This window comes from Corvus cornix, chromosome Z, assembly GCF_000738735.6.
Source record: "Corvus cornix cornix isolate S_Up_H32 chromosome Z, ASM73873v5, whole genome shotgun sequence".
Taxonomy (NCBI): Eukaryota; Metazoa; Chordata; class Aves; order Passeriformes; family Corvidae; genus Corvus; species Corvus cornix.
Window position 1 is genome coordinate 68,522,709 of NC_046357.1, and position 287,753 is coordinate 68,810,461.

General features: G+C 38.3%; 2 protein-coding genes across 13 annotated transcripts; one reads left to right on the plus strand and one right to left on the minus strand.

Moving 5' to 3' along the window:
* The first annotated feature begins 8,023 nt into the window (after positions 1-8,023).
* PJA2 (praja ring finger ubiquitin ligase 2) lies at positions 8,024-57,861 on the plus strand. 7 transcript variants are annotated; one of them, XM_039567035.1, is made up of 13 exons: positions 8,024-8,128; positions 19,978-20,178; positions 24,798-25,839; positions 30,055-30,240; positions 31,715-31,900; positions 34,005-34,113; positions 38,275-38,389; positions 38,679-38,794; positions 40,000-40,165; positions 46,501-46,618; positions 49,070-49,146; positions 50,175-50,228; positions 56,873-57,861. In XM_039567035.1, the coding sequence occupies exons 2-9, from the start codon at positions 19,980-19,982 to the stop codon at positions 40,060-40,062; spliced, it is 2,016 nt and encodes a 671-aa protein (XP_039422969.1). In that variant the 5' UTR covers positions 8,024-8,128; positions 19,978-19,979; the 3' UTR covers positions 40,063-40,165; positions 46,501-46,618; positions 49,070-49,146; positions 50,175-50,228; positions 56,873-57,861. The 7 variants fall into 7 exon arrangements, with proteins under 7 accessions (XP_039422969.1, XP_039422967.1, XP_039422968.1 ...); XM_039567033.1 differs by having other exon boundaries at positions 49,070-50,228; XM_039567034.1 differs by lacking the exons at positions 49,070-49,146; positions 50,175-50,228.
* Positions 57,862-80,851: 22,990 nt separating this feature from the next.
* Positions 80,852-242,888, minus strand: FER (FER tyrosine kinase). Of its 6 annotated transcripts, none has more exons than XM_039567680.1 (20): positions 242,845-242,888; positions 229,521-229,632; positions 223,666-223,924; positions 219,775-219,948; positions 216,258-216,357; positions 199,754-199,937; positions 197,227-197,364; positions 196,265-196,384; positions 190,134-190,256; positions 186,524-186,713; positions 163,353-163,445; positions 156,829-157,032; positions 153,258-153,380; positions 138,242-138,298; positions 135,161-135,276; positions 133,456-133,550; positions 119,448-119,571; positions 96,284-96,438; positions 92,416-92,538; positions 80,852-88,759 (listed from the first exon to the last, which is right to left on the minus strand). In XM_039567680.1, exons 3-20 carry the CDS (start codon positions 223,870-223,872, stop codon positions 88,617-88,619), a joined length of 2,469 nt encoding a protein of 822 aa, XP_039423614.1. In that variant the 5' UTR covers positions 223,873-223,924; positions 229,521-229,632; positions 242,845-242,888; the 3' UTR covers positions 80,852-88,616. The 6 variants fall into 6 exon arrangements, 5 of the variants coding, with proteins under 5 accessions (XP_039423614.1, XP_039423615.1, XP_010404028.1 ...); XM_039567681.1 differs by lacking the exon at positions 242,845-242,888 and adding an exon at positions 242,283-242,420; XM_010405726.4 differs by lacking the exon at positions 242,845-242,888 and adding an exon at positions 238,953-239,685.
* Positions 242,889-287,753: the final 44,865 nt, after the last annotated feature.

The window sequence follows — 287,753 nt, forward strand, 5'->3', positions numbered from 1 at the left end:
CATGCTTGCAGCAGCTATACAACTCATATAGTTATTTTCCATTTTAGGATCAAGTCTTCTTCACCCACAGCACCTAGTAAATGAAAAAGTGCCTTAATGCATTAGTGTCCCTTCTCTCAAGTCAGATATTCCATTATTTAAAGAAGGAGAAGGGAGTGGCTTGAACATTTGTGTATTCAGGTGTGTCAATAAAAAGGCTGAAAGGGAAATCTGGAACTTGGAAAAAAGTACAGTCGTTCAAACTTTACTGCCAATTACACAAATACAACTCCCAGGATCATACTGCCTTTGCCAGAAATGCAGTCAGAAGTAAAAAAGCATCAATGTTGTCTATTATTGAACCTGTATGTCTGCACCTAAAAGCAGAATTTAGTTCAATACTTATAAATACATCTGCCAGATCAATAAGCTAAGACAAACTCCCTTTCCATGATGGTTTTTCCTAAAAGACCAGGCTGAGGACTGGAGATCCCAAGATGCAGAAATGTTTTTCATTATGACTGCTTGAGAAAGGTAATCTTTATCTTCACTGAGCTTGGAATAGCAATCTTTATCTTCTCCGAGCAGCAGAAATCCTTATGCAAGCAAATTCAGAAGGCACTTTTGTTGAGATTTTGAGGAGCTTTCCAAAATTTTGTCTCTTTGTCCTTGACTAGGCCAGGATTTATTTTTAAATTTAATCATTACCATGATACCAATAATGACATCACAGCAGACCTCTTAACTGTGTCCTAATGGATTAAACTTGTAGCATGTCTCTCAGGCTTTGAGATCCCTCTCTCAAGAAACAATTTCTAGCCTTAAACCCCAAAATTGTTTCTTCTTGACGAAACAGTTTATCAGAATTCCATCGGGCACAGCGAGGCTTGACTGCTCTGGGAAGGAAGGCAAGCCAGGAGCCAAGTGTGACAGCAAGTCAGCTGGGAGCAGTGGCCTCGCTGACAAAACCACACGGTTCAGAACTAAGGCCAAGAGCTGATGATCCCAGTCAGACACAGCCCTGGCAAGGCCCACGGTGCTAAAGAAGGGTGAGGCTGGGCTGGGAAGTTCATCCCAAGGATCCAGCTCTGGGTGAGACAGGGGAAGGTCTGGGATTGTGCCCAGACCAGCTGTTGCACAGCTGTGGCACCAGCAGTAAAGCTACAGCTGGAAACCGCCCCTGGGGGAACTACGGAGGCAAGTCCTTCCCTCCAGCTTTCCTCACTGCACTGGTGGGAGAGCCCACCTTGGACTTCTAATAGCTCTTCACCCTTCAGTTCAACTTCTTCACCCTATCAACTAAATATCAGAAGATGTTCACACACACAGACTGGACAAATTTGACTTTGTTCTAAAATTTGGAGACATAACACACATACATGGACACACATGCTGTACTTCAGTCAGCCCCAGAGAATAATGACAGAATTACTCCAGCTACCCTGGGCTTTGGTATTGAAAAAAATTTATAATTATATTCTGGAAAGCAAAAGTTAACCACTTTGGAACAGTTGTTAGGGCTTCCAATTAAGCTGGCTCACTTACTGTAAATGGCCAAGATACAGACTTTTGAAACTAGTGGCTGAAACATTTTGCTATATATTTATAAACTAATCCTAGAATCTTCTTTTTTTTTTTTTTTTTGGCTGGCAAACCAAATCACTCACTGTTTTCATTTCTCTCAGCGTGACTACAGGGTGCAGTATCAATTTTACTCTGTTACAGTATCACACTGACACACTCGAGACATTTGGAAAAGGGGAGCAGTCTTGCCCAGCTACAGGCTCTTATTTCACCCATTTTTGTTGGATCTTTCATGACTAGTTTTAAAGGGTGTTACATGCCTAGGATGTAGCAAGTTCGAAGCAACAGCTGTAACTGCTACAGTAGATGAAGAAGGGGCCTAAAATCAATTAGGTTTTTTTTAACTCTCTTTTCAGGACAGAAAAAGTTGGCTGCTTCTGTTTAAAAATACTGTAATTTAGGAAGGAGGTATAGGGAGAGATTTCCACAACCATAAGGGAGATTTCCACAACCTTTGACTTGTCTGTGCATAGGCCTTCCGCATCTCATTGAGTGCTTTCCTGACAAAGACGTTTTCCTGACTAAAGCCCTTTGAACTGTAATCCTAGTATGTGCTGTCTTGATGGATAAACAGAAGATATATTTGTATATCGATTAAGAGAGCCTCATATCTATAACTAGTAGAGTACCTGTTTGTGTATCAGCTTTTTGTGGAATTTCAGGGGGTTTTGTGGGGGATGTTTTGTTGGGTTTTTAATACAGACCTGTTTGCTAGGGTCCATTATTTGATTCAACATATCACTGCCAAATGAATTGAATTAATCAGACACCTTGGTAGGATTTCAAATTATAAAGAGCTTTTATTTAGAAAGTACTTTCAGAGGTAGAGAGATTGCATGCAGTAATTTTTTCATACTTAATAGCCTGTGTGTATCCTGATATATTATTATGAGATACAAATATATGTAGACTATTCTGTCTCTTTAATGAAACTTTACTTTGTTATGTTACCTTGGGAATTTTTTGTTAGTTAGTATTCAATTTACTAGTCTGAGTTATCCTTCAGGGCTCAGGTTTCGCTAAACTGTATCAACAGGTATTTTAGAAGGTCTGGATTATAGGAACATGGCTGTGTCTAATCCATAGTATAGAGGTGATGTAAATTCCCATCTAGCGTAACAGAGGAACAGGCTTCCTGGAGAGGTGGTCGATGCCCCAAGCCTGTCAGTGTTTAACAGGCATTTGTGTAATGCCCTTCATAATACACTTAACCTGTTGGTCACATCGGAAGTGGTCAGGCAATTGGACTGGATGATCATTTTATGTCCCTTACAACTGAAAATTCTACTCCTATTCAATTCTGTTCTATTCTATTCTATTCTACTTTATTCTATTCTATGTAAATGCAATATAAAAAATACATTTATTAACCCATTAGTAATTGCTATGAATAACGACGACATCTTACCCACAAAACAATCATTTAAATATTGTTATTCTTTCATACTTGGTTTAAATATCCAGCAAAAATGAGGACTGTCAGAGCAACATTTTATATCTTACAGCTGTGTTTTAGCATCCAAGTGGATTATTTAGATAATGTGACCTAGAATAAAATCGTATTTCATTTGTTACGTTTTTGTTTTGCTTTGTTTTTGGAGGTGTTAAAGGGTCTGAAACAGTAGATAGATTGTTTAGCAGCTCAGTAGGCTGAGTCCTAGTGCCATGCAAAGGAAGTGATTTTAGCTGTAAGAAAGAGAAATCATTTTAATTAAGCTAGTTTAGAATCTATTTTTATTTGAAGGACTATTTAATTGATTTTAATACAGAAAGTAATGTTTTGTTACATAGAAATTACCACACTGAATGAAGAAAAAACTTAAATCTTGTTAAGTCTTTGCTAGAGCAGTAGGAATAAAAGGACTTTGGGGAAGTACTCTGAACTACAAGGGTAGGAAATAATCCAGCCATGGAGAAAATGTCTTCTTAATAAATTAAAAATACTTTGAAGTCCAAAATTCTGGGCATATATTTATAATAATTTTTTCCATAATTGCTGGTATGCCTTTGTTATTTATACTGTTGTAAACCTAGATGTTGATATTATCTATATAATTTGTAAAGTATATGTTATATTCTGCTAGACGCTTGTTCTTAATGATAGTTTTAAATAACACCATTTTTCAGTAATGCTCCCTTGCAGAAATACCGCTTGGCTAATTTTACAATGTTTCAGAAAAAATTATTTTAACCAGTTTAAAATTTTCTACCTTCATTTTATTAAACGGAATGTTTCCTTGTTCTTGAGTCACATGGGATTATATTAACATTTTCTATGTTTTAAAGTGGAACACAACCTGCTTGTCTAAACTTACAACAATCTGAATTTTCTGGAGACTAGATTTCATTTGCAGTTCTATGTTTGTTACTGGTGTTTTTACAGCTTCTTGTGCTGCAATTTCAGAGTTTGGGGGGATGCCTCTGAGTAACTGTACTTGAATAAATCACTTGTAGTGTGTACATACAATAATTCTCATGCTTCTAAGAAATATTTGCTCTGCTATGAAGTACACATAATATTTTGTTTGCTCAGAAGTATCGTGAAATAACCAATTGTACAACATTCCTAACATGCAACAGTAACTCCAATTGAAGCTGCTATTCATGCACATTGTAGGAATACCAAGAACCTGAAAAAAAAAAAAAAATTCTTGAAAACTCCTGGACAAAATTTCTGCAAAGAAAATAGGACACATCAAGAAAGCACATAGGCATGACAGTTTATGGTTGATAATAGAATTTTTTAAAGGAATCATCATATTTTCATGTCTGCCTTTCAGTACTCTCTCATAGTTTCCTTTGAAATCCTCTGTGAGGGAGGATGAACTTGATCATCAAAGACTTTTTCTCTCATTGTAAAGCATAATAATCTAGGGTTGGAAAAAGAGATGGCACTTCTTGATACAGTGATCTCGATATAGTATTCCATACGCTCTTTCTGGGTGCAGCATTGGTATGAGAAGCTACAGTTTGGCTTCCTGAGGAAAAAACCGCATGGTCTGAATATTGGAAGATTTTAAAAGTTATGAAATACTAAATGCTTACATGCACAGATCTTTCTATGTATGTGTTTATTTAGTCCTTTGAATACAACATGAATGATAGCATGGATGCATCAGTTGCATCGGAGGGTTCTTACGCAATCATTAAAAATTCTTTAAGAAAAAACTTCATGGACTATTGTATTTTGGTTTTACTGGAGTATAACCATCCATCAGCAAAGCAAGTCTTCAGGAAGAATTTCCACCTGCTCTTCAGCTAAAGATACAAAAGCAAGATGTTTGCACAGTAGCGGTATTCCTCTATTTAGACTGACATTTTCAGCCAAAACTTCTTGTATTGCCATGGACTCATGAGCTGATGCAGCATGAAGAGTATTCACAGAGGGTAATTTTAACCTTTAGTGCCTAATTTCTCCTGTTTCTTTTTATTCCAGTCTGTGGGTGTGGGGGGTAGATTCCTTAAGAGGATGATTTTCAATATAAGCCTAAATTGAAAATCTGTATCCTCTGCTGCTGAGGGATTTAGACTCTAGTAATAGTAGAGGTAGTCTACCAACGCTAGCCTATCTTGATCTTTATGAATAACTCACATCATTGCCTCAAAGTATCTGAGTTTGTCTTGTCTTTCCACGAGTCTATCTGCATACATGCCCGTAAGTGCCCCTCCCTAATGGTTTTGAACCACCAGCTGTTTCTAGCAAAAGTAATTTTAGAAAAAAGGAACTCTGGAATAGAATAGAATAGAATAGAATAGAATAGAATAGAATAGAATAGACCTCACCAACAGTGAGTACAGCAGGACAATCCCCTCTGTTGGCTGTCTGTGCTGTGTCTGATGCACCCCAGGATGGGGTTTCCCCTCCTGCTGACTGAGGGGGAGCCTGCTGTCCACCAGCACCCCCAGATCCCTTTCTGCAGAGCTGCTCTCCAGCCAATCCTCTCCCAGTTCAGGTTTGTGCCTGGTGTTGCTCAGCCCCATGGTCTTAGTTTAGTATCATCACCAAATCTGTCAATTCCTGCATCCAGATAATTGAGAAATATATGGAACAGAACTGGTTCTAGAACTGAGCCCTGAGGAACAGCATCAGCAGCCAGCCAGCCATATTCAGAACAACCCTTTCATCCCTGTCCTTCATCCAGTACAGCTTGTACCTGCTCATTGCACAGTGGGACAACTTTTCCAGAAGGATGTTGTGAGGGACAGTGTAAAAAGCCTTATTAAAATCCCCAAAAACTAACATGCACTTTGGATTAAGCCTTCTCTTCATCCTCTGGGCAGATGATCTTATCATAGAAGGATAAAAATTGGTTAAACAAGACTTTCCCTTTTTGAATCCATGTTGACTGTGCCTGAAGATTGCATTTTTCTTTGAATGTCTTGCAGTGGTACCCAGCATGATCTTCTCCATAATTTTCCCAGGTAGTGAGGTTAGACTCAAAGGTCTGTCATTCCCTGGGTCCTTCCTCACACCCTTTTGGGTAAATTGGGAAAACACAGCCAACTTCCAGTCAGTGGGGATCTCCCTGGTCTCCCGAGACCTTTTAGATGGTCAAGAGGAGTCATGCCACAACACCCACCAGCAGTTCCATCAGTACTCTGTGATGAATCCCATGGAAACTCCATGGACTTGTGACTATTCACCTGATACAGATGGTCCCTTACACTTTTAGTGTCCAGGACTGAAATTTGACTGTTCCCACACTGGGGGTACTGACTCAGGGAACCAGGCCACACAAGGCCTGTCAGTTTACTAAAGACAGAAGTGCACCCAAAAAAAAAAAAAAAAAAAAAAAAAAAAAAAAAAAAAAAAAAAAAAAAAAAAAAATCATTGAATGCTTCTGCTTCTTCTTCATCCCTATTAGTCAGGCGACCATCTTCAACGCACTTAGATTTTTGTAAGTTCTGCAAAAAATTAGCAGCTATGTGCAGGAGAAAGAAAGCCAAGTCAGGATTTCTGTGGAGCATGAACTCCACAGTTAGTCATTTATGAGGCTTCCTGGCTGGCAGCTGGCAGGGCACATACTGGCCAAGGTACTAGAACACTAGAAATTAGCTGCATCTGGTCACTTCTCTTGCTTAAATTGGAGGGACATGAAAAATAATGACAGAAAACACAGAACATGAAAATGACTAAAAATGAGAACTGAACTGATAATGTAAGTGAGGAAGAGAGGAGTCTGATTCTTGGGCTCTTTTTGCTGAATGGCAGCACAAATATGGGCTACATTAACAGAAGTCACATTTCATTAGGCCCAGTGTTCACCCGTTTTCTTCTTTGAGAATGAAGTCTGTTGTCTTTCATGGTTGTCATGTTTCAATAGGTAGATATAAGTGTTCATAAATTATTCCTTCCTAGGCATTTAGAGTGTACCCAACATGGTAATACTGAACAGCCAAAAAAACTTTTGCTGTAGATGGAAGCAGGTTAGGGTGCCATGATCTAATACTTTTTTTTATTTTTCTATTTTCCAAGAACTGACTCTGTTTATTATTGGAACAGAGTGTAGGAATACTTGCGCTGATAAGAGTGCCAAACAATGTAAGCTTATCCTAGTTGGAATATTCCACACAAAGTTGACATTGAGAGATTTCCCTGAAGAACAAAAAATATTAATAAAAATCAGTAGTCAAGTCTGTGCTGGTTTTGACTGGGGTTGAGGTAGTTTTCTTCACAGTGTCTAGGTTGTCTAATATGGCTGTGTTTTGGTTTTGTGCTGAACACAGTGTTGATAATGCAGACATGTTTTTGTTATTGCTGAGCAGGGATTGCACTGAGCCAAGGCCTTTCCTGCTTTTCACATGGCCATGCTGGTGAGGAGGCTGAGGGGTGCGTGGGAGGCTGAGAGGGGACACAGCTGGAACAGGTGACCCCAGGGATATTCCAGACCATATGGCATCACGGTCAGTGTATAGAGTGGGGGGAAGAAGGAGGAAAGAGAGGATGTTTGGACTGATGAGGTTTGACCTCCCAAGTCACCCTTAGTGTAATGGGACCTTGCTTTGCTGGAGATGGCTGAACACCTGCCCAACCATGGAAAGCACTGGATTAATTCCTTGTGTTGCTCTGCTTTCCCTGTTACAAACTGTCTGCATCTCAACCCCTGAGTTCCTTGGTTTTCACCCTTTCCATTCTGTCCCCAATCCTGCTGGTGGGGGAGTGACGGAGCGGCTGCCTGGGACTGGGCTGCTGGCGGGGTTAAATCACCACAAACCCTACAAAGCAGAGGTTAAAAGCGGCTGAAGCGCCGGCCCGCAGCGCTCCCGCTGCAGCAGCTCCCGCACGGCCGCCCCGGCCCGGCGTCCCCGCCGCGCCCCCGGGCCCCGCCCCCCGGCCGCGATTGGCCGCTGCCCTCCTTCCTGGCTCGTGATTGGCCGGCGCGGCGCTGCGGGCGGCGGGATTGGCCGTGGCGGCGGCGGCGGGCGGGAAGCGGCGGCGGGAGCGGGCGGGGTGAGTGTGGCTCTGGCCCCGGCCCGGCTCCGCGGGGCGCCCATAAAGGGGGCGGGCGCCCGGAAAGGGTGCGGGCGCGGTCGGGGCGCCGGACGGAGTTGCCGGTAGTCCTGGGTACGGTCGTTTGTGCTGTGGAGTGTCGGCCTTGTTCCTTCCTCCCGGAACGGGCCTGCGGCCGAGGGCGGGGGCCTCAGCCGTTGGGTCGAGAGGGCACGGCGGGTGGGCCGTGGTGGCCCCGCGAGTGCCCGTCCGTTTGTGCCGTTTGTGGGTGCGGGGGAGCCGGCGGGGTGCACAGCAACAGAGCGGACACGGGCAGGCCTTCGGAGGCAAAGTGCTTGCAGTTAATTTCCTTTTTTGTTGGTTTTTTTTTTGGTTTGGTTTGTTCTTGTTTGGGTTTTTTTGTTGTGTTTTGTAGTTTTTCTCCCACAGCACCAGGGCAGTGACTCAGTATCCCGGGGAAAGGGAGGTCCCTGCGCGGGGTCTGCCTTGTGTCAGCCAAGCCCCCGCGGGTGTGAGCGGGGTCACGGGCGAAGTGACGTCGCTTGACATCGCTTCAGCGAGTTTGTGAAACACTCACACTCCTCTCTTTGCTTGAGGAGGGGAGGTCCGAGCCAGCAGAGCAGCCCCCAAGTACAGGGTCAGAAGCAACGTGCTTTGGGCCCAGAGTCCAGGGGAGATGTGTCAATGATTGTAGCTGATGTGCCTTTTCTTCCACACGAGTTAAATTAATTAACTGTAGTTATACTGCACGGGATGGGTTTTGTACCTGGAAGAGAGTAGCACCTCCTGCTGCACCTTTAGTAGTTCTCTTGAAGTGCTTGTCTGGAGCAGTGTTGGCTGTGGTGGAGCTGAGCGTTCTCAGGATGTCCTGCACACGGGCTTTACTGGGTACTGCTGGTGAATTAACACTGTGAAACATATGAGTTATACACTGTGAATCTCCATGGTGCACGAAAACTTACAAAGTTTATTTTAAGTTTAGAGGCTGTGGACTTTATAGGATGCGTTTGAAAGCTTAGAGACTGTGGTTAGGTCCTTTTTCTATACTGTGATGTACTCAGCACTTCTTTTTTTCTGTGTAGTTCTTGATTTGCATTTGTCTGTGCACACAGTTAAGCAGTTTAGAAGAATGACTTTTGATTGGATTTTTGCCACACTATCTAGAAAAAAAAATGTACTGTAGCAATGAAGAGTGGTGTCAAACTGTTAGTGTTCTCTTTAATGCACAAATGAAGAATACATACTTTATGGGTTGAAGCTGCATTTGGGAGAAGTATGCTTATTTAAAATTGTGTAAGCAAATGTATGTAATAAAATAAGTTTATTTGTAGCTGAGTCAGACTCTCACAGAATTGATTTCCTGCTCTTTCTCATGCACTAAAGAAAGGAAGAAGTCTGGAAAAAGTTGATCATAAAAGTCTTTATTTTGAAGTTGCATTAAAGTGCAGGATCAGGAGATTCCTATGAAATAGGGCCGTTTTTTAAAATTTCCTTTGCTGATAGAGTGAATTGCAGTGCAGTCTAGTAAGGTGCATGAGTTCTTGACAGATCAAAGCCTCATCAAAATAAGAAATACTTACGAATTGTTGCCTTGTTAAGCTAGCTGATGCCATGAAGATGTGTACTCTGCAAAAGCAGTTTAGCATAACAAGTGACAAACACTGATAGGACGTATTGGATGAATTCCACAAACACTGTATGAGTATTTGTTGCAAAAATTGAGCTGGCATTGCTACTATTTTTACACAGTAATCTCCCTGGTGGCCCATAGTACTTGTTGAGCTGTGTTTGTTTTGAGGAAGGCTTGAATGAATCCAAAAGTATTATTGTGCTGTACAGCAGCAGGGGCTGTTTTTGGGGCAGACAGTCCCCAGCTTGTGGTTTCCAGGGTGGGTCGTGTTCATTTAGCATCTGAGGTAATTGGAGGTGTGGATGTCATTTGAGGCTGTGACCATAAAATTTACCATTCTGTCAAGGCTTGTCCTAATACTTCTGAATAGTATTTTGAATGAAGTATGGGGAACACATTTGTTCTAATTAATTTATTCATGATACAGTAATAACCCCCCCTGCATTTTAGTGGATAGGTCTAGAAGTCCGGTAGAGCCCACTGCAGTTACAAGACTGCTTCAGCAGTCTTGTATCTGTATGTTCAGCAGTGTATTTTGGCAGGTTCTAAAGGGCTATTTTGTGTTTATTTCAGTTGGAAAGTGTATTTAAAGACTTAAAACTGTGAAATGACTTCAAACGTGGAATAAGCAGAGATAAACCCAGACTACTGGAGAAGGACAGTGAGCTCACCTTGGCCTTCTGTTCGGAACATCCATGGACAGGGGGTAGTGTGATTGTCCCTAAAGGACACATTGACCTGAACCAGTGTCTGAAACTTCCGCTTCTGTGGTTTTGGTAGCCTGGACTCAAACAAAACACACCATGCAGTTTATCAGGAGAATGTCCTGAAGCACTTATCGTGGTGCTGTGCACATTTAACATGGGGGCAGTTGTTTGAGTTGTGCAAGGGTGCAAAAATGCAGTAGTTCTCACAAGAACCTTTGTTGTCATACAGGCCACACCTGGCAGTCTGTTTATGTGGAGCAGGGCTATGACTTATTTATATGGGAAATTGAGGTAATTATTGATGAGCTTGTAGTAATGAGTGCAATACTCTGCAGGAATGACAGAGTGGATGGTCATGTAAATTGCTAAATGCTCATGTGTTGTGGTGGGAGAAAATATTTATGAATTCTGCTGCCAATGGCATTAATCATTCTGAGTGGTTTTAAAACAGCTTTTCAAATTCGATTAATTCAAGTGTGATGTTTTTGTACTAAATCCTTACGCAGCATTTCAGGTAACTAAATATGTGACTGTGGAAGTAGAGAATTCCAACTGGCACGTGTGTGCGTCCTTAACAGTTGTTAAAACCAGACCTGAAAAGTTTGCGGTTGTTGAGATTCTAAAGTTGCCTGTGGTTTTTCTGTATTGCTGTAACATCGTCAGTATCGCTCTGCTGGAAGCAAAGCAGGGAAAAGAAAATCCAAAGTGATAACAAATTTGAAATTTAAATGATGCCAGTAGTTGATGCTATAGAAAAATATAGTACAGAGAAATGGTTCTGATCCTGAGGGTAGATTGTGGATTACTGCTCAGGAGATTAGTGATAATTGGGTATACCAAAGTGTCCTATCATGTCAGCTTGGTGTCAGAATGTTCCAAAAAATTCAAGAGCCCTAACCCGGATGATTTTAAACAATAGCAAAATCTGCCTTATGTTTTAGTGGTGCTATAGTTGACTTCATATGTTAACTAGGTGTTCATTCATTATGTGTTTGGTGAACCAGGTATTTGTAGTTTGGCAGCTTAAAAAAAATTGTAGTGTAAGGTTCTGAGAGTACTGTCAGGAACCTGCAGCACTATTTCTGAGGCCTGAAAATTAGCTTCTAGGCAATGGATCTGTAGTATGTTTCCATTATCTAATAAGGTGCTTTAAGTGAAAAGTAGTGGTTTTTAAAAGATGACAAAAAAAAAATCAAGTACTTGTACCATACCAAGTAAACCCAGTGCAGTTTTGTACAGCATATTGATTGTGTAACCTTCCAAAAATTTTGAAGAAGAAAAAAATTAATAGTGATTTATCTTCTGTGTGAAAACAAGCAAATAGTGATAGATGGTAGTGTTGTAGCGCCAGCAGTTTGGAGGAAAAAACCCACAGATTTTCTACTCCACCCATAAGTAGATATGTAGGACTGTGATTCTAGCTTGGGAGCAGAATAAGTATCTGAAATTCTGGAGCATTTGTTTAGGGAAGTGACCTCAAACAGTTATCTTGTCAGGCTTACTCTCTATCCCAGCCCTTCCTCCCAGTGATTCTTCACCAGATGTTTGTTTGAATACCTTTCTTTGGGCTGTGTTTCTGATGGGTATTCTTCAGCCTCCCCAGGTGATCTGTTGGAGGGATACCGTGTCCCTACTGGTAGAAACATTTCTCTTATGTCATTTCCATGTGTTTTTTCCATGTCTCAGGGAAAACAGTGATAATTTTTGAAGCAAGGTATTTAAAAACCACATGCAGAGCATAAGAGCTGATTTACATTGTTGGTCAGGATACAAGGGTTACTTTTCCTGTCTTGCAGTCTTCACGCTAATGCAGCTCTGTATGTTGCTATTTGCCAAAACAGAGGAATACATTGACTTGAGTTTTGTGTATTGTGGTCCTCTATAATCCTCCACTGCCCTTCTGCTTAGCTGGACATTTAGTAATTTAGTAATTCCCTCAGTTGTGTATTCCTACCTGACAATAATATCCCATGATTCTCTTTTTGAGAATGATCTTACTTCTTCACTGGCATATTGGAATCGCCTCAGATTCTGTTTCATGACACTTCAGGTAAGCTCTTCTGTCTGCTGATTGGATCAGAGGCTTTTGTTACTCTTGTATCCAAGATACAGAATTAAGTTTATGAAAGAAGAAGAGTTGAAAGTGCTGAGACTTCACTGTTCTTCAGGAAAAAACCAAAACCAACAGCAAAACAAAACAAAAAACCTCCAAACTTGGAAAAAAATTTAAAAATTGCTTTTACTGCTTCTGATAGTGGAGGTTTGATTACATGTTTTGGGTTAAGTTTGCTTTAATAAAGACAGTTATATAAGATGATAGGCAGCAATGCAAAAATACATCTTTGGGTCTTCTAGTTGATGAATTATATCTCTCCGTCATGTAAGAGTTTCCAGGGCCTGCACTTCCACTGTGGGATTCTTTTGTCATTTCTAGTTGCTGTGTTTATCAGGGGGAAAGGAAGTGATTGTTCTGGTTTCTTAAAGTGTTTTGGGGTATCTGCACTGACAAAAGTAGAAGTGTACCTTTTCTGCTTAAAGTGTAGAAAAGTCTTGGCATTTTGTTGATTATTGGCTTCTATTTGAAGTCGTTCAGCTCCAGAGAGGTGCTTTTTCCTCTGGAAAGTTTGTAATCAGAACTCAAACAAAAGTACAAGATGTGAGAGTCATAAGAAGAGAGGACAGATACAGGGGTAGGGGTTGGTGACTGAATTTCTATACATCTCCTGAAAAGCAGTAGGTAAAAATTGTTACTTCTGTGCCCTTAGTTTAATGCACCTATTTAGAATACAAAAACTTGTGATATTGGGGAAGGAGAGAGATAAGAAAGTTTGCCTGATGCTTAGTAGCACGTAATAGTGTTCTGCATTAACAGAACAGATTGCTACAGGGACTACTGGCAAAGTTAGGCTTTTTATTCTTAAGGTTACAATGCTAGCTTTCTAAGGTAGGAGGGGGCTTGCTATTCCTTGATTAGTACATGGCGTACACACTCTCCTCATCTTTAAAAGCTTTTAGTACTGCAGTTGCTTTATCTTCCCTCATGAGATTTAATGTGTAATTTCTGCTGAATGTATTTGTTAGGATAAAAGCTGTAAAACTGATTATTACAGTGGTAAGGCAGAGCTGTCAGTTTATCAGATCAAACAGAGGATTGAGGATTTTCATCAGGGGAGATGAATATGATGCATTCAAACTATTTACAGTTTTGTGTAAGAAAGTAAGGAGAACTGGGCTAAAGTCAGAGCAAGTCAGTGAAAAAACCCCTGGAAATAGTGCAGGAATTGTGTATAGCATTGAAGCAGATAGACTCTAAGAGGACAGTGTAAAATGTGTACTGGAATGGCTCAGTTCTACCACCTCAGCTGTGCTAATTCAAGAGCCTGCTGAGCTTCTTAAATATGAAGACAGACTTAGACCCTTGGAGAAGGAAATCTGGCAGACCTGAGTAAGTTCATGCAGGCTGCTTTCGCTTGAAGCCAACCATTGCAGTCGCATCTGAAGCTGCATCAGAGCAAGCCTAGCTCTGGCTCCTTGGCTGAAGTGACCAGGTGGCAAACATCAGCATAGGGGGATTCTGTGCCCTCGTGTTGGTCAGAAGAGCCTGGATGAGAGAATGGGAGCTGTGCAGGATCTTCGACTCTAGGAGGATGTCTAAGTATAGAAAGGAACTGCATCAAGATGGTCATTTTTTGCAAGTCGCCCATTCAGTCATTTCTGTATGGAAGGTGATGACTGGGCTCCACTTATTAAGGGAGCTCTGAACTTGAAGAAATTTTGTGTCTCTTCCTCATGACTTGTCCTGTGAATATAGCTAATGCATTTCTTTTAGAGCAACCACTGATACTTTTCTGCATATACTTTAATTCACTCTTGTTTGTATAGTGGCAGCACTTGCTCCATTTCAAGTCTGGTGAAACTTTTTTCATAATTTGTCTAGAGTTGTGAATTGTCTATGATGATTATACGGATTGTAACAGGAGGTCATTAATTGAGATTTGGAGTATACGGACAATGTCCAAAATACTAATCAACTTATTTCTTTTAGCCTGCATGTTGATTAATGCTTTGGTAAATGCAGAAATGTAAATATTTGTAAAATTAATTGTTATAGGTGTAATATTAATAGACTGTAATATTTCAGGACTTCAGTTTTGCATTTATGGCACAAATTACATACAAAACAGCAAGCTTTTGGGGAAATGCAAAACAGAAACCATTTAGTATTTAAGTGGAAGGAAGCTGCTATTAGTTTGCTGGTGATCATTTGCCTCTTTTGGGAAGAGTCTCAGATCGGTATCAGAATATTTTGATATGATCATGGTTTTTGGGGGATTTTTGCTTTAAAACATAATCTGAAAGGTAAAAAAAACCCCACAACTAAGCAATATTATTTTAATTTAAAATGAAATCAGTAGTGGGCCAGCCTGTGGGATAAGTGGGACAGCTTATTGAATTTGGACCACAGGCTACTTCCAGCCTCAGGCAAAGAGAAGGAACTATACTGAGTAAAAATATTGACTTAGTGGAATCTGTAGCTCAAAGGAGAGTTCAAAATGACCTGGAAGGTTGATGAAAAGACAATGCCTGGAAAATAAGTCCCTGAAGCATATTCCATTTATCAATGTACTTGTAGCTGAGCTGATACTGCTTATGGAAATAATCACTACTGTGTTCTCAAATATCCTAGTGAGGAGCCTAAAGTCACCTCTAAACCAGAGAGTTTGAGAAGGAACTTTTCGTTGAATGGATTGGATCCATAAGAAAATAGTTTGAATTTTGCTTATCATCTAGTGTACTGTTTTCAGCTGGGATAGAGCTACTTTTCCTCACAGGAGTTTGCATGGGACTGTGTTCTATATTTTTCTCTGGAAACAGCGTTGATAACACAGGGATGCTTTCATTATTGCTGGGTGGGGCTTGCACTGAGCCAAGACTTTTTCTGCTCCTCACCCAACCAGTGAGCAGGCAGGGGTGCACAAGGAGTGGGGAGGGGACACAGCCAGGACAGCTGACCCCAGCTGACAATAGGGGTATTCCAGACTGTGTGGCATCATGCTTAGTTGGTAGGGGGAAGGAGGTTGGCCAGGGTGCTGTGACTTTGGAACTGTCGGAGCATTGTTGGGTTGCTGGTGAGCAATTAGGGTTTTTTTGCATTATTCATTTTCCTTGCTTTTATTTGTCTCCTTTTTTTTTTTCCTTAAAAAAACCCCCAAATTCTGAAACTGTCTTTATCACAGCCCGTGGGTTTTTTTCACTTTTACACTTCTTGTTCTCTCTCCTTTTCAACTGGGTGGGAGAGTGAGCGATCACCTTTGTGGTGCTTAACTGCCTACGAGAGTTAGACCCTGGCATATGGTTTTCTAAGGTTTAGATGAATCCCAGACAGTGAAAGTAAATTTTAACTGAATATTGATTGCTTTGAGTATTAGTTTGCTAGTGTATGTAGTTTGAAGCTTGAAAACATAGTAAAAAAATGAAATAATTTCAGTGTTAACCTGCTCATAGAGGCAAGAGAAGGAAATTGTAACAGTAGGATGTTGTTTCAATTATTCAAATTGAAATATTCCTCTCCTTTTTTGGAATTATTGTGTGCTTTTCTTCTGTTAACTGAATTGAAGTCATCTCTTTGCAGTCCTGAGCAGTGGTGCTTAGCAAACGGAAAATTCTCCATTCTAATTCAATTTTGTTTTTAAAAATTCATCTGCACTTGGAAGCTTTCAATACCTGCAGGAATGAAAGAGATGTAGAGTACTGGTTCCAGGTAAAGAATATTAGATAATACCTTTTAAAAGACAATGTGAATACTTTTACCTGCAACATTTATTTGAGTTGATCAGGGGTGTGATTTCATTATGATTCAGAAATAGTCAGTTAAGGGAGAGGGTGTGAAGAATATGAGTTGGTTTTAAGTTTTGTCCAATTGACAGCCAAATGAATTCATATACTTCTGGGAACAAATGCAGATTTATTTTTTTAAGATGGTAACCCAGAAAACAGTAATTGTGTCAGTATTACATGCATTCCCTTTTCAAACCTTGAGTGCGAGATCTTGTTGCCTTGTAGAAGAAAATGTTTTCTGTAATTGATAGATGTCAGAGAAAAAAGAGCAATTGAGTAGGATAAAGGATTTATTTTTACTTCTGTGTCAAGTGTTGAGATTTCGTCCAGAATATGCATACAAGTTTTTTTTTATGAATGCTAGGAAAACCTGAGGAAGAACATAAAAAGATGCTAGTTATTAAAAGAGTGAAAAAAACTTCTTAGAGAAATACTTGAGGCTAATTTCACATTTCTTAAAAAAAAAAAAAGAGCTAGTTAAATATTTCCTGCAGCAGGAAATGAGGACAACCCTTCCCCTCTTTGGGATGAAAACCACTTGGAACTGTTTCCTCCCCACTCCATGCCCACTCCCCTTCCAGGCACCCCAGCCACATTCTCTTAAGCTTTTTCCTCCTGTGTAATAGGCCTACACAGTCTGTAAAGAGTCCCTCTTCAGCTCCCTTGTGGCCACTTTAGGTACTGGAAGGTTGCTGTAAGGCCTTCCTGAAGCTGCCTCTTTTCCAGACAGAACAGTCCCAGTTCTCTCAGCCTGCCTTCATAGGAGATGTGCTCCAGCCTCGGATCACCTTCATGGCTCTCAGTCATGTACTCCTTGACCCAAGAAAGCTGCTGCTCTTTTCACTAGTGCACAGGGTGTGAGGGAGTTGAGGAGATAGGAGAGAACAAAAGGTAATGGAGAGGAGAGTAAAGGGAGGTGGCTGGGTTTTAGTGGGTGAGGACTGGGTCCTGCCAGCATGTGTCAGAGCAGGAAATTCCAGTTGTCCTACATCTGGCTCTGTAAATTGGTTTGAGATTTTTTTGTTGTATTGTGGTCAAGAGTGTGGATGATTTCTGAACACTAGGTTGCAGTGCTAGGTTGTGAACATGTGTCGGCATGCATCTACTCTTGAACACTGCTGGAAAAACAGGTTTTTTTTTTTTTTTCCTCTTTAAATCCTTGTGGAAGAGGACAACTTGGTTAGGTAAATCAGATGGATTTGGTCTAGATTCTGAGGTTTTCTGTGCTATAGCCTGTAATTTGCTGTCTCTAGGGAGTAGTATCTTTAGTGCCGTATTGGTAGAAGTAAAGAGGAAGCACACCACTATGTGTCAGTGATTAAGGCAGTGCTTGTTAAAGGCTGGACTTACCTGTTTGAGAACTGTGCATTTTAGGAGACAAAAGTCTCTCCCATTTTTTTAATCCAGCTATGGTAATCCAGAATGCTTTCCTTCTCATGATCCTTTTGAGGAATTCAGGTGACTGTAATAATGTTTTGGAAGTATGGAGGTGTGTGTATAACCATCTTCAGCCAGAGAAGTGAATAAGTAACTTGTTTGCCCTGTTATTTATTCGCTGGTGTGTTGCTTCTCTAAGACTGCTCAGTTTTGCAGAAAATCAGTGAATATTGGGTGTGCTTTGAACAGGTCTACTAAACTGAGCTTCTGAAGCAATACTTACTTCTTAGGCTGAGCTGGCCTGGAAGAAATACCTGAGAGAGGATATTGTGTCTCACAGCTTCATTGCCTGAAGGGTTTCTTGTAAATTAGTCTCAGCATTCACGTGCCTAAATGCTGCTGATTCTAGGCATGTAGGTAAATAAATGCATGCCTCCTGCTCTTATTTTTGAGGTATTTTGTATCTAGGTAGAAGTTAGCCTCTCCTAAAAACCAAATATGACATCAATACTTACACAGTAAGTGGTGAAAGCTTTCACTATGTTGATCCAATAAATCTTCCCCAGGACAGATGAATAATAACTAACTGCCTGCTCTATCTTCTACGAACAGTTGAATATGTGATGAGATACTCTGTATGCAAGAGCATTATTTGGAATAAAAAATGTAGTGCATTAAACAAATTTTGCACGTTTTTTAAAAATGAAACATTTGCATTCAGAGAACTTGACTCTGTTGACTGGACATCTGTTTTTGAACAATACTGATGTTTTAGAGAACAAAATGAAATTAAGAGTTAGGCAATTTTGTTGTATTTTTACCTTGTGTCTTTCAACCACTTGTTTGAGGACAGATTTCTGCATTGCTGTTTTGATTTACTAATCTAACTGTTGGATTTTGCTCTGCAGATTTGGATGCTAATTATCAGCTCCCTCTGGCAGTCTGCTGACCAGCCATGTTGTAATCAAGGGAAATTTCAGGATTGTCAGAGCTTGGTTGAATAAAATTAACTTGCTGATTGACTTAATAAGGATATTAACTATTGGCTGACTAGCTGGGAAAATGAATTGTCAGTCGTCTTCTCCTTGCATTAGTTGCCAGGATTTTTGTTTTGCCAAGACACCAGAATTTTTACCTTTCTAAAGATTGCGGGAGTGGTATAGTTAACAACCAAACAAACATTTTAGGTTCTGTTTTTTAATGTAGGATGGCCAGGTCTGGACAAATACCCAAAAATATGCCCAGGGAAAATTATGTGTAATCAAACTCCATAGAGCTTCATAGATAAATGAGGAAAAAAAGCCTCAGATGCCTGCTAATTTTTTTCTGCAAAGGTTCGGTCTCTTTTATATGTCTCTGCTCATAGATACTCTCTTTTTAAGTGTAATGAAGAGATTAGTTGCACAGCCAGGAAATAAAAAAGCTTTCGTATTTTTCTGAAGTTCATAATACTCTATGTTAACGGTTGCAAACTTTATCTTCCTTGTGTTTAAGGTTAACTTTTTAATTTGGTGAGTTTAAAGAACAGAAACTTTGAAATGCCATATCTAGTAAAGATTAAAAGTGACTTAGAGGGACACAAAGAAGTCACTGTATGTCTGAAATAGTGAACTTCTGGTTGCATTTGTACAAGGAACACCCTCTGGGCATGAACCTATGTGTTAGATTAATACCTGATAATAGTGCTGTATTAAAATCTCTCATTATTACAATATCAGGAGCCTTTCTCCACTGTTTCTCAAGTTCCTTTGTACTCCTTATCCCATATTTTCTTGGTGAAAGCTGTAAGTGTCATTAATACGAAAAACTGCTCTCAGAAGAAGCAGTGTGTGGGCAGTGCTTTGTATAGCCATGCCTGAACATTCTACCTTTAGCAGTAAGAATAAAGCCTTCTCCCTGTGACTTTTGCTAGGAGGTGTGATTTGATTAATTATACTTTTCCAGTCACAAAGATAAGCTGGCTAGGGCTGCCTGAATTGTGCTGTATTACCTGAAGGATTTTCCTTTATAGTGCTTGCAAATCTTTTCTGCAAGCTGATACACATGTTGCGTCAGATTTATGAGCAGGGTGAAAAAACCAAAAAAGCTATGACATCTGGGCTTGATTTTTTAATTTTTTTTTTTTTATTAAGTCTGTTATTGACTGAAAACATGTTAAGATGGGGGCGCAATCAGTGTTTGCCAATATTATTTAGTGTAGATGAAAACTCAGTTACATGCTTTCATAACATATGGGCCCAGAGCACTTCATATTGTTAATAATCACATTATTAATGAAGCTTAAGACTTTAGAGAAATAGAAAATTCCTTGCTAAAAAAAGTAAATGAAAGTGGTAGGGAAGAGGGAAACTGCAAAGACATATTGCTGTCTAACAAGTGTCTCTTTTTCTTTCCTCCATAATCTCCTGTAGCAATGGGGCAAGGACTTGGCAAAACTGCCTGGCCCAAACCTGCAGGAGCATATCAGACTGTTACAAGTGGAAGATATGGAAGAAGACATTCCTATGTTGGGTTTAGACCATTTTTGAATAATCATGACAGAGATGGACCTCAACAGAATGAAGACTGCAAACAATTAGAAATGGAAGATGTTCAGAAAGAGAATACTTTATGTACGTATATATCTTTGTGTATTTACCATTTAGGTGCAAACTGGGATGCTTGGGGGTAGAGGAGGAAGGTGCATTGAGAGCCATGTAAGTGGCTCATGTTATTGAGGCACTTAAATAACACGTAAAGTACATTCTGTATGTCTTTAATTTGCCTTTATACTAAATTTCATTTTATAAAGTATAGATAATCTAATCTAATAAATCCATACTAGGCTGTGTAGTTTTGCCTGAAGAACATTCATAATGACTTCATGCATTCTAACAAACTAGATAACAATAACATTGTATAATTCAAATTATTTTGTCTTCAAATTAAAATCCACATTTGGAAGAGAATACCTATTCAAACCTTCTTGTTGGAACTAGGCTGTGAAATATTGGCTGCATCGTGACCCAGGTTGTTCTGTCTTTGTCAGCCATAGTAAAAATTAGTTTAAGCCTATAAAACATCTTTGAAAGTCCTTTTTTTATTTGTCTGTACCGGTTAAACCACTTCCCTTTTTTGTTTAATGAATGTTGGATGTTAGTATTTATCAAAATGCCTTCTGTGACATTGGCATCTGAATAATAATTTAATAGAGGAATATAGAATGGCTTCTTGGATTAGAAATATGGTCCAATTTCTTTGGCTGAGGTTTTCAGCTTGAAAAACCCCATTTGATACAGCCTTAGATCTTCCAAAGTGCCTGGGGGTAAAGGACTTGGGGATACTGCTCAACACTGGCTGAATATGAGCCATCAGTGTGCCCAGGTGGCCAAAGGCACCTGGCCTTTGTCAGCAATAGTGTGGCACCAGGGCAGTGACTGTCCTCCCTGTGCTCGGCACTGGTGAAGCCACACCTTGTCCAGTTCTGGGCCCCTCAATTTAGGAAGGACATTGAGGGGCTGGAGTGTGTCCAGAGGAGGGAGCAGAGCTGGGGAAGGGTCTGGAGCACAAGTCTGGTGAGGAGTAACTGAGGGAGCTGGGGGTGCTCAGCCTGGAGAAAAGGAGGGGGGACCTTCTTGCTCTGTACAATTGCTGAGAAGGAGGCTGGAGTGAGGAGCGTGAGGGTCTTTCTTCCCAGTAACAAGTGATAGAACAAGAGAAAATGTCCTCAGATTGCACCAGGGGAGGTTTAATTGGCTGTTAGGGAAAATACCTTCCCCAGAGGGGTTGTCAATCATTGGAACAGGCTGCCCAGAAAAGTGGTGGAGTCGCCAGTTCTTGGAGGTCCTTAAAATGTGTATCCATGGTCTAATGGTGGACTTGGCAGCGTTAGATTTATGGTTGCTCTTGATATCTTAGAGGTCTTTTTCAACATAAGTGATTCTATGGTTCTACAAGGTAGCTTTTTTTTTCCTCCTTCCCTTATAGACTATTTTGAAACTGCTTTCTTATTCCAATTTTGTTTTTCTTTTTAAATGATAATGGCTTAGCGCTTTGTTCTTGTAATCTGTTGTGATGTAGATAATATTTGGGTGGTTTTTAATTTTTTCTAATTGAAGTGTGTTTACTGTTGTCCATGCTTCATACATTTTCTATGCTTTCATCTAGTTAAAGGTATATTTCCTTTAAGGTAGTGTTGATGTTTGTGGAGATCTTCCTACTTTCTCTCTATAATGCTACCATATTTCTTGTTACAGTTACACAGACAGCAGCATGCAGTTATTTTATGGGTCATTAGATACATGTGGTTTAAGGGTGTATTATCTCCCTGTTTTTAATATAGTTGCTTCGTATGTTAATTAGTCTAATAACAAAATGCCTTTCCGTTGCATTTGTTCATGTGTTTATTACCAAACAAATGAAGTCACCTCAGCCACTCCTTGTGTGGCTTATCCCTGCTGGTTCTTCACCATCTTCATGGCCCTCCTCTAGACACTCTCTATCTTACATGGTGGTACATAAACTGCCCCCAGCACTCGAGGTGATGCCGCCTCAGCCCAGAGCACAGTGGGACAATCCCCTCCCTGGTCTGGCTGGTGATGCTGTGCCTGATGGCCCCCAGGACAGGGTTGGCCCTCCTGGCTGCCAGGGCACTGCTGACTTATGTTCAATTTGCCATTGACCAGGACACCCACATTGCTTTCCATGGTGCTGCTCTCCAGCAGCTCATCAGCATCTTCCAATTTAGTGTCATCAGCAAACTTACTTAGTGTACCTTTGAGTCCTGTGTCTAGGTTGTTTATGAAGATTTGAAGAGCATTGGGCCTGAAGTGGAGCCCAGTAGAACCCCACTAGTGACAGGTCACCAGTGTGATTTCACTCCATTCAGTGTCACCTTTGGTGCCTGACCTGTGAGCCAGTTGCTCACCCATCACATGATGTGTTTATCCAGCTGTGGGCAGTTTTGTCCAGAAGGATCCTATAAGAGGCAGTATCAAAAGCTTTGCTAAAATCCATGAAGATTACATGAACTGGTTCCCTTGATCCGGTAGGTGGGATACCTTGTTGTAAAAGGAAATTAGGTTTGACAAATAGGACTTTCCTCTCATGAAACCCTGCTAGCTGTGACCAATGGCTGCATTGTCCTTCAGGTTTTTCGCTACACCAAAACAGTCATCTCTAATTTTACCACTAACTGAAGTGGACTGAGAGGCCTGCATTTCCAGGGTCATCCTTGCCCTCCTTGAAAACTGGGACAGCATTAGCCAGTGTCCAGTCAGCTGGGACCTCTATGGATTCCCAGAATTGTTCAAAAATCATTGAGAGAGGCATTGCTGTGACATCAGCTGGCTTGTTGACTACTCTCTGATGAATCCCATCAGGCCCTTTAAATTTACACGGATTCAGCAGGAGCAGCAGATCTCATACAAGTTCAGGACTGACTGGGAGTTGACCATTCTCATGGTCATCGTCCTCCAGCTCAGGGTGCTGGGACCGCCTTGGAGATCAACTCTCTCTTCATCAGTCTTGAAGATGGGCAAAGAAATCATGTAATATCTCTGCCTTGTCTCTTTCCCTGTCTGTGAGTTGACCATCCTTTTCCTGTAATGGGCTGATGTTATTTCTGCACTGCCTTTGCACTGACATACTTAAAAAAGCTCTTTTTATTGTCCCCCGCGTTTCTGACCTGCTTCAACCCCAGTTGAGTTTGGGCCACGTGAATTTTCTCCCTACAGTGGCAGCAGCATGTCTGTATTCCTCCCATGTCACCTGACTTTGCTTCCACAGGCCATACACCTTCTTTTCTTGCTTTAGCTCCTAAAGAAGATCCCTAATCATCCAAGCTGGCCTTCTGCCTCACTTGCTTGACTTCCCAACATTTTTGGAATTGCCTATTTCTGTGCCCTTGGGATGTCGTTCTTAAAAAGTGACCAGCACTGACCTCAGCAACCTTCCAAAGCATTTTCCCCAGATCTCACTAATTAGTGCCCTAAGCAGCCTGAGGTCTGTTCTTCTCATGTCCAGAGTTGAAGTTTTTACTTTTCCTTCTATCACCAGAGACTTTAAACTCGATCACTTCATGCTCACTGTGGCCAAGACTGTCACCAGTCTCTTGGCTCTTGAGACCCTCTGTTATCAAGCAATAAATCAAGGGGGGCACCTATCCTAGTTGGCCCATTTAGTACCTCTGCCATGAAGTTATCATCCAGGTGCTTTAGGAATCTAAGAAACTGTGGAAGGTGGGTAGAAGGAAATATTGGAAATATTAAATAATGGAAATATTAAAAATACGACTGGATTTGTTCCTTGGCAACTTACTGTATGGGACTCTGCTTGGGCAAGAGGAGTGGACAGGATGATCTCCAGAGGGCCCTGCCAGCCAGCCTCAGCTCTTAGCAATTTTGTGGAGGGGCTTCAAGATTCTAATCAGTTAGATACAGTATTTTTTCCTGGAAGCTATATTCCTGGTGCTGATGGGCATAGCTCTCATAAGATTCCAGTGCCAGGAATTCGCCAACCTAGTCATGGAGTAACAATTTAGATGAGATTTTGGACAAAATAGTCTGGACTATTTCCTTGGTTAGGAGTTTAAAAATTACTTGAACAAGGGATTGATTTTGTAGTAGCAGCAGTATACGTGTTTTACCTTCTTCAACTCTTTCTGCTAGATTTGATGTTTATTGTCTCTTTATGCAAGAAGTGTTCAAGTGTAATATAACTAAAGTGCATTCGTGATGAAGCAACTATTAACTGTAATACCACATTCAACCCTGCTATTTTCTTCTTATAAAGAGTTGCACTCAAAGGTGCATGTACAAAATACAGTTCTCTTAGTATGTAATTTATAGTAGCAATAAGTGGTTTTATCTGAGTGTGGCAGAAGGCACAATTTAGCCAGTTAATGAATGGGTAGTCCAATATGGAAAGAGATGTTCTTTCAGTTTTCCTGTTGTCTTATAATTCCCCTTTATATAAACAATGTAAAAATTCTGCTTGTGTACGTGTTCCTTTAATCCTTTTTTCCTTATCACATCTGTAGCTGGAATTGTATAATTTAGATCTATTTCTATAAACTTAGTTTGTATAAATGAGAAAGTAAATATATTACTGAAGAATGACTGCATCTCTGATAAATATTTCTATCACTTTCCACTGCAGTCCTAGTAAATTATCCCTTCTTTTTAATGAGCAGTTGTTGCAGATGAGAATATTTCTTTTGGTTTTGATTATTCCAGTGCATTCTTTCTTAAAGCTTTCTCTGAAGGTTCCAGTCCATTGGTTCAAGTTTCTGCTGATTTATTAGATGAGCCTTTGTCAAAAGATGCTGGCACTAGAGAACCTGTTCGCCAAAGTGCATCAAGCCTATCTTCGGAAGTGACTGCGTCACCATGTTCTGTGTTCTGTTACGGTCTAGAAGGCAACCAAATCTCACAGGACTTTATGAATCCGTATGAAAAATCTGAGGACCTTGCAGAATACACATCTGGAGGGTGTAATGATTTGAATGCTAAAAATGGAATTGCTTTTGTAAACATTGACTCCTATGAGCCAGATAGCAGTGATGGAGAGGAAGAGGATGCTCAATACAAATGTTCTTGGATAAGAGAAGCAGCAGGTCTAATTCAGGGAAGACTAGATAACATACTTTGCCAGTGTGAAAAAGAGGTGGAGCCTTTTAGTGACTTACAGTCCCGACTGTCTGCTTTTGACCACAGCATTTATAGAGAAAATTGTGAAGAAGCAGGACCAATGCCTTTGGCATGTCCAAACAATAGGACACTTAAATCTGCTGAAGATGAAGCTATACCAAAAATTAGCCTGAGTGGTGACAGTTATGAAACACAGCAGATAAAACATATAGTGGATGTTGGAATTGGAAGCTCCCTACCAGTTGCTGGTGTATTAAACATCAGTGATGGAGAGACTGAGCAAGAAAATTCACCTGAGCTAGTAGTGAGACCTAAAATTAGAAAACAAAATACTGCAAAACAGCTGGAGAGAGAAAACCATCTCCCTAGTGATGATGAAGAGGAAAGTGATTCCTGGAGGAGAATTGGAATTGCTGATGTCCATCAATGCCATCCTGAGTGTCCCTTGAGAGATGGCAAGGAAGAGATGAATTCTGGTTTGTTCTTTCTCTCAAGAATCCACAGTGATCAAAAGAACAGAGAAATAGACTTAAGAAGAAAGGCAGTAGCTCAAGAACAAAACAGTGTTCTAAGTGACAGTGCTTTTTGGAATGAGTTTGAAGACCGCAACAGACATTACTTAATGTCCCACAAAGATGAAGACAGGTAAAATTTCATTTTTATATCTGTTTTAGTATTGAATCTTCTGTGTAAATATTGTGCAAAACTGAACATTATGTTAGCCAACGAGACATAAAAACTTGAAGCATTTCAGAATATGATCAGATAACAAGGTGGCAACTCTTCCTTTCAGTTCTTCTTCACTCTCTTGGTAATGTAAAAAGCCTTTCCTTATGTCTGCAGTCAGAGCATCTTATCACTGAGGGATATTATTTGTTTATTTTTATTTCATTTTTACTGAGCAGATGGAGGGTAAAGACTGAAAGCCTTGTTCAGCTTTGAAAGTTTCCTTCTAGGCTTATTCTTCAGGATTTGGTTTTTTGCGACCAAATCTCAGTTTTTTGTATGGCAGCCTATTTATGTTCTTGTCTCCAGCCTTTTGAAAGAAATTGTTGTTCCTTGTAATAGCTGAAGAATAACTTGATAGGGTTGCTTGTAATCCCTTTTTTAATGGAAATTCTTCAGACTAATAGGTATTTCCAAAGTAACTATTAATTATTGCAGTTTTAGATTTACAAATTGCTTCAACCTTGACACAAGGAGTAGTATTCAGGTTCCTCCTGTTTTGAGCTCTTCACCTAAAAGACAGGATAATTTGGATAAACCTTACACGTTGATTAACTTCTATTCATAAAACGTCGGTTGAGAACTTTTCGCTATGACTTGGAATTATATAACTGAGTTATTTGAGGGTAAAAACATTGCTAGCTTTCTGATCATTTATGGAACTTGCAGTAGTGTTTGTGATGGCTTTCTTCCTATTTTTCTTCCAGTTTGCTTTCATCTTGTTGATTCTGTTCCCACAGCATTCTTTACAAGACGTGTCTTCTGGATGTTGATGTGGCTCTTTTGTGCATGTGCTTGCCATTCATAAGCTAACCTGCTTAGTAGATTGTGTTTCCTGTGTTTTTGTAGAGAGAAAAACATGAAAATTAATTTGCTTAAAATCTTGTCCTTAAAATATTGCAGAGTTGCAACCATGAAAGAATAAAATGCATTTTAAAATGGGATAGTAGACATAGGGGCTTTTTTTCTTCAAGGTGTAGGTATAGGGTCCTGCACCTGGGTAGGGATAACCCCCAGTACCAGCACAGGCTGGGGGCTGACCCACTGGAGAGCAGCTCTGCTGGTGGGTGACAAGTTGACCATGAGCCAGTTGTGTGTGCCCTGGGGGCCTGGAGAGACAGTGGGGTCCTGGGATGCATTGGGAAGGGTGTGGCCAGCAGGTCAGGGATGTGATCCTGCCGCACTTCTTGGCCCTAGTGAGGCACATCTGGGATATTGTGTTCATTTTTGGTCTCCACAGTTGAAGAAAGATAAGGAGCTCCTGGAGAGGGTCCAGTGGAGGCCACAGAGATGCTGAGGGGTCTGGGGCATCTCTCCTATGAGGAGAGGTGGGAGCTGTTCCTGGTCAGTCTGGAGAAGAGAAGACTGAGAGGGGATCTCATTAATGCAAATAAGTGTCTCCAAGGTGGATGCCAGAAGGATGGTGGCAGACTGTCTCTTCAGTGATGCTCAATGACAGGAACAGGGAGCGATGGCATAAACAGAAACACAAGTTCTACCACAATAAGAACTTCAGATTTGAGGATGGCAGAGCACTGGAACAGGTAGCCCAGGGAGGTCATAGAGTCTCGCTCTCTGAAGACATTCCAAACCCACCTGGGACCGTTCCTGTGTCACCGGCTCCAGGTTGGATTGCAGGATGGCAGGGAGATTGGACTGGATGATCTTCAAAGGTCCCTCCCAACCCTGACAATTCTGTGATTCTTAGTAAAGGTACTTGCAAATGAATCCTTCACTTGTAAAGTTTACTTTTCAAAAATTTTTGTTTGTGCATAATCTTCTCCATTTTTGAAATGCTGCTGCTAGAAGATTAAAGTACCATGAAGGAGGTGGAATGTGTTCTACAATTATAGCATTGGCTTCCATGATGCATAGTGATGGGTTATTGTAGCATGACAAAAAGAAGCATGGATTGATTATTTGAAATGTTCTTGATGATGACAATAACTGAACCAGTAAATGGGAGTCATATGTTTTTAACTTAGAATCCCCATAATTTATGTTCTAGAACCTCAAAAGTCTTATGTTTATGAAGTAAATTGTCGATGATTAGTCTGTACAAAGGAGTAATATGTTCCCTCTTGAATGGTGAAGTTTTGCATAAAAAGTGGATTTGACATATGTGTCAAATGACATCCTTCAGCTCAATTTTAGCTTTTTCCCAACCCAGGGAGAAATCCACCTTTTGGTTGTTGCAGTGTGGGCCTCCAACCTCACATTTTTGCTTCAAGGAGGTGCACAGCTATTGTGGTGTTAGAAGGAGAAAGTCTTGCATATTTGTAAGAAACATGTATGTTCTAAGTTGGAAGGGTGGTGGAATGTCTCAGGGCAGGCATGGAGGGAGGAGGATCATATCTATTATCTCACTCTGTTTAATTTTGGTCTGTATGGCAGGTACAGGTTAGGAGGGGATTCAGCCAGGGGAGACACTATTGTCAGAAAATCAATGTGCAGAGGCTAAGTTTGTGTGCTATGCTTTTGGGAAGTGACAAGTCTGTAGCTCTAACCATTAAGTAATGTTCTGCATCTCAGCTCTGCAGATTGAGCACAGTTCAGTCTTGAGTTCTGAAATATTTAATGTTCTTCAGTTGTTTAGTATTAGTGGCTTTAGGCATATCCTTTTCTGGTTTGAATGAGTGTTTGTGTATAAACCTTAAAGTGAGCAAACTGGACTAAAACCAAAGGAGTATTATTTTAAAGTGTGTTGGAAGTCATTCTCGGATTGTAAAATAGAGACAACTAAAACAAGAAATTTGAGTATTTCAGGTAGTCTTAGAGTATCTAAGATAAAATTGTAAAAAAATACATATTTAAAAACTTGATCAAACAGCATAAAAAACAAACAACATTCCAAAGTGAACAAAACTCCCAACCCAAAACCAAAGAACCAAACAGAACAAAAGGTTCAAAAATGTCAGTATTTAGGTTTAATTGGTGTAATATGAGATGCATTAGACTACCTGTCAGAATTTCTTAATAGATATGATTTCTAAATTAAAGTAATCCATTAAAATAGCCCAAAATTAGTGAATATGCTCATTTCCATGACTTTTTAGTCATCAAAATTGTGATAGAAAAATATATTCCTGCCTCAAAATGCTTATATATAATTTGTGTGTTGAACTTACTTATTCTTGTAAAACTTGCAGTGTATACTGTGCTGTTTTCCAAAAGCACTTAAAATTCATTAAATTGAAAGTTCTATTGACATGTATTCATAATATTCGATAAGGGAGGAAATTAGTGAGCTTGTAGGTGGGGAGGTAAGAATACACCTGAACATACTGGGTTTAGCAGATTTGAAAGTAATACTGTGGGTATTGTGGATTGCTTTATAAAATGAGCTCTCTTAAGCATGCTGGCTGTTTGCATATATGTTTTCCCTAACTTTTTGAAGGGACATAGCTAGTTGACTATATTTTGAATTTCAGTAACTGTCACTGTAGTGAGTGAATCATCTAAGTGCCATTACCAATGGTAGCAGTAGTTCATCCTTCCTTAGACTGTGCTAGCACTACTATTTTGTTTAAGCTGCCCAAAGCTTATTTACTGCCCTTTTCTATGTGGTGGCTGAGCAAATTGTCTTTGAAAAACTCCCTGCCATTCATCTTGTTTGGGCTAGTGAATCAAATAGTTTGCAGTAAGTCATCCATTATATCTTTCTGTGTTAAAGAAGTTATTCTATATGGCTTATATGTCCTGAGAGCTTTTACTTTAGATTTGTTTGGCTGAGAGGTAAGGCTGACATTGATTATTATTTGTTAATCAAGCAGTGCCACTGCTGTTGTTTTTGTGATCTGGGAGAAAGATATGTATAGAGAGTCTGGTTTATGTTCTTGAGTTGTTTCATGTACTCTGGAAGTGAGGCAAGGGAAGAACAGAACACTTTTGCAAAGTAGGATAGGCAGAATTCTTGAATTCTTTCTTGCAGACTTATTTATTTTTTTTAATCAACTCTACACTTGATTTGTAATGCATCTATAGATAGCACAAGATTCATGTCTCTTAGAAAAAAAATTGCCTATATTGAGAGCAGTGTTGATAGAAAAGTAGGAAATGGCGGAGTATTTGTTTGTTTTCTTTCCCCTAAAGCAGTGTTTAAATTCATACTCTGTTGCCTTGTTTAAATTGCAGCTCAGACTGCAGTGATGGAGAATGGTCTGCGTCTGCACCTTCCTATTTTACTGCTATGGAAAAAGAGCAGTCCTCAAGTGATGAAAGCTGGGAGACTGTCCCATGCAGGGAGGAGCATGACCCTGAGGTGCAGAGGAGCAGCAGTGGTGTGAAAGAGGAGAACATAGACTTCTGTTTCCAAGAAGGGTATGCCTTTGTTTTATTGGCTAACTTTCTATAGCTTTTGGCAGCAGTAGTAGGGTACTCACACAGCACTACACAGAATAACATCTATTCTAAAAGCAGTTACCAGCAATCATTTGCCTGCATCACAATAATCTGAGTAGTTGTATGTATTTCAAATCAGGGAAAATACGGCATTTCATGCAAACAGTTCTAGCTAATGAAAAATTCAGAAACAGTGAGAGTGCATTGACAATGTAGTGTCAATATGGTTAATAGACTTAATATATTGACTTCAAAAAGCTAGTTTGGCAAGTTAGTTGTAAATATGTACATGTTACATAAACACCTCTTGATACTGGTTAGGACTCCTTGAAAAGAACTTGTTTATCTCTCTGCTTTATTGCTTCTCTATTCCACTGCTGCTCCTCATTTTCTGCAGCCGTATCAGTAATTAAACTTGAACTACTTGCTTGCCCTAGTAACTTTAAACGTACTTTATTTTTCCAGTCATTCAGTACTTTATAAACTGCAGCTGCCTTTGCTATAAGGCAAAATTTGTAGTTATGTATAGCTAAGAAGAGTGTGCTTGGCTTTTTTTAAGCAGCTAACATTGACTCTAGTTTGAGTCTTTATAAAACAAAAGCCACCTAAGTGTTCTTTCAGCTTCTTCCGCTATTAGGTTCACTTGCCTATTACCAAGCAGTCCAGTTTGTTGTTAATGTTTTTTTAGTATTTTCCACATTCTTGGGTCTTGGAGAACTAGTGTGACTTCATGAAAACTTTATGAAAACTCGTCTGTTTCAGAACAACAATAATGGACCTCTGTGTTTTTTAACTTTCTTTGATATGAACAGCATGAAAATGTATGAATCTTAACATAATTAAGATTATGCTTAATATAATACAATCTTTAACATAATTCCTGCCTATTTTCCCTTTTATAAGGAAAGTGGGACTCACAGCCCTGTGGCTCTCAGTATCCAGGTGACTTGTGCTCCTCTGGAGTATCCAAGAATGAGGGGAGTCTTTCTCTTGCTAGATAGCTTCTCTTGCAAGTAGTAGCTCTTTGCATTACATTCAGGCCAAGTTTTGCTGTGGATGCTGCTTCAGAGTGTCAAGACAATCTTTCTCCTTAATGCATTTAGGAACTTGTAGATAAATAAGAAAATGTTTAGTACCAAATTTATTAACCCTGACAGGGATGCTGGCTGTACTAGGGAAAACGCAAAGCAAGCTGCTTACTGTACTACTGGCCTTGAGCATTAGGCAAATAACTTTGCCACGGAATCATGGATGTCATTAGATGCTGAGTCTGGAGCTGATTCCACTGGGGATTTCTTGAATGTTTGTGCTAAATGCTAAATTCCTAATCTGTGACTCTGGAGTCTAGGAAACATGCCTGTGTAGTCTGTGTTATGCTTAGCTTTTGTTGCTTACATGTGTTTGTAAATTCTCTTAGCTTTTTAGTTTTAGCTTTTCATTTATTTATATTAAGGGAGCAGACATTTTTGGAGGAAGGTGAAATTCCTTGGTTACGATTCCGAGACGACGTAGAAAGTAGCAGTGATGAGGAAAATGATCCAATTAGTGAATTTGTGCATCTTGGATTCTTCTTGTTGGATGGAAATAACAACCTTGAGGATGACTCCAGTGTGAGTGAAGACCTGGATGTGGAGTGGAGGTATGCATTTGATAGTTGTCTGCTTTAATTTTAGAGGTTTTGTAGTTACTATTTTGTTTTTTATGTAAGATGTCAAAAGTACTCATGGCTATCAGTATGCAGTTGCTTCAAGGACTGATAATCTCAGTTTTAAGGTTTAAAGTACTTCAAGTGCTATGTATCTGCTAATGAGAGAAAAAGGAATAGATTTGCTAAATCAGGCTGTGATTTGACAAAATTTTGGTGCCCTAAATATGATAGGGATGGATGTATTCTTTCATTTAATTTTCAAGTGGAAGTATAACAAAAGTAAGGCAATATAAATGTAATCAGCATTCAAGTCACTCCTATTTTATAATTGGTATTTTCCTCCTTTGAAACTGGTGTAAGTTAGCTATTATAAACGTATTTTATTTCTCTGTGAAATGCCATGCACTTACCTAATATTATCATAATTTTGAATGCTTCACTCTATTTTCTGTCGTTAGATTACTGGAGGATATTGCAATAAGTTTATTATAAAAATGCTGCATATACCAGGAATAAAGTGATTGGAGTCACATTCAGAACAGTATAATGTGTAATAGTATAATGTGTTTGTTTTAGAATGAGATAGAAGGCTTTCCAGTGAGAGGCATAACACTTGCTTTCTTCTGCTTATTAAAATATAAACTACTGTGCAGACGTACCAACACTGATATTTTCTCCTTGTGAAGTTATACTGTGGAAAAGCATAAAAGGAGCTAATGCATGAGAGTCCAAACTAGAAGTAAGGCATGTGTTCTTACGCTGTCAGGCAGTAAGCTAGCAATGGAATTGTGTGATAGGGACAGAAGCTGTGTTTTAAGTGTTGGAGGTTAGCCTTGGTAAGCTTCCTAGTTACTAAAAACAGGAACAAAGTTGATGATGGTCTGTTAAGTTTTGTCTGCTGAGCATATGCAGACCTGTTCATGATTTCACTTGTGCCTGTTTTAAGATTTGATTTCTGAATTTCTAAAACAGAGCTCAAAGGAGCTGCCAAGCCATGAATTGTGACACATGATGTAATCAAAATCTGATTGTTAGTTGTAAAACAACCCTAACAGCATACGTATGAAACATATTAGCTGAACTTATGCCCTTGCGCACTAAAAACTCCTATCAGGATGTTCTGAAGTAAATATTGTGGGGAGTGTGGTACCACTGTACTGGGACCAGAGGTAGGGAGCTGCAAAGCTGCCTCTGAGAGGCTGGGACTGCCCCATGTGGGACACAGCTGGTTCCAACTGGCTGCAGTGGACCCACCACAGGGTGGGGCCTCCAGGAACATACTTAAGAAAGGATAAAAAATGCTGGACAGCAAGCAGTGTGTGAGAGAGAAATTAGGATGATGTCAGAGAAGCAGCACTGCAAGATACCAAGGTCAGAAAAGAAAGGGGGAGGAAGTGCTCTAGGTGCTGGAGAAGAGATTTCCCTGCAGCCCCTGGAGAGGACCATGGTGGAACAGGTAGGGATTTGCTAAAGGAACTGTGTCTATGGACAACCCATGCTGGAGCAGTTAGTGAAGGACTTCAGATAGTGGGAAAGACCCATGCAGGAGCAGGGAAACAGTGTGAGGAGAAAGTGATTGCAGAGAGGAACTACCGTGGACTGACCACAACCCCAGTTCCTTTTCCTGTGCCCTGCTTGGGATAGGGGAACTTGGAGGAGTCAAGGATGAAGGAGTGAAATTGAGCCTGGAAATAAAGGGGAGTCCTAAGGGAAAGGTGTTTTAGTTTTTGTCTGTTTCTCACCATTCAAATCCATTTTTATTTGCAATTAATTCATTTAGAATCATAGAGCAGCCTAACTTGAAAGGAACCTCAAAAGATCATCTGGTTCAGCCTTTCAATTAAATTAAGGCTTTTCCTAAATTGAGTCTATTTTGCCTGTGGTGGTGATTGATGACTCATCTCCCTGTTGTTATCTTGACCCATGAGCTTTTGATCTTATTTACATGTCCAGTTGAGGCAGGGGAGGGAGAAATCAGCTGTTTGGGTATCTGGCTGTTATTAGCAGGTGATGTGCAATAATTTGATATACCCAGACTTTCTGTTGCAACTATTTATTTTGAAAATAAGGCCGTTTCCTAACCCATGTTTTTCAGACTACTTGATGAATTTGGTGATGGCCTAGGACTTCCTCAAGCTGTTCCTTACATGGAACCTCAACTTCTCACATTTATGGCACTAGAGGAACATTTAGAAGCTGTGGAGGTATTAAAACATTTTTGATAGTCTTACATCAGTGATGTTGTGACACAAATGTTTATAGTTGAATCCTTCTTCAACTTAATCTGAAAATTGGGAGAATGGGGGGAAAAATACTTCCTGTGTTAGTTTGAACTTTCAGGTCTTCAAACATGAAAATACATCTTGGAAGTTCTTTTAAAGGATGTACTACAAGAAGTCATTGATTGGTACCTATTCCTTTTAGCATATGTATTTTTTTCCTCATAAGGGAAAGAAAGTTACTGATTTCTACCAGTATAAACATATGCCATTTAATTTATTCTAAAGAATTTTGCCAAATTCTCTACATAACAAAGGAAAGCTTATACTTGGATCTGTGCCTGCGAATTATCCCAGCTTTTTTTTTTTTTTTGCAAGAGTACATTTGGATTTCTCAAATTTTTACTTATCAGTAGAAGACTTTTCTGTGTTTGACTGTCTTGACTCTGTGTATTTTAAATTTAAAAAAAAAAAGTTTAAAAAACCCCCACCCAATAACAAGCAAACAAAAAACCCCAATCAGGTAAAGAAACCACCCAGAAGAAAAAACACCTCTTATCTTTACCTTGTTCTAATCCCATTTCACCTGTCTAATTTTGGATAGACCAAAGTATGTATTATCAAGAGCCAGCATGGTTATGATCTTTGTCTTTTGTTTGTTACTATAGGTTGGTCAATGTCAGAGTGAATATAGAGCTAGCAGAAACCCAGTTTGATGCAATGCGACAATTCTTGCATCACCAGAAATCTCCCCTGCAGGGTATTTGTCAAAATAAGAGTTAAATGATATGTAGACATTAATATGGTGTTACAACAGCTGAACTGAATGGTTTTTGGGTGACATAAGTTTAGGGCAGCAAGGGGCAGTTTGACTGCTAGCATTTACTTTAAAGGGGTGAACAGGGCAAGGCTGTATGTCATAGTGTGCTTGCAGACAAAATACCAAGGGCACTTTGAAATGCTTTCTAAAGCTGGCAGGCAGTGGAACAGTCATAGATAATGGGTTGTTTCCCATGGATATGTGCAAAGTCAATGATTTTCTGAATGAGCTTCACAGGTCTTTTCCAAGGCAGTGGAAGGGCTGTTGCCTTAAGCTGCCAGTCCTTGTACATCCCCCAAGGTATATGGGAGGTCATCATTCATGATCAAGTATCAGAGGGTTTTCTCCAGCTGTGTAGGGTCTTGTTAGCATTACTCATTTAGAGACACTTCATTAATGTGGGGAAGGTGTGTTGATATCCTTATTATAAAAGCAGTATTTTGAAGCTGTATATTCTTGTGTCTTTCCTAGATGCTGGTTCTCACTACATCAAAAAAAACAGAACTACAGAAACAGTTGACCTCCTCCTTTGCACCAAAGCAAGAGGATCTGTGTAGCGAGGGGAAACTAATCCCATCTTTTTTTTTTTTAATTTGCACAGTAACACTTGAAGAGGAGATAGAGTTTATTATGACTCAAGTTATTCTTTCTCATTCCTGTGTAACAACATTTGCCTAATTACTCTGCCAGAAGAAATGTGTGCAGTCTTGTCAGAGTGACCTGTAAAAAAATCCTAGGTGATTATGTGCATGGCTGGCTGAGGAGGTGCTGTAATTGCATTTATGTCACCAGGAACAGTGTCACTGAACACCATTAGCAAGCAGGCAGATGACTACAGAGGTACCTGTGGCGCTGTGAATGTGGGAAAACCAATTCTCTTACATAGCAATTGTGCTTGAAAGTAGCACTTAATGGTGTGAAACTTTATGGTGGGCGTAGAAGTCTGGCATATTTAGAATTAGTCAGCAGAAAGTGGTAACTGAGTAATAAAAGGAGGAATTGTACTGATTGTGACCACATGGACGACACAGGTTGTGAGTAAGAATTCCAAATACTCCCTTCAAACCTCAAGCAGAAATAAAGAGCACATATTTTTCTAGTATGAAGTTGGTTGCTAAAATTGTTCAGAAAATATAAGCAAAATGATTTACTCTTGCTTTGAAATACTTGAGAGGGATATGACATAATAAAGCATCCAAAATTCAAGTGTATCTTAATTAATTGGAGGGGAGGGAGTGGGAGAGGGCTATCCCAAGTAATTGTGACATTTGGAGGGGAGAAGTAATGAAAATATTAGATACTTGTTTTGAAAAGCTATGTTCTATAAGGCTTTGGGTTCTTAAAAGTAGTAAAATGCATGTGTGATTTAAAATTTTTTTTTCTTTCATCTGTTATAAAGAAACAACATAGCTGGGAGTGTCTGGTTTACTTCATTAGCAGTACAGAACAGGCTGTCTGTCTGCACTGCATCAGTGACGTTATAAGTATTTCCTGTGCCAATTCACAGAGGTGAAGAGTTCAAACCCCTGTAGGCTGTAGCACTCTTGATTTTAGCAAAACAATGTCCAGCATTTTTTTATGGTACATGGAGAAGTAAGCAGTGACATGAGTAATTAGAGGAGTGAAGTACAGGTATTTTGAAGATACGCCTTAGAAAAGTTATAAAATAGACACTGCTTTGCTTTGAATTTGAAAATGTGGCTTTAAGCATCAGAGTCACTGTAAGGCTTTATGTCTATGATGTTTCTTATGTGTAGGTTTCAAAAGCAAGCAAGCAATACAATGTTTTCTGTTTGAGAATACTCATATGCTGGGTGTAAACAGATGTTTGACACATAGCTACTGTTGCAACCTTCTGTGTGCTTAGGATCTTCTATGTGAACTAGGATCTTGCCTAGTTTTTCCAGGTGTAGTAGTTACTCTGATTAAGCATAATATTTTTACCTACAGTTTATTCTCAGACCATTGCACTTGTAGCAAAATCCAATTACAAGTTCTAAAATCATCTTAATGTTAGTAAGGTAGTATTTTCTGCTGTAGCAGAATTTGATGGGTATTAGCTGTAAAATTGGAGCAGTGTACCTGTTTTGCAGGGGGACTCACACACTGCGCTAGGGATAACCCCAAGTTTTCTCTTAAATTGAGAGATTCCAAGATGAGAATACATGTGGCAGTAGGAGCTGTAAATATTTGTTAGCTCATGCTGAACTTTCTCCCCCACAGAGGTTTGACTGTGAGTATAAACCTGCTAGGTTGGATCTGTGGTACTGTGGTTGCTTGAGCTACCTTGTCACTGTGATCCAAGTGCAGGCATGTTTTCAGATTGCAGCTCTAGTAACTTTAGGGAAAGTTTAAGAGGAAAGACTACTGGAAAGGTTTCTGTATAATCCAATGTTTCCCTAGTATATAGAGCTTTTTGGTTAAGTGTATTCCCAACATTACAGATTACACTGTCTTATACTTCTTACTAAGAGAGTTTTGTGGCCAATAGAGTAAATAATTTTCAAGCTGATTGGAACAGTAAGTTGCTGTACTTAAGGGATGTGACTAACTCATTAAGGGTGTGAACCTGGTGCTTCTGTGTTCTTGGTTCTTCAGTTTCAGTTTGTTTGCTGTTCAAACAGGTATAGCTAGTACATTTCTTAGCAAATATAACCAAATATTCTGAGTTCTGTGATTTTGATTTTTTTTTTTTCTACTAGACATCCTTCTAGTGTCTTACATGGTTGAGTGTATGATGTACACAGCAAATATATGTAGCAAATATGCCATAGCCTTGGAGTCTTAAAGATTTTGTATGGTGAAATTTGAGTTTAAAACAAAGTTGCCTCAGAGCATTATGTCTGTCTTAAGATTAGAAACATTTATGTGTTTTTTATTTCTGGAAGTTTACACCATTAGTGTAGCTTAATATTTTTTGTTTGTGCCCGACTATTTCAATAGTTGAAGCCAGGAAACACATTAATGAGGCATTTATTTTCAGAAGTAAAATGCAAAGACAGTTTTAGATTGGCGAGCCTTATTACATTTTCAACTTGCTACCTTTTCTGTAACTTTATAAAATTAACAGATGTTCATTGTAGATTAAGTTGTGACTCTGTCCTCATACTCTAAGAATGCTTAAAAAACAAGGCATTGTTGTTTTGACCTTCAGTTTCATCTCATTCATTACAAAACTAAAAATGATGTAATGGTTAGTCTGATAGGCGTATCTTCCATTTTAAAAAGTAATACTGCTAGAATTGAATTCTTTTTCCTGCTTGCTTGTTTTGTATGAAATGTTACGTTTGTGAGTAAGAGAACTTGATCTCTCCTTACCCTTTCAGACTGCTCTGGCACAGTTGGAGTCTCTTACATTTGATGTTGAACAGACTCATCCACCAGCTACGAAAGAAACCATAGATTGTTTGCCACAGAGTATCATCACAGGTGACTACAATGGTATGGAAAAATAATGAAAAAGTAATTTCCACAAAGTTTGTAAGATCAAGTTCAACTTTCTGTGATACCATAGATGCAATATTTAAGTATACTTTCTCCATAATGCTGTTTTAAGATCTTTTGAATCTGAGTAGAATTTTGATCCATCTGGAAAACTAATCTTTACTGGAGTTACTGTGACTGTATTTTGCAACCTTTAGTGATACTGTTGATAACATATCTCTTTTGATTTGAGCTCATCTTAGATGTAAAACAAAGTATTAATTATTTTTCTTCATCATGGGTTTAGGTCAAGAGCAGTGTTGTACTATCTGTTGCAGTGAATATATAGAAGGTGAAATCATAACTGAGCTACCCTGTCATCATTTGTTTCACAAACCTTGTGTAACTCTTTGGTTACAGAGAGTAAGTACTACAGGGCTGGTGGAGGATTTGTGGGGGGTGTTGTGTAATTCGTGTATTCTTCGGGGAAGAACGACTTTTAAGTCTTTGAAAATGTGGGATGAAATACCAAGAGATAACTGGCTGTTGAATTTATGCATTATGCAACCAAATTCTAGTGCAAGTGAGGAAAGAAAGCTGTATTTGTACTTGCCTGAAGGGTAATTTCTTTAATTGAGGAAATATTTCTGTAAGGGAAAACACATTTTCCTTTACTGAGAATGAAAGACATGGATGAGTTATAACTTCTTTTGGTACAAGAAAAGCTTTCTTTACTATATTCCTGCCTTGAAGTAAAGTTGATGGATTCATTTTCTCTGAGAATAGCAAAGGGTCTGCTCTGTCTTACCACAATGTCAGGCCCATTTATGGTGACAGCTAAGGCTGGCAGAAGAAATACTGAAATGCTTGTAGATTAATTTTTTTTAAATTACCTTTAGTAATTCTATACGATATTAGATTTCATTTTCATAACCTGTAATCAGTTTCCTTCCAAATGTCTTAAAAAGGCTTGCATCACATTGAAGCTAGACTAAAACAACCATAATTAATGTTTTTTTTTACTTGCACTCCCCTTTATGTGCAGTGCAGGCCTGGGCTTGGTAGTTCTCAGTGAGCCTACAGTGCAACACAATTTCAAGAGTATAAGGGAGATTAATTGATTGTACTATGGGGGTCATAGCAGAGCACCTGTAGCATGGAGGGTTGATGGATTTAGTTGGTGGGTTTATAATTTTTTTACCTTGATAATGTTGATTACCATAGTAATTTTCCTTGTTTTACACATCCTGCCTTTTTTTTTTTCTGTTGTCATAGTAAACTGCTATTGCTGAAAACTAGGGCAAAATACTTCCTCTTATATTTGGGCTGTGCCTAGCTTATTTTTAATCCTTGCCTCAAAAAAAAAAAAGAAATCCCACCTGTAAAATCAATGCTTTGAAGAAGAATTTGGAGGCAACCTGATGCATTTGCTGCATAGCTAGTTTAAAAGCAAAACAAGTCTTCATTCTGAGTTTGTGTTAGCTGTCAGGTCCAGGTTGCTCTGCAGTCAAATTTGAGTTTGAGGTGGTGCTGTTGTGAAGACACTAAACACTTTATAAATAATTATTAGCTTTTTAATAGAATTGCAAACTGTGCAAATGACCTGGGTTTTTTTTCTCTTTTTATAGTCGGGAACATGCCCTGTTTGTCGTCATGTGCTTGCACCTGTACATCCCGAAGCAGCTGATTGACCCTGTTTTCTTTATTTGGTTGATGATTCAGCATCTTCTGTTAATATTGCTACAGGACCCTCAGACTAGGGTCAGAAATAAAATCTGCCACCAAAATAAAAATGTAAATTTTGCCTGTTTTAATTATAATGTGAAAACAATTCAGTATAAAATATTAATATGTAGTCATGGATTGGCTTGGGTTGGAAGGGACTCTAATGATCATCTGACTCCAACCCCCCTTGCTGTGGTCGTGGACACCTTCCTCTAAACCAGGTTGCTCCAAGCCCCATCCAACCTGGCCTTGAACACTTCCAGGGATGGGGCATCCACAGCTTCCCTGGGCAACCTGTGCCTGTGTCTCACCACCCTCACAGCCAAGAACTTCCTCCTAATGTGATCTAAACCTACTTTCTTTTAGTTTGTAACCACTCCCCCTTGTCCTGTCACTCCATGCCATTTTGAATAGACTCTCTCCATCCTTCTTGCGAGCTCCCTTCAGGGGCTGGAAGGCCACAATTAGGTCACCCCAAAGCCTTCTCTTCTCCAGGCTGAACAATCCCAATTCTCTCAGCCTTTCCTCATAGCAGAGCTGCTCCATCCCTCTGATCACCTTGGTGGCCTCCTCTGGACTCTCCAACAGCTCCATGTCCTTCCTGTGCTGGGACCCCAGAGCTGGAGGCAGCTCTGCAGGTGGGGTCTCACCAGAGCAGGGCAGAGGGGCAGAATCCCCTCCCTCCCCTGCTGCCCACGGGCTTTGGATGCAGCCCAGGACACACTTGGCTTTCTGGGCTGGGAGTGCCCATGGCTGGCTCATGTCCAGCTCTCACCCCAGCACCCCCAAGTCCTTGTGGGCAGGGCTGCTCTCGATCTGTTCATGCCCAGCCTGGGTTGGCACCCGGGGTTGCCCCACCCAGGTGCAGGACCAGCACCTGCCTTGTTAAACCTCATGAGATTCCCACAGGCCACTTGTCAAGCTTGTCTAGATCCCTCTGGATGGCATCCCATCCCTCAGGAGTGTCAGCTGCACCGCTCAGCTTGGTGTCATCTGCAGATCTGCTAAGGGGGCACTTTGTCCCTGCATCAGTGTCATTAATGAAGACATTAAGCAGTACTGAAGGTTCCTGAAGGGACAGCACTTCTCACTGTTGTCTGTTAGGACTGTGAGCCATTTACCGCCACCTTCTGGACATGGCCATCCAGCCACTTTTTAGCAGTCTAACAGCCCACCCCTCAAATCCTCCAATTTAGAGAGAAGGATGTTGTGGGGGACGCTGTCAAAGGCTTTGCAGAAATCCAGATAAATGACATCTGTAAGCCTTTCTTTATCCACTGCTGTAGTCGCTCCATCATAGAAGGCCACCAGGTGGGAAAGAATGAGAAAGCAAAGAGGAAAAATTGTCTTGTTTCTGTTCAAGGTTCATGTTATCTATACATGCACTAGTACATTGGCGGCATTCAGATTCTGGCAGGTGTTGATAAGTTAATTTGTTTTGGCAATTAGACAAAGAGGTAACAATTTTTTCTGAACTAGCCATAGCAACAGTAATTAACGTAGTATGAAAACAATTTCCCTCAAGTCAGAGGGAAAGTTCCCAGGGTTTTGGATAAGGTTACATGGTAAACTGCCTCCTAAGTTGAAACACTGTAGAATCCTTCATTGCTTTTCAAGGCAGAAAGCTCCTGTTCCCCCTTCTTTCCTATTCTGTGCTTGATTGAACATCTGAGGAAAACAAACTTTTTTTTAATATATAAAGTAAAGCTGCAAAATGCAGTTTTCCTCTATCTCTGAAAAATAACTCCCTACAAACCACATAAGCTGCTTATATAAGCTGTGAAAAGTGCTTGGATCAGAGTGTTTGAGTCGAAAGGGGCCTTACACATCACCTAGTTCTAACCCCCCCTGCCATGGGAGATAGGTTGTTCCAAGCCCTATCCAGCCTGGCCTTTGAACACTTCTAGGGATGGGGCAGCCACAGCCTATTCCAGTGCCTCACCACCCTCACAGTACACAATTTCTTTCTAATACCTAATCTAAACCTTCTCTCAGTTTAAAACTCTTACTCCTGTTATCAGTGGACTCCCTGGTAAAAAATTGCTCTTCATCTATTCTGTAGACTAGAGAGACCCTAGAAGGCTTCTCTAAGGTCTCCCTGGAGTCTTCTCCAGGCTGAACGACCCTAGCTCTCTCAGCCTGTCCTCATAGGGGAGATGCTCCAGCTCCCTGGATATTTTTTCAGCCCTCCTCAGGGTCTGTTTGAGTACATCCATGTCTTATGCTAGGTCTCCAGAGCTGGACACAGCACTCCAGGTGCAGGGAAAATGCTTCATGGGAGTGTAGCATGGAGGCAGAATTATTTCTCTTGGCCTGCTGCCCACAATCTTTTAATACAGACCAGGACACACTTGGCTTTCAGGGCTGCTAGTGCACATTGCTGGGTCACATCAAGCTTTTATCGTTCAGCATCCCAAGTACTTCTCAGTACCCCTCTCGATCCATTCTCTGCCCAGCCTGGGTTTATGCTGTACTTGGACTTGCTCCAACCCAGGTGCAGGACCTTGCGCTTGGCCCTGTTGAGCTTCGTGGGGTTCACACAGGCCCCTCTCAGGCCTGTCAAGGTCCCTCTGGGTGACATCCCCTCCCTCCAGCGTGTCCACCACCGCACACAGCTTGGTGTTGTCAGCAAATTTGGTGAGGCTGCTCTGTCCCACTGTCCATGTCGCTGACAAAGATGTTTAACAGGGCCAGTTCCAACAATAATGCTGGAGGAATCTTCTTTTCTCTGGTCTCCACGTGGGACCATTGAGCCATTGACCCTTTGAATGGGACTGTCGTGTCTGTCAGATCTGTGTCTCTCCCATTCAGAGAGAAGGATATCATGTGGCACAGAAGTCAAGGACTCTCAGAGCAGTGGGGTCCTGGATCCCAGACTGTGCTTCTGTTCCCGCTGTCAGCACATCTCTGTGTTTGAGTGCACTGTTCAGCTGGGTTGAAATCCTGTGGCCTGTTTGTCTTTCCCTTTAACTGCCTTCTGTCATCTTGTAACTCCTCTGTAATCTTACCTGCAGAGCTGTGCAACCCCTCTCACTCCCTGGACTAGAATAGAAACAGATCACCTTGAAGTAACTCCTCAGGTGAAAAATCCAGTTCAAAACCACCCCTTTCTTTTTGAAAGCTCTACAGGGTTTCTAGAGTTTACCTCTGAGAAAGAGCCCTAAATTGTTTGTGCACCATCACTTCCTATTTTCTTTTTTAACCTCCTTCCTTCCTTTCCTCCTTTGCAGACTGTCCAAGCCATTCACATTTCTTCCTCATGTTTCCTGCCATCTGTATCTTGCTAACTTCCCCTCTTCTTGCAAGCTGCATTGTATGCCGTCTTTGGTTTAGGTGCTCATTCTACTTGTTATCAGACCTCAATATTGGAAATCCTCCAGAGCCTAATTGCTGCAGCCCAGGCTACCTCCAGTCTTGGTCTCTCTCATAAATTCTTCCATATTAGTGAGAAACAAGTCAAGGAATGTTTCTCCTCTGGTCTGTCTTCATCATCTGGGCTAGAAACTTACCCTCAATGCTCTCCTGTATTTACCTGGACTGCTTGCAGTTGGCTGTGCTGTTTTCCCAGCAAACATCCATGTGGTGGAAGTCTTCTGTCATGATCATGGCCTGCAAATGTGATTCTTCCTGCAGCTGAAGAAAGAGCTCTTCACCAGCCTTCTCTCCTTGATCAGGTAACGTGTAATAGACACCAACCACAAGGTTTCTGTTGTTGGCTTAGTCTATAATTTCCATCCATAAGCTCTTGACCTGCATGTTGCTGTTCTTCAAAGACAGCTTTGTGCAATCAATCTCATTTTTGGCATGGAGGAAAATTCCCCCAACTCTTTTTTTGCCTGTCTCTTTTGGATAGTTTGTAGCCATCAGTCACAGCACTCCAGTTCATCCCAGCAAATTTCTGTGGTAGCAATCAGGTCATGGTTATGTCTCATAAAGATACTGGTACCAGCTGGGTTTTTAATCTCTTGCATGAGTTCAATGCGAGGTCACAAATATGTGAGCCTTTGGAGGCTGTTACAACAACATTCAACTAATAGTACCTTTGTGTTTACTTTAAGAAGTTACTCCATTTCTCTGTTGGATCTGTCAAGCCTGTGGGATCTGAAGTAGCTTAATTCCTCATTTTACTTCTTTTATGTCTTTATTTTAATTCCTTGTATTTATTTCCTTGTTACATTTCTTTCTTTTATTTTCTGCTTCATCATTTTCTCTGGTCTTGCTTTGGAGTGGAAGTGTTCAGTTGAAACTCTCACTGTGGGCAGTTTTTCATCTGTCTGAGTTCACCAGTTCTGGCTATTTCAGAACTGTGCACCCTGGTTCCACTTTCAGCTTGGCACTTAGAGCACTGCTTATTTGACAGGCTTGGAGCCCCAGGATGTGGTGCTGCTTTGGCCGTAGGGCTTCCCTTGAATTCTCATACTCCACGTCTAAAATAATCTGCCACTGGCTTTGTATGTGGTGTCATTTCCCCTCAGAATACATTTCTGGTGCATCAGTGTTCTGACTCACCTTTCCAGGCTTGAATTCGCTGATCATCAGATTGACTTTTTATGTTGTGGAAAATTGTGTGCTCTATATCTGATACCGGAGACTCAATCATTATCACACGCTAAAAAAAAACGAAAAAAAGAAAGAAGGAGAAAACAAAACACAAAAAACCTCACACCTCCCAAAAAACCCTTTTTCAATCTAGTAACTAGTGTGCAAAAAGCTGAGAGTCTTCCATTTTGAATAAACAGTCCGGTTCTGCTCCAAGCACATTGAAAGTATTTTATTTCTGCGGCTTTTAACATCTTCGCTTGAATTTAATTGAAAGGTAGATATTCAAACTTGTAGGGACAGCATGTAAGATCAGTTGTTAAATGTTTAACTATTTCCAAGATGCTACCTTCTTTTTGTATTTTTAAAGATATAAAAAGTCCTGTATTCTTCAGTTTGTTTAAAGAATTGCAAGGTTGTATTGCACAAAAACTAAGTGTTGCAACAACATAATTCTTCTGAACACGAAGAAGAATGTTGTAGTTTTTGAGCTTTTTCCTCCAGAGATAGTTTACCCTTTTAAAATAATGAGAATGAAATACTGTCTCACAGGAGAAGGGAACTGGCTATAACTTGTTGACATGATGATACGATTTGTTATTTGTGCCCTATTTTGCAAAGCACTGAATTTTCCTAACTTTGGGGGGTTTGTTTTTTTGGTGGCACTAGCTATGCCTACTAAGTGATCCTTGGAACTCTTCTTTTTTCTGGAGTGTTTTTTTTTCTTTTTTAAAACCTCCCCTGGTTGGGAATTACTGCTTTACAGTTTGAATCCTGAAAACTGTATTAATACTGTAGTGATGCTGCTTGGCTTTCTGCATAAACACTTTGGTGTAGTCTCACAAAATTCCATTTGTTCTTACTTGAACAGAATAGGAATGAAAGTGGGGCTTGCTGGGACTGACAGAATTTGTCCAATACAGGGCTTCCTTAAGTAGATTTTTAGTTGTTAAAGATCAAGAAAATGTATTTATATTGTAACCTTCCAATAAGATACAGCTGTTGCCACTGAAAAAAATACACTGCTATTGTTGGTAGGCTCATTCTTGCTCAGAAAGCCAAGGCAAAGACTACAACAAAATCAAGTTTCCTCTTTGGTTGCCCAGCTGCTCTTCTACCTTGAAAATCTATTATTTTCTTTCCAGTTGCTTTTTGTTGAAACAGATGTAATGAGGTTTTGTGGGACACTGAGAGTATACAAAGAGAACCTTCTTTACTCTGAGGCTTGACTGATTATGGAGTGGGGCTCAATTAATGAAGTGTAGAACAGCTGGCAAGGACTAGTGGATAAGGCTCCTTGTCTTGTGTTACAAGGAGACAAGTGGGCTGACAGTCATCTGTGTGTAACCTTCAGATGTACAGACCTGGTATCAAAGGTTTGAACCAGTGTTCAGGAGCCTTGAAATGCCCCTGACTTTTGCTATTGCGTCATTGAAATCCAGTGCAAACTAACCCAAAGAAAGTCTGGCACTAGTCAGAACCAAGGGAGCACAAGGGTTCCTCATAAGCTTGTGCCACATTCCTCACAATGCAGTGTAAAAAATAATTGAAAATGAAAGTTCTCTTCCTTAGGTTTGAAGTAAACTCTTTCAGATGGCTTTGGGTGGAGAGAGAGGAGCATATTTTGTTGAGAATATGATGTATTTGGCATGGATGTAATTCACTCCTAAAGCATATTTCCAGGTACCTTATCTTTCTCTTTGAACTTGGAATAGCATCATTCCTGAAAAGGCCCATTGTGTTTTAGTAAATATAAGACTATTGCCATAAGAGACACTTTGAAAGCAGCAACATCAGGGTTGTTTATTTCATAAAATGAATATATGCAGCTGTAAGAATCCTTTTCCACATTTTCTTTTTAATAGGACAGTCTCTCCGTGGTGATGCACTAACATGAGCACATCTGAATTGATACTGTGAATGCAGTAGGTATCCTGTTCTGAAAAATGCCAAAGATGGGAAAAGAAAAACAACCCTGGCTGAGTAATTTCAGTTTTATTTTATCTGCATGTTTTTACAATCCATTCTGTTTCCCTTGTTTTTGTTTTTGTTTTTTTGTTTTGTTTTGTTTTGTTTTGTTTTTGTTTTTGTTTTTTTTTGCTTGGTTTTTTTTTTTTTGTGTCACTGAATGCTTCAGGATATTCAAAATGGAAAACAGGAATATATGTTAGTTATGTGCAGTCCTTTGGTCAAGGTGGTACACACAGCTGAGATGCATAATTATTTAGATGAGAGAAGTAATATCACTATGTGGAGAATAAGTCTTCACTCTTTATAGGTTAGTAAGCAGAATATGTATTTACAGATCTTTATTGTCCTAAAATTCCACATAACTGTAATTTTTTCCAGTCTTAAGCCTCTCTGTAGATAGACAATTACCTTGCTCTGAGTCATGTATCATAAATAATTATGGACGAAACAACTAATGATAGTTATTAATGAGTAAGTATGAGGATTTAATGATGTCTTGAGGCCAAAATGTAAAGGGCATGATTTTAATTTATACTGGAGTTGCTTTGCCCTCCTGAGGCAAAAGAAAAGGCTCTCAAGAGGACATAAAGGAGAATTAGGTAAGAAATAGGAAGGTGGATTGTAGTCTAGCTAGTTTCTTCAACTACCTTTAAATCACAGTAAAAACAAGTCCTTTTTTCAGTTGTGAAGCACAATTGTCTTCAGCTTACCAGGCAGCAGCCCTTGAAAATATGTCAAGGAAGTCAATGAAATTTAATGTGATGGTGAGAATTACATTTTCCAAGGCAAGTTAGGCATTTTATGTCATGTTTTCTAATTGACAAGAACCAAGGGCTACAATTTTAGTGTTGTAAGTGGTACTGATTAATGATAGTTAGGACCTGGTCATTCTTTCATAGCTCTGTGTTAGGAAAACCTAAAGAAGAAATAAATTTCCTAATAGGGAATAAAAATCACTGGTCAACGTATTTCTTTATTGTATGTTGATTACTATGACCTGCTAATATGGAAGATCATCTCTGTCAATGGGTAGAAGAGTTTCCCTGTGGATGAGTGGAATTCCCTGCTCTTACTAAAAGCAGAAATACAAAAAAGCTTTTCTAACACTGCTTTAATGCTGCAGTAGGAGGATGTCAGCTGCAGAAACACTGACACATATTTTAAAATGCTATTTGCATATTCCAGACATCCTTTTTTAAGGTGGTAACTTGCTTTGGTAGTCAAGAAAGATGTTCTTGTCAGCAATTCTGTAAATAATTTCCCGTTAAGCTATTTTAGTGAAATGAAATGGAGCCTGCGTAGAACTTGTTCTGTACATACCTTTGTTTTCTTTATTGTTTTAACTCCCTGAATCACAATTCATGTAAGCAAGAAGAAAGTTTTGCTGTAGAGATTAAGAATGGGATATAGTTCTCATTATTTACATTAAAGCTCCATGAGACTGTGAGACTTTTCTTCTGACAGTATGAAAGATGACTTAATGGGCCAACCCAAAGCAACTCAAGAATCACACCCAAAACCAGCAGAGCCTGACTAAAGAGTTTGCTCATGAATTGTGAGCTTTTGGAAAATAAATAAATAGGAGCATTTAAACAGAAGTGAAACAAGAGAACAGGGGATCCTCAGCAGTGTTTGTCACCTGCAGATAGCCACAGTCCTCCTTCAGTTATCTTTCTCCCTGTGAGACAGCAAGTGTCTTTCTTGGAGCTTTTGGAATAAATGTCTAGTTCACCAGGGTTTTTGGTGAAGAAATGCCCTTCAGGTCCTTTCACTTAATGCAGTTTTCTTCTGAAAGTGGCCAGCAAGAAGGGGAGAAATGGGAGCAGAAAAAGTGTGGTCTTTCAAGTGAATCTAAACAACCTACAGTATCAACCAAAACCAAATTCAGTTGTGAGTATAGGGAAGGAAGCAAAAAAAAAAGGAGAGTGTGGCACAAAATTGCTTTTGGCAGCTCTGTCCCAAAGCAGAAATCATGGAAGCTCCTGAGGCACTGCTGTCTGGCCCACTGCACTCCTCTAGCTCTTCAGGAAATGTGGACCCTGATCACTACAACACATTCAGAATCTCTTGGTCTAAATCTTACATGACCTGTGAGACAGTTTCTTTCTGATTGAGAGGAATAGTTTGCATTTATTTGGTGTCAAGGACTCAGAAAGGATGCCTGTGTGCCCTGTGGGTTATTAAGGGCCTGTTCCTGAGACACCTGTGACCTTGCAGAAGGGTCTTTGTCTTAAATTATCACTTCAAACTGTGTCACTGTATACTCTCCTGCTCTGAATCAGTTACCATGTCTAACTGAAGAAAAGAAGCATCAGTTAATTTGTTGGAAAATTAATTTCTGTCCTGTTACTGAAAATGGTTTGATGAATGACAGTAATCAGAGGCATATTATTGCTGGTACAGTCTGTGTGTGTTAGTGGGGAAGTATCTGAAGGTAGCATTTTCTCCTTCCATATATTACAGAGGGAAGGTGTGTCTCTCTGTGTGCATAATTCAAGCACAGAGCACCAAGAGCAACCTCTGGGTGTTTCATTTTCAGAGTAAGTACATATTCAAATTTTAACTTAAATTTGGAACAAGTATAGATGATTTTGACTACTGTTTAGGGTTTGTACTTGGGATGCCAGTACTTCTAGAAAGCGTTCATCTTCTGTCCTTTGTTACGCATAACATCATGCATCTGAGAGAGATGACTAAATTTTTTCCCATCCACCTGCCTGCATTTTGAAGTTATCAACAAGACAGAATAATTAGCTAACTTGCATTAATGTACTGGTTGTGCTGTGAATTAGAGCACAATGGAGAGTGCAAGGTGGCCTCAAGTCCTCTACAGTACCAGAAAAACAGATGCACTCAGGGAATGTACTGCAATGCAGGGCAGCAGCTTGTCAGAAAGACTTTAGACAATATTGCCTTAAAAAAAAAAAGAAAAAAGAAAGAGAAAAGAAAGGGGGGAGCATGTCGGGTCTGATCCAGATTTTCATAGGTTTTTTGCATAGTTTCAACATTTTCTGGATAATCATCTGAATACTAAGAGATGATACCACAGGGCTAGATTGAAGTACAGTATCTGAATAAAGTGTTTCGGGGTTTTTTTACATAATTACCTGCCTTCAAAACTGAGATCACAGCTATGTACAACATACGGTGGAATTTCTAGTTCACTTTAAAGCTCAGGAGATCAGTTAGAAATTCTTTCAGGCTTTTCATTATCCAAGTAGAAAATACATCAAATATTGATGAACTTCTTGAAACATTGTGATCTGTCATTACATCATTTTAATGAAAAAAACCCTACTCTGAAAATAAATGTATATATTTATGTTGGCTACAGTTAAAACTGTTCTCGTGCTGCTTTTTGCTATCATTCTTACTAACAAATACTATTTATGTCTTCCTGTATCACATAAATTAAGCTTTGATGAAGGTCTAATTCTTCAAAATTCTTGCTGCTCTTTCCATGCATAAAATTCAAATATATTTGCAGTTCCCAAATGTAAAACTCCATTGCTGTTATATGACACACAATCCTCATTCAGAGGCAAATTACTTTTTTTCTTTCCTTCAGTGAAAAAGGAGTGAGAGAGCAAAAAAGTAGCTGAGCCTTTGTCTGTTTCCTTAAGTAAGTGAGTCTCTTGTCCTCTCTATGTGTGACAATTTGACATATGAGGTGATGACTAATTTTGCAAAACTTCAAGAGTATGACTTAGAATGGCAGAACTGGCTGAAAGATGTTGTGAAAGTTCAGTTTGAAATTCTAAAATACATATTCATTGCAAAGATGCTTACATGCCTGCAAGCATTTGCATTTCTTTCTCTGCTACTTAAAAAGCTAGTGGAGGATAGATAGTACTAGATGCTCAAGTGTTAATCTTTCAGCCTTTAAATGTCTTCGTCATGAGCTTGTTATGTTTTCTTAATTGTGATCACTATCCTTTTTTTTTTCTGAGCATCTGTCTAATATAACTGGGCAATGATTTCTAGTTCAAAGTAGGGAAGCAGAAGAGGATTGAGGGCTGTCCCTCAGTAACTAAATACAGACTGCAGTGTGCAAGGGAAAATAAAAAACCTGGTTCTTTTCCAGAAATTTTAATAGCAACATCCTTTTCAGGCAATATTCCACTGAAATCAGTGTACTAAATTAATAATAAATAGATATAAATTTTTCTCCACAACTGTATTATGCAATGCAGAAGCACATAAGTTCTTCTAAGAGCTTTTATTTGCTATTACCTCAAGGCGTATGCCATTTGTTTTCTTTAGCTATTTATAAAACTTTAGTTTGTGGCTTTCATAATTTTGACCCAGTATATTCTAGAGCACTTGATAAAGCAATAGGGATCATTGTAAGAAATGAAAAAAAGAGAAAAGAAAGAAAAGAAGAACATTACATTTCCTAAATGCTTGTATAAAATAGTGTGGGATTACACAAAGCAGTACGTAAGAACTGTGCAGCAGGAGTATATGGTCTATGGGAGACAGAAATACCAGCAAAATAAACGTATTTTAGATACAAATGGGCAGTCTTTGCTTGCCATCTGTCTCAGCATGATCAGATTACAGAGTGGTAGAGTGATCACTGTAGAGCTTTCATGAGGGTTGTGAAGGAAGATGAGGCAGAGTCTTTATGGAGTTTGATAGGTAGCATTGCAGTGACACTTTCTGCAAGAAGGCATCTTGGTGCTGGGGACAGGAGGCTCTCTGGCACTTCGCACTGTTGCACTGTACATGTATTTGCTGCACGTTTTCTGGCAAAACATTGGATTTCAGAAGTCATATTGTAGCCATAAATGTGTTGTTAAGTGTGCTAAGTCCTGCAGAGAGCCTTCAACAAATTAGAGAGATGAGCAATCACCAGCCATAGGGAGCTCAACAAAGTAAAGTGACGGGTTCTGCACCTGGGATGGGGCTACCATGGAGGTATGGACAAACTGGGGAATAAAAGGCTGGAGAGCAGCACTGTGGAAAGGGACCTGGGGGTCCTGGCTGATGGCAAATTGGACATCAGTCAACAGTGCCCTGGCAGCCAGGAGGGCCAAGCGTGTTCTGGGGGGCATCAGGCACAGCATCGCCAGCCGGGAAAGGGAGGGGATTGTCCTGCTCTGCTCTGCACTGGGGAGGCCTCACGTCCAGTGCTGGGGGCAGTTTGGGGCACCACAATATAAAAAAAGCATAAAGCTGTCAGAGAGGCCATGAAGATGGTGAAGGGCCTCGAGGGGAAGCCGTATGAGGAGTGGCTGAGGGCACTTGGTCTGCTCAGCCTGGAGAAGAGGAGACTGAGAGGAGACCTCACTGCAGTTACAACTTCCTTGTGAGGGGAAGAGGAGGGGCAGGCAGTGATCTCTGCTCTGTGCTGACCAGTGACAGGGCTTGAGTAAATGGCCTAAAGTTGAGTCAGAGGATGTTAAGGCTAAGTATCAGGAAAACGTTCTTCACCCAGAGTGTGTCTGGGCATTGGAACAGGCTGTCCAAGGCAGTGGTCACAGCACCAGGCTGGCAGAGTGCAAGAAGTGTTTGGACAATGCTCTCATTGTGTGACTCTTGGGGATGGTGTTGTGCAGGGCCGGGAGCTGGATTTGATGATCCTCGTGGGTCTCTTCAGCTCAGGATATTCTGTGATTCTATGATTTAATGAATCAATGATTCTATGTTTCTCCTTTAAGCCTGTTTTAGGGCATACTTTTTTAAGGTGAGCTGCCTGAGTTGTGACTCCTGGTTTAGTGCCCCTTTTAGTGCCTCTTTTCTTTGGTGTCTGGAAGCAGCTGGTTTGTGCCTAGGTGTCCTCAGAGGTGGCCTCTATTGCTGCATGTAGTCAGCAGGAACTTAGTGTGCACCATTGTGGGACAATACACTCATAACAGGTAATCACAATATACCACTTCTATACTGTCCAAAAATCATGCCCCAAATGTGTTTGAGAATCACTGAACTAACACTGATTGGAGGAGACGAGGAAGGATTTACAGAGCACAGTGTGGGAGACCATATGTTCCTGGGTGTAGCCACAGGATCATGATCCATGAGCAGGACATTCACCAGGGCCTTTGCAGCCCTTCTGTCTGTGCTGCTGCTCTGCCAAGTGCTGCCTGTGCTACAGTGCTCTCCAGGTTCATTTGGAGGTGGCTCATGTGGAGCAACAGGCCTTTGCATTATTCCCAAATGGACAGAAGGAAGAAGGAGACGTTGCTTCCTGATGCTCAAGAAGGAATTTGGGCCAAGAGACACTTGTAGAACTTCCTGTCAAGAAAACTTGTGGCCTACCAAGAGTTTCAAAAGTCAAAAAATGTATTTTTTATTTCAGTGCTATGTTGTAATATCTGGAAGGATGCAAAACCCATATTGTTTTAGAAGTCATTAAATAGATGGGTTAGTGTTTATCATGTATTTAAAAATGAGTACAATTCTATAATTTCAGCAATGTGATTTCAGGGTAACTAAATGCGATCTAGTACATTTTTACATCTCTCCATGTGTGTACAGAGGAGAGAGCAGTAAAACATTGACATTAAGATGAGAGGGTGGAAACTGGTGTTTCATTCAATTAAATACATACTTTTTAGGGAGATGGGTAAAGTGGTGTTCTCCAGCTGTGCATCTGTCAGGTCTGCCAGGAATGGGTACAGTTTGGGTGGTCTCTACTTTGTTTTTGTGAAGGGATTTTGTTCTGTGTTACTGCTGCTGCCAGTTAGTATCATATATGGAGATAATGTAACATCAGAACAAAACCTGAAAGATGAAGAAAGTGTTGCTGTCAGTTGTGCACTTAAAATATCTTTGGAACCAAAATATTTTTCTGTTTGGGCCTTCTTTTGCTGTAAGTGTGTTTTCACACATTTCTTTTCAGAAAAGGAAATTTGAGATTAAAAGTTGTGATGCAGTTTTTCCCAGAGCTGAACATAGTTATGGGTTGCTTTAGCCCAGGCTCATGCAGATGTCCTTTTTTATATTTCAGTGCCAAAATTCAACAGTTCATTTAAAAGTTGGTTGTCCTTTCTGCATCCATGGACTTTTAGCTCCACCATTCACCTTCTCCTAACATCCCAGAGAAAAGTAAAAGGCTGTGACAGTGCTTGCTAGGGGGAAATACCAAGAAAGTTAGGGGGAAAAGAAATCTCAAACAGTAGCACAATTTCTCCTTGGCATGAGGTAATTTAGAAATAGTTTGTGGAATTGAAAAGCATGATTGGATACAAGTGTATCACGTGCATTGGTATGTATTATTATTTTTCATGTGACTGTAATGTTCTGTTCATTCCATCTATGCCCATTTTTTCTGCATATTTGGAAGTGTTTTCCCACATAAAATGAAATAGTTGTAAATAGAATGCAGATGAGAATACAAACTTTTCATTGTTTGGTTACTGGAACTTGATTGTTGACATTGGTCTGGTTGGTTTTAAAAGAAGAATTTAGATAGATTGTTCTTATTTTTGTAATGAAATTTTTAAAAATTTGAACCAGATCCATGCATGTTTTAACTGCATTGCTTTCAGTCTGCTTTTCCACAGTTTGCTTTGGCATATTAATTTCAGGCAGTGTACTGGGTTTTCATACACGAGACAAATAGGACTCTGCAGATGTAGGAGAGAAATAATACTGTCCTTACCAGAAACAGTCCTGTGGTAAGCATCATCAAGAAAAGGAGGAAGCCACTCTGCTAAAACCTGGAAAATGTTTTTGCTGCAAGCAATGAAAATGAAAGATAGAGAGCACATACCTATTACATCTCTTGTAAAAGTGGCAGAAAGTTAAATGCTTTCTGATAACCTTTTGGTCATTATCATGTTTCTGAGCACTCAGACGTGTATGAGGTGAAAACCTTTCTTTTTTGAGAGCAGGAAAAATGAAACACACAAGAGAGGAGGAACATGGGTGTATTACTTGTCTTTCACTGTCCTCTAACCTTCCCATATTTCCACTATACTATTCAGTGCATCAATTGTCAATATTGGATTTCCTTAAAAGGTCGCTGAAAATGCATTCTGGATTTGAAAAGTAGGTTGTATTAGCTTTGGATGGCTCTATTATATTTTTTTTTCAGAAATGGTAAGGAGGAGAAAAATATAATCTTCCTGTTAATCATCATGTGAAATATATTATGCTCAGCTGTGGATAAGTGGGCAGTCATCAGCCCAGTGCTGCCAAAAAAGCAGAGAGGAATGCATTGATTTAATCTGTTGGTCTGGAACTATTATTTTGGATTTTTCCATCTCTTTTGCTATTTATTATTTTTGATTTTTCTTGAGTCAAGAACTGATTTCTTCCTCCATTATTCCTGTGTTGTGTCCAGTCATGAGATTTTTAAGAGGCCTCATGTTTTCTCAACTTTTCCTCTATCCCAACTAGCTACCTCCACTCTCATCTCTTACACTCTGTTTTTCTCTCCCAGCAGCTGCTTTCCCACAACAACACATTTCTCTCCGAACAGCTCTCAGAAGAGCTGCCCCTTTAGCCTGTTCCTGGGGGAAGGAGGAGAGGAGGGGTTGGATGCAGCTGCCCAGGGAGTGTTGCAGCACCCTGTGCCCGTCTGTTCCCCTCTATTCTGCTCTGTTCTGCTCCTGTAAAGCAGAAGGGAGAGGCACAGGCAATGCTGCCTGCACCAGCAGCAACTGGTGTTTCTGCCCAAAAAAGAGACACCTGCAGATCTTGTTAAATTTCTGGGAATGGATTGGTTGGACAGGTGACTCTTTAAATTTTTCTTGCTCTGAAAATTATGTTGTAACTGTGGTGTTTCAGTGGAGTGTTAAATCACTTTGCAGTAAGAGATTTCTGAATTTAAATGTCAAATCAAATGGCTCAATCCACTGAGTGGCAGATGTATTTTAGTCAGCAGCGCTTTTATGGAAAAACACTTTTAAGATTGCTCTTCCTGTCAGAGCTCCCAGCCTGGATGTGGGTGAGGGAACCAGATCCCTTTGGCTTAGAAAAGGGTTTTTGTGAGGCTTCAGGAGCAAGGGTGGCCCAGGCCAGGTGTGGGGGTGAGCCCCTCAATGCCTCCCCTAGCCGGAGAGCCAGTGAGTAGTGAACAACAAAAACTCCTCTTCAGGGCTAAAGAAAGGATGACATTCATTGTGCCAGGGGCAGCAGCTTAATCCTTGCCAGGGGACCTTGTGGAAGCATGAGCTGCAGCATGTGGCCCAGCTTCTGCCTGCCATTAATCAGCCTCTTGGTGCTTCCTCGCCTTGTTGGATGCTTTTTGCACTTCTCCTCTGGGATGCTGGGCTGCCCCCGGGGTGGAGAGTGGCAGCTTCCAGAGAGCATCCAGTATCCAGCTGTTGGGAGCCTGGGTGCCTGCCAGTCCGGCAGTTCTTTTGGCTCTGAAGTGGAGGAAATCAAGGAGAGAAGAGAAAAGAAAAAAAAAAAACTAGCAAAACCAAACATAAATATTTCAGGGGAAAAAGTGCAGAGATGTCTAAGATGAAAATCCAGGCAGCTTTAATTATCACTGTGGTTATTTATTTATTTATTTATTTATGGTCTTGCTCATTAGAGCACTGATCCATCACAGCTCCCATCTCAGCACCAGGCACTGACAGGGCTGTTGGTGGGGGGCTGCAGGTTAGGGGGTGAGAGCTCGTCTGCACCAACCCCCCCATGACAAATCAGGGGAAGGGACCTGCTGAGGTGCATCAGCACCTCTGTTTGGTGAAACTCTTCAGGAACGTACTCATGGGGTTTATGTGATAAATGTTTTCAACATTGACAAATGTAGCGCAAGGCATTTTTTTTCCTCTGTGGGAAAAAAAAGGATTTTCTTCCAATTTTCTATGCTTTTGTGCATCTTTCCTATTAGGTGCTCCTAGAAAAATTGACATGAATTAATTAGCTTGCAGTAAAACAATAATTTGTATATTTGTAATATGTACATAAAGTGCTGTTTGGCAATAAGGAACGCCTTTTAAGCAACAGCATTTTGAAAGGGGAGGGACCAGCTGTAACCCATCTTTTCTTCCTCGTGGTGGTGGTCATGACATGCGGGTTTGCCTTTCTGATCTTGGCAACACCTCTGGGGTAGATGGACCATCATCCATATTATCAGCTGTCAGACCTGCCACATCCAAAGCCTCACACCTGTTGAGTAGAGGCACCTGAGCAGGTGAGGCAGATACCTGGAGATGGTTCACTTGCCACCCTGAGCATAGACTTGGCTCCATTGTCTCCTTTACTGTAAGTTACTGCCTTCTCTCTGGTTGGGGGTGGGACTGCAGGGGGTGGGATACAGGATCTTGATTTTTTTTCTCACAGATATTCCTATTTCTGTCTCAGGAAGGAAAGAGCATGGTTCCAGCAGCTCTTTCTCAGACTCCCTGATGTTCCTTAACCTGTCCACTTCCCTGCAAAGCTCTGCCATCGTCTACTTGGTCACACACCTCACAGAGGTGTCCTCACTCTGCCAGGTCCTGTGGACTAGGAGTGCAATACATCAGCAACAACAAAACCCGCCATGCCTGAAAACAGTGACAAAGGACAGCCTCTCACTGCTGAGGTCATCCTGCTCTGAAGTCAACACTCAGTACTGTGTCTCACCAACTTATTAATAGAAAATTATTGACAGAGGAGGTTTCATAAAGCATATTACAGCTCAAACCACCATAATAAAGATTTTGAACAATATCAATGGGCCACAAAATAAAAACCCGGGCGCAGGTTCCTTCCCCAACACATGGACATACATACACACGCTAAACACATCTCAGTGTTAGTGGGCCTTGTATTGAAATGACAAAATGCTGTGTTATTTCTGCTTTAAGATTCAATACAGGTCAAGTGACTTGCTGATTTCAGGCAGTCTCAGGTTTCCACATAACTGTAAACCATCTTGCTTTTAAAAACAAAACTAATCTAGGAACCTTGGAGTGCTTTTTTTTTCCTGGTTTTTTTTTTTCTTCTTTTTTTTCATTACAGTTTCATAACAACTGCTGGAAAATAAACACTTCTCCCCTCTCAAAACTGAAGCTGGTGCTTAATGCTGCTAACAATAATTTAACCTTAAAAAACCATCAACACTTTCTGCTGTAATTTCAGAGACTTTAACATGATCGTCTGATCTCCAAGGACAGAAAGAGTGATTACTATTCAAGGAAAAAAGTCCACTCCTATTTCAATTAAAAAGATGCTGTGTTTGTGCTGGAAGTGACTTCAAAGTTTGAATTAAAGATGGAATTATTTCTCTTAATCAAAACTGTGAAACATTTATGTTATTAGTGTGAATACCTAAAAGGGACAAAAATAAATTTTTCGCTTGTTCCAAAACATTGCTGAGGACTGGAGTGTGTTTTGTTTCCGTTATGACTTTTGGTTATTTACAGTATGTAACTCACAGATGCTGTAACATGAGTTGTGCTTTAACGACACCTCTTAATCTCACCACCAGCTGGGAATTTCTACTTAATTTTCTTTTTTAAACTTAATTTTGCAGAGGACTCTAGCTCTTGTCATTGTTTTTTCCTTTCAAGGAGACACTTTGACACACTATCTGACATAACATTGGGGTTTTGAGCTCCTGAATATTTAGAGATTCTATCTGGGCCGGAGGGTCTAGAGATGGTTTGGTGTCAGGTGCTGCAGGGGCGGCCCCACCAGGCCTCCAAGGAGCGCTCAGGAGTGACAGCTTTTTTGCCTCATCTATCAAGCTCCTTAGCAGCTACCGCAGTTCATTTTTCTCCACATGAGAGTCTTCAGTCAGAAGTTGCTCCGTGCAATGACATGAGCTGTCACACAAACCTGGGCTCTGACTCAGATGGTGTCTGTGTCCCTGCAGTGATGAGTCAGGCACGTGTCACCTCAGCTCTTTCCTTGTTTCCTTGTTCCTCTTTCCTGCCTTCTTCATTGCTCTTGCCAATGACCTACCCCAGCCCTGAGCTTTTGGCAGCTCCCACTATTCCACTGGACACCTGCAAATTCCAGAGAAGCATCCTCTGTGCAGGAGGGAGTGAGGGAAAACTCTGTGCTGCACATACCACCGGTCCAGCACAGCATGGGAAATACTACATTTCTTACCATGATCTTGGAAACTACAGGCACTAACACCCTTACCTAGCAATTGCAAGCCTAGTAGAAGGGTTCAAATCCTTTCCTTTTACCAGTGATTTGCATGCTGTAGGAAGGTCAGGGGAAAAGACTTCGGAGAAACTGTCATTCTGGTTTTAAACAGAGGAGGACTGAGTCATGGGAGAAACCATTCCTCCAAGTCTATACACTGAATTGTGACAGAATCAGAATTAAAATATCCTGCTTTTATTCTTCTCAAGTGTTGCTGCTGCCTTTCATCTGCATCTTTTCTACTTTCTGCACTGTTGCAGATTTTCTTGACTTTGTGTTTCTTGGTGTTCTTCAAACCAAAGATGCAAAACTGCTTCATCCCTTCACTTACTACCTCCACTTCTTTCAGGTTCTTTATCTTCCACCTCATATTAATTGACTCATTCCCTTTCCAGAGTTTAGCACTATCAAAACTAATCGTTATTGTACTGCTCCCTGTACAATAATAATTGTACACCCCAGTGTTTTGGGCTGAAATTGTGACTTATTAATAATTGCATATCTGTACTGATGAGAAAACTAAAATACTTGAAACGCTGAAGTAAGGTCATTAACTTTTAAATAGATCTCCATTTCATCCTAGCCCAGATTTTTGAAGAAACCGTGAAGTCTCGCTAGATCGTATTTTTTTCAGGCTGCTCAGAGAACTTGTGAGTAAGAATGCCTGTGAAAACGCTTTTGAGGGTGCTGGACTCTGATGGTCACTTTGTAAGCACCACCTCCTAAAGGCACAGGAACGAGCAATTCCAGATAGAAGTCAAGCAGGTGAGGCAGAAGGCTGGCTTGGCTGAGCAGGGATCTTCTTCTGGAGCTAATGCAAGAAAAAGGAGATGTGTGGCCAAAGTCAGGTGGCATGGGAGGCAAACAGAGATACTGGTGTAAGGGAGAAAATTCATGCAGCCAAAAAACTGGAGTTGATGCTGGCCAGAACTGTGGGGGACAATGAAAAAAGTTTACTTAGATCATTAGTAGTAAAAGGCAGTGCAGAGATAACATTGGCCCATTGCAGGATTAGAATGGTCACCTCCCAAACAGGGCAGAGACAAGGCAGAGGTGTTTAATGCTTTCCTTGCCTTTGTCTTCAGTGCTGCTGATGGCTAAGGGGGTCCCAGTGCCCTGAGCTGGAGGACCATGACTGTGAGAGTGATAAACTCCCAGCTGACCCTGAGCCTGTGCAGGTTCTGTTGCTCCAGCTGGATCTCTACAAATCTATGGGGCATGATGGGATTCATCTGAGAACACTCGAAGAGCTGCTGATGTCATCATGAGCCTCTCTCAATGATTTTTGAACATTCTTGGGAATCCAGAGAAGTCTCAGTTGAGAGGAAGCTGGTGAACATTATCACAGTTTTCAAGAAGGGCAAGAAGGATGACCTGGGAAATTGCAGGCTTGTCAGTCACACCTTTAGTGGTGTCACTGGTAAAATTATAGAGAAAATTATTTTTGATGGTATTGAAAAACACCTGAAGGACAATGCAGCCATTGGTCGCAGCCAGCACGGCTTCATGAGAGGAAAGTTCTGGTTGTCAAACCTAATTTTGTTTTGTAAAAAGGTATCCCACCTACTGGATCAAGGGAACCAGTCAATGTAGCTTTTGGGATTTCAGCAAAGACTTCAAAACTTACTGGATCCCTCTGGACAACACCCAGCCCACAGCTGGACAAACAGGTCCTGTGATGAGTGAGCAGCTGGCTCACGGTCAGGCACAAAGGGTTATAGTGAATGGGGTGACATCAGACTGGTGACCTGTCACTAGCAGGGTTCCAGAGGGCTCCATCCTCAGCCCTGCGCTCTCAACATCTTCATAGACCACTTGGACACAGGACTCAAACGTACATTAAGTAAATTTGCTGATGACTCTAAATGGGGAGATGCTGAAAAGAGGCTGGAAAACAGCACCAGGGAAGGAGACCTGGGGGTCCTGGCTGATGGCAAGTTGGACATCAGTCAACAGTGCCCTGGCAGCCAGGAGGGCCAAGCGTGTTCTGGGGGGCATCAGGCACAGCATCGCCAGCCGGGAAAGGGAGGGGATTGTCCTGCTCTGCTCTGCACTGGGGAGGCCTCACGTCCAGTGCTGGGGGCAGTTTGGGGCACCACAATATAAAAAAAGCATAAAGCTGTCAGAGAGTGTCCAAAGGAGGCCATGAAGATGGTGAAGGGCCTCGAGGGGAAGCCGTATGAGGAGTGGCTGAGGGCACTTGGTCTGCTCAGCCTGGAGAAGAGGAGACTGAGAGGAGACCTCACTGCAGTTACAACTTCCTTGTGAGGGGAAGAGGAGGGGCAGGCAGTGATCTCTGCTCTGTGCTGACCAGTGACAGGGCTTGAGTAAATGGCCTAAAGTTGAGTCAGAGGATGTTAAGGCTAAGTATCAGGAAAACATTCTTCACCCAGAGTGTGTCTGGGCATTGGAACAGGCTGTCCAAGGCAGTGGTCACAGCACCAGGCTGGCAGAGTGCAAGAAGTGTTTGGACAATGCTCTCATTGTGTGACTCTTGGGGATGGTGTTGTGCAGGGCCAGGAGCTGGATTTGATGATCCTCGTGGGTCTCTTCAGCTCAGGATATTTTATGATTGCATGATTTTTTTTTTCTACATTTTCTTTTCCAAGCTGAAGGTGCTCTTGTTCAAATGCTTTTGGGCTGCTTTGTAGTTTGTTGTTTTTTTTAACATGCTTTTAAATTATTTTAAAGAAACAAAAATGCAGGGATACTGCTTAAAGGGTAGTTTGGATCTCTTGACCAGGTAATGAAATTTTGTAAGGCATAATGCTGGCGTTTACACTGCTAATATAGGACACCACATCCTCTCTAAAGCTTTCTGCTCATGTCAGTCCTAGGTGGCACAGAAGAAAATTGCAGGCCCAGAAACACATTACCCAAGGACTTTTAAATTCAGAGCAGAGCAATTGTTGAAATATTGAGAGGCAATGTAATGTGATTTGTGTTCAAAACTTGTGCCTTATCAGCCTCTGTATGCCTTGTTCCACTAATGTTCATGTCTAAAATCACACAGTGCTCTAAATGACCCTAGTGGGCATGGCAATGAGTCCTAAAGCTGTACCTCATGGTGCTTGCTAGTTTACATTTTAATCAAGTGTGGGGAATATGTGACCTACAACTAACTAAACATATTGTTTCTCACAGGTCCAGCTGACTCAGTGAAATGTATCTGCATATCTCAGGATGCCAGACTTGTGACTTGGGTCTTCGTTTGAAAGACAGGTGTCTGCTAAGGAAGGCACGAGCCTCCCCTGGAATGGAAAATGTAACCCCTTCCCTCTGAATTATTATAATTTTGAAATTAAGGGGCTTTCAGGCAAAGACACGAGAAATAGGAATAATAGTTCTTTACTAGTATATGTAACAAGGCAAAAATACAGAAACACTGGCTTAACCCTGACAGAATCAGGATACAACCTGACACCCTGCTGGGCAGGGTGGTGGTAGCAGTCTGATTAAATGGTGGCTGCAGTCCTCCTGAAGTGATGGATATGGCTCTGTCAAAGCAGTGATCCTGTAGAAGGATCTGGTCCTCCTCTGAAGGTCCAGTGGTGGTTATGTAGCTCTTGTCCTCTGGGAATCCAGTAGGTTAGGGCTGAGTGTGGTGTTCCAAACCTCAGATTATATCCAGGTAGGAATGCTTGGTTCCTCCCCCTGGAGGAACATCTCACAATGGGACAATGTAATTTAATGAGCCATGCACTGAGGCTAGATGGCCCATTAACAGAAGATGTCCCTCCCAAGGGAGTTATCAGGGATGTGTCATGGGAGAGATAAAGAACACTGCCCCACCTGGTTTTAACAGATGGTGATAGAATACATACTTTTGGTCACATGTCACATTGTAACCCAAGACATTTGAAATACAAGTTATTGATTATTGCTTTGGAAAAAATAGCCAGAGTGGATTAATGAGACATCATATAACTTCGAAACTAAATGGTGGGTGTATAAATGACAATTTTCAGCTGAGATGTTGGCAGCTTACTAGAAATAGCTTTGAGATAAGATAAAGTGTGTAGAAGATACATATCTGAATTTATTTCTAATGCTGTCCTTCAGCCTAAGAACAACATACTGGTTCCAGGAAGAAAGGCTTATTTTATCAGAAGTAAAACAGTAAATTCATCTTGCACTTTGTTTTGTAAGGTAGCTTCGGGGTCTTTTTGACATTATGGATCCTCTTGTCCAAGCCCTGTAATTTCCTTGCCTTGAACGATGTATGAGCCATCTGCTGCAGTGACAGCATCCCTTTATCTTTTGGGTAGTCATGATGAGATTGGTGCTGGTACTGAACAAGGAAATCTGTGAGTTTTCTTAATTCTTTGGTTTGATGTAAGGAATAGAAGCAGAAGGTGTAACAAGCGTGATGGAATCCTACAATGGCAGTGAACAATCCTGCTATCTTTGTCTGATTTCCTCTTCTCCACCCCAAACCAAAACCAAAACTGAAACCGAAACTAAACATAGCTTTCACCGAAGTTGACCTAAACTTAGGCCTTGGTGACAAATATTATTGTCCTCTACTTTATACAGCTCACAATGCTATAAGAAGCTTTTCTTTTCATGAACTGACTGGCACACTCACTACATAGTTTTAAGTCCTGGAGTATGTATACAGAGGTTGTTTTCCATGGCAAAGCAGCACTAATCCCTTCATATAGTGGAATTTTGTATTTTCCCCAGCATTCCAGTCAGCATCAAAATTTTATCAAAAAGTTCATTGATTGAAGTTAAACTACACCCAGGCAGCTGTGATGCTGTTAGTCATTGCAGGCTCCCTGGGGGTGATGTTCAGCACAGAAATCCTTCTGTACAGCCTCCCTGTGCAGTGATCTCCAACAGACCCCCTGTTTGCTCTGACAAATGACAGACTAGTCTTCATTTGAGAACAAGTTGATAAAAGCGATTTTTAAGGGGCAAAAAAAATGAGCTTCTGGGTTATTTGATACCATGAATTCCTAAACTGATGTAGCAAACCCTAGACTACAAACAGTGCTTGAAATCCTAGTTCAACATTTCAGACCTGTTGTTGGATGATGCAAATGCAGGAAAGAGTCTGCTTTACTATTCCTTTTCAACCTAGGATCAATGGAAAACAAAAGCAGAGGACATCTATTACAGTCAGAGAAACCAGTACTACTTTTGGAGGAGGAGGAAAAATTGTGCAATAATTTTTCTCTAAACACCCTGTGCAGCACATTTGTTGTATATCTGGATCAAAGAATGGTGCGAAGAGACAGGAGAGCATCTCTATTCATTAACCAGTCTTGCCCTCAGAAAAATGGTTAGTTATTTACTCCTGTCTTAGCCACATCTCCTAAAAATGCAGCTACAACTTTTGAAACAGGATATTGACCTCTAGCATGATTAAAACATGCTGCACTTCCTTAATACTTTTGTCGTGCTGTAACAGTAGTGCTGATATGGCTAGAGCAAGAGACAGCAAAGACACAGGACTGCAAAACCTCATAGAAACAGACAGTGCTGCATGTCCTTGCAAGGTACAGCTCCACTTCAGAGAGGTACTATGGACATTGAAATGGTAGTATCACTGTATTAAACACAGATAATATTTATTATTGGATAAAGTTAAGAGGCTGTGCTTCTGGACCTGCAATTTACCCTTCCAACCCTCTTAACTTCCCCTGTCTCCTCTTGGTTTAGTCCTTTGCCATATCCAAAACAGGAAGTTCTTCCAAGTGATCTAGTGGTATATTATGCTTTCTGATCTTCCTTTTTAATTTGCACTTTAAAATCTTAATGTTCCTTAATCCTCCATAGGATTGCTCATTTTGCTGCAGAGCAAAAATTTAAGCTGGCTGTAAACATAGTTGGAATGCTGCTTCTTACACAGGAAACAACTGGCAGAGAGATTCAGTTTAAGTCAGAACGTGAGCTGCAGTTGGGAGCACATGTGCTCCTTGATTAACTTTGTAAGAAAGGCAGTTGGTTTTTCCAGAGTGCTCCTGTGTATTTCTGAGGAAGAATTGCTACCTCTGTCTGCAGTTTACAGCAGAGTGAGGGATGAATGTTGTTTTTGGAACACTATGTTGGTTACCAAGGACTGCACCTCTGGTTGTTTGGTTTGGCTTTCAAGCAAGCAGATTTTACTTTGGAGATACTTCTGTGTATACTACAGGACAATCTGTTCTGTCCCTGGTGGAAGGTGGAAATGTGGAAAGGGCAGGAAAGAGAACATTGGGGGATAACTGGCAAATACCTTTGTAAACCAGAATGGAAACAGCTTGATGCACAAAGTATTATTGATGATTTTCCAAAATAAGGACACGAGAACGAAATTGTTCTGGGTCGCCAGAATTGCCCTAAGGATGCTGCAGGAGCAGGGATAGGCAAAATATGCTCTGAAAAAATTTGTGGTGGGCTGAGGAAAACAGCTGGGGATGATCCAAAAATAGCAGGGGATGTTTTTTCTTCTTTCAAATATAGAGAGAAAAAAATCAACTGCTCTGTTCCTTCTTCACATAAAACAGACCTTTAGCAGGTCAGTTAGACTGTATTTACTGTAGCACTGATTTCCAGCCTTTGCTTCCAGGAATTACTGTATCATGTTCTTGAAAGGATCATCCCAAAAAACTAACCAAGATGGCATGAAATTTATTTCAGCCGACTTATGCTAGGAATTAGACAACTTTTAATGTATGTAGCTTTCCCTTTTTTTTTTTTTTTTTTAATGTGTGGAATATTGTTTTCTTCCTATTTCAACACCCAGTGCTAATGCTTCACTATTCTGGATATTGTTTGCACATAGCTGGAGCCTTCTCAGTGAGAATATAAGTAGTGCTGGAGCAAACAAGGTGTTGAGGGTCCCAGGCAGAACACTGACGTGGGAGAAATTAATGTAAAAACAGTGTTAAGAGCGCACAATTTCAATGTCTTTTCTATAACCAGGGCAACCCTACTACTCACTTTTAAGTGTATCACTGCTATTTACCAGGGGCACAGAACATCTGACAGCCACCTTATTTCACGTGTAAAAATGAACTTTACAATTCAAGTGTGTTTTGTTTTGGTTTGTTTTTCTCCTTTTGAATTTCATCTACGACTGTGCAGCGTTGTCAGGTCCTTCTCCTTGGTCACTCAAACCTTTCTCAAAGACTTACTGGCTTGAAACGTTCTTTGCTCCCTCACTGCCTAAAAGTGTCTCACAGTCTTTCCTGAAAATCTGTTAGCGATAAAGCTATTTAATTCAACAGTTCCTGGAGGCTTTGGGACCCTGTGTCAGGCACTGGATACATTTAAATTTCAGTGGGGATGTTCAGTTCAGTTCAGTTCAGTTCAATATTAACTAGCTTTGCCCCGTGCTACAGTAGCTGGACTGCAAATTTTGCCTGCAATATACCTGCATAACAGTGACTACAGTGAAGTTTTTCTCCCTCTTTCCCCACCTGAATTTGGCTGGTTGTTTCCTTCTCTTGTTTTTTTCCCTGGCTCTTTGAACTTTCCTTTTTATTTCTGCCCTCCATATTTTACTTGCTCTGCCTTCAGTGTTCCCTTTGCTTTCTCCTTGATTAGACTTAGTCTCTGTTACGAGGCTCACTTCTCTTCTCTGAGAAAGGGGGGAAGAGGATTTGGGACTGTAGAAAGGGCGTTTGGTTTGCCTGGTTCTGCACATGCAGCATTCTCCTTTTCCCAGCAGTGGTGAGCAAATCCAGAGCTGTAGTAGCTCCTCTCCCTGTTGCTCTTCTCCCTGTTGTGTGGCCATAGGGTGGCTGATATGGGGACCTGTTTTTCGCAATTCCCAAATCATACAGAAACCCTTCCTTCAGTGTGCCCAGAAAAGACGTAAGAGCAGGAATGTGGCTTGAATTGGAGAGAGAAGTGACAGATCTCTTAGGGCAGGCTTTTATTTAGTTCCTGCTTTCTTTTCCCTCCCAACAGAAACGCAGAAATTCTAGCCTTTTTAACCCAAAGAGAAAAAAAGCAATTAGAAGGTGTGAATCTAATTATTGCCTTGGTTTAGAGTGAGTTTCTACAGGGAATGGAACTAACCTGGCAGGAATTGGGATTATATGATTTGCACAGGACAAAACCATTGCTGCTTTGATTTTTGGAGGAGCTGACAGCATGCTTTTCTAGAGTACATGTGCTTCTCCAGTTTTGCATATTGACCTTTCAGATTAGTCAACAGTGACTCGTGATACTTTCACCTTGAAGAGGTGGCATTTTATGCAGAACACTTTTTCTTTTTTTTTTTTTTTCTGAATTGCTTGTCAATTATGGCCACAGACTGAGCAGAGTGGGTAAAAACAATAATTTAATACATTCCAGACAATTTGTATTTTACAATGCAAGAAACTAGAATTTCCATGTTCATTCCCCTCTCTTTCTTGCTTGTTTTAGCTCTTAAATTGCCTCTTGCATGCTACAGCAAATGTCCAAGTAAAACCAGAGCTCCACATTTGTTAGCAGACAGGTCTGTAGATGTTGCTTTACAGGCAGTGTTGCAGAAGGACCTTTAGGTGTAGCTGGGAAAGGTGGTTGTGCAGCATCCTGGAGTTTGGAGGAGATTTCCTTTCTCTCAAGGCTTTTGAAGCATGGCATGTAATGATAGCAAACATCGAGGCTTTTGCATGTTTCATCATGTTCTTCTTTCAAAACTTAGATGCTCTTTCAAAAACTGGACAGTAGATGTTACAAAGTATGTGTATTGCAGTCATGCAGTACCCTAAAATACCATTCCATTTTGCTGTAAGCTGTGTGTCGTGAGGAAGAAGATTGGTTGGTAAGAGAGAAACATGGCAGAAACCCCCACTTTTTCTCTCTTTATTGCTACAATCTTTTCACTGGACAATATTTGACCCTGGAAAGTAACAGGGGTCTTGCCCTGAACCTTCGAAAACTCCATTTAAAGTGTCTGAAAAGGCCTTTAGTGTGTAATATCTGTTTTAATCTGCTGTTACATGAGGTGTCTGCAGTAACATAAAGTAATACTTTTTTTCAGAAAAAATACATAATGTAAAAGTAAAAAGGTTAGTTGATGAAACACAAAAGAATTAAGCAGGAGTGCTGACTCACCATCTAGCTTTTCTGTGTCCATTTAACCTGTGGAAGGGAGAGTGGTTGGATGCTCAGCTAGGCTCTCAGGAGGAGGCTCCCTGTGAAACACAGCAGGGAAGGGGCTGCTCTCTATCCTGTCCATCACTGAAGCTCAGCAGACTTGGCACAGCTTTCAGGGAGCAGATGTTCAAGATACCCGGAGCCATTTATTCCCATAGCCTGCACAATGTGTATACTACAGAAATGTATTACCTATGTGGGAGCTTCAACTACTTTTAAAGCACTTTAAACTACTGTTTAACTACTGTCCTCTGCTGTTCTTGATTGGTGGTTTAATGATGCTGCATCAAATCCTGAAGGGAAACTGGCCAGGGTTGGAGGAAAGGGACTTCATGACGTAAAAGACAATACCAGCACAAAAAACGAGAGGATGAATTGGTGAATACGTAGGAAGCACCTTCTAATCTGCACAGAAGATTCAAAAACAAGTTTCCAAGATGAATAGTGGGGTGTTTAAGAGCATTTATTTTTTAAGACAGATCTTGAGCAGTATATGACTCAAAGTGATGTTTCATGTATGTGGGTGCTGAAAGTCAGGATTTTTTTTCTTCTTTTCTCTTCCACTGCAAAGGTTTTAAGACTTACTTGTCCTTTTAAATTTTCCAAACTGTGCACATAATATTTTGTTGAAGGGGATTGTTGCAGTTTATATTCGACTTGATTATAGTGCAGGTGTATGTTTTATGATGTTGTTGATGGATGTGCCCTAATTGTGCAGGATGGGAAACCATGAACATAAGGACATGACAATTTTCATAATGAATGACTAAACACTATAAGAAGTGCTTGAAGAAATACTCAAAAAGAATTTTAATACCTCATTCATGGTAGCAGAAGCATCAGAGGAGGGAGAAAAGAGAGAACACACTTACTGTGGTTTGGGTGCTGTTTTGTATTTTAACACAGTTTTTTCAGTAGACTCTCTTTAGTGTCAGAAGAGTAGGTTTGATTTTTCAGTTTGGTTATGGGGTATCGCAGGCGGTCCGATGCTGGTCAGCACCGGTGTGCCGCAGCCTTCCTAGAGAGAGGGTCCTGCCAAGAACAACTCTTCCAGGGGCAGTGGCCGGCCTCCCTGGGCAGCAGGGGATTCCAGCAAGTGTAGCAATTGATTTCTCAGCTACAGGTGATTCCAGCTCTTGTGATTCAGCTCTTTGTGAAATCACTCAAGGTGAACTCGGGGACAGAGAGACGGGAGCCTCGTATGGCAATTCCACAGAGGCAGCTTTTATTGTCCAGCAGCCCCCGTGAAGGGAAGGCCAGGGACAAGGGCTCCCTGCCTGGGGCAGAAACAGGGGCTTTTATGGGAAAGGCAGGGGGTGGGGTAGAAACCAGTGAGCCAACTGGGCACAGGTTACCATCATCTAGAAACAAGGCATGCTAGGGGTGGTTCACTTTGTCACCGTGACCTGAGGAAGATTGCTTATCTCTGGGGAGAGTCTTTTTGGCCTCAGGCCTCTCTCCTCCAAGGGAGTGCAGAGGGCTCTTGTGCCAAGGGCTCACAGCCCTCCACAATGGGACATCTGAGAACTTTTAAATGGTGCTGAAACAAGGGACAGTTGTGAAAATTGATGCTTGCTGATGGTGTCCGTATCCCTTTAAAAAATACATTTAAAACTTGTGTGTCTTTTGGGTACTTGTCTAAGCACATGGATAAGGGAAAGAAGGGGTTCCCTGTTTGCAAGGAAAATGCTTTCTGGTAACTGGTAGGTGCAAGGGATTCAGATGTGTCCTGTAGGGAGTTACAAGGAGAGTGACAAATCCATGGCCTTGAAAGGTCCTTGACAAATCAGAGCCATGGCTTGACTGGGATCTAAGAGAAACCTGTAATGTTCTTTCCAGTCTTGAAACCTGAGTCTGAAGGCTACAGAAGCCTTGAAATAAGTTTCCATCAACAGCCAGGCCAATTCCAGTTACAGCAAGGGACAGTCAGAAGAACCCAGAGATGGAAGACCACTCAGTTACCAGGTACACTCTGTTTGAATGCTCTGCCTGATACAAAGCATATTTGTGGTGTAAATGAGCCTTCCATGACCCTCTTGACCTCAGCAGCTTCATCATGACCAGCAGCAGTGAAAGATTCTGACTGAGGCAGCCTGGCTGGGATCCCTGCTAATGGCACTGCTTTCCCCTAAGCCAGCTTGGTGACAGCATCACTGGAGGGCCCACTCATAACTTCCTTAATTCCTGGATGCTACCACATTTGAAGGTGATACAAAATTCCCTAAATTCAGAAGCAATTAAACCTTAACACCTTTTGTGGAAGAGTTGTGTCTTTAGCTTGCAGCATCACAGGATGAATGCTGTTTTCAGAAGGGGAACTAGTCCATATTTGAACTACTCCATGTGGATTTAACGGTGCCATAGAAGTGATGGCAGAATCACACCTTCTCTCCCCTCCCCCTGACTCTTTTGTAATGCATCTCTGAAGCAAAGCTTACTAAGAAAAAAAAAAATGAAGTGCTTAACTTTGATCTTCGTGAACAACAAATTAGAAAAAGACAAGACATATAGGACACTTACAGTAAAACTTCTTCCTGGTTTAGTTTGCTTTTCTGCAAGTGTTTTGCTGTTCTTTGAAGCCCCATTTTACTGCAGCTGACGTTGGATTTCTGTAAATCCATACCCACAGTTTTACGCATGAGTGAGGGATGTGTGATGAAGGGTGATGGACGAAGCCACGGGACCATCTGGAGAGCAGCTGCCACCTCACTGCTCTGAGCCAGGGTGGCTCTGATGGCCAGACCTGGCTGCCCACTGCACCCACCTGCCCTGAGGACTGGCCTCTCCTCCACAGGCCCTGGGCAGTCCCCAGACAGGGGGCTAGAAGGCTGAGACCCCTTCCCAGGACAGCTCTTCCTCAATTTGGTGTGTGCTGCTAGCCCAGTGGCATCACCATCTCACTGGAGAGTGACGCTAACAGCTCCTTTCATGCCTGGTTTATTTAAGGCAAAACCTACACATTAACATGGAAACTAACATTTTTTTATTTTTCTCAATCTATATTGTCTGTTTTTCCCATCTGTGCTCAGTATCATTGAAGCATAGTCCTGTCATCTGAACTTGACTTAAAATGTTAGCATTTGGACAGGAGGGTATTAGAGAAGCTCTGCCTCCTTCTGCTCACCTCTGTTAATAATTTGCTCTATGCCTTTTATTTAAACTGGATATGTAGTAAGATGACAGATGTGCTTTGTGTGAATGGATTTCTCTCAAACAGAAATAATCAGCTGTCACATGGCTCAAGCACTGTAGCAGGGACCGAAAGAGGAGTTTCAGGAGGAAAATACATATAAAAAAACAAATGGAGAGATTGAAGCAAAAATTCATTCTGTGAGAAACAGTGTCTATGTTTTGGAAAAGAAAAATAGACAGAAATTGTTGCACCTGGAGGTTTGAGCAATCTTTTCTACTATTTTTTGTGACACTGTGACAAGCAAGGAGTTGGCGGAGATGGGGAGGATTTATGGAAGCAGGTGGGACAATGTTGCATGGTGCTTCCAGACTTGTTCTGTTGCAGGCCTTGAGCAGGGGGGATCTTTAGGGGGCTGTACTCTGGTGTTGGTAACCCCACCCCCATCTACCCTCAGGAAAGTTAATTGCCTTCCTTTTCTGCTGCGGCAGTGACAGGCTCACACCCAGCGATGAAATGCCTTCGGTACGTTGCCTACTGTGTAATCAATAGCAAGGAAATTCAATGTGCTTGCAGTGACAAGGGGCAAAGTAATACTTATGGGAAGGGAAGGAAAGGTAACAGCTGTAACACCCCTGGCCTCCTCTCCCCCTGGCTGTGCTTGCCTACAGGATGCCCACAGAAGAAAAATGCCTGATTGAATAATGTTTGCACAGAAACCAGCTGTAAATCCCTTGGGCAGCACAGTTAGGATGCAGTTTGTCAAGTGTGTCTTTTGTGATTGTGGTTTAACAAGAGCTCTGCTGATGTGTTTTTCATCTAGCAAAAACTACATTGCCTTTTTTTCGCCCTCTGTTAGAAGACTGGCTGTGAGGATTGCACTGAATTGTTGAATAATCTCTGCTAATGCATAAGCAATATGTGCTGACTTACTTCAGGGTTGGTCCTATTTCTTACTGAAAAACATTTCATATTTATTAGGTAAAGTAAAAAAAAAAACTATTAGTAAAGACTACAATTCAATACAGGGCTTCACTTTCATTTTGCTGCTCTATTTCCGCTCATAATAATGTAAATTGGTCACTACCTTCTTAAAAAAAAAAAAACAAAAACCCAACAACAAAGGATGTGCACAATATCCCACCAGAAACCTCTCACAAAAGATTAATTGCTACTTGCAGCACAGAACTCCTGCTGATTTAGGAGGAAAAGATTTGGTGGTGGATTCAGGCAGACCTCTGGGGAAAAGACCTAAATTTTAACACAAGCATCAAGATGCCATCTTGAAGAGGTGGGATGAGGGTCCTTATTGCAATACTCATGTTTTCTCATGTTGCTTTAACATGTTCCTATAGCTTTTACCACAAACATTTCCTACAAAACCATCTAAATCCTCAGACACAGCTGGACCTACCTCCTATCAAATGTAGTAGAATACAGCTGACCGGCAGGCAGGGTAATGAGGAAGTTTGATTGGGTGCTTAATTATGAGCTTCTTAATTTTGCAATTGGTGCAAAATGGGTCTGCTGCCTTGGAAGGCAAGGTGCCACAGGTGGGTTTTCCACCTATCTGCCGTGCTCTCCCTCCAACACAGACCAGCTGTGTGGGTGAAAACCGGGTTGGAGAAGCAGCTCTTATCCCATGGCTCATAGTCCTGTGCTCCTGTGTGGCACTAAGCTTGCCCATGCACTGCAGGTTACTTACCCTATCAGCCCTTTTTCTTTATAGCTGTGTTTGTATCCAAGTTGCCTGGCTATAGCTTGCTTTGTTTACCTATAAAAATAAAATCATATTTTAAAACTATCTGAACCTTAGAAAGTTGGTGGCTCTTTTTGCTCCTCAGAATTTGCATAGATGGGTAAATAAACAGCCATAGGCATGTAAAGAGTTCTTGTTCAAAACAACCAAAAAGCCTTAAGTATCTCAAATATCTGAAAATTTAACATCTTTTCAGCTTTTTTTTTTTTTTTTTTGGTGTGAGTAATAACATTTACATAATCAGAGAAGAATCTGGTGACTACAAAGTCTTTTGTTCATGACATCAACGCTGTCAGAGAGAATGATGAAAGAGCAGCTTTTTAAGATTTTACTGAGAAGGTAAGACTTGTGGTGTTCCTTTTCAGGTCCTGCATAATGCTTCTTACTAGCTTGCACTAGTTTCCCCTTGAATAAGAATTAAGGACCAGTGCCATTAATCCAGAATTCTTGCTAAAGAGAGGAGTAAGAACCATACAGGTTCAGAAGGACTAGCTTGTCCCTATATTGAATATTTCTGTCCTTCCTTCTGAGGACTTGATTTCCTCTCTCCAGCTCGTGAAATCCTAGATTTTCTGGACAGCCATTCCCATTGACAGTCCTGCCACAGCCAAGTCTCTGTGACATGACCTGATCCAAATGGCACACAACATGTCAATCTCCTGTCATTTTTCCACTTGGCATGCTGCAGTGTGCTGTCTATTCTCAAAAACTACAGCAAAAGAAGAAGGCTTTGAAATGTGTTTTCTAACACACAAATTGGTCTCCCTTGGGAAAACAACCTTGCTGTCAAAAGGGAGGTTGCATATAACTTGGCTTGCTGCATGTGGAGTGTCAGTGCCACTTAGGTACCATGCCCTCCTCAGTCCTAGATTATGGAGCATTTCTCCAGAGGCTCAGCAGAAAATACAGAAAGAGATGGCTCACTCCTAATGGGGTTGTGGTAGTATTTTTGAGGCAAAGCAAGCTTCCCATATGAAGAAAAAATTTCAAGGTTTAGCAACAGATTTGTTCTTGTCTACAGCTCCTTTTAAAAATTTATTTTAAGACTAATTACTTAGTAGTCACGTAATGAACTTGTTTAGAAATTTTTAAAAAAAGTGCTTAGTGACATTTTTGTGAATTCTTGATGTTAAAAAATTGGTAGTTGATCTGAGAACAAAAGAAAATCATAACTGAATACTCAAGAAGCAGAATGCAGAAGTGAAGGGGCTACCTGGCTGCTCTCAGTAGAACAAGGCAAACAAGATCCAAGCATTGCCTTGGATGTGCAGAACTGAGCTATGGCCTTCTGAGAAGAGCAGTTGCCAAGCCCATGTTTGGATCCCTGCTCCTTGTCTTCATGCCTAGAACAGCAAGAGGAAGAGGAGGGATGCTCAGAGCTAAAAAAGCAGGCCTTTTTATCCATGCCTGGCCTGGCCACCTGGGATGGCTGCCAGCTGGAGGGCAGCGTTGCAGCAAAAGTCACTGCCAGTTTGGGAACTGCTGCTGGAACAGCTGCTGCGCCTGCTTGGGACTGCAGCTGTTGGTGCGTCAGTAGCACAAAGCTCTGCTTCCCAGCACAGCCTTGCCAGCTTTTGGCAACAGCCAGGAGCCTTAATCACACTCCTGGATGGTTGCTCAAATGTTGGGAGACCACACAGTTGCGTATTATTCTATACAGTGTTTCCATCTATGGCTTTAGTGTTGGAAAGAGAACTTAGGTGCCAAGGTCTCTGCATGGTCTTCTTTGGCTTATACAAAGATATGATGCTTCAGGACTTGACTGAGTTTATTGTATCCCATGTAGTGGAAAGAGGGGAATCACCATATGAACAGTGATACAATAGGACCATTGGATGCTGCAATTAATTTTGCATCTCTCTAGCATCAGAAGCTTGAAGTGTACAAAAAAGTAGTTGTGTGTTAAAACCTGTGCAGAGAGAATTATTGGTGTTTTTCTCAAGTCATTAAAAAGTGCAGGGACAGAGCAGGCCCACAGCGATGTCACGGGGCCTGGTGCTGTGTGCTGAGTTCCTGCAGCACACACGGAGTATGAAGCCTAACACTATTTCTACGTGCTCCCACAGGTGTACTTTTTCTCCTGGCTTCTGCAGTTGCTGAATATAGTCTGCACAGACTCCATCACCCTTGCCACAACTCTCGCTTAAAACACACCAATATGATCAGAAAAAAGCCCAACCCACAGATGTCTTGGAGCCAGCTCTTAGCAGTGACGACAGTCTTGCTGTCTTACAAGAATGTCTGGTAATAAGAAATCAAAATGTAAATGCCAGTGAAATCTCACCAGGCACACCTAGGAATCTTAGGAAAGGCTTGATGTTGAAAGCACAACATTTCCTAGGGGCTGGAGTAGGGCAGGTGAAGTCAGATTTATTCAGAGACTGTCTTTTCAGGAAAAAAATGTACATCTAAGTATGGACGTGCCCCTGTAAACGTGGTGGGTGCTCTGTTTCTTACTTTCCACATTCTGTTGCTTTCCTTCCTGCTTGCTTTCTGTGTTTTGTGAGGAGCAGCAGGTCTGTCATGCCTACCCATTTGAGGCATTACTGTAGCCTATCTGACCTCAAAAGACCTGTCACGGTGCAGCTTTTGCTGGAGGCTATATAATGGATGGGTTATTCTCAATGGGAATATGAGAGTCACAAATCATTTCCACACAGAGACCCAAGAAATCACATTATAGTCTTAAAGGCCAGTGGAAAGTCAACAAAATGCCTTGGGCCTGAGCAAACTTTTGTCCTGGATCACAGAGATCACTAAGTTTGAGGGAAATAGATGTGGAATTGGAAATTGTTTTTCTGCTTCTGCAATGAAATATTTTTGTTCAATATAAAAATAAATACTTGCCATTTAGCTAAGCTTATCAATTTGTAGGGCCAGCCAAAGATAATGTCCAAGGCTGGAGCCTCAGGCTTATTGACGGTTGTCTGCGGTGAACAGTCCACAGGGTCTGGGCAGACTGACATTTACGAGCTGCTGACCTGGGTGCCTGCCCATGGCCCATGTCTGGGAGTCTCCTCCCAGCACATGCTGTCTCTGGTAGTGTTGGCCATGGCTACCACACAAAAAAGTTGGGTACACTAAGCAACAGCCAGGCTTTAGTTTATCTTTCAACAAGTGAAATGAACAAGACTTGGTCATACCAGTTCTAAGAGGAAAGCCAATCTCCTTAATGCAGAGTATATGCAGTTCATTATTCATTTCGGTGAAACGCGGAGTGCACCTTGCTGTGCAGGCCAGCTGCTCATTTATAAAATTGATTATGCATTCTCTAAAGCCATCTCTAGGGAACAGCTAAATTGCATCCATTGCCACCAAAGTCTTTGATATCCCTGTGGCTGAAGAATATTATAATAACAAGGAATAAAGAAAGATAGGCTATGTGCTGATTTTTGATGTTTGTCAGATTTTGCTTGCCTCAAAAAGTTTCAGGAGAATGTATTTCTGGCATATAAGATGCCCTTAACCTCACAGCACCCCAAGATGTCTTGGAAATTGAAGGCTGCTTTTATTGTAAAAGAAGGTAAGAATTCATCTGCTTTAAAATTTTTCCCCCATAATAATCAGGTGCTTGGTTCAAATAATAGCATATTGACTCTTCAATTCTGTTGCTTTAATCTGACTTCACCATCAGTTCTGTGAAGAGTAAAACAGAGAGAGGAAGGAGCATTGGTGATGATAACACAGTATGAAAATATCTAGCAGTCTAGTAGTCACTCTATATATCAAATAGCTGGGTATAAAACTGCCTGAACTTTGACTTTTCTGCAATTTTCTGGCACAATTTTTTTCCTGAAACTTTTCCTTAATGAACTGCTCACCCTTCCTTCAATAAAGACTCCCTTATACCAATTTAGATGAACATCAGAATGTAAAGCAGATACTGCTTACAAGTGGATCATGAAGAAACTGCAAAAAAATTAAAAGGCTGCATGGGTTTTCCCATTTCCTAGTTTTAAATTCACTTAAACCTTGTACTTCACAGTGATTTTGTAATTAGAGGAGTTATAGCTATAAACCTAATAATCCCTGAGTGACAGACTGTGGCATATGTTGTTTATGATTTTCAAAGTCATCTACAGTCTCTAGCTTTCAGAAACTGCTTTAGGTGATATTTTCAGCTCAGAAGAGAGAGGGGCAGGCCTGTGGAAGGATGCAGGATGCTGGAGCTGCCAAGGTCCAAGACAGCTGTTGGCACAGACACTGGTTTTGAAGGGGCAGATTGAGCCCTTTGTGGGGAAAGTTTGCTGCCATCTCCATGCTTAGCCAAGTGTCTCCCACACATTTCTGGATTAAGCATGTCTCTGAGCCCCAAAATGGATCTTTCCCCAATTCAGTAGCCAGAGCTGGAAATGGGTTCCAAGGCCTTCCCCTGCAGCCCTAAAAGCCAAGGTCACAGCTGCTGGGCAAGGGCTTTTCTCCCTACTCCTCCCTGTTGTGAAAATACAGGCTTCATGGGGCTGGAGGAGGTACTCCAGTGACTGATGTTAACGCCTACAGGGTGCTTACACTGCTTATATTTTTTATCCCTCCACGCCTGCCTGAGGAACAGCCGTGACCACCTGCTTCCTTCAACCGGCACATCTGCAGCTCTTTCACAAGGGACCGTTTCAGATTCGTGGGGGCCGAGTGTGGAAGTGTGACTGCTGCTCTGAGCTGCACCCTAAGGAGATGCATGAGCACCCCCTCATACCTAAAATTTCTCTGTGCGCTCTCTTGTGCTGGTTTTGGCTGGGATGGAGATAATTTTCTTCACAGTAGCCGTGTTTTGCATTTGTGGTGAAAACAGTATTGATAACACAAAGATGTTTTTGTTACTGCTGAGCAGGGCTGGCACTGAGCCAAGAGCTTTCCTGCCTCTCACACCACTCCAGCAGAGATCAGACAGGGGGTGCACAAGGACTCGGGAGGGTTTTTTTCATCGTTTTCCTGCTCAAATATTGTTGCTGTATAGAAGAAGAAAAAAAAAAAGCATCCTAAGCTTGACAGAGCTTGACAAACCCCCTGGGCCCAGTCCACCTGAAGTCTGGGGAAAGACAGAATGTCAAGGTATCTCTGTAAATCAGATGCATACCACAAAATTGACTCCTGTTCAGGCCCAGACTTTAGAGACCCAACCCTCTGGGTCCAAGACTGTGAGTGAAATGGAGCTGTCTAGCTCCATCAGATTTGAAGGTTCTCTAATTATATTTCACTAGATCTAGGCCATTGCATTCTTTTCATTTCAGACTCGGGGCAATAGAGTAGTGGATTTTTCAATGCACAGGACTGCAGGGTTAGTTGAGTGAAGGTCTTCAGGACCCTTCAGGGTAAGGGCTTAGTATGTGTTTGTCTGAATTTATAGGGGCTGTGACTTCCATGTCTTAATATTAACAGGATGGGCTTTCATGGGCAGCTACTGGCTGCAGACTAAATTTTAGCAACTGGATTATCCTACTAACCCTTCTCTGTACCTTCTCTTAAGTGAACTGTACTTGGCAAAGTGCAAGCTTTTAAGATAGTAGAAAAATATTTCAATATACTCCAGGTGTTGCTAATGCAATCTCATTTTTCTTTCAGCTGTCAGAGAACTAATCCATCCTGAGTTGGAAATGTCTCTTGAAGATGCATGCTTCTTTCCATTACGGCGTGGTCAAATGCCAGCCTGTTCCTTTGAGGATTATTTTGAAGATTCTAAGCTAGCTAGTAGCTTGATTTTACTCTTCCCTGACTTCTTTTTGCAGCAGATTAGGTCACTGAAAGCTATGGGAACTTAGATATTAGAAAAATAGAGCACAGTGTTTCATTATTCTGTATTCTCAAGACAGAGCTATTTCTTCAGTCCTGATGCATTTCTGCACACTGTTTAGCAGCAGTGCTTTTAGTGTAGCAGACCTGCGAGGAATGGAGGGTGATGGAGGAGGAGATGAATACTGATGAAATTGCATCAAAGAAGAGCTCCGTGCATTGCAGCGTTAGTGGTGTGTGCATGTGTCATTGACTTGTGCATTTTCTGTGGTTATCTGTAACATGTCCTTAGAGGTGTAAAGTGTACAGCTGTAATCCAGACCATATCAGTGATGTTACTGCATTTTTTGCATTTTTTTATGGTCGGAACATGAGTTCAAGGAGGACTGAACAGTAGCTGCAGAGTGTGATGGAGACAGTCCTTCAAACTGTTTTCATATCACAAGCTTATCAGAAAATTCTGGCACTGGTGAAAGTTCATACTCAGTGATGTGTAATGGCCCTTGTGCTCCACACTGAGCAAGTGTGTCTTGCAGATTTCCTCAGACCTACTTGGTTTTAGGTGGTGGACCTACCAAAAATCTTAAATATGGGAATACTTGGCTTTTGATCCCTCTATGGTCCTTGGCCAAGTTAAGCTTCTAGAATGTGGAGCTGTTGGAAACACAGGGACCCAGGACAACATTTATGGAAATCAGCAGACCCAGTGTGCCTCTAAATTGAGTATGTTGAAAAAGAAAAAACTCACTCCCCAAAACAACTCTCCCCCTCCCTGCTTTTCCACAAATTTCCCACATCATCAGGCTGAAGGCAGGCACATACTCCTTGGCTTGGAGTCCTCAGATGTGAGCCTCTTCTGTGTCTCCGAGCAAGATTAGTCTCTCTCTCATTTAACAAAAATATTTCTGCCAAACATCAAGAGAAGATTTGTACCCAGGTATCGAAACATCTTTGCATGCACAGTATTTGGGTCTAAAAGGGCGGGAGGCATGTCTGCCATTTGCAGAGAGAAAGAACAAATCCAGCTTTGACATGCAAATGCTGGCTGTCTAGAAAAAGGCCCCAAACAAGCACTGCTATCCAGATTCAAAACTTCTGTGCCCAAATGTCTTCTGTGTGTAGTTTTGCCAGCTGTACAGTACCTGCAAGGTTAGGGCTCACAAGTCAGCAAGGCATAAAAGTCCCAAGTGACGAACTCAAGCTGAAATATGAAGTGAAGCGTTAGGTCACCTGGGAATTAGGGAATATCTAACTTGGAGCATTTTGTTACTGCAGGCCATGAAGTTTGATAGGGTAAGATGTCCCTGCATGGCTAAACTGGGCATCTCAAGAATATGGAAATGCTGTGATCTGCCATTTAAAGTGGTCCTTGTGCACCAGTGTCCTTTGGGACCTTGTGAGAAGTCTTAATCAACTAAGTCCTTTCAACAGCAAATCTTTTAACTGTACTTCTAAACTGCAGAAAATGTAGGACTGTACAAAGGCCCTGATCTCCTTCAAGGTTCCTTTCAGTAGCCTCATTCCTACTTCACTGCTGTGACACTTCAAAGCAGGAAATCTGATGACCCCATGCTGCTCAGTGTTGGGCAGTCGCAGGTTTTCAAACAACATATCTCTATTATTTGGAGGCCGGGCATCACTGAGCGGAACAGATTTAGCTGCAGTAACCTTTTCTAAAATTATCCTGCTAATAAATCAGCCTCAGCAGAATTGTACCAGACCTGTGTGCAATCCCACACTGTGCTGTCTTCTGTTCCAACACACACTGGGGAAATTCAGGGGACAAGCTTTGGACTTACACCTCATCCATTCATGATTATTGGGAGATGGCGGGGAAAACGCCTCAAAGAGTTTGTAAAAGGGAACAACTGTATTCTGTTAGGAAAAAACCGACACAGGTACCTCAGTCCCACTTAGGAACCTGAGCTGTAAATTGCTTTCTTTGCTATAAACTCCTTCTTCAGTCAGGCACCAAGTCTTGCAAATCACAGTGCTGTACCAGTGTGCAGAGTGCTTAACAACACCATGTAAGGTGCAGGTACCCAAAATCCTGTCTTTCTACCTGGTTTTGGGCCTTCAGAGAAGGTGTATCTGCAGCAGGGAGTGCTAGGTAGTGGAAGAAGTTCTTCAAATAGAGGTATTCATACTTTATGTTACCCACAAGATCTCAAAATGTTAGTTTATATTTTTTAAGGCATAATAATATTCTCATAACAAAGTTCTCAGCCTGTTTCACATTTCCTTTCCCTTCTGTCCAAGGTTACTCCTTGCTTCAATATCTTCTAACATGCAAACAATAAACAAAAGTAATGCAAAACTGGGAGGATCATACAGATATTATCACCAGAAATTTCCAAAAGAATCAAATAAAATTGGGGATCCCCCGCTGTGTGAAATAGAGAATTATGGATTTTGTCTATTCCTATGTTACTAGAGTTGGTCTTCCACTTGATTACAGAAGCAAATGAGAAAAACAACTTGTAAATATCAAATAAAATGAGACAGCTTGATACAAACATTTTACATTTATTGGAAGAGTACAGTAAAAAGGGGACTGCAGACTCATTAGTGGTAACTGGTCCAAAGGAGAAGACACAGGACTGTTTAAAAAAGGTCTGCAGTTTACGAGAAAACTGAAAATCTGTTATATAACAGCCCAGGAAAATAAAAAGTTAGCTTGAGTTCTAAAGTGTAACTTTAAAGTATATAAAAATTGGCAAATAAATAAAGTTAAAATGCAGATCTATTTAAAATTATAAAGGACCAACAACTGGCAACTGTATAACATACTTATCATTTTCAAACTTAATTAAAAGCCAGATAAACTCACAAATGTTGTTTCTTTTCTTTTTTATTTTATTTTACATGTATACTTAGGGAAGAAGCACCCATTTCCAGTGTTATGTATTATCGATCTGTTTCACAAATATATTATTTTTAAACAACAAAGAGCATAAAAGGTGCTTTACCTGATATTAGACTTGCTGGTGCATATTTTGGCACAAAATTGAGACTTGAGTAGATACCTAAAGACATCTGCAAATGGTATCTGTGCCCACTCAAGGCAGCTGGTGTCAAGTCTTGCTTCTGACGGCAGGTCAGTGATGTGAATTTCCCACCTTCCCCAACACCCCTGCTCCGTCTCCAGCTGCCAACAGTTACACATAGGAAAAGCAACACATGCAGTTTTAAAAACAGCAGTCCTACAACCCCAGCCCAAATTTCATCCCCAAAAGTCACTTGAACACGTATGTAACTATTCAGTCCTTTAACAGAAGGTACAAGGCAGGTGTTTTAATGTTGGCTTTCACGCCCCAAAATTTCTCTGTAGGAGTCTGCCTGCCTTTTGTGTCCTGTGTGATGAGCCTATATCATGGGGTTTTCCCTATCACATTTTCAGCGTTTTAGTGAAAATTAGGTGGGAAGCTTGGTGGAAAAACAAGTTAGCTTGTGATTTACGGGTAATGGTACAATTAACCATGGAAACAGACATGTTAAGCCGTATCAATTGAGACCCAGTGCAAGATCAGTTCCCTGTACACAACAATAACGCATACCTTCTGGAATTGGAGGTCTCAGCACTTCATACTGGGGGGGGGGGTGTATAATTACCACTATAAGTAAATGTTGCATGACACAGTGAATTCAAAATTTTGAAAGCAAAATGATGAGAATTAACACTATCTGAAAAGGTCTGTTAAGAAGAAGGAAATTCACAAGGCTTAGGTGGAATTAAGTCACTGCTGTTGATTTTGAAGACACTGTTCTAATTTGGCCTGATAGCAAAATGTCAAGGAGCGTATTTAGCTTTATAATTCGCCCTGTGTGGAGCAGGATGTTCTGCACTGTACACTAGGCAGTCAAGAATGTGGTTTCTCTGATGTATTTTATGATGTGGACAACTCATAATATAGCTAGGATATGCAACTTCATTAAAAATGTGATTTGAACAATGTGCTTCACCTTGATTCGCAGTTACTTCCATTTTCATACAAACACATTGCCCTAGGTGTAACATTACTACAGTATTTCTGAGTTGAACAAAAGCAGGAGTGTATTTGGACTTTTCTGTCACCAGAATAACATTTTTTGGTAAGTGAAAGGGCGCCACCTGTGGTACACGGAGCCTGAATTCAGAATTAGGAAGTATTTGGGAGATGCAACAGTACAGATTATTACAGCAGAGCTCAGCTGGAAGTGTAAGCTTACTGCAGCCCTCTTTAGAGAGCAGAAAGATTCTTTGAGAATTGAGCCAACAGCTCAGAGTTAAGTCATTAACATATCAGTAATCCAAGAATTTTACATTGCTACTTGCATTAACAATTATGGAATTCTTCATATGTTGAGAAAGACTGAGCTGACTGAAAAGAGTACTGTGCATCTTTTTTTTAGTAATGGAAAGTTCTGGCTCATACTTTCAACATCTGTAATGTAGAAGGAATCACTGATCTGATTTTTCTTTTAAAAAGCCTAATTGCCTTATATTGATGAAAAGTTTCAATGGCTGGCTTGCCTACTGTATTAAAACTTAAATTAAGTACTTATCTACAAACACTTTCATTTCTAAAACTAGATGATGGTTCCAAATAGTAGCAATTCAGGATTTTTTCCAAGCATTCTCTGCTCAATGTGAATCCTCGGTTATCATACTGGTTCAGAGGATGTGTTTATCTATAAACACAAAACCAATTAACTCCAGTTGTATTTACAAAGCATTTCATTCTGGGAGATAGAGGAAGAAAGAATCTAGTTCATGGCTCTTCTATGTTTTCAATTTATGACCTCAGTCAACTCTATTTGAGGGTTTTATTTATCCATTTTTTGTAAGTATGCCTAACAGTTTTTCATTTGGAGAAGGCATATGGATCTGAGCTCTCTAAATGAACTACCCTCCCATAACTACAATCTCAAACAGCTGCAAAACAACAATGCTTGTAGCTAGTGACCTGATTAGTCTTTTATCTCACAAACCACCCCCCCAACTAAACCATCTGAAAATTCTAATTTAATTCCTGCCTAGATGATGCCTGAGAAAATGGTGCTCTGAAACCATAATATAGCCAATAATATACAACTGCCTGAAAAAGAAACAACTCTTGAGTTAACATCCAAGTTCTATACCTGGACATATGTTCCAGTTGAAATTTTGTATCAAAGAGAAGGGGACATAATAGTAACTAAGGGTTGTTGGTGGAGGTAGCATTCCTGGGAGAGAACAGTAAACACATCTTTCTGTTTTATAGAGTAGTTGTAAGGCTGAAATACAGAAATTGCTTTTGCTTATTTGACAGAGAAGCAAAATCAAGTTGGATTCGAGGGTTAAAGCTGTGAAAATTTAAAGTCAGAAGCTTCCAGCTCCTATTCTATTTGGTACTTATTATAATGAACACAATGACTCTGCTAAGTGAATGTGAAAATACACAAAAATGTTGGAGCTACCAGGCAGATCTTGCTGGACTTTTCAATGAGAGAATCTTCCCTTCTTTGATCTAAAAGTAAAGTCGGGTATTAATAACATACTAATAGGCAATTCTGCAACGCATGTAGGAGCTGGAAATCGCAATTCAGTACCACTTTGAGTACAGAAATGGTAGCAATACTTGACTGTTCATAATGTGGCAACTGAAAGGATTCTTCCATTTCAACTTGGAGCTTTCCACCTTTAAACTTTATTTATAATGGGAAGCTACCCCAGGGAAGAGCGACTCTTAAAAAATCTTGATAGGCTCCTCAGTTTGATTCACTTTCCTAGTAAGTTGTTACTAATGATTAAGGACTGCTTTTTTGTTTTGTTTTTCAGTAAATCTGCAGAAGGAAACTGGAAGAAAGCATTTTTAATTGAGCTGATATTTCAAATTTACCAGATCTCTTAAAAACTCATGGTTGTTTGGAACTTCAGGAATATTGGACTTGCCCTTTACCTTCTAATTACTAATTGAAGTAATTGCTGGAAGTGAAGGACTGCATGAAAACCATTCTAAGAAGAAAAAATGCATAACTTCGCTGCTAGCAGGGGTATTGTTCCCTGACCTGCCTAGGAAGAATGCTTCCAACAATATCTGAAGTCCTTTTGTGGTTTAGGGGGAAAAAAAATTAATTGGTAAACTCTTCCTTGAACTGCAAACTACTTAATGCTTAGCCATAAAAATGTTACAAATCCAAGTGCACTGGCTAACAAATATTTCTACTGCCTACAAACAGGGCAGCTGTTACAGAAAGTGGACTCTTTCAGCTTCTTCCCCTTTATTTAATGTTTATAATGAGTTATTGTTTGTGACAATCAATTATTTTCAGAACTGTTGCTTTTGAATACCATGTTTGATGACACTATTTACACACTAGGTTAGGTCTTAAAATATTGCACTCTCTCAAGTCTGTGAGTAGCACTGACATTTAGAGGATATGACAGCAAGAATACTGGAAACAGGGCCAGTATTTAATCACTGTTAATATTTGTGCAGCAGCACGTCTGGGAAAATTGGAGGGGAGACATTTTTAAATGCTTCTGAGACTTGGTTACTCCATAACCTTGGAAAAATGTGGGGTTTTCTTCTTTTTTTTATTATCTTTACAATGGCTGCAAAAAGGGTAACAAAATAGTTATAAAGAGGTAAAAAATGGGTAACTTCATAGTCAGTTTTAATGATGTGCTTGTAGGATTAAAGTAAGCCTAACAGGTGGTCAAAGACATGGATGAAAAAGTACTTAAGTATGAATAATCTAATATTTCCTTAACCTGTTTTGTCTTTCCTGTCACTAAGAATGGGCTTTACCAGCTGCAGTTCTTACTGATGGCCTTCTGGTGATGCACTCCTCAATAACAATTTCCAAAAAAGTTTTGGGCAACTCTGCAAAAAGGCATATTGTTGTTAAGAAGAAATGCAATTTAACTGTAGTTGATAAATGAGAAGCTAATTTACTGGTTTTCACAGAAACTAAAGAAAATGCACGTTTCAAAGATAATGCCTTAGTGGGATGCTAACTCTACAACACCACCTTTTGCTGAAGCAAGGTTTGTTTTCAGATAAGGTACTTTTCACTATTTTACATTCCATAAAATAAAGAAGCTTAGGAAACCTTATGATTTCACTGATGACTGGACTTGGAAGCTAGTATGTGATTATTTTCTACTAAAAACAAACTAAGGATGCACTTTTTGCTGTCAAAGCAATTTTCTTAAAATAATGAATGCAATTCCTAGGAAAAACATGAAATTAAGAGATAACTGGTTGAATCCCATCTCATGTTACAAGCTGAGGATAACAGTATTTAGAGTTTCCTATGTTTAACAGTGTAAAATAATTCAGGTTTCCCTCGGGGTGCCAGTGTAACAACCTAACCTGAAATCCATACTTGCAAAAGAGACTTAATTTTAACTTCTTTGTTAAGTTCTCTATGGCAAACATGGTACATCAGCCAAATGACCAGGATCTGGCTAACCTGGTAAGATTAACCTGACAAGATTAAGTCATCAAAAGGCCATGCAGAGAAGATATTGCAGCTTTGCTTCTTGAGTGCCATGTCTTTCTTTCAAATTTCATGGTATGGCAGGCTTGGTTGTGAATGCTCCTGTGAGAAGCCTACAGTATCTATAGGTATGGATTCCACTTCCTAAGTTGAATAGTTTCAGCAATTGCAAGTCAGACACAATGAACAAGTTCTGCCACAAACTGTTAAATTAATGACATGAAAAGTTTAAATAATTTAGAAGACATGTACCTGTGTTGACATTTATTCTATACCTATAAAGCCATTCTGGTATTCTCCCAAAGTATTACTAGTTTTGAACTGAACTGATGCCTACATCAGGAACAGTAACAGATTTTCCGAAAGCTGTAGAAATCCCCTGTTTTAAAAAGACTTTAAATAGAACTGTGGTACATATTTGTGGAGGTTAACTATTTCAGAAAAAAATGTTAGTACTGTTTTTATCCTTCTGCAAGAGTCTGGATGGTGCTTGGTTAATCTATGACAAATAAAACATTATTTTATTTTATCAGAATAAAGCAGTATTTCTTTGCTGTCAAGAGGGCATATGGCAAAGAAATAGTCCACCTCTCTAAAAGAAGAATATTAACTCTCCAAAAAAAGCTATGAATGCTGACACTGTTATCCTTACTTGCAGACTTTAGAGATGCATACATAAGGAAACGCAGTTGGATGAATCTTGGATTTTCCCAAATGACTGTGAAACATTCCTTAAATCTTAGTACACTTGCACTTGCATTAGCATACTAGCAAATTAAGGCACAGACTCTGTGTGCTACTTAGAAGCATACAAACTAACAAGAATGTTTCCTATTGCTCTTGAAAAATATCTCTGGGCTGCTTGAAGTACAGAACTAAGTAAATATATCCAGTACACTTATAATGAAGTTTTCATTTATGCCACCAAGTTTTCCAAGCACTACACTTTCATGGGTATGTGTATATATATGCTTCCTTATCTCCAAGAAAAAAATCACTTAACAAAACGCAAGAAGCACTCACCATTCCTTACACCTGGATATTGACAGTACCTCCCCAAATACAGGTGATGTGCCCCCACACAACCATTCACTGTTGTAGCTGGACACTAATTCCTATGTAACAGACAAATTCTTCTAATCTACACTTATTTTGGTCACACATAGCCCTAAACCACCACTCAGCACTACGGCAAATATACTTTAGAGAGCAAAAGATGTTGTGGACAATAGAAAAGCCACTCTAACAGAAATAAAAATGTAATGTAGCCACTGACTTAACTACATCTCAATCCCACTGTAACTCTAAAATATAAGGCTAATTAACATTCCAGATGCTGTGTTACTTACAATCCCTGTTTCTTACTTGCAGTAGCAGCAACTGGTATCCCTTGATCTGAACATTTTAGTAAATTGCTAGAAATATTTTAAGCACCTTAATGCTGGAACTCAGACAGGGATACTGTAACTTGTTCCTATTTCTATGTAGAGCCCGAGAAAACAATTCCAGCTGCAAAGAGGACCCAGAGTCAAAGTAACAAATGGTGCACTTCCTCCTGCCCCTATCTAGTAAGTTTTTATTCTTTCTGGCTTTTTTTTTTTTTTAATATATATTTATATGTATATATATACAAACACAAGGTTTATATTCTTGGTACATTTAAACCTTGTTTATCCCCAGTCTTTTGATATTTGATTGCAATTATCTAAGAAAAATAGGTTAATATTTCTACTCTGCTGTTCCCTGTCAGAGGCTTTAAACATACTTCTTTCCTTTTGGTTGTTTGAACAACTTCCTCATGCCACACAGAAGTAGCATTTTCCTTTGGACACTATGCATGGAATGTTCTTTTGTTCAGAATAAACTTTTGCATGCTCCAGCTGCATTCTGAGAATTTTTACCAATTCAGGAAAGAAACAGGATCAAAAGCAAATATAGCAATACATCCTTTAGCTCCTCTAAGATCAATGATATTTGTTATCTGCGGCAATCATTAATAAACCTTTTTTTCTTGGCCTACTACTTTTAGGTATTCTTTGGAAGGCAGATAGTTTGCAGTATTTCTCAGCATGTGCAGTCAAGACTTTATATTGGTCTTTTTTTCTAATAAACATAGGTCACTGTAAAAGAAATTATTACTGAATTCTGCAGGCATAAAAAAAGGGCATGATTTAAGTAGATCACATAAAAAATCAGAAGTATTTCAATAAATGCACAAATAATTCAGCTACAAAAAAAAAATCTGGATTTTTCCATTCAGTAAGCATGTTTGCATCCAGAATCTGACTGACTTTCATGTTTAAAACAAAGTATCACCTAAATATATCAGCTGCAGAAAGAATTAAAAAAAACCCCAAACTTCTAGTTGAAATACTTGTTAAAACAGTCTTCAGTTTTAAGGTCAACATGTATGACAATCCCCACATTAAATTAATATGTTGACATACAGGACAGGGATAGCAGAGTGAGAGCACAGCTTAAAGTAGAATACCTCTGAAAAATGTTCACTAGCAGTTATTTGCTGTAAAACAGATAGAAGCCACTGTCCCTTAAATTTATAGTATGTGCTTTCCTATGTACATGTAACCTAAATTACAGTACTACTGTGAATGGATATATAGCATTTCGCAGTATATATCTTTAATGCAGGTGTAGACACCATTCAAGATGGTACACCACTTAATTTCAAAGTAATCCTAGAAGAATATTGCAAATAATGCTGTATAAATGCATAGTGTTTGAGGGAAAAAATTACTTCACTGGAAAATAAAGTCCCAGACATTGAGTTTGGCACTTCTTCATCACTATGTCACTTTCTTTTTGATTGAAGACAGCTCTTTCTGAATCTCACTGAATTTTGGCCGGTTTTCTGGTTTGTAGTCCCAGCATCTCTGCATTATTTTATGTATTTCTTCTGGACATTTTTGTGGTGCAGACATTCGGTAGCCTGGTACACAGAAAAAGTAGGGAAAACTTTTAGTACTGAAAACTTATGCATATTGACAAATCTAAAAAGAGCAAAGTTAAAGACCATTTCATTAAAAAGACCTTCAAGGCAATGTGAGGAACATCTTCAATACATAACCTATAGATGAGAGATAATTATAAACTAATTAAAGCTCTGGTACCAGTGATATTTAAGTTGGGCATGCTAAATGGTCAGTTTGCTCCTCATCCCTAATAGCAGCAACATGCACAGATTTGTTTCCTGCATCTTAGGAAGTTGCTACCCTCTGGTTTTCAGTTGTTTCCTTTCCTCGCTGCAGTAAGAAAATTGGTAACAAAAATTAAGATGGGAGTAAATTTCTTTGCTCTTTTTGAAGATGTACCAACTTTTATTCTCACGTTTCTTCCCTTTTTTGGCTCCTTAAAGAAGTCCCTCCCCGTTTGCACTTCAGTAATTTTTCCTTCCTCTGTTTTCTTAACTTTTGTATCTTTCCATCTTATCTCAACTCTCTTTCTCTTCTGGTTTGCTTAGATAGGCAGTGACTTCCACACCTCTCTGCTGCCATCAGCCAAAGGAGTTCTCTGACTTGGCAGTGAGCAGGAAAATGGACAATCAGTTAAGTAAATTAGCAGCTAATCATTCAAAAGTCACAGGTAAGTGGATATTCAGGCATGTCATCAATACCCTGGACCACAGAGGTGTACTCATATCAATGAAGACAATTTCCCAAACAAGTAGGAAGTTGGGAAAAACGCCAGGAGGATTCTATGTATGAACAAGGAGCTCCTGGACAAAATCAAACACAAAATCAGGTAATGGGAGGAATACAGAAACTCTGTCTGAGCCTCCAGGGATGAAGCTAAGAAAGACAAAGCCCAGATGGGATTGAATCTGGTCAGGGGTATCAAAGACAACGAGCAGGGCTTCTCTAGGTACACAGGGGACTAAAGGAAGGCTCGAAAAAATGTGTGCCCACTGCTGAATGAGGCACTGAGCAACTCAGCAACACAGGAAATGGAGAAGGCTGAGATACTGAATGCTTTCTCAATCTCAGCCTCTACTAGCAAGACCAGCCTTCAGGAATCCCGGGCTCCAGGGATCAGTGGGAAAGGCTGGAATGAGGAAGATGTACCCTTGGTGGAAGAGGACCTGATCAGGGAATACTCAAGCACACTGGACTTATTTAAGTTCACGGGCCCTGATGCACCCGTGAGTACTGAGAGAACAGCCTGATGTCACTGCCACACAATTGCCAATAATCTTTCATACATCATTGTGACTACTGGGAGAAGTACCTGAGGACAGGAGTAAAGCAAATGTCACTCCTATCTTCAAGTCAGAGCACCCAGGGCTGGTCAACATCACCTTGAAGGTGATGGAGCAGCTGATGCTGGAAACAATTTCCAGGCACCTCAAGGACGAGAAAGTCATCAGGAATAAGCATGTAGAAAGTCAGCATGGATTCACTAAGAGCAAGTCATGCTTGACCAATATGAGAAACTTCTTCAGTGAGATGAGTGGCCTGGTATATGAGGGGATTTCACTGTAAAATCCTCACAAAGACACTTTTGAATTATGGGATGGATTACCAGACAGGGAGGTGAATTGAAAACCGGTTGAACAGTGAGCCCTGACGGGAGGTGATGAGTGGTACAAAGTCTGAGTGAAGCTCCAGGGTCAGTACTGGGTCCAATCCTGTGTCACATCATCATCATTAATGCTCTGGATCATGGGGCAGCTGCGCTCCCAGCCAGGTTGCTGGTGACACTGAGCTGTGAGGAGGGGCTGATACACCAGAGGGTCGTGGTGCCGTCCAGAGGGACCCCGACAGGCTGGAGAAAGGGGCTGACAGGAACCTCAAGCAGTTCAGCATGGGAAGAGCCAAGTCCTGCAGCCAGGGAAGAACAACCCCAGACACCAGCACGGGCTGGGAATGCACAGCTGGGAAGCAGTTTGTCAGGAAAGGCCCTGGGGCTCCTGGTGAGCACCAAGGGTTGAACATGCATCAGCAATGAGCTCTTCCAGCAAAGAATGCTAATGGCAGATTGGGCTGCACTAGAAGGAATGTTGCAGCAGTTTGAGGGAGATCATCTGCCTCCTCTGTTCAGTATTGGCTGAGGCACATCTGGAGTGCTGGGTCCAGTTCTGGGCTCCCCAGTACAAGACAGACACAGGCACAATGGAGACAGTCTCATGAAGGGTCACCAAGATGATGGAGACACCAAAGCATCTCTCCTATGAGGAAATGCTGAGTGAGCTGAAGCAGCTCATCCCGGAGAGGAGAAAGCTCAGGAGGATCTCAGCAAGTATATAAACACCTGCAGGGAGGGTGCAAAGAGGACGGGGTCCAGGTTCTTCCCATGCCCAGTGGCAGGACACACAGGTGATGAGCACCCACTGAAACATGGGAAATTCCTCCTGGGCATCAGGAAACACCTTTTCCTTGCAAGGGTGACTGAGTACAGGTTCCCCAGAGAGGTGGTGGCATCTTCATTCATTGAGATAAGCAAAAGCCATCTGGGTGTGATCCTTCTTGAGCTGGGTGGTTGGATCAGATGACATTCAGAGGTCCCTGCACACCTCAGCCATTCTTTGACTCTGTGATTCCATGAATTGTCTACCACATGTAGCTCTGAGCAAATGACAGGCAGTGCACAGTGATGTGCATTGGCACACAGGACTCTACAGCTAAATGCAGCTCTGTGACTCCAGACCCACTGCACAGGTCTCTGTATCTCTCTTTCTAGAGAATAGCGCAGTGACACCGACCTCTTAAAACAGGTAAATCTGAGAAATAATTTTGCTTTTTTTATACTGCATGCATCTGCTCTAGGAATGGGATGAATGCATGTAACTTCAAACAAGAATGGTTTGGACTCTAGGACTTGATTTGGCCTTTAATGAGAAACTTTAGTATCACCTAGAGCGCTTATAAAACTGTAACAAACACTGACAATGTGTGTAAATCAGCAAACCAGGGCTTTTTTGTTTGCTTGTTGTTTGTTTTGTTTTAAATAATTTAGAAGTTTTACTAGCTTAGAACCAATTTATAAATTATACAGTAGTACTATGTAGGGAAGGAACAGTTCTGAAATGCCACTAAAGACGATGAAAATAAATCAAAAGTCCTGGAATCCTGCTTACAGTTATTTGCTATTTTAAATAAAAGCCTTTCGATAATTTTGTAAAAGAGAAATGCAGCTTGTAATGCTCACCTAGCTTACCATTCTCCACTATAATTGCTAAATCCTTCTATGAAATGATTTAATAAAGAAGATGGAATGATACAGATTTTTTTTCTGGCAGTTTAGAATATTTATACCTGCATTAGCATAATCTTAAATAATTCATTCTGTTCAAGCTTCTGCTTTGCACAGCAGTAAATCTCTCCTTTCCATCTCACCTGTTAGTTCTGCAACAATGAAAGTCGGCATGCTGTCTTCCAACCTTTAAGTTAACGGTCAATGTATTCCTTTTTTTTTTCAAAAGGCCTAAATACCACCCTACTCCTCCCACAGAGCTAGATTCAGCCTCTTAGAAAACATTGTATTATTTTTGCTAAAGTTGCTACAAAGCTCGTATGTTATTTCTTTGCTATTTCATACTGTATCCTTACAATTTATCCAGCATTTCTTTCGCACCCTATGAATAATTACCTTTCTCAACTTGCTCTCGTGCTTGTTGGTTGGTCATTCCAGGGTATGGGCATACTCCTAAACTAAAGGTCTCCCACAAAAGGATTCCAAAGCTCCATACATCACTCTCAGATGTGTATCTCCCTAAGAAAAGGAAAGCAAACCCTCAGCTTAACATAAAAAAAAATAAGTATTTCAGATAATTACGGCCAAAGATTTCCTGTAAAGGTAAAAGTGTTACATAGGCAAGCTTCAGGCAAAACAAAGCTGCAGCTTCTAATACATTCTACAGACTACACAGTCTACAGTATTTCAAAGACTGAACAAATCATATTAAAGCCAATACCTTGGAACAACAGAAGCTAACCTTAGGTGTTACTATTATACACAGACCATGCCACATCACTCATGCAAGTTAAGAATTTCTTTCCTTCTTAACATACAAAAACATTTCTCTTTCAATATAAAAGGACAGAAAAATGTCAGGACTTCCCCCCTCATTTACAAGCACTCTCAATTTAAAATATTCTTTAAAAAAATCACCTTTCCCAGTTCTCTATTTTAGGATGGCAGTGTTTATTCTGAGAGGAGCTACCACCAACACTGTTTGTAAACGTGAAGCAGGCCTGGTTCTTATGCTTTGAGAAACTGATCTCTGAAAATCAAAGTATGGCTGGACCCTGAAGAACTGATGCACCCAATCAATTTAAGAAAAAAAAAAAAAAGGTTCCATTGCCTCCAACTATGCTTCAGAGATAGCAAAATAGATAATTGATAAATAATTGAATTCTAAGCCTCTTTGTGTAATCATAGCTTTCTATTACAGGAAAAGGAGTCATTTTGGAGGAGATATTTCTATTGTCCCTGATGGTTCACATCAGAAAGTTAAGACTCCTAGCCTTTTGCAGCAAAATCAGTGAAAATGTTACCTTAAAAATCCATTTTCGACATTACTTTCAACGTTTCTCATGACCGTTCTTCTTTGTTCCATACTATTACTTTGTATTTATGTGTCTTTATTCTTTAAAAACATCACTTGTGAATGCATTGTTTGTTTACCTCTAATCATCAAACAAACCAAACTAAGCCACTTCTGACTAAGAAAAAAAGGAAAATACATGTAAATTATAGTGACAGTTGATGACAGTGACAACTGTTCTGACGTCAGAAAATTCAGTTTACTCTTAGACTAAATATCACTTCCAGCTGCGCTGTGTTAGCTTGCATGCCTCATAGTTGGCAATTATGGATATTCACGATGCTCTTTGGAGTAAGATTAGTTTTCTTGTCTGTGTATCAACTCCCCACAGTTTGGCATCCAGTAATTTAACACTTTTCACTGAAAGCATTCAGCAGATACAAGATAGGTGATTAGCTGTTTGTTTTAAAGAAAGTACAGCTCTGTACAGTTAATTATATTTTCTGCTATTATGTTATCTGAGGGGAGAAAAAAAAGATCTGTTTAGAAAAAAACCCCAAGTCCTCCCCACATTACTATTAACATCACAAATAACTCACAATGTTGTAGTGATAAAATACATGTACTAGACGTGTTTTAATTTTGAAAGATTGGGAAGTAAAAATACCCTATACTTCTCCTAATATGTGCTGGTTTTGGTGGGATGGAATTAATTTTATTCAGTGTCAGGTACAGGGATGTGTTTGGATTTGTTCTGAATACAGAGTTGATAATACAAGATGTTTTTATTGTTGCTGAGCAGGGACTGCACAGAGCCAAGGCCTTTCCTGTTTTTCACATGGCCATGCTGGTGAGGACACTGGGGCTGCCTGGGAGGCTGGGAGGGGACACAGCTGGGACAGGTGACCCCAAACTGACCAAAGGGATATTCCAGACCTTGTGGCATCAGGCTCAGTGTATAAAGTGTGGGGGAAGAAGGAGGAAAGGGGGGACATTTGGAGTGATGGGGTTCGTCCTCCCAAGTCACCACAATGGTGTGGAATGGCACTGAACAGCACCCACAGAACCAAAGGTTCCATTGCTCAAAAACGCCAGTGCCATCTGAATTTTGCTTACAACTTCTGACACAATGCCCTAACCACTCCACTTGCTCTCATCTGGTTTATAGCCTTCACAACTTGTGTTTTTTCTTAATTTAAAATACTTCAGTGACTACTCTTAATTTGTTGTACACAGTGACTTCAGCAGAGACTAAACCAGAACTTCTTTGTAGCTTCTTAAGCACATTAGAACTCATGTAATGGCCAGATGATCCTATTCCTCTTTTTCCTCCAACCTTTGAATCTTGATACTAAAGACTGACAGGGCTAGTGGTTACCAGCTAGTTTTGAAATACTGCAGGTTTAGTTTTATTTCATTTTGATATCTTACATACCTCCAGTCTTACCCACACAAATCAATGCAATTCTTACAACCTTATTATTAGAATGGAAAACAATAAAACATAATCCAGTCAGTTTGACTCATCTCTTTAAAGGGAGTGGAAAAAAATATCCTTCAAAAATACACAGAAACCTTTTATAACATTTTGAAAGTTGAGTATTAAGACTGCTGAACATATTAACAGATGTTTGAGAGAGCTTATTTCTCAGACACTACAGAAAACGACTTATAGCTGCTTGAATATGGATGTGCTTTAGGAAACACAAAGTAAGTAGATGTTAATCAACAATCCCCTCTTCTCCTGTACTGTGCAGAAAAAAAAGACTCAGCAGAACAAAGTGAAGGTGTTGTCACAAGAGTCTGTTTCTTGCTAAATATAGCCGACTGGACCACATACAGTTATAAGGATAGGTTTTCATAATATATCAAAACCACTGTATGCATTTCCAAAATAACAAAAATAAAAGCCCGAAACACCTTTTACAGTGGATCAAACACCCAAAAGGGCAAAGCTGTGAATGCTGGTAACACTAACATCTCTTAGAATAATTGGTAATACAGGATCAATTACTGTAACTAAATTTACTGTCAGCCTTTTAAAGGGAAGATCTGCTTTACTGTGTCATGTCATTAGCTGCTGCAAAAGTGCTAATGAGAGGAAGCTTTCTGCTATCAATCATAACTCACAAACTTATGATTTCCAATGCATGATTTCCAAAAAAAGGCTTTAAGAGATGGCAGAAATATTTATAGACACTTCAAATGAAGAATTTAAAAATATTTTATTCTATGTACTCAACTAAAGAACCGGTTGAGAGAAGTACATTCAAAACATGCCATCATCTATTAAATGTGCAGCTCCCTCACAGCCCACTTTACCTAGAAGAACTTATTTTTCTAGTTTCATATAAGCAAAAAAGGCTAAGTACAGCAGCTTCTGTTTCTATTCTGGAACTATTATTCATGTAGCGTGGATCACCTCCCTCAGTGATATATAATGACTTTTTATCCCCAATACAACAGCCTAGTGATACACAAAAATGCAGGTAAAAGAAAAAAGAAAATAAAAACTGCAGTTAAAAAAACCCCCAAAAAAACCAGTGACTACATTTTTCACCAATGCAATGAGTTATCTAACACAGTGTTCTAGTACATTAACATTTTCTACTGTTTTCAATGAGAGGCCATAAATATGCAGAACTTGCTATTCATTTTGCTAACGATCATAATTTAGATGACTGACAAGGCTATCCACAAGAATGAGTCAGCAACAGAACCAAAGCACTCTGCTATTCCTGCAAAATAGCAATTCTGATGTTGCTGCCTTATTCTTTTTCAAAGGCAAAACTGTGGTTTTTACATAAATCAGACAGAAATATTAAAATTATTTTAAACATAATTATTTTGAACAGGGGAAAAGCAATATTGTATGTATATACACTCGAATATTGTGGCTCTGAGGCTTTATACTGTACTTTGGATTTTTTTTTTTTTTTTTTGGTCAAGAAAATCCAGTTATGTCCTTACCATAGTTCAGAGCTTCTGGAGCAGTCCACTTGATAGGAATCTGCTTTAGGCCTGATGATGAGTACACGCCATCATCCTCTTGCCGGGACATCCCAAAATCGCTTATTTTCAAAATGTTGCTTTCACCTACCAAGCAGTTCCTTGCAGCCAGGTCTCTAATTAAAAAAAGAAATAAACACCGACATTTTTACAGGTTTGAAAGTACTTGGAAATCATTCAAACTGACTGAGCCCCTCAGCCAAGATGGTGGTGCCTCTCAGAGGCTTATTTACAAAAGGGTAAAAAAACACTTCACAGCAGTTGTCGGGAAACAGAAGCGAGGGAAGGGGAAGAAACGTCAGAAATAATCCTATGAAAAAGTTAGGGGAGGAGATGCTGGAGATGCTCCAAGATTCCCCTGCAGTCCACAGAGAGGAGCCACAGTGGAGCAGGGGAGGAGTGTGAGGTGGAAGGAGAAGCACAGAGGAGCTGTTATGGACTGACCAGAATCTCCATTCCCACTCACACTTCAGAGGAGGAGGTGAAGGATTCCAGAGTGAAGGAGTGCCTCAGAAGAAGGGAAGGGGAAAAGGTATTTCAGTCTTATTTCTCACCATCCAACTTTATTTTAATTTGCAATACATTACATTCACGTTAAAAACAAATTCAGTCTGTTTTGCTATGATGGCAATTGGTAGGTGATTTCCTTGTCTTTATCTTGACCTACAAGTTCTTCTGTCTTATTTACCTCCCTGTCCTGTTGAGAGGGGGAGTGAGAAAGTATCTGCATGGGTGTCTGGCAGCCAGGCAAAGTTAACTCATCACAACTGCCCTCAGTGGTCACAGAAATAAACCACAGATTAATGAATCAGATCCTATGTAAAATGAAACAGAATTTGAAGAAATGTCCTGAAATGTGTTCAGGATGTGTTTCAGTGAGAAACCTGAGAAATGGCTTCATCTTCTCTCTGCCTGTTAGAGTTTCTATTAAAAGTTAAAAGTTACTCAGCACAGAAAAGGAATTTTGTTTCAGTGATGGATGAGAAGCTCAGAAGTCAACTCCCTCCCTTCATCTCAAACTTCTTTTTCTTTTTTAGATTAGGAGACATTATGCAGTAACACTTGATAGAAGACCTACTGTGGCTTCTCTAGATGCTAATAATATATTATAAACATACTATACGTATATTAACGAGGGTCCTTGGCCACCCCGGGGAACACAAACCAACCAATGGGAAATGGGACTGACCAGGGGCAGGGAAACCCCGTGCCTCCCCCCCCGGGCCCATCTCCCAGGGCTCCATGGCAGGGGAGGAGACCCCAACAAATAATATATTATAAACATACTATACGTATATTAAATGTCAGTGTTCTACAGCTTATTAAAATACAACATAATAAAATACATAGTATTATTCCCATCATTATAAAATAGAAGAAATTTTTAAATGGGGAGATATGTTAAGCAAGGGGATTAATTCTATACCATTAGGAGCATCATGGGCAAAATATTTTTAAACGAAACTTGCTGTGTTTTTGTTTAGCTTAAATAGCTAATATGCCCACAAATGGCTTGCCTTGCATGAATATTCCAGAAAAACTACATTAACTTTGATGTTTTGAATTGGAGCTGTAGCATAGTTTTGAAGTGAATCCCCTGAGCACTTAATGCACATTCATTGGTTTTTGAAGAATGAATTTGGTGCATGCAAACTACATTGCTCTTGGAAGAAACTAACTTAGAATTCTGCCCATGATTTGCACAAAATTTGTTTCTACAGCTACAGAATTTTGTTTCTATGGAATTTTTTTCTACAGCTAATGCAGAAAGAAAGGTCTGAACCAGTGGCAAACAGCTTCTAACATTACCCATGGTGGGGACATTAATGACAAAGGACTGAACTATATTTAACCCAAAGTAAAAGTCTAGAGCCATATTTAAGGATGCTGAAGCTCATACATCCACTTTGATCAGCTCATCCATATTGATATTGGGCTATGTTATTCGATATGTAGACAGAGCCTAGGTATCACCCTAAATATTATAACTTGATTTAAGAATTTTAACATATTTGACTCACACAACTTTTCTGCCACTAAGAACATTTATAGTTCTAGAGCTTGAGTGATATAAATGAAGTTATTCTTGTGGTTTGAGAAGATGAACCATTAAAAAACAAATCTGAACTCACAGGCACCAGCTGAAGATGTGCACAAATGCATAAAATAGCTCAGTCTGCACTGTGTTATGTAGTTTGATGTTAGCATGTGGTATTGTTATATACAGCTATATTGGTTAAAGCAAGTAAGCTGCAAAACAAAATCAAATTGTTATTGCTTATACTCAAGTATGCAATAAGTATCGCCACAGAACCTCAAGAATTTATGGCTTAGGTTCCAATCATACTTCAGTTATTAGTTTTTTTATTGTTTTACTCAATATAGTCTAGATTTTGCAACTGATACACATAAGGAGTGGAAAAAGTAATGAGGTTGTACCTCAAAGAAAATTTACAATTAACTGAAATCACAGGCATCTCCCCACCTGAAGTCTGACCTAGTATTTGAACATCTTGAGTCAGTTTAAGAAAAACCTATATACTGAGCTGCCTCAGGTTTATTCCTCATGCATAAGTCTGATTATTAGGGGAAGCAGATTGTAAAGAATATGCACAGTATGGTGCTTATAAACAAAGACTACACTCAGTTTGCATAATTTTTGTCAGTTTTGTATTTATGACTTTTCTTTTTCATTCAGAATCATCTAGAGAAAAAGCTTTTCATCCCTACTGAAAATTGACTAAAACACTTTCATGAAAATCAACTGGTATTTGTGGAAGTTGGTAAAGATTGTGACACTCTGTTCAGGATATATGTAAATTAATGCTACAAAGAGCAAATAAAATGTTGGCACATTATGAGTCTCACTGTATTAATACCTTTTTCTGTTTTTAGCTAAAACTCTCCCATTTTTGATGCTATAAGACTCTGTATTACTTTCAATACATCATTTGTGTTAATAAAGTCTTGTGAGCACTTCATATATTTACTTCTGACACAAATTTGCCTTTTTCCATCTTCATGTATATTATAGGTGCTTTCCCACACTTATTTAGAAAACACTTTAGATGTGATACTTTCATTCCTCAGGCATACAAGTGTCCCAAAATTAGATTATCTTGTTAATATTTCTACTGTCAGTGTACATGTTTCATGTCCTCAGTGATTTGCTGCTTAATTTTACAGATGATTTTTATACATATTTGCATGCTTAAAAGCATTTTTAAAAACAGTTACACTGAAAGCTATAGGTACCTCAACTTTTCGGATTTTTTTTACTATTATTCCGAGGGTTTGGTTAAGATTTTTCTGTATTTTTCAAATAAATTCTTCACTGTTTCTTATTATGTCTGACAGCTTCCTTTAAAAGGATGTTCTTATTTTTCAGTCTAGACACAAGAGAAAACACCAAAGATGCTTTTGGTCAATGTGATTTATTACAGAATTTATAGCCAGAATCTGGAAACAAAATGGCATCAGCAACTATTACTCCCATTGCTTTAAAATAATAAATCATGACATTCATTTTATTCCAGTTTCCATGATTCTAATTAATTTCTATTTTCTACAGATATGAGTTCTAGTATAATAGTGTTAAGGGGCTTATAAAGACCCTTTACTTCCTAACCTTTCATATGAAATACACACAATGGAGTTTCACCTCATATGTAAGATAAACAACATGAGTTAGGGGAAACATGAAAATGTAAATACAGAGGTCTGGTGACCAAAATTAACTGTGAGACGTCAATATTAAAGATAACATCAGTGTTAAATATTTATAGTAAATCACGACTCTTTCTACATGGACATTAAAAAACCAAACCAAATCAAACAAGTAAACAATAAAGCCCTGAAAAATAATGACAAAACCCCCACACACCAACCCCTAAACAAAAAACTGCACCAAAATCAACTACATTCTATTTGTCCTCTTCCCCCTGAAGAACCAGTATGGTCTATTTGCTTTCTCTTCCTTCTCCCTAATGTTCCCTAGAGCCAACATCCTGAATAAAAAGAGAGACAATTGCATAAAATTAGGTGTATCTGTTTGGAATTTTCTTTTTTTCTCATAAAGCATTTGTTATTTAAAGCAGTAATTCCACAAAATCAGTATTTATCCTTAACACAGTAAGCAAGAAAATATTCTTTATTTATATTGTGAAAGATCTACAAATTGGGCACAAATTACATTGAGGTGCTACAGAGGAAGTTCCTTAGCAAAAGAAAAACTGATTCTCACTATTTAATAACAATATTACGTAAGTTCCTAGTACTGCTGGAAACAAAGTGCCTTCCCCCCAGCTACTAACAAGTAAGAACTAGTATGTAATTTGGAAATTTCCTTTTTAAGCACTGCTCTGCAGCCCCTATAAATACAAACAGGACATCTCCTAGGGATCTCTAATATGGTTTGAATATGCTGAAACTGTAAGAGAGAGTTTGTAGGACTTTTGCTAAAAATTCAACAGCCAGTGAAAGGAGGAAGTGGAGGCAATTTCTCTGTGCTGGGAGTTGTTACCACTTGGATTCACGTCTGTCAGTCAGGACGTAAACCTACTAAACCTTTCTCTAAGGACATTCTTACACTCCCTCCACACTCCAAAGGAACTACAGAGCAACTACTACCTAGCATTGGAATGGAATTCCGTGAGTCAAAGCAAATCAAAACGAGAGTAAACTCCCCATTACTAAATCAGCAGCACAGACTGCCTCACTGAACTAATTAGTTATTTTATATTCCATCCCTGGATTGTGCAGTTAAAATACTCTTAGGTGATAAAAGCAAGTAATTAATTAGTGAACAGGACCATTTTATCTCCTCTGCACGTTAAATTCAATGAAAATAGTCTACTCCCTAAACACAACAAAAAGGGGAGGGAAGTGGAACTACAAGATAAATTATTGGGGTTTTTGTGGACTGTAAGATACTACCCTAACCTTCAAACACCTGATGTAATTTTTCAGTGGTGCCCAAATCAAAACACACATATTTCAGAACTTTCTTGATATGCGTATGCAAATTTTGCTATATGTGGAGAGTACAACAAATAATATGTGCCTAGTAACAGACTGCGAAAATATTAGAGGGTCAGAAGAAGACCCTTTCATGTGTTCTGTGTTTTCTTTCCCCTTTTTACTTTGATTTAATTGTTTCTTCACATTATTTTAGCTATTATGAACACCAATGGAGCCATATTAACTACAATGCTAATAATTTCTCTCAGTTCCTCATATAATGCAAGCCCATCTTCATCTCCACAGTTGAACAGTGCAGGCAAACCAGAGAAACTCCAAGTTGGATGCAGTAGTGATTTCTCAATAATGTCAGGTGCTCTGCTTGCTATCCACAGTTTTGGATATTGCTCAGTTCTTCTTAACTATAAAATAAGCAACTATTCCCACCTCACAGCATTAGTGACATTCAATTACTCTTTCTAAAGCACTTTTCAGTTTTCAGATGAAGGACTTTAAATTTTTGCAAAAGGAACTCAAAAGATAAAAAGTAACAAAACAACCCCCACAAAATTGTATTCAGTAGCTGAACACGACTGCCAACTTATTGTCTGCCATCCAGATATGACTCAAGGGACTGTACAGATCTACTGACACATTAGGAAACTTTTATCTTGAGTTTTATTTTGGTAGGCTACTGTGTGCCCTTTATTTTCCTAGCAGGGCAAGTTTTCTGTACCAGCAATTTTGAAAGAGATAAAGAAGGCAATAGTAGACAATGAGCATTTTCTGAGAAGAATCAAAGCAGTAGACTATGAAGATGGAAATGAAGCAATAAATTGCTGCATCATCTATTCCTCCCTCTTTTTCCTATTTCAGAGGTTGTCTTCACAATGCCTGCTCCTGGAACAGAAACATTCCCATCAGCAGCATCTAAATGGTTTTTATCTGCATTGTTTCTCAACTGTTTTAGAACTTAATAGTTATTACTTGTATTCTTCTGAACAGTTATTTTGATGAAAATGGCATCATAGTCATTTTAGTCTATAATAGTCCTCTATGCATTGACATCCCTGTAGATTTTTATAACCCATTTTTCCTGTGCACTGCTGATTACATGTAATATGCTGAACAAAATGTCTAATTATTTTTTTCCCCCCCTTGTGCTGTATCTTGAAACAAAGGTTTGCAATCCAATTTCTTCTGCGTGCCCATTTTAATGAAAAACTAAGGGTCTGGACAGTCATTGGAGAGGAAGATAGGCAACTTCATGAGGAACCTACAATATTAGAGCAACTGGAAAATGAAAAATACCTTCTGGAAATCCTTAATGACAGGACAGACAGAGGAATAACACCTCTGCTGGGTTCCAGGCAACCATTCCTAAGCTCTTGGGTTTTGACAGAAACATTACAGGACATAAACACGGGTACATTTAAGAAACGTGTAACATTCTTAATAGTCCTGAAAAATCTCTTTAATATAATGGAATTATAGGGGAAATTAAGTGTCCAAAAAATAATTATCCAAGATGTACCAGAACACAAGTTTACATTTTGTGCTTGATAAAATTACAGTGGACTTAAGTCACAATGTGTTCCATTTCCATAACAAGTCACACAAGTAGACTGTATTACTCATAGGAAGAAAAACACCATTTTCAAGAAGAAATTTTCCCTGTAATATTCACAGAGGCAACTAAAATGAAATACTAGAGCACACAATTGTGCTAACAAGTGCATTTTTATTGTAATATCATGGCTTTATTCAACCTGTGTGGTAACGTAAGACTTGTTACGAGTGTCCACCTTTTTTAGACCAGGAGGATCCCTCAATTTAGTCCTTAATTCTGAATTTAGCTTTGAATTAATCTCTTCCTTATTCTATTCTACAGTATAATGTCAAAATGTAATTGATTTATCTGTACAGATGCATTAAATATTCATTTAACTTGTTTACAAAACTGGAAATATCTGAAGAGGCAGACCAGATATAGTCAAAGACCATATTCCCTTGTCTGTTATATACAAGTAATAGAAAAGCCTGCACGCTGGATTTAAAGAAAATGCCTAAAGCAGAGTTGCTTCTATTGCTGACTTCCTGATGATTAAGGTTTTTAGAAAATAAACTATTGATTCTATTAAACAAAGCATTTCCTAGTGTTAATATCATAATGTATTACGTTTAAATCACTAATAATGCAAAGCAGAGCATAAGAAATTGAAAACCACTGCAAGTGCCCAAGGAACCAAGAAATTCAAAAGCATAGTTATAACATGGGTCACTTTCCCCCCCACCTTTTTCACTAGAATTAAATCAAATAGCACAATAATATGGTATTTGCAGGGTTTTTCAAGTCCTCCTAGTGAAAAAGGAAGAATTTCAAAGTCTTTCTGTCTTCTCAGGCTAGATTTAAGTATTTGCTACAGGTGAATATCAAAGTTCATCTGAGGCAGGTAGCAACTCTACTGCTTTTTCAGCAGCCAGCACCAATAATGTGGTATTCAGCAGCTGTAGTTGAAGTTATCTCTACATGCATTTCAATCACTTAAATTTACTTTTGCTCCTACAGCAGACAGGAATGGATTAAGAGTTTTGAAGTAACAGATAAGCACGGACTGACATTCATGACTTTTCAGTAGAAAAGTATTTTATAGGAACTAGACCCTCAAATACTTTATTAATAAAGGTAAAAAAAAGGTATAGGTAATAGTCAGGCCACAGAGAAATGAACCATCCAGCCTAATAAAGGTAAAAGACACTACATATTCATGAAAATAATACAGAAGTAGTAAGAGAGAAACCAAATAAATTGTCTGATTAGAAATCAGGAGGAAAAGAAAGCAGAGACATAGCAGAATCAAGTAGTGCTAGACAAGAGGATTGTGTTGCAGTCCTAAGATGAGTGGCTAGAAAGTGTAAAAAAAAACCTCCTGAATTTTTAAGAGACAGTCACAAAGAAAGCCAAGAGCAAAGAGAGAAAAGTCAGCCACATTTTAAGGCAATTATTTCTCTGGGGATGTTTCCTGTTTAGGGAGGAAATAATTTAAATGGATGGCCCAGGTAGCATATGCCAGCTAAGCACTCTTAGCAATGGAAACCATTTACAAAGATATACAGTAATAGCCCACAAATTCATAATTTTCCAATCAGAGAAAAAAATTCTAATTTGCACCTGACAGTATCTCTCTACCTTTCATCAAAGATTACCAACAAATGCTTAGTGGCATCTTGAAATATTTTAATATTTTAAAAATAGTCTGTTTTGTCACTATAATAAAAAAACCTTAAAATGAATGAAAATGAAGATGAGTAATCATTTACTAATTGTCCTAGACAGCTAAGTAAGATTTGCAGTTAGTTTACAGAAATACGAAAGAAATTTCATGTGACTAATACATTGTACAGGATTATATATAGAAATTTAGAGGAATAAAATTACCTATTCATTTCCTGTCAATTAACAAGATAGGAAATAACTGAACATCTGTCCTGGTTTTTGTTGCTATTAATTAAAATCCACAATACTTTTCCTACTCAAAAATAAAACTTATATGTGGAAGAAAATATTTTGCCCTTTTTTCATCACAAGAAAAAGAAGAAAGTGATGAAATTTTGATGGAATTACAGTAAGGCACCCAAAGTATGAGATGTTGAAGAAAAAAAGATGACAGTGCTGATTAAGGATCATGATTACATCTCATATTGATAGCAGAAGATGGGACAAGACTTCAACTTTTGGAAACTGGATGAACTCGCATGTTAACTCACATGTTCACCATGGTAAAATTTCACAGCTGGGATGAGTCAAGGAACAGATGTTAATAAGGCCAGGGACTCCAAGTTCAGCACCTACTTAACTCTATCCTTTTTCTTCTATTAAAACCTTACGCTATCCCATGAAATCATCTGTTACAAGAATGTCCTTCCTCTGGAAAATCCAGACTTCTGTGTTTAGAAACAGCCCCTCTACCTCTGGTTGCTCTCTGCAAAAGCATGTTCACTCAGGTAGAGTGTTGACTCCCTATGGATCTGGAGTGTTCTGTGTCCTACAGGGATTCAAAGTTTGTTGGAAATGCAGGAAACACTTTCCTGTGCTTAATCTAAAGACAGGAAAAGAATTAACTATTAGAAAACTACTGCAAAGCCATGGATTTACTGCACCTGGCTGTTATTCTGAAATATTTCCACACAAAAAACTATTCTGCCATTACACTGTAGGAAGACAGGATCCTCTTTGCCATTTAGTTACATTCATTTTAGCATCTAGCATTTAGGCAAAGGTTATAAAATAACCAAAGTTCAGCTAGTCATCTGCTGAATGCTTAAAATCTTCCTACTTAAAGAATTATGGGTAAGAAATTTCTTAGAAGGTAAAAAATTTCTTAGAAGGTGATGTAATATAGGGCAACAAACTGGAGTTGCCTGTTTTCATTCAACAGCTTTGTTAATGATCTGAGGGAAAAGTTAAACAGGAACTTAATTAAATTTCCAGATATTATCAAATTAGGAGCAGCTGCAAGCAACAGTAAGGGCAAATAAATAAAAAGAAAGAAGGAGAGGAGAGAAGGAGAAAGGGAGGGGAAAGAGGGAGAGGGGAGAACAGAGAGAAGGGAGAGGAGATGTATCTGTTGGAAAAAAGATTAGACTTAGCCTGTAAAACAGGAATTATTATATTTTGAAAAATTAAGCCTAAGTACAAACATTCAGTAAAATACAAATACTGCTAGGCAATCACGTAGAAAGAAAAGTGAACCAAAAGAGATATGGATTACAACTAAATACAAGTAATGGAACTAAATTGAGCATCGGAAAATGAAACCTCATTGTCTAATAGATTGTGAGAAATCTAAGAAAATTAAGAAATACTATTTTATTAATGCAGTTACTTAATAAACTAAAACCAGTTCAACAGGTGTACAGACCAGTGTCTGTTTCAAAGGGATGGATTGATTAAGTAAATTAATCCAACTTTTTATTGACTTAAAGTAAACATTAGAGTTGTCAGATGCCCTGAAATCTATTATTATACTATCAGGCATACAGTACACAACAAACAGGTAATGGTCAAAGAGGGAAAGACCCAAAGAATTACTAATTTCCTGGATTGGTGCATTTGTTCATTTTATCATATATGAAAAGGTGACTTTTTTAACCAATCACGTATTTGGGTAAACAACAAAATTTTGAATGCAATTGACACAAACTGCTAATTTCTGTCCAGAAAATGCTACAAGTGTTGCCAGCTGGGTACAGGTAGACTCCCACAAAGTCACAATGAAATAGCTGCTGCTGAGCCTCCTCAGATTTCCATTATATGCAGGTAGAGGCATTTATCTGTGATTGGAGGCAGTCTGGTTTCACATGTCAAATGTGGCCCCACACTGTGTGTAGCAAAGCTATCACACAAATTTTGGCTTCCTCAACAATTTTTTTCCTTCTTTAGCGAGCACCAATTTGTCCTTTGCCCTAACCCAGGCTGGTGTCAGCAGCATGTCAGTGGCACTTCAGAGTCCAGCTCCAGGTTCAGACAACATCTCCTGCAAAGGGCTTGAAACATCGGTAGAGGGGAACTGTGCAGCTCTAAAGAATATGTTAAAACCATCGGAGAAGAATACTGGCCCACTGTCAAATCAAAAAGATTACCAAGCTCTGTATAAGTTACTATAAAATACTCCCCAAAAGGAACTGAAACACTTCAAAACACTTCAGTTTAATAGCTCCTTGATAGCTAAAAGAAGCAGAAACTGCCTGCTTAAGGAAAAAACATGTCTTTATGTTTGACATAGAAAAATCTTGCATAACGTTTACAGGAGTCTAAGAGTTCTGTCTGCCTGACTCTCTCTGAAGGTTATAATGCTCTCCTGTAGTTACAGAGATCCTTACTGACTTACAAATTTAAAAACAACTGGTTTCAATTTACAACTGAAGTCCAGCTGTGTTACAGAAGATTAATAATGTACACGGAAGTTTAATAACCCCTTTGAAAATAAAATGTATTAATAAGAAACCAGGATAGATAAATATATTTGTGACCACAATGCTAATATTTCATACTTGAGTTTTGCCAAAAAAAGACAAGAGCAGATGACCCTGTCATCTCAGTTTTGCTCTCTGTTGCTCTCATGAGGAGGGAGTGGGATATCATGAATCCATGCACGACCCTGAAAGGAGAGTAAGAAACTAGTCCAGATAATATCATACAAGAGAGCGTGGTATGCACAAGCAATAATAGGCAGCAAGGGTGGCTTCCCAGAAGCAGATGAGAAGTCAGAGAGGTCTAAGATACCAAGCAGGAAGGACAGTCAATTAATGTGTTAGTGGATAGGCCTGGAGGTTTTTATAACCAACTAACTACTAATATGCAATATTCAGAGCAGTAAAGTTTAAACCCTTCCTTTTGAGCAGGTATAGCCTTATTGATCTTACTGATCTCCAAAATCGAAATTATTACAAAGCAGAAGCCTTTCAAATCAAGTATATTTACTTATAGCATCCTAACTCCTATAAACAGTTTGGGTTTTTTTAAACAGGGGCTTGGCCCTTATTTCACTCATCTATTTCTATTTCCCAGAAGCCAGGACACTTGATGAAGTATCTGACATCCAGCATTGCCAGGAGCTTTTATGTCAGGCTTAAATGACTCAGCTGAAATCTGCGAACATTTAAATACTGTAACATTGATTCAACAATTCTCACAGCTCCATGTACCCTGATGATCTCCATCTATCTTCCAAACCAGTTAACATGCCAATATGGCCTTCCTTGCTGTTTACTGCCTTGCATAAGGGATTTTGAAATAGCCTTTGACAAAGAGTAACTCCTTATCTGAGGCAAAACTCGCAGAGATATAAAAATGTTTCATAAAAGCGTATCCATGCACTACAATTCTGCTGAACGAGGAGGAAAGAGGCTGAGAACAACAGAACAATGACAAAAAGAGAACAAAACATGCACTTAGCTTTCTGTGTGTTTTATTTTACTCATCCTCAGCAAGAGTGATTCCTTTCAGACAGTTTAAATTTGATCAAAATATTTTTTGTGAGCAGTACCTATTGGAACTGAATTTACTTTCACCTGAGCTGAACAGGCATAATTTCTCGTAAGTTTCTCTTAGCTTTATGGGAAAAATGTCCTGATTTTCCAAAAAGAGCTTGAAAACAGCCTTTTCTTTATTATTTGATATGTAGAACTATATGCCATAATGTTTTCAGTTCCAGAAACTTTAAAACCAAGTTATTTCACGAATACACACTAAAACCCATCCCACATCCTTCTTCCATCTGTTTTTCACTATGTACACAGCCATAGCACAATGTTGAATGTGATACATCAGTGATAAAACTACAGCACTGTGAAGCTCGGAGCACTGTGAAGCACTTCTGAAAAACCTCCTGAGGCAGTGGTAAAATACAGGGCAAGGTATATCATCATTAGTGCTATCTGAAAAAGTAGTGGATAAACATTTTGTCAAATCGACAAAATAGGCATAACCTAGTAAGCATACATACATATATATTTATATGTGTGTGTGTATGTATGTGTATAAAACTCAGATAAGGGAAATAAGTTTATCTTCTTCAGGAAAACAATTTGCGAATTTATTATTTGTTACCATATACAGCCTAAAAAAATTTTATTAAATTAAAGTTGTTTCCTATCTGAGATAATTGTGGTACATTCCTCTTTGGAATGTCAATAATTAGTATCAGGAAACCAATAAAAAACTGAACCAATACATTATATCTTAGATGTACACTACATCTTTTTCCTTTTCAAAAACACTGATTAGAATTTTCTGCTGTAAGAAAGAAACCAGGAAAAGTTCTACACCCTAAAGAAAAGAAATCAGTGCATGAAAACATGTTTTAGCTTCCCTAAACAAACACTGACACACCCTGTGGTCAATGATTTGTGCTCAAAGAGCCACTCTAAACCTCACTTCTGAAGCAACTGCTGTAGTTGACTGCATTCTCCCCCTTCCCCCCCTCCCTTATTATTCTGCTTTTGTCTTGTACGATCATCTAATTAGTTGTTAATCATCGACTAATACCTCCTTTGCCCACTGCACAAATGGAATCCTGCAGCCCATCTTTCTTAGAAAGAAATTACATTTCACCCACTATTCTCCACTGCGACAGGGCTATGAGAGTAGAGAAAATGTTATTTACACTACCCAGACTTCATGGTCAGCACAATAGCTTCCACAAACACTAACTGCATGTTATCTTTATCTTAGTTTCAGTATCGTGTACTTTCATTTTTTACTTCTTGCTTCTTAATTAGAGAGAGCCTGGTGCCCTCATGCAGTGAGTAGATTTATTATTCTAAAAATACGTTACTCAAGTTATTTTACTGAATAATACTTATAAATTCCTAGTATTTATCAACAAGAAAGTGATATTGCAGTAAACAAAAACAAATACAGAGCAATAATTTTACACTTAAAATGCTACTGTTTGTTAAACAGAATGAGAGAGTCTAAGAAAATCTGCTTCCATTTCTTTCAGCCTTATTTTCTTTATTCCTTGCAAAGCCTACTCTTTTTTTAGGAGCGAGCATTCTGTATCACATGAGGAAAATACGGACTAATTCAACCCCACAGGGGAAAGAAATAAATATTTTTCATACTATGCAACTTCTGTGACAAGAAAAAAATCTAAATCCCCTCCTCTGAAATTTCTTACTAATTGTTTACAACCTAAGCATTAATTCTGATATAAGCCTTTTTATAATCACCTTTTGATACTTAATGTTTCTCCCCACCATCTATAAAATACTCAGTTTTCTAATAACTTAATTTTGATTTTACATAAAACAACTGCCCCCTAAGAATAAAACGGACACACTTCTAAAAGAAGAGATCATGTAACTATATGCATCATAGACAACATTTTATTACAGTATCTCACAATATTTTGAAATTTGTGATGTTCTTTTGGATTCTCTGATGATTTCTGGAACCCAAACAGGAATTCAGCATGGCAGAAAGACCAGACCATTATCTGAGATTTCAGGGAACAGATTCATTGCTATTTACTTAAACATGTAAGAGCAGAAACATCAGCTAGCAAGTAATGCAACCATACTTTACCTATGCAATAACAAGAACAAAAATATTTCCTTCTTAAAAAATCTTCCTTTTGCGTATTTTTTTCCCTCACTCATGTCTTACCCAGTTGTGCAGTAAAATCTGGAGGGGCAGGGACAATGCAAAGGAAAGGTGTGAAATCTCAGAATGAGAAGCCCTGGACTATCAGAAGATAAAGGAAGTTTAAAAAGTCGGTTTAGGGTCATTTTCTTACAAAATATTATCCTTAAAATGGCACATTCTGTCCCTTTATATGTGTATTCAACCAATGCTCCTTAGTGAGGATTTTTCATGCTCTTCCTTGTGAGACTGAGACCTCAGGTCACATATAAGTTAAACATAAACACATGAAACACTCAATGTTCCTTAAAAATACAACAGCCAGCTGACCAGAATGAAGAATCTACCTTCTAATGGTAAATATCCAACCTCTAATTGCTAACTGATGGATGAGATGTAGCAAATAGAAAGCAAAAATAGAACCCATTATACAATTCTAGCTATTGCACAAAGTAATGGATTTTCAGCTTCCCTTGTGTTATCAGTTATCAGTGAATTCTATCACCACATATATCTGTATTAATATAGCTTACTGACAATATTGACACTGCATTTTTTAAAATACCTAGGTCTACAAAATAATTCTGCATTAACGTGCCAACCAATTTAACTATTACTATCTTTAGTTTAACTCTACATGACATTTTAAAGCATCATCCAAGAAAAACTGAAATACTGAAAGCTCAGATGTCTGAAATAATTGGATACTTTCTCCATTTTATGAAGAACACATAAAAGATTATATTTAAGCACATATTGAATAGGGACCACTAGGGAAACTTTGCAATAAAACGAAAATATCAACCTTATTGAAGCTTTTAACAGACGCTTCAAAGCATTAATATAAAGAACTATGTTTGACTTATCATACTGGATTATCCCTGATGCCATTCAGCTGATATACAGGCTGTGTTCTCTTTAGACATAAAATGGAACCTAAAGGAAATGTCAATTAGGCAAAAATAAAGATGAAATGTAACTGTCTTTTCAAAAGAAAATACAAACATGGAAAGAAAAAGGTAATTTCCCTTTATTTATTTTATATGAAGAAACTTCGATTTGCCATTCTAAGCTAAGGAACAGCATAATCTAATATCCTATACTAAACTGGCCTCTGGGAACATTAATTATTAATATTAGCCTCAGAACAACCACAGTTGAACGAGAACTTTCTTTTCCACTAGTATGAATAGATGCCTTATAATTTAATATTTTAAAAGAAGAGTAGCAAGTGGTAGAGATATTAAGTACTGGAAAATCCCCGTGGCAAACAAAACCTGTCCTAATAGCAGTTGAATAAAGTACCATGTTATTCCTAAAGAGGCAAAAAAAAAAAGCGAAAAGAAAAGCAAACAAAAAAGCACCAGAACTTCCATTTCTATCATTAATGTAATAATCATTACATTAATGTAATACTTTGTGCAGTCTACTGCATGTTTATTTAATACAGTAACATGAAAAAGCCACAATTGAAATATGTATTTCCTACACACTGTGACCACTAACTCCTCTGGTAACGGGACTACTTCGACCACAAATCGGGAATATATGAAAGACACCACAGTCTTATGGAGACAGAATGACACATAGAGGTTTAGAGTAAACAAAAACTTTTTCAGACCTTCCTTATATCACACTCTGGCCATTCAAACCCACACATCTATTACTCTAATTACAAGCCTTATGCAGCCATGGCAAAGCTCAATCTGTGATGCCTAGTTTGCTTTTAATACAGCCTGGGGTGAATTTCAAATAAAGCACACAAGGGGAAGCAGTATCAACCAGTACAACAAATGCACAGCATCCACAAGGAAAAAACTGTATTTCTCCTCCTTTTAAATTCTTTGTTACCACCAGCCATGTCAAAATTCAATAGCTTAGGGAAACAGATAAAAGATTGGAAGAAAGTTCAATTTTTATTCAAAAGCAACTCTTCACCATAGTTCACAGCCACTTCCATTACAGCACACTTCAAATTCAATATTCACTCTAATTTATTATAATGTGTTTAAACTATACAATATTCATGGCCTTGCATATTCATGTTTACTGGGGTTTTTTCCTTAATACTTTCAGATCAGATTCATAGAAGCTCACTAAAGAAAAAAATAATCATGCTGCTCAAATAAGACCTTGGACAACCAGAAGTACTGATTCAGAACTGATCCAACTTTAATTGCAAACATATTTCTCTAGGATCAAACCACACTCACCAATGTGGCAGCAGGAAAAAAAAAAAAAAAGGATGGAGGGAATCTCTTGAAAATCACTTCTTAAAAGCTAAAACCTGGTATATAATACTCTATTCCTATATGGCAAGCTGAGTGAAATGTAGCATTGTTCACCTGCCTCTCCTGGATGACAGCAGCTGGAGTGCACCATATTAGCTATTTTAGGGTTGGAAACATCTCATTTTGAAGAAACAAGGTAGTGTGAAAATGATGACGAATAATTTCCTGCTGCATTTGAAAGCAGTGACACATTTGTCTTGATCAATACTATGGTGTGAAATGCAGTTTTAATAGCCACTGATGAAAAAAGGATCATGGCAGACCAAGTACCCCAACAGCACCCATGCAGAGCTGGCATTAGTGTGATGAAAGGGGAGAAGCACCACTGTTTTGGAAACAACGAATTTATTTTCTTTCTTTGTTTAGCAACAAAGAAAAGCTGGGAGTCCCAAGAGCAGCTCTCTGAACTCAGGTTTCTTTGGAAAGAGTTGGCAGACAGATCCTCACTTACTCCACAACAGAACTGGGAGAATTAGTACCACTTATGACCAACAGAACAAATAAAAAATAATAATGTGTGTAAAACTGGCAGTGCTGTAATTGCACAGTATCTTTATAATCTAATAAAGTCAGTGGAAATACTCGTTTTGGTGGAAAAAACCTTTCCAGTTAAGAGGCAACAGAGGAGGTTGTATCAGGCATGTCCATATTAAGAAATAAAACCTCAACACACAGTAATGCGCCAATCAAATTCAAAGTTTGACTAAAAATTATTTTACAGGTGTGGCAGAGTAAATTTTTGTGGCTTTTTTTAAGAACTAACACTATATCTATATAAAGTGGCCTGCAGAAAGTAATAGTTCTTCATGTAAGTTTCCATTTGTGTTTTTAGCTTTAAACAGAATGGGAGTATTTCTAACATTCATATTGGAAAAAAAATGCTTTGAAACATCATTTTATATAAAGCAGAGACATCACCTTATAAAAAAGGATCAAAACTATGATAATTCACTACATTTATGGGGTGTTTCAACTGTACCACTGACAATAATTCTCTGAAAGATATATTCATTGAAGCACGATCAACAGATATTATCAACACAATAGTACATATTTTCTCATTCAGTCATAAATAAATTTTCTGTGAAAGAAAGCTATAGAAATGGAATCTCACATCATCACTTCATTTTATACATGTAATTCTGAAGGAATTGTAAAAAGATAATTAATAATGGCAAATTAATCCTTGCTCTAAACCTTGGAGAGTTCAGGTGGTTTACTGCCAAAATGACTTTCTTTCATATGACTTTTTTTCAAATGACTTTTCTTCCTAAGTCATACACTAGGGGAGAAAATTAGAGAAACTGCAATAAAGGCCTCAGGTATTGCAACTGGCCAGGAGGAAAAGCGATATTCAGAGAAACACGTTGTGCTCAAGGAGCCCAAGCTACTGCATAACAGAACCAAACCAGTTGTTCCACAGAGCACGGGGTCCTGTGGAACCTCCCAAGGGCATGCACTGACAAGTATTTGGCTACTGTCTTCCATGGGATTTAGGTAGACAAATCAAGCAGAGAGGTTGTTCCCCCTTCTTAGGAAGGAGACCTGTTCCATTTTGGAGCCAAAGCATCACTCTCCTGCTCCCAGGAGACTTGAATCACTGCTCAGACACACAGAACTGAGCAGCACCTACGCTAAATTGAAAAGGATCACTTTTCATCCTTTTGTGGTAGCTGAACTATTGTTCCAGGTAGAAATGGAAGACTTACTAAACTATTTAATATAGTTCTTAAGTTCACGGTTATAAAACGGTTCTGACACTTTTTTCCAAAACTCTGTACATTAGCAGTTACCAGACTTGAGAGGGAAAAAACCTCTAATAGCAGAGCAGATCAGCTAAACTAGATTAGTAGCAGGGAAGTAAGTATTTTCCTAGCAATTTATACATAATTAAATTAAATTATACATATCTAATGAAAACTGTAGAAATCCTGAATTAATATCCACAGAATCAGGATTTCATAACATGAAAGTAAACCAGATTTAACACAACACACGGTTTTTAACAGCTACAAAACTAAGGCAAAAAGAAGTAGTAGCAATGACTAAAAGTGGAAGAACTAGACCAGAGAACATGATCATCTTGCCAAGCAACATATACTTATTTCAGAATATTGGAGACTTCCAGAAGATAAATTCATTGACTGAGAGGAAAATTTGACCTGGAACGCAGGGACATTGGTCCCTGTTTTCTCACACTCCTAGTGCATCTTTTGCAAATAAGTCAACCTGGTCTTGTAGAAGACATCCCTACACATCCAATAAAGTCCAGTAGAAGTTGCAGCTTCCCTCCTACAGCTCCCCAAGGCTGCTTTGAAAATTAAACATAAAGTATGGACAAATGAATTCATCACATGCAAATCAAATACTGGAAAAGAAGGCCACTCACAAATGCTTATTAAACCAACTCAGATTATCACATTTCCATCCTTATCTTCTGTTTCTAATTAACAGAAAAATGGAACTATCTAAACAATAGCATATAGTAAAAATGGAAAGCAAGAAACAATTCTTCAACCTCATGTTAATTAAGTGGAGATGAAATTACTACATTGTTCTGTGCATGTTCAACCACTCTTTTTATTTTTTTAATAACATCTTTTCATGCAGTTTTTTTTCCCCTGTAAGTGCAGTCATTTCTGCTCTTTAAAGAGAAACAGAGAGCAAAGAACAAGTGGTATCTGGATGCAAGAGGTGATGAAAATGTAGATCAAATAATCATTCAATAATCACTTACATGCCAGTGTAACCATTTCACCTACTGAAATAGCTAACGCATAAAAACTCAGAAAACAAACCGCACATTGATTGTGGCACTGTCCCAACTACTGAAAGAGTAAGTTAAAGTTTAATTCAGACAATAATTTCGAAAATCCAATACAAATTTGGATAGAATTTTAAAATATAAAGGTTAAATGTAGCTACTGCAGTTACAACTAAAGAGCAATAAACTGATTAGTAGCCCTTGTTACCCTTAGCAGGTAGCTAAATATGTAAGATACTAAATCAGACACTTGAACTACTTAAAAAAAAATACACGGGATTCTGAAAAAATACTGTCTTGGGGTGACTTTATGATGTGTATCCCGTATCGCTGCTCTATGCCCAGAAGTTAATTATGTGTCTTTCTATGCCTTTAAACTGAGCCCGAGAGTGGGGAGAGAAAAAACGGAGCAAAACTTTTCAAAGCAGTTTTGTTCAAGGACACAGAGATAGAGATGGCTCTCTGCGTTCAGCTGCGGCAGCAGAGCGAGAGAGTGGAGAAGCACCCTGCTTGCTTTTCTTTCAGCCAGTTTCCTAAGTTTTCTTTCCCTCCAGAGAGTTGAACTTTGTTTTCCTGGGACTTCAATTTTTCCCTTCTTCTCTGCTGGACGGTTTCAACATCAGAATACATTGGGAAGACTTTCCATCGAGGTCCTGGCGCTGGAGGTGGGCCCATGACCCAGCTCCAAGGAGGGTGAGAGAGATCTACGGAAGGATTCTGAAATTTTCCCAGGTTTCTCTCAGCAGAGTGGAAGGATTTCTCATTTAGCATTATTATCCCTTTTCCTGTGTGTTTGTTAAAGAAATAGTTTTTATCTCTTTCACTTCCCTCCGAGGAAAAAATTATTTTTTTTTCCCAAACCTGGTGGGGGAGGGCTGGTTGTAACCTGCCTTCTCTCAGAGGATAATTTCCTCCAGATTTGTCCAAAATGGCGCATTGATCAGCAAATTGAATACTGCAGAAAGACAACAGCATGAAGCAAACCAATTTCATTTTACTGCAATCTACATCATAGAAACTATTTCTAATTATACAATAAATACTGATCTTTAAGGAATAGTAATCAAAGCCTACGGACCTTTAAACAAATTAGAAGACTTAGGTTTTTTTAACCATTGCTTAGTCCATTGTCTCTAGTTAATTTTCTCACCTCTTTTTTATCTGAGAACCACTTTCAGTAGATGAAGTTTCTGACAAAAAAAGAACAAGTTTAATGTTCTTTCAGAAGACCACCACTCCTTTTACAGATTGGTAAAGCTTCTTCCTACTGTGAATTAAATTGTTCCATTCCCTTTTACCTGCCATCAACATTAAATTGACATGATTAATCTGTCTTACCTCACCTAAAAACGAGGGAGCAAAGGCCCCCAGATTCCTTGTATGGACCATGCAGCCACATGGTTGTACTTTCAGTGCTTGGGTAAGGAAATTCCAGTGGGGTTCTGAGTCAGAACACCCAAGAACTTGCTCACAGAGCACAAGACAGCTTGACTTTTCCCTGCTTTTCTGGGCTTCTGTGGCAGACAGGGGTTCTAGACTGATGTACCTCCAGCCACTCCCAGGGTATCCAGAAATCCTGGATCAGTGCTCAAATTCCTCAAACAGCGAACAGACCTAGCAAAATTCTATGTATGCTAAGCCTATTTAATTGCAGTTTAGCCTTTGGTCAAACACATTTTAAAACTTCATGAGCTACTTTCCTAGAGTAAGCTAGTTGTTAATCAACTAAGTTGTTAATCAACCTGTACTAGTAACTAAAAATAAAATCAACCAAGGAAACGACCCATAAATTCCTTTATCATTACTGCAAAAATCACTAAACTTCGCTGGTTGTTCTCCTGATTCTGAGACTTTCATTATGTTTCCCTATCAAATTTAGAAAAATTAGCTCATAAATTAAGTAAGCACATGCTATGGCTAACCACACTAAAAAAAAGAATGTTGTATACTGAAGAAAATAAGGCTGGTAAACTAATACTGGAAATGCATATTTTGATTTATTAACCTGTATGTTTCATGAAAGTAAGAGTTTTCCTGAACACATGGTTTGCTTGCTTGGTTGCACTTTAAAGCTCTGTTTTTATTCAGAATAGGTTTCCTAAAAATTCTGGTTCTTCCTTTAAGGAAAGTGCTAGCTCCCTGATAACCTTCTGTGACAATCTGTGATAATAAACAAATTTCATTAATATTTTGAAAGTTAAAAAGTAAACAAGGGGAAAGAAGTTCTTCTCTCCTTGTACTACAGTACTACAGTATGCATAACCCAGACCGTGTGCATTGGCAAGTCTATGGCACTAACAAAACAGATTTCAGCTCTTTTTCCTGACTTGGGAGTTACACGACACATTTGCACTCAGATTTCTAACTGAAAACACGAAAAAATGAAATCTTCATATGGTAAGGCAATACTCCACATATCTTCTCTCTGAAACACATTCTCTAGATCACTATTAGCTTTGTAAACACATCTCCTATTCACCAACCAGCAGTGCACATTTTAGAGATACAGTGAGGCCACATTGTCATCTATAGCAACTAGAACAGTTCTGTCCCACACAGCTGTGCAAGGATACCCTTTTCCAAGAGTTAAAAAAAAAATTCATAAAACTATTTATATTTCAGGCAGCACACTATCATTTAATGACTAAATATTGCATTTTTTTTCAGTAACTGCAATTACGAACTTCAGTTATCTAGCTACTATTTTTATCTTTTGTTTAATTTTCTAAGAATACAAGAGCTTAAACAGGCACTTCAGATTTAACACTGATCTGACTGTTACAGGAATTACTAAGCACTAGAACATTTATGAGGCTAGTGTAAATCACTAATGCTGTTTCTCGCTCTGATTTTTATGCTATTATATCCCTGACAAACAGAGCCAGGCTGAAACACATTCTATCATGACAGAATGCTTATAATCCTTTTCTTGGATTTCCCTAAGGGAATATTACATAGTTTTAGATCATGAGTTAGGGTTTTTTTTCTCTCAGTGTTTCTTATACATCATGATCTTGCAGAATTGTTTTGATTAACTTGACCTGCAGGACTGCAACTGACCCATTCACTGCTGATAAAAATCTAAGAGAAATGCCACTCAGGTCTCTGGTAACAGCATTCACCAGAAAGGTGTTAAATCCCAAATGGACTGATTATGTAAGTGAGGTGTCACACAGTTCACCTACAGATGTTCTACAAGTGGAAGACATCAACATCAGAAATGAAAACTTGTTCTTCATAATTTTTCTATGAAATGGATCATCATTATGTTTACATCTCATATTTCAGGCACAGCACTAAGCAGGGTATATATTGTGCTATTCTGAGAGAACAAAACAGGTGGAAACGAATTCCATCCACTTCAATACAAATGGAGTATAAACACAGCAGTGGCAGAGTCAAACTGCAGAAGAAACAAGAAAGAGGAATGGTAGGAACAGGAATAAGAAACTCCAACAGCGTAATGCTTGATAATGTTCCATATTTCAGAGAAAGCAGTCCAGGCAATTAATATTTTAACATATAGAACTTTAGCTCTTCTCTATTATCTGAGAAACCAGTGAATTTGCCTGAAGCACACTTCAAACATACCTTAACTTCTCTGTTAGCCTGGCAAGTATTTGTAAATTTCAGACATGACATAAGCCTCACAGACTGCCTCTTGCTATGATTCACTGTCACTGTATGAATCAGGCTCCTTATAATGCATATCATTATGGTGAAAAATAATTTTTAACTTCTATTAATAGCACCAAAACTATAGATATCAAATAGTGTAGTACATATTTTTTACCCAGATGAGTATTTTTGAATTAGACAAGCAATAAGGACCAACTTTCAGAAAAAGTGTATCTTTTTTGAAACCATGGGGTTCATTCCTGTGATAATAAACACCAAACACCTTTAAACATCTTGCATTTCCACTGAGCAAAGGTACAATAATGAGAAAAAAATTTTCCTTACCTATGTATACAATTTTTAGATTCAAGATACGCCATACCAGAGGCAGCATCTAATGAAAATTTCACCAACTGTTTGGTTTTCAGCTCATCCTTCTTTTTTCTTAGGAATGACAGGAAATCACCTCCTAGAAAACAGACAGATAGACAGCGTGACACAACTGACAGGATACTCACATTTATCTCTCATGAGGGGTGCAAGACCGAACACAATGCAGGTTATTAGCTGTTCTCCTCATCCCATCAGTTTAAGGCCAGCCCAAGTAAAAGGAAGGAACTCACCTTTCAAAAATACATTTTCCATTAAATATTAGGAGCTTAAAAGTGAAAACTGCACAGCATGCTTTTGATATACCCAAAGTCTTCACCAGTGCACATTAGATACCGACTCACTTAAAAACTGTTGACAAAAAAACCTGGTAATCTGTCATACAAATTCTTCTCTAATCACAGAACTATTAATTGTGAATAAAGAGGTTAGGTCCTATTAGCTACATGAAAGTAAATAATTTTTAATTGATCATTTGCAGCAATTCTTCTCAAATTCTACACTGATGTGTTTGGAGGGGTAAAAACGTGTTTTCTTCTTGGGCAACATTAGCTGGACATTTGACCAAGCAGTGGAAGGTGAACAGTCACTATTGTGCCTTCAGAGACTTCTGCCTAGGAGGAGCAAAGCCATTGTCCTCTTGTCTGAGAAGTGGGAAGGGTCAGCATGGAGGATTTCCAAAAAGCAAATTGTGTTAACAAAAAAATCTTCTGAAAAACTGATTTAATTTAGGACAAAGGTAAGATGGAGGATTATGATACAAACACTGCAAAGCCATGTTCTGATTGATATAAATGTATTAAAGATTTTTCTAAAATATATTTTATTATTCCAGGCAAAGACAAAAAAAATCACAGCAGAGCTTTTCACATCACACAATTATTTGCTAGTGAGTAGACAGTCATTGCTCCAGTACTTGTTTCTTTTCATTTAGGACTGAACTGACTGTGAGGGTTTTTTCTTGCAAACTGTTACACAATTTTATATACTGCCTTTTCTTAGCAACAGGAAATTATGGTACATATTAAAAGTTTCATATGTGACTCTTTTTAGGAGGCCATTTATATTTATATTCCACAGTGTAAGAAATAAAATAAGAGAATATTAAAGGAAAAAGTCAGATGTTATGAAGTGTAACTGTAATGCCTTCAGACATTACGTTGGAGCTGCCCTTCACTCCCAGACTGGGTAACACACAGATGGGAGAGCAAGAGGTGACTGGATTGCCTCGACTCTAAAGCCAGTTAGAAATACCCTCTGTTTTGCAAACTAGGATTACACACATTACATCTCCAAAGTCTGACAAGAGTGAATCTTGTGATACTGTATTTTAAACTCCAGTGAAGAAGGACAGATCACTACTGCAAACTGGAATGGGTAGTAATCACCTTTTCTTTAATCTGAGAAGTTACTGACATAGTCTGGTAACTGGTAAAAAGTAGGTATTGCCAGCGGGAAGATAAACACTCCAATTAAGTATGTGTCATTTCTTGCACATGTAAACAGAATTATTCTAGTTACAGCAGACAGCTAAAAATAATTTCTAAGCAATACCCCCCTCCAACGCACACAAAAAGCTGAAGAAATTTTGTTATTTATATGCTGAGACCTCACTGCCCTTTACACAGTATCATCTTTTAATGAGTAAGTATGACTATACGACTTTGTGAAGTCTTCCCATCTTGACAAACTGTGGCATTACTTGAATGAGAGCAGTAAATCAAGGCAGCTTATAAAAATACATTTAAGACCATCTTAAGAAAACTCTATTCTCAATCAACCAATATTTCAATATTAAAGACTAAGAATTGCTAACAACTTCCTGTAGGAAGAATTAAAAAGGACAGATAAGCTCAGTTTGATATTCTCGGAGAACAAAATAAATAAACAAACAAATAAAAAAGGAAAAAAACACAAACAAGCAAAAAGCCCGCAGAAACAAATCCCCAAAAAATCTCACAAAAGTTCTCTATTTAAAAAAACCTGCTATAACAACATCAGTGTAAATTGTAATCCTCACAATTCATATAAATTCTTTGTATGAATAAGTTAATGCTCTCCATAATGAACAGTAAAACCATCTCCACAATCAACAGTAAAACCATCTGTTCTTAAATAACGAGGTATTAAAGACAATAAAGAAACTTAAGACAAACTTTAAAAAAAAGAAAACCCAACCATATCCATTAAAACTTTTAAAAATAATACATGTTATAAATTTATTTCCCATATGCTCAGGCAATTAACATCCTAATTTTGAACAATTTGTTTCTGAACGATATTAAAAGCTGCTCAGTTCCTCACATCAGCATATGTCAAACTCACAAAGCACAAGCCTGTTACTTTCCAATGCAATTCAATACCATCAGGAAGTGATTTAGACTTGCTGATTTTCAGAGTGTGGCATGCACTGTATGAAATTCTAGGGGTTTCAGCAAAACCAGCACCATACATCGAGCTGTATACAGTGTACTTGATGCCTATGAGAGTTTTAATTACATTGCTTTAATCTATCTCAGAGTTTTCACTGTTTGTTCTGTTTTCTTGTGTCTGTCCTTGCATAGAAATGGCAAAAACATCTTCTAAATATTCTGTTTAACAAAATTAAAAGTAGTGGTAGCTGCAGACAAAATAAAACAGCTAAGTGATATGCATCTCACTTTGCACAAGATACGTAATGTTTAGGTTTAATCTGATTATCCTCATCATTACGATACTAACATAGGCTTAAGTGTCTGTCCTTTAAGTAACAGAGTTACTCCTCAGTAAATTCTGACTTTTACTGCGGTCAATGCTCCAGCTATTCATCTTCACAGCAAAGCAAATACATGAGTATCTTCAAGGATGAATTAAGAGTATTTCACTACAAACTCTTCAGTGCAGAACTGTGGTTAAGTAATATCTTTATGTACTTTTGAAAGTAAGCTTTAATATAAAAAGCCCTAATTCACTATTTGCAGCACACAGTGTCATTCTTTGCAATGTAACAGCTGTTGATAAAAATTAGACCAATTAGGCTATGAAACAACTGATACAAAACTAGATGACTACATAATAGTAAGCAATGCTTTCTCTTTCATGTGGAATTTGCATTGTATTCCGCATGGCTACCTGTTATTCCAGTTAATGACCACAACACAACCAGAATATGAGGTTTGGTCCAACAACTTTAAGAATATAAAAAAAATTAGACCATTATATATATATAAAATCACCTATCAGAGACTGCTTGCCTGTTTTGGGTTTACAGGAGGATAAATAACAGTACTGGAGTGCCTTCCTAGTACAACAGAATTATTTTACTAAGTAGAGGACAAAATGTAGTTCATAAGCAGAAGCTGCATGAGAGCAGCCTGTTGTAACTGGATTCCTGAACACAGCCCTTTGCACATTTTGCTGTGAATAGGAACTATTTCTCATTACATGCAGAAATTCTGAGAGTGTGAAAATATTACATATCAGCAATTCCTAGTGTTGGCTGTGCTTTACAGCATAAACTTCTTGTTGTACAATAAGTAGCACAGCATGGCAATAAAACAGTTCACTCCTTGGCACACAAAAAAGCAAGCTAATGCTTTGGCAGAGGAAAAAAACCAAACCCCTGTGATCTACGAGAAGAAACCAAAAATGCAAGAAACAACAATGAAAAATGTTAAATAGGTTTACAAAATACGTATTTATGGCAATCTCTGACTTCACTGGAATTTATAATCAACTATGACCACATATTTCAGTGTTCTCCTGAGCTGGTGTCCACAATGACACCTACCTATTTGCTCTAGGCACTCTTGGCATCATTCTGATAACCAGTATTGACACTGAACACAACGAAAATACATTTTGAAACGATGATGGGAAATCTTCCACTTAGCTGGTATGTAGACATACATTGTTTATATATTGTATCTCTACATAGTATCCTAATAATATGATTAATAGTTATACAAATATTAATAAATGTCTTAATACAATACCAACTACTAAGAATGATATTTAGTTTTATGTATTATTATTCACATGTAAGTTTTAATAAAGTGGGAGAATTTCCTTTGTTAAACAGTCTCTTTAACTAGGTTTGTTTAAAGAGGTCGCTTAATTCTTATATTTATACACACATTCATCATGCAGATACATTGCTTATGGCCACACCTCCTAATGGTCACCTAACCCAGGGGAGCTCTAGAAGTCAATATTCCTAATTGTTTTACAGGCCAGTGCAATATTATTGAAATTACCTTTATCAGCACCTGTAAGTATTTATAAATTTGAGAACTTAAATGGTCAGTATTTTGAGTAGCCCTGAAGCAATTTAGAATTTCCTTACTGCCCACTATCTTAATCCCATATACATGGGATCTAAAACACAAACAGAGTTACTTTTAACTATGAATTTAAAATAGCAAATATGCATCTCTAGGGAATTCTAGGAGATAATGTTTTTTAAGTTAGAAGCTGTTTGACAAACTATTAAAAATACAAGGGTTTAAAAATGCTAAACCACTCATTTTCATTAAAATACTGTAACTTCACATTTCAACTAATGCATCATTTGTGTGCAATGCAGTGCTTTCACTTTTTTTTCATTCTTTTATTTTATATATGTGGTAACAGAAACTGTAACTAAGACCAAGGTTTACTTTTCTAACTGCCTACAGACTACTATTGTGAAATCCAGTTAAAACTTTATTTTTCCCATTAAGCAAAGGAAATAAAAGTAGTTATAATCATGCAAAGTGCTGCCAATATAATATTAACAACAGCAGTAATGAAGTATGAGTAGAAATACCTGTATGTGAAAACACAAGATGAAGAAAGAAAAAAAAAATTATATTAATAGTGTGCATTGAGAGCTAAGGACATGAGCAGCAGCAGCAAAGAAGTAAACACAGAGAAAATGTGACTTGTACCAGAACTATCCTGCGGATGACTTTTTAGCAGACAACCTGTGATGAGACCAGAACAGAGATGACTCACAAGCACAAAATAACTGCACTGAGATAAAATGAAGATAAGAAGAAGGCTACAACACAGTCACACGTGCTATTTCACTTCCTTTTAACAGGATGGCAGACCACAGACATATAATCAAAATAAAGGAAATATTGACAATGCTCATCAGTCTTGCTTTAGATTTCAGGTGGATCAAATAAGCTAGAACATGACGCCAATATGCAAAGTGACATTAAATACCTGTCCAAAACAGAGTCTGTCATCATCTGTCAAGAAGAAACCAGAAATCATAGTGAGACATCAACATCTAGCATCCCTTGTCTTCTCTGCTGCCAAAATAACACTGCCCAGACTACCTGGACTCTTATGTTTTAGTATTGTGGCTGTAAGGATACCCACTGTGAGTGCATAGATAAAACTTCTTCAGAAACTAACTGAAAAGAAAGTCATCTTTCCCCAGGAGGTCTTCCATTCTTGAATAAGTAATTCCTGTAATTGCACTATGCTCAATAATCCATAATCGAAGGCCTTGAAAAGGATTCCAGATTAGAGAGACATGACAGCTGACATGAAACAGAATGTACCCGAAGAACAGAGGGTTTTTTTAATCTGAAGAAAAACAATGAACACTTTTTTAAACACAGACACATTAAATAGCTACTACAGCTAAAACTGTTTCAGGCAAAGTAAAAAAGAAATATTAATAACAATGAATAAAAAGAAGTAAGTTGAATACAGAAGTTTTTACAGCTACGTAAGCACTTTGCTAATTTTTTATGCTTGTCTTTATTCAGTTTTAAAATGGATTTTCTAGTTTCATCTACTTGCTGATTTGATTTTGTACAATACTGATATGGAATATGCTAAAATCAAAACGTAGAACATTTGAAGAGATAAAAATCCAACTGTAGTCTGAAGTGTTACCACAAAAGGAGACCGTAGAGCAGAGTTTTGGTCCTGTTTTACTAAACACTAGCTCTGAGATGAAAAGAATTTTTAATCACCACCACCTACACCCCAACAAAAGCATCTGACTTTTCTTAATAATCTTGCAGCTGGAATCCATGAAGCAAAGAGGGAAGAAGAGAACCATGTACAGTACAGGGCGAAGAGTAAGACAAGGAAGAAGAAATAGGGTCTGTACATTTGTGTGTGTACTACAAGAAGGCTGGTGAGGAGAGGGAAAAGTTGGACACATGGAGAGAAGGAATCCATGGGAGGTCTCTGGTTCTTTGGGTGAAATGCCCAACAAGAAGAGATGGCAGAGGCAGAAGCACAGCAAGTTGCAGAGAAATAGAGACAAATCAAAATGGAAGCTGGTTATTTAACTTAAGAGGATAAAGTAAGAGAGACAAAAACTAGAGAGAAAGACAGGGGTCCATGTGAAGAGAAACTGCAGGGTAGACAGAAGGTGGCTTCACTAACCAGTAATAATGAGAAGATAACTTATTTGACTAGAGGAAAAAAAGAGAACTGAATAGAAAACAAAGCCAGACAGTCACTATCACTGCACCTTATCTCTAATTGGACTTTGACTGACCCTTTTTTTTCTGTTGTATTGATTTTAGACAGCATGCAGTAAAGACTCAGGATGTGACTGCAAGATAGGACTCAGATCTGAAATCTGCTCACAAAAGATAGCTACTGAGGATGCACAATACAATCAGTGGGGCAGATCATGCAAAGCTTTATTAAAGTTTTAAGGGCTCTCTAAGGAGAAGCAATTAGAAAAAAATCATGAATGATCTCTATAGAGATCTCACTGTCTCCAGAAGCAGGAAAGAGAAAAAACCACAGAAAAGTAGAAAATGCACCAGCTGAATCGCACGATGTGAAACTAAAAGTTCAGCTATTTCCCAGCAACAATCATCATTCCAGGCCTGTGTATGAAATCAGTGGCACCTCAGAGACAGCAGGTCTCATCTAAGGCTCAAGTAAGCCATGATACATGCATATTTCAGCTGCTCTTAGCATCTGCTCTCCTTTATCCATGAAGATAATTAATTTAGCAGAAAAGCTCAAGATAATATGGATATTGTACTTCATATTAATAAATAAATTATACATATCTTAGCCTCAGAACTGAGTTTTTAGTTATAAATGGGTCTATTGGCTCCAGTGCAAATAACAAGAGAAATGCACAAAGTCAGTTGTGATTTGGTGCTATACCCTGAAGTATCACTACATGCAGAAAATAAGAGCAATTCCACAAAAGTAATTTAAGATTTAGTAATTTGTACCAGCTCCTCAGAAACATCTATAATGGATATGTAGGTATTTCTACACTTTATGCCCTGAAGCCCTCTTTTCCAAGAAAGCCAAAAAGTGAGCTTCATAGGTCAGGCAAGACACTGGGCTTTATTTGCACATGTTTCTGACATCACACACCCCGTGGAAGTAAGAAGTGCTGTAACATACAGGAAGTAGCAATGGAGTCAGATTTCAGAAGAAAGGGAGTGAATAAACCAAGCCAGACCAAAGCCAACTGTGGCTAGGACAGCATGAACAGGGTGCAGAGGTAACCCCAGAGCTCAGGTTAAGAATCATAGAATCCCTTGGGTTCGAAAAGACCTCCAAGATCATCAAGTTCAACCTTTGACCAAACACCACCATGCCCACTAAGCCGTATCTCAAAGTGCCAGGTTTACTCATTTTATGAGCACTTCAAGGGATGGTGACTGCGGGTACAGACACTACAGAAATGGCCATGCTCATTCCAGGTGTGCCTGGGAGTCAGGGCACTTCACATCAAGCACTGCTGCACCTGAGCTAATAAAACCTGTCACCTCTGATTTGTTTCTGCATCAGTGGCACAGGCAATTTGCATCCCAAATGATACAGAACAAACCTCTACAGGTTACCTTATCCAGCTGCAAAGATAGAAGTTATGACCTTGCTGAACCCCTCCCCGGGAAGCTGGCTACACTTGTCTAGATATAAGCTGATCATAGTTGAAACTTAATTCTGACAACCTTCCTATGCTACTAGATTACTGGGTATTTCCAGAGCTGTTCACATGTATAGACACAGCTCTACCTGTTTCCAGCTGCCAGCATTCAGAATGTATAAACACAAGTTAGACAAAACAAGGAACACGAACTCACTGTTAGGTTAACAAGGAAGTTGCTTTTTTTTTTTCAGCATGTATCTATTATCAAAAAGGAATTCTATGGTGGTATCAGGAAGGCACACTGGTACTCCAGGGAAATGCCTACAATGCATTAGTATGAGAATGAACAATGTCCATAAATACACACTGGGGAGAGGGGGTGAGAATCACACTCAGGGCAGATCACTGATAGAACAGACTAAATATGATCTATGGACACAGAATGGATCAGGAGACAGGAGACAGCTCCTGGGAAACTGTTTAGAAGTGTCTGAGGCAAGAATCTGGTATAGGAAGATCATCTAGATTTCATAATATCATAATATATAATATCCTCATCATGTATCATATTAGCAAAATGCATATGCTAGAGGAAGCTATATTAAGACAACAGACAAGACAGACACTTCAATTGACTATATTTGAATGCCTGACATAGCAGAAATAAAATTATTCCAGAATATTTTTGGGGTTTTAATTTTGACTATGTTGGTTATAAAAATGTTTAAATATACAGAAACCTGAAACAGAAAGTAGGCTACCAACTTGTGATTAAACAGTCCGACTTCTAAAAGGAGCAGGTCATGAAACATGTGACTTCAAGCCTCCTTCTACTACCCTGAATCAAGCATTGGAACACACAAAGATGTTTGCATTGACCTCCAATTAGACAAATCTTTCCAGAGAGAGCTGGTGCAAGCATGAGGATGGTGCTTATCTTGCAGACTCTTTGCTGGAGAGACAGAGGCACTATGGAAGATTCTACAAGACAAGTTGCTGAAACAGTTGCATAAAGTGGTAAGTGCACCACAGGATTCCACATCTATCTTCAAAACACCCCATTCTAGAACATACATTTCAAGGGCATGCCAAGTTCTTACCTCTAAATTAAATTCTCCTTTCAGGACTAGCCAAGATTCAAGTAAATTGAAATGAACATAAAGGAGAAGAAAGAATGTTGTTGCTTAGGATTGCTTTTTGCATCTTACAGATTACATTTGATCTTAATTTGTTCTTCCCCTAAAGGAAGAGGAAAAAACATTCAAATTTTTAATGGGACTCCTGCAGTCCCTTTTTGATTACATGGGAGATTGCATGATAAATTATAAGCAAATGAAAATGCAGTTAAATGATCCTGAGTATTGCAATGAATTAAAACCAACTTTGTCATCCATGATCACTAAAGGAGAAGTTGGGGCCAGAAGGATAATAGTTAGAAAGGGTAAAAGAGAAGGGGATTTTAGTTTCTTTTTTTCCTTTTATCATGAAAAGATGCTGAGTTCACTCTGAAAAGAAAAGAACAGGAAGCAGGCTCTGTACCCCCTTCAGCATTTTCCTGATAATCTTCTCCACACCCCAACAAAATTCAGTATCTATTTGTTTCAGGTTGTCAGTCTGGACTCTGGCAGTATTCCAGGCAGTCTTTTTGATCATCATATAAATTCACTAAAAATGAGCTGTTACGAAAACTCCTTATGCCCTGTGCAGCCTTAAGAGACAAAGGCAAATAGTTCTTTTGCTGTTCTGAATACCAAAGCAGCTCCTCATGATTATTTCTCTTTCTTCAGTTTTAAGATCAACAATGAAAGACAAAGGACAAAAATCCCACCAGGACAACAGACACAGAGCAAAGAAAACTGAAAAAATTAACACGAAAAATATGAGTAAAATGCTCAGCTTTTCAGATTGACTTGGCATTACAGAAAAGTTACACTCTTTCTTACACAGCGCTATAAACTCTTACACAAAGTTCTGCTGCTTCTCATGTGGGAAACCATCCCTGACAAAGGTTTATCTACCTTAGAAAATTCCAGTGGTTGCAAATATGCAGCAATTCTCCCTGACTAGCTTTAAGACTCGTGTTGCACATTTACTACATTAATTTTCAGTCAGGTCAGTCAAGTCCATAGGACAATACAAACTCATGGCTCTATACTAACACCAAGCATTTGGCAAGTCTCAACATACAGGGTTTCTTTCCCCAAAATTCATTAGCAATTCCCATTTTAACTTCTTCTATCTTTCTTAGGATAAACTGAGTACTTAAAGTGTATTACAACAGATTAATAAAAAGTCCCTGTATTAAGTTATGAAATAATGCACTATTCCTATTTTTAGATCAGAAGATACCAGAAAAAAACTCCACCAAATGTGACCTTTGCAATAAACCTTATCAAACCATCTTAGAGAACATTTAGCAGTATATATACTACTATAAAGCAGTAAAAAGTAAGGAAAGTATTACAAAGAAAATAACTTACTGCAACCTATATGATGTTCAGAGTTCTTCAAGATACTAACATGTTGCAACAGTCTAATTTATCTAAGAAGTCTTTTTAACAGTCTTAATATTTTCAAACTACAAAGAACAGTTGTCATAGAGAAAGAGTCGTAAGTCATACAAGAAGAGGAAATCTCTATGATAAGTTCTCCATTAACAATACAATGTTTTATTAGAAAGGTAATTTCTAGGTAGAGTTGTTTTCTCATTTCTACTAAAAATTACACAGAAGAAAACCATGCCACTGTAAAATTCAGGGGGTTTTATTATTACATGGTAGTTGAAAAGGCATCCAGCAACTACAGCACTGGGCCCTTATAAGGATCTGGGCTGTCTATCCTTTTAGTTAGTATTTCAATGTCATTTACGTAAAGGAGAATAAAATTAATTATTTGCAAGAGTGCTTTAAAGGTTATTGCAAATCTACCCATTATGCAGTCACAAAAATTTTAAAACCATCTGCCTGGCTAAATTCCTTTTTCACAGAAGCTAGCTAGCATAACTTAAGCCTGCAAATAAGATCCATGTATAGATCTCAACTTAAAAATTATAAAACCTTTGTAAGAAAAATAGTGACAGTTTATTGATTCCTTTTTCCTGGCTATCTTGATAATTTTGAGAAGGCGAGGGGAGGAAAGGCAGGACAACTTGTTTAGGATTTAAAAAAAAAAAAAAAAAATTATCAATTCTCATTGCAAATTCCTGAATCGTGGTGTAAGGTCACATTTCTTGCATACATATAACTTTCCATGTATACATGAAGAAAATTGCTGCTACATATATTTTAGCTTCAGTTTATATAGAACAAAGAGCATTTTACTTAGTTTATTTTTTTCAACAATTAAAAGAATAGGTTTTAGAAAGCAATAATAAATCTAAATTCTACAATAAATAAACAGTGCACACATTCTGCTAACAGGGTATTCCTTCCCACTTGTAGAGGAACCTGCAGAAAGACCTGTAGGACAAGACTAAGAAGAGGAGAGACCTGGCCCTCTAAAAACCGAGCCAATGGCAGGGAAACTGGATGCATTTTCCTATATGTGCATCCCTTAAAGAGAGATCTATATAACATACATATACCTTATATTAGGACCTTTTCCTCATTTCTTGATAGGTGAATTGCAGAAAGGACCAAGTCTTTCCTTTCTGTACTGGAGTAATCTGTGATGGATTGACACTGGGAGGACATGTTCAGTGAGATCAGCATGACCAGCAGCAAGTGAATAGTAAGTAAATAATGTTTTTTTCTCACTAATATGTAGTTAGTTGTGTTCAAGGCCAGGTGGGGTGGGGCTCTGACCAACCTGTTCTAGTAGAAGGTGTCCCTGCCCATGGCAGGGGGGTTGGAACTGGATGATCTTCCAGGCCCCCTCCAACCCAAACCATTCTATGATTCTATGTATCCATATGCTACATTAGTTATTATTTCAGTTAATCCTTCCTACATCACCCATCTTGGCATTTCTTTACAGGACGCATGTCACTTATATTAACAGCCCCCATACCACCCACCAAGAAAAGGGTCTACTGCAAAGAATAATCATCTTTGACAACTTTGTTTCTCTGTCATTTGTTGGCAACATCTGGGCTATTTTTGCATGTAATAGAGGATGGGCACATGCTTAAATATCCATCTGCAACCTTTCTTTACTATTTTCACTGATGCCTTTATCCATATGCATAGTTTTTAACCCTATTTACACTTGCAACAAAGATATCTCTGCAGAGCCAGTTTATTATGACAGAATAACTAACCGATTAGTAGTACCTCTCTGTATAAGGTGATAAGTTTCAATATATATTTCTAATACCTGAATAAATTAAGACTCTGAATTGAAATCAGAATCTGGAATGCAAAGCAGAATTAGCTGCTATGGAACCACACCACAGGAGTCTCAAAAGACACAGTAGGTGTACAGCCTACATGTATCCGGAATACAAAAATGGCAGAAAATCTGCAAGCATTAGACAGAAGTCAGAAAACACAGGAGAAATCCTTTGTTTTATGGAGATGTTTCTAATTTTATCCTCAGGGAAAAAACTGTCAGACATTTATAAATCACATGTGTTCTCAGTCATACATTCACAGAATATAATTCTACGTAAAACTTGCCATTTTCAGTTATTAAACAGAAAGTCAGAGTTAAACTGCTTGAACACCTTCAACCATAAACACATTTAAGACAAAACAATGAAGATACTGTGAAAGTTTAGTGCCAAGTGGAGACAAGTTTACCACTATCCTGTTCCTCAAACGACACCAATACCAAGTCAGAGAGGGATTAACTATCATTTTTTGTAATCCCATCCAAACCTGTCATTAGAAAAAGAGAAAAACAGTGACATCAGAATCACTGCTTCTCTACTAATCTAAGTGATTTGATTTTTTTTCTGTCAACTTCTTCAGAGCTGGCATCCTTATGTTTTCTGCTGATTTGGTCAGTCTCTTGGTGTGCCACCATGTAAGAGCATGTGGCAAAGTGTGATGGCTTGAAGGTAGCACCTTGTTTATGAGGGCATGCAGGCAGAGCAGCCAGCCCAGGGTTTACAGACCATCAAAACAGGGCAACAATTCTCTTTGCAAAAAGCTTCTTTCTGAAGCAAATTCAAACACATGAATGTTTTGATAGACTTGAACTCCAAAAGAGGCATGAGAATCAGAGGAAAATTCTCACTGATTCCTCCTCAACAGGATTAGCATGTTTCAACAACTTGTACAAGGCTCTGAAAAACTTGAACCAGAACGATAAAGGTGTTAAAAGATCAGGATTTAGTTCAGAGATGTCTGGAGAAGCTGTTTACTAAAGTACCCCTTAAAACTGAGGACACTGCTTTCAGTGTCCATTTTAATAAAGTTAATTGTGCATACAAATATAATAATCTAATATAATCTAATTTAATAAAGGCAGAAAACTCCACAAGGTCAAATATTTCATCAGTGCTCTCATACTACATCCAGTATTCAAGAATTATAAGTAATCTAAGTCTTCCTGAAAAAAATGGTTCTTAAAGCAGCTTGCTGCATAATTTTGAAGACAAATCCATTGATATATAAAAAAAATACAATGTTGCATATTAAGCAGTACTAGAGGTTACCAAACCAACACATTTTCCAGCTGCTCAGAAAATCAACAAAGAGGTAAAATTGCCCAAAAGCTGTTATAATCCCAACAATCTGAAATTCACTCCAGCCATTGCAGAATAAAATGAACTAGATTCCAAAATAAATCTAGAGCAACCCGAAAACCAAACAATACATTCTGGTAAAGAAAAAAATGTATATTACTAAAGGTGACCCAAACATGAGTTATTAAAATTGAAACATTACCTGGACATGAAGTTTCGTTAAATACTTCTTAACATTAACTACCTAGCTCTATTGTTAAAGGAAATACCATTTAATATCTCATCAGGAGAAGAATGAAGCTTCTGTTGTCTTCAAAGGCTACAGTAAAATTCTCAACAGATTTGTAGAACCCAGTATTTCCAAAGATTTGCAGCAAAGGTGACTTTTGAGGTCAGTCATAAGAATGCAGAATAAGACAAATACAATACATTTCACATTATGGAAACAATGAAACCTGTGGAATTGGCTGCAAAAAAAGGAAAAAAACAATTACCTGGAACAAGTTCCATAACGATATAAATAGGCTGTCGTTGAGTGCAAACTCCTATAAGTTTTACAATATTAGGATGATCATATTGTTTGAGTATTCTGCAAAACACACAATAGGTTTATTATATTAACAAAATTTATTGTACAAACTGATTAAGTATTACAGGAAAATATCTTAAACCTTTAACATTAATGGAAGATGTCACTATTGTTATCAAAGAAAAAAATATCACTACTGTTATCAAAATCAATGTAACAGATCAATCAACACACTGTTTGAAATGAAAGGCATACTGATTCACTAATAAATCAGAAATTATTCTTATTGTAATTTTACCATTTGCCTATGTGACATTTATCTATATAACTGAAAAATGGCCTCACAGGTTTGCAGTTTCTTAAGTACCCTTGTATTTAAACAGCATTACAGTGGTGGACCAGAAGCAGAGCTACATCAAAACAGTATGCACAGCGTGCCTCTATACTTCCCTGCTGCACTGTTCAGAAGCACACTTGTTCCAATTTTACTTTGAGAGATTAATTAATACAATAAGTTTTAGAAGACTATAAGGACAGCAATTTTGTGAATTAAATGAAAACATTTACATCTTTTGACACAATGCTTTAATAAGAACATTTCCAGCCTAAAACAGCATGCTATGATTTGTAAGTGAAATGAAGAGCAAAAAAAAAATTCTACAGAGACCTTGCAACTTAAATGTTCCTTCTGATATTTGCTGACTCAAAGCACCTCCTCTTTTTCCCTTTTTTCCTGGGATCAAGAGGAAAATACTAATCTACCTGGTACATACACATTTAGCGAAAAATAACACATTCCATTTTATCAGACCATTTTTTTCCATTAGTGTCAAGCTGCTCAACAAATGACACATCTCTGCCGTTGCCAAGTTACAAGCTTTTTAAAATGATTCAATGGATAGGGTGGCTGATTTCCATTCTATAAATGCAGGTAGTATCTTTTACTTTTCAATATTGATCATGATATAGTTTGGGAGTGGAAGTTAAAACACATGAAGCCTCATAGCAAGAAGGAGCAAAGTAGTTTAAAAATCATGACATATATGTCAAGACAACCCTCTCCCTGGAGTCTCAGAACCTACCTATCCACATCAGCTGACACTCAGAGTACTTTGTATACTGTGCCATGACTGTAATTTGAAACATATGAAAATAATCTCATGCTGATTGACACAGCATAAAATACCTCTACTGGAGCAAACTCTTCTTAAAAAGAGAAAATTACTAAATGGGGTCTATACCCCACTAAAGAAAGTAATCTGGATGCACTTATCACCTCTACTAGCCAAGCATGTAAGGCAGGAGTTAGGCCTGATATAATCACACTTAAATTAACATCTTCCAGTCTTCTTATCCCAATCCTCATGGCACATCTTAAAAGTTCTAAATGAAAGCACTTAAGACAATAAAATTTTATTTTACAGGCATGGCTTGCTTTGTCAGAGATGGTTTCAGCAAGTGCAGACGATACTGCACTCACACGTTAAAAAATGCCAATGTTTAGTTACCAAGGCGACAGTGGTGGAATGTACTGAGGGAGAGAAAGGAAGGAAAAGTTTGACTACTGCTTCTTTGAGTTTTTCTGAAGGTCAGGTTTTGTAAATGCATCTAGTGATAAAAACTGAAAAAATGCCACAAGCATTTTTTTCAAGTAATTTTACAGAACCTACCTGGCTTCTGACAGAAATTTTATTTTCAGTTCCTGAGGAAGATCTTCTTTACAAGTTTTTACAGCAACTGGAGTTTTATCCTTTAATGTTCCTTTATACACCTCACCAAAATTACCCTGAAATCAGGGGAAAAAAGATCATTGATGTAAATAAAATCTTAATGAATTTCCAGAAAAAAATAACACAGACAGCTATTGAAACTCGTACAGAACTTTGGAATGTGTTTATGAAGCCAAATGAGATTTTCTTCCAGTATCTGCCCTAACAAAAGCAGTTCACTCTGACATAGTACATCTGTTACATCGACACAGTGTATGAGTTCTGGTCTGACCTTGCTGGAAAGAGGAAAAAAACACCATTAACTAAGTAGTTAGAATTTTCTCATAAAATCTCTTAGTAACTTTCAAAATCAACTGACACTGACTGTTGTTCTTATTCTTACTCCTGCACTTTTCATTTTCACACTATTTTGTGAATAGTTTTTAACTTGCACCCTGGAAGAGACTAAAAACTAATCTCAATAACTAGGACAAAACACATCAATATAACATAAACATTCTCATATACAAGGAAAAAAACCCCAAAATATGAAGAATGAAAACACTGAATATGAATTTTTATCATAAATAAAACCTCCTGCAAAATTTATTGTTGTGTCTGGTGATCAGAATTTCTTTAAAACCCAAGCTCAGCACTGGTCTATAAAGGCAAATCTCTAAGGCTTCCCACTTGGACAAGACTTTAGAAAGCAGTTCCTTTTATAATCAGACCTTTTAGGTAGCGAACAACATGCCCCCAAGGCAAGTTAATTTTGTTTTTAGCTTTCACAGAAGAAAGCTGAAGTAATAAATATCATCTCCGTCAGATGCATTTTTTATTTAATAAAAAAAAAAAAAGGAAAATTAATTAGGACACAAACTAAAGGAAGAAGAAAACTGTGAGGTATAAAACAAAACACTGGTATCAATGAAAAAACCCTCAAGAGAAGAAAACAAGAAGAAAACTGTAGATCTCATACTTCAAGTTAAGCTTTGTATTTCCCAAAGAATAAGCACAACTCGATTTTGAAACCATGCCTGACTAATTTCCACATGTATTACACTTCTGTGTCCTGGTATCCGGGGCTGCATCTGACTTCAAAAAAGGCTGCTGGAGATGTTTTCCTTCCTTTCTTGAGTGATGAAGATTTCGTTACATCATGAAGCTGAATTTAGTGTTGGCAAAGAAAGATGACAGAAAAGGGAAAAAAGAAACTCATCGATGGAAAACAGTAATGTGCTTCCAGTAACAAGGGAAGAAATGCAGGTCTAAACACGTTTCAGAATTATCTTCTGTACCCTGGGATAAGGAAGATGTAGCTGGCAAGTGAGGCTTAGGACCTTCTAAAGCTCTTCCAGAGGCTACCACACTACCTCTCATATCTGAAACAGCATCAGGTTCCCAAGGTTAGCAGCTGAGCTGCTCCCAGCTCACTTTTCCTCTACCCTTCTGGTCAGAAGTATTTAACAATGAAATCTGAACCCACCCTAAGCTTTATTTAAGTATTGAAAATGCTTTACTTCTTTATTTAAAAACATTGAAGTATTATTAAATACATGATTTTTAGTATAAGAGATTCCTATTATGCAACTTTCATTTTGTGGGGTATTATAGAATTAATACTGAGTAAATAAACTGACCATTCACTCCTGAGGTGAAGGAAAATCTTAATCTTTTCTAAGTTTACATCTTTTACACATTAAAATTTCATTATTTCTTCCTTATCTTTTCCAGGCCACTCACGGTTTTGCACTCTCAGAATTCTCACTTCTGTGGTGAATGGCTATAGTTCATTTAATATTTTTTCATACAGATGCCGATTTTTGTGTCATTCTTATCTTTTTTAGTATGATTACATCTTTTTAGAGATGAATGCATAAAAGATTCATACTGTGTTCCAAGAAAGTTTTTAGCCTGTTCTGTATTTTTTAAAGAACATCCTTCTACAATCACTTTAAAATTCTGAGTTGTCTTTATTGATTGTTAAAAATGCTTTGTACCAAAACCATGCAATATACATGTAAATTGAATTAACTAAAATGATTTTCAAATTGCTTTAACTGTCTTTACACATCAAAACTAATTCATATTTATTTTTTAGCAAGTCAAAGCTTTTTTTATGCCTGGAACATCTTTATTTTTCTCCCTTGATACTATCCTGCTTAAGAATGTGAAGATCCTGCAGTACCTGCATTTTATGCAGACACAGCTCAGTCTGGTCATACTTTTTGTCATCTTACACTGCCAAAGAGATTTTATCCCATGTAACAGAAGTTTATGACAGTATTTCATTCCCTCATTTCTTGAATTTCTTATTGATTTTTTTAGTGCGTATCATAGTAAGAAGGCAATTACTGCTTCGATTTGTCTCCTCCTCACTTAATCTTATTTTTCAGTTTTTGGAAAACCTTTTCAAACACTGTGTCCAGAGTAGCACCCACATCTTTGCAGGTGCAAAGGTGCCAAAAATGTGAGGAGTTTGTCTGATTTTAAAGACTTGTAGTTCCTCAGCAGAATTTGTGAAGTACAAGTTTATAAGGTACACAAGAATTAATTTAATACAAATAAGATTGTGAAATTAGCTAACGTTCATCAGTGAATGAATGAAAATAATCATGCACAAGCAATTACCACTTGTTTTAAGAAATATTGATTTAGTCATGTTATTATATCAAATTTTATACACAAATAAACATACACCTGTTTCTCTACATGTTTGATTTATATTTTGCAAAATTGTTCTGACTACAGAAAGCGAAACAGCCACATCATGCTTTATAGAAACCTAGTTAGCTCAAAACACTTCCAGAAAAGAAAAATATGTATGCTAGTTAAATAATTTCAGCACAACCACAGTGTTTACAGTGTTTACTAGTAAGTGTGATTTACATCTGTTTAAAGCATAAGGCGGTCTTGTGTATTAACACAAAAAAAATTGATATAAAAATTGCATACAGTAATTTAAAAGAAAAGGTACACAGAAATGGCTTAATGATTACAACATACTTCCTCAAATGTTATTTAGCTCACTTTATTACTTACTTTGCCCAGTAATTCCCCCAGTGTGACATCTTCATGATTGAGAACCCATTTCTTATCCTATGAAAAGGAAAGCAGAATTTTCAGTCTGCGCAAATATGCAAGATACAGTTTCTCTAAGATGCATTTCAGTAGAATGAAGTGGAGCTGAAGAAGTATTACATTTAGAACACTCAATCACAAGCATACCAAGAAGTTTTAAGGCTAAGCATCTATAATTCAAGAGTTTAGAAAGCTAGCTATACGATAAAATAGTGAGTGATACCGTATAGCAAATTTTTATTAGAAATTAAGCCTACAACATGATGGTATGTAGGTAGATGAGCACTATGCAAAGATTCACACAAGCTCTGGAAATGATTTAGCACCTTGATTTTAACAATTCGTCAAGTGAAAATGAGATAAGAAAACTTCATTTTAGTACATGAAGTTAAGTTATTACTAAATCAAAAAAACTCCCACAGTTTTCTCCTCAGTGCACATGATCTTTCGACTTCTCAACAAGACTCATATTTGCATCTCTTACATCTTCTCTTGTAGCTGGAAATATTACAGGCAACTGCTTGAAAATATAACACGTCAGATAAAGCACTCTGTCTAGGCAGTGACCATCCCCCTGTGCTGGACACTGGTGTTCAGTTCTGGGCCCTTCAGTTCAGGAAGAGCATTGAGGGGCTGGAGCATGTCCAGAGAAGGGCAGTGGAGCTGGGGAAGGGTCTGGAGCACAAGTCTGATGAGGAGCAGCTGAGGGAGCTGGGGGTGCTCAGCCTGGAGAAAAGGAGATTGAAGACAAGCAGGGGTTGGTCTCTTCTGCCACATCCCAAATGAAAGGACAAAAGAAAATGGCCTTAAATAGTGCCAGGGAGGTTCAGATTAGAAATTAGAATAAAATTCTTCACTGACCGAGTGGTTAGGAATTGGAGTAAGCTGCCTAGGGAGGTGGTAGAGTGCACCCTCTCTGGAGATTGTTTGTCAAACATGAATTCAGCAAATTAAAAAAATGGGTGGGGATCATGGCTATTCTGATTTCTATGCCTTTGTTCGTAAGTATAATGTCACAAGTGTGAACAGTGCACATCCTAGAGACTCTCTGAATGCTTCCATTAACCCGAACTCCCAGCACACAACACCTGTCAGATCCATCCCAAGAATTCCTGTACTGCACCACCATGCCGCATGATGGAAACCAACCTTTACCATTTCTCTTCCCTGGGTGGGAACTGTGAGACCCAAGAGGAAATTCTCAATATCCAATAATTTATTTTTCCTCCTATAGACAAGATTATTGCTTAAAACTACTGCCTCACTGATCCAACGTCATAAGAAACACATTTCCTGCATCTCCCCTTTTGATACTTTTTGTTGAATGAGTATCTCACTGAGAAGCTGTTACACTACGAATAGACAGGAAGTGCCATCAAACTGCACACTTTCCTTTAATAATAATACTCCAGTTTAAGAAAACAATTTGCAAAGAAAGCTTTAAGGAAAAAAACCCCAAAAAATTACTACTTGGAGGTATTAACATAATGGTTTTTAACATTGAAATAAGTGTGACAAAGTCAAAAAGTTATAGAATTAAAATTTAATGGATTTTTTTACTGCTTAACTCCAAGGATTCTGTACTTCAGTGAACAACTTTTTGAATAAATTGATAATATGACATTTCAAAAGCTTGTTTATGAAGGGAAAAAAATCTGATAATTCTTCAGAGAACTAATCAAAGAAAACAGCACCATAAACTGGAATCACATGATCTGTTGAAGGATTTATTATCATTGTATCTGTACATTAATCACTGCCTGTACTTTTTATGAAATCCTTCAGTCATTTCGTATACCACTGTAACTCATTCATTACTTTATCGTGGTTCTGACAGATTTTTCACAGTCAAAGAATTATTCAAAGTTTGACAGGCTTTGTTTGATGTAACTCCTATAAACTGCACAAAAGCAGTTTCTTCAGCAGACAATAAAAAAAAAAATCTAACAGAAGAGAGAGTCATGTACATCATGCCAGTGTACAATTCTGGGATTAAAAAAGAAACAAACCCAACTTTCTAATATGCAATGTGTTAGATACTGATTTAAATAGTACAAATTGTCAAAACAAATTGTCACTGGTTCAGATAATTGTCTTTAATTAATAAACTATAACATGAACAGCACAGTAAGGTGAACAATAATAAGACATTCCACTGCAGGTTTGTTGTCTCACAAAATCTACTTGAATTGCCCTGAGTTTAGTATGACCGCATTCAAGAATTTGAATAGCTGTCAATAATTAAAGACATCAATAAGGCACACAAATCAGTGGGTAAATACAAGCACATGATAAAAAAAGGTTATGAAATAAAGTCATGTCTCTGTCTGATCATGAAGTTCATGATCTTCTCTAAGTGCTTAATTCTGACTGTGAATAGAACGTATTTTTCCAGTTGTCAAATGCCATTACTCTACAGATTAATCATGTGTGCAAAAGATACTGAAAGTCACAAAAGAAATATGACAGAAAAATGGGACGTAAAAAATATTCTTGAATATAGATATAGATCAACAGATGCTTTAATGCACATCCGTCCAAGTCACAGAAATTTTAATTTCAATAGAGTTGCTTCTAAACCAAATAGAGCAAATCCAGCACATTTTTGTACCTAATCAAACTAATCTGAATGACAGTGAACAGAACTCCTGAGACTATTAATGCCCATTACAATTTCACCCAGAAGGAAGCTGTTTATGACGCAGCCCTCTTCTTGTGACACCACTATAAACCTCTCTTTACCTTCTGCTTGTTCAGATTTTTCTCTTGTTAATTTTGGACCTCAGAATATAAAAGCACTTCAGACAAAATCAGTCACACAAATTAGCACTTGAGCATACTCATTTGTAATCTTAATTATATACCTTATTTCCAAATGGAATTACTTGGGAAATCCACAAGCTTTACCAGATTCTACTTTATTTCTGTCCCAGGAGGAGAAATTACATGAATGCCACACTTCAAGCACAGGTTTGCTGATAAGATGTTTGGAATCCTATCAGTGTATCTTACCTTTGGAGGTACTGACACATCTGTTGGCCAAACACTAAGAAACAAGCTGTCAACTAGTCAGTTCACAAAGCAGAGAACTTGGTCAGCCTCGACATTGCTACCCTACCCCAACAGCCAGGTACTCAATAACACTCATCCCACTGAAGGTTTTTATATGCAGCAGCTTGCTAGTGACTACCCTTCCAGACTCTCGGCAACTACCCAGTACACTTGTTTGATTTCAACAAATATAAGCATTTTCAAAGGTAAGAGTTATTTCAAAAGTTAATTGTAACTGAAAAAAACCAAACCTCAAACAGAACAGTAATTAAAGAAATGAAACTTCCAGTTGTGAAAAGGAATACTTAAAAACAACCAGAAACGTCTCCTTTTATTCATAAAATAAAGTATTCTGGATATGCAGTAATTTTTTCCTGGATATGCAGCATTCCTTCTTTAATGTTACTACGTTTCATGGCTCCCTACACCATGATAGGGTTCAAACCTTGGACAACCAGCAAAGAATCAATTGTTCATCAATCCTTTCTTCAGTGAAGGTACAGTGGAGTTGCGTGCAAGCCACTGACAACAGTTTGGACACAGATGGTTGCTGTAGAAAATGCAATCCCATTTTTCCTTTTCTGAGCCATGAGACTGAAATGTCATCACTATTACCCTAAACATCCTCAAAATATGTAAGAGCAGTTTTCCTCCTGCCCATCTCCCTTCATTAGGAGAAACAACATCAAAGAGATCACAAATTACTATGCCAGGAAGAAGGCTCACAAATTAGCTGCAGTAAATTACAACAGCTTTCAGTAAAATAGAATATATAACCATGAAGTAATACTTAGTGTTCAAATTCCCTTAGCATTATTTTTCTGTAATTCTCAGTAACAATTTCAATCATTAAGAATTCTAAAATTGTACTTTTTCAAATTAAAAACCAGCATTAAAGCAATTAGATAGTAAACTTTCAAAAAGAGATGTTTTAAGAATTAGATATGAATTTATAAGCTTCAGCTTAAACATTTGGTTCTAAAAATCTCACCATTTCTAATAGGAGAGAGGAAAGGGAGAAAAAAAATGCCACCTGTGCTTGTATTCAGAGAACCACCAAACAAAAACAAGATTCTTACTCAAACTCCAAAGCAAGATATTTCAAAGAGGAAGGGTGAGGAAATCCAGATCAGGTTCCAACACAGTATGAATAAAAAAGACCTTTATGTTATTTACTGTAATTTATTTACTTATCGCACGTTCTCTGACACATTATTTACTTTTTCTAGTTCAGAAGGCAGTATCTACAGCAAATGCTGTCACTTTTTAAAATCTTAATTGTAGATGTAACCAAAGTGAAAAAGGCTAAAAACTCCAGAGGTTGGAAACTTTAGTTGATTTAGGGAGCTCCAGAAGGAATCAACCAAAACCAAAACTTACTGCTTTAAGAGAACTGAAAACATGTGACTTTCCAATCTCAGAATGTATCTGAGTACAGCATGTGGAATTTATGAAAAACCTAAATATCCCTCCCCTTTCCCTCATCCCAGTACATGAATCCTTAACATTCTTCTAAAAAACCTCAAAAATAGAGTGATATTGTAGACATCTCAGGAGTCAAGTGCATAAACAGAAGTGATGCCTCTTTCTTAATGTTTTAATCAAAAAAAATGCATCAAAAAATAGTTTGGAAAGTATTAATTGCTCTCCTTCTTCCAAGTTAAATAGAAAATATCAGTAGTATGAATTACTGCAGCTAAGAGCTATTTCTCCACAACAACAAAAATGGAAAGTTAATCTTTCATTTTCAGTACTAAGGATAATTGGAGTAAAATTCTTTTTATGGCTAAGAAAATCAGAATTGCAGACAATTTTCATCAGATGGGTATTCAAATCTCACTTATCAGAACTTGATGAACCAGACAAAAAAAAAAGTAACAGCTGCGTACATGTGGATAGGGCATATCAATGTGGGAATAAAAAATTGTCTTTTCACAGAAGTACTTGTTTTTATACCACCTATGCCAGTAGATCTAATGTTCATATCAATTTCATGAATCATAAACTATATGTTTCAAGTCCTTCAGATTAAGTACAGAAATAAAGGCAGCTGGTGGAAAAGATTTTTCATAAGAACAAGTGAGTTTTACAAGAGGGGTTTTGAAAAACCTCACCGGCAACTTCTTCAAAACTGTTTCAGAATAAAGATTCATGAGCTGTAAAAACTGTTATGGAAGCTGCTTTGCATTATTAACAGCACTGTATTAAGCCACACTGATGAAACTCAATGTGAGCTGTAAAACAGAGTAACAGCACAGACAGGTTTAGCTCCTTGGAAAAAGTACTATTTTACCTGACTTCTTACTGTTACACAAAAAAACTTTGGGAAGTTCAACCTTTCTGCTAAACCAGATTCTAAATGACCAAGGAACAAGAGGGTAGAAATGAGATTTGGAAAAGCTACTATGCAATGTATAAACTGCAGAAGTGACCTCGGACACTGAGCAGCTATTCTCTGACCATTATTTCTTGAAGATCAGTAGACAAAATGACTGTGCAATTCAACATACAATACCTGTTTTCTTCATGGGTTTTTTTAAGGATGTGCAGTACTTCCCTAAGCTTCTATTTTTGTATTCATGAAAGGGCTAAAATGACACGGAGGATATTTCAGGAAAAACGCAAGAAACAAAGAAAAATAGAGAAGTCAAATAAACAGCTAAGAAAGAAAGAGACATAGAATGTGAAATCCTTAAGCACAGAAAAAGGAAAGTCAAGTTCGTGTCAAAACCATTATAATTCAAGCACATTAAAACACATACTATTCCCCCCTACTGAATACAGTAAATTCAGCTACCAAAACAAAGTACCCTGAATCACTCGCTAACCAAATATATTCAAACAGACAAATTATCAGCCCTGGATCAGATATGCCCTACAAAACAGTGACAGTCATCTGTACACTCAAAGGCAAACAAAACCATATGATAATGTGGCTTTTCATTTAAACAGTCCACGTCATTTAAACGGAAAGAAATGGAAAAGCAAAGTCATGCTATTCATGCACAACACTCCCCCAAACACTTGAATTATTAAAATAGGCTAAAATATTTTCATGTAAGTGCAAACACATTTTTACTTCCACCCACACATGAAAAGGTATGTCAGATGGGGTTGGGGGAACTACAGGTAGTGTAAAAATGTCCAAGAGAGTCTCCTTGAGCTATGTAAGATACTTAGCCACATACTTAGTTCCATCCTGACTTAACTTCAAAAACATCCAGTTGCTTCCAGTTAGATGACTTCTTTACCCCAGGAAGAGAAACACACTTCATTCATCCTTCAAAAATAATGTCTAATTTACAGTGGTCAGCAGGCAATACCTTTCAAAGTGCTGCAGTTCCACATTAGAGCTTCCACCGAATTACCATTTTGTTCAAAGCAAAACCCCAAGATCCTTCATCCTATGCTTTTCTAGCCACACCTGCTCATTTTGCAGCGCCTTTCATAATCTTCAGATAACATGTTAAAACCACTGAAATGGAACAGAAATACCCTGTCAAAATTCAAATAATCTGCTGTCTTAGCTAATTTGTGACTGTGGAAGAGCAAGAAACAGACAAAGCCACACAGAAAGGAAACTGCAGCCTTAACTTATGAGATTTCAGGGTACCAGCGAGGTCTGCCTGCATTCCAGGCAGATGTTTGCGGCTTTGAATCAGAAGTCATACAACATTACACTGATGCCAACAGTTTAAAAGAAGTATGCTGCACTGGGTCTTTTCTACATTAGATGCATACAGTTCTTCAACAAGATACTGCTAGCTTCTCACATACCACTAACTCATTATTCAGAATAGCAAAATCACTGGAAAATCTCTTAGTGGCAGAGAAAAAAGGCAATGAAGGACACACAAAGGGAAGCAGTACACATACCAAATGGCTCTGCAAGATATTAGCAGATTCTATTATTACTTGTGTAATCTTCTGAATGCTTTCTTCAGCAATTTTTTTTCTCCTGTATTACTGACTTCAGCTTGACAAAATTTTCCTTCGTGGTCTACAGCAATTGACTCTTTGTTGCTGTGCTGGTTCTGGCTGGGGTAATTTTGTTCACAGTAGCTAGTATGGGGCTATATTTTGGTTTCACATGTTAAATTAGTCTCTTGACAAAGATGATCAACACATGAAGCAATCTTTATGGCATGCATGCGTGCACAATTCTTCTCTAAAAATTAAACAGTGGACATGAATGTTTTGAAGAATTCACCACCTATTCTAGGAGCTGTACAAGGAGTTGGGAGGGGACACAGGCAGGACAACTGACCCCAAACTGACCAAAGGAATATCCCATACCATATGGCATCATGCTTATACAAAGCTGGGAAAAAAGAAGGAGGGGAATATGTTTGGAGTGAAGGCATTTTTCTTTCCAAGTCACTGTTACATGTGCTTTCCTGGAAATGGACGAACACCTGCCCAACTATGGGAAGCAGTGAATCCATTCCTTGTTTTGCTTTGTTTGTGTGCACAGCTTTTGTTTTGACCTATTCAACTGTCTGTATCTCAATCACGACTTTTGCAGTTTTTGCCCTTCTGATTCTCTCCTCAGTCCAGCCGCGGGGGAAGTGAATGCTCAGCTGTGTTGGGCTTAGTTGCCAGCTGGGATTAAACCACAACAGTTGCACCTTATTGTAACTTTTGCATCTTTTTCTAAAACTCAAAACTCTTGAGAATTAATTATGCAGTGTCCTCCTCAATGTGTCAAAACTCTTTTTGAATAAACTGACCTACAATTAAGCAAACAAATTTACTATTCACACCCTCAATTTAAAATATGAACACAAGAGATAAGGGAAAAACATCTATGTCTACCATGTGCTGGTGCCTGGGGTTGTGCTTCCCCAGTTGCATGACTTTGCTCTTCCCCTTGCTGATCTGCATGAGGTTCCTGTAGACCCCTCCTCCAGCCTGTTCAGGTCCCTCTGGATGGCAGCAAAACCCTCTGTCTATCAGTCCCACCTCAAAGATTGGTCTCATCAGTAAAACTGCTCATGTCCCATCATCCAGCTTGTTAGTGAAGAAGTGGATGAAGGAAGGATTGGACGAAGTACTGACCCTGGGGGTACAGCTGTAGTTACTGGCCTCCCATTAAACTTTGTACCACTGATCACCGCCCTCTGGGGGTGATCTTTATTTTAGTAATCACCGAGGATACACTATGTGCCTCATTGGCAACTCTGTTAGGAAGAAATCAAAGTGACAGAAAGGGCAGAACTGGTAATAGCATTTACTTCATTATGAACTGATGATGAAATCCATGGACTAGCCTCAACAGTAGGCTACATACAGTATTTACCTTGCAAATAAGGAATCCTGAAGCCCTACCTAATCTCACCCCTGAATTCCTCCTTAATCAACATTTAAATAAACAGATCTTGAGAATTCAGACACTGTTACATAGATCAGATGCACAGACCTGACTTTAAAAAAACGTAGCTCCATTAGTGTGTATCCTTTGCTCCTCCACAGCTGAAATGTCATTTCACTCCTTCTTAACACTTTGTTCCACTTAAATTGGTGGAGGCTAAAATACTTAAGCAACCACAAGCTACTTCACAGTACCCCACTGTGCATAACTGTAACTCTGCAAAGGAATTTAAGAGCACAGACACTCATTCCTATTCCTAATCTACACTGTGTTTTTTGACCTGTGAGAGCCCATGGTCAAGGAAGGTTATGTGCTTGTCAGCCACATGCTATGAAAATACCGAAAACTCAAAACATTATTTGCATTAAAGTCATTCTGAGTGCACTATTAAAAACAGGAAGAAGAATATAATTAGAGGACTACAAGAAGTTTACAACTCACAATCTTATATAAAATAATTATTAGGGAATGTTTGAATTCCAAATATGGGGAAGATGTCAGAATCCATAAAAAACCCCAGGATGTTAGTTCAGCAGAAAATCTGCTGCAATCATACACAATTCTAATACAATTTTTTTATTGTGCTATATCAACATCTGGTTATGAAGCTTCTCAGAAAGACAATGAAAAGCCAAAGTGCAAGGCCCCAGTTTTTACAAGCGCTCCATAAGGCACAACTTACACCCAGAAAATTACAGAACACAATAAAACCTTTGATTTTCACATGTATATACAAAATGTCAGCAACAAAATCTAGGAAATCTAAATAATCTTTGATGAAGGATGCTTTAATTGAAGTAGTTTCTTGTCCTAGTTATCAAAAAACCTCCACTAAAATCTTTCATTTAATAATTTTAACCCCTTCCTAACAAAATAACTTTTTATTTTTTTATAAGAATGAATGGTTTGCTTCCATCTCTTGCTTCACAAATTTTAGTTTTTTCTACTTCCTACTGTTTCAGTTGTGTTTGAGATAACTCATTTTGTTCAATTTGCACTCCACGCAGCAATATGGCATTCTATAATTTTTTTTATATGAAAGCAGTACAGAAAGTAGGAATGCACATGTTGCCATTTAAAATTTCTAGGACAGAGATTTTTGTTTATGAGATCAGTCAAAAATAACATTGTGTTTGTTAAAATGAAATTCATATACTTGATAAAATACTTTTTTTTCTAGGTTTGAGCATAATGCTTACACCCTTTAGGAGTGTTATATTTCAATTTTAATCTAAACCTGATCATGGAAAGAAATACCAAAAAGACAAGACTGAACCAGAAACAGTCAACTGAGCAGATGTTTAATGCCACTGCCTCTAGAAAACAAACCTACAGAAAACTTTGATCACTGAATATTAGAACAACCCTTGTTACTCTTCGTTCAGGTAGCCTTATGTGCCTCCATTATTACAACACATTTTAATGAGATTTTTGAGAAAATAATTCCTTTCAATTTTGAAAGTAGTCACTATACCTGAAATTATACATAAATTTGGTTTAGTACTTTGTTAGCACAAAGAGCAAATTACTCTCTTTTTTCCCTTTTCTCAACAGGATGACATGCCTTGACAAGTACAGGCCACCATTAAAGATGATGCATTCCTTTTGTTACCTGACAGAAATATTGCAATAATCTCTGCTAGAAAACGTTAAAAGCGAATCCTGTGACACTTCTCCAAATTCTGAAGAAATAAGAACATAACTGAAATGCACCTCTAATACTAAGATATGAAACTCTGCTCTCAAATGTCAATACCTGCAGGCTATTGATTCATTTCATGCATATTCAATAAATACATTCATTTTCTGTAAGTACGCCTTTCACTTTATAAACACTCACTTCTCATTGTGAATTCAATTTCCTTAAAGAAAATTGAAGATATATTCCGACATTTAAAAATGCATGTATTAGACTTTAATGACACCCATGAGAATTGCAGCTTTAGGCCCAAACCCAACACACAGAGACCACAACCACCACGTGCTTCTTGGACGGATGGATGGGCATCACACAGGTAATTCAGGGTGCCACAGGAATCCTCTCTGGAGCGACAAATCTAGCCAAGGCAGAGCTGCAGTAACTGAATCACTCCCTGCTGCAGGCTGCTTCTGCCTTTCAGACATCTGCTCCTCAGGAGTTGTCCTCAGGTCAAACAGACACAAGATGATGTTCCCCAAAGGCAGCACTATTACTGCCACTGCTTCCCTCTGCAGCATCTTAATTCTCTCCAGCCATGAGATGAGCATCAATAATCGTGTGACAGCATTACTTTGTGATAAACTTGGAAGCTTCCTTTGTAAGTATCCTTGTTTCTATCCAGTATCTCCCAGCAGCCATAAGAGGGCTTGCCTGAAACTGAGACCGTTCAGCAGCAATTGTCCTTCAATTCCTCCACATGTGCTTTGCTGGCCTGAGAGACACACACTGCCTGTACCCTGAGCACAGATGTTGTCTGCAACAGCGAACCTCAGCTTCCTTTGCTAAAATAAAATGAACTCCCCCAAAAAACCCACCAGCAAAAAATTACGGTCACGTCAGATTTTTACTAACAGATTTTCATGAAAAAAAATCTTTCTAACTTAAATTTATAGTTCTTCAGAATTTCTTTCCATGTCTAACTCATCAACATATGCATACCTTGTAAGACAGCATCAGATCTGCAGAGAATTCTCATGTCATCTGCAAACTTATTTATCAGCATTAGAAGTACTACTAAAAAATACCTATTTTTTGTCTTTCAACACTTTTCTTTCATCTCATCATTTATGATCCATCACTTTCCTATGTACACAAAACATATGAAAACATATAACAGGCTTCTTTGTCACATAAAAATAGATCAAGAATTTTTAAATGAAAGTTACAAGTAACAGACATGTGGCCTAACTCATCTGACAAAATAGCAGCTAATTTTTTTCCATGAGCTCAGCATTTGAATTAACTACAGAGCATCCAAATACCAGGACTACATTAGCAGTAACAAAATAGTAGCAGATCTCCAAAGTGAATCAACGGGTGCTAAGAATCTGTAACATATATTTGCAGGAAAAGCATTATTTCAGGCTAGATCTTTCCTGGCTCTGAAAACTGAACTCCCTCCCACGAGCAGTTGCGCATCCTGGGCAGACTTGCTTCAAAGCTGTATTTCTGATCCAAGCAAAAACTTTAATTCAGGTACACTTAAATAAAAATGGTATTCCTTTTTCTTTTTTCTAGTAGTCAAACTGAAGCACATTCACAACTTAATACAGATTTTTCAAATATATTAAAAAATGTATGTCAAGAAATCTAAAAACCTCCAAAATAGGAGGTCAGAGATGTTAGAAGGTTAAAATACATCCAATATGGTTAAAACAGCATTTTTACTAATAAAGTCCTTGGGTGTGCTCTGAAGTTACTTAGGGGCTTTATGTACCAGTGACTCCACCAATAACAACCTGAAGAACATAATGTGCACTTTCTTCTAGAAGATTATAAATAAATATGAGACATTTTTCCATTAAAGAAGTTACTTGCAGATATTGTTTTAATGCCCTCAGTTTTTCTAATTTAAATTCTATTATTACAGAATCATTAAAATTCTAAGCAGGCAGATTTGGCCTACATGAAATGGGACATGGGACAGGCCTTTTGTGACACAATTAAGCCTGTTCCTTTCAAGGGCAACATCACAGAAGGTGAACACTAATTTTACTAATATGCTAAAGGAGGATAAATGACTGGGAGAAGGAAGGAAGGAAGGAAAGCAAAAACAAACTAAAAAGCATAACTTTTTTTTTTGCTGTGAAGTTTGTCATATTTAACTTTCAATTTCTAAATAGGTTATTACAGGGACAGCAATTTGCAGAAAAAGATTAAAGATTACATGAAATGACAAAGACTGCTCTGCAGCTATAATGTGAACAAAGCAAAAACAGTCTTTCCAGATGTCAAATGAACTTTAAGGAAATGATTAAAGACATCTTGGTAATAGCACATGATGCATAAATTACCCCCAACACTAGGTGTCAGAGTGCATATGCTACTTCTGAAAATGACTTAAAATGTCTCCGCTTTCCCATATAAAAGCCAGAGCTCCATACAAATTAAAAAAGAGAGCTCACAACACTCTTTTGCTTCATTCTGAAGTACTTCTTCAGAATACAGCAAATAGTTTTAATCAGATGGGAGAACTAAAACCACCATAAAATCATAGCTCAATAATAATTTAAATATTTTTAAGAACAGCTGCTCTAAAGAAATTCAGATCATGTAACTAACACCGTTTTCAACATTGTCTTATTTCGCTCAAACTGCTCGTCATAAAGCATTAGGTATACTATACACTGGTTTTAGTTCACTCCAAGTATTAGTAGCTATAGAAACTGACATTCTAGTTCATAGATTCTTGAAAGCCTACATGCAATCTATGTAATACATATATTTAAAAAAACCTATACAATTGCTCCTGTCACTCAATACTTTTCTGAGTTCTAACAGTCACCCTTTCCATTACATCACATAACACAACAGAATGGAAGTAGAAAGGTTTATTAACCCTAAAGAAAATACTCTCGAATATTAAAACTGATGCATACCAGGACAAGATAAGTCATATGAAAAAATAGACGCAGCCTGTGTTTTTATGGATAGATGCCTATTATTTGCATAATTTTTGGGAAACCTGAGCAGCTGAAGTAGCTTTGCAGTGCAGCTCAGATCAACTATCAACTAGCACAATCCTAGAGGAAATACTAATATTTACGCTAATTTTTAGTTAATACTAAGTGTAGTTGATACGAAGACTAACTCAAGTCAGCAAGTCCAGAGAGGAGTGGACTCACTTCATTTCCCCCTGAAAAGAAGAAAAACAAAAAGCCTGACCTTATACTCCATGACAGTAGGAAAGCTAAAAGGTCTGTCTGGGAAACTGTCCTCCACCACTTTACAAGGTGGTTATGATACATCTGAATGTAGTGGTAATGGTATGGATTCAAGTTCTAGAAACACCCACCACAGACAGATATCATCAAGGGACTTAGCCTATCTAAAGGTACTGCATTTTTACCTCCAAGGCCGCAAGGTCAAGTACAGTAATGGTGAAATGAGCAGGAATGCCATTTGGGAACATGTTTCTTCTAGAAGACAGGTACTAGAAAAATTATTTGGCTATACTTACACAAGAGTATGGATAAATTAAAACTTAACTCTATTAAAAAATGACACAAAATGAAACAAAAATGTCAGGAATATGAAACCTCCCATCTTCAAAGTAAACAAGAGAATGAAGAGATGATGTTTTACAGATGATGTGTTCCAGTTTAACAGACAATAACTAAGATTATGTAGTAATAAACCATACTATAGTTTTACACTTGCTAAAACAGGGCTGCTCTCACAGGAAACTGAAAAAGCATTACATATTAAAAACAAACACGGTATTAAAGAGAGAGAGAAATTTGCGAAAAGATTTTAAAGTATTTCATTTTGAGCTTCACTACCCCTTACTTGTAGCTTAAACTATTTATATCAAAAAGAATTATTAACACATCAAAAATAATGTCCTATGCTTTCTCATGTGATCTACAATAAATGCAAACAATATCCTATGTTCAATGAAGCATCAGTTTGGCATTCAGCAAAATATTAACATAAAATGCGTATTTACAATGTCCCATTCTCAAAATTTTAAAATTACATAAAATAGTAAAGTGCAGATTAAATGTAATTTTGAGAAAAATAACATGTTTTACTTTCTTAGGCTTATTAGCAGGAAAGAACTAGGACCCTGGAGTAGGTAACTAATGGTAAAATATAAATTGTCATACTTCCTAAAATTTTGTTGAACACAGGCTTGAAGCCAGTCTTAAAAAAATAAATATATCAAGAACAAAAGGCTTACCCATAGTTAAGATGCAAAGGTGTAAGTGGAGTTGGCTTATGAATGAAGTATCAGCTAGATAGATACTAACTGCAAAACTGCTGGAAGAAGTCAAGGAGACTCTTAAAACTCTAATATAATTTAATACTTATCCCTTTTTGTTTCCTGAAAGACTTTCTACAGTAGCTTCCTGATTAAAAAGGGAAATTTTGTTTTAAATTTTTGTTGATACTGGAATATTAGTACCTTTTTCTGTGTCTAACTTACTTTTGTGATATAAAACAGAGATAAAATGGAGTTGTTGTAAGTCTTCCAAATTTCATGAGACCTTCTCCATTATATAAAAGAAATTTTTTACTTTATAGAAGGAATGGCAGTGAGCTACTACTTTGAATTACTTAGTAGGGAAATCCAAATGTGAAACCAAACAGAAAAGTAAGAGGATACCTGGTTAAGAAGTTGAATGCCATTCTTTCAAAATAGCAAAAATTCATTGTAAAAATCAGGATGGAGAGTTGTTTTAAGTGAATGTATTGCAGAGGTGAGAAGTTTGAACGAGATCAGGAACAGAGTCACAAAACGAACAAAAAAGGAAAATCTTCTGAGAAGTTCCATAGGATCTTATTTTAAATAATAAGACAAACCCCGCAAAATTGTTGTCAGTTAAATTAAGGTTCTGGAATGTATGCATTACCTTAACAACAGGATTAAGCAGAACAACACCTGACTTCTTTGTAATAACTTGCTTTGTTGTGTAATGATGTTCTATGAGCTGAGGAATGGTTGGAAACCCAGTTCCTTCAAAACGATACTGATTCTGTATGGAGGCAAAAGGAAAAAGTTACTTCTCTACAAGCAATAGTTTGAACAAGAAACTGCAAAAGTGCACAACCAAACTTCCTTCACTAGTAACAACAAAGAAAAAAATGTACACTTTTACAGAGTTATTTTATATTCCTTTTCTGACCTACTGAATAGCATTTATACTGACTTAACTGGAATGATAATTAGGAAAATGATAAATTAATACATGCCAAATTACGGCATCAGTCATTTAAAGCAATATGATAAAATAACTATTTAAACTCTTAATTTAAATAGGCCAGTTACACTCAAAACTATTACAGAGTGAAATAAAAATACCCTAAACCAGAAAAACCGACTTCTGAATTATTTCTAAAAATTACAGCGAGCAAACTAAAACATCTATATAATAAAATACAAAAAGAGATAAAATAAACAGGATATAAGCAATATTATCCTAATCTCATCTTCCTTCATTTATTGTTTCCTAAAATTAGTAAATCCCTGGCAGAGAATATAGGATGCATGATTGTTCTTTAATGAAGAGTATTTACCAGGAGGTTCTAAACGAGCTAGAGACAAAGGCAGGTCACGCACAGGATTCAGAGAGAAGCTAGGCACGATCCTGCAGCTGATTGTGAAACACGATAAAGTCTCTTGCTTTCTTAAGACTCAGCATCTACATGTAGAGAGCTTTTCCCACAGGGCAGTAGCTGCCATAAGCCAGCCTGACAATGGCAACAGTGAACAAGTACTGCAATTAAAGAAACTCCGAGCACAGATGGTGATTCAAGTTCATTTACACAACTGGTCAATGAACACCGCCAGCACTGGCATGCATCCTTTCTAGCCCCCAGGGTTGAATTCCTTGCACAGTGCATTTTAAGTTCATTGTTTCCCTTAAGGGTTAAAGCATTAACTTCTGGAAACGTGTCACTGCTGTTGGTGAAGACAGTTGGGTCAAGTCAGCTGTTTTTAACATTCAGAGATCTCTAAAATAAAAAATGTTTCCATAGTCTGAATGCTTTGTTGTTTATTAAATAGTGACTCAGCTTTGAGTGACCACTAACACTAGTTTCCATTCTTTTCAAATAAGCTCCTTCATACTTCCGTGCTGATGATCCAAAAATCCTGATGCCCCAAGAGTCTCCTCAGCACAACCACCCCTATTGCCTATTATTTCCTCATCCCACATTCAGCCACACACCCATCTGCTGCCATTTATGTAAAACCTTTCAGGGCAGGCAGTGTCCTTTGATTCTGTGTATTTACACCCCATCCTGACCCTAAGGTCACTAACAAACAAAAATTTTTAAATGGCACAGCCTCAAATAAGCCCAAGTGAAAATGACAATAGCCCTGAATCACAACAGTGAATTTTGATGCTTAAAGCTGAATGATGAATTAATTTATCACACTCATAGTTGTATCGAGATTAGCCTTTAAAATAATGGTAAAACCAGAGATGAAACACTTATACAAAAAAAGGATTGCTGTTAAAACAAATGTCCTACTCTAATCTTCAGTATTTGATTCAGAAGAAAATACAGAGACTTCTCAATGATCCATGAGTGTGATTTGACCAGTCAGAGACCAAATTCCACATTGTTCATACTAATGTAAACAAACAAACAAATCCTTTATACTAAACTCTCCCCAAACTTGCCCACAAAAATGTTCATGAATAAATCCCTCTCTGTATGACCCTAACACTCCCAACACCTACTTTCTAGAGCTTAATAGGCTTTTTCTCATCCTCAGAAAATTCACCCCATAGGAGTGCATACAGAGTACTGAACATCTTTAAGAAAAAAAAGTGTTAACTTCCATGATTGACAAGAAAATCTACCACAAATTAATCCCAAGAGCAGATGAACATAATGCTCTACTAGCAAATGTACAAGCAGATAGATATCTTGACCTGATGATGCTGGGACTGTCCAAGCTATGCAACATTAAACAGTATCAGTCTCACATTTCAAATATAATTGCTAGGAGAAAGTACAAAATTACGGAGATAAAGATAGTTTTTTTGTTTTGTTTCATTTTGCTTTGGTGGAAACCCCCCCCAGCAAAAAAGAAGAGTCAGCTTAAAGGTAGGCCTCGAAGTAATACTTGGAACTTCAACTTGACAGTCCAATCTATCTTTTTGAAGATCTACTTGCCACATACAATGATTTGCACAAAATTATTTCAGTCACACCACATATATAATGTGTATTTATTTCTGCTGGGTCCAGTCAGGGAACACCAAGCATCTTGTAAGACTCTAGGTACAGGTAATTCTACTGCTTTTATTTTCTCATTCAGCACTCTGACACATCAAAATACTTTAAGGTCATAAAATCAAAATAAAATAAAACTGACTGTGTGTGTGTTACTTCTACAAGGAAAATTCTAGGTGAGAACTAATGAACACTCTCCAGCATGACAAGTATCTATAATCATTAAATCCTAGAGAAGCATTCCAGCCTCTCTGAAGTTTGAAAAATATCACTGCCTCTCATTAAAAGGAAATAAACCAGGTACACAATATTGAGTTACCCCAGGCATGTTGCATCATCTGGGGATTCAGACTGAAATTCCCTCAGTGTAAATATCATTATGCGATTAAATTTGAGAATTTTTCTGTATGTGGGAAACTTTATTACAAGAGACTGAAAAGACACCACTACTGAATCAAAACTGAGAATGATTTGCTGCAATTTCATACGTCAAGAAAAAATTCTAGTAATGTTATGGCAACTGGCACATTTCGTATAAGTTTAAAATTCTGCAAGGTAAAAAGAAAAATACATACATTAAAAAAACCAAGCAGTGCATTAACAAGAATAAAAAGAAATACACTGCATAAAGGCAGATAGTAACTAATATATTGTTAATTAAGTTATCAATTTTTCCTTAGTCAGAGCAACAAGGGGTTCAGTTCTGGTCCTTAGAAGCATGCACACTGCGCAACATCCAGAAGCGTTTGTGTTATACTGAACAAAACAATAACCACAGGACTAAAAAGAACATAAGCATCTCAAGTCCAATTGGGCTCCAATTCTCATCTGTATAAAAACCAATAGAGATTATTTTCTTCTCCATGGCTGTTTCCATTTTTCAGGAAGATTCAGTGTGATCTTTACAGTCTGAACGAAAAGTAACCTAATTTGCACCAACAACGAAAATGGGTTTAAAATAACCAAATGTACATGCATAAATAAGGAGTAACAAGTTCTAGATTTCAAAACATTTATAGAAATATCTTGGCTTTTCAATATAAGATAAAAGATATTGAATAACCTGATACTTCACATTTTTCCTTTGTTTCCCAAAACGACCTTTTCCCCTGATTCCAGCACTGATGGAAGTATTTCCAACACTTTTTCACACTTTCACAGAAAGGCTAAATCCATTTGCTATAGTAAACTATGTAGATCCTAAATTGAATATTCAGTACTATATCAGAGACGTACATCAGCATATTGTATGATAAAGTGTCTCCGTTGTCCATCTGAAAACACAGAAAGGACATATTCACCAGGTTTCCCGTGGCTCTCTCGCACCAAGAAGTCTCCTTGCTGTTTTAACAGCTCCTGGGCTTCTATTCTTGGAATTGCACCATGATACCAATCTTGCTCAGACAACGGTTTCTCAGTGGTTGAGATTACATCAAAGAACTTGGGAAAAATATTGAAGAAAAATGTTACTATATTAGTACATTTTTAAGAGTTTACTTGTACATGAAAAGTATCACAAACAACAATAATTTCTCTTTTATGTATCTAAATTATGTGTTTCAATTAACCAACAAGATCAAGGCTCTTACTTGCACAAAAGCATATTGATCACTTTCTTTTCTGTTTACCTGAAAAATCAGTATGTCAAAAGCACAAGTTTAAGGCACCATCCATAAAAACATGTAATATCTTTTATCTGGCCTGCTGGTTTTTGTAACCCATACTAACCAACTCTTTCTCACACATTCTGACATGCTATTAACAACTGAGTATTATTCATGTCTCTATCCAGACAGAAACTTCTCAAACAAAACCATAATAAGTTGACTTATACAAATGACTTGAATTGGTAAACTGTTTTCGCAGAATTTATCAATTGCATCCCAACTCAATCAATAATTATGAGACTTTTTTCCTAGCATGCACCCTGTAGTGCAGAATACACACCTGAGTGTAGTGTCCTTATGAACTCTGTTATTTTCACTACATGGAATTGACTGCAAATGGAAACTAACAGTGGTAAGTGGAAGTTCATGAGCTTTAACCTATGATTTCACACATTAACATGCCTACATTATTTAAGAAACACTGAAGAAAACTCTGTACTTTGTCAATGACCACCTCAGATTTATTTGTTATGGGTAGGAAGGCAAGCCCCCATTTAAGCTGTATGTCATTCAAAACCACTGCCAGAGCTCATAGAAATTCTCACAGCCAGAGTGGTAAAATGCTGAACAAGTAACGCAGTGCACACTGTACTGTGAGTAAAACAGGTATGTGAATGTTTCCCAGCCTCCTGAATTGCATCTACATATCAGCACGGAGACCTACACCTCAGTGAAGGACAACCAAACACATGCAAACAAAGCACACCACTCAGAATTAACCTCTCCTATTGCTCTGCCCTGCTAAAAACCCAGCTTGGAGGCCACCTGCACATTTAGGGTCTTCCTCAGAAGACACTTAGATTACAACCCCTCACCTAGTCTAAAAAACACTAGGAATGATCTCAGACTTTCAGAGTGGAAATGAGCAGACCCAAGAAAGGGAATCTACTCAGAAATTTTTGTTTCCAAATATCTGCAATTCTTTAGCACTTGCATAAAGTTTTAACTATTGAAAAATGTCTTTACTGGCTCCTGGCTGCCTAAGTTATACCTCAAAGGACTAGTTTAGTTCAGGATATTGATGGAAAGCTGGAGAACATATCTAAGAACCTGACAGACGCTTTTGTTTTCAGACATCAACAGACAGAGAGAACCATCATGGATGAAATTCTCAAGGAGAATTTCATACCTGAGATTTGTAACAAGTACTATAACCAACAGACATCACTAGAAAGAGTGAGTGTGCTCTTCTACAGAGTCAGAGATAGGAAGGACTACATAAGAAATAACTACAGCTTGAACACAAATTACACCGAGTTTTTAGAGGCAAAAGCTGTATTCCAAGGTTATGTGTTTATCAGCACAGTGAGCTGCTAAAAAGCAGAGATATTGATTGGCCAAGAAGGCAGTCATATCTTTCAGTTTCATCAACAGTTAAAAACCATCTCAGGTGAAAGCTGTCAGCCACTGTTAAACGACATTATGTCATTTTCTTTCACAAATTCCTAAAATAAAGACAAAAGCTTTCAAAAGGTTAGACAACGTTATTTACTTGAACATTTATTGTTCAAAGATGCTGAGCTTGACTTGAAAGAAAACCTAGATCTCTGTTATGTTCACAGCAGCAAACCCTTTAACACAGGAGCAGATTTCTACTTGAGAGGGAAAGTTTCTAAGTATAAAAGGCCAGTATAGGGTTACTAATCTACTTCATGGCCTTCACAAAACAAAGTTTAAAAAAACCCAACCTGACATGCAATTTATTTTATAGCTTAAAAAGGAACCCACCAGACAGTAACACCTGCTTATGCACAAAGAGGCTAAGGCACCATTCAGACAGTCAGGATCACATCCCAAAACAAAACATCTTAAGAGCCTTTATGACAGAGAAGGAGCTTATGGAAGGAACACGGAGCATTTTAGACATAGATAAGTACAGTGCCGTCTATAACTCTATCATCAATTTTCCTTCCCTTTTAAATTTGATTGAAGTATTATTTATCACTTTAGATGGAAACAATGGAAATTCCACAAAGTTTTCTCTGTTGATTGTCCTTCACTTTACCTTACCTTTACTTTTTATCATATCATTGTGGTTTTTCTGATGAAGTAGGCGGCAATTATTCTTGTCTTGAGTGTTATTTGAATTATTTTTAAATTGCTTTATTTTTGTGAACAAGTCTTCTAATTCCAACATACTTTCTCTATGATACAATATTGACCCTGACTGGCTACAGAATAAAACATGGCTGAAAGCCCAGAAAAAAACAGTATCAATGCAGGATATATAACCATATTAATATTGATTTCAACTCAGTTTACCACTATTAATACTAATATTTCTACTGCATTTTATATCTAGAATTAAATGATAGGTTGGTCTTTGAGGAAAATAGAGTAAAAAAAAAAGCTACCCATGCAAAATGGAATTCCCACCTCTTTTCTTTAAACTCTACTTAAATTATCAGCCAGCAAGTTAATACGACAACTTTATATTCTAGGCCTTAATGTTTTACAATCTTATTTGGAGGATAGATCTCTTTCTCACTTGTATGTACACTTACAGAAGCACTCCATGATTCAACAGCCTAAAGGAAGAAAGACTGTTTCTAGGATTTTTGCTGTTAATCTGGCTTGAAGGTAAAAATAATTAACCAAATCATGCACAAGGAAAGGAACTCACACTACGAATTTCTACTCTCCCGCCTTCCCCCTCTTTTTCTTTATGCCTGTTCTTTTTCCCTCAAGATTTCCATTTATTGCCATATTTTACTCATGGATTATTGGATGGGGCTGGGGTGTGTGTCTTTCTATATTTAATCACACTTTTTCTTCTATGAGGAGATGGCCTCATATACTTCATCATGATCCTCATGGATCTAGTACTGTCCTCTTTACTTATATTGAGCCCCTTTCTCTCTCTCTGTTTAACAATCCCATGTTGTATGTGCTCTTCTGCAAGAGTAAAAGGAAGCAGTCCCAGCTGCTGCCCTTATTTCAAGAGAAAAACTGAGCAAACAGCAGTGTGTTATTTCTAACCCCAGAAACTTGTATATTATTCCTGCACTTGCACTACCAATTAAATAAAAATAACGGGGATGATATTTTATTACACTAATAGCATGCTCAATATTGTATTTTTGTATATATTCTGAATGCAAATGTTCAGTAGTTCCTTAGTTTCCATCTTTGAGAGAACAAAACATTTTCTCAAGATATTTTTTCTCTCACAGTGTAAAAGAGTAGCACGGACACAAATGAGAATGTAAAGCAATAAATTTAGGTTGATAATTTGAGACAATACCCTATGGACATTCCATCTCTGTGTACCTGGCTCATTCCCACATGCTAATAATATACCATCTGAAACAAGCATTAATTCCACCTATTATCCTATAAACAATAAAAAAATTATCCTGTAAACAAAAGCGGATGTTTGTGTCAAGCTCAAATATCTTGTACAAAAAAAAATATGCAGAAGGGCAGAAGCAGGCATTCATGATGCAATTTGTTCAGACTCTTCATTCAGATTATTCACAGCATTTCATCACAGGTACATGAAAGTTACCCCCATTGTTGTGTTTCCTCTCCTCATTTGATTAAACTTATGTCTCTTGCTGTTACAGTAAATTGGCTTGCGTTTTGTCCAAGAAAAACTACGTGGATCTTTAGCTGTGTTGCTTTCTCTTCAAACTACACTCTTTTCCTGTATTACCCCTTACCTTCTCATTCTGAGAGCATATATAGAGTTTCAATGTTAACACACAAAAACTCCTGACTGCTTTTGGAATGAGACCATTTCCCTATGACTTTTTTCAGACGACATACAAAAAATTAGTCCTCTCTAATTTATACAAACAAAATTCAATTATCTCACCAATTAAATATATTGGACAGTGTTTTTAAAATAGCACCACATTTAAAGATATTGCTCCATTTCTAAAGTTTCAATATAGGTAAAAATTAAATATTTAAAAATACTTTAAAACCTTTCAATATTTAAAACAGATAATTTGAAAACAGCTAGGTAAGAAGACATTTTAGACCAGACTATATGAGAGGATCAGTACCAGTCCTTTCCCAAATCTGCTATGAGATCCTTTTTTGTACTGGTCTATCTAAAAAAATAACAAATTCTTTATGTATGTGAATATTACTTTATAATACATATTCAATAATTGCTTGGAATACTTTGTTGATGGATAATAAGTTTTAAGTACCAGTTTATATATTTAGCAATTAAGCATGGTTACATAATTGTCAGTGGGAAACAGCCAACCTCATTTAATAGCTAAGTAGTAATTCATGAAGCAAATTTTAGCTGTATATGTATGGTCAGCATTTCTAACACACACGAAATCGCTAAACCAAAACAAAAAGCAAAACTGAGAATTGGCTAGTTTATATATTCTAATTCTGAAGTCATTTAGGTGTCATTTAAATGACAAGTAATCAAGATTGCACTTGTTACTCATATTTTACTTTCTGATTCAAATGAACCAAGGCCAATCTTACTTCTTCCAAACATATTCCAAGGTTTCACCAATCCTATCTACCATGTATCTACAGCCAGGTTTACATCAGGTTCCATGGAATGAAAATCAGAGTGTGAAACATAGCTTATTTAATGACACTTTAAGCCAATTGAAATTTTCACATTGACTTCCCCTGATTTAATCTAAATGTTTTATTTTAATCTTCCTCCTGAGATTTTTTTTTCTCTTCCAATTTTTATCTGAAGCAGTTTTAGGTAGGTTTGTTCTGTGGTTTGTGGAAGCTTTTTGGTTTATTTTGAAGTCATAAGTTTTATAATACATTGAAATAGAGGTGAATGCTTTTTCTCACCCACACAAAAAAACACAGGTCACAGAAATACACATTTTAATGGGTTCTTACTATGAAATGCTGCATTTTTGAAACAATTAGAAGTTTTATAAAATGAAAATCACAATAATGTGGAGATTTTGTCTAACATCAAGGAAATTTCAGTATTTCAGCAATGTTTTTCCTGTTACTTTTCAAATGTCATACAACTTCCATGTTTTTCAGAGGAAAAGCCTTTCTATCCTAATTTTATCTCATGGTCATATTTACTTTTCCATTCCTTCATTACCATATACGATTTTCCTCTGTATACACATGTGCATTTACACATATGTAATTGTTATCTCTTCAACCAATCCACCCAATATTGTCTAGCTTAAATGTGGCTTGCTGTGTCCTTTAATGGGTCCTTGGAGGCAAGCCTACAGCGTAAAATAGAAAACCCCTTGCTTCTGAAGTTTTTTCAAGAATGCTATTTTGAGCTTATATTTTAGCAGACAAGATCACAATTAAAAGGCAATTTTAAACAGTTTTAAAAACTCTGCCCAACTTTCTTACAGGTTTTTTTTTCCCCTTCGCTTGTTTTTTGAGTTGTTGTTTTGGTTTGATTTTATCTTGGGAGCATTAGGGTGATTGCATGTTCCACTTAAAGAAAAAAACGGGAAGAAGGTTTTCAAGTAAAATCTAATGCATCCCTAGGTAGGTGCTCAAGTATTCTAACTAATCTTGCAAGCCTCCATATGAAACAAAGAAGAGGAACTGCAAAAGTAAAAGAAACAAGGAAGATTTTCCAGCAATTACAGAATTCGAACAAAAGCCAACTATACCCCGGAAATACTCAACAACCATTTTTAGTGGGGTTTTAAGCAAGATCTATAACACTTAGTTACTTAAATTGTACCAGGAGCAGTAGTAACAATATGCTTTTACACTGGAGCTTTTATAACAAACATGGTGAATACAATTATTGCAACAATTGCTAAAACATGTATGGCCATCTAACCTACTACAGATTATTATAATACAGTACATTTCAGGAAAATCAGCCTCATTGGGAAGAGTATTCTGAACAACACAGTACCACTGTGGAAGCTGCAAAGAACATACATACTGTGATTCTCTTAAAGTGTAGCAAGTTATTCTGACATACTGTTACACCACAATATTATCCTGTGTCTTGATCAATCAGAACAGTGTTTATGTAACATTATTATAATGTAATTTTTGTCCATTCAAATGGAAATGCATGATGTTTCAAGGAACAAAATCTTATTTAAGATGTAAAAATAACAGAATATATCACAACACTACAGTATTGGTACTACTTACTGATGATGAGCCCAACATGGATTTTGGAGACCTTATAATTCCAGCTATGGAATGACGTATAGTGTCAAATCTTGAGACTTTATCCTTCTTGTCCTAGGAGAAAGGGCAGAATCTTCAGTGAAAACAAGCAAATCTGTAGGATTTATTGGAGAATGTGCAATATAATTCTTGAATTTTACTTTAACAAGAGATAGGGGCTGAGCTTCTATTCATACAAGCCAGGAAATGTCAACATCAGCAGGATTAAGCTCAGATCAATTTAACCACTTAAAAATTCTATATTTCCTGAAATATTTTGTGCAATTATTTTAAGTATATTTTATATCCTAAAAACATGAGACATAACTCTCAGTTCTCCTGAAATACCTATCATTTTAAAGGGACAATGATTCAAAAATATACCACAAAAAACCCCCACATAGTTAAAAGCTCTACGTATGTGCATTATCCTTACTTAATACATGCTTAGGGTTTTTTCCTTTTATTAACAGGTTCTTCTATAACAACAGACTACTTCTAAATATTAGCACCCATTGGTGCAAGATACAGGAGCCATTTCTCTTCTGGCATTACTGTAAACCATAAGTGTAGCCATTGTCTGGATTTAAAATTCTGCATGAATAGGGCTCTGACTGGAACACTGAAACAGCCTTTACGCATCTCTAGTTCAGCATAAGCCAATGTAAATTCCAAGGTCTCATAAGCTGACTTAGTCCAAAGACTGTATTTTTCTTCATCTCTTACTATCAGCTCTCAAAATTAATAACAATCTTTTAAAAAAAAAAGTACTTTTAACATGGACAAAATGAGTTCATTGGTTGTAAATCAGCTTCAGAAACAGCAAAGATATTTCTATGAGTACTCACAAAGTAAATAAACTTGAAGCAGAGACACATTAACAACCTCATGCTAATTAGCTTTAGGTTAACTAAACTGTAAAAAACTGGTAATTGAGACAGACCGCAACTGTTTGCCAGTGTTACAAAGAAAAATTGCTTCCAAGTTTCTAATGTACACCTTTGATAGAAGAAACCAAAAATCTCATAATGTAATAAATGCAGTTTCAGTTTATTCCAGGACTTCCAAACAAGCAACAAAATGTATACATTCTGTACATCGTATTTAGCAGTGTTTGAAAATTATTTCCAAATACAGTTTATTTTACAAGATACAGGTTAAACATTATCTTAGCAAAATAGTGCTATTTATTTGGTAGCAAAAGTCTGCAATTTGCCCTAATTTATATGCTATTAAATAAAAGAGTGCAAAAACCAGTCAAATTGTGAAAACTCTGATGGGGAGTGTATCCATCACAGAAATACTCATTAACTATGCGCCCACTTACCCATCAATAACATTTTTATACCTTTTATCAGACTTAAGTATTGTCATATACCAAATAATTTTATTTTAATAAAACAACTGTGTGCTGAATCCTGATTTTTATTCTTATAATGCTGCTGAATTAAACTGCCTTCACAAAAAAAAAAAAAAAAAAAAAAAAAAAAAAAACCACAAAAACAAAAACCTAACAAACCCAAACCCAAACAAAAAAAACCACATTAACAACTAAGACATGAAGTCTGTACTTGCTTGCATGCTGGTTGTGGAATGATCCATTCCGCACATCTCTTCAGAAGTGAGCCATGAGATACCAATTAAATGTATACTTCTTATATAACAGGAGAAAATAAGTTACCAAAAGATGCACAAATTCTACTTCACTTCCCACAACCAAAACTCAAGAGTTTTCTTTCTAGTGGACACTAACAGCCAGCTGATCTAGTGACAACACCCAACTACAAGTAAGGTTCTACACTCACCAGTTTCTCCTGAAAAAAAATTATTAACAAGAGGGAACTTTTTTGACTCAAAATAACAGTCTCAAGGACTGTGCCAACTTTGATTAGCATCACTGAATGACATACAGAGGCAAACAGTCGTATTAAATAGAGTGAATATTGAAATGTGGATTTAAAGGATAAACTTTGGCTTTGTTCAAAATGTAGCACGTCCTGTTCCAACTGCAATACATTTATAAACACTACTTAGCATTTCCATGGCTCTTTCCCCTGACATACTGAAACTACTCTGTATCTTACAGCAATGAAGATTCACAATTTGTATGCACAGCAGGCATAACCAAACATATGACAAAACACAACTGTAGCCTGTACTGAGTTTATTTATTACATTCAAGTATTTTTAGGGTAACCTAGATAAAACTAAAGAGCTGCAACAGTGGCCTTCTACTGATATCTTTTCTGCCATTGCCCGGCTGCAGGGTACCTTAAAAGGATCCATTAGATCTTACAGGAAACCTGTTTTTAACTCAAAATAACACAGAAATCATTATAATGGGGTTTTAAGATGCATATTAAGTATATTGTTTTTTCTAAACTAGTGTAAAACTGAAACCTAGAATATTCTTCTTTTTATATGTATATATTTATGTACATGTGTGCATACAATCTTACTAGTTAAAATCAGAATGTTATTTTAAGTCTGATTTACAAAATAAAAGCAAATACACAACAGAGCTATCTTTCAGTGATCTCTCCCTAGCCACATCAAATTTTTAACCTCTCAGTCAAGCCCCTCTCAATCCAACAAAGAATTTATTAGGTGAAAGGATTACCTCAAGCTATTATGTAAAATTTCTGAAGGAACCTAGCAGAGACACTGTGTGCTCACAAAGTCCATTATAATTACACACAATGCTCATTCCAACAGACATCATGTCACCAAACAGAACAAACATGCCAAATATGGAGTCATGACAAAAGTTTCACAGTTGTAAGACACACGACTATCAGACAAACAAACCTGAGCTAGACACTGGAAAGGAATAAGGAATTCTACTTCAGGGATGCTGTAGAGAGCATTATGGAGTAATATATTTGCTAGCATACACAAGGCAGCTACTAAAGCATATTAGATGATTCATTTCAGTTTAAATTAATTACTTGCAGAGATATCAAGAAAATGGTAGCATGATTTCTCACTTCTTTATTTTATACAACACCAATTTCACTAGAAAGCAAACTTACCTGTGGGCCCTAATATTTTATGCAATAACTGAATTACTACAGAAAAAATTGAACTCTACCATTAAGAAGCTAGGTATGTATGAAAATACAAGCTGTCATTAGAGAACATTTTAACCTATTCAAGCATGTTTAAACACACCTGTGTCATGAGAACACAATACAAAGAACTATGAAAAATGCATTGACTGGTATTTCCCTTTTTAGGACTAGCCATGTTTCTAATGACTCCCCACAATGAACTGAAATTAACTATGTCAAACTAGATATACCTGAGGAGGGGGATATCATCATATTTAACAATGATAAGGTGAGGGATGAGATGCCATCCCACCCACACCAGTGAAATGCACAGAACCTAAATTAGAAAGGCAGGTCAGCAGGAAAACACCTGAAAGAACACCAGGGAATTTCAGCCAGACACAAAGCCAGCTTCCCTGGGAGCCCACTGAAACATCCCTATGCTGATGCACGCAGCTGGGGAGTAAACAGGAAGATGTGGTCACACTTGTACGGCTATAACCCTACTGGTATCACTGAAGCATGGTGGGGCAGCTCCTGCGGAGTGCTGGAACAGAAGGATACAGGCTGTTCAGTTTTCTTTCCTTCTTAAGAGGGGAAACAATTACTTCAGCTTTTTTCAAGAGATGTCACAACACAAGACAACCATTCTGACACTTAATTTCACTTTCCATTCTTGTCTTCTTACAAGAGACAGAAAGGAGAAATAAAGCCCAAGAACCAAAAAAGAAGGGCAGGATTCAAGTCAGTTGAAAAACACAAGTGAAGCACTTGCTATTTTACTTGAGGATTTCTTCAATTGCATCTTTATATATGACCAGAACTTGGGCTTCTGTGTTTCCTATGTTCTCTTTGGGGGATCTCGAGCAGCCTGAGGTTCTGTGTGTTCCAGTGGATTTTTCACTACAATTTATCTTCTATGGTCATGCACTGCAACTGATACTGTCTTGTGGACAACAATCTCCCATTCGCCAAGCACACAGTTCTGTCACGGAACCAAATCACTGCAAATCTTAGGAGTGCCTGAGAAACAAAACAATATACCCAGCAGTGTGACACAATCAAAGAGACAGGCCAGATGAGTCATAGTCACAACAGTATTTCCAATGAATATATGCAAGACAAAGCAACAGGAAAAAAAGATTTTGCTTAAATTGAACTGCGTGATGTAAAAGCTCAGAAGAGCTTTTTAGCTGTATAAATCCAGGATTTGGGCTATATTTTAGCTGTTATTGTAAAAGAAAAATAGTCTATACTCTTTTTAGAAAAGCAAAGAAGTTAAGAGGCTGGAGAGAGATCTAAGATAAAGGTAAAATAGAATTAATGCTTCTGAGGGACAGGCAAATAGTAACACTACCAATCAAAGGTGGAAGATTATCAGTAAGAGACAAAGGGCAAGGCAGAATATATTGAATATTCCTAAAACACTGGTCAGCCATGTATGTACAGTGATACAAATAAGCTCATACTCTAATACTATTCCATTCAAAGAAAAAAAAATGCCTTGTGAGTCAGATGTGAACTGTCCACATGGATACAGAAGTTGAATGTGGGCTTGCAAATTAAACCACAGAACCTTCACAGGAAATTTAAATGGAATGTGATGACGACTCTCCAATTCAAAGAGAAAATGCTCTCAGAAGAAAAGCAGATTTCAATTAGAAGAACATAATCAGTGATATCTAAAAGAAGAGAGTAATATCACTGTGTCTGTGATTTGACTAGGGAACTGGTCCTCAGAGATTTTGATGAAAACTATTTCGGTACAGCACAAGGGCTGTATGATAAAACCAGACAAGGAAATTCCAGCAGCTAGTGCAAATGGTATGTTCAATAAAGATACAGATAAAACAGGCATACAGACAGTATCTGCCAGAGCAATTAACATTGCTTTCGTAAAGTGAATGCTAGCTTCGTTTCTTGTTTGAATATACAATTTCCTTGATGAAAAAGGTGTCTGACAACATTCATCTTAAGGCTTCAAATTTAGACAACGGGCAGAACAAGGAATATTTTTGGTTTTTTAGAAGTCAGTAGAAGTACGGTGTGAGAATGAATTCTTGTGATTTACAAGCAGGAACTCTTCAACTCTTTTGTGATTTACAAGCAGGAACTTTTCTGAAAATGATCCTCTGCATTAGTCACTTCAGTAGAGGAGATTAAGTCATTTAGGAGCAGCCCCAAAAGCATATCATAAACTTAGACTGTGCCATTAACTATGGCCTGCCTGTTGATGAGTGGATATACTAACCACAGAATCTTCATGTGTCTGTTTTATAGCTGTTAGCACTTACTGAAAGAGATGTAAATGCTGACATATTAAAATGTGAGCATACAGCAGAACATGGCCAACATCCCTAAAGTCTATGATTTTATTTCAGAAATAACACTAATCTCTTTCCTCAAAAGGTTGTTCTCTCTTTTTTTTTCTGTCCCATCCATGACAGAACTGGATATCTCAGACCACATGTAGAAAACCAGATAAAGAATCATGCTGTCTTTACCAAAAATCCCAGAGTATTTTAAAATATTAACATGGCACTCACATACAAAACCAGTTGCTGCCTGAATACAAGCTTATTACTTCAGTTGAGCAGATCATCTTTTTGGAGCCCCTTTCCAGGAATGATAATACGCATTTTCTTAGTTCACTATTGTAGATATCTAGAACTGTGCAGAGCCATGTATACATAATATAGTTATTAAAAATTTAAACACTCAAAGCTAATTAAAAATATCTCAAGTACACAGTGAAACCAATTATCTTAGCTACTCAAAAATCATTTTATGATAAGGCACCATTTTCTGTTTTAAACACAAGTAACACCTTCCAAAGCAGCAGAAATGATGCATAATTGATGTACACATATTGTAAAACACTGCACTGGATGCAAATTAATGTTCCCCATTCTGAATTGTAGGGGTTAGACTGAAAAACAAGACTTACTAGTGTGAAATTTAGTAACAGTTATATTTTCTCAGACCAAAGGCATATCCCAGACTATGCCAGTGGAGTAAGAAAAAAAAGAATGACAATTCTTCAAAGCATGTCTTTGTCCCTGAAGATCTGTAGTATAAGATCAGCCTTACTAGTTAAGATGTGATGTTTCTACATGCAACAGTCATGGAAGGATTTTCCTTCCATAATTTTCAGCTGTTTTCTGAATCTATATAACCTATTACAACCCACTGCTGTAGCAACCAGTTGCACAACTTAATTACACGTTTTTCAAGAACGTGTTTGTGGGCTTGCTTTGAATCATTTGCCTACTGCGGTTATTTGATGGCCCACACATCTTGCTTCTGCAAAGAGAGAGAACAGACATTACTCCTTACTCACTTCTCCCATGTATCCTCACACCCAGTACAGAACGCATCTGTATTACACTCCTCTTCACTGCATTTCTCAAGTTGGTAAAGCTCATCTAGTTGGTCACTAATTCTACAGAAGCTCCTCCACATAGCTGAGCATTATTTTGTCTTTCTGAATTCTCCTAGATCAGTTTCCTAATTAAGGGAGCTGAAAACATAATTGGTTACATGAAGCCAAACTCTTCTGTGGTACAAAGCAAAAGGACAATTTGCATTAAGAAAAACTCCAGTTAGATACTGTAAAAAGCCAAAAACCTCACAGCGATGACAGTGATCAAATACTGAAGGAGGTTTCCCAGAGGGACTTCCATTACTGGAGTTTTTAGAACCTCAACATGTATAAAGCATCTTGCAGCCTGATATAACATGAGAGATGGCCCTGCTCTGAGCAAGAAGTGGGACCAGATGCACCCCCTGAGATGTTTTCCAATTTAAATTATTCTGTAGTTCTAAGGCATTTGGGAAGCAGGTGCACATCAATTTACAGAGTGATGTAACGGTTTCTGCTCTCTTTCTTCTTTTCCTGAAAATTTCTAGCATGTTTTGTTGTCTTGATCACTTCTAGTGACCTGGTATCTTCAGGAACATTTAGATTTTGAGTGGTAACTCTGAAGTCATTACTGGTATATGTGAAATCAGGCAGTGTTACTACAGGCTGGGCTGCAGGAGTAACACAATATGATGTTAGTTTTAGAAGTTTTTTAAAGGTTGTTAGAAAGAATATGTGCAATTTGTAACAAGTTCAGGAATTTACTCAACTTACTATCAAAAAATATTTTTCTTTCAAAATGAAGTTTTTTTTTCTCTTATGATTACTTTTACGCATTTCTTTCCTTATACACCAGATCTTGAAGTTATAACAGAGCCTAGAAGTAATTTTTTTTTTCCAGGAAAACAGCAGTAAAGAAAAAGTACTAAGCAAGAGATTGGTGAAATATTTGGAGACAAAAACCTGAAAAATCTTTCTCAGATTTTACTTAGGAAAGGTTCGTATGTCAGCAAACACTGTGTAAATAGATTAATTTTTAAAAAAGAATTATGAAAACTACAGTATGATTGACCCTTTGCTTTTTTTTTTAATCCCTATCTATCATAACAGAATGTATGGTTAAGTTGTCTGCTCTGTTTTCTCTCTTAATTAAGACTTTCAGAAGACTAATTTTTCAAGCTACATATGATATGTCAGGGAAATGTCAACTTCATCTTTTAAATAATTAGCAAATTTTTGAAACACACGCACATGTATTAAAGGTCTTAACAGAAGTTGAGCACCTCTTAATGGGTGTTAGCAATAATGTTTCCAGAAACATTATTGTACATTTTTACTCTTACACACCCAACAGTTTTTTATTTTTAAGATGATACTTTGATTTCACCAAATTATCATCAAGAATGTCAGCAGTTCTCTAGAGAAAAAGATGACTACATGTACCTCTACACCTAAGCTGAGGCACTGAGATCTTGTATAAAAACTGTTTTTGTGGAAGGAAGAAGTAGCCAGACAAAGGCTTTTGCAGTCCAGATAGGTCCCTGAAATTAAGTATTCCTTCTCTGCTTAATGTATCTCTACACCACTAAATCCTAAGACACCTCCACTCATTGATCACATAACGATGCCAAGTAAACGACATCTGATTTCAATAAAGGCAATTTAACAAACGAATTAAGACTTTGGAGAGCTTACAGACAAATTTAGAAAAAATAAATACTTTTCAAAAATTAAGTTTAAATGCTATTACCTTATTATTATTTACTGTGGAAATATGTAACAGGGAAAATTAAGACCTCTATCCTTCAAACACCTGAGGCTGGTGTACATTTTCAGATATGAACTGTTATTAATCAGCAATGCCATTATTAACTAAATGTACAAAAAATTATGAATTCTCAAACTATTGTTTTACTTGTTTCACTTAATAAAAAATTATCAAATTTCAGTCTGTACAGCAATTGCTATCTATAAAAGGGAACTACTTTTTCATGGCATGGTCCTTCTCTTCCTTGGTTGCCATTGCCACATCACAGTAACAGATCTCCAAACATACCCACAACTTCTCTCTTGCTATAATTCTGTGTAAGCTCATGAAGATGCAATGGGAGAACATAAAACAGACTGCACTGAGTGCTTGTAGTTGTACTGCAGCACCTAATGTGCACAAAAGCTAGAAAGCCAACATCTTACATGCTCTGGCAGCTCATTACTCAAAAAACCAATAGCATGAAAAAAACCAATGGTATGATGAACTGGCTGCTGGTGAAGATCACCATCTGCCAGGACAACATTCAGGCTGTGCTGCTGCTGCTTCAAGAAAACCAAGAATCACAAGTCAAAAAGCAGTGAATAAACGTGCATCCACAAACCATTTCAATTTAAAAATTCTTAGGATCATTTTTGTATCAAATAGGCTAATTTTATTCTTTACCTTAATACTGCATATATCCAGTTGAAATAGTTTGAGGTTTTTATGACCCAAATTCTCAGAAAAACAGAGAAATGCAGTAATGCTGGAGATGCTGCCCCAGAGTTTTACCCAAGATCAACACTATAGCTGCCATTTGAAGTGGTAAAGTCTTTAATGTGAAATATATTTTAGAACTGGTTATATACATCTATGCACACACAGGCTAGTCTTGCCACCCCCCTTTCAAGTTTAAAAAAAAGCAAACAAAAAACCAAAAACAACAAAAAAAAAATAAAAACCAACCAAAACCTGAGCTAGAATGAAAATTGTTGCTAAGGTAATGGAAGAAATGGATTTTTTCTACATAGACGTGTTATGCAGCATTACTCCTATTTGGAAAACTGAATCTCTACTTAACTAGATTGTGACAAAACAGCAACTGAAAACATCAGTTTTCCTCCACTGAAAATGGGCACCACTGTAGAAAATAAATTCTATGTCCTGAAGTTTTCATACACTCATTTATTCGCAAAAAAAAAGTATAAAGGTAGAGAGTGGTTTTGGCACTTGTTAACAAATTACAGTATTCTGTAATGGCACTTCCTCAGTGTAATGGTGAAGTTTAGGAGTACAGTATTAGCTTCAGTTTTAAAAAAGCTTACATCAAACTTTTCAAACTGGTAAATATTACTTAAGGACTAATAGAACTTTGCACAACCACTGGCCTAACAAAAAGAACTATAGTCATCACTATATGGGCTGATAACAAAAAGCCACAGGTGAAGAACCCCTAGGCTACATTTCACATGAGGGATGAAAAATTTTCCAGTGCAAGTGCCTGAAGAACTAAGCTATGCATACAGTACTTGACACAATGAATTCAGCAGACTAAACAAATACAAACTCAACATCCAGGACATTTTTACATCAGGATTCAGCCTGGTAAACAAAGTCTTGCAAAAAAATGTCCAAAATACCTTAATTACTAATGTTCTCTGCAACAGTCAGTAGCTGAAATAAGGAAGTGATGAAGATCACCCACAGCTACCACAAGCATGTTGGTGAATTCTCGAAGAGTAGCGTGCATGCCAAAGAATGCCATCTGGAACTGGAAATTGTCTTTACTGGCCACAAATTTAAAATAACAATAATAGGCTTGCCAGAAATCCATATATACTTACAGACCCTGCAGACTGAATAGCACAAACCATTCTCCTTTTCTCATTACTATAAAAACCTGTGTTGGTTATTTTAAAACTCTAAAACCCCCAGACAGGAAGCCAACACACATTTCAGCAGAGAACAAAACAAAAACTGTTCTCAATCTTTTATTCCAGATCTGCACAGGCAAAGCTCCTCTGGTCCCACTGAGTACAATGGCATCAGTATCTTGACAAAATATGATCTCATAAAGCAAATCTGTATAGCAGTTTGTAGGTAGGGGATTATAAGTCAGCTAAGAGGAAAATTACAGCTATGAACCACAAGCAGGTGATTTATTTCTGCCACAGAGGCTAGTTAAAAGATGCTTGAGGATAGTACAGTGAATACAGAACTAAGGTAACAGGTCAGTGAGAAGGACAGTTTGGGGGGTTCTTCCTAGAGATACTGAAAAAAAAAATTTGCCTGACCTCAACTCAAGCAAAGGTTCCGTCCAAACCAGGATTTTCTAAGGAGAACTGCATCTCTTTAGAGGTTCAGCATTTTGTATCCAAAGAAGACATGGGAAGACAACTGAAGCAACTAACTGGATGCCATACCAACTGCATAAAGGGAACACTATAGTTATGGGAGGAAGTACTCTTCTGCATCAGCCAATGAAGCAGCTAACACTGCTTCCAAGTGTGCCAACTGGGGGTTAGTCAGCCCAAAATATATCTAAATGCAGTATTTATAAACGTAGCATGAACTGACTATGGCATTTGTTAGTGACTACACTTAGTATACAGGTCAATTACTTTAATTAGAATGCACTACTCACTAACAGGACGAATGACAGTCTTTCCAGATCTCATTAAATATATTCAAACACTGTTGGATTTCGTTGGTTTTCAGCCACATTTACACTCAGTAATGCCTGCTCAAGCTAAGTGGCTAGTGGTGGAGTCCAGATCTTAGGCATTTAAGTCCAAGAAAGTCTGGTTCCTGGAAGGGATTAGATATATTGAAGCCAGCTATATCCTGAACAGCTGTTGGGGAAGCAGTGGACAACAGCAACATGTGAAGAACAGAGGAAAAAACATCACTATATTGCATGACCTTGAAATCCACAACTAACCATAAATCCTCCTACGGTTCCCAAGACACCAAGAAGTAAATAACCGACAGCTGCGGGATCCGAGGCTGCAGGCAGGGAACTGCAACCCAGCTTCGGCAGAGGTCCATGCCAACCCACAGAAAACACTATTCACTAGGGTGACAGGGTGGGGAAACTCCCAATTTTTCCCCTAACTTCAAAGGAAGTTCTTAGAGGCCTGAGAAGAATCCAGTCTCCTCAGCCAACCACCATGTCACTGTACCAGAGGGGCATTGTCTTTATGTTTGTCATCACGCTGCTCTGGCTTGTACGAGGTAGCATTTCTTCAGTTCTGCCCTCTACACACTGGCATGTACTAATCAAGATTCCTCTTATAATTCATTAACTGGCTCAAGTTGACTCACTGACTGGCTCTAATGAAGCCACCTGGTAAATGCTAAGTCAAGCAACAAGAAATAGCATTACATGTTATGTGATCAGGCAGGATGTGAAGCCTTTTTGTTCTTCCAATAAACAGTGTAATTAAATATAGACTGGTGATTGTAACCTGTTTGGAAAATCATATTGTGAGAGGATGCATCTGTTTTATCACAATAAAACAAAAGTTGCATGGAGTTAACCCTGAAGAGCTTCAGTCAGATAGGACATGACAGGTTCTTAGGCAGATCCACATTTACATTGGATGTGTTAAACAATAAAACTGAACCGTTCATAACTGGAAATAGTTTGCAGTATGCCTAGATTTGATCAGGTATTTCTGTCTGACAGCTGTTTGGCAGGGTAGTCAGAATATGATGTTTGCTTTTGGTTTTCACAGATACTTGTTTATGCGCAAAATCAGCCTGCATGTTAATAGATAAAATGAAAGACCAACTTTGTGACAGCTTGAGCACAACTTGAGCACCGTAACTGAGGTGGGCTTAATGAGTAATCTCTGCAGGGTGCCAAAACAACAAATATCTGCCAATTTAAACAACAGAACAACAAAAATGCAAACCCTCAAAATCGGCAGTGTTCAAATACTACTCTGAGTAAAGCCTATGGTCCACTGAAATCACGCATAGATCACAGCTACAAATCACAGACACAAAACAAGACTATTTTGAAAATACAGACATCAGGGAGGACAGACTCAGTGTGCAAGTCTCAGTAATGGTACCAAGTAAAAGATTTCAATCCTATTCAAGCTGAGGTTTTTAAATTTTATCTAGCATGATGAGCCAAAATAAATAAGGCAGCACTTCCACAGAAATGCAAAAAGACTTTATTAGTTCAGTCAACAGATTTTCCTTCTTATTTCAGTCATTACTTATTAAAAAGGGTCTGAACAAGCAAGCAGTGCTCCCTCAAAGTTTGTAAGTTGTACTTATTTAGCATGCTCAACCTGCTTGTTAAAACAAAGACCAGTCTCCTATGTTACAGAAGAAACTCCTTCTGCACCCACCCGCCCCCCCAAAAATCCCCAATAATTTCTATTTTATGGGTATAGTTATACACGATTCAATGCATCAACTTCTTAAAAGGTATGTTGAAGAAAATAACTGATGAAATACTCAGTCATGTTGGCTGAAAATCTTATTTTCCTCACTGTTTTTTATTATATATTATAAAGGTACATATTTCATTATCACACAGTTCCTGAGACACTTAATGCCAAGATGAAATTGCACATACAACTATCCACATAACCAGTGTTAATTTACATGTTATATATAAAAATCCCTACGGAGTGAACAGATGAAGTACTCAAAAGCGGCAGCACCTGAGGCAGACCAAAACCTTCCAATACACAGCCACAGCTTTGGATACTACTACAAAACACCCTGAGAAGAAAACAGCTGTATTTTTGTCCAAAAAGCTACTTCACTGGCCCATACAAAAATTACTGTAAGACCAATCATTCCTCCATTAATGGTACTTACATAGTTGTCACACATTACTGTGGCCTGGACTTTGAATCGACAATCACTAAGTGAGCACAACTACACTGTAACAGGATCCTACTAGGTAGGAAATGTTCACAATTCCCACCTGCAGGTTTGTCTTTCCCCCCACCCCCTATAGAGAAAACAACATCTCCCCTTTATGCTATAATAGCCAACACATTAACGTAAGAAAATTGAATTTATCTCAGCTGCACTTAAACTTTTATTTTCCTTGAGGATGTAGGCTTCTCTTTCAGACTAACGAAATACAGGATTACCTAAAAGGTTTTGTTTCTTTTAAACCCAGAAGTTACTTCCTTAACTTTTCTGGTTTTATAAACCAGAAGTTACTCCTTTTTTTGGTTGGTTGTTACTAACTCAGAAGTTAATTTTAAACTTTTTTTTTTTAGAATTCTCCAAATACATCTCCCCTCACTTAAAAATCATACAAAAATCTGCATCCTCTCTCAGTAAAATCACCTATGGCCTGCTCAGTCACATCAGCTCCCTCTGTACTGCAACATTCACTATATTACACTGAGCTCAGTATAAACAATCACCAAGTTCAACTGCTCTAGAGAGCAGCTAGCACAGAAGACAAAAATTTCAGGTTAACATGATATAGAAACTGTCAAGACTGTCAAGCATCTCATTTTAGTTCCCCCACCCCCAAACGAACATATTTGTGTTTTCATTTTTCTCTCTCCTACCAACAGTTCTTTGTTTTCATTCTTAAAGCAGTTGCTGAGTAAATGCCACAGGTTTCCAGAGTGAGATAATTTCAGTTAGATATTGTGAGAGTCCTCATTGTTACAAAGTTTTGGTAAAACTAGGTAAACTTAATTTAAAGGGGAATGACAGAAGTTTGTATTACATATAAAGCCAAACGTTAAGTGATTTTATTTCATCTTAGTATGCAGAGCCAAGATCTGGAAATAAAACAAGTAATTCTAAGGCACAACAGAAAACAAAAATTTGCAGATATATTTCAGGCTATATCACTTCTATACTGTATTTTACTTATCATACTATTTATGCTTTGATTTAGCACCCAATTTATGACAGTGGCAACATGTGTTGATAAAGTCAGAGCCACAATCTCACAGAGATAGTGTCTCATTAAATTATACTGGCAACTGCTCTGTCTCCAGCCTTTCCCCCTGGATGAGTCCTACATAACTATGTCATAGGCTTCTCCAATCCTATGTTTGGTCCTGTGTCCTGGACAGACTTTGGACCCACATGATAGCCCTGTCCTCAGCACTGTCTCAGGCTGCTTTTCATTTTGCTCCTGACAGGACTCCTTAGTGCACTCTGAACCTGACTAAATATTGCTCTACTGCCTCTGGAGCTGCCAGAGTCTGGCTTTGCCACTCTATCCTTAATTTGGTTTCTTTCTTTTTTCTTTTTTTTCTAATTTTACTAATCTGTACTCTAGCTTCTAGACACCACCAACTCTTGCTTTTTGCAGGAACTTGACAAAAAAATCAGATTTAAAAAATCATTTTGCTTGCAGAAAGACTTTGCAGTAACTTCCAGAAAACAAATCTACTTTTGATCCACAAAATCCTACAGTGCCTTAAAAGTAAAGACTTTCAATCGTTTTCCAAGAAGGACAAATTTCCATGCATCTTGGCTGTGATACTCCAAGCTTTCTTTCTTCTCTAGGACAAGGACATTAGTTTCAGAAACTCATGGATATCTGCTATTATCTTCATACAAATACCACTGCCTTTCTCCCATTACCCTAACAAAACAGCCAAATAAAAACTACGTTTCTGATGATCTCTTTCTTTATCTCCCCTAAAAAGACATTGAGGTAAGTAATCCTGGAATTTTTTGACAAGGTTACAGTGACTACCACTATCTCACACAGAACTTTAATCTTCCCTACCATTAAAGACTATTTTGAACAAGAGCCTCAGTGTCCATTGGAAAGGGGGCTTCACCTGTTTGAATAGCAATAACCAGTACTCTTTATGGCCTAGGTTATCCAAGACAACTACATGGGACTGGCAGACTTCAGTCACAGCTTCATGTCACAGGCAGGATACCTTAACCAATCTAAAAATGGCATTAGTGCTGATGTTCAGGCACCTGGATCCCAAACTGACCAGAAAAGTTTCACATCTCTCCGACTGCTGGATGATTAAAAAAAAAAAGTAATATTTGAAACATACTATTTCACTTACCCCACTGTTAAAATCACCAACAGTAAAAAAATAAAAAATAAAAAGGAGAACAAATAAATAGGTCTGTAACTTAAAGACAGTGGTCTGAAAATTGGATTGCCTTCTGGTTTCTCACGTCTGTAGCAGGCGAGAACTTCTCCACACGGCAGAAAAAACCAGAAGCTAAGAATAAAATCATGCACTTCAATCTGGCAAAAAACTACACTAGATTAAAACCATAAATCATAATTCCAAGAATTATTTTACAGCGTATTTTAGGAATTTTAGAAGCATAATACTTGCCTTTAAGGCCAATGGTATTTTGAATCAGCTACTTAAAAAGGAAGAGAGAAAAGCAGAGAGGTGATTTAAAGCAGCCAAATTCTATCACATTACTTCCTGTGTATTGCCTAGAGGCTATGAGAAGTTAGCAATCACACTAATTTGGTGCCATCACTATGAAAAAGATTCAAGAAGGCAATGATGATGATTCTGGCAGAGAATTACTACTTTCCTCCCAGCACACAGAGAAACATATGCTGAATACCAGTATGTGATTTCTGTTTAAAAGAAAACTTCTGTGTGGAGCTTTCCTAATCCATAGAGAAGATTCGGACTGAAACAACAAATCCCTAGTGGGTATGCAGTTCTGCAACACTACTATGGTGAAGCCTGCCTCCTCAAGGAAGAAATGAAATGTCTTGAAATATTTTTGGCAGTTCAAGAGAGGTCTATGAACTTATCTCAAGTACTTATAACTCTCCTTCATACGGAGAGGGTAAACTAATTCTGCACTTCAAATATTCTAAGAGTTCTGTTTCTGTGAATGATCCACATCCCTCAATTCCTCAAACATTTAGCTCACACTTCTAATATCACTTTTCCCCAAGACCAGCTTATTTCTCAACATTTTTTGATAGATAATATGCTAACCTTAAGGAATATGTAAGTTCTGAGCCTTAATGTGTGAACTTAGTCCAGTCTTTTACTTCAGAAGTTTCTAGGCATGTTCACTGGCAAGAGGCTTGACAGCTCAACTGACCTCTCATCCTGTAAATTCTGGACCACTCAGTGGGACAAAGCATGACTGGTTTTATCTGTCTACTACCTTAGTATCTCCTTTTGTATTATTCTTCCTCTGATGTATATCCATCAGGCAGTTGGGATTTACAAAAAGAAGAAACAGAAGCAAGAACATATTCACTATGAGAGAAAGGCGAATGGAATTCATCCTCCACACTTGCAAAAAGAATTTGACATTTGGGGCATTTTCAATCCATGTCAAATTCTGGCTGTATGCCAGAAACACAGGCCCCAGCCAGCAAGCCTGGAAAGTGGCCATAAGCAAAGATCACTTGGTTGAACTTCAGCTGTCCAGGCAACCATCAAATAAAACTGTTTATGTCCAAGTCTTTTACTAATAAATAGGCAAAATTTCTACAGCATGACTGCACTGGCAGCGTCTCCTCAGCAGAGACTAGAATAAAAGAAAGGGTAAGGATACAAATGCTGCACAGACTAACTCTGGCCCTGTTTCTATTGACAATAAAGTTAAAATCTTGCAATAACACAGTGGAAGTGTACAAGATTTATAAATATATAAACCAAGTAATTCTGAAGGGCTCCCCTACCATGCCCTAATACAATCCTAGTTTTATATAAATGTCATGAGCCTCAAATCAGTAGAGAATTACTTTCATGGACAGATAAGGGAGATGTTTGGTGATGCATTACAGAGCATAGGAAAGCATAAATGCTTCTGTATCAGTAAGAAAAATGACAAATTTATCTCTACTGTAACACTTTCTGCTATTGCTGCAATGGCCTGTCACAGAAGGAAATCACTTCCTTGCATCTATTTCAAAATAAAGAACCTGCATAGTCTGAGAGAGCATAGGAAAAGGAACCCCCAAGAGTGTGGTAGTTCTCTCAGCAGATTACGTTTCAGGACTTTATGATCCAACATCTAAAATGTATGCAACAAAACATCTTTAATCAAACAGCAAACTCCTGCAAAGCCTCTTTCATATCTATGCAACTGACAGTAAAAAAATCAAAACATACAAATTGATTAAATTTGCCAATTACTATTTTAGTGAGAGCTCTGAAAACATTCACTTCAAATCCAAACCTGCCAAAGAAGACCCTGACTATTGGTTTGTTGATCATACCATTTACAGCACCAAGTCTTGGATGCTAGAAAGAAAGGATGGAAAGATAAAAAATTCACATTAGGTAGACTAATTTACAAACAAAGCAAGTAGCACTTTAGCTCTGTTTCATGCATTTAGGTTTTTCTTCTTTCCATAATGACTGAGAACTAATTTTTTTATTACCACAACTTTCATTAATAGCTGGCTTATCTTACTTTTAAAGCAATCACTAAGGATAACATCTCTGAAGCCTTTTAAAAAGGAATAACAAAACAAAAAAAGCAATTAGATATGAGGTGAACTTCTTTTTTTTTTTCCTTTCAAGTAATTATGCTACAACAGATAAAACCATTTTCTGCTGTGTACAGTTTTAAGCCTGGCACTCTAATGGCACAGAGGCATTACAGCATCCCAATGGCTGCACCTCACATGAGTTCATGCTAACAGATTTGGGTTATTCAGCCACAACTAGTCTTCTGGCACTGAGCGCCACCTGCTGACAAGTGTCTCAAGTGTTGCAGAGCTGGCACACCAGGTCTCAATTTTGTCAACCAGCTCCAGGAAAATGCTGCAGTACGCAAAATAAATCTACTTGAAACACTTTTATAGCAGGAACAGCACGTAATTTCAAACACATTCTTAAAAGTAATGGGTTTATGCCCTTATAAAATTTGCTTTTACCATGTAAGGAAAAAGGAGAAGACGTGGCACAGAGATTTCACTATATGATTGCTAAACAAAATTAATTACTATTTTATATTAACTAAGTCTATTGCCTGGCTTAAGCCCTCCCTGAAGATTTCTGTAACAATTTCCAAGGCAATACTGATGCTGTAAGTTTAAAGCTTTACCATGAAATGCAAATCATCATAATTGTACATAATTACCTGAGTACATGTTTAGCTAGCACTGCAATATTCAAAAATCAATGACGTTTTTATTTCTAATCTGATCATCAGACATATAAAAGTTGTCCGAGCCATTTTGTTGCTGTTGTTTTCTTCATTTTAATTGCCATGGACTACTGCCATGCTTTGTTGATCATATTAACAGCAAAAATGTACCTCATGTACCTTAAGAAAAATGACAGGCCATACATCCACTGACTGAACACCTAAACATTTAAAAGTTAGCTCAAGTTGCTTCCAGTTACTGGTTAAATTTTATAAAGTGACGTAATACATAACACTTTGGATACTACTATATTTTTGTCAAAATATATCTGTTTACAAGGAATAACAGGCTTTTTTTTTAATATCTAGCTCCATAATTTAAGTACAGAAGAAAATGCTAACTATGAATCTCTCATTAACATAGTGAATAGCGTAAATGCATAACTCTAAGGGGCTCAAAGACAAGAGTTTAAACTTGTAGTACCTTCAGCATTATAATTATCTCTGTCTTGCATGGTAAGTCAGTAGAAAAGTATAACTGCTACTAACAAAAACACGTTTCATTCTTCCACATACAATGACAAAACTATTATATGCAACGTTCAGAAATAGCAAAAAAATAGTTTTGTTTCAGTCCTTGCTACGATACCCTGATACCCTGATTGAAAAAAGGAGAATCGTTCAGCAATTTCCTTTTTTTGCTAAAATGACTACCAAGACACAGCTAACGTTCTACAAAAAATATATTGACTTAAAGCAAAACATATTGAAGACACTAACAGAGTATGAAACCTCCTACAGTTAACAGAAGCAAAAAAGAACAAGGAAAATAAGTTAAAACACTCACATAACATTACACTGTCTATAAAAACATATCTAACAGCATTTCAGAATTTCACTCTTTGTTAGTATTCTATTATACAGTTATCTAATGTAAGAGAAGGGAAACAAAACAATTTGCAAACTATTCCACCATGAAATTGGCTCTATTTATATGATATAAATACTTAGGAGATACAAAACTTTACAAAATCACTTTGTATATCCTCTTTTAAATTGCAAAACAAAAAAATTACCTGTGACTGAGGTCACGAAAATTTGCTTCGTAGGGATGTTGACAACACAAGACAACTATGATTTTGTAATTCTTAGGGAAAAAAAATTGTAAAACAAGCATTTACAATTAATTTCTGAAAAGGAATAAATAATCACATTCAGGTCTATCAGAGCAACATTTAGATGAACTGCTCCCAAATAAAGTGGAGAAACCTAAACGAATTTATAGCTGATGAAACAGTGATCCTCTTGAACAATACAGGTATGAGAGCCATCAGCAGCAAGAACATGTAGTTTCTGATCTTTTACAGGCCTATACTTTTAAGGAATTTCACTAAAAAAAAAAAAAAAAATCCCATTTTAAAAATCACCAGGATGTTTATTTACAGAAATAACCCATCAGAGTATTATTTTTTCATCTTGAGATACAGTCAAGACTGCCAAGTCAGGGCAATGCCAGACATGAGCACAGACTGGGAGAAAGAAGAACACATCAAGAGCAGCCCTGCAGAGAAGGACTTGGGGATGCTGGCAGACAAAAAGCTGCACGTGAGCCAACACTGTGCACTTGCAGCCCAAAGGGTCAACAACACCCTGGGCTATGCCCAAAGCACCATGAGCAGCAGGACAATGGAGGTGACTTGCTCCCTCTACTCTGCCCCGTGAGATTCCGCCTTGAGAACTACACCCAGGTCTGGGGTCCTTAACACCAAAAAGAGAAGGAGCTGTTGGAACACGTCCAGAGGAAAGCCACTAAGTTGATCACAGGGCTGGAGCACCTCTCCTTTGACAACAGGCCGAGGGAGGAGTTGTTCACCCTGGAGAAAGGAAGATCTTCTCCAGGAAGATCCCAGTGAATCCCTTAAGCACTTAAAGGAAGCTCATTAGAAAGATGGAGGGTGACTCTTTACACTGCCAGATAGTGATATGATAAGGGGAAACAGTCTTAGTCTAAAGAGGAGAGGTTCCAGCCCCTGAGCTGAGTCTTGCTCTGTGGGGAACAAAGCTCTGGCACGAGCTGTGAGAGAGGAGACCGCCCCAGTACTGACAGTGACCACTCTACACCACCTTGATCCTCTCTGCTCCACTGCAGGGTTACAGCAGTGGTCCTTTCGTGCACAGAGACAACAGGCCTGACTACTTCTGGCTCACTGGAGTGACCAGCTGGGAAGAGGCTGTTTAAGAGCAAAATGCCCCAGAGTCTACAACACCTCTCAGCACTTCTACTGTGCGCTGTAGAAGTGCTGAGCAGATAGCCCAGGTGTAAGGCCTTATCCATCATCACAGGCATAGGATCATTTTATGATCATCCCTTCTCAGAAGGCAAGGCCAATACTGACACCATCAGGCATGTTTAGCTCCTGTCTTTTTTCCAAGCCCAAAAGCTGGTAGAATTCTTTACTGAGGTGCAGGAGCCCCTGTGGGTCCTAAGGGAAAAACAGCATGAGCAGCAGGATTAACCAGATCCAGTGCAGGCTGCAGTGGATCACAACCATTTCCTTCTGGGGCAATGTCTGCTGATCCCAAGGCAGCCTCAGTACCAAAGGCTGCATGTAAATGCTGTATCCTGTACACGTACATGAACTTGACTTAGCTGTGGAAATAAAGTTGCCTGCTTTCACAGTTAACCCTGTTTTCAGTCCCATCCAGTCTCCTGTGCAAGGCAAGGACTTCCACATCTAGCACCTGCAAAGTAAGTCTGCATGTCCAAGAGTGGCTTAGCCCTTCTGGCAAGCTTTGCCTTGAAGAAGCAAGGGAAGTGGTAATTCTGCTCAATTTAAATTCTTCAGATGAAAGTTAACACATCACACTTCATGACAGATCTTCTCTGCAAGGTAGCTTGAATGATCAGCATTATTTTCATTAAAGGTGCAGACACTCTGAACTCTCAGATAACAGAGGCCAGATAGAACTAAATAAACTAGAGTAAGTTACTTAAAGTACAAAATCCACGTAAAAAAATAATGCTAACATTATCACTGACATACAAATATATCCCTGATTTACTTTCACAAGCTGCCTTAACAGTAAATTTCACTTACTGGTTTAAAAAATAAAACAACAAAAACCCACATTATCCTCTCTTTCAGCTTACCTAACATCACTTAGTGCTTTATGTATTTCTGCCTCCTTTTGTACCAACTTCCTGTTCCCATTTTACCTTTTCCCTGAGAAGCTGACCAGACTAAGCCTCTCATAATTAGGCCCCTTTTGAAGTGCTCTCATGGCTTTTCTCTGCAACCTCACATTGGGTTGAACTGGCAAGGTTTTGTAAAGGGGTGCATCCTGCTCTAGTGGAAGGTGTTGAAAGGGGTTGGAACTAGGCAATCTTGAAGGTCCCTTCCAACCCACAACCATCCTATGGCTCTGTGCTGCCCCTTCCCCTGCCCTCCTGCAGAGGCCACCATGCCCTGAACACAGAACCAGCCACCATGTGCCATCTGCCCTGGGGCACTTGTGGGCACATCGATGGCTGCACTGGACGTGATGAGACCTCACTCCTTGCAGGTGACACTGGAGGTGACACGGTGCTGGCAGTGATGGAGTTGTTTGTCTCTGTCCTCTTGGCCATGTGTAGGCCTGCACTCAGCACACAGGATTATTTTCTCCTGCTCACTGAAACAGAGGTTTGGACACCAGAAAGCAGACTTCAGTAATCTTGAACTGAAGGGGAAGAGTACCATTCTTATGACTAGACTCATCATCTCAACTAAACCTAGCAGAAACTAATCACTAGCACTGTTACAGGGCATAACATTAAATAACTAACAAGATAGCCTACCCCAAAAGCATTCCAAGACTCCTAATCTTCTGCAATCATTATCCTGCTTCTTATTTTCTCTTTTTTCAACTTTTTGTACTTTTTAAACTTCCAGGTCACAACAAGCATACAAGCTTTGTAAAATAACGTTTTGTACCAGGGTAAATGACAACCACCTCATAGTGCCTTGTAAATATTAAACAGCAGTGGAAGCAAGAGAATGCTGACAATCAAGTGTAATTGTAGAATGGGAATCAAACGGTTCCACAAATAGACAGAGGAAGAAAAAAGCTTTCCTCTCACAAACAGCCATTTAATTACATTTCACAGAGCTATTGCCCCATGGGCCAAAAAGAATGCCAGGCTAAACCTCAAAGAAAAAAAATCACAAATATCTCCTACATGTCAAAACCAATCCACAAAGGCAAACACTACTGTTTGTCCCTTTAGTAAACAGGTACTGTTTGTTTGCTTTTTTATGTGGCCTACAAACTCTGCACATAGCTGCATACAACTGAGAAAAGGAAGTCACACAAAATATTAGCCACGTAAGGTACTTATTTAAATTACATGAGATCTCATTAGACCAAAAAAATTTCTTTTTAATTATTAAGAGCATGTAAACATTTAAAAATAAACTGCAAAGAAACCAATGTTCATTTCTGTTTAAGAAAAGAGTAATTACAGTACATAAAATTCATTTCCCAATTACATATACAGCAAATCCAAGAGCTTTTGCTGTTAACTTTCTATCTACAACTGTAGATGTGTTTCTTCAACACAGCCAAGGAAATTACCAACAGCTACTCAGTCAAATTTACTAAATCTATGTAAGGGTTAAGTCTTTTCATTATAAAAGAGTGTAATGAAAATCTAAGCATCAAGTGTAGAAAAGAACAATCCAAGTCCCCAGACACAGATTGTTAGGAGTTATGGCCACTTAGAAATAAAAAGAAATCACGCAACTGAACTGCTCGTCCAAACAGCTCTCCAAAAATGCAAAGTGAAGTCCATTCACTTTAATCACTCCAGTGAGTATCTTGATACTCTGATCCTGGGTCTGAAGGACAATGGCAGGGCTACACAATTCAGTAAAACAGATGTAAAACTTACCATAGAGGTCACTGATCTGGCATCTTCTTCATAATTTACTACAGGTGGTGGTTCTTTCCCATCATTCTCTTGAACCTTTTGTTCCAGTAGTTCTTTCTGGGCTGCAAATTTTGCCTCAGAGCATCTTAATTGTTGGACTGTTTGCTTAAGTTCTTCAAGCGCTTGCTTTTGGCTCAGCAAGAGCACAATACTGCAAAGAAAAATAACAAATTAAAAATATACAAGATGCAAAATAGTTTCTTTGCTTCATAAAAGCTAGGGGAAAAAAGCATGACAATTCCTCAACATCATCATTTATTCAAAGGTAAGGCAATTCTAGAACATTTTCAAAGCAACAAGACAGTGCAAGCAAACACATTCTCTTCCCTCTATCAGGAAAACACCCATTCTCTTCTCTCTATCACAAAAATCCTGTTGTAATAAATATAGGTGAAACTCCTGCTTTTATCCACTTTTGACTGAATTTACAAACACTGGACTTCCTCCTCCTTTAGAGAATAAATAAATTTTACATAGTGATTTCCAGTGATGAGAAACTCACTCCAATCAGTGTAGTTGTTACAGTAATAATTTGCAATATTAAACTCACCTCACATCCAGTAAAAATTCATATGGCATCACATCAGAGATATCTGTTTTTTCCCTCTGCTCCATAAGTATTTCTGGACTGTGCTATAACTGTCTTCTTACGAAGCTAAATAAATTCATCTTTATGAGGCGCTAAAAGCAACTTTTTGTCTTCTGCTTATTTTTATGGTTCTTCTATGAATACCACTCATACCCGTGAATACTCAAGACAGTCATAATTAAATCATATTGAAGGACAAGCACTTAGAGTATCTGCAGATACCCAGATGACTCTATTATCCCAGATGACTCTATTATCCCAAATAACTGCCAAAACCAAAGAGTGACAGAAGCTGCCTGAAAGACAGAATCACCCACAGTATAATACAGACACCCTTAAAACCAGTCGACCAGAGCCCAGTGACAATGTGGTCTATAGGAGATGCAGAGTTCTCACAGCCTACAAAAACAGACGAAGGAGGTAAATGGACCAGAACTATGAAGAAGAAGAGGATAATATGAAGGAAAATCACAGTATTGTGTTGCTCTGTATCTTCAGGACAATCCCTGGAAGACAAGCCCTCCTGCAAGCCCTACTCTTGCAGGAAAAAAGAAAGGCAAATGTTGTTCATACAGGGATTGATCCTTCAGAAACTGATGCTCAGCCAAATGAGTATTTAAATGGGTTTCAAAGTAACAGGAGAACCACCTGTCATAAAATCCTCATTGGCAGGAAAACACGCAAATCATATCCATGTAGGTGAGCATTACACCAAGTCACTAATGGACAAAACTCTGCACCATCAGCCAAATGATCATTCATTCAAAAGGCATAAGTGTGAGGTATGCAGACATGATTCCCAAATCTGAAACTGAGATTTGGCACAAGCCTGCACAGATTTAAAAGCATCAGAGAAGCAAATGAACAATTATCCTGCTGTTATGCTCAAGATAATGTATTTTCATCTAGTCTCCTTTATGAGAGAAAAAGGACATCACCCTGTGAAAATAATAGGCTTCAACCATCAGCTAGGCTTTGGTGAATGCTGGCTAGAGTGATATCCCCAAACACGGAATGATTTCAACCTATTAGGACACAGTGATAACAAGACGTATTCTGCTAGTGAAAAGCTAGTGTCTTTCCTGAAATGTGGCAAGATGGATTACAATCTAATTTGGTTTCCCAAATCCAACTTTTAATGCTTGCCACTCCAGTCATGCATGAGGAAATAGAATCTATAAAATTACTTGCCTGTGGCTTGCATGAGTACAAACTTTAAAGTCCTTGTTGCTAGCAATAGCTGCTAGCAATAGCTACTAGCAACCTCACAGAGTGACATCTTGTGTGAAGGATCCCTGGAGATCAGGGCAACATATAAGCAAGTGGTAAAAAGTTGAACTAAATCAAAACCCAAATATTCAATATGCTGTCATGTTGAGAGGGCAGATGGTATGCTTGACATACACACATATAAATAACATACAATTAAAACATTTTCTGTGTTGAAGGTAATATCATCTTTTGAAGATGGAAAAGGATATTAGTGCCAGGATAATAGCACCAAGACACTGCCAGAAGGCATGACCTTATGCAGTCACAATTAAACCCAGTGCAACGCTGGACAAGACCTTCTGGGGACAGTAAGTACAAGCTGAAACATCCATATCACTCTGCACTGCAGCTAAAAGATGAAAACGGGATTTGTTGGAGGTAGGCATGAGCAATGACAAATCAGAACAAGGATGATTTCAGGGAAGCCTTCATCTTACAACTAGATATGTAAGCCAGGTTCCCTGCCTTTTAGTAAGACAAACAGGTACTGGTGCAATTTGAAATGAAATAATCTCCTCAACACCACAAACATCTGCTAAAGGATCAGTCAGATAAGCCTCCACACAGTTAGAAATACAAGGATGATCTGAACTATTTTGAGAGAGGTGTAACTGGTGACAAAACAATGCTGAGGGGGAAAAAATCAAATAACACCCCATCAAACTCAACTAGTTCAAATCCAGTTTATCCTTTAAGTAGCATACAGTAAGGAAGACAGCTCAAGAACAAAAAATTAGAAAACACACTGTGAGTGCACGTGGACTTAACCAAAGAAAGGACACGAAATATCTAATCAAAACAGAGATATCATACACATAAATAACATTCTGGATGCAAATTAAATACGATACAATGTTTCATGTGAGAAGGTTACTTCAACAAAGAGCTTCAAGACTTCTTCAGTCAATGAAGGATTACCTGAAGGACTTGCATTCCAATTCACTACTGCTACTGTAAATAAATACTGCAATATTTATTACCAAATTAGTAAGATTAAGACTGACTGCAACAAGAATCAGAAAATACCTCTACAGACAAAAGGTTTCTTTATCTGCTGTACTGACTTCAGTTTAGAAGAGTATGTGAATATTTTTTCTAACCAAAGGTAGAAGAAAAACCTGAAGACATTGCCCAAAAATGATTCTTTATAATAATGTTTTATTTATGGTGCACTACAACACTCATTAAGCCCTCACCTTTGGTATTTACTATGCAGTAGTACAGGATATGAGATTTACATTCTTTACATCTACACTTTTGTAAAGGAAATGCAAAGAAGAATGAACTTAACCTCACAAGTTCCAAACATGTTACTGCATAAGAACAAGTCATGCACGACTCTGAAAGCCTTTCACAGAATTACACCTATACAAGGAATTCTGTCAAACAGAAAGGCAACTGAATTCACTCATCTTCTCAGATCAAGTTGAACTGAACTAATGAAAGGTCCAGCTCTTAAGCCATGCTGAAACGATGACAATTATATTAAACTCATGGAGCTGCTCAATTCTTCAATAGGTTTTGGTCTGCAGTGGGCAAGGGTTATTTTAGAGATGAGAAACTAATTTACTGTTGTTTTTCACAGTAATTGCTACACACAAAAGCAGAACAAGATTAGTGAAAGTTATTTCTTATTTAAGTTTTAAGAATTGCATTATAGACATTTCCCCCCCTCAAATGATTGTATTTCGAAATTTAATTTCAACTTACTCAGATTTCTTTTCACATGTCTTAGAGGACTCTTCTATTTTTTTCTCTAGTTCCAACACCAGTTCCTCTTTGCTCAAAAGGGTTTGCTGTGTCTGCATCAGTTCTTCTATTACTGTTTTTAACCTGTAAAATAGATTTCAAAAACCCAAGTTGTGAATGCATAAATTGTATAGATTTGGGAACATTGTAATCTTTTTCCTGAAGATGTAAAAGAGCACTTTTTTTTTTTTTTTTATCTCACTCAGCGCTTGGTGATAATTTTTTTCTTTTTTTGTGTGGATATATCTTTACATTGGGAATCTGCATTATTACAGATTCCATACTAGCCTCTGTATACAAACAAGGTTACAGAATGATCTGCTGCCTGCAGGTTCTCCTATCAAGAAGTATTTTTTCCAAAAATACATGATGAGTTCTGTGAATTAATGCCTTCCTAATATATTGCCAAATTATGAGATGCTTTAAGAAAGACAAAAGCCTTCCAACTCCTAAAGCATGCGTTAAATAAATACCCAGAATCAGTAGCTGGGTTGTATTTACTTCTAGAAATAGCAAAAATACAAATGATCACTTTCTGTTGTAATAGTGATTACATCTTGATTCACAATTATCCTTTTTAGGTTACAATCTCTGGCAATGGTTAATTCAAAGTAAAGATAAAACTGTACAAAAACACTCAGTACTAACAGAGAAGGGGTTATTACACTTTAAAACCATTACTGACACTTTGTAATTATCCTGGTAAGTATTCCAGTAACAAAAAAAAAAATCAGTGAATATACAACAACATTTACATTCTGAACAATGCATGTAAATGTCTTACATAATGATGACTTCTAAAAGGCATATCAATGTTGACTTCAATAAATTAAGTCAGAACAATCTCTTAAAAATAAATAAGCATGTACATTTTTGTTTCCTTCTTGGTATTTATCTATGCATCTTTGACTATCTTACTTTATTTCCCCTGTACTTTCAAGCCCAATTTCAATAAAATTACTGAAGTAAAGAGTGGAACACAAGCAAAATACATGTAGTAATTACCACTGCACAGATCTATGGACCAAAACCATTCCAGACCAGGGAGTGGCACACCCAACTCTCTAAATATCTAGGAGGCACATTCCACATGGCCATACATACCAAATTGAATTACTTGATTCTAAACACTGAATCAGTCCTCTCCTTCCAATGCATTTTATACAATGTTGATTATATATGATCTGTACTCAGTCATACGTTTTATTCTAGGAGACTTAAATTACTTTAAAAAGCCAGAGAGTGAATGACCAAAATTTATTTCCCAAAAGACAAACCTTCCACATGTGTTTATTTTGAGATAAGATAAATACTTAAAACATTTCCCTCAAAGTAACATCCTCACAGCTCCGCTTTTCATAGATATTTTTATTAGTTTTAGGCTATCAAAATCTGTATTGCTGAACTTCTCTGTGTTTTCTTACACTGGGTCTCCAACTTATTGCCAACTAATGTTTTTTATTTCAATACCTTGCTAAAGAAAGTAATTAACAATTTTTAACTGCTTTTTGATCAGCTTTCTAAATAAAATTTTAATCTACATTGTTTTTGCTTAACAACTGATTTACAAGAAGCAGATGTTTTATCTAATGATCTTACATCAATAGTCATGAAATTAAAACCTAATTAATAAGACTGTTCATCACTGGAAGGGAAGAGTATATACATGCAGATCCAATATCTTCCTTATTTCACCACTTTAAAAATATTAGATTTTATATTTTATATTGCAGCATCAGATCAAAATATTAAGTTGATGTAGTTCTTCCTGAAACTTCTGAGATACTTCAGGACATTTTTATTTATCTTAGAGAAAAGAAAAAAAAGCTATCATATACACCAAACTCACTTGCCTCCTTCTACTCAAAATCTATTTTTTGTTTAAACAATAACTTTTACTCAAACTGGCTACAGCTGACTAGCTGCATCTGTCTTGTATCATCTTGGCTGAGGTCTGCCAAAGGAATTTTCTTGGGGTGTCGTATTTGCCTTCTGGATACAGTCAGTTTACAAAAGGGTTTCTATTACTAACCAGTTGATCACTGTAACACTTATCAGCCTTAAAAACCACACAATACCCCTACCTGGAAAGCTTCCTTTTGTATTTCTTTAGTTATAAGCTCCATTCTGCTGCATCTATCAGTTAAAATAAATCCTTGATCTTACAGAATTTGTATTTCAGAATAATTGGATATGAATATGCTCTCAGCTTTTAATGCATATCTCTTCAAAGCGTAAACTTTCATTCTGCTATACTTTTCAGAATTTCTCAGTAGTATTCAGTGACATTTATTAATATTTATCGGAAGACACCTTAACTCATTCCTTAGAAAGGTTAGCTGGTCAACACTGACTTTTAACTAACTCCTATTGTCAAAACTTTATTCATAAATGTAAGTTTACCTTAAAATGTAAAAGCCAGTTTTCTCATCACACTCCCTTAAAAAATACTTTATTAAAACCATTAAACAGTTATGATGAAAACTGTCATTCTTCCATTGCATACTCAATACAACAGCCGATTCAACCAAATATTATTGATTACAAATCAATATATGTCTCTGAATGTTTTAAATGTTTGTGAAATAAATCCACCATGTGCACTTATTTTATTTGGTAGATACTGAAGGTAGTTCTCCTCTGCAGAAACATAATGACATAGCATTTTAAAGCTCTAAGGTCACACTTTCAATACTAAAGATCAAAAGTCAAATTTCTATTGTTTCATCATGTACAGAACTGATTTTTTAAGAAGTCATCAACTACGGATAAATATGTAGTACACTTCTCTTACTTGCAAACTTCTAGTCATACAGAGTTAATGCAGTGGAGGCTTTTTGGCTGCACTGGCTTTAAGGCAAGACTGTAATAACATACCTAAAACACAGTTTACAAGGTCTATGAGTAACAACAGATACAGAGAACTGCAACAAAAAATAAAGGGTTCTCACCTGCATTAAAAAGCAGAAGGATAAACAGGATAAGACTAAACACTTTTTATAGTCCCACGGGACAGTGAACCTTCATAAATAATCTGCACTGCCTAATATGATCTTAATAATCCAAATAAGAGTTTGAAAAGTGACAAAGAATGCTGATCATACAATGTTACTTGAGGTAGGAGGAAGGCTCTGAATGTAAGGCATGCAAAAGGATTATTATGGACTCTATGACACACTATACCTGGGCTGTCATTTCAACACATATGGAAATAGGCAAATATACAGTAAGGAGAAAATAATCCAAAGCTTTATGTGGAGAATGGAGCATGGTTCTAAAATGACCATTACCACTCAAAAATGAAATCTTGGAGATACAGTAGATGATTCCCTGAAAACCCTGGCTTGATGAGCTGCTGGGGTCAGAAAGTCAAATTGAATTACTCTCTAGGATTTGTTAAAACCAAAGCAAAGTAAGAACACAGGAAACTTTCGAAGGCCTCTCTCTAAATTATGTATCTGGATTACCTGTAAAAGTCTAGTCATTAATCTCAAAACCAATATAGTAACCTTGAAAACATTTAAATAAAGACTACAAGATAACTAAAGGATGAGCAAGCTTTGCGAAAGGACAGACTAAAGCTAAAAGAACACTCTGAAATAGAGATCACAGAACAGAAGGTGAACAGAAATTTATATTATCATAGGCAGAAAGGAATAGATTGTTCCTATTCTCTTCCAAAACAAAAGCTTAAGAGACATAAAATGAAAAAAGATATCAGCAGGTTCACAAAATAGGAAGCTAATTTCTGGAATTCCTTGACCAAAAATTCTATGGACAACAGATACTTTTACACACTGAACATGACTGAAGAAGGTCTGACCTAATACAGTTTAACTGTTTTTCTCAGAGTCCTAAATCTATACCAAAAAGTGAACACCTTAAAGACAGCAACTTAATAGAGATACCTGATTCCTGTTCCAGAAATAATGCCACACCATAAAATTTCTCACCCAAATTCACGAAACAATTTCAAGTGGATGAATGTAAGATTTGCAAGAGAACACAATGAAAATTGTACTGAAAATGTATATATGTAGGCAAATATACAGACATAGCATTTATAACACAATTATACATTTCATCAGAAATGTTTATCAGAAAAGCAACATTTCATCTCTTTTACCTGGATATGTTGCTGTCTCATTTCTAAACAGTGGGATACAAAAGGCAAGCCAAACAAGAACTTACCTTTTTGAGCTATGGAAGGCAGAATCTTAGAAAAATTGTAATATTCTATTGAAAAGGGAGGTTCAATATTAATATATTTCTTGTTACTGTGCTGAAGCACATCAAGATGTACAACATCTACAGAGCTGTAGGCAGGAATAATCTCAATACAGTAATGATGCAGAACATATTAAAAAGAGAAACGTTTAAAGGAACAGGGTGGGCTTAACCATCATGGGATCCTTTCATAAGATAAAGCTGCTTTATGACTAAGGAGGCAAATCCTTCATATTAAAAAAATTATTTCAATACTTATCAAAGGAATAGATTTACGAAAAGTAATCAAATTATACAGGAAAGAGAGGATGATTAACAACCTTAAAAAGGAATTAATAAAATCCAGAGTTTCTGTCATGTTGAGAAAACACAGGGATTAGAGTAACCTGCAGAAGACACTGCAATACATTTACACTTGAAATACCTCAGTTTGATTTTGATTTTCAGAAAAACTTACAAGAAATAAGGATCATAGTTTGACTAAACAAATGAAACTAAAAAAACCACAAAACCAAATGTAAAACCTCCCACATTACCACAATATACCTGCTGTAGTGCTAGGTTTAGTTTAGCAAGCTACAGCTTTCCTGAGAGCTCAGGGGGGCTGCTTAGGGCAGTGTGACCATTGTCACCCTCCCGTAGCCCATTTTGGACGGCTCTGCAGTTTTGCTCTGGCTACCTATCAGCTCTACAACACAGTGACGGCGAAGGAAGCGAGAAGGGTCTCTCCATGAGGGTTTAAGAGGACCTTTAATGGTTACATCTTGTCCCAGCGATCCCCAGAGGCACAGAGACCTGGTGATCTGGGTGCAGGGGGGATTTCAGGGGCTCATGGGCGGTACATGGGCAGAGTTGGGGTACAGGAACCGATAGGGAGAACCCGAGGGACTGGCCAAGGCTAGGGGCAATGGAAAGCGGGCGGCGGGGAACAATATGGGATTGGAAAAGCAGTGGGTAAACAATTCACCACATATATCACTGATATCTTATTTGCATCAGTTATACTTTCTAAGGGGAAAATACTTCAAATAAATCAAACACGAACTGAAGTACAATAGACACAGCAAAAACACCATCAACCAATGAAATTCTGAATTTCCCACTTTTAAGGCATGATTAATAGTTGCAATCTCACAAGTGACCACGCAGGACCATTTTATGTCAAAAGTTGAGGCTGATAATATACACACATAATAATCTCCGCAGTCGATTCATTCCCCATAACAAATGATTAAAGGTGAACTTGGCAAAAGTAATGAAAATATTTAACTAGCCAATATATTAACAAAACACAGAGAGGCAGTTCATCACCCTGAATAGCTAAAAGCTCTGTGAAATGCTATACAACAACTACATCTGTGTTACTAAGTTAATATATTCTAAAGGTTACAATAATGAATAAGAATCTCCTTTGCAAAACAAAAGGAAACACTTAAAAAACAAGAGAAAAATAAATTCATGAAAATTTTCTACATGGTGATTTAAATCACTGACCACATAATTCTACTCAGTGGTTTCATCAAAATATTTTGCTATTTTTCCTAGAGCAGTGAATGTAGAAACACTTCTGGGAAAATGAACCAGCATGGTCCCAAGGAGGACCCATGGTAGATTTGGGGCGTTTTATTAAATGGCACAGAGAGGAACACACATCAAAAATGATGGCAAGTTTTTGGGGAGACTAAGGAGAAGGTTTTTGTGCAAAGAACGATAGAACCAGCATGGGTAAGCGTCTGTTGCCTGAAAATACTACATTTAGAAATTGGATCTTAAAAAGGGGACACAGCCATGCAAGGATCTGAGTGAGCGTAGATATAACATAAAACAGCATTTCCGAAGGATGAAAGATTTTCAAAGAGACTTACATGACTTGCAAACTTTCTGCTGTTAAATTATTCCACATGATCTCATTAGCTTGAAGGTTTTCATTTTCTTCTAGTAAAGATGTATCAAACTCTATTTCTTGTTCAATGACTTCTGATGACCTAATTTAGTAAATAATTATTATCATTTCCAAATCAACATGTATCTTTGAGTAGATAATAGAGCAAATCATTAGGTTTTGAAATATTTTATTAACTGTAGTTAAAATTACGTATGAAATAAAAGGATAGATAGCAATTGGATATATATTCTTTTTCCTTTGAACAAAGAACATAATTCTAAAATCTCATGAGATAGTAAAACGCACTACAATTCTTTGAATCAAGTTCAAAGCACAATAAAGGCTCTCAAAAACTACCAATGTGAATGGGTGACTCCTACCTGCTTCCACTCATAAACCTGCACAAGACGACCATCAATTCACACGTAACAACAACAAAAAGATAATGCAAGAAGTCTTAGGAATATTTCTTCATATACTGATATAGAGTAATAGCTCAATAAATGGGAAAGACACTCTACTTTTTAAGTAAAAACTTTCTTGCATTATCTGCATGCTCTGAAGTCTCAACCTGCAATAACTGCAGAGTACAAAGGTACCTAGAGTTGATTTTAAACTAGAACAAGTTTAGCCCAGAATGCAAATTGCATCTAAATAAACAGTAAATTAGCTGGGTCTAGACTGTAATGTGTAGTCTGCTATCAGTACCAAAGTTATGGCTCTTCTCATGTAACTGGAAATTTGTTTTTCTAGAGCTAGCCAAGCAGACCGTTCAGCCAGCTTTCTGTGCGTGCAAGTAGAATAATTTTCAAATTAGGATAAAATTTTACAAGTAAAAATGTAAAAGGAACCAAAGAGAAGCAAATTCTTCTGAACACTTAAGCAGAGTTGCAGTTTAATGTAGGGTTTTCCCAAGAAGAAACATGAGATGAAAATGCTCACCTGTGAGTATCTATGAAGTCATTATACTCAGAGTTAGGGTCTATCTGTTCCACCGAGGTCTGGATCTCTTTATGGACATTCACAATCTCTTCTGTTACAAGACTGGTGATCTCGCTATACTCATCCAAGATCCCTTTTCTAGAGAGGAAAAAAAATTCTAGTGTATAACATGGCACTGAAGGCATAGATGACACTGAAGGTGCTTCAGATTTTCAATTTGCTGTTTCTACAAACTCTTGTTGCAACCGGCTAAAAAGGGAAAAATAAGACAATATATTATTCAAAGAAACAATGCATCACCTGTGGCCTTCTCTCTAAAGCCTTAGGCTGGTAACGAGTCTCTTAAGACCGTGCTCCTTCTGCTGATTTTAGTGCACCTACACACTGCATAGCTAAACAAAAACTGGAGAGATTACAAGGAAAGGCAATGTATAGAGCTCAGTGATGATGCTCTTCTTCACACAGGACTTGCCATGCTTTTTATAACCCACACCAAAGATTTTCATGTTTCATGACAAAATACATTCTGGCATAAGGCAAAACGAGTTACAGAAATATGTGCATTTCCTTTAAACACTGGGTTTAACTTTTTTTTTAATATATATTTATATTATGATTTGCCATTCAGACAAAAACAGGTAAGTCACAAGTAAGCACATATTTACAAGAGGAGAGAAAATCAACCAAGAAGTTGCAATACGAAAGTGCAAGCCACCAAACCTTGTCTTTACCTGCTTCCAAGAGTGGGAAAAAACAAGTGAAGAGTGAATGTCAGAGGAAGAGGCAATACTGTGACGCTACTCTTAATAGCATCCAGTGACACATACTCAGAACACCCCTCTATTCTCCTTATCTTTTAGCTTTCTTTCATAATGTACCTTCATAATTATTTCCTATTTCATTTTTTATCCCTGACAAATTTGCTAGCGTGCCAGGATCTGAAGCATGGTGGCCTCTCAAAAAACACTGATGAATTTTGGCTAGCCAAATACGCAGAGAAAAAAGTATAAATACATTTTTCCTGGATAAGATCTCAGGTGTGATAGGATTTTTTCAATACATTTGTTCTGGGCAAAAAACAGACAAGAGAAGGCATTAAATCTTGCCTTTTCTGAGAATATCATGTGTGAAAAGGTTCCAGAAAATAGTTCATGGACTGTGATGAAAAGATAGCTAAACATCAACTACAGCAATAGAGAAAGAGAATAAGCAATAAGAGAAAGAGAATCTGTATCAATTACAGTGACAAAAAAAGAGGAAAAAAAATCATTAGCAATATTAATATATACTTTTTTAAGTTTAAAAAACTAATTCACCTGCAAAATTAGGGTTATTGAGGAAGTATTGTTTCACGCAGGGTTGTCACACTAGGCTCTACACCTGAAATCAGCATCTCTTTATGTACACTGAAGTTATTACAAAAGAATAGTTTTCCAATACATTCAGAACTCACAAAAATGTCTGTGTAGTGATAAAATTATTTTTTACAGGTTTTTACTCCAGGCAGAGCAAAGATGAGTGGTTTCAATAAGTTCTTGTTCCATCATAAATTTCTTCAGTCAATTATCGTATCTCATGATTCTAAAAAATCACCTTAATTAGAGCACACACATTTAAATGTAGCCTTGTGCCATGATCTTGCATAAAAAATTAAAAGGATTGTACAGAGACTACTGTTTATTAAAGGTTTATTTCAATAGCAGCACCTGAATAAAAAAATTAATATGATACTGCATAGAGAAGCTAATGATGCCTGCACCATGTAGAGTGTGGGATCCCCAACTCTCCTCACTTCTTGTGCACTGCAATTAAGACGAACACCGACTTCAGCATAGGTAACAAAATGAGTTAAAGAAGAATATTTCACATCTAAATGAACAATACTAACAGAAAAAGGTAACCACCCTTTTTTTTAGGCTAAGACAAAGACACAGCATGGTGGTTACAAACCAGAAAGGAGGGCTGAAAGTCCTCAGTAACTGTTCTCAGAGATCATCACTTTGCACATACTCTGTAATGATGTAAAAATGATCTTTTAGGGAAGAGGTAATTGTATTTTTAAGGGTGGATTCCTTACAGTGAGATCAAGTTTTTCAATAATACCGTTAATTCTTCCCCCCATATCATCAACCATGCATCTGGCTTGGCCCTCCTCCACAATCACTTTCAAGACACTTGGGCAGTTTAAACCAAATTTGTTGCTGGTGGAATTTCATAATAATGACTGCCAGAGAGGCAGCAAACTTGCCGTAGTCTGTGTCAGCTGATGCACAAATCATGAACTCAAATATAAATACTGCAGTCAATATGTAAGAATTTGTAAGAAGATGGTGTCTTGTTGGTAGGCTTAAGTAAGCACTCGGAACTACTGTCTGCATCATTAGGATAGACTTTTTTCAACTGTTACCCCTGATAGATAAGTAATTAATCAAGCACTGTTTCTTATTTTCAACTATTCCTATAAATTAATTAGAATATTACACATAGAAAATTGTACAAGTTAGAAATATATAAGAATACATCTTACAGGGCTTTAATCATTTCTTCTTGCATCTTCTGTAGTGAATCAAGTAACAGAGGAAGCGTAGTATCATAATATTGGTGCTGATGTAATTGTGCTCCTTTCAGTGCCAACACATACTGGTTATGCAACATATGAAGTTTCATAGTGGCTTTTTCACACCGATCTTTGGCTTTCTCTGTCTCCTTTCCTGAGAGAAAACAAATCAAAAATGCACATGGTGATTTAAAAGTATACAGGCCTGTAGATGACACATACCTGGTAGATTCACTGTACTAGTTAGAAATATATAAGAACACATCTTACAGGGCTTAAAGTCTGCCCCTTTTTCTAAGGTACCTTTTTTTAAGGTACATCTCTGAGGAAGGTAAAATCCAACCATTTTCAGATCATTGATATGATCAAATGTCTACGTTTCCTAATTAATAAACTATGTAAGAAAAAGGTTATTTTCTTTGAGCAGAAATGTGAGAATTCTTTATCTAAAAGTATATGAAAACCACAAGTGTAAAAATAACTATGAACAAGAAAGAAATCTCAGACATGTGACTATCTAAAAGCTATTCTTCTATTTGCAAATAAATAAAAGAGGAAGAGATGTCCTACTACACCAGATTCATTAAAAATCTATTATTTTTTGTATTCAAGCATTCCTATTGCTACATATAATCCTAATAAAGTAATGATGCAGTCTACATATGAGTAGCTGAACCCTCACACTACTGCTCAATATGGGCAGCTTCTCTCCTAGAACTCAACATTTCATTATCACATGATATCCTGATCAGGAGGTTTGGCTCTACAGCCTCAGCTTTGCACCATTGAGACTGGAAGTCCTCAAGTTCAAGCTTGACAGGACCAGTTCAGGGTCGAAACACAGAGCCACAAGATACTTCAAGAGGCCACCTATTCCATTCTTTGCCACAGTAACTGCACAGCTATGTGGGGTATGTTATCAACACTCTTTCCACCACAAATCCAAAACACAGCCCCTAACAGCTACCGTGAAGAAAATTAACTCTATTTCAGCCATAACCAGAATAGATACATAAGCTTTTAATGACATCATTGCTTTCTTCTTGATATTTATCAAGTATTTCATTACTTTTTCAGGAACTAAAATCATTTTAAATGAGTCCCATATCTGCAAATATCAAGTACAGAGTCACAACTACCTGCACAGATTAACTTACGCTACCTAAAGCAATCTAACCACTGCATTTCTTATGAACTTAAAATAATTTATGTCATAAAAAACATGTCTACTACCCATCACAAAGCAGTTGAGAAAAAAGAAAATGTAAGCATTCACAGGTAAGTGGCAGAACAGCCGTTTGAAAGCAGACCTTGAAGAGCTGTGTCATATAAAGAATACACAAGGGACTGTGAACTCAAATACATCAAAACAGAGACACACATTAAAGGTACACTAAAAAAAAGTTGCGGGAAAACCAGTAACAAATCCTCTTTCATATACATTGGAGTCAGCAAGCTTGTCAGAAAAAGTAAACGACAGCCACCATAGAAAAGGAGCTGGTACAAGAAAAGAATTTTTTTTTTCCTTCTGTGATCACTGCCTAAGACCTTCAGACATTTCCAGGATGAAACACTACTTTGTGAAAGAGTCAATGAATCTCTTTCTTCTGAGGTGACAGAGGAAGAAGTTGTTGAGAATAAATGAAATAAGAACAAATTATGAGGGCTGAATGGTGCTTAGCTTTGAAACTTCAAAGGTAGTTGAGAAAGTTTGAGCTGAAATATTACGATTAGTTTTTACAGGAGGAAGCAGGCATTCAATGGAGAGCCCCAGGAATACCAGCTGGGCTCTGAGAGATGAGATGATGTAGTAGTTTGGTCCAAAATACTCATTACTGTTTATCTTCTGTGAGATAAGAATTAGGAGAAATGCAAAGCAGGCACCAAACTTGAAAGAATATAAAGTTTATTAACAGACCTAAAAGAGGGAAAAAAAAATTATACCACCTTCAGAACTCTCCTCCTCCCCCCACCTTCCTCCCTTCTCCCACTGACAATGTAAAAAGACAACCGTCTTAATAATAATAACTTTGTTCAGTCCATTTAGAAAGAGAAGTCTCTTCTTGCTCGTGCTATGACAACATTATCACAACGAGACAGCCGCCCACTTCCAAATATTGTTCAGTCCATTTAGGAAGAGGAGTCTCTCTGCCTGCATGTGAGTCCCTTCCCCCGACTTGCAGCTTTTCCCACAACTGCTTTTGAGGGTCCACTCTTGAAGTTTTTGGGGTACAATTTTAAGGTTGAGCCATTCAGGAACAAAAGTTCTCTTCACCCATCTCTGGGAACATTTCATCTCTAAGAACAGAGGCCCTCCGCCTCCCCTGCGAGCAAAGGGTCCTCCTCATCTTCATCTTTAGGCCCATCTCTGGGAGCATCTCTAGGAACTGAGGTTTTCTCCTTTCCCATTTGGAGCAAAAGTCCTCATCACTTCCATCTCTCCCTGTCCAAATTTCTCATGAAATTACAGCTGCTTCAGCATCTGCCTATCTCAGTGCAGGTGCTTTTGCTTACGAGTTGAACACTCCACCCCCCATATCTTCATGGAATTACAATGGGTACTCTGATATATCATAGCTTCACAACAGAATTTCAGCTTTAAGCATCTCCTCTCTCACTTCCCACAGGTTTTCAGCTCTTCACAGCAATAAAAGGGTTAATCTCACCTCGGCCTTGCAGCTGTGTGGAGCTGTGGCCCGGCCGGGCCTGGCCCAAGCAGGGCCTGGCCGGGCCCGCTGGCCCCCACACAGGACCCGCAGCCACCTGTGCCAGCGCTGGAAACGAGAGAGAGCTTGGGGGGGAGTTTGTCTATTCTTAAATGTGGATCACAGAGGTGGTCACAACTTTAAGTGGCTTAAAGAACTGTCCATATTCAAACTGGCCAGCTGATAGGTTCTATCAGGTCCCAGAGGAAGCTGTAAGCACCCCTTAGCAAGGACATCCCTTCTGGGACTATGCTTGCAAACCTATGACAGATGATGAAGGTGATGATGATGAAGATGCTGAAAGTAGCAAACAGGGAAACCAAACGTGAAGAACTGGAAAAGAAACCTTGAGAGGTACTGATTAAAACTCAAAATAGTAAATTATAGAGTGAATATTTAGAGATGCACATGGGTAAAAAACTATTCAGGTTTAGTAACCTATTGTAAGCTTACTGAATGCACACAGAAATGAGATCTTGAGGTCAGTACAGAAAGATTGATGGAAATGTTAACTCAGTGTTCAGCAGCTGCTGAACACAATGTTATTTAGCAAAGGAGTAGACTGGGTTGGTATGCCGCTGATTAAATCCACTTCTAAGTATGCAATCTTTTGACTTCAAGGAGAATATATTTGACATGCAAAAGGTTTAGAGAAGGGCATTAACTATCAGAAAGGTAGGAAACAAGACAAACAGAGAAAGAATGACTACAATGAAGGGTCCCAAAGCACTAGGAGTCTGAGGAGGAACATGCAAGAGACACAGTTACCAGACCTGCACAACCTCTTTCAATGTAAAAACCGTACAGCATTCTATGGAAATAGTAAAAACAAAGACCTACCTCAATGAGCATGCAGCTAACCTACGTATTCTTTTGGCAAAAGTTATCATAAACATAAAAAACTGATGTGGTTTAACAGTGAATAGACAAGTGTATGCAAAAAAAAAAAAAAAAAAATCTGAAGTGCTACTAAGAGCTAGGACAGCACTTCTGACTCAGGAACTCCCTCGGCAACAAATTACCATGAAGCAGAAGCATGTTTCTATCAGTCTGTACTGTCATTTGGCTCTGTAGACACTCGCTACCTTGCCACTGTCAGCTTCATTTCAAACATGGATTAATAAAAATCACTTAAAAAGGATATTATGTCTTTCATTTAATTGAAAACAATCCAACTGCTGGCCTAATTTTGCACGTGGAAGGTACGGATTTCTTACACTACAATTTATGTGAGTTACACTGTACAACAAAGACGAAACACATCTCCAGAGCTGTCACTAGAGAATATTTTTTCATGTGAGTATGAATGAAGCAATCCACTTCATGAATTTCTGTAGAACTGTTTCAGAGAGATAACATTCACAAGGTCTATCTTAAACTTTAGCCAGACATAGCAAGTTTTGTCTTTGGCAAATCATCTAAACTCGTGTTTCATGAGGAGACTAATTTTTTTTTATTTCCCCAAAACAAAAAGAATCATGCTATTTATTTCTCAATGAAATGTCGACCATTTATAAGGGGGAAAAAAATAATCCAACACATCAGAATAATACCCTAGAACACCCCCAAACATGCATGTCTGACACATAAAATCCCATTTTCATATCTGCCTTAAGGACTAAATTCCTCCTCTATATACATTATTTCTGAGGAGAACACCTCAACTAATTTCAGAGGATCATACAGACTTGTTTCTAAATACAGCAGTCAGAGCCAACCTGGTCATCTTCAGAGTAAAACATACACCCTGTAAGGTCTTTCTGGAGAAGGAGAGACATGTGGAACATGGGGAAATAATGGAAAGTGACTGAAGAGGGTTTGGAAGGCAAAGGAACAGGTCATGTAGCAGTTACAGGATGAAGACTGGATGAAAAAGGAGAGGACAAAGCAGTTGGAAGCCAGGGCTGAAAGCACCAAGTTTTGCTTGCCAATCCATTGGGAGACAGACTGTCCAGGGAAGCCAGACGAGTCAGGCAAGATGGTACCAGAGACAAAAATGCTGCCTTATTTCTTGGGTTTATTCTGTGTTTGGAAAATCCTGCTCAAGCATGCCCTAAATCAAATAATGCAAAATTATCTCCCTATGTCATTGTTTAAGAGCTTAAAACCTACAAGTTGTCTACACATGTGTTTAAAATACATCCCTTATGAGTTTTCAGCTTATGAAATATCAGCACATGTGAAATCATACCATGAACCATCAGTACAGGCTTCTGACCTGTGAACTGCAACAAACCACCTTCAACAGTTAAACTAAACTGAAAATTTACACTAAAATTACCAAATCCATGTAAGTAGCAATTTAATAATACTATATCTCTTTCAGAAACCTCATTAACAGCTAAACTATCTTATTTTCCCATCTGTTTTAAGGACTAAATACCCTTGCTATACATTATTCCTCAGCAGAACACCTCAACTAATTGTAACATACATCAAATTATCATATTCACTCAACTTTAAAGCAGAGCCTTGGACCTATATTTAATTCAGAGGACACAGTTACAGTATTATTTTCATATTGTAATTTATTTTTTTAAGTAGCAAAATGCAGTGAGACATCATACAGAGTTGTTCTACATGACAATTAGCATAGAGGAAAACAGCCAATTTTCTTTATCTGTATAATGAATTTCATAAATAGATCTAATTGTAATTCTACTGCCATCAGCTGTTGACAAAACTGTTTAATGTTAATAGAAACTGACTGTATATACAATATGTCACACCATAAACTGCACTGTGAAGCTTGCAAAATTCAATTATGAAAGTTTTACACTTACAAAGAAAAGGCTGGCATTCTTTTTCAATCGTTCTGGAGTCTAGTATTTCAATTTCTAATAGAAACTCATCTAAGCTTTTACTACATACAGTACAACACAGCCATCCAGGAAAAGAATGTTTTAGTCTATTTTCAATTAAAAGGATGATTTGCTAATCTGAAGTTCTTGCAATCATAATTATTAGACTCTTGTGGCCTAATAGTAACCTAGAATGGAAGAAAAAATATTGGATGGGACAATGAACTGAGAAAAATTTCAGCTCATAATGTTCACTTCATCTTTTTTTAAATCAGCATCAATGTACAGCGCAAGTGCCTCAAAGAAACTGACCATAAGGAAATAAATATCTCAAACAGAGGAGGTTTTCACACATATTTTGACTCTAAAATAAATAATTATGCCAACAAGCTCAGGTTTGTACCCTCTTACAACTCTTTCCAGCTAGACCTTCAGCCATTCCGAAGTGATGACAAACTGATCACAAAAGAGGCAACAGAGATCATTATAAAGGCTTAGCTCACAATGGACAAACTAGATTTATAGATTTATAGCTCCTGGTATTGAAATCTGACCTCCAGCTTCAGTGCACAGCAAATGCCATCCCATATAGATACACCAACGAAGGTAGTATCTGTCTGACACAATATTAGATAAGCCACGTTTTTGATAATTAACTTAATTTAGTTTCAAAATAAGCCAATGACACATCTGATGTGACACTACATGGTTACATCCCTCCAATAGAAACACAGTGAGAAAGCTTACATATGCTAGTGGAGGGACCCCAACATGCTAGAACTGTGGAAATAGACAAACAAAATGAAAAATAGAAGGACAAGCTGAAAATCTACACAAGTAACAAGAAGGAGGGAAGTCTTTATACATAAATAAATCTATGACTAACAATCCAGTGAAACTGAGGACTAAAACACATACCAGGAACTCACATAACTGTCTCTTGTAGTTCAGGGACTGCAAAATGCAAATCCATTCAAATTTCTGGGTATAGGTAAGTACAGGGAAAAACAGCAAAGGCAGTGTCGTAAGAAATGTGGGCAGCAATGACACTGCCAGGGGAAACCTGGACAGTACCAAAAGTGACTACAGAGCTCTGGGGGCGGACATGAAAAGCATGAGGGACCAGGTTGTGTCCTCCTTAATCCTGCCAGTGAAGGGAAAGGGTGCAAGGAGGGCACTGACAGTACAAACTGAGAAGTAGCTGCGGAACCAGTGTCGGCCACAGGGGTTTGGATTCTACTATGGGACCCTTTTTGCAGAACACCACCTGCTTGGAAGATAGGAAGCACCTTCCTAAGCAGGGTAAAAGTATTTTTGCCAGTAAAATGACTGACCTCATTAAGAGGGCTTTAAACTAGAAACTACACAGGATGGAGAGGACGACCCACAGTCCTGAGGGAGCAGTGAACGAGACTGCTAAGGAAAGGGCATGGTAAGATGGGAATGGATCAATCACAAAGACAACAAAACAGAATTTGATGGGGTTACCTCCAGCAGGTGCAAGTGAGCAAGAAGGTTCTCAAAAGGCACCAGTGTGAGTAAAGTCCCCCAAATCCTCACCAGGACCTCAACGTGATGGGATGGCAGATAAACATGGTAAGCTGGCTCTCTGTGTGCAGCTGTAGGGCCAGGATACTGTTAGGATCATGGAGGCAGGACTGGAGCTATGCAAAGGAGAATTCAGACTCCTGGGGAAAAGCAGCCCAGGAAGTCAAGGAGAGGGAGCTACACTTCACATGACATAGCAGCTGGAGTGCATAGAGCTCTGCCTTGGGATGGATGAGGAGCAACAGACAAGGGGCGACCTTATGGGTTAGGATTAAGGAGGGAAGAGGCAAGGTCCCACAGAAAGCTAAGCAGATTGGCTTGAGAGTTGGTTCAATTTTCTGCATTAAAATCTCACTAAGTATCACAGTATTTGATTTCAGAAAATTTTAAAATGGGAAAAGAGGGAAGAATCAGATTTTACCATTTTTCTTATATTTTCTCTCCTTTTTTTTAAGGAAGCAACAATAATCCCTTGAGTAGACATGCAAATCTTGAGCCATAATAATTTTTAAGACAGAAAAAACTTTCTTCTTCAGTTTGATTTAGGAACTTTTATTTTTGTAAATACCAGCACTAAACTGTAAAGCTGTCAATGCATATAGTGATCTACAACGCATTTCCCATTGTTTATGACTGCCGTTTTTCAAATAATTTTCCAGAACTGCATTTATCTTTCCATCTACACATTTTTTTCAGCAATTTCAACAACACAGACGATTTCTGAGCATTTTTGCTATCTTTACCTTTGTTTATCAGTAACAAAACTCCGATACAGTCACTTCCTTATTTATTTTGACTTTGGAGACACACCTGTTCACAGAGCACTATTTAATTGTGCTTGGAAAAGAACACTCCATTATACTTATGAATGAGATGGTCCTGGCTTTCAAACAGGTCTTTTTCTAGCAAGATATTTTTTTAAAACAATAAAATATGTTTACATTAGAGAATCATAAAGCTTGACTCAACTGCTCCACAGACTGAAACTGGAGCAAGTACCAATGGGATGGCAACATGCTCTTTATCTCAATTGAATTTCAGTAAGGACTAAGCACTTAAATTACAGCAAATAATTTAAAAGCCTAGATATGATGGGAAAAAAGGACTCCTTTTATAGATCAAGCCAATATAATTATGTATATTTACATTAATTGATTCCCAATACTGAAGAGTACGTTACACAACTTACAGTGAGTTCTTGAGAAAAAAATTGTTGGGCCCCACTTCCAGGGGCAACCTCTAACTTCTCCAATTCTATTCCTCATAGTTTGCTCAATTTCCTTGGTTTTCACTGCTCAGTAGGAAAGACACAGGTTGTAGAACTTGCTCTGTAATTGACTACTCTCTATTACCCATTCAACTGATTTCAGGACCTTCCTGATCCAAGTTATCTTTTTAAATTCCATACTTCACACTACAATCTTAGAGACACCTAAATACCATAGATGATTATGAAAATTACTTCCTCATACAATAGCTCTTATTGATCCCAAAAATACCACCAGTGACATGGCTTTTGAAGCACGTGCATTCCCATACTGAGCCTGGCTTCACTTCCCTAAGGCTAGGCTAGGCTATTCCAGTTGGAAGGGACCTAGAAGAATCATGAAGTTAAACTGGCTGATCAATTCAGGGCTAGCAAAAAACTAAAGCATGTTTTGGAGGGCATTGTCCAAATGCCTGCTAAACACTGACAGGACTGGGGCATCAACCACCTCTCTGGGAAGCCTGTTCCAGCGTTCTAACTCTCTTAATGAAGAAATGTTCCTTAATGTCAAGTCTGAATCTCCCCTGGCATGGCTGTGAGCTCTTCCTGTGTGTCCTGTCCCTGGATCCCAGGGAGATCAGCACCTCCCTCTCCACTTCCCCTCCCCAGGAAGCTGCAGAGGGCAGTGAGGTCACCCCTCAGCCTCCTTTTCTCCAAACTGGACAAACCCAGACTCCTCAGCAGCTCCTCACAGGACAGACCTTCCAGCCCTTCTGCCAGCTCTGCTGCCCTTCTCTGGGTGCGTCCCAGTGCCTTCACATCCTTAAACCGTATGGCCCAGAACTGCTCTCAGTGCTCCAGGTGAGGCCTCACTAACACTAAATACAGAAGACAATCCCCTCTGTTGATTGTCTGGCTGTGCTGTGTTTGATGCACCCCAAGATAACACCTGTCACCCTGCTGACAGATGTGGAGCCTGTGGTTCACCAGCACCCCAGGTCCCTTTCTGCAGGGCTGCTCTCTAGCCACTCCACTCCCAATTTAGACTTGCGTTCAAAGCTTTAGAAACATTCCTATCTACAAAGCAATTTTTATGCAAACTGCAGGCACTACTCAGCACACTCAGAAATTTAGTGGGTGAGCAGCCTTATCATCACTCTGCAAATCAGGAGATGCAAACACAGTGCTCTTAATTAACACAGGTTTTACAAGACCAAAATCACAAAGATAGACAGAAACAAGATAGGATCTTCACATTCAGTCTCTAATGTCTCTTACCCTTTACGTCTTGCAAGAGTCTTACATGAATGTGGTTCTTCAACAAGTCACACAGTCCTTTCTCCACTCAACCAACTTTTGAGAAGAGGGTAAGAAGTTTCTCCCGATTATTACTTAACAAGTTAATGATTGCAAATAGTAAATATTTTTCTAATGGGAAAAAAAACCCCAAACTATTTGTGTATTTTGAAGTGTTCAAATTTAAAGAACACCAGAGCTAAACTTCTGAGTTAAGTATTAGTTCACCAAAGCTATCACCCCAATCTTAAGTAAATAACATAGCATAAAAATAGCAAAAATGAATGTTCTATCTTTTGAACTGCTGTCAGGTGTTTGAACTAGTAAGCACCTTCAGCCAATTCTCTCAGTCCTGTGCCTGCTGGTCTGTGAGGACTGAGGAGAGCACATCCTGGGGTTGCATGTCTGTGTTAAGAGGAAACCAGAGGTTCAAGCTAGTCCCACACTGCACAAGAAGTCACCACGATCTCTTTCCACTCTCTCGGGTTCCCTGCTCTAGAAGCTTTATTTTAGCGAAGAAACAACCCTACCCCTTCCAAGCACACACTGGTAGTATGTAAGTGTTGAAACACTTACAGTAGAGCATTAATTTTAAATCTATGCAGTCTGCTGACCTCTGTAAGACAGACCAGTTCAGCCAGCGTTACTTGTTTTGTCTTAACAGTATGAGAGTTTCAGTCAAAACTAAGCTTAAAAAATATCCTACCAAGAGTTTCCCTTATTGAAGGAACAACCACAGGCAACACATGTCACCAGGAAATGCAGTTGTATAATAACAATTTTAAAGGCATCTCAGAATGAATGCACCGGCCACCTAATAAGTATTTTCTGACCACTCGGCTATTACAAAGAATAGTAGGACAATAATTTGATTTAATGAAAGCTTTTTTAACGGCTCCTTTATTCATCACAAATGTGAGCTTATGCTGCTGTGCAACTTCAGTATGTACCACAGAAGTCACATCAATTCTGAAGTACTAAATCACCAGAGTTGCAGGGAAAACATTCTTTCATCAGAAGCAATGTGGTATAATGTGCTAGGTGTACAGTTAATATTTCTAGGCATCTCTAAATCACAATGTTGTCAGGGAACACAAGCCTAGAGAAATCTGGTGCAGTATTTTTTATGCTGCTATAGCAGCATAAAATGGAATTATGATATTAAATACTTAGAATTGATGTATTTTTCCTTTACTATTTATTTCAGATCCATTATGTCACCTAAGAATGCTGCAACATAGTTTCTACATTCAATTAGTAATGAACTAGGAACAAGAATACAATAAACACATGTAATTAATGTATTTACAGAAAAACTGTATTTTTTTCTAAAGAATATGTTGTATTAAAATTCAGTATGAACCTCCCAAAGCTACACTGGCTCTGTTCCGACTTGCAATATTTACTGATATATGAGCAACTGTTTCACACTTCAACATCTAACACCAAAATCAGCTATAAAAACAGATGCTAAATTTTATTAATGCATTTCAACTTTTTAAAAAACATGTAATGAACTGAGTAAATTATTGTTTCGTGTAATCATTATTTCCTTATTTATACAGCAGTTAAGTAATGCTTAATCAAAAAATTCAAGGATGAAAATATTTGAAACCCCCACAGACACATGCAACTATACTAAACAGAGATGCACAATCCTGCTGAAACAAAAGTAACTGTGCAAACAGCAAACTTAAGTGGAAGCAGTAACTGGTCCAACCAAATGAGATTCAAACTGCAATGAAATAACACACGTGATACTTACTGTCGTCCTACAGTCTCCATTTTGTATTCTTAATAGATTATTCATAAAATTATTCCAGAAGATTTGTGACTTCTTTAGTGAAACAATGCCTTTTCCATCTGGCACAAATTTTGGCTTCATGTGTTTTTTTGCAGCAGCAACATCAACGTGCCACATTCTAATCACCTTGTTACTCAGCATCACTGATTAGCACAGCACTGTAAACTCAGACTTGTATACCCTCTGAGACTGTTACTGTGAACTGCTGCTGTAAAATGTTTACACTGTTCTTTCTGAATATCACACATCCAAAACATTTCACAGGGCTGTCCATTTCATCATAGAAAAATAATATAATATGCTTTTGTTTATATTTTGCTCCAAAGACCCCTGCATCCCCTGTGACTCCAATGGCCCAGTTCTGCAGAGGAACATGCTCTGCATTTCCTGTATATATTTTGTGGAGTTCTTTGAACAAAGCTTTCTAATCCAGAAGACTATTGTATTCAATCTGTCCACAGGTTTCCAAAAACTGAAGCATGCCTCATTAAAGAGGCACTGGACTAGTTCAGCTTGCTGACTTCATCCCCTCTCAGCTGTTATCTCTTACCATGTATTAAAAAACCGTAAGAATGAATGACTGAGGAAATAAAGGCAGAAAACTATCATGCAAATGACTAACATCAACCAGACTGCCTGACACCTGAAGCCTCCATGCCCAAGAAAAACCAACCAGACTGCATTTGTGATTCCCATGGCAATCACTGGTCCAGAAAGGAGCAGCTATGCATGAATTACTGGGGTAAGGGCTAGAACAAACAAGATCAATCAGTCATTTCTGACTGAACCATCAGGCAGGCACTGGTGGCCATAACAAGGCACTGCAACCCAGCCTAAGGCTGAAGTGGCAGCCAAGCGTCAGTGGTGCTCCCTCTGCAACACAACTGTCCCACTGCTTCCCCCAGTGCACAAGCAGTGCTAGCAAAGGGTTCCCCAGAACAGCTTCTCAGACACTCTCCCCTTCCTCCAGACCTGGACAGAACAAAGTCTTCCACAATGAAGCTCCCACATTCCTTCAGAAACCAGTTCCCTTTTCCGCACTAAAAAACTATCCAAAAATTCCCACCACATGCATTACCCACTGCTCAAACACTAACAAAACATGTAACTAACCAGTATCATTATTCAGTCCTTAACACTTACTACTCTTCCAATGGCCCCTAGTGTTTTCAGCAAAAAATGAAAACACCTGTGTAGCAGGTTCAGTTTGTAAACCAGGTGGAAACACCAATTTAGTGTAGTGGTTTGGTGCAGAACACTCATTACTTATTTACTTTCTGTGAGATGAGAATTAGGAGAAAGCAAAGCAGGCACAAAACTTAAAAGAATATAAAGAAGTTTATTAACAGACCTAAGAGAAAAAAAAAATCAGACCACACCTTCAGAACACTTCTCCCCCCACGTTTCTCCCTTCTCCCACTGACAATGTAAAAAGACAACCCTTGAGATTTTCAGTGTGTTTACCACTTCCATAATAACCTTGTTCAGTTCATTTAGGGAGAGGAGTCTCTCTTGCTCATGCTATGGAGACATCTCCACAAAAAGTTCTCTCATGGCTCAGTATCACAACGAGACAGCCACCCGTGTTGGTTCTCTGCTCGCATGTGAGAGTCCCTTCCCCCAACTTACAGCTTTCCCCACAACTGCTTTTGAGGGTCCAATCTTGAGCTACTGGGGTACCATTTTAAGGTTGAGGTGTTCAAAAACAAAGGTTCTCTTTACCCATCTCTGGAAGCATCTTCATCTCTAGGAATAGAGGCCCTCCCCCTTCCCTGGGAGCAAAAGAGTCCTCATCATCTTCATCTCTAGGAACAGAGGTCTTCTCCTTCCAGTTGGAGCAAAAGCCCTCATCACTTCCATCTCTCCCTGTTCAAACTTCTCATGAAATTACAGCTGCTTCAGCATTTGCTTATTTCAGCACAGGTGCTTTTGCTCACAAGTACAGTTTGAACGCTCCACCCCCCCAGGCTTTCATGAAATTACAACGGGTACTCTGATATATCACAGTCCATCACCACCATAGCTTTGCAACAGAATTTCAGCTCCTAAGCATCTCCTCTTTCTCCTCCCTCACGTTTTCAGCGCTTCTTTCTCTACTTAATGTCTGCAGGCTTCATCTGTTCTGGAGGAAACTCAGAGCACTAAAAGGGTTAATCTCACCCGGCCCTGCAGCTGGAATTCGCTTATCGCTGTTGGTCCCATGATCTTTGCCGGGCAGCAGGGCAGCTTCAGCTGAATCTTCGGCCGCACTGGAGAGGTGGGGTGGCAGCCAGGCCACGCCATCTGCATGTAACAGTGCTGGAGGGGGGCGCGGGTGGAACAGGGCTGCACGGCTCCAGGATGGCTGTGGCCTGGCCTGGCCTGGCCTGGGCTGAGCAGGGCCTGGCCCAGACCCAGCCCAGACGAAGCAGGGCCCGGCCCGGACCCGCTGGGCCCCAAACAGGCCCAGTCCAGTTACCTGTCCCAAGGCTGGAAGCAAGAGAGCTTTCCTGGGGCTTGTCCATTCTTAAATGTGGACCATAGAGGCATGTCAGGCTTTTTTAAGTGGCTTAAAAAATTGTCAATATTCAAACTGGCCAGCTGATAGGTTCTGTTAGGTCATAGAGGAAGCTGTAAGCACCTCTTTGCAAGAAAATCACTTCCAGAGTTATGCTAACCCATGACATGCCAACCCTGCATTAAGGTGTCACTGATTCAAAGCGACTGCCCCCTTAGCTAGTGTAAAGTAGCAAACACAGAAATTCAAGTTTACCTGAGAATACCTCCTGATTTCAGCAAATCACAAAATCACTTTCCACTGTATGAACTTTGCCAGCCTTCACCCTTATCAGTTAATGTCCTCTCCTGTGTGTGTTTAGTCCAGAACTTAATATCACTTTTAACAACTCAACCAGAAAACTGGACAGTAATTATCTTCACAAGCTGAAGAACCAGTTGTACCTCTTTCACTAGCAGCTCTAATAAACCTACTCTCTCACCAGAAAGTGGCTGTGCTATTCCAAAACAAAGCAGAAAAAAGTCACTAAATTTCAAAATCACTACTCTTGCAAAACAGAGACATTTGTCAGACACTTCATTGTGCAAATTTCATTCTTTTCCTGGGGACCAGCCTGTAGAACAGGTGCTGCACAAATTTACAAGTAACCCCCACAGCAAAGCTAAAATTTTATGTCCTAAGAGGTAGCTGTCCTCTTCAGCTCCGGACAGGAAAGGTCAGTCACTGTCTTACAGACTTGGTTGCTGGAGGAATAGACTCTGTTTAAAACAACATTTTACACAAATGGAGCTGGATGGGCTATTTTAACACATTACTTGCAAGAACTGGTGTCAAAAGATTTTAATTTTTTTGTTTAACAAAATGGTGTTCAGCTTATTTTCAATACTTGGTTATGCCCTCCCACTGTTGTGGTAACCACTGTTTCTTCCCTTGTTTTCAGTAATTCTTGAAATCCTGAAAAACTAAACCAGTTTGTACATAAACAAAAGTAATATATCTTAATAGCACATAATTTGAATAAGCATTGCTTACTGAATAAAAAATACCCTGGAATAATGAAGCATTGCAATTTTAAGACTTCCCTAAATTTCCACTTCACCAGTGAACCAGTTTGACAACTTAAAAGCTCAGAAATACCATGACTTAAAAAAATTGAAGCAGCTCAGCTGACCTGAAACCAACAAAGAACTGTAGTAGCTCATCAAATGCACAAGTATTTGTAAACAGGAACAGGGCCTGGGATGCAGCGGGGAGAAGCAGTTCTGCAATTTTTGGGAGAAAAACCTGTCACATTTTTATGTGCGTCAGTGTTTGTCAAAACAGACTTACACTAAGGTTTTAGTGGAAGCAAAATTCAGTATGAATCATAATAAGACAAACATTAGATAAAACCCTGAAAGAGAAGGTCAAAGAAAACCACAGGAGATAAGTGTCTTAAAAACAATTTATGTTTGCTGTCTATCTAAAGAAACATTAATTCAGTTAATCAAAACCACATCAAAACATCACAGTGCTGACAGTCAAAATGCTCCTTTATTCCAATGGGAAAGTTTGGTGCTTCAGGAATAGAGAACAACCAGATTGGTAACAGGAAGACAGGATGAAACGGGCTAAAAATAACACACTAAGATCTGAACAACCTATTACATTTTCCATGTTACATACTACATATTCCAGTGTTAAGTAGTTACTTGAAGATAAACCAAGTAACCAAATTAATTTACATACAGAAAACCTGCAACTGGATGAAATGAACATCTAAGTAGGCATTTTAAAGTAATTATGAACTTCAGTAAAAGAAATAAAACAGCAAAAGTTCAACAGTGCTAAGTGTAACTTCTTGTCCCCTGCTGTTTTGTCCAAATTTTGGACAAAGCTGGAAAAAAACATCTGTCTCTCCTCACTGAGAGCTACTACAACTATACTACAACAGAACCAAGAACATTAACTATCGTTTGGACGGTCAGACAAAACCTTAGGATGGATCTTGGAATTACACTTACATCCTGCCATTCAGTCACTTTTCACTAAAGGAAGAAAAGAAAATCTTGGAAGAACACATAAAAGCAACTATTAGCAAGATATTTCAATACATAATAGAAAAAAGCTCTCTTTTATCTCATCATTCAAGCACAATTCAACAGGAATCAAAATCCATGCAGATTGAACACATCATTCCCTAAAAAAAAAAATCTCAGTGTGCAAATGACTTATTTTCCTCTTGTAGATGAGGTTGACAAAGGTTGGATGTGCTACACTGGCAGAAACTGATGCTGATGCCACTATAGCAACAATAGTAGTTCACAGGAAAGTAAGCCGCAGCTGCAACGCAGATGAGACGAGAGTCCATCTGAGCAATTTTAGATTTCAAAAACATCCACTGAAGGAATAATACAAGAACTGAAAAGAATCACCATTTATATTTTATGAATTTTTAAAAGATTATACCAAGCATACACAATGACAATCAGCCTGTCTTACGTAAGACGCTAAATAACCTTTTACATTCTAATCAAAATGTAACTCAAAATAAAAAAAAATTACCTTGTTTCATTCTAAGAGTTTTACCAGTTTTGAAAAGGGCACTAAAAAATAACAAAATTAAGTCAATCATACCTTTAGCCACAGCTTCTTTATACTTTTCTTTGGCAGAATTTACTTCTTTTATTAGTTGCCTATAGCTAGATTTTAGTTTCTCTAGTTCTGTCTTTGTGACCTTTAAGAAAAGAGAAATATAAAAAGCATTAAAAATACTTATTCTCAACACATTAGAAAAACATAGCATTAGTAAAAGAGAATTAACAGAATTTATTATCCAAAATAAGGATGCCACACTTTCCACTGGCTTGAGAAAATCTTAACAGGATATTACATGGTGCAATTACATAGTGCAAATTACATGTTATAAATTACATGGTGCAAAATCAATAAATGCATGGAATTAAGTAAGAAGCCTAAGACACAGATCCCCATTCACATCAATGTAATTAAAAATATATTTAGAAAATCCAGTTAATCATCAACGATATTCCATTTCAATTACAAGGAAAAAAAAAATCAAAAACATGCTTAACAAATCATACTAGTTTAAAATGTCCTATGCATAGGAAGGAATTTCTTCAGCACCTAAAAGAAAAGCAGAATTCTTAGACATTACACTTCATACATATGACTAAGGAACAGCAACTTGGCATGAAGCAGTCTATCAACTGTAAAACTCAAACCCTTAAAAAGAAAAACCAAGCCAACAAAGAAAAAAACCTAAACAAAAACCCAACTACAGAAGCAACCAACCAAACAAGAAACCTCTACCATGAAACAGAGCACTGAACATAACACTTTTGGTCACAAAATTAAAATAAAGTTTTCTCTTCTACCCCCAGCATTCATTCACTGTGTCACAAAACTAGTGCACTGTTCAGAAATAATCCCAAACCATGAACTTGCAAACAAAAGCCATTAACAAACCAGCCATCATAATACCAAACAACTGTAAAGAAACCACAATATTGTAAAGAAAAACAAAAAATTCTAAACAGAAAAAAAACCCAAACCAACCACCCAACCAAAAAAACAGACTTCCATGGGAAAATCATGGAAGAGAAACTTATTAACTGGTTTTGCTCCTCTTGCAGCTGGCAGCAAGAAGGCTGAAGTTCACAATTTTCCCTTTTTTTCCATGAGGTAAGGCCAAGATAACACTACTTTCACCCCCCAGAACATCTGAAAATTTAATGAAATTCCTTAAAAATCCAACAAAGTGCTGTCTACAGCTTCTATTTTTGGGCCAACTGTGCAAAATTTAATTTAAAGGCAGAACATTTTCTCCACATCAATCACATATACTAATCTCATATTTTTACATTCTGCAAATTATACTCACAACTGCTGTTATTATGCACCAATAATACATAATAATCCAGTGATACAGGAGAAATAACTTTATAACAAACTTACATTATAAAGACATCATGGCAAATGGAGAAAAAGATTCAGTTAAGAAGTAGTGATCACAATTAAGATCTAAATAACACAAACAGCTTCTCTTACAGAAAACTGAAAAATAAAAGCCCACTAGCATTATGAAACATTTGTATTTATGTATAACCTTCTATTATGTATTTTACTGATTTTTAGATTGTGTTTTTCCAACAGATAAAACCAACACCAAGAGCATATCTGTTCCCAAAGAACACTTAAGGAACTAACATGGTCAAGGATTACTTTAAACTCCGTTTTTATTTCAAAAGGTCTTGCCCACCTAATTAGCACTCTAATTAGTACTCTACTTTTTTCCCCCTTGAATTTCATGAAGAAAGAAAATTATTCAACACCTTAATGGAAACTGGAATAAATCTACAAGATTCAAGTCCTATTACATATATGCAAAAGCCACGTTATTTTACTGTCCTTAAGAATTTTCCCCATAAGATTCCTCACCGTAGAGGTGTCTAAAATAAGAAAGGATGACACATATGTATTTCACCTAAACACACTTTTATGCCAGCTTATCCTAAAAATAGGAGCTGCACAGACACTGACGTTCACACACTTTGGATACTGCCCTGGTATATAACTGTCATTTTACCTCTGTGCATAACAAAAGCAGACGTAATACCACAGAACATGAGAAGTATTTTGAATTTGAGGGAGTCATTCTGAAAGGGCTCCAGGTACACAAAACCTCGAACAAACAATGTCAGCTAACAATGGGAAAACACTATTCAAATACTTCTTTGGAAAATCAGGAAGGGAAAAAAAGAAAAAACCCAAACCAAAATAACCTCAAACCACACAACAGTGCAAGCTTATTCAGCAGGATGCAAAATACTTTCATGGTTATGCAGCCCATAATTAAATAAAGTCAATATGGTTTGTAATAATCATTTGGCGAGTGCTCAATATGCATTATGTTTTTTTGGAAAAGTCTTATTTTAAAAGACATTTTTATTAGAGGTTTTATTAGAGTTTGGCCTATTTACAGAAAAAAAACCCATTTCATAGTCTCTTTACAAAGTATACCTGAGTTTCCAGCAATCTTACTCCATTCAGCCTCTCCTTCTTATTTTTCTTTTTCTCTTAATGCAATTCTCTGTAACTTCTATTATTTCTAACACACGCTACCAGTTTTTCCTCTTCTTCCATCCTGACTTTTTTGAGATGCACCAATCCGTAAGTAGCAGTGAGTGATTATTTGGCTTGGAAGTTTTATCAAATAATGACAGCCTACTGACCATGCATCAAAAAAGATGTCCCCATAGTCCCTACTTGGGGAAGATGCCAAGATTCTAGCATAGTATGGAAGCAATCTTATTAGAGCCAATATATTTATCTTAAAATATTCTTAGTTTAAATACAGAATAGCTCCAAGTTCTTCTCATAACTGGCCCAAGAATCTTTTACTCATCAATCTGTGACGGCGTTACTGCTTTACTCAGATGTTACATTTTAATTACACTACTCCAAATCCCAAATTCTCTGCTGGAAGAAAGAAGAAAAAGTGCTTTTCCTTCTCTCAGCAGACCTTTCAGACTATCACTCTGATTTTTGACATCTGTAGCTAAATTTTCCCCAGAGCATCTGAATGAAACAGTGATTTCTGTCAGCTTTACTGACAAGACACAGCACTTTCAACACAAGCAGGACAACTGACATGTCACGGAAAACACTCTGAAGACTTCCACCTGCAGTCTAAATGTTTGGTTTACACATGCTTTATATTTTAGAATAGAAACTAAAATCCTGTCCCCACCCAAAACAGTCTGCACTCATTAACAAAAGTTTACAGTGTCCCAGTCCCATGAATGTCTAGAGTGGAATGAGAACAGGAATAAAGATGAAACAGAGAAGTGTCACACAAGAATTATCCTCCATTGGAAGAAGAGCATTTGCAGTGCTAACTGTCCACGGAAATTCATATAGAAGATATTCTCCATCTTTGCCTTGACAGCTACCAGGAAAGAAAAACTATATTGAAAATTAATAAAATTTAACTTAAGCATTCTACGTATCACCCACTATGCTTTTATCACAGCACAAACAGAAACAGCAACTAAAAAAATCCACTCTTAATTTAATATTTTTAAACATATAGAATTTTAATCCATTTATCAAGCACAGATGTATAAAATACCTTGTACATCTCTGCTTCAATTTGTTGATGAACACCTATGAAGCTCTTCTTAACTTGCTGCTTATCTTTGATCATCATTGTAAGCCTGTGCAAGGGCCCAGAATTAAGATCCTCTGCATGTGTCTTCATTATTTTACTCAGCTGTTCTGTTTGCTGTACCACGAGCAACCAAGACTATAAAAAAAAGTCAGAACAGAAAAGCACTTACTTACTTCAGCTCACAAATAACCAAACAATTAGTAAGAACTGTGGGAAAAGATGCACTGCTGTTTAAAAAAAATCAGTAAAAGAACTAATTTTAAACTTACTGAAATGCATTTGAGATCCTCCTGCAACAGCAAAATTATGCCTCAATCTTATTCATAAAATAATAAAAAAGCACTGAAGACAAAAATACAGTGTTGAATGTTCACCCTTTAGCACTGTCCTAGTATTTCTAAACACCAAAGAAAGCACTGCAGCCTTATTTTTTTTTAAATATACCCCCCAACATCCCCGAGAACAGTGCTCCCACGTCCTTTGTCCTCCAGTTTCCACCAACAGCTGCTCTGCCAGCGCTGACTTCCTCCTTTGTCTAAATACCTGACAGTAATATGCATTTGAGTGGTCTTGGTTTAAGAGGATACCATCACATCAGCTGCTTCACACAGCAGCATCAGTCAGGCCACCAGTACCAAAGCACAAACAGACGCAACATTCATCTGTCACTGTAACCCAACATCTTTCTGTACCCTTGCTTCAATAGCTTCCTTGGACATTCTGTCAGTTTTCAGGACAGCTTAATGTGCTGTGTGTGGCTTTGAATACAGACACACATTTACAGATATCACAGACAAATGCGAAATTCATCTTCAGTTCAAATAAAAGCCCTGGCTACCCTCAAGATTGCTGTCACGCATTGGATTCCTTAAAGATAACTCCCTGCCAATGAACGCTGTCCTGTATCTAAGATTTCAGAGTGGCTACATGCCACAGAATTACAATGTTTTGAAGGCAGCTAGCATATGAATTTTATTGGCATTTATCTTACTCTTACTAAAACAGAAATCAGCCTGAGATCAAAACCTTAGAAGATTAATTTGTTTGTTAGCTTTGGGGTTTCTTTCCATCCTGTATACAAATATATATACATAATATTTCCATCTCTATATGACAGTGCTACAACAGAAACTGGATTCTAGAGAAGAAAACAAAAGACAATTGATTCCCCTATATACTGGCCTATCTTTAACATTTCCTCCAGCTTGTAAACATCCCACAGATTGGCACAGAGCTATCCAGACGGCTTAAAGTGTGGTGTTGTAAAAGGTCAACGCCTAAAGCTTCCCTGCTATGGCTGGAAACCATTTCAGAACCCATACTGAAAAGCTGCATAGGATAAAAACATCACTGAACACCTGTGTGAGAGGAGTGGGCCTTGTGGTTACAGAGGATTTCATAAAAGTGCCCTCAGAGGTGAAAATGTAGTCAGAGTCATCCATTTTCTATAAGGCTGATTTATTACTGATGACAGAACTACTGTTTTAATCCTGAAAAATCACGACAAAAGCATTTTTCAACAGTACAGGGTATTCTAAAGAAATGCTTAGTTTACAATTCACCAAATGAGCTTAAATAAGCCAGAAACATAGCAAATACTTCCCTTCCTATTAAAAAAAAATCATTTGCATATTTTCCTGCTCTTCACATCACTTTTTCCACCAGGAAAAGATGAAAGTGATGTTTCCATAGGGGAATATCAGTTAAGCAGGACTTCTGTGCTTTGTATGATTATATTTTACTATTTTAAATTAGGAGAAGGTAAAGTGAAAACTACGCAAAAATAGAGATTTATATGGGACAAAAAAGCTGGGTGGGGACAGCAGAAAAGGCAAAGCATTTCCTTCCACAAAAAATGACCACAGCCCAACAAATGCAATAAAATACAATATTGTTTGGTGTGTTTGGCTTAACAATATTTTTTAGACATATACACACACAAAAGAGCTGTCTGGAAGCTCTTAAAAACACCTCTTTTCTAGCATTACCAGCTGCTGCCACCATGCCTTCCAGCAAGTTTGCTGTCTCCACATGAAAAAAACATAGGACAGATTTTCCCAAACACCATTTCTAAACGCTCGCTCTTGCTGTACACTTAGAGATCAAAACAAAACAAACAACCACAATAACAAAACCAACCAAACAGAACCCATGAAAAATTACAGAGCTTCCTATTGGGGTTTAATGCCACAAAACACAAAATAATACCGTAATACCGAACACAGGTATTTTACATCTTAGAAGACGTAAGATACTATACATATGTCCCATAATATTTGCATCAGTCTTTGGTTCAGTAAAATGTCAGGAAGAGAGAAAAAAGTATCACAAAAGAATAAAATAAATTAGAATGAGATTAGTAAATTAATCAATAATTCAGGCTTTTTAACTGCCAAAACTAGTAAGATAATGTGTCATTACACAACTTTAAAATCCAAGGTGTCAGTGAAATTTTAAGGCAAGCCCATACAAAAGATCTGCCGGTCCATATGAATATTTTTGCTGTTAGATAAATTTGTAGAAATCAGGGAAGCGACTTAATGAAAAATTACACCTCCTTATGGGAAAAAAAAAGGGAACAAAAATGATGCTTAAGGACAACTTGAGTGTCTCTGGTCAAAACAAGATTTCAAAATGTGACATGCATACCTCTTTTCAAGCCAAAAAGAACATGGCTTAAGTCAGATCTCCAGATTTTTGAAATTTATCTGCTCACAAGAAGTGCTCATGTTATTAACTGAGATACCTATGTGAAGGTTAATGGCTGTTTATGCCTTATAATGATAAATGGTCTGTGCCAATGAAAAAAAAAGGGCAGTATTTCAATTTACAAGGCAAGAATTATTGTGGGGGAGGGAAACAACAACAGAACATGTTATATATAAACACTGCACAGTGCTGAAGCAGCCGAGCTCTAGCAGCACAGCTTCCAAGTCACACACAGTCACTTTAACCCTGTATAAATCCAGCCTGCTTGCACAAGGAGCAGTCCTGTTCCTAATGCTATGCCACAGCCACCGTCCAAGCAGCCACCCCATAAGCCCACTACATAAAAACTGTTCTGTCTAAAATTTAACTTGATCCAGAAAGGGTGTTTTCCTGCAGAGAGAAAATGAGGATTCATGCCAGACTGGAAGGACTGTGTAACCACTGCTACAGCACAAGGGCCAAGAACTGAACTGAGTAAGCCATCAAAACAGAATAGTCTTCTCTTGTCAGTAGAGAATCCAGGTCAGGAGTAAAACTTTCAAACAGGTGATAAAGGAAGTTTGCTTCATCGGTATATTTACTGGACTTGCTCTAAATCTGAAAATCAGTAATTTGGAAAACAGACAGCCTTACCTTTTTAAAAAGTCAACACAGTTATTTTAAACTGAATACAAAATAACCTCACCATTATGAGAAACATCCTGAATTAATGTTTTGTTTTTACAACACATGCTGCAGTGTGAGTTACAGCTGGAATGCTAGGCTTTGCCTTGGTTTCCTGGCATTTTCTATTTCTGTCACAAATTCTATAAAACATAAACAATAGTTCCTACCTTAAAAGAAAAGCTTACTATAGCATACTTGTTTTCAAAACACTAAACAAAGTAGCAGGCTCAACCCAGTTATGTAAAATACTGAATTTCAAAAATCAGGATTGATTCTAGTTCAGTTAATTTTTTGAAAGCAAGACTACAGCTCAACTTCTACATATTTCACTGAGAAACTAAAAGAAGCCCATTTTAAATACTTTGGCAAAATTAACTCTCAAGGAAATGAATGGCTAGGAACCCAACTCAAAGCAAAAAAAACAAAAATAAACCCAGTACCCAAGGATATTCCAAATACAAAACACTTCAGACTTACCTTGGACACATTGCTGATATAATCCAATTGACACGCGCTCTCTTTATCTACTTGGTTACAAAGATTCTGTAAAGTGGATGCGTATTCCTTATCACTTTTTACTCTCATTACCATAAATTTCTTCACTGTTTCCAGCAGTCGTAGTTCCCAGTCTTGCAGTTTTAATAAAGCATCGTGAGAATACTTCAGGTCACCTCCAAACCCCATTTTTTAAGGCACTATATACCAGACAGGGGAAAATACAGGCTCTTCACCACATCTGAAACGAGAACAAGACTGATGAGACAATTATCAAACGAAAAGCTTCTGGTGAGATAAAGAGCAACTATTAATGCCTAACCCTGAAATAACTTAATCATAAGATTAACCACATACATTTACCTCTTCAGTATAAACCTGAAGGAGGCTCAGAGCACTGTTTTGAACACCAAACTCTGACTGGAAAAGATTTCAGCCTTAGAACTGCTCTCCAGTTTCCATTCCTGCAAAAAGGTACCTCCCTAACTTTAAAGTACAGTATGTAAGAAAACATAACAGCATCTAAGACAAACACCAATCTACATATTTAACCAAATAAGTACAGCTAACAGTATCTCCAGACAAGCTGCCAACTGCACTTTTCTACTCCTGGTGATCTGAAAAATTTGTTTCTGGTGTTTACTGTCCTAAGAGCACAGAAAAATCCAAATAAAACATCAGCTCTCAGGCACTGCATCTGTGGGAAATTGATAACTATTTAGAAGCTAGTTTGCTCCTAAACCCTGTGTTAACAGGCCATTAAACTTGCAGACTCCACCTCCCAGAAACCAGAAAATATCCCAAACCAGGTTTTCCATTCAACCATACACTGGTCCCCAGGGTCAGAGTTCTTTCGTTTACACCATTTTACCCTAGGACAGTCCAGTCTTATTGTACACCAAACTGACATAAAGTAAGATTGATAAACAGGTAAGATATGCTGCCTTATGCAATCCTGTAGTAGAACTGAAGGCCAAAGACACATTACTAGAGTTAGCTCTGAAACACCTCCATCTGATGCTGACAAACAGGTAGCTACATTGTGGAAGAGCTGAAACCACACATATAAGGAATTTCTACACACTCTTGCACAGGTTTTGTAACGTAGGCTGAACCCTCTTTTCTGTGTACACACCAACCACCTGTTCCTATACTAATCAGCTTCCAGCTAGGTAAGATAAACTTATATAAACTGCAACCCTTATCTCCGGACTGCAGCGCAGCCACAGCCTGTACACTGCCTATTCACTAATTCCCGCACTACAGCAAAGTCCTGGTTCTTTTTAACACAGAAATACCTATTTCTTCACGGGCTTTACATTACCTCTTAAATTAGCAGTGTTCTATAGGCACTTACAAATTTATCTTCCTAGGAGTCCACTGAGGGAAGTAGGACTAATATTCTTATTTTACATTAAGAACTGACACATGAACTAGTGTTGACACTGTGGCAGCTCATATTGGTATGTACAAGGCTTAAAGACAGACTTTTCAGAGTGCCTAGCATTTTTAGCATATTAGGTATTCAGAAAAAATAAATATATTACTGGCTTCAGTTCCTGCACAAAATTTCAGAAGATTTTGCAAATCAGAACCTCAAGCAGCCTCTGAAATAAGCCTCATGTACGATGTGTTTATTCTTAGAACACAAACCATGCTACATAACAAAACAAAGATCCAGTAAAGAAAACTAGAACAGTGCCACATTACTATGTATCTACACAATACAGGCCAAGTCAAGGCTGTATGAGTAACCTTAAACCTATTGCAAGCTTTCATAAGCTCTCTAATTTGAAGCTGTATATTTTAGTCAGAATTATTCCTGATGGCTAGGAATTCAGTCATACACAGCAACAGTAAACAGTTTATGTTGGCTGTATTCATGAACTATGTCATTATTAGTAACATTAATGAAAATACCTCCACAGTTAAAATTCAGGAACAGTCTTACAGAACCACAAACAATTTAGTAACATGAACCAAAGAAAAAATCTTAAAGCCCCTGTTTATTAACATGACTAAAGCTGCACTAGTGAATTTTTGACACCCTCTAGATCTAGATCCACTTTTATGACTTTTCATTTTTCTCCTACCCCATTTTAGCACATTACCTAACTATCCTAGCACAATACCCATGGGAAAAGATAGTATCCTTGTTTTCTTACATTCCAGATTTAGAAGAGATGGGAACTGAATCTCACAGTGAAGTATGGCCTTGTGCTATAAGTAATGGCTTGCTTGCTTTTACCCTAGCCTCTGTTTTTTACTGAGAGGCAGTATGGCAAGGAAAGGAGGAAATATTCTCGGCATGTGATATTTCAGTCTGCTTCTACTGACTTACAGAGGAGCCATAGGATTATGAAAATCAATACAACAAAAGACCCAACAATATCTCACTCCAGCCTGCTAAGTTGCTCTTCACGAAGCAGGAATCAGATTTTTTCCAATTCCACTATTAGATGCCTGGATACATAGGCAAAAACTATACACACATTGGACTCTGGCGTTTGTTTTAAATTATTCCTTTCACTGTGACAGAAGAAGCACAGCAAAAATTTGTTTTGCAGAAGTGATAAAACTCTGATTTGCTAACACTAACAAGCATAAAGACTCAGAACTGATGATTGCCAAATGGCTAAGCCAGCTGCCATGTGACTTCCATGTAAATTAAGAAAACATTCAATCAAGACGTTTGAATCCAAACGTCTTGTGGAGACAAGAAGCGGTGAAGAAGTATTCAAGACCTAAGCCACTCAACTAAGCTTAAATTTTGATAAGCTAAAAAACAATGCTGTCACTTAAAACCACTTCTAATTTTTTAATAGCCTAAACATTAACAGTACAGATCACACAGTCATTTATTTGAAGTCAGAACTGTAAGATTTACCAAACATATGAACACTCAATCTGATTTTCAAGTGCTCTTAAAAAACACACACACATTTTGAAAGGCCAGCGTTCAAAAAGACAGTATCTGGCACCAATACAGACAGGTATTTTTCCAAGCTTGGTATCTCCCTCATTGGTGACCACAGGTGAGATGACAGCTGCCCTACAGGGTCAGACCAATGGAACAGAGTAATTCAGTCAGAAGGGACCCACAATGATCACCTGGGCACAGTGACCCATTTAGATCAGCCCTGTGTCTCCAACCATGGCACCAGAAGATGTTTAAGGACAGCAAACCAGCTGGGCTATTCATCGTGTGATCCTCCTTGTTCACAGCTACTGGATTATGGAAAACTAACATTCCTGTATTTTTTTGCTTTACTGAAGCCTTTTTCTGGTCTTAAAATCAAGAGTCAGACACGGTTAGAAGGGAAAAAGGGATTTTACCTTGGTATTTATTTTAAGGATCCTTAGGTGCACTAGGTCCAGGTTGAATGCACCACAATGCCCACCGCCAATCCCCCCAAAAGATCTGGTATAACATTATAGGTCTTACTAATTAGCAAATCTATCAAAAATTCCCCAATGAGAGGCTCGAATGAGTCCCCCCTCCCCAAGGAACCTTCCCCTGGATGGTTCTATCCTAGTTTACAAAATGTGTTCTGGAGAGGACCTTGGGGTCTGGGGCACACTGATCCCTAACTACGACGTTTCTAAAATGTTTAGTCTCTCAGCTTGACAAACAAGTCCAAGAATGTAGGCAAAAAGCACTGAGAATACAGAAGTTGTAAAAAATGTATAACAGAAGTATAAAAGAAAAGACAAAAATCATCATGGCATCATTACCATACACCATTAAAATACTCACACTGAAGCACAGATTCCTAAACAGATTCTTCAATCACAGACTACTGGCAAAATTGAGAAGTACAGCAAAATCTGAACCCAGAAAAGTTTTAACGTAGAACTGGTATGAGATGTGGTGGGTTTGAGACACAAACATACTTTCTTCTCTAATGATGATGCAAGATGAAAATACAGTGTGAGAGCTATTCTGGGGAAAAAAAGTATTTCTCAAAAAAACATGGGAGAAGAAAAAAACAGAAATGGCATCATGTTTTAAAAGAAGCTAGATGGAGAAGTGATAACAACAAATATGATATGCTAACTTCATACAGAACAAAACCTTCAGGAATTGCTTTACTCTTACTGTGAAGAGATTTCTTCTGCTTCTGGTAGATACCCGTGAGGTTTATCTCTTTTTCCACATGTGAACGAAGTTTGCATAATTTGACATGCCAGTGAAGTTTCAAACAGAATTCTAGCACATTTTGTAAAAGCAGTAAAATACTAGTACCATGAGTAAAATACTATACCATGAGTTTAAGCTATTTTTTTTTTTTTTGAAATCTAAGACAGATATAGACATATAGAGGTAGATATAGAAAAAAAAAAACTACTGGACATGTGAATTAGTCAAAAAATATTTAAGCTTAGGAGTCAAATATGTTTGACAGTCAATTCCAAGAAAGTAGGCCTTACTTTCTTTAAAGTGTTATGCTCAAAACAATCAACTAATCATTCACAGGAAGTACACATTGAATGTACATTTAATAATATAGTGTGAATGAGCAACCAGATCTCAAACTGTTCTAAATTTAAGCAGAGTTACTGAAGACAATTTACAACTTCTCTCAGCCACCAACACAGTGGTGCAGTCAGATTCCAAACAAATCTGTGTTAAATTTTATCAGCCTAACAGTAAGAAACTTCAATGGTAGTCACATAATCCTTCAATAATGTAACACTCCCCTCAGGAAATAAAGCCAATATTCCAGTTAGTCATGTTCCTGGATTCCAGCAGCATTCTTTTCCTGAAGAAAATAGTTTCAATAACCAATCTACATTTAATTTAAGAATTGCAATCTATCTGTGACATATGAAAGTGGCCATGCCATGTCAGACCAAAGGTCCTGTGTGTGACACTGACTGAAACGAAATGAGCAAGCAAGAAGAGAACACGTACAACACAACACTTTGAAAAGATGCTCTCCCTACACTTACAACAACTGGTGCTTTCTGCTACATACTGCCATCATTATATCCAAGGTTGTGACTGGTAATCTTATAATAATGATGGATCTACACACATCAGCTGGAACTTGTGGTTTCACAGTACCAGTGACAAGGCAGGCAACTAAAAAAACCACAAACCCAGAAAGCACACCTTGCCCCCAGCTAAACTCAGAACAGGAAAGCACAGCGCAGATCTGGCTTCTCTCACTCTTCATACGCTGTCTATGAATTTAGATTGCTCCTAAATCTGCATAGGCTCCAAATCACAGAGAATACAGAATGCCCTTTATTTTGCAAATACTTCCTACAAACATTAAAAAAAAGCACGTCAAAATCAGAAAAGAAAGAGGAGTTGGATTCAGAAGACAAATCCTCAAAATCAAGACTTCTGTACTGATCTAAAAGCATTTTTACAACACGTTATCAATTTGTTAGACAGTCTCTCTCAATTTTTCAATGTGAGGCTTACAGTAGCTACATTCCATTAAAATAATGAAATAAATCAATTCTTAGCTATCCATCCCCATCTTAAATAAAAATTAGACATTCACACAACTGACATTTCTGTTAGCATAGAATCTATTCCTGGAATGCACAAGACCATGAAACCCAAAACACATGTTTTACCTACCATTTGTTTACACTAACCAAATATTCAGATGATCATCTTTGTATGCATGGATATGGTGTATACAACAAACCAGCAAAATTAATCATTCCCCAAAGCTTTTGTCAACAATAAACACTTGAAGTGGTAACAAAAGCTAGTCTGATTATTTCAAAGCTGATTTGAAATGTTGGTCCACTCCAAGCAAAGCAGGCAGCTGATTTTCAGGAAGGCTCTTCTGCAAAGCATAACTTAGCTCAGATACCTTAGAAGTTTTCCTCCAGAAATGTCCTTTAGTACAGTTTTCCTATGTCAGCAGCTACTTCCTCTGATTTTCACTTTCTGAAATACACTTGTTTTTTTCTTTTCTGGGGACTCTGTGAAAGAAAAAAAGAGCAAACTTGTTTTTACTATTTCAGCATTTTCAAACACATTGCAAAATTCAAACTTAGGTACATTGCCCCGCATTTTCAGATTATTACCAGGAGCCAGCCGCTTTTTTTTTTAAAAAAAGATAAAGTTTAACTGAAAGAAAAGAGCAGACTTCTCAAAGTATACACATAATTTTGAGTGAAGAAATAATTTTGCCTCTACACATGCAAGAGAAGATTTTTTTTAAGTTCTTGGCATTTCTTATGACAAGAGTATTGTAGCTGAAAAATTAGACAATTTTATTTATTTATGAACCTTGCCCTTGGTAAAACAGAAACAGAAGTCCATTAACCAGGAAAATGAAGGCCTGGAAGGCCAAAGTTTGTTATATGAAAGATGAAGTTAGTAGTGCTGTTTTCATAAAGTTGAACACGACAAGTGGCAACATGAGAAAGGAATCACTCAAGACACATAAATTTCTTATATGGCTCTAACTACTCTAATATCTAGAAAAGTAAGAGGTCAAGAAGTTAGGATGACTAGCAGGACCAAAATTTCAAGTTGTAACTCTGGACTGCAATTTAGGTGAAGCAAACTGACACAGAAGGTTTTGACGGTTTATACTAAGAAAAAAAGTATATAAAATATAAAAAATGGTAAGGAACGAGCTTTGCATACAGCTTACAAGTGCAAGGTATACTGTAAAATCTACATGTGGACTCATGATAAGCATTCACTCACAATCTCATGCTAGAATGTCCAACTTTAGATGAGACATTCCATAACAGTTTAGCATTGCCCTTATAAGAAAAACACACAAAGCAAAACTGAAAGAAAGACACGGTGCGTAAGGCTGAAGAAAGCAAAACTATTTTCAAAATCTCCATTATTTAAAACAAAGCACTGATCACAGACATGTTTATAAAATCTTATGAAGGGATAGGCTTAGTTCACATTTAAGCAGGCATTATTTAGTATTCCTTTCTGGTTACTTAGTGACGTTCAAGAAACAAAGAACTGCCTAATATAAATACAAAATTTCTATTCTCCATGACCAAAAATAGAAAAGATTGAGCGATGCTAACATTCAGTCACCGCAAAGGAACAGCAGCTATGCAAGCAGATACGAAAGGAGAAAAAAAAAAAGCAGGAGATTATAAACGTTATAAAATTCATCAGTTTTCTAAAAAAACAGATATAAAATCATTTGTTCCAAAGTTTCAAAGCCCTAGGGAAAGTCTTCACCAGCAAAAAGGTACAAGCAGGAGCAAACATTAGAGTCAATTTGGCTCCAGTCTTTCTAACACAAATACAAACCAGGTGGAAACACCAGACTGTCGCTGGACAGGAACACAAGTCCTAATCCACATTCAAATGGGACTCGTGAAAGTAGAACAAACACCACCATCAGCACCTGGGCACATTCAAGTTTCAAGCAGATGTTAAGAATTGTATGTGGTAAAATGAAGCCCTTAAAAAAATTCCATTTATCAAATGAAACAATAGATTGGAGCCACTTCAACACAAAAAAGTTCTATCTTCTGCTCCCTGCACACAAAGTGAACATAATTTTTTCTTTTTAAAGAATTACTCTACCACGTATTTTATAGTGCAGAATTTTGTATGTCAGTACAAAAATTAAATGCAAACCCAACTTTTCTTTAGAATTCCAGTTACCACTGACTTTGTACCTATGTGCAATTTTTCATCTGCACACAGGTCATTAGTAGAACTTAAAGCAGGTAATACAAGTCCAATGCTGGTCTAATTGATAGGCATAGACTAGCTAGTACAGGAAAGCGTAATAAAAGCTTTCCAGTGAACTGCACAGCCATCTGTCAGAGGGCAATAAAATCTCACAAAATTTCCACTGCCATTTCTGAGCTCAAACATAGCAGACTCTGATAGTTACAGACATCTTGCTACCTCAATGCAATCATCCCCTAGATAATGAAGACATAAGAGACAGATTTATAAGAAGATAAATTCAGAGCAGAAAACCTAGATGACCTGTTGTTTTCTGAAATTACTACCAAGACAGTTAAGGCCAATTTCCAATCAGATCCTCTTTAGATTTAGGATATACAAGACATTTTCTAAAAACAAAGCATCAGAGAAGCAATTAAAAATATGAAATTAATAGTAAAAATTCACCAGAGTCAGATGCTATTGAGCCAAAGCACTGAAGCGTCAGCTATCAAATTTCCAAATTATTAATTCTGCAAAAACTTAGGCTTAAGGTGAGCTAAGCAAAGAGGAATCATGAGTGGAAAAAGATCAATTTTTTTTCAGAGCTGACAAGGCAATCAGAAGAAGCACAACACACTCTGACTTCAGTAGTGCACAATGTGGTTAAAACCATACCTAAGAATCTGTAGATAGACTAGAATAATTCAAAAGAAAAAAAATCCAATGCAGCTTTTGCAGAGCAAAATCAAGTTTCAGAACTTGAAGAGTTCTGTGAAGGAATCAAGGATCCTGTGGAAAAAGATGTTGAAAGTGGGAAGTTTCTGCTGATGTCTCTGATAGGAAGCTGCTAGAGAACTGAAGATCTTGCAGGGTAAGACTCAAGAGACAAAGACTGACAGAGGAGAGAGCTCAGAAGCCTCACCATAATCTGTGCCAGGACTGGGCTGCTCTTCAGAATGGTTACCTGCCTATGCGTCTTTACAGAAGCATCTGTGCTTTATACAAAATTACTATGATTAATCAAAACTGACAAATCGTTACAAAATTCGTAGAACTTCAGAACTCTAAGCAGCAAGAATAGAAAACAGCAGATGAAGTCACGTGTCAATAAATGCAACATTAATAGACTGGTAGGAGCTATTTAATATCATTACCAGAAAAAGTTGCAGTAGTCTCTGAACACATACCTTCAAAAACATTTGTTCAGCACTTTCAAGTGGTCAGGTTAGAAACCACCCAGAATATCAGACTATTTTTTAATGAGGGGAAGGGAAAATGTAATATATTCTTATGCTGCTGATACATTAGTGGTATTCCTATATGTTCAAGTTCTTCTAGCTCATGAAAACCATAAAGCACCAAAAAAGGTATAGATAATATTGATCATAGTGTGGAGCAGCTTACACACAGAGAAAGTAAAGAGAATTTTTTAGCTCACAAAACAGGTAAGAATGACATGTCTAAGATCAAAGTACACCAAAAGAAAAAAATCATCGTGGCACAAAGTGATATGGTATGTCAGATGCCTGAAATGTTTTCCAGAAGAACTTGAGAACATCAAATGAAATTTCTAAAAAGTTGCTCTTATGTACCTCTTTGGCTAGTAAATAATTAAATGAGATAATTCAATGCCTAAAGACACTTCTGAGACCATGAAACAAAGAAGTACAGAATAATTATAAAAATTCATTAAAAAACCACAGATCTTAGAACAGCAAGAATTCCATCTCAAGATGTGTCTAAACTGTAAAAGCAGAACAGGAACTATTACTCTGCATTTGTGCCAACAGCACAAATCTTATCTCTTATCTGACAGTAGCAAGTACTGAGCTACATGGATTTCACTTGGTCATGTGCAAACATCCTCAAACAGTGCATTCTCATTCTCTTATCCCTGCAGCTGTAGGAAGTCCATGCTTTTCCCTAGCAGCTCCTGCAGCTGTGATGTTATTAAAAAGACGTGCAAATAAGAAGCAGTGGGCTTCACCAAAGAATGCGATTTACACTTGTCAGCAGTCAAAAAAAAAAAAAAAAAAAAAAAAAAAAGGCAGAAAGAAGCCCAAAAAACCAGCTCCCAGATTCTCTGCCTAGCATCACAAGTCACAATTCTGATTTTTTTCAATCTTTCATTTTAAATCATTTTCTAAACCACTGCTATCCTCTAAACATCCCCCAACTGGTCTCCACCTCACTTAAGAAGTCAGAAGCTAAAATGGTGGGGTACTCTAGGACCAACCAACTCTGAGAAGAACAGAGATTAGTTCAAATTACTTTCGAGCTCCTTGCCCAAGTGATTACCCTCTTCCAAACAACATTATAATATATCCTTATTTGTTAGTTATCCAAAAATTCATGTTCTCCACAGAACTTCATCTTCCTATTTCTTCCCCTACCACACATCCATTCTGTCCAGCCTACAGCCAGCCAGTGAGCTTTCATGCTCACTGACCCCTACTTTGTTCCAGATGACATCTCCCATTTGCCAAGACTATTCTAAACAGTAATCTCATTCTCCACCACACCTCCAGCTACTTCCCACGGCCTGATAACTTTCTCAGCATGCTCTTTATTGTCTCAGGACTTCTGTGAAAGAATGAGCAAAGGGTAGAGCTGGTATCTGGTAGTGAACCATGCAGTAAGTGCTTTTTGGGTGCAGTTACTCAACTATTTTTGCTTCCACCCAGTAGAAGTTTCTACCTCACAGTCACAGCTAAATAGCAAGACTGAATCTCACCAGGCAGAAAAACAAGAAGATGAAAACAGATGCAAGTTAAGAAGAAAAGAGCTAGTCCAGGTAACACAAGACACATCCTGGCAGTAATGCTTCAAGATTCTTCTGGTGTCTTGGTAACTCTGAAAAAGTGACAAAATAAGCCACACACCCCCCTTTTGCTTTCAAAGGGTAAACACACCTAGTTTCTCATTACCTTTCATGTGTTTGCAAGAAAAAAAAGCTTTCCTTCCTCTATTTTTCCAAGAATTACACTTTCCTTAAATTCAGTTCCAGGATGCAAGGAAAGGCATGGCCTCAATTGAGAGCTCCTGACCAACAAATTTTCACTGAACTCTCAACTCTGCAGTGTTGCAACATGTATCTCCACACTAAATCCTAGAAGAAAAATGGATTCAGCGGGATAAGGCTGCTAAAATTACTATCATGGGGCAGGTACTGTGCATCTCCAGCCTTGTTTACCAATTCTACCAGCTAAAGAAAAGGACTGTTCCAGAATTACAAAGAATTAGATAATGTTAAAATGTCCAAAAATTGGCCGCAAAATGAAAACAGAATAAAAAATGCATCAGTGTCTCAAGCTTGCTTAAAGTATATATTATATAGTGTATTAAAGAAACTTCTGAGCAAAAAAGAGCAACTAAAGAAAACTAAACTATTGCATTTTCAAGAGATTTCTTGTCTTAGATGACTAGCAAAGGTAGAAACAGCTTCCAGCAAAAGTCAGCACTGAAATTAAAAAGTACCTGTAGTAACCACCTTGCCTAAAGAGTTATTCTATGCACAGATAACTTATGTCTTTGCTGATTTCTTTTAGATATTTAGATTTCAATTAGAGACCAAGTCCTCTAGTCTGAAGGTAGGAAGCAGTCTTCTTTACTTGAAAAAATACCCCAAACCTCTGAAAGTAGTGCTTCAAATCTTGATATCCATCTGTCTCAAGATAAATACATGCTAAGTCACAATGAACACACACAAAATCCACATGCAAACTCTCACTCCCAAGGCTGCCTATGTAAGCATCTCTCCAGGGGAAACAGGATTGAAGAATACTCCTACTGAGGGTCTCTCATCATCACAAAGCTACACCTAAGACTCCTCCCTTAAGACTTCAGGTCCCAAAATTCATCTGGCTGCTACCATTGCACATTTCAACTCAGAAATCCAGAATACTGCTAGAAGCTTCTTCCAGTAGAACTGTATTAACTCTCAAGATTTAAGGGCAGCCATAGAAAAAGATAAATTCACAGCATGTGAAAAACTTTTAAAGGTCCAGAGGCATTTAATTTCTTCCTATGGCCCAGTATCAGGCAGAATGTCTCACTTCAGACAGAACAATTAGATAACAAATCTGCCATTAGTCCGTAATATATGAAAATACTGGTCTCCTCAGGAGAAGCATAATCTAGTTCCAACTATTTATTGCTCTTTGAAAAGAAATCCAAAGAGCAGTCAGGATGTTTCTTCTTCTTTCCTCCTTCATTATACTAATTACATCCTGGTTGATTAAGCCCTCTACTTAGTTAACTCACTGTTCATTCAGTCTTCTTGAGGTCACTTATTTCCTTGGCATCACTTGGTACCACATTTAATGCACTTTGATTACACACTATTTTGTACAGAAAATACTGGCGATGAGGACCACAGGTCCATGAGAGTCCCGTCTCCTCCCAGCTGCTGATATTCCAGGCTGTTACACAGCAAGAAATATAACATACTGTGTGGTTCAGCGAAAGGTGTTGCCTCAAGCCTTTGTTTGCTGTTCCTGAACTGTCTGCTCCTTCCCATGCTCCATATCGTAAAAGATACTGTGACAACTCTCTGTTAAATGGGATACAGTTACTCTCACCAGAAATGGAGATGACTGAACTATGCCTTTGTACCTTCTTACATGCTTTAAGTGTGTAACAAATTTCAAATACATATATTCTACAAATATATACCAAAATACATAATGAAACCTACCCATTCTTTCCTTAGTTCCAGTCAGGTTTGTTTGGGTATCATCAGCCATCCTAGTTGTAAAGAACACTCATTCTGAAGGGTATTATTCTCATTTGAAAATGTATGAATGGATCAAGCTTTAATTAACGGATGCTATTATGAACAATTAAGAGTGGTAGAGGTTTAATCTTCCAGGTGTCTGGACATGTGGTCCTGAAGTGCATGTGCATGCTTGGACTCTTCACATGGAAACTGATTTGCATAAGTAAGATTCAGCCTGTCTGATTTTTATTGCAAGAGATTAATATTTTATATGCAGTCTTTCCTTCTGCCTCTCAAAACTATTCTTTCCAGAAATCATACCAGGCAGACAATATTTCATTTAAAAGGACAGTATTCTTTATAACATAGCATCTTTCATAGACAGTCTTCAGAAACAAGTTAGAGATGACAATAATATTATATTGTAGGCAAGGGTTATTTAGCTCTCTCAGAATTCTTGCCTTTTTGTACTCCAAGACAGCTGAAGGGAATTTGACTGACTGCATCTTTAAACCTGAAATCCCAACTTAATCTGAGAAAAATTTGGTAGCCGGACACAAGCCATGATATTGTAATGGCCAAATGTTAACTACCATCTGCTTAATCAGAGCTTTGGAAATGGCAGCTTCCCCCTCAAAAGCCCACTGACCACACCCAGGCTGCTAACCCCTACATTCCTCATTTGGGCTCCCCAAGCCTGGATGGGGTGACTTTGGTGATGAAACACTAGAGCACAAGAAATCACCATGTCATGGCCCATCAGACTGATTTTTTGCACAGGGTATGCACTGCATGCTTCCTGGAAACATAAAGCCTTGGGACACAAGGCAGACAGGGGCAGGATACCTCTTGAAGACTGTTCTACAAATCTGCTGCAATGAGCTTCCATATCGTGGCTGAAGCAGAGCCTGGAGAAAACTCCCATCAGCTACGAGCAGGTTTCCTTTCAGAGGGTACCACCTGGCTCCAGAGAAGCAGAGCCAGAACGCACGCAGCATGGAAAACTACAAGACCATGGAGGAGCACAAGAACTGACTCAACCTGAGAATTTGACCTTGGTAAGAATGGCATATAACTACCTTCTTATACTAAAAAAAAAAAAAAGGAGTCATTTAGATAAATCAGATTATCTGGATGCCAATTAAATTAATTAAAACAGTGACTTCAAATTTACTTAACACATCCACTGATGAGACATCTTCCACTCAAATTTCAACATTCACCTAATCCAGAAGGCATAACTAGGTATTATATAGCTTTCCTCTATCTTTGTTACAGACCCTTTAGAACTGTTTGCTTTTTCAGATACATACATCAGCTGCCAACACTTTTCCGTATTTGGGAAATCAGGCATTTCCTTTTATCTGGTGAACTTCAGTTTATCAACCATATCATGGAAATTTCAGAAAAGACACTCTCCTTGGGAAGAAATACAGCATCCACAGTCTTGAAATACAACAAATATACCAAAAATAAAAAAGGATGTGTTTTTCTGATTCATGTTTTCTATTTTTTAATCAGTAAAAAGCTGATGCAAAGTTGTATGATTTTCCTTAACACTGCAATTCTCACATTTTGCTGATTGCCTACTTGTTTCAAAAATACCATTTTTACAATGCTTAAACTGTCACATTTTTTTAACTTAACCACTTTGCTTGACTGTACCCCCTTATCTGTACTTCCTGAAACTTAGTTAGAATACAAATGCTATGGGTTATTGTTCTACACGTATGAACATTTCAAAGCAGAAGCCACAACTAGGAAGTCAGATGCTATCTTAAAGACACATGAAACATAGGAAGCTTTAGCATAACTCTAAAAAGCTGTACTTGAGCAGACACCATAGCAATACACCACAGTGATCATATTTTAACACATTTATACAATTTAACAGTAGATAGAACAAACTTTATGTATTCAAAAATCAAAATTTATCCTATGATGCTACTCCTACTTGTTTATAGGTCTACCAAAGGTGAATTTTGTCATTTACTAGTGCAGCAGCTAACAACCTCCACCAGCTGAGCCATAATTAATAGGTTGTCTGAGTGCTAGAGCACCAAGTATTCAATAAAATAATTCCTGTCTTACTAACTAACCATTAAATCTACGTCCTTTCCAACTCTCTTAAGAAAGAAAACAACTTATAACTGCCACTCTCAATTCAAACAGCACACATTACAAATGTGATGACAAACCATGTAAGATACAATATGCTGTCAATGTATGGAATAAGATTTTCCAAATTTTCTAAAGCAAAATGCTAGGCATAAACAGAACTGGCAAAAAGCAGCAAAGCTGACAAACCAAGTACAAAATTAAGAGATGCACAAAATGAGGATGAAAACCCAAATTCCACCCTCTTTGGAATATGCACTCTGTGATTGTGCAATTACTTTCACAGCCTTTTCTCCAAAAATGCCCAACTCATTTATTAGAGATGATGGAGTGCTCTGAGTATGACTCAGCATTTTGTCAGAGGGGCTCATCTTCACGAGTCTTATCACACTCACTGCTATAATTGTATGTCTCCTGTTTACTAAACAGGCAATTTCGGCGAACAAACGGCTCATGATTAACGCACTTTAACACTGCTCTGGATTTAACTTCTGCTTCTGGCAAAGAGTGCTTACATAATATGCAACAATTCACAAACTCTTCACAGGTTGCCACTACTTACAAGATAACTGATTTTTCACTAGGTCTTAATTATGGTAATTTAGTTTTACACTTAAGCTTAATTTCTTAATGTTTCGGCTCCTCGTACTGAAATAAGTCACTTACAGAATAATGGTATGAAAAAAAAGGTTGTGAGACTCAAGATCAAGTAATGACAATTGCAAGACAGCTGTCTTCAGACCAAGATATGAATGCCATATAGAAAAATGCCAAATACAAGAAAAACCATTTAGTACTTACTCACTAATTATTTTCTTACTAGCTCTTACTAAGAGAGGGTTGGAAGTGGACAACAGTATCGTGCAGGCAATATTGTACAGCATACCTAAAAGACAGATTAACAGTGTACACATGATTTTTGTATTTCCCCCTCAACAGCTGACAGTTAGTTTCATGCGATTGTCTTAACAGAAAGCTACACCACAGAAAGCTCTCACAGTATACAATTAGCGCTGTTACTCCACATTCACCCAGTCAACAACCTAAAGGAATGATTTTGTCCATGCAGTAACTGTCCCCTCAATAGAAAACAAGAGCAGCCATTTCAGAAAGCCTAACAAAATACCCTCGTTGCTCAAGGTGCAAGCACACAACATAAACAAGATTCTAAAGAGCCAACTAGTACTCTCCAAAGATCAGTAATTCTGTGAAACCCATACCCACACATGGGGACAGAAATCAGCCACTGAACTGCAGTAAAGTTATGAGTACAGAGAGTTGTCTCTACAGACTGCTATGACACACATCCGAGTACTGTAAGCAGGTTAATAGGAAACCCAGATATGAAGAAGAAAGTCTGAAATTGCATGTGGTTAAAGCACCTGGCATTTTCAGGTGTAGAAGGCACCAATGCAAGGGAAGCTGGTTACTACAGAACAAACAGCAATCTGAAATCCAAAGTAGAATGATGTCATGAAGTACAGTTCACTCACTCCGACTAAAAACAGCATTAAGCCCTAACTTATTGGGAATTTATTTTTATTATCATCAGGGAAACACACAGGAATTAAAAAATTCCCTACTATTTACTTTATTATTATTATTATTATTATTATTATTATTATTAAACTCATTACACTCAAAACCAAACTGAACTCTGCATTTAAACTTGCAGGACAAAATAGAAAAGAATGTAATGGTCACAAATATCATTTCATGCTACAAGTTGACAGCAATCAAAGACTTCCATCCAAGGAAGCTGTCCTACAAGAGAAAAAAAATAATAATCCCAAACACAAAAATAAAAGCCATTTTAGAAGGGCTCTAGGTGTTTTTTACAAATCCTCACCAAAACTTTGTATGTACTGTATGAGACCATACACACAGCTCTTAAAATGAGAGGTAACTATCTTCTCTCAAACCCTGGAAACAAAGCTATGAATTTCACTCATTCGCTGCTGAGAAAAAGTTTCCAAAATAAACCTTTGCAAAGAAATGCTACATTTACCTCACACAAATGTTAAACAGCAGCAACTTTCTTCATATTTTCATGCACAGAATTTTAAATCCTTTAACTCCCTAATGAAATGGTGACTACTCAACAATTCCAAGACTATCTCTACCGTAGAATAAAGCTCTCCACTAAGTTTTTGAAATCCATTTTTACAAGGCAAACACATCAACAATATAATTAGGCCAGTATTAAGTGGGCAGTTTTATCTTAGAATAGGAGCATACACGCAGTTTACTTCCTACTAGAATGCGTTTAGGCTTTCCTGTCTTCTTTTACTGCTTCGTTTCTCCTCCCCCCAGCAAAAAAATCTCTTTTCCTATTCCTAGACCTACTTCCCACACACTGCAAAAAAACTCCTCCCTGTGAAATAATGACCTCATGCTCCTAGCCCATCTCCTTGTATGGAGCAATTCCGGGAATGCTGCCAGCTCTCTCCGCCTTCAGCCTGACATGGCAAACATACCTTCCTTCATCCTGCTGCTTCCCAGCTGAGGGAACATCGAGGGCAGGCTGCAAGTGGGGAAGGCAGACCAGGCAGGGAGAGGGGGTTTCCCACGGACAAAGAACAGACCACCAGATGCCTGCCCCACTCTCACATCTAACACAACTTCATACCACCAAAGCAGCTCTGCTCTCCACGGCAGGAAGAATGACAATGAGCTCTGAACATTTTAAGTATGGAAATATACATCCCATGTCACCTAACTGCAGTGCAACGCCCGCAGCCAAGCCTGACTTCCCTTGTTATGATCTTAGTCAAATATCCCTAATCTAGTGGAGCAAATGTCACCTCTCCTCCTCTCTTAACAAAGGTCCATCTCACCTTTGCAGCACTAAAGTTCTTTGATACAAAAATTGGCTGGACATCCTGTGGCACACACTTTTACATTATTTTATCTTTTGTTGCTAGTTAGTCTTTAAACTCTATGTAACAACTTCAGAGGAACTGAAAATTTCTGTTCTCTATATTATTTATCACCTTCTCCGGCCTGTCTTTGCTTTCAAGTATCAGAATTATTTCTACATGATCACTTTATATACTGGCAATCCAAATACCAAGTGACAAAGGATCTTCCTTTGAAAGACTCAGTTGTGACATGAAGTTACAGTTGTAGAAAATCAGGAAAGGTGATGGATAACTGAGCTTTTGCTCAGCTAGTAAGCGACCTTGTACACATGAGACTTGATATCCTCCCTCAAAGAAGAATCTCTGAAGTCCAACTCTTCTGGGGTTAACAACTTTAAAATTGTAACAGTACTGACAATTTCTGTCACCACATTAAAAAGACATTTATAAAATAAGGGAACATACATTAGTCTCACCAACAATAATCATTACTCCATCTGAACCTACGTGTCCATCATCTGCAATCTGCTTTGACTGTGAGCAGATGATGTGTGCATGTCCCACCTCTTTGAGACTCTCAAAGACTAACACTTACATGTAATAAACTGTAGCAGCAATCTCCTTGTTAGGTATTATTCAGCAAGTAAAATTAACTTATTTTAATACCCAATAAATTTTTTTAGTCAAAAAGTTTCATGCACCACGCCTGGTTTATTTCACACTGCAAGTCTTCAAAGGAATCTGCATTAGAATACAGCAGAGCACCAAAGCCACTTTGAGCCAGTCTGTTTCAAAGCACGGAAAAGTTATTTCACCTACTTGAAAAGCAGGGATGCCCTCCTGCAAAGAGAAAATGAGCTGGCTTGTTTCAAAGGCCTTACAAAACCCTTGGTGTTCACACGGGATGTGTCATTTCAGGGGTGCATGCTCATGTAAAGTCAAACCAAACAGAAACATATACCAATACGAAAAGGGATGTTTAATGCCCTTCAGTGTAATCTATTCTCGAACACCAAATATGTGAGTATTCAGTACCCTTGCAGATACCAAAGTCTTAAACACACAAAGCATTAAAACGCACACGAAAAGCGCCGGGGCAGCTGCACTGAGAAGGCCCCACCGTGCAGGCTCCAACGCTAATGCAGAAGTTAAGGCAGCCGCTGTGTTGTACAGAGCTGTCACGGAGGGACCAAGGAGGGAGAGAACTCAAAAACCCAAACCGACCCCCCCCGGCTGTTGCATTTATTGGGCCGCGGGGATGGTCACCCACCACAGCTCCTGGCGGTGGCGGCGCGTCCTCCCGCTAGTCCAGCACCTCCAGCCCGCCCGGAGCCCGGGAGAGGAACAGACACGCGGGCAGCCCAGGGCCGAACCCGCCCTTTGCCTCCCCCGCCCCCCGGCCCGGACCTCGGCGGCGACCCGGGGAGGGGGAGGGGGCGGGGGCGCGATCCGCGCCGCCACGCTGCCCCTGCCCTGCCGGGGCGGAGCCGCCACCGGGCGAGCGGCGCCTCTGACACCTCCCCGCGGGACGCGACCGGGACGCGACCCGGATGCGGCCGCCGCCGCCGCCGCCCCGGCGCAGCGAAGCGCAAGCGGCCGCCGCTGCCCGTCCCGCCCCGCCCCGCCCGCAGGTAGAGCCGGCGCGGGGCCCGCCCGCCCCCCCGAGCCGGGCGGGGGTCCCGGCCGCTCCCGCTGTTCTCGGCGCTCCCGGGGTCCCGGGCCGGGGCGGGGCGGGGCGGGGCGGGCGCGGCGCTGGCGGGCGGGGGCGGTCGGACCCCGGCGCGGGCGCGGCGCCGGCGGGGGCGCGGACGGCGCGCGCGGACCGTCCCTACCTGACAAGCCGAGCCCCCTCCGCCGCCGCGCGCGTCACGGGCCCCGCCCGCGCCGCGTGACCCCGCGCCGGCCAATGGGCGCGGCGCCGCCCCGCCGCCCCGCCGGCCAATGGCGGCGCGGTCCGCCTCCCGCTGACGCGCGCGCGCGCCACCGCCTCCTGCGCGCCTCCGTCTCCCGGCAACGCTCCCCAGGCCCCCCAGCGGCCCGCGCCGCGATACTGGGGACACCCCTCGTGGGGACACCCCTCACCCTTCGTGGGGACACCCCTCACCCTTCGTGGGGACACCCCTCACCCCTCGTGGGGACGCCCCTCACCCCTCATGGGGACACCCCTCACCCCTCGTGGGGACACCCCTCACCCTTCGTGGGGACACCCCTCACCCCTCGTGGGGACACCCCTCACCCTTCGTGGGGACACCCCTCACCCTCATGGGGACACCCCTCACCCTCGTGGGGACACCCCTCATGGGGACACCCTCAGCCCTCGTGGGGACACCCCTCGCGTCCCCGCGGGTCCCTGCTGCCGCCGCCGCCGTCAGGGACGCTGTGGTGCCGGCGGGACGGGGGCCGTGAGGCTCGGCGGTGGGAGATGCTGGGACAGTCACTCCTGGGCATCGCAGCTGCCGGCGGACAGACGGACAAGGAGTCCCCCCGTGTTCTGATGCTTCGGCAGCTCCGCGTCAGGGAGAGGCAGCGGGAAGTGAAAAAAGCAAGGGGGTGAAAAAGAGAATGGGGGTTTAAGGAAAAAAGGGGGAAATATAAGGGGCGAAAAATAAAAAAGGGGGGGGGAGAAAGGAAAAAAGAGGGAAGGGGAAAGAAAAAGAAAACAACAAAACGGAAAAGAAGGGGAAAAGGAAAAAAAATGGAAAAAAGACGACGAAAAAGAAAGAAAAAAATGGAAGGAAAAATGAAGGCCAAAAAAAGAAGGGAAAGAAAAAGGGGGGATGAAAAAAAAAGAATGACAAAAAAGATGGAGGAAAAAAAGACTCAAGAAAAAAGAAAAAGAAAAAAACCTGTTATTGTGACACTACCTTGACAGGTTTAGGGGAAAACCCATGAATATTAAAGCTTTTTATATTGTCTTTTATAATAGATTATGCTCAAAGCAAATGAAAAAAAAATTAATTTAATGAAGCAGCAATAACAAAGTCTGGTAGGACAATCCATTTCATACATACTGAAGAGCCCCTTAACAGTTTAGATTGGAGCTACAGATAAGTATCCTTTTTTTTTTTTTTTTTTTTCCCCTGAGAGGTTGGCAGTGATTGGTATTTAGGAAGGAGGCTAGAAACCAAGATGTGCACAGAGCAGTCATATTCCAATTCATGGCTTCTTTTTTAGACCAGAGTGTTTAAAGAGAGCTAATGAAGTTTTGCTGTGTGCAGTTTTCCACCTCTGTTTAAGCCATTCACACCTTTTCTTCCCAAATATCTTATAGAAGTAATTTCCTTTATTTACCTGTTTATGAAATGAGAAAAAATTACATTCCTTTGTACCTCATCTCTATGCACCTTGAGGCAAATTGAGACCTATATGCAGTTGTAAACAAATATGCATAGTACTGAAGGGGAAAAAAAAGCTATTTAGTTAGAAAATGGGAGTTTAAGATGTAATTTACATTTGTAGATTCCCAACTATGTTAGATGTGAGATAAAAATCTTACATGCTAACACTGAATTCGCTGTAAGAAATCAATTAGAACGTTTTATGGCTAGTGCAGGTGAAAACAACCTGAGCCAGTCTTGGTTCAGCTATATTCAAACATAGAGTATTTTGTTGGGCAGATATCTTGTCAGTCTCACATGCCTACAGAAGATGTTGCGTGATTTTTGTCCACAGTTTGATAGTTTAGCTGGCCTTGAAACCCTTCAGCTTTGTGAAAACTGGTAGGCAGTGGTATGAGAGGAGAAAAACCTTTCCTCATTAGTTTTCTGATTAGAATTTTTTAAGCTTTATTCAAGAACCTAATTGATTTTTGAGGAAGAAAGGAGTCTATGCATTTTTTAATGTAACAAGGTTGGCTTTTTTTCCCCAAAGCTTTCATGTATTTGTTAAATAGAGGTGAAAAAGAGATAGTCCTATACTATAGTCACTGCAGTGTAGTGTAGACATGCAAGGTATTTTGAAAATCAAATTGTTAGTTTTATATAGAAAGTGCAATCAATTGAATACAAAAAGCTTTAAAAGTACATCGGCACTTGCAATTAAAATCCAAATTAGCAAATTTATTTGTAAAAAGATGCAGATCTCAATCCTTTTCTCTCCTCGCTATCCCAGTCTTCCAGTTCTGAACACATTCCTTCACTCAGCCCAGTACATATTTCCTTTGCCCTTTTCCTCCCAAGGCTGACCCCGGGCCCAGTGCCTAAGTACAAAATTGGAGAGGCTGCTTCCTGCAAGTATCAGAAGAGACAAGAAGGATCAGGGAAATGGATGTGTTCTTGCTTCAACACATTCTGTCAGTCCCCGGATGTACTTTCCTCCAACCTCCCCCCTCTGCTCCTGTAGCAGGATGCTCTGCCTAAGTGGGGGTAAACCAGCTCGAACTGGACCCTATTTGCAAAAATTTTCAGTGGCGGATGGAGAAGGGGCCTCATGCTGTGTTTGGTGTTGAAGAATCAGCACAATTCATCAGTCCCAAAGACATTCTGAGGATGTGAAGAGCAGTGTCTCCTGACGGAAACCGGCACTGGTGAGGATGTGGCAGGTGGAGTTGCTGTTAGAGGCACCAACAAGTGATAGTGCTGATAACTTATCTCAAGCTGCTGAGGTGATGCTGGAGGCCCAGAGACGTTTGACTCTGAATCATTTTATACCACAAAAGCCCAGCCTCTCTTTTTAATGGCAGGGAATTCCAGCACACCATTTCACAGAGTGTGTGGAGAGATTCCACGCTTGGATGGGGATGGCCCTCAATGCTACTCCTCAAGGCTGAGAAAAAAGGATTTGCCCTTGATTGCTGGTATGGGTAGCATCAATCTCTGGTTCATAATTCTTTTGCTGGCTTTAATATCATTCCTTCAATATTGCTTCAATAATTCATGCACTATACTAGTAGTTATAACTATCTTCACTGTGTAGTAGCAAATTCTGATTAAGGTCCCTTAGTCTAAGCATTTTTATCATCAACTAAAATAAATAATTCTTATATATTGGTTTGCTATCCTTAACTCTGCAGGACAAAGCTGTACTAAGGTTCAATTATGCTTATAAAAATCTTCAGACATAATCTCTTGACCAAGTCTGGACTGGGCTTGGATCCAGCCGCACCTAGGTTCCTCTCTGAAGAGTATGTTAGAAAGCTAGAACCTTTCAGAACCTCATGATGCAGCAGGAGGATTTTGCTCATAAACCATGTTGAAAGTTTCCATTTTGCCCTCAGCAGCTCCTAATGTTCACTCCTACACATTCTATCTTCATACTAGACCAGAGGTGATCAACATCAGTACTTAATACCTGCTGGATTGGACAACGGTGGCATTGAAGCATTATTTCACACCTCATCGCAAAACTGCCTCCCGAGAAACTTGGCAAGCACCTGGACACATGCCGAGTTCCATGGTGCAACTCCTCAACAGCTACCAGGCAGAGTACTTAATGGCCCAACCACCTGAAACAATAGCAGCTGTCTCATAAAAACACTTGAAGAAATCAGTTCAGTATTCTGGGTCTTTCTTCACCTCTCATATGACTCATTTTCTATAAGTTCATGCTTCAGTTTCTTCTGGCTTTCCAACTACCAGAGAATTTTCAGTCTATCATAATCTATTCACCCACCATTGTGACCCTAGAAATACCAGGGATTTGCTACTTAAGTAGTAAAACTCTTGTCCTATTCAGGTAAGCTGTAGGTTTCAAGAATCCTTTTCCCTTTGTTCTTCTGTTTGCTGCAACTCCTCTGGTACACGGCAAGTCTGTAATTCAATCAGCACATTTTCATGATTTTTAATGTTTCTTTTCTACCTCTATCTAGTGTCTTTGTTTATGGCACATTGCCTAAAATTCCTGGATGTGACATGCAAGTTATCTGTTGTTCTATACTGCTGATATTGATGTTGAAAAACCTCTAAGTTATTCTTAGGAGACATATTGTAGCATTATATTACTTCAAGAATAATGACTGTAAGCTAAATTACATGCCTGGAAGGGAAATATAAATGCAGGAAATAGAGAGATGGAAAGTTCCTTATTATCACTCTTTCAAAATGCTGAAGTAAAATGGGAGTCATAGCAAAACTCAACATTAAAAAAAGGCTCCTGGATATACTAAGGAATTCTATTACGTGCAAGTCAGCAATACAGAAAGTTTAATATAGATATATACTCAGAAATAAAGATTGTAAACAGATGTCTGTGAAAGACAAAATAATAGATTTTAAAAGAAAACCCAACAAAAGTGTTATCTCCGGCTTTTAACCTGCAGTACGATTCCTTGATCCTCAACAAAAGCATATTAATTCCTTCCTATTGAGTTAGATTTGCTGCAGTTCCTTGATGAGTTAGGCATGAAAGAGTGTCTTTGTCTAAACTATTGTACATCTTTGAAAAAAAATGCATTTTACCATTTACTCATTCTTTTCTTAATTTGTGTCACTATTATTGTAAAGAAATACCAGAAAACTTTTAAATAACTATACAAAATATGTATTAAAGCACCAGAGCTTTTGTGTCAGGAAGAGAATAATGTTGCTACCACTCTTATGAAAATTACTCTGGTTCTTCTATTGCATATCCAGATATTAACGTCATAAAACTGAGGGATGTTAAAGCAATGAAGCAAAGAGTATGTGAACACAGAGCTAAGCAAACAGCTGAACTCCCTTTTTACCTCTGCTGTAGGTATTCTACTTATGCAAAGCACTCTCCGCCTCAGTATTTCTATCTATAAATGACATCAATACTTTCCTTGAGGGATTTTAGAAGGTGTAGATTGTTAATATTTATAAAGCATTTTCAAATTTCAAATATGGAAAAGGTGAAAAAATGCTAATAATAGTAAGCAGAATAAGGATATTATAGTTATTCTATCACTGATAATAAAAGTCTTATTTTCATATTCTTTTTAGACATTTTCATTATTACTTGCTATTTTTCTCCTCTCTACCCTTCTTTTTCTCCCACCCCCATTTTGTACTTCATATTTTGAATTTCAATGTCTGTTGCTATGGCAACACCACGATCTGACTAGTGCTGACTTCAAACCCTTTTCAAATCTATGCTGTGCTATTTAAAACTGCACATTTTGTGTTTAAGGGGCCTGGAGGTTTCCTTAGAATAACCTGACAGGATTTTCCCAGCCATAAGCTATGGTGCAGATACACATTCCTAAATCCTAGTACTTGCCTATGCTTTTCCATCCCAATGCAGATTAATTTGAATATTTGCTTCTCTATGGTGGCTAAATAAATGATGGTGGAATTAACAGAAGTAAGCATACTTGTGCATTTCCATAAATATTTGCATATATGCACATATATGTGTATATACGTAGACAAATAAGCAGGCTCAATGTGCACATGCACAATTTGTTTTTCATCTATGTAAACTGTAATCTGCCACAGAACTTCTCAGAGAAGTAAAAGGAACCAGCACATTCTGTTTAATTTTACAATGAATTAAAACTCAGCAGACATAAGGAAAGATTGCCAGTGATGTGAGGGAATTCAAGTTGTGGTTTTATTTTTAAAATCTGCTACTGATCCTTGCTAATGCCTGAGTACAAAAAACAAGCATGCAGTGGAGCATCCACTCATAATCCAAAGCTAAAGACAGACATTCAAATTTCTGATTTTGCATTCAAATTTCTGATTTTACATTCAGGCTCCTGATTTCCTAAAACTGTTTAAAGTCCTGATAAATTTACTGCTGTTACCATTAATTAGTAATAAGATGCATCCTAATAGACGGTCTCAGATAAACTGCTCAAGTACTGGAGCACACACACAGGAATCTTAATTTAAACGGGGTTTAAATAATGTCCTGCATCAACTTGTGATAAGGGAGGAGACAGAAGACCTATAGATAAGTTCCTGGGCATTTAGATCAATTGAAAAATAATTAGAGTTTATGCAATGTCATTTCAATGATCCCACGTTACTGATATGACAAGCCCAATTTTTATCCTGTGCATCAGATGGCATTACAGACTGACACACTTTTAATTTTCCTTCCTCTAGCTCTATGGAGCAGCATTACTAATCCATATTATTATGCTCCTAACTAATTAAAAAAAAAAAAACAACAGAAAACAACCAAACCAAAAAACCAGATCTGGTTATTACACTTAAGCTAAAGGAATAATAATTTCTCAGCTAAATGTCTCTCCTTGAAAATCATGGGATTTATATTTTGTTGCTTACCTGTCCAGACCAGAAAACAGTGTAAATGTTTACCATTCTGATGGTACAGAAGCCACCTTAAAAGATGTCAGTGGTGTTAAAGCAAATTCATTTTCCAGCTGCAAGAAAGCAGGCCAGCTGTATGTGGATGGTAAAAGCCCACTGAGCTTTCTCTTGGTATTTTATTTCAGACTTCTGTTCATGATTTTAAATCTTTGGATAAAATACCTGAAGTCAGTGTTGATTCCTCTGCTACCCTTCCACCTTAGAGATATTTCCCTCCTCAGTCTTCAGCATTTTCCTCACTTCTGCTCCCAGAAGTGTTTATACAACTGTTCTGCAAAAGAGATAAAGAAAATTACCTAGCTTTAAAAAAATACTCTTACTGTTATTTTAAAATGTACATAATTCATTATGCAAGTCTTATGATTTCCCAAACAAAGTGTGCTCCCTATCTGCTGAACACCACAGCCAGAAAGCTGTTGGGCCAGCACAACTCAGCCACACAAGGCTCAGTGTGAGTCTCCGGGATGGAGGATGAGTGTGGCAATTCCTCAGGCTACTATTGCTACTAAACAGTGCCTTTCCTGAAGCAACAGGGTGAAAATACCTCTTTGGTGGCATCATACTGACCCCTCCAAACCTGGGATAGGAGATTTTTTCTACTCCGAGAAGACAGAAGTGTAATGCACATGCTTAGCTACTTGATACATTTAAATAAATCACAGCCTTTACTGTGAATACATTTGTATAAAACGGTTTTCAATGTATTAAAAAAAACCACCTTGAGGACAAATTTCAGCTTGAAGTATTCCTGTGTTTCACACTCAATGCACATTCCTCCTCCCATGGTGCAATATGCTACTACCCTAGGTTGTGCTGACACAGCTTTTGGTAGGATTACATTGTGAACAAAACTGATAAAACTAAATAAAATCCTGCAAGCAAACAAAAAAAATCTTTAAAACAGAACTTGTTAGTCCATGGTCTAGAAGCTCAGCCTTTGCCTTGAGACAGCAGAACAGGTCGAAGATTTAATTATTCTGGATAGCTTATATCTACTATGGTAAAGAACAGGAGTATTTCTAAAATGTAAGCAGCAGCAGGAGATAAACTTCTTCGTTAACCTGGAAGTCCCCAAGAAGGCAGACATGAAACAGAGGGGAGAGTTTATAAGATTACATATTTCTTAGGTGTTGTTCCTTTAAGGAAAAGCCTTTAGGATGAAGGGTTCGTATAAATTTGTCTCCACAGCACCATGGCTGGTTAAGCAGCTTGACATCTTTATAGGAAAAGTGATGGAGAGGTGCTTCCCAGAGCCAGTGCACCAAGAGATGCAGCTCTTCCCTAAACCTCTCCCTAGATGTAACAAAAAAAGTTGCATGGATTTGATTTGTGAAATTGGATTACTCTACTGTTATTTTTACCTTTGTCTGGTGCCAAGGGTTATTACAATATTAAAACCTGTTAAAATATTTTTCTCACTTCCTCGTTTCCGTACTTGGGAGGGTTTTTTTCTGAATGGGGTATAAGTTGCCCCATATTTTATCATTTTGGTTTTGCTACCTAGATAGACCTCAAGGGAAAAGCCAAAGTACTATTGTGTTCCTGATGTCAGAAACATGTTATTAAAATCCTGAGTCTTTTCGTAATAGAACTGTCCTGTCCGGCAATATTTTTTCAGTACCCATTAGTAAGAGAGTACCTGGAGGGACACCATGTCATTGCAAACTACGGAGCTGAAGAATTTAGGAAGAGACAACAGTGGAGCTCCCAAGGCAAAAAATGTCAATTTTGCCATTATTTACTTGGAAGCTTTTATGGAGAGACACAGGGATTTCTTTAGAAATTCTCTAAAATGGAATTTCTTCTTATCAGAAACTGCTTTAGATTCCTGGAGCTCAGTCCCCTGGGATACTTTAGACATCATTACTCTTCTTGAAGCAGAGTGTATTTCACAACTGAAATTGTCTTATAAGTATTACATGGCACAGCAATAATAACTGAGTAGAAAGAGCTATCTGCCATACAGTTTTTGACACTCCGAGTCCATCCCAAACTGCTTCTATGTAAGAGCTCACACATCTTGCCTGGAAAGACCAGCTAGACAGGTCTGTGAATAAGCATACATACATTAACAAGTAGTTTCTCTCAGAAAGTCAATTGGGGGAAAATAATTTTTAGACTACTATTTAAAAAAAAAAGAGAAAGAGAGAGAGAGAATGGAGATCAAATAGAGTTGATCAGTTGATCAATGGAGTTTTCTAAGATTTTAATACAAATTCAACTGCTACCTGGTACTGGTAAAATGATGGCCAGTTGACTAGATCCTAGCCCTGGAAATTAAGCTGGTGCTTGCTGGTGTATCTAATATGTTGTGCCACTAGACACGTAATGAGTAATTAGCAGATTATATCACATTTATACAGTTTAGGTAGCCCCTGGCAGGCCTACACCATGTTTTAAGGGTGGGTGAGAACGCACACACTTTTCCATGAGACCTCTGGCAAGTGAATCACTCTGAAACCAGCAGCAGGATTTGCAGACAAGGGTTTTATGTGACAGTGACCATTATTTCACGCAGCAGGAAGCCTTTCCTGGGAAGTGCTGATACCCTGCACATTGAAGCCAGTGTGTATAGGCACTGATGAAGTGGGAGCATATCCAAAGGCCAGCACGATGAATTCCACAGCTTGCAGCAATATGCAACAAATGAAAAATAGGCAGATACCCATCTTCCAGCTTTGAACACCTGCAGGTGAAACTGTAACAAATTGATTAGTAGGTTTTTACCTTTTTTGCCCTTGTCTAATCAGCTGCAGTAAATCACTTGTGCCCTCTAGAATCCAAAGCAGGATATGACAAGTTTCTGACTTGATTCTGTTTCATTATTTAAATAAAAAAGTCAACAAAATATATTTTAAATGAAATATTTATCAAAATAGTTTTCTTTGTTTCATAAATGTTGACATCATCTCTATTGACAATGTATGTAATCATGAAGAGTGTGTCTTCTAAAAAATGGGATTTTTCCTGCTCAGTAGATATTCTAGGATTATGTTTATACCATTTTAGTTGAAACTGCACTAAAATTGTTGATTGAAGTGCACAGAATATGATGTCTGTAGCTTATCAGCATTCGTCACTTTCAATATCAAATTACAGAAATTTCTTGGCTAGTTTATATTAGATATCTGGTTTGTACTTAGTTAAAAAATAATCTTTTTCAACTGTAGGAAGTACTGTTTTTATCTGATTTGTTATGGTACTTTTAGATGATGAGACAAGTACATTTAAAGACACATCCTCTGTGTTTCATCTGAGTGTCTTCTTATATATTTTATAAATGCAACAACATGTCTAACCTTGAAAAGAGTGTATGTAGCAAGACTGGTTTTGCTGCATTAATCCAAGATTTCCATTGGCACCTTTTCTATGAATTACTCAAATAAACATCTCTAAATGTCTCACATAACTATTCTCCATTCAAGCAAGACATGGCGGAGTTGTTGCCTTGACCTATGTAGTAACAAGGATAGCTGTGAACCCCACAAGTATTTGTCACCATGTGACAATGCCTTGTTTCCAGTCACCTATGTCTCAACATTTCAGTTGTGAGTGCAGAGAACCAGCCAATTCAAAATGTAATCAAGACTAGGTGCCAAAGCACAGCAGAGGACCAGGGTCTCCCCAGGCCCAGGGAGACAAGGGGAACCCATCTCTCTCAGGACAGGAACCTCACAGCCATCTTGGCACCCCAGGAAAGGAGCAGAGAAGGTGCTCAGTGTAGATGGGATGAAGGAAAGAGCAACCCCAAGTCCAGGGCATCTCACAAGTCTATGAGGATAGGGCAGGTTCAAGATCAAGCCAAGAAATCACCCTACAGGCCAGCATATGGGCAGGTGTGGCTGGAGACCAGCACTCCTTAAATGGAGCCCCTGTGCCCATGGGGGAATGTGGAAGTTTGTCACAGGGGTGAAGGTCCCACGTGAGGCTGAGCAGAGCCACAGAGGTCAACTAGTGCCCCACCAGAAGATGGCCATGAAGGGATTTTTGAGGGACATAGCTACGGTCTTCGTGACCTTCTGCTTGACCTGCTCCTATTTGTCAATGGTTTTTTTTACTGGATGTCCAAAACTGGAGTCAGGAGTACACTAGATGTGGTGTATGATGTGGTCCAACGAGAGCTGCATGAGGCATGATAACCACTTGCCTTAACCTGTGCTCATGTTATTACAGGCTGGGATGCTTTTGGCCTTCTTTGCTACAGGGCACAGAGCTGAATCACTCAAATTGCTGCACACCAGGACCTTCAGCTCTTTTCCAGGAGAGCTGCTCCCCAGTTGTTGTAGGATATCGTGGATGTTGTTGCATGCATAACATCCTACTCTAGTTACAAAAGTATTGTAGAGGAGGATGTTCAAAGCCTTACAAGGATCACAATATAGTCAGTGAATAAAGGTACAAATGCAAAGGTAAGGAGTAGTTAAAAACTGTGAAGGTTAAGGCAAATTAGAGTTAGTCACTTTGTTACACGGACTTTATGTTGTGTTTGCCTGTTAGTAGCTGTTCTGAGAACCACAAACTTAATACTTCATAGAATCAAAGAATCATAAAATGATAGAATGGTTTGGGTTGGAAGAGATCTTTAGAAGTCGTGTAGTGCAACATCCTGAAAAAAGCAGCAACACCTTCAAACAAATCAGGTTGCTCAGAGCACCACCCAGCCTGACCTTGAGTAATTCCAGGAATGCGTTATCTACAGCTTCTCTAAGGAACCTGTTCCAGTGTTTCACCAACATCACCAGAAAGATTTCTTCCTTATCTAGCCTGAATCTACCTTCTTACAGTTTAAATCATTACACACTGTGCTATTTCTACAGGCCATGTTAAAACTCCCTCCCCATTTTTCTTATACAGCCCATTTAAGTATTGAAATGCCACAGAAAGGTCTCCCTAGAGCCTTCTCCTCTCCAGGCTGAACAATTCCAACTCTGATAATTTTTTTGGCCTCCTCTGGACTCTCCAACAGCTCCATGTCCTTCCTGTGCTGGGACCCCAGAGCTGGAGGCAGCTCTGCAGGTGGGGTCTCACCAGAGCAGGGCAGAGGGGCAGAATCCCCTCCCTCCCCTGCTGCCCACGGGGCTTTGGATGCAGCCCAGGACACACTTGGCTTTCTGGGCTGGGAGTGCCCATGGCCGGCTCATGTCCAGCTCTCACCCCAGCACCCCCAAGTCCTTGTGGGCAGGGCTGCTCTCGATCTGTTCATCCCCAGCCTGGGCTGGCACCAGGGGTTGTTCTGACCCAGGTGCAGCACCAGCACCCGGCCTTGTTAAACTTCATGAGATTCCCATGGGCCACTTCTCGAGCTGTCCAGGTCCCTCTGGATGGCATCCCATCCCTCAGGAGTGTCAGCTGCACCGCTCAGCTTGGTGTCATCTGCAACCTTGCTGAGTGTGCATTCAATCCCATTGTTCATGCCATTGATGAAGGTATTAAAAAGTATCAGCCCCAGCACTGGCTCCTTGTCTTGGTATGTATTCAATATGTACTTGATGAGCACCTGATATGACAACTTTAATGAGCTTATTTAAAGATAGGTCTTCATGTGTAACTAAATAAAGTTCATCTGAGTTCATTAAGTCCTTCTCTTCCCTGCAATTCTGGTTTGCATGCAGTACAGAAGTAACTTTCTGACTTTATGCAGTAAATACTGTATCTTTTCTGCTTTTTAAAAACAATAGCAGTATTTAAAAATGCTTCTTACATTCATCTTCAAGTGCCATATGAGTAGTCCAGTTTCAAATCTGCATATGGCCAGTTGTCACAGTTTAGCACTACAGAATCTGGTATAACTTTGATGTAAGCTATGGAATCATATCCGTCCTTAAGTCTAAATTCACTTGATAGCTTGGAGATTTAACTATAGTCAAATTCAGGAATAAATCATTTGCTCCTTTTCATCTTGTACTTCGTTGCTTGGCACAAAACAGCTTCTCTACATAGTAGATGCTTAGTCTCACCACTGGGAAAGCTGAAAAGTTCATTCAGTGTTGCGAAAACCTGTAGCATTTCTTCAGAAGGCATGCAAGGTTTGTGGAATATTCACGTGGGGTTTATGTTAACTTTGTTATACTATTTCTGGAAGAAACTCGTAGACAGCTGAAATCAAAAATTATTATCTGATGGACTGGATTAATAAAAAACCAAACTCATAAGTGTTTGTCTAACTGTAACTTGACAAATTGAGAGTGAATATAGATTTAATGGGCAACAAGATAGTGAAATTGTAAAGTGGTCACCAACTTAAGCAACTATCAAATTCCAATTGTTCAGCTCCAAAATTGCTTCTTTTCATTTAATTGGTAGCCATTTTTCTAATTTTCACATCAAATCACCTGCACTTTTATTGAGAAAAAGAAAGGTGAAATTTAGCTTAGAATCCACCTCTTATTTCAGAAGGATAAATGTTCCACATTCCACTTGTGTATTAAATTTTTAAACTTTCTTCTCAGGCTCCTGGGTGATAGCCATGAATTCTGACATGAATCTCTTATTAAAACTGCATAAATCATGCAATGCCTTTTAAAAGAAGGAAGGGGAGGGGAGAGGAGAGGAGAGGAGAGGAGAAATTTACATCACTTTAATCAAAATTGTAAACACTATCCGCTTTTAATAAGCACTGCAAATTGGAATCCGCTTAGTGTGAGTTTTAATAATGGATCTCTTGAAAAAGTGTCGGAAATCCTTTAGTGAGAGTAAGGCAAAATTATTGTGCCATATTGTAAAAATTTTACCCTTGAACTGTATCTTACTTGAAATTTTGCACTACAGCATATGGCCATAAGTATATTAGAGATGAAATGTCCATTTCAGAAGCTCTGATACCTTCTCATTTCACACTCATTTCATCCCTTCTATTTCTGAAGATAGGAAGAACCCATCTTGTTTCTCACACAGATAACTCTAGTAAAGAATATTACATTCTGATTAAATTCTGCTACAGAAAGATAATATTTTAAGTGAAATTGGAAAGGTAAGGAACAGCAAAGAATTACTTAATGTCAATTACATAAGAGTAATTTTCTGCTGTAATTTATTTTCTGTCTGGCTGTGCATATTGATAGCATAACATACCCAGAGCTGTGCTGTTGTGTTTTGCTGATACAACTTTTCTGCCCACTGACATATCAACACACTATCATTCTATGGAATCTTTTTTCTGCTTTATTTCAACTGTATTGAATTTATTTTTTTTTAACCTTTTGCTTTGCTTTTTTCAAGCTTGATATTTGTACTAAATTCCTACTGAGTTTTTTTTGCTTGCCTTCTAATTGTGATGTTGTTGGTTCACCATCTTACTATAACTAACAGTATTTTATGGTAGCTAGAGGATTTTCAGATTTCATGTCATTCATGGACTCTTTTTTTTTTTTCTAAGAAAAGTACTTTTCAACCATAGTTAACAGAACATATCTTGGTTTTGTAGACGTGTGTTTGCAAAATTTGGATTTCTCTGATTGATAGATTCTGGACAGTATACCTCATGTTACACTTCAGAAATCAAACTATAAACTTTTCCCTTGGCTACCACCTGTGATCTGACAAATTTAGAAAGCTGCTGTTGTTGATCTCTGTGAAGGGATGCATCCTAATCCTACTGGAATAAATATGTAATCTGTATGCTGTTTCCCAGAACCATCATATGAACGAGACGTGCATCTTATTACAGCTTTGTAAGCATTAGAAATACCAGGAAGAAAATTTTCTGTGAAACTTACTGTGTAAGATCTGCTTCACCAGTGTACAGTGCTTAATCCTGTAACCTGCTGTACAAGAACCTCCCATACAGGAATTCTGACCAAGCAATTTTTATTTATCTTCAGGCCTGGAAAAACAAGGGTACTGCCTCCCTGAAGTTCTCCCTTCTGTTTGTTTCAACCTGCCATTCAGATTTTCTGCAGCGAGAGTAAATGCCCACTATTGTGCCTGTTTGTTGCCTGTTCCCTCTCTTAAGGCCAGCCAGGCTGCTCTGTCAGTTTCTAAGTAATGCAGACTCTACAGGCTGAGACTCACCAACTTAGACTTCTGTTCATGGTAGCTCTTTACTGGTTGCTAAACAGGGCTGGGATACCAACCAGGTCTTCAAGGTGTATAAATTTGTGGTATATTTGAATATTCCTAGTACTAAGTGTACTTGAAAGCATTACTTTTGATTAAAAATGTAACAAAGCAGGAGCTAAAAACTGGATCAGTACTTGGTAAATTGCCCGTTTCTGAAATGTGTGAATTCTCCACTTTCAAGAGAAAACATTTTTTCAGAAAAAAAAGTATATCTTATTCTTTATAAAAACATTAAGGTGGATGTGAACGAAAGTTGGGAATTCTTCATCACTGGGATTTATATGAGAATTTAATTTTAGATGAGAATTTAATTTCTAATACTCCAGTCTTTTGTCTTGAAGCCTGTCCAGCACCTCATCACAACAGCATTTTTGTTTTGCAAATGGGCTTGATGATGAAATTACCAACAGTAACATGAGAGGTAGGTGTAAAAGAGATATTGACAGGATATCTTTTAACATGTTCCATTCATTGTTTTCCAGATATCAGAATATACGGAACTATTACAGAAGGTATCACTAATGAAGCTTGTGACCTAAAACCTGCAACCATTTGCATTGCATTACATTACATATTAGAGTTTCCCCTGAGGTCTCTTGAATGTCCTTTTCCCCTTTGCCCAAAGTGAAAATTCAGATCTGAATCGTTGTTACAGAATTTGATTTAAAAGGAGTTTGCCTTGCATTACACTTAAGTGATCAAGAGAGATTTCTGAAGTACTCAGGGATGCTGAAACGCCTCTGCTACACCTGCCAACTTCTTGAAGCTTCTTAGCAAATGTCTGCCAGGGGCTGAATTTTCCGTCTACCTCTCTAAAGCATTCAAATTTACCTGGGGCAGAGGATTTCTAAAATTCATTGGAAATCTAAAACCCATTGTCAGGGCAATGAAGATAAAGTATGAGAACTTCCAGCTCTGTTATGGTAATTGCTGCCTGGAGCACAAAATGACATGCTATATATTGTCACAGGGTGTCTTCTCAGACCCATCTGTTTGTACTTGGCCCAGGTGATGAGTTCAGACCATTCATCGTTTGGTTCCACAGAGACTCTTTCTTCTCTCAATCTTTACGATTATGGCTGGTTTTATGCTTGTCTCATTCTAGCCTTGCTTCTGGAAAGATGCCCAGTGATTCAGGTAAAGTTAATACACTGTCCTATGTTAGGAATACTGCCTGATATCTTTCAAAAATGGAACATTTATCCAGCAAAGTGTGACAGACTTACTTAACTTCACCATTAAATGTATTTCTGTGACATAAAATCTTACAGTTTTAACATATATAATTTTTTTCTTCACAGGTTACACTCATATTTGGTGTTCACTAGAGTCCTATCAATGTGGGAAAACATAAAAATGGAAAAGTACTAAACCCAGCAATCACTGGATACCAACCACCGAAGCATTCATTATATGTACTCAGTAACTACTCATATGCATGAACTCCAAATAGTTTTTTTAAAGGGGATAAATTGAATTCCCTTTCCATGCTGTCATTTAAAATTTTTTCTAACTTTTAACCTTTAAACCCATATACAAATAGAAAGGAAACTTGAAAGACTTAAACTCATAAATTAAAATACACCTTATCCCTAGCAGTCTTGATTTACTTTATACCTTGTCAATTGTCCTTCATTGTAAAATAAAGTTGTGTACAAAAGTACAAGACTGCTATAGAGGTACTTCTATCTAACAAACTATTATTTTAAACTTTTGTGCCCTTCCTTTCTCTTCCATATGTATGAGAAATTATAGAATATTAAGATTGTTCAGTACCGTCTGGGAAAAGTGACATCTCAGGCATACATTTTTGTGAAAAAACAAGTAAACAAAAAACCAACCAAACAAACAGCAAAACCAAAACCAAACTCCTGGTATTTGTTAGCGATTGAATCTCGGACCCAGACCGGCAGGGAATCTGAATCGTTTATTCAAAGGAATGAGCTGGTTTTATACACTTTTCTAAGGCACAGTATTTCCTAACATTCTCACTGTTGCTACATCAACAACACACTTTCCAAATGTCCTTGTGTGGGGTGATCACTCGCTGTTCACCCGTCCGTCAGGTCCTGGCAGGCTCTGCTGTGTGACGCCTCCTCCCCCCAGGGTCCGGTGGAGACAAACCTCTGTGTGCCGCCGTGTGCTCCTTTGTGCTGCCATGGGCCTCTGCAGGCAGGTTTTACAGCTCACAACCCAATTCTCTCTTATAATTCCCCCTAGGTATTCTGAGGAGAAATTCTAAAAATTTAGGGGAAAAGTGTTTTGAATTACTTACCTGTCTCTGCTTGTTTTGTAGAGATCTTGAGAATAGCTCTTCCCCTTTCTATAGAATTTTTTTTTTAAATAATAAGAAAAAGTATATTTATTTCTAAAACCCCAATGTCCCATACGTTTAAGGATCATTAGTCTATGTTTTATTAAAAGCTTTCTGTGAAGCAAGGAATATGGGCTACTGGGACACTATGACACATTCAGGGTTTCCTGATTGACTTATTAAGGAAAGGTGCTGCAATCAGAGCAATGAAAAACGATCAGACAATCAGAGCACTGCCAACAGAATTAGAAAGGTGACTTTCTGAAGGCAAAACCAAGCTATCAGTGTGAATTTTTAATCTAGTTTTTATACTTACAAATGCTGAGTGCAGCCTTTTGTTTGTTTAACAATGGGTATTTAAGTTTAAAAAGACAATTCTGTAGTTAGGGATAACTTAATCTTGGGTGGGATTGATGTCTTTCAAATAATTCAGTCAGCAAATTTTGGGTTTCATTCATATAATAGGTATTAGATTGGTACAATTGACTTTTTCTTCCAATTCTTTTAACAGCATTCATTTTACTTGACACTGTTACATTAAAAAAATCGGTTGTCTCTGGTAGGATCCTACACATTTAAAAGAAGGTGTTAAGCTGACTTGAGAGAAGCAGGGTAAATACTACATCAAATCTACGGAATTAGGAGATCAACTATAACATTAGACAAACTATGGCCACTGTCATGTCTTAGTGAAAGGAGTTAAGGGAGATAGAGATCTTTTAAGCTTTTTACATATTAAACATAAAAACTATTCTGGAAAAAAATTACCATGTATTTACAGCCAAAAGCTCAACTCTTGGAACTGTCAGACTTTGGATTGTCCACCAACCTTTATTTTCCTATTTCTGGGCATGCACTATAAGCCTGGTTTTAATTCACTGATCACATACGACCTGCTCCCCACCAGGGATTCCTGCTTCCTGCTGTGCACAATACATAGATAATGCTCCCTGAATAAGGAACTACTCATAATTTTGTTTCTTTGTTGTTGTTCAGTGTATGGTGCCATGTCACATTTTTAAGTTCTGCTCTGAAGGCAGAATTTTTAATTTCCTCTTGGGCTTTTCTGTGGTGCTCATCACTACAGTGTCTGAGTGCTTTACAAATCTTAATGAATTTATCTTCACAGCACTTCTGTGCACACTGAAGAGGAATTATTATTCGAATTTGACAGAGAGAGAACTGAGAGAGAATAAATTAGAAAATATCCACTATTTTTGACAGTCAAATTGAGATGCTTACAAACTGATTTTTCAGATGGTTTAGATACAAGTTATGCTCTGGTTTAGATGTGATACTGGATACATTCAATGCCTATTGCCTGTGTTGCAGATAGAGATACCAAATGTTTTCAAACCACAGGAAGGGTCTGGGGTTGCAAGAGAGAGGAATACAGAGGTAGTGACCACTTGCCAAAAGTTCTATTTCGGTGATGTAGCTTGAGAGATCCATGAGAGAATGAGGGATACCCTTATATAGGGCATCATTCCATTCCTCTGAATTTTCAGACCACCCCTTCTTTTCATCAAGTTCCTGCTACATCCACTGCTGCACATCTTCTAACTTACACAATATTAGTGGAAGGATTATACAGCATCCTACTCTGTATAATTCTGATTTGTCCCTAGAGCAAGACTGTCCAGAGAGCACTGGATGGGGAACAAATCCTGTGTAAAATAAATTTCCGAATTATAATGCAAAGACACAAGAGGGATTTATTAAGTTTGGGTAGGAAACATCAATAATGCTTTAAGCTATGTTTTTGCATGTGATCTCCCAGCAAAGCTGTGGACTGTGTGCCACTATACAGATACTCACCTGGATCATGCTGAGTCTCTATACAGCTCTGAGATGAGCTGCACCATAGTGTCTTCAAAAACTGACTGATAGTAAAGAGGATTTGTGAAGGTTTTGCTGATAGTTTAGGAACTCTGAGATTTGGGAATTTGTAGTTTTAATCTAATTTCTAAAGAAGATTGTGTCACTGTGAGTTCATGCCCCTTTTGCAAATTTGTTCCTTTCTAGTCCTTTCCCTCCAGTTTATGACAGAACCAGTTTTGTTCCTTTATTCCAAATTTGAGTCCTTGCTTCCTCTAGATGCCCCTTTCTCCCCATTCATCACAGTTCTTATTAGCTTAGTTTGCTGTCCTCTGGAGTCCCTAATCAAGCCTCAGGCTCCACAGGAAGACCTCAGAAAGAATGGCTTTCAGAATACCCTTTGGTGCAGATTTGTCATAGTACTGGGTCTTAAATGATACCTGTGTGCTCACAAATCTGTATTTTATACCTCTGTTTGACACATGGCAATTCAAAATACTACTGTTTCTATGCTGTTTCAGCCTAAACCTTATTCCTCCTACTGACAAAAAGATGCAAAAAATAAAGATCCATAGCATTATTGACTGAAAAAATTGTTTCTGGCTGTGCCATGAATTCCTTGTGTGCCCTGGTTAAGTCATGAAAGTTTGCTGTCACTTTCTACCCCGCAGAAAGAAACAGGGGTACCAGTATTTTCATTCTTTAATCCACGTATTTCCTTGTCCATGTCTAGCCTGGACTTAAGTAAGATTATTACTGAGTTTAATTTCACTCTTTTCACAGGGTCAGAGGGTGAAGTTCTTTTGCCCCTTGGCAGTGCTATTATAATAGGATCCTGATCTCAGTGAAGGCCTTTGAACTCTATTACAGTTCCAGCAAATAACAGCAAAGTGGCAGGACTTATTATGTAAGACATAAAACATACATGGTGTTTTGTGAAAGATTAATTATAACAGAATTGCCTTTCTATCCTGGACAGATTAAAAAAATGAAATTATTCACCTCAAAGTCTGTTTGATAAGTGTACTAGTTTGAAAACAAACCAGTGGGAGGCACCAAGTCAGAATAACAATTTAATAGGAAAATCAAATATTAAAGGCAGAAAACACTGGTTCAAACTGACAGAGTCAGGATACAACCTGGCACCCTGTTAGTCAGGGTGTAGCAGTCTGGTAGAATGGTGGCTGCAGTCCTCCTGAAGCGGTGATCCTGTAGAAAAAGGGTCTGCTCTTCCTCAGAAGGTCCAGTGATGGCTCTGTAGCTCCTGTCCTCTGGGAATCCAGTGGAAAGGTTGTCTCTGGAGTTCAGAATCTCAGATTATGTCGAGGATGAATGCTTGATTCCTCCCTCTGGGTGGAGCATCTCACAATGGGATGATGAGTGATGAGGCCAGGCGTTGATTAGGCTCATTAACAGAAGGTAGTCTGGGAGGGAGGAGGCAAGGAAACCCTGCCTCACCTGGTTTCGACAGCTCATGAGGATGGTAATAGAATACACTGCAACCCAGGACAATAAGACAGTCATGATATAAGTGGATTTTAAGAATTTATAGCATTTATTTTAGAAGGAGATTATTGTCTTTATTTGAGAAGGAGAACATATCTGATATTGCCTCTATGTCATGGTGTTATCTACAGCAGCAGACATATGAAAAAATAGGATTGCTGAAGAGCACAAAAATTAAAAATTTGTTCAAAGAAAGCAAATTGCTTAGGGAGAAGAAAGAAAAGAGAATAAGATACAGAGGAAAAATTAATCTCTTGGAATAATGTAAATAAGACTTAGGGGTAAAAGAAGGGCATAGTAATTAATGCAAGTCTGCGCATAAATACATGTGTATTCTGTCACTGTGTCTTGCAGGCATTCATTACTGATAGATATTACTGCGGAGTTCCTAAATAAAATTCACTGAGAAATCCCACAGTCACCACCGTAGTACCAATTCATTACAGTTTCAAAATGTGAATGATTTTCTGCGGCAATGGGGGACATAATCACTGCAGCACAAAGGTAAAACACTCTAAATCATTTGGAAGAGGAGAGGACAGGAAGACATGTCAGGGAATTAATGCACATAGTTAAAAGAGGCACCCAGGAATGTTTCATTTTCACTACTGTTTCAATGACGTTTTTGATTTTATTATGCTGGAGGGTGGGGACATGAGTACACCAACCCACACATAGTAAGGATCAATCTATGGAAGATACTTCTTAGTAACCCCCCAGGCTGCAGCAATTCTATCTTATCATCATTGGCTGTGTGGACCTATTCTCCAACATAAGCGGGTAAACTCAATAATCCTGTTACTGTAACAAAGTAGGAGGCAAGAATCCTCTAAAGAAGAAAAAAGACAAAACTAAATTAAATGCATTTTGAGACATTAAAACAGCCTTTAAGAATCTACTTTATTTGATGTTTGGATTTGTGCATAGCTTTTTGTTATTAAATAAGGAAGTGAATAATCATTAAATGAGTTGTAGTTGTTCTAGCATGAAGGACACTTGATAGGATCGTGTCATGTTTCTGCTCAATAGAAGTATCAGGCAATTGCAATTAGGGGAGTCTGTGAGGGAATTTTGTATCTGCAGCATCCTGCATTGAGAATGTGATCAAGCATCTCATTAAAAGCTCGGTAGAGACAGTGGCATGGCTAAGAGCAAATTGATTAAAGTTCAGTCTGGATAGTAATACTGAGATGACAGTGGGGAAAGCAACCAGAGGATGTGGAAAAGATGTGAGCCCTTTTGCTGAGCATGTACCTCCTTCAGCTGCCACTTCGTCTGACTTCTGAGTTAGAGGACATCTTACTAGATTTGCTACAGCCTTTACATCATTGTGTAGCTGCATGGATCTGGATGGCATTTTATTTATTTTTATCTCTGGATCAGGGCACAGTGTTACAGTGAACTCCTGAGCTTTGAAGCTGATGAGGAATTAAACTGCAGAGCACAGCATCATATTGTGAACACTTCCCACAAAGTTTTTGTGCTCAGTTTCTGCTGGTTCCAGATAGAGAGGGTGTGCTGATTTAAGCTGGTAATACAGAGCACTGAAGCTTTAGTAGCATGGGGTCTGACATCTATAAAACAAGAAGTAGGGTGGCTGGAAGGCACTCTTGCCACACAACCATTCAGCTATAAAATGGAAATAATGCTACTCATTTTGGCACTTCTAAATAGAAAGGCTAAATAGAAGGCCCTATGTGTTTTCTGGGTTGCATTTTCTTTATAAACACAGGACTGATCATAACAATTTTTTTCTGTGGAGCTACTTGATTATGTCATTCAGTGAGCTCTCCTTTGTCACCTTCATCTGAACAAGATCTGGTTGAACATTCAACAGGATCCCATGGTCAGATACTATGGCACTCTACAACATATTGATAAAATGTCAGACTGGGTTTCAGCTCAGTGAAGATAAGGCTAAGATAGGGGAAACAATGTGCAAATATATTGAAATATGGTTAAAAAAAGCTGGTGCATTTGATGGTAAATTTAATAATCTGTGCTTTTAGTTCTGGATATACTCATATCCTTCTTTGTCTAAATACTGGTATACTAGGGATCAAAGTGAACAATATTAAGGAATAAATCTGGCTGGAAACAACTTTTTTCCTCTGTGAGTTTTCATTGTAATCAGGTGAGCCTCCATGCTTAGCTTCAGGAATGCCAGAACCTATATGAAGAAAAAGTTTGAAAACAGGTGTAACTCTAAAGGAACTGCAGAGATACTGTCTTAGCAACATTCATGAATAATTTATTCTTTTCTGTGTTCCAGTATTTGAGCCAGAAGAAAAATCTCTGTTTTGTTGGAATTTTTTTAAATACCTGATTTCTAAATGTTAATGACACCTTTTTAAATTGTCATTAAAAATACAGCTTTAAAATGTCCATCAAACTATTAGAAAAAATAGAATTACCATTTTAAAAAAAAGATACAGTTTTATTTCAAACTAAGAAGAAAGAAGGAAATTTCACTGCCCCAGTAATGGAGAAAGAGCTGACTGCTGAGTTAGTGCATTTTCTCTCCAATACCTGAAACCAATACCTCAGTCTTTACTTGCCTGTCCTGAAAGCACAGCAAAAAGGGGGATCAGTTTGTGCAGCAGTCTCTGGATTCTGCTTTGGAAGCTTCTGAACTTTCCAGGGATGAGGTCCATAATCACTGAGGAAAACCATGAGTCTCTGAGAAACCTGATGGTTCCTGCTGCCGCTGGGAGGGGGCAGGTGAAGGTTGGGAGCTCATGATCCTGACTTCAGTAGAAGACGTCTGCCCCACCTTTGGGCTTACAGCCACAGCACAGGCTCCACCCTCAAAGTGCAAGAGGAGCCAAAAGAAGCCAGATGTTTCTTCAAGTAGTGTTTGGGCCACCTGGCCCCAAACCATGCAGGACGACCAAGAAGAAATGATTGTAATGGGCAGCTCTGTTTTAAGGAGTGAGATAGTGAACGCCTTTCTTGTCTCAGTCCTTACTAGCAAGGCCAGTCAGAAAGGAAGGAGAAAATAAAATGTGGAAGATCCTCGTCCTTGGATTTGGTCAGTGAATACTTAAAGCGAAGTGGACCTCCATAAGTCCGTGGGCTGTGGTGGGATGCACCCACGAGTGCTGAGGGCACTGGTGTCACTGCAAGACCACTCTCAATGACCTTTGGTCAATCATGGGGACTGGGAGAAGAGGACCCAGGGATCCCAGTGGGCACCAAATGTTGAATATGCATCAGCAATGTGCCCTTGCAGCAAGGAAGTCCAATGGTATGCTGTGTTATGGACATGTTAGGAGTATTGCCAGCAGGTTGAAAAACAACCCTCTCTACTCAGCACTGCTGAAGCCACACCTGGAGAGTGTGTCCACTGTTGGGCTCCCCAGTACAAGACAGACATGGACATACTGGGAGAGTCCCATGAAGGGTCAGGAATATGATGGACTAGAGCCCCTGTCCTAGGGGGAAATGCTGAGAAAGCTGGGGCTGTTCATGCTGGACAAGAGAAAGTTTAGGGGGATCTCATCTGCAGGGAGGAAGCAAATAGGACAGAGCCAGTGGTGCCCAGTGACAGGAGCAGAGGCGGAGGGCAGGCTGTGAGGGTGACTGAGCACTGCCACAGGTTGCTGAGGGCGGTGGTGGAGTCTCCCTCCTTGGAGGTATACAAAATCCATCTGGATATGGCCCTGTGTAATCAGCTCTTGGTGGCCCTGCTTGAGCAGGGGGAGTTGGATCAGGTGACCTCTGAAGATCCCTCCCAAACTCAGCCATTTTATGGTATGAGGAGGAATAAATGAACACTGTATTTTCTGTTTACTTTTTATGACTTATATTTGTTTTATAATCCATTATGGTACATCATGTATGTGTAGTATAATAGTTTTTCCTTATGTTAACAAGACACATTTTTCTTGTCTGTTTCTTGGAGGAGAGACCAGTGCATGATAGTGGGTACTACAAAATAATGTCTGATATAGGATGCTCTCCCCTCATCTTGGATAAAATTCAAGACTTTATTCTTTATCAAAACTTTTTTGCTTCTAAATGTGAACATTACTGGCACCTAATTTAGGGAAAAGAAAAAAAAGATCAGTCAGCAGTCACATCTTTCAGCTCTTGAACACTTCCCTGGGAGGTGTAACTGGGCTTGTGCTAGGTGGATGGGACTGGTTAAACCAGACAATATGAAAAGGTCCAGCTAGATGTGAGGGGAAATTGCTGTGATACGGCTATAAAGCTCAGGAAAGGAGCACTTTTTGCAGGAATTCACAGAGGGATGCTAGGACATTTCAGTACAGGGGAAAAAAGTTTGCAGATTGATGTATGTTTCTTTGAGTTCACGGAGGATGAGTCTGGAGTGACTGATGGGCTAATATTGACTGATTGAAACTGGCTACATTTCACATTTGCTGCAAACAGTGACATTTCTAATGCAATATGGCCATTCTGGCAGCTCTCCATCCTTCCAAAAAAAAAAAAAATCTTTTGAATGAAGAAGGAATACTTTGTTCTATCATGTAATGTTCTCACATTGATTTTCTTTTCCCTTTAAGATGCAGTGTTCTGGCCATCTGGCTGCCTCACACTTCCTTTGGATCTGTGATTGAAGCAAACAGGATAGACTTGTTGAAAAGGCCAATATTATTTAGCACTTTATAGAATCTCAAAGACATTCATACTCCAGTTTTTCACTCTTCTGATAAGCTTTGTTGAAAAGAAAAAAAAGATGGAATTACTGCATGTGAATTTATCAATGTTTGTTTATTGTGAGTGGAAATTCCAAAATTTCACAGATCAGAGCTGGAGTCTCTGAGTCTCTTTTCAAAAAATGATTTCACACTAAAATCAGACTGCCAAAACTATGCTGAAGAGTATTTAAGCACCTCTTCTGTTTTTTTCTGGGACTAGTTATCTAAAGATAGAAATATGCACTAGCTCTTACTTTGAGAAGGATCTATGTATACTGTGTTCCTAAATCTATAATTGCCCATCTGTTAGTGAAACATGTTGGAATGATGCATGTAAGAGATGAAAAGCTGTTGTCACAATCTATTTGGAAAATGCTGATTGTCCAGAATAGAAATAGAATGTGGTCTATATGTCACATCTGCTTCAGATTATTTACAACCTGGAGGCAAAGTTATCTTGAATGCATATGGATTATTTTCTAATAGGTAAAGCACAAAGCAGCATCTTTTATACGTCATGTAAGTGCCGTATATCACTAAATGTCACTAAAATGCTGGGTGACAAACTCAGCTCATGGCAAACTGTATATAACATGTAGGGTGGAAAAAACACATGAATTACTGGTCTGAATGACATGAAATTCATGGGGTTTTTCCACCAGTAGTACAATATGTTTGAAAACTTGGAAAATCCTAAAGAATAAACTCTTGAACTTGATTCAAGATGAGGGGAGAGCATTCTGTATCATACATTATTTAGTAACGTGACAAGTTTATTTGTGATGAAGCATGAGTTTGGAACTGGATGATTGCTTAATTATATTTGATTACCTGTGCGTTAAAACAGAACTCAGTCTCACAAGATACACTTGAGACTTCAAAAATGGATTTTTAAATCTTAGTAATTGCCATACTAAGCCACTTAAGCCCAAAACTGTAACTTTCCAAATGTCACATGACTTGCAGTCTATCACAAGAGAAATTTAAGGTCAATATTGGTGTCAGTTACAGACACCAGCATGCACTGGGCACCTAGCATTGATTTCTGTGCATTCTCCTCATAAAGCTCAGCCTTTTCAGTGCTAACCAGCTCACTGCCCACCAGCTGCCACAGCTCCCTCTGGATCCATGTCACAAACCTTGTGGAAGTGGTGGGTGCTTGATCCAACTCTTTACACACCAAATATAGTCAGAACCTAAAAAGAGATGCAAACTATAAGCACAGCAAGAAAGAACAGGAAAACTGCTGAACTTGCCTTAATTTGTGCTGTAGTTTGATGGTGAAACATATTACATATGCTTGATAGGGAGATGCATGCCTGGATCTCCCTCAGAGATGCTGTCAAATACCAGGGAGTCTCCAGGAGGATTTCAAAGAGAACACTCCTGATGAGGGAAGAATAAGATATATCCCCAGATTTTATGCCCAATTCTTACTCACTTAGATCCACGATATTAAGTTTACGGAAGTAATTAATTAAAAGTGTATTAGTGAGTTGCAATTACAATAATCGTATTGCAATGTAACTTAAAGAGTAACTTGAATTAGTCTTTCTTATAGAGCTGCTAACCTGGAAGTTAGCAAAGCTTAGAATCCCCATCCAGTGGAAACTGACTGTTATGTCTGTAATAGAGAAAATCTTACATAAACGGCACTTGAACTCCAAACTTTGTGCTGTCCATCTTTCTGAAAAGTTGCCTACACAGGCATTGTGCACACCCAGAGCCTGTAAGTTATTCTCCAAGCTGCTTTTAGACTGGTTTAACATTTAATAGAAACTATGATACTTGAAAATTTAAAGCATCTTCTTATTCAATCACATTCAAATGACAAAACCCTTCTTATTAATTAGTATAGCAGAATGAAAGTAGGGTGGAGATGTTGGGATTTCAATCTGGTTTAGTCAAAGACGTAGAACTGGGAAAATAAACGATGAATGTGACTTAAAGACAAATAAAATTTGTTCCATTTAAGCAATAGTAACCTCTAGGTCAACATTTGATACTCATTAACCAGCAGAAATTGCTAAATATATCTTAGATCTGCAGTCCAATATTAGCTTCTACTAAATGCTTCACTTGATAGTTATTATCATCAACATGTAGCAATTGCAAAAGAAAATGGTTGATCTTTAGAAAGCCATTTCAAGTAGGCATCCTTCCCACACAGAGATGTTTTTTTCACATCTGTTTAATTACTCAAATCCACTCTTTATCAAGTTGGCTTAGTGAGAGGAGCTGGATACAAAAGCATTGCTATGTCCTTTGTACCTGCTTGGAGGAATATGTCATCACCTGCCCTCTCACATCAGGGAATGGCTTAGATTCAGGCCAATTAAGACACGATATTCAAATGAAGGAATGGGGAAGCTACCCACAAGTTTAAGGACAGAAGAGCCAGTGTGTCTGTTCAGAATCTAATCTTTACAAAAGAGTTTGCAAGCAGTTGCATGTTCCTTCTCTTTCTAAAAACATTTGAATCCAGGTGTATCTGTATTTCTAGTTACAAATGGCAAAAATAGACAGGAACACTTTTCATTTAAGCACTGTCAAGATCTCAGTATCTTGACAGAACTTTTTGGTCAATGGTATTAAAAACAGCTGAGATATCCAGCTGGTCATAACTGAGAAATATTCTTTCTAATTCCATGGAATTTTCCATGGGTTCCTCTAAAAAGATCTAAAAGCAAATTTCCAGTGGCCTAGGAAACTTAAAGTCTCTAGCTTCTTCAAGGCTTGCTCTAGCATAGGCCTATGGAGAGGAAACCTTCCCTAAAATCCAAAGTTATTAACTGTTATACATCATTGTATCTAGATGTTCTACTTTCCTCAAAATCTTTGACAGATGAGCTCTGGCAAACCTTATTGCACTGCTTCAAAATGTCATTTTCCCAGCTGTCTAACTGATCTTTTTCTGAAGATTATGCCCAGTAGCTGAGTCGGAAAACAGAAGGAAGTTTTTGAGCTCCGGTTGCTCTGTAAGCCAAATCTTTAATGTAAAATGTGGTTGACAAAGGTGAACTGTATTATAGTCCTGATCTGTGCACAGCTCACTGTGAAGTATGTAGACTTGGCCATATATGAAAGACTTCTACCAGAATTTTGGTGACAAGCAGCTGCAAGTTAGTAGAATCATAGATGGCCACAATTGTTTGATCATGTGTTTCAGAGCTCCTGGTCTGTTTTCTGTCTCAGAATACTCAGTTTACACATGAGAGAAACATCTTTATAGTGTATTTCCCACAATCAACAAAGCTCTTTAATGTTGAAATTAAGACAACTTTTACATTGGTCAAGCATTTCAACTGAGGGATAAGTTTAGTGACTGAGCTCCTCTTTTGTCTGAATCAGAGATGAAATACAGCATGCATATAACAAGAAGAATTACTTTTCAGTAATTTTTATTCTAGAAAAATACACTTACCAGAAAAATATCGGTTTTGTACTTTTGACATATATGACAAGCTATAAGAAGAGTCTTTAATTTTATTCTAATCCAAGGCATTCACTCTCCAATTTATTAAAGAAATATCAGAGCATGTACAGAGAGAGCTCTATGTGTAGAGGCTCCTTTTGCACTGATGAAGAGCAAATGAAGATGCTGAGCTGCTTTTATAAGAGACTTAAGAAGAGAACTTATCTAATACCAAGCCACAAAACTGAGAACACAGGCATAACAAACAGCATGGATTTTCCTCTTTATGCTAAATTTATTCATTTCTTGGACCTAAGACAGAGGGATCAGGCAATTCCTAAAAAGGACTGGGAAAATTTAGCTGGAAGGGATTAAGCACTATTTTCTGGCTGCCTCTTCATTTTGTCTCAGAAAAGAAAGAGAACTAAAGATGAAGGACACTGGCTACCTGTGATTGCTTAAGTTTACTGTGCAATTTTTGTTGGAAGAATGAAATGGAGGGAAGGGCCCAGGTACATTTTGGGGCTTTGATCCTTTTGGGATCATATACATAGAAATGTAAAGATTTCTCAGAGAATGTGTTCTTCTCTCAAATAAGATGCTGAGCATGTCATGGGTAATTTTTTAACATGGTTTTCCTATGCACCGTGTATCCCCAGAAAGGTTACACTGGCAACACACTAGGACTTCAAGGAAAAAAAGTTAGAAATCCACCATACCATAGAGTTTTGTTCAGTGTCTGTCACTTCCTGTGGCCACTGAGTCCTTGCAGACCATGGAAACTCTAGAAAGAAAATAGTCCCTGAATGCAATGGTCCTTGAATTCATCACTTTCATCACTGCTCTGCAGAGTGGCTTTTGCTTCTAATCAATCCTTTCAATCTGCTCACTAATCTGATCCGACGTAAAATTGAGTAGCCTAGGAGATGTGCATTATTCATAAATACATCGTTAGTTTGGATGTGTTCATTTCTGAATGTGGTTATTCTACCAGTGAAATGATCTTGTTGCCTCCAGTACAATTTGGTCAGATTATCAACCATACCCTCTTGTCTTTGGCCTTTGAGAAGTCCAGCTCTTCAGTCTCAATCAGCACACGCAAACAAGCTTCCTTCCAAGTCATTCAAAGCTTCTACCAGGTGCCAATTTACTACTCCTGCTTCTTTTTTTTTGTCCTAGTCATAGCTGAGTCAGCCTGAAGTTGGAAGGAAAGTTCTTACTACCTCCCTGGAGAAAAGTGTTGCAGTACAGGTCTAGGGCAACTGGTGTCTTGGTAAATAACTTTCTTTTTTCTCTCTGATACAACAGAGGAAACACTTTGGAATATGTAATGGAGTTTAATGAGTTTGGCAAAATAAAGCCAGTACTGTTCTTCAGTGAGTGTTCTCTTTCAAAAATGTTACTGTATGTTTATACTCTCCACTATCTGTCTGCTACCATTGCAGATGAGATCCCGAGCTAGTGGACCTTCAGTCTGACTGAGCAGACCTCTGGTGTAACTTCTGTATCTACACAGAAAATGAGAATATTAATTAATCATGAAACGCAAAAAAAGAGAGCAGAACTCCACAAAAGTAACTTAAGTCTTCCATATATTACAGCTTTTTTGAAAATTTGGTGCACAAGAAGATGGCACAAGAATAAATTCAAGTGCAAATGAACTGAGGGCATTTTTTTTTTTCCTTCAAAGATATTCTGGGAATTAATCAGCACTATAGAAATCTAAGTGCAAGTTAAAATCCTGGTTTATTACTCAGTGGTAGATTAAAAATGTGTGTCTTACTATAAGCTGTCTGTTTTCATGCTGCTCATTCCTTTGTCTCCCTGCTGTGGGAAGCCATCTGTTGTGTTAACAGAACTACCTGGGAAAGGAGGACAGCATGTACAGACACTAATCTGAATGCTGAAACTTCTATTTTGCCAAGTTTTTTTTGTCAGATTAGTCCCCGGCTTTTATCCACAGGATGTCCCTACAAGTAGTTGTGCTGGCAGTAGCAAGGACGGGATGTAGGGGGATTTTATCATGCAGAAGCAGGGCTGAGTCAGTGTGCTGGCTCTGGCTGGGGCAGAGTTAAGAAATGAGGAACAGCTAAGGCAAAAGTAGAATCATACCAGTGCTGAGTGCAGACCTTTATTTTCAGGAAGAAGGAATTTTGGCAAAATATGTGCAGCCTGTGGAATTTCAAGCATACCTCAGGCTCTGATGGTGAAATTGAGTTTATAAGATCTACTGGCTTTTTCTCCTTTCCTCATCTCAGGCATCATTCAGGACAATAAAATGATTAATTTTTCAAGACACCAGCAGTCTTCTCTCACAATACCTTCAATTTAAAAGCTTTGCTCATAGATCTGCTGTGATATGATACGTCAGTGCTGGCAGAAATATAAAAGTGATGCCATCTGTTGTTGCATTGGATACAATTCCTTCAACTGGGCCACCAATCTGAATTGTTCACAGCAGAGGCAAGCAGGGTAGCGTGAGCATTCACAGCCTAGATCAGCAATCACTGTGATCCAATAATTACTCAAGTACCATTCAGTAACTTAGAAGATCTCATAAACACAAGTTAGACAAATAACTTCCACCCTTTTTTAGATTCCAATCTCAAAATTAAATGTGAGGTTTGCATCTGGCAGCTGAAAATCAGCCTGAAGGCTTTATGATCAGTGAGAATAATACATGGCAATAGTACATGTGAACAACCTAGTTCACATTATTCTATTCCTGTATGTCAAGTTATAATTTAGTTTTCCATCTCTCTTTCCTGAAAATTCTTTAAAGAAGAACATTTCTGTAGCAATCAAGGTGAAAGTATAAATACCATGATGTAAGATCAAATTTTAAAGAATTAATAAAAAATCTGTGAGCCCAAAAAGATCATGTTTAAACTCAATGCCAACACCCCATGTCTTTTGTACCATGCCAGTTCAAAATTAATATGAGAGATAATGATGTAAAAATATTCGTATAATAATCATTGCGATATTGACTGTGATGTTTATTTTGTATTACATTCAAATCATTTCAACTCTTTTGACCCAAGAAACTAGACAACAGCCTGGAGCATTGCCAGCTCTTCTAATTAGGACAAAGAGTGCCGATGCCCTTTCTGCAACTCCATTTATTTTCTTCAAAAGTAGCCTGGCATTTTTTCTTTCCTGTATTAACACCTGTTTCCCTGAACAGTGGAACAACTGAATAAGAACATTTATTCCATGTTCACTATCTCATGTTATGTCAGCTGTGCCTATATACAAAGTTATTGTCTTAACTATTTTTTTAGTGTTACATTCTGGTCTTCATATAAGTCTTCAGCTTTACCTGAGGCTGTCAAGTTTCATACCATGAACATTAAATGTATCTGATTTTGTACTCCCAGCCTCTCTTAACAGCATTGGCATCTCTCCCCTCGCCTGGGAGATGCAAAGCCCAAAACTGAAAAACCTGTGACACTGGTGCTGCAGCCAGTGATGGGGACCCCACTGCAGCCCAAGCTCAGGCTGTCCCTGAAGGCAGATTCTCACTTTTACTGGTTTAGCTATTGGAAAGTAGGTTACAGAGCACTGCTCACTAGGAAGAGAAGAAACATGTTCTTCATGCAGAGGCTGCTGAACTGCGAATTACGTGAGACCCTTGATTAGTGTAAGGAATAACATGATTTTGTGTTGTGCGATCACCAGACCTTGAGGATCATAACTGATTGATTTTTTTCACTTTCAGCAGCAGAGAGAAAATTACCAAAAGAGGTGTAATAGTGGAATAGAGAAAATATGCTATCTTCCCCCCCGCACTTAAATTAACCTATGCAAATAACTTTGAACTGACTCTTGAATGCTTTTGCTTCCATTTGTCTCTCACTTAAATGAGATTGAGTGTAAGCAGCTGTTCCATACAATGGAAATAACTTATATCAGTTACTGGCAAATTTGGGATGAAAACATTTCTAAATTAGCCTTTGCATTTAAAAAATTTAAAGGAGAAACAAATGTTTGTCTGTTGGGCATGATGTCTTGCAAAGGGGAAGACATCAATCCAAGTGCCTGTTCAGCATCAGGCAATTGGTGTTTGAACTCTCTGTGGCCTCCTGCCAGGATCAGAATCCTCCAGTTCCATGGAATATACTGGGGTGGGTTTCCTCCTGCTGAGGCTTTCCAGCTATACATGAAACACCTGCACTTGGGAGCATTTGCAACCTGAAAATTTCTATTTCACTTAGCATTTTACTTTTATAATATTTTTTAAAAGTATTTTAAATAGCTTTATCAGAAAAGGCTGTAAAAGGGCCGTACCTGATTAATCACAGCAGAGTAACTAACTGACTCTGTCCAACTCGTGATGGGTGAACCAACCTACAGGCTGCTCATATCCAGCCTCACATCAAGGGCACCTAAGTGCCTCAGAAACTTGAGAAAATGCTGCAGCTGGGGCTGCTATGACAGGGGTGATGCTGCTCAGGTGTCCTTCTACCCTTCAGGATAACATCAGGAAAAAAACAGCTGCGCAGCAAGAATGATCAGGGCTCCAGCCTTCAAGTGCATCCCCTGGGGGATTGCAGTCAGGGTGAATACTCATAGTGGCTGCATCTTCACATCCCAAGTATCTTCCCTGGAACAAAGAAAGTTGGGATTCAGTAGTTTTCCCCAAATAATTTGACTTTAACTACATTCAGGTGTCCCTGAAAGCCCTAACCTTAGATTTTCATTCGTATTCTTAAATATTCTAGTCAGTGTCTGTCATTTGCTTTTAAATTCTGTCTGATGCATTTTTTGAATTAGTATACAGAAAAGGAAGGACTGCCTCCATATCTGGAGCTGAAAAGACAGTTTGGCCTGCTACAGGATGTAATGCTGAAATAGAAGGCGAATGGTCTGGTTTCAATCAAATGACATTTTAATTATTTAGTATGTTTAATCTATTATTGAAAAACTCTCATAATGCAGCTCTAGAAAAGCTTCCTATACTGAACTGATTTTTTTTTCTGTCATTTTATCAGAGGTTTCCAATATTCTTAATTAATCATGGCTAGATTATCTGCACTATAATATTAACAATATATGAAGCTTCAATATTTCATTTCATCTTAGTAAGAATGGCACACTAGAGCTAGTGAGATGTTCAAAATGGATTAAGGTACAAAACCCAAATAATTAAACATTGATTTATTTTTAAAAGCAGATGATCTTTCTCAGATTACTTCAGCACCTTATACAATTAGAATATTATTATGTAAAACTTAATTTAAAGCTTAATCCTCCCAAACACACCGTTCAGGAAAAAATAAAATCAGTATTTACTGATTGTGATTGCTTAAATTCTTTGAGGATTTGGAGGCCTGTAACTCTGACAAGGTTATTGAAAAGGAAAGTGATAGTTTAAATTCCAGCAAGCATATATTCTCATTCAGTCAAGGTCACTTATCAATCAAATGAATGTCATTTCATAAACACCCCTGAACAACTGTGTTCTATTATCTAAATGGGAAGGAGAGGTGTTAATGGGTGTCTAAGGGATGAAATCAATTTAGCTTGGAGGCACTCAGCTGTTAGAACAGTTGTGAACATGTCTGGCTGCTAATATATGCTGATTAGTATTAATATCACACGATGACTGAAATGCGACTGGCATGACATTTCTAAACCAATGAATGGTGATTACAACTCTCTCTTCTTTATCCTCTTATTTTAGTCATTGCTTCTGGCTGTGTGGACTATCAGGTTTGCAACAGGCACAGCACTGAGTTTGAAGATTTGTACCCACAGGGACCTTCTCGTCACGGTGATCCTGTTGGAAGAGGAAAATAAAGAGCATTTGACCTGTTATTTACTGACAGCGAAGATCCTGCATGGCTCTCTGAGAAAGTAAGAACCTGCACTAGGGAATTGGAAATAAAAGTTTCTCATAGATGTTTATGGTGACAACTTAGGTTTAATGTGTTGATGCTGAAAAATGGAAGTAGAGTTTTCAAGTACTGAATAACAGAATATACTGAATAAACTTGTTTTCTCTTTGTGTTTTTTTCCCCCCTAACATGATGTTGATATTATGGAAAAGTTTAGTGCTAGAAGGGAGACAATGTTGATTAAAGTCAGCAAAAAAACAATAACAAAACAAAAGTTTTGTTCTCTTTGCAAATGAGTAACTTGTTTACTGTGCCATTTGAGTAAATGAATGCAGAGGGATCAGGAAAAATCAGGAATGTCCAGACTCTTTGCACCATCCTGGTATAATCCAAATACTCCAGTGAAGGCAGCTTTGCAACTTGGGCTGCCTGTCTTAGAAAAGGAATCTCTTCCATAAAACCTATACAGGAGAAGAGATGATTAAACCTGTTCCCGTAAAACTCCCTGCTCTTATTTAAGAGTACTCAGTGATTTCTGAGGAAATAGGCAACAAAAAAATCAGAGTTTGAGGGGAGGAGGGGAGGAAAGGAAAATATTAAGGAGTTAACAAAACAGGCAAAGCTCTTTATTATAACGAAAACAAAAAGAGTTACGGGTAAAATTGGAAGCAGAAGATAGGATTTCAAGATCCTACAAAGAAAATGGGATCCTGAGTGAAGATAGGTTTTCAGATCTCTTTATCCCAGCTTGATAATGCAAGTATTTTAAGTCTGGGTCACAGAGTAACAAATTGTTGAAGAAGATTACAAATAATTCCATTTTTATACATATAGTCCTTATATGGGAAAATAACAAAGTATACCTAATTTGTGTGTAAGAGGAAACAACTTCCAAAATCTAACTCATTATAAAATTGTTTTTAAACTTTATATTGAACTAAACTGTGTCATATAGCTTAATTTAAAATGGATTAATTATAGACTTTATTCTAAAAAAAAAAACAAAAGGGACCAACTGAAACAATTCAAAATTGCAGTATCTATTATATTGTCTTGAATATTGTGTCAGCCAAGGTCAAGCTGGAAAACATGTTGTGATGCCTCAAAACTCCAATTGTTAAGCATCAGTTCCAACCTTGTACCCCCCACCATAGAGGAATGAGGGAAAGTTATATTTCTTTGATGCTGGAATGCCACCAGTGAACATTTAGGGCAATATGATCCATCACATTACCTTGGATGAAATATACCTTTTCTCTTGTCTACTTGTCATACCGGGAAGAATAGACAATTTGGAGATAAAAAATGACACGGGACATAAACAAAAAGAAAAAGCACTTTCAGCATATCTGTGTGAGAAAACAAGATCTCTGTTAACTGCTAGGAATCAGTCTGTAAACTGTATAGAACACAGGAATAATTGCAGTTGGGTTCTCGTGGAAATAATCTTCTCTTCTATATTTTAAACAATTTTTTTTCTTAGACCGAGGTGGTTCGCACATGCATTCATCGCCACTCCATAGAAGGTCAAAGTCTTTGCATCTCAGAATTTTTTTAATCAATCCAGCAATTTTGTATTTATATTCGGACAGATACACTGACTGGCTTGTTACTGATACAAAACCATGGGCTAACCAAGACTACAGCATGTGGATTTCATTTGTAAATAATTATAGCTACTGGTTATTTTTGCTTAATGTAATCCAGATGACATAAATATTGCAAATTAATTTAAACACTAAACTGAAGTTAAGATACAGATTTAAGGCAATAGTGTAGGTAATTCAGTTCTAATTCTTATTCTAAAGAAGTAATTATTCCTTTACTGTCATTGTTTTTACAGCAAAACTGTAGGTAGAGCTTGTGAAAGAAATAGAAAACAGAACACAGAAGGAGATTTAAAAAAACCCACAAAAAACAAAGAAAAGGAAAGCTTAAAAAATTTTTTTAAAAGGAGGATTCAATGCAGAAAAAACCAACCTTATACTCTTGTGCCAGTATGGTAATTGTTAGTAACCTAATTAAGGCATTATAAGATTTAAAAAATAACATTTTCAAAGATAATTAATAAATTGTGAGAAAGGATAGAAATAAAACTCACTTGGTTCGGAATTATTCTACTTTCATAATGGAATTTTGGATCATACAGAAGATCAAGATTATACTATTAATGATGTTCAAAATAATTTAAAAATATGGATTATGCTCTAGTATGTCTTTTGAGACAACATGAAGACTTTGAAAGTCGCTTGTCATGATTTGATTCAGGAGTAGAACTGGACAACTCTTTATTTGAACTACTTCATCTGTGCCCTAACTCACTCATGCATTGTAAAATAGATAATATTGTTCATAACAGCATTCCTGAGTAACAAAAAAAAAAGAAAAAAAATTATATATTTTTTTATATATATATATATATATACATATTTCAAGTTGCTGATCTTATAAAAATTAGAAGAAACAAGCAATTTAATGAAGTTACAGGCCTGGGGGGTTTTCTTCCCTCTTATTTTGAAAACAATTTTTTTAATATTTTTTGTTTTCTCTATTTCTATTTTCAAAGTTATAACTGGAAATCAATAAAGCAATTTAAGCTAGTCAGAAATTTTACTTTTTTCTATGTATTGAAAATGATGCAGCTCTTAAAAAATCCTTTAAAAAAGGTTTTTAAAAGGATAGTCTGATTTTGTTTTTTTGAAGCAAACAGAAATGATAAACCCTTCAGCCAGAGTAAACACACGTTCTTTAGGAAGGACTTGTAAAGATGTATTCTTGAAAAATGTAATTTTTTAGCCTTATTGTAGTATTCAAAACAATATGTATTTTTAAGAATACAAAATAATGGGGATGTTTTGGAGAACAGAGATGGATGAGTGAGAATCCTCTGGTCAAGAGGGTGCCTTTTAGCATGGCAGAGACCTGAGACAAGGAAAACTTTCACCGCTCTTTTGAAAACCCTCTGTATCTTCTCCAAGGAGACCAGTATGAACATAGAGCAGTTCCTTTTCCTCTTGAGAAAACCTGGGGGATGCAGCAGCCATACCTGTGAGCACTGGTTGAGTGAAAAAACAGCCCTGGGCAGAAACATCTTCATCCTGGGGCAACCCTATTTCATGTTGCACCAAAGTTTTGCCTTTAAAACTTTCAGTAGCTGTTCTGTGAAAGAGATTCAGGATGCAGAGAGCTTAACCTGCCCTGTGGTATTCATGGCCTCGAGTCTGACTTGGGAACATGTGCCATCTCAACCACAGCAAATGCCCCAGTTCATGAAATAGCAATGCCCAAATCAAGGCCTTAACCTGCACCACTGTACTTATTCTCTCTTTCTCTCATGGAAACCACAAAGCTTTGTTCTTGCAGTAAATGATGACCAGGGCAGCATGTGCTTTTCCTCTAAGCATTCACAGCAGTGGAGGAGTGGATGCCCTCCTAACTCTATTGATGCTGCCCCTCTGCAGTGCTACTGAACCGAGTTTTGTTGCATTACTCTAGCCCATGACCCATATATTTTCCTATCTTATGACACGTAAGAAATATTTCTTTGAATTAGTGTGTGCTAGTCTGTTTTTTCAATGAAATTGTTGTCATACGAACAGCCCCACCTGAAATGGAGGTGTGTAAAATATTAATGATGTAGATGAGACAAAAAAAGCCAACAATCTAGGAAACATTTTATTTCCAAACTTGTTTCTCTAAGATTAAACAAGATTGGACTCTGCACTTTCTTTGGTAGAAGACTTTAAAGGAAAGGTTTACTCAAAAGAAAAGCTATCTAATTTGTCTTTCAAAAATAACTAATTTTTTGTACTACTCTTTAGCATTGTTTCTGCTCCATGATGTTGACTGGAATCTTACTAACCTGATTTCTGCAATATCTATTGGGATGTTAATGCAATGAAACATGAGCAAGTGAAATCTTAGTAGTTAAAGAGGTAATATCAGTTTTAATTTCAGAGATTCTTCTTCCATTTTCTTGACAGAATGATATTGCACAGAAGAGTTTTTCCACAGAGATCTTACATACAGTACCTCGAATCCAAACACTAAAATATCACTTACGTGCAGCTTGTCATTGAAAGAAAGGAATGTCCACAAATATGAACACAACAAAGAAACAAAAAAAGCCAGAAATTAAAGTAGTGGCATGGTAGTTGGATTTACTAACATTCAGCATAACATATAAGATGCTAACTGGATAACTGGGATGGATCAAGAAATCCTTTGGTATCCCTATCACCTAAAAAACCTGTTTTTGTAGGATCAAGAGACAATTTAGGATTGTACTGTAGAGAAGAGGCAATACATAAATGTGCTTTCCACCTGTGCCTCATCACTTCTTATTAGTGGCAAGCAAGGTTATAAGTTTATAGGCAAGTTACTGACAATGTTCTTTATGTATTTTTTCAGCTTTTTGTGATGATAGCTTAGCCTTCAATGTCTTGAAAGGAATAACCAGAGCAAAATAGTTTTGTAAATTAATCATGGTTCTTGCCTTTGTGTTTGTCCAGGTATAAATACTGTAGAAGGCTGGCAATGACCAAGCTGAACCACAACACCACACAACTTTCTAAGACCTGCTGGATACAGACATTTGGCTGTTACAATTTTTACTGTGACAAAAAGCCATCACATAAAAGAGATGCACATTGTTTCCATTCTGGCCATAAGCAGAATATCACTGACAAATTTTGTCCAAGTAGTACATGCTGAGGAAGAGAATTTCACTACATTTTCTAAATGTGAAGGAGAAAAGACAATTTAAACCTGCCATAGGTCTTAAACTGGTGTCTGTTAAGGCTTCCAAAGTCTGCAGGTAGAAAAACCTGGTCTGTTGCACTGTGCCCTAAAGCAACACAGCAATGCTGGAACTGTGTTTAATTAACCTCCTGATAAACCTGAAATGTCAGGAAGGAATAGCACTAGACTTCAGATGCTTTTTTAACTTAGTTGCTATGGGTAGTACTATTTTTTTCTAGAATTCAAGCCAATGGCTCTAAAAATTGACTAGACAGAAAAGTATAGTTACATTTAGAAATAGATAGTATTAGAGAGTATAATTTAAAAATTACATAATACATTTAAAACCCAAGATTTTGCCAGGAGGGAATTTTAATTTTGCCTATATTGTCAACCTAGTGGGTTGGGCAGAACCAAATATGTGAAATTACTTTTCTGCTCTTCAATTTTAAGAGTGAGGTTTATTTGTAAGTACTTGCTTTTTCCTACTATGGAGCTTTCTCCTCCTGTACATGCCTGGAAAAAAATTTAATTCATATGAATGTGGTAAAGAGAAGAGTTCACGTGTGGTAATTTTAATCTGAATGTTTTACTTATGTGATATAATTTTTGCTCCTCAAAGTTAGATCTGGATATTATGCAAAAATATTAATCAGCATTTTTCTAGATATCTTAGTAAAACCAGATGAGAGGCAAAAGTAAAGGTTAGAAATTAAAATGCCCTCTATGAATATCTGCCTGGCTAGGCATATATTAGTTGTCATATATTGATCTTGCATGTGTGCATCAGAAAATAGAGAATATTAATTTCTATATTTTAATTACTTGTGGTTAAATTTACATTCCCATATGCAAGAAAATAGATTTTTTCATTAAAAAAAGATTTTTTTGACTCAAATCCAGGAACTCAATGAACAGGGAGGCATATGTATAGCTCCCACATTTGTCTTTTATTATTGATAAATTATCTTGCTCATGTTCAAACAAATTTGTTTTGGGAGGCTCAAGTTTAACACAAACTCACCCTCTCAGTAAAGGTTTCACTGTTAGGACTTACAAGGCTGCTTACCTCCTCCTCCACCCGCCCTCCTAATCTTAAAAAACCCCAAATTCTAGCTGTGTTTTACCAGCATTTTCCTCCACCTTAAAGTACTCTAGCATTCACATTATCTTCTGTTACTTCCCAAAACTAACTACTGCAGAGATGAATGGTCCAGTGGTCGAGGTGATGCATGAGGAAGAAGTGTCTGCATAGAGATAACACATGCAGTCTGCACAACTTCTTGGGAAATGTGCATAACTCTTCAGAGTCTTCCAGAACATGGAGAACGCACCTCTACCTTCAAGCCTCAATGTAATGGATGAGGATACAGATTTAGTTTGAGAGAAATCTCTACTGCCTATGAAAACACAAGATTATGGGCTTTGCTTCCCAACTATTTTACTCTATCAGCTGCCAGCGATGAAGAATATTAGAGCTGGCTCTGAATGGTGCCAGTTTGGTCTCGCTTAGCAATAAAAGAACAGGAAAATACTGTTTCTGAGATAACTGCCTAGTTCTGGTTCCAGGAGGCTTCAGTAGTTTTGGACTGGACTGACAGTGCCTTCAGAGCCCTGTGTGCATGTTTATCACTTTCCTCAGGGTTAATGCAGTGACACTGATGTAAGTCTGATTGTTATCAAACTTCAGTTGAGCTGCAGTATTCAAGTATCATGCTTAAGAGAAAAAGTGGTAGGAATGAGTTATTACAAATCCACTATCTCCTCAAAGCAGAGCAGTGTGGTTTAATATGTGTTCAAAACCTTGCTAAAAATAGCAATTCCTTGCCAAGTTTTGCAGAACTTCATTCATTTCACAGGTTTACTTGCACGTAATCTTCTCTTGCCTCCTTGCCTCTAGAGAAAAAAAATTAAAGACTTAAATTCATAAAAGTCTTTGAAATCTGAATTACTTTTCAGTCATAAACCCTGACATTGACTGAGTTTTCCACTTAGAAAATCCTGCAGTATAATTGCACTGAGCATGAATGACACAAAAGGGGGAGTAAGCCACACAGAACATATCAGTTTATTGTGCAATGTAATAGCAAGAACTGATGGTGCCTGAGGACTTCTGGAGTCACCAGGGGAAGACCCTGTGATTTCAGACAGCAAGTGGTATCTGGCGACTATGGCAGTTTGTGATTATATACCATGCATCTTCAATAGCATGCCTTTGTATTAAACACCAAGACAATTACAAAGGCTGCAGTAAGTGACCCTTGACAGTTCTTACAGGGTACCGAAACATTAGGAAAATAGAACTTGATGGGATGAGTACAGGAGGCACACAGTGCCAGTGTTTGCTCACAGGTTTTTTGCGTTCTTTTCAGTTAACTTTCTGAAAACTTTTGTGGTGCTCTCTGCAAGACAAATGGAAGGGGGTGGTTGATTAGCTGAGGGGACAAATTAATGTGAAAATACAGCTGCTATGTTCAGTTTGGGATTTTGAAATAACTCCATCTTAGCTTGTATGGCAAAGAGATCCTGACTATGCATTCCTTAGTTCAAGAAGTCACTATACTGTCTGCAGGCCTTTCTACTGACAAGTTACTTCTCTCCAGTTTATCTTTCATGTATTGCCTACGTTTGTGTGGGTTACCCTCTGTCACCTAAAATACTTCATCAGTGAGATTAATGGAATGAGCCCCTAGTCCTTCTTTGTACCTTGAAGTACACCCTCTGGTGATTGCTGGTGATACAAGTCATGTTGATTACAAAAAGCTGAACAGCTTTTTTGCTCTACATTTCATCTTCTCATTTTTATCTCAATTATTTTTTCTTGCACTATATACACTATCAAATTTTAAAGAGATTAACAACATATGAGAATACTACTAGCTCTTTTGTGATTGTTCTCAAAGAATTTGTAAATATCTCATGACATATGTCGGTAGGAACTATCACTCACAAATCCCTTTCAATACTCAAAATATAATGGATACCTGCCTTTTTTTTCCCCTCTCTCAGCGATTTAATTCCTGAGAGAATGAGTTAAATGAAAAAACCTTTTAAAAGTGAGATTTAAAGAATGCAGTTCTTCTACATTTTACATTTTAGCAGCAGGTGGATATCTGTTCTGCCTCCCTTGAGACCAAGCAAATGAGTAGGGGGAAAAAAATACCCACAGTACTTTTTATGGGACATATTGCTCTGACGGGTTGAGTTAGAATTACAATTCCTAGTGAGATAAATGGGTCCTGTATTTAAAATGTCTTAGTTACCACCTGTTTGACAATAACTTTCTTAAAATTGGCAGATTTGTAGAGCTCCCTTTGGTTTTGCTATGTTTATGCTCTGTCTTTGAAATTTGAACTCAAGCCTTACAGCTACAGGAGGCATTTGACTCTGTCCTCCAAAAATTTCCACATTAAAAGTAATTTTGAAACAACCCCACCCCCTGGGTCATGACCAGGAGGAGTGAGAAAGAGAACTGGTGGTTAGGCCTGACCTAAGAGCAAAGAAATGACCTTCCTTCCATTGCAGATAAGGAGTGTGCAGTCATGCCTTGCTGCCTTCAGCTCCTTCCCACTGGGGCTGCATTTAAAAGTAACCTGTGTGCAAAGATAGTTTCTCTGAAGAGTAGACTGACAAAAGAGGTTGCTAAAAATAGGAAGGAAAAGTGAAAAGCAAGAAAACAAAACTCTAACATCTGCTTTAACTTCTGGGAGCATTTATTAAACACATATACCCTGAAGTCTGAATATGAAAGGAGTTCTCCAGTGTGAGGAAGGTGTGCTGAGAGCAACAGAAACCCCTGGCGACTACAGAAAGCACAGCCACTAGTCCTCTGGTGAAACAAGAGTACAAACAGATCTGCTTCATAGTTTCAGCAGAGCTTCTGTGTGCAAGGGATGCCCTTGCACCTCTAGTGATCCCCCATACATATACTTTCCCTCTTATCTTGCTCTTGGGAGAAGAGAGACATTCTGGCTTAAGATCCCTTTTTATTGTTTGCAGAGAGGGAAGAGCTTCAGCAGATAAGGGAAGCCAGCCAACATACTCAGGAACTGTTGTGCCACCCAGGCTGCTAAGCATGGGGACTGCCAGATTTTAAATATTTTTTTGTGTTCGGTTTTCTCTGTCCACGTTGAAGAAAGCCAACTCAAAAAGACAGTGGATCTTTAAAAAAAACCCCACCACTCACCACCACGCAATAACTGTAACTTTATTTAACACAGTTTTCTTGTTTCACATGTAACATAATGAAGGGAAGCTAACACAGCTGTGGATGGAAACATGTTGCAAGATGTCCACACTAGATTATCACCTCGGTTGTACACAAAGGCTGTAACATGTTAGCTGTAAGGTGGTTTTGCCGATCAAGGTTTCCTGCGGTTTTCTTTTCTTGTGTGTTCTGCTTCTATGACCTTTTAGGGACACATCTGCATTTTAAATACTTCATGACAGATAAAGTTTAAAAATAACAGTTCAAACCAATTTTTTATGAAGTAACATTCACAGCTCAGTTTCGGAAAATCATTCCCCTGTCACTTCACTTAAAAATGCTGAACTGTTTACTTCTCTGTACTAGTGCAAGTACTTCTCACACTGTCCCCTGTCTGTGCTCTGAGTGGTTCTAAGTAATTGATTTGCATAAAGGCAGTGTTACTATTTCCCTGGCTAAAATGAAAATGTGCATCTCGCTAAACTGATCACTATAATCTCACCACTCTGATTGACTCCGAGCACAATTTTAAAGCCTTTTGGTTTTTTTTATAGTCATGCATTCTCTGTTCCAGCTTTCTGGAATTTAAGGGTAACAAATGACTTGCATGAAAAGAAAGTGATGGTTGAAAAGTTGAAAAATTTAGAGTTTTGATGAGAAAACTGAGAGAAAAGAACTAAAATTGAAAGCAACTGCTTTTATTATACACTTCATCCTTTCTTTTTATCTAATTTACCTTTCTTCCGAAGTCTGGTTTTATTAGGGAGTACAGGTTTTGTCTGCAGACTTTTTTGTTAACCACAGTTCTTCGTGCAAGAAGAATCCCAGACTTTCTTCAAAATAATAATTCTCCCTAGTAAACTATCATTTATTTTTCATATCAGATTTGATTCTGCCATTTCTCTCTTACTAAAACAAGTATATATTAGGTTGTTTGTTTTTTTTTTTAAATAGCACACTTAGGTCAATATTAGAATCAAGCCTGAAATACATAGGATTAAGATTACTTCATATATTCATAAGAGTCAGTACAGTGGATTTAAGACAGAACACTGAGAAGTTGTAGGGGGAGATTATTAGGATAAGCAAGGGAACAAAGGATGCATATTAGAATAGGTGTCTGGAAGAGCATCAGTTTTTTTGGCCTAGCAACAAGAAAGAGATGCTTGCTGTGAATGATGTATTAGGAAAAAGTCCTGTAGACATTGCAGACAGAATAGCCAATGGTTATAAGATGCTCAAAGGTATATCTAAGTTGTAAACAAGAGGACTGTTTCTGACTCCTGAAAGTATTCTGAAATAGTTTTTCAGTAGGAATAGCAAGGGTTTGTGCTCACTTATAAAAGTGATGGTATAGTGTTCTTGTCTAAAATAGTTGAGGCTTGGCTATGATGAAATTATCTGAACTATGGGTGTCTAAAGCCCAAACCCAAAAGAACTGCTGACAGAGTAAAGGGACTCCTGAAAGACTTACCTAGATTTGCTAGATTTTTGAAACAATTTTATCTCTTTCTGACTGAAAATATCCAAGGAAAAAAGCTAGCAGATATATATCAAGCAGAGAACACCAAACTAAGTTTATGTGCCTCTTCTGACATGCAGAAAAAGAAGTATATTCGAACAAAACTCATTTAACTATGCAGTATAGGGAATTCATGGGAACAGAAAGAAGACACAGCCTCATTAGCAGTACAGAAAAAGGGAGTACATTTTCTTCGTGTTAGGCAAATGCACAGAAATTAATGTACTGATACAGGGGCATGATACAAAACCAAGCGTAACTCATGTATTAGTAATGATTTAGAGGATGATGTTAATTAAACAATAATTACCTTTGCCAATGAAAAAAAGACAACAGCAAATACAAAATGTTCGATGTACACATAGCCTTACTTTTCTAGTCTAGCTCTGATCTATGTGCTAGATAAAGTTTGAACACTAG

Coding starts and splice junctions, on each gene's coding strand:
- PJA2 (XM_039567033.1), top strand. CDS start 19,980: ATGGGGCAAGGACTTGGCAAAACTGCCTGGCCCAAACCTGCAGGAGCA. Junction 30,241..31,714: donor GACTTCTGTTTCCAAGAAGG/GTATGCCTTTGT, acceptor ATTTATATTAAG/GGAGCAGACATTTTTGGAGG. Junction 34,114..38,274: donor AACATTTAGAAGCTGTGGAG/GTATTAAAACAT, acceptor TTACCCTTTCAG/ACTGCTCTGGCACAGTTGGA.
- FER (XM_039567680.1), bottom strand. CDS start 223,872: ATGGGGTTTGGAGGTGACCTGAAGTATTCTCACGATGCTTTATTAAAA. Junction 196,385..197,226: donor GACTTCATAGATACTCACAG/GTGAGCATTTTC, acceptor TTACTAAATTAG/GTCATCAGAAGTCATTGAAC. Junction 119,572..133,455: donor CGTTATGGAACTTGTTCCAG/GTAATTGTTTTT, acceptor TCTGTTTTCTAG/GAGGTGATTTCCTGTCATTC.